General features: G+C 39.1%; 6 protein-coding genes and 1 long non-coding RNA gene across 10 annotated transcripts; 4 read left to right on the top strand and 3 right to left on the bottom strand.

Moving 5' to 3' along the window:
* Positions 1-9239: 9239 nt before the first annotated feature.
* LOC306639302 lies at positions 9240-26853 on the top strand. The gene is made up of 4 exons (XR_013757607.1): positions 9240-9380; positions 15909-16227; positions 21967-22147; positions 26647-26853. It is a non-coding gene; the product is annotated as an uncharacterized lncRNA (long non-coding RNA).
* A 13859-nt stretch (positions 26854-40712) lies between these two features.
* Positions 40713-119770, top strand: JAM3 (junctional adhesion molecule 3). Its single transcript, XM_079102117.1, has 9 exons — positions 40713-40842; positions 106595-106660; positions 107127-107240; positions 111806-111958; positions 112432-112634; positions 113604-113703; positions 115006-115135; positions 115223-115277; positions 115645-119770. Exons 1-9 carry the CDS (start codon positions 40767-40769, stop codon positions 115678-115680), a joined length of 933 nt encoding a protein of 310 aa, XP_078958243.1. The 5' UTR covers positions 40713-40766; the 3' UTR covers positions 115681-119770.
* Positions 119442-177216, bottom strand: NCAPD3 (non-SMC condensin II complex subunit D3). The gene is given in 30 exon segments (XM_079102108.1): positions 119442-120098; positions 120277-120499; positions 124757-124834; positions 125738-125877; positions 126138-126304; positions 127000-127131; positions 128800-128843; positions 128846-128909; positions 130949-131148; positions 131535-131668; positions 131988-132125; positions 137818-137897; positions 142085-142323; positions 143584-143691; positions 143785-143899; positions 146285-146392; positions 148764-148879; positions 149048-149145; positions 149467-149658; positions 159302-159522; positions 160442-160576; positions 161099-161172; positions 170433-170522; positions 170745-170801; positions 171369-171621; positions 171752-171877; positions 172609-172681; positions 174057-174187; positions 176696-176783; positions 177137-177216. Coding segments are annotated over 29 exon segments (3711 nt in total). The 5' UTR covers positions 176762-176783; positions 177137-177216; the 3' UTR covers positions 119442-119989.
* A 4-nt stretch (positions 177217-177220) lies between these two features.
* On the bottom strand, positions 177221-193262 carry LOC306638784 (condensin-2 complex subunit D3-like). Its single transcript, XM_079102118.1, has 6 exons — positions 193135-193262; positions 191905-192123; positions 190730-190884; positions 185574-185736; positions 178075-178259; positions 177221-177470 (listed from the first exon to the last, which is right to left on the bottom strand). The coding sequence occupies exons 2-6, from the start codon at positions 191966-191968 to the stop codon at positions 177255-177257; spliced, it is 783 nt and encodes a 260-aa protein (XP_078958244.1). The 5' UTR covers positions 191969-192123; positions 193135-193262; the 3' UTR covers positions 177221-177254.
* Positions 193161-213930, top strand: VPS26B (VPS26 retromer complex component B; the record flags this gene model as incomplete). 2 transcript variants are annotated; one of them, XM_079102116.1, is made up of 6 exons in its annotated part: positions 193161-193383; positions 201478-201634; positions 206222-206386; positions 209154-209329; positions 211098-211240; positions 211642-213930. In XM_079102116.1, 6 exons carry the CDS (start codon positions 193161-193163, stop codon positions 211786-211788), a joined length of 1011 nt encoding a protein of 336 aa, XP_078958242.1. In that variant the 3' UTR covers positions 211789-213930. The 2 variants fall into 2 exon arrangements, with proteins under 2 accessions (XP_078958242.1, XP_078958241.1); XM_079102115.1 differs by lacking the exon at positions 211642-213930 and adding an exon at positions 211447-211620 and having other exon boundaries at positions 211098-211334.
* Positions 213931-214419: 489 nt separating this feature from the next.
* On the bottom strand, positions 214420-219973 carry THYN1 (thymocyte nuclear protein 1). 2 transcript variants are annotated; one of them, XM_079102119.1, is made up of 7 exons: positions 219667-219964; positions 217751-217932; positions 216585-216653; positions 216127-216219; positions 215477-215572; positions 214937-215087; positions 214420-214624 (listed from the first exon to the last, which is right to left on the bottom strand). In XM_079102119.1, the coding sequence occupies exons 1-7, from the start codon at positions 219707-219709 to the stop codon at positions 214578-214580; spliced, it is 681 nt and encodes a 226-aa protein (XP_078958245.1). In that variant the 5' UTR covers positions 219710-219964; the 3' UTR covers positions 214420-214577. The 2 variants fall into 2 exon arrangements, with proteins under 2 accessions (XP_078958245.1, XP_078958246.1); XM_079102120.1 differs by lacking the exon at positions 215477-215572 and having other exon boundaries at positions 219667-219973.
* A 226-nt stretch (positions 219974-220199) lies between these two features.
* On the top strand, positions 220200-237226 carry ACAD8 (acyl-CoA dehydrogenase family member 8). 2 transcript variants are annotated; one of them, XM_079102100.1, is made up of 11 exons: positions 220200-220382; positions 223990-224090; positions 224500-224669; positions 225271-225380; positions 225791-225867; positions 226248-226385; positions 230628-230763; positions 231192-231289; positions 231636-231788; positions 232454-232556; positions 234424-237226. In XM_079102100.1, the coding sequence occupies exons 1-11, from the start codon at positions 220277-220279 to the stop codon at positions 234474-234476; spliced, it is 1245 nt and encodes a 414-aa protein (XP_078958226.1). In that variant the 5' UTR covers positions 220200-220276; the 3' UTR covers positions 234477-237226. The 2 variants fall into 2 exon arrangements, with proteins under 2 accessions (XP_078958226.1, XP_078958227.1); XM_079102101.1 differs by having other exon boundaries at positions 220245-220382; positions 223962-224090.
* The last annotated feature ends 38601 nt before the right edge of the window (positions 237227-275827 follow it).

Genomic DNA, 275827 nt, shown 5'->3' on the forward strand with positions numbered 1-275827 from the left:
CAAAAAGTGACCACATGGAAACAGTTGAATTAGAGTACCTCAATTATTCCATATTCAGTTCTTCTGAATGCCCATAGATTTCTGACTTTTTTGTGTCTAAGACTCTGCACTCTAAACAGAAAGTAGTATCTAGGATTCCTCAAAAGTCAACTGGGCATTTTCAAGATATGTCCACTTTTAGCATCTTCTCCCAAGGTGAAAAATTGGTTGCCAATGATAAAGCAGTCTCTTTTATTCCATATTTACTGTCTTTTGTAATTTTTTGGTGATTTGTATCTGTGTGTCATGCACCTTATCATTCCATGGTGATGACCACACATATCCCAGTCTGGTTCATCTTACTGGTCTAGTTTTCTTGCTTCTTTTTGTAACAGAGAGAGTAATTGAAGAATATGCTCAATGCGGTCTCTTTTGGGTTGGGATCAGCAAATGTCATCCCAGCCCAGATTTAGTCCCATCTCTGCTGATGGCTTCAAAACACTAATTCAGGGTCCCTTCCCACAATTCCCTCTATGAAGTAGGCACTTCATTCTAACTTTAGAATGAGAGCCTGATTTATTGGCCAGAGCTGGTGGGTACCTACTTGGGGTTGTAATTCAGGTTCCTTTAACATCAAGGCTTCAGTAGAGACACTGCACTTCTGTAGAGACCCATCACTGCTTTGCTGGTCCAGGGCCCCAGCAGATTTCATCCTGTTTGTCTCCATCACTTGCCTATACATCTCAGAGAAAACCCCCCAACCTCTTCATATCACTGCTGTAGAGTTAAAGGGTCAAAGAACGAATCTTTGATCCAGAGCCTCAGAAGCTCCTCAGTGCAGGAAACACTACTTCTTTAACTGTCTCTGAATCACTCACCTCTTTAGGCAGCCTCCTCTCTCTGGAGGCAGGTAAAACAGACAGGAGACAGGAGCAGCCAGCCAGCTTCAGCCCTGAGTCAGTGATGACTCTTGTTGGCTTCTCCTCCACTGATTAATCACCTCCAATTATGGCTTCTGACTGGGTCTCAGTCATTCACATCATCGCCTCCTCTGCCGACCCTCGCCTCCTCCCAACAGGCTGCCTATTTGTCTAAGGTGATGGCTGCATGATGTACTTTCCAGAGTCCCAAAAAGGTACCCCAGCAGCCAAGTGACTCAAGAATAAGGACCCACCCTCTTCCCCCTCACCATCTGCTCTCAGCACCACAAGTTGTCAGGGGCAAAAAGAAAAGGGACATAAAATTTCTTCCTTCCAGCATCCTATAGAAGACTGAACCCATTAGCTGATTGTATAATATCCGTTGTATTTCTGCTCAGCAGTGACTAATAAAGCTCGTTCTCGTTTCCACTAATTATTCAGCCTCCTAGAGTAGGCTGCCACACACCCTGGTGTGACCTGCAACACCCCCTTGGAGGGTGTCCCATGGCTCCACCCATCCTCTTGCCCCTGCTTCCCTCTCTAGCCTCACATTCACACCTGCCTCCCTTCTATCCCTGCCAAACAAGCCTGGGGCCCATCTGCCTCTGCGGAATTCCTAAGCATCCTCATTTGGCTGCCAGCCCAGGCACATGGGTACCTAAAGGCACCATGCCATCTGCCTGCCTTGAGGGGTATCACACTGGGCCTCCTGCCCTGAGTTGCCAGTGGAGGGAAGGGCACATAGCCCCATGGGGCTTGGAGGAGGGGGTCTGAGTGCCAGGATATGAAGTACATTTATGTAGCCTGGCATAGTTTACAAAAAACTTCCCCAGATGTTGTTCCATCTTATCTTTGTATAATCAATAGCAATTACTATACAACTATCTTCTAAGAACGCTTGGCAGTATTGTTAAACCTTTTTGTTAGAAATAAGGAAACTAAGACTTGATGTGCCTGTACAATTCACCCACACTCACTTAGCAATGCTGAATTCAGAGCTTGTGTTCCTCCATTTTATCAGAACCCAGTCCTTACACTAGGATTGTGAAATATCCCCCCCAGAAAACATCTCTGGCAATACATGAACTTTAGAAATACAATGCTCTGTGGTTGAATTAGACTGTATTTAGTTTTGTTTTGCTGTTGTTTGTTTTGTTTTGCTTTAGGGTTTGTGTGTGTGTGTGTGCGTGTGTGTGTGTGTATGTGTGTGTGAGATATATACTGTTCTGAGCACTTTTCAAGTACAGTTTCGATTCATTTCACTTCCCTAACTGTCCTTTGGGGCAAGAATTATCCATATCCTCAACTGCAGCTCCACGTGGGGGCCTGGGTTATCTGACTCACAAGTCCAGCTGGGGTGAGACTCCAGGGCTATCTTCTTAACCACTCCACTGCCATCTATCTTCTCCAACTTCAAACTGTGTAAACTTTAGAAAATCACTTACTTTTTTTGTTGTTCCAATATATCCTCTCTCTCCCCCCCCCCCCGCCCCGGCAGGGGGGCACTAGCAATCAAACCCAGGGGTGCTTTGCCTCTGAACTATACCCCCAGTCCTTTTTATTTATTTACTCTTGTTCTGAGTCAGAATCTTATTAAGTTGCCTAGGCTGGCCTCCAATTTGCAATCATCCTGCCTCAGATTCCAAGTTGCTGGGATTACAGGAGTGCACCACTATGTCCAGCTAATACTCTCATCTTTTAAATGGCAATGGTGAGAACCTTCCTCGCATTGTTGAGTAAGGGCTAAAGGAGATAATGTGGATATTGTATACAAAACATGAAGCCCAGGGCCTGGCAAAAACTGAACCTGCTAGAAGCACAAACTGCAAAAGGAAAAGAGGGCAGGAAAACAGAATATTGAGAAGGGCTGTGTTAGAAGATAGTCTCCCTGTTCCCTCTGCTCAGAGGTCCACAGTGGGGAAAACAGTAGATGGTGGGAAACCTGTGGGTTGGAGCAGGCTCCAGGGCAGCATGTCACATTCTTCCAGCTCATGTTGAACTGTTCCTTTCCTAAGCATCTCTGGAGCCTGCCTGTTCCATCAGTCCCTGAAATCATTCTGATTCCAAAAGGCAAAAGCCTCTGTAATTAAGATTCTTACCTACTGGGGACCTTCATCATCTTTGAGAATCTGATAAAAATTACAAATAATTTTTCCAGAAAAATTCACTGGTCCCCAGATACATATGAATGTTCTTAGAAGTTCATAATGATCATCAAATTACCAAGGGAGTCCATCTGAGTTCAAGTTGATGAGCCTCTTTTCCACGTAATCAGTAAGTGTCCTTATAATTTTATAATTATCGTCATGACTAAGATTGCCAAATCTTGTTCTTTTGTTTTCCTCTCCAACTTCAAACTAGGCTGTCTCTCTCTTTCTCTGTCAACACACAGACACAGTATCCACCCCCACCCAAGCTTCCCTGGACACTGCCCCTGGCCAGTGCAGAGGCTGAAACTGGTTGCGATGGTGATGGCGATGGCTGTTGCTAAGAGAGCCGGGAGGCCAGGGTGGGGGGAGGAGTGTGGGCAGCCCAGCAGGGCAGCGTCCCCCCTTTGCGTGTCTGAGCGCCTTAGGCTCTGGTAACGGTGTTCCCAGCTGGCTGCCATGGCAACGGCAGGCTTGGGAAACTATTCATCACAGTCTGGACAGGTTCCCCAGCCCGCACTTGTGCTTTCTTTTCCCTAAGTGGCTAATTGAGGTGTGAAAGGGTCTGCTGTGAGTGGGCAAAGGGGACAAGGGCAAAGGGTTGGCACGGAGCAGGCCCCCCAGGGAGGCTGAGAGGCCAGGGATGGGGGCTGAGTTAGCTCCCCAGCAGAGGTCCTGACTACTAGAGAAGCAACCCAAACACAGAGATGCCCATTCCTCTGCCAGGAACTTCTGCCTGTGAGTTCTACTTCCTTGCCCAAGTGCCAGCAAAAGAAGACCCACCAGTTATGTCCCAGGTAAGCCTGTAGCCAGGTGATACCTGGTGACTTCTAGCGCAGCCATTCAAAAGATGTGATGACTGTGGATTTTTCCTCAGGCTGACTAGAAGAGGTTGTATGGGTGAAAGATTGGGAGTGGATTGTTCCTGAGTCTAATTCAAATGAGGCTAAGGGACAGATGAAGTCATAGGCTAGCAAAGCAGATGAATGCCTTGTCACGGTCCAAAAGCTACCAATTCACTGGTCTGGTAGTAGGTGCTATTTAACGTCATTGTCTTCCAAAAGCACCCTCCTTGTTTCCTTTTATTGAGCGGTGATTAAACATTGTAGCAATCTCAAGGCAATATGCAAAGCAAGTTTTTTTTTTTTTTTTTTGGTGCTGGGGTTGAAATCTAGGGCTTTGTGCATGCAGAACGCACACTCTACCACTGAGCTACACCCCCAGCTCCAAAAGCAAACTTTTAAGTAACATATCTCACTGAAGAGGAAACTGTCTCAGCGAGGTAAACAATTAGTCCAAGATCAAGCAACCACAAAATAGTAAAAAGCTGACATTTGAACTTGCATCTGTCTGCTCACAAATCCCATCTTTCAGTGATATACCAGCATATAACAGAGGGGCCAAGTCCAGGTGAACTTCATCTTTCACCTCTTATGACAAGAAGGAGCACTTGAACTTTGAGGTTCAGTGTCCCAGTGATTGAGTGCCTCTGTCCAAATGCATCGTGAGAGCAGTGGTCCAATTTCTTTAGAAACCAGAATCTATTGCAGTGATCACTTTGCATGATTGTTTAAAAAACACATGTTCCTCTGTGGCCCAGTTTTAGCAGCTTAGTGGTGACTTCTGTTCCACAAGATCCTCAATGAGACACATTGGACCCTCCACTGCCTAAGCAGCCAGGGGACCATCTCCTAGAGATTGCCTGGTCGACTCTGCTCTCAGAAGCTGTGAGAGAAAAGGGAAGTGGTTGGGCCTGGCTGGAATAATGGAAAGAAAGGTAAGCATTTAGTAAATCAAGAAATCTTAGCACATTTATTTGTTTCACCTTCACAATAACCCTGTAAGTTTGATAGTGTTACCTACCCATATTATGGAGTGAGAAACTCAGTCCAGGGGAGTCAGGTAAGTTGAATGAGGCCATAAGAGACTAATGCCCAAACTTAACTGGCTCTTAAGTCTGTACTGTTTTTATTCCATCCTCTGACCTCCCACAGACGTTGGATGCTCCTCCTGGCCTGGCAAAGTCAGAAATCCCCAATTCCGCTTCATAGCTGGGAGTCCAAGTGGTGTACCTTCTTCCTCAGGGCTCCCTCACCCACACAGCAGATGGGCATCTTTCTTCCTATGGTTATTTTTATTTTGCTTTTCCCATTCTTCTTACCCTCCTGGCTCAGTCCAAGCAGGAGAGCAGGAAGAGAGCTAGCAAGCTAGAAACCAGAATGAGTCTCTAAACTCATCTCTTCTAATTACAAGCAGAAGAGAAGACAGCGAACTCCTCATCATCGCTGAATGCCAGGGAGGCACCATCAGGGAAGCCTGGAGATGAGGTTTTGGTCCCCAGTCTGGTCACAATTCAGGGCATGCCTACAAACTTTCCTCTTTGGTCTGTGCTTTCTTGGGGGAAGCTCTTACACCCACAGCCCCTGCCAGGGGTAAGACAGGTTTAGGCAAGTGAGTGTCCTTGGTGCATACTGTTTTCATTCTTTGGGATGACCTTGGTCTGCCCTTCAGTCTCTAAGCCAGAAAGATACCCCAAGCTCAATCTGATTTTAGGATCATGACCCTTTTGGGGATCAAGTCTTAGGAAGTAGTTTGTAGTCATGGGAATAACTCAGAATTGGTAATCAGAAGACCCATGTTCTATTCCCAGTTGTGCCACCAACAAACTTGTCAATAGACAAGTCACTTAGCCTTCCTGGACCTCATTTCCTCTTTTGCAAGAATCAGACCAACTAGTCCAATCTAATATTCCAAACTGCTTCTCTGAGCTCTATAACTCCTTAAATATATTCCACATCCCCCTGCCCTTAACCAACCACTCCCAAAGGTATAATGTTCCTTTCCTATCCACACCCAGCCAAGATAGAACGAGTATAAGGTAGTAAGTTTGTTGGTGTTGTGACTTCTTTTCTTTTAAGGTAAGAAATCAGATTTAAATTTCACCCAGATCAGTACCAAAGCACTGATGCTCAGGTCTCCTACACAATGGATTATATAAAAACAGCTCACCTTTTATTTCCCTCTCTCTTTGTTCCTGCTCTTTTCCAATCACTCAGTCAAGTAATATGTTTTAAGTGGATGTGTCTGCAAGGCACTGCACAGAAATGTAATCCAAAATGACAGGGTCCTTGTCCAAGAGGAACTTACAATTCCATGAGGATACAATACAGACGGGAGCATTAAAGGCAACCTGCTGCCCTCATGCAGTGGGAGAGAATAAAGGACTTTTTAATGCCTTTAATGTTTTAGCATTTCTTTTTCCCACTTTAGTTGTTAATTTTACAGTGCTATCATGTTTTTGGTGTTGGTCTTCAAGTCATGATCCTGTCTTCTGTCTTCTCACTCATGAAGAAAATCAAACTGCTCTAAGACATTAGTACTTGGCTCAGCAGCCCCACCATCCTTGCCCTCTCCTGCTGGGTCCTCATTTTTTTTACCCTGATATGCCAGCCATCAGGTGATGTGACATTTCTGCAACCCAAGTTCCTATATCTCTGCAACCTAATGCAAAGGTCTAAAAGCTACAATATTCTAGAAATGACTGTGAAAGCAAATGATGGCCCTCTTAGCAAGTAGAGCTCGTAGAGATAGTGAAGATCTGCCTTCTTCCTTCCTTGAGGTTCCCTGGGCTTTGAGATTCTCCATGTTCCTGAGTTATTTCCCTGAATTCCCTCACTAAGCTTCATAGAGGGCAAGTGCTTCTTGTTGCTTTCTCTCCTTCCTTAGTCCTGACACTCAAACTCTCCATGTCTGCTTATCAATAGCAAATTCTCTATAGCTCTTTATAATGTGTGAAGGGCTTGCACTTATAGTTTCTCATTTAATCTTCTCAAGAATACTGTGATATAGGATTATTATTACTCCTTCTTGACAGATAAGAACTTGAGACTCAGAGAGATTTAGTGAGGGGTCCCAGGTTTCACAGCAGGGCCAGCCGAGCTGAGCTAGGACCTCACTGAGTTCTTTTGGTACTTCTGTGTCTTTCATGGTCTTATATAATTAAAGGGAAGCCCTGCCTCTTTCTACACAAGAACCCAGAACTCAGCAAAATGACATTTGGATTTCATAGAAGGAGTATAGCAGATGAAAGGAGCTGAGGGATACTCTGGCACCCCTCTGAGTACCAGGCAAAGGGGACCAGACTAATGTTAGGTTCCTCATCAGTGAGATCAAGTTTTAAGTCACATAGTGATTTTTTGTTTATTAGGGTTGATTCTTTTCCTAGATAGAATTTTAAAAAAATAAAAATTTTGGAAAAAAACTTAGAACTTTGCCCAAGTGCCCCATGTAAAAACTAGGAAACAGCTGGTTGTGGAAGAAAAGTCAAGCTGGGGTGACAGAAGAAGTCTCAGGACTGACCTGCTGTCTTTGGCTAATGGAGGTTATTATGTGTGGGTAGGGGAGGGAGGTGTTAGGAGCTCTCCCTGGAGAAGAAGAAGTCTGCCATCTCACAGCTACTGAGAGCTTCAGAAGAATGGGGCCTCACATCTGTCCACATGGCTAGTGAACAATCCTGTCAAAGTTGTGAGTTGGGTGGAGGAGCCAAGTCCACAAACTTCAGAGTGTTCCTAAAGGAGAAGTACACAGGATGTACTGGGGGCTTACACCAGAGTAAGCCATGGGGGAGGCAGGTGACAACTCAGCTCCCGTCCCTTCCTCACGGATCCTGCTGGCCACCTTCCAACTACTTTGAACCTACTGACTCTCTTGGCAGTGAGAAGACAAATGCCAATGGGTCAGGCTTCAGAGGAGGTAGACAGGAAGCAAAGACAGGTACAGTGATGGAAAAAGTAGAAGGGAATGGAACTCAAGGATCTAGGGGGAAGAAAAAAGAAGAGAAGGGTCCTTGAGGCCAGATGATAACTAGGAAGAGAAAAAGGATTGAGAAAGCACAGAGGTTGGGGAAGTAACATGGCAGTAAGTGTGTGAGGGCAAGGGGACATAGCAGTCCCCACCCACTCTTTACATTGGTGGCCTATGTGAAACCAATGGGCTGGTGGAAACAAGCAGCAGAAGGTGCCAGATTCTGCCACTCACACACTCTCTCCTTCCCTTCTGTTCTATCATTGCCACACCTTCCCCTGGAGCTAAGCCAGGTCCAGCAGGGCTTCTTACCCCTCCTGCCCTTGAACTACGACATTCTGTGTCCTTCTGACTCTGTTCATTCACCTGTCACTGTCAAGGGCCGAAAATCCAGAAGCTAAGATTCCGATTCCAGCTCTGATCCTCAAATGCTGGGCAGTGCTGGTGAAGTGACTTAGAGTCTGAACACTGCTGTTTCTTCATTTATGAACCTCCCATGAGAGTTGTAAGGGGATAATAGAGTGGATGTAAAAGGATTGTAAAAGCACCAAAGGATAAGACACTTCAGATCCTAAGTTTATTTCCAGGACTGACTCCTAGAATCTCTTTAAGGGGAGATACTCCATGTCCTCTACAGTGTCACCTATCCACAGCTCTGTAGTTTTGTTGTTGGCCTCAACACACATCACAGCTGCACTGTCCAAATCAGCAGAGGAGAATCTGCAAAGTGAGCTCTGCTTGGGTAGGAAGTAGGTGAGTTTACAGTCACCTTCTAGACAATCTGGACTTAGTTGTCTAAGATAGGGTCCTAGAATTAGAGACCAAGAAGTTTTATTCCTGAAGCAGATGTAGGCTTTTAACATAAAATTATCTAGGTGAATTTTCAAGGAGCCACTGAATATGGATGAGAGAAAGAGAGAGAGAGAGAGAGAAAGGGGGTAGGGAGAATATGAATATAGGAGAAATAGCAAAGAAGTAAAAGGGAAAATGAAGGATAAAGCAATGGAAGAAAGAAACTGAGACCTCAAGGACCAAGCATGAATGTGGTTGGGTAGAGACAAAGAGGAAGAATGGGGAAAAACGAAGAGCAGGGAAAAGATTCTGGGAGAGAAATAAAGGAGGCCAGAGGAGCTAAGCCAGGCAGCCGGTGGAGCAGGCAGATGGAACAACAGAGACAGAGAACAGAGCCACAGAGTGGGCACGCAGCGAGGCCTGGCAGCCAAGCCCTGTGGATTTCCGTGGGAAGCAGATGCTTAGATGGGAGCAGCAGCTGATGATCCCTGAGCACGTGCATCCTTGTTGACTCCAGGCCCAGCGCAGCCTCCTCGGCAGCCCGCCTAACCCTGGAGGAGCAACTTGAGTCCAGAGAGGCAGATGAATGACAGCCCTGCCCCTATGGGGCCTCCATTTCTTCTCCACCACCCTCCTCCAGGCTCCGCCCACTCGCTGTCTTCATCGGAGGCCTCGTGAATCCTGGGGAAGCCATGAGCTGCCATCTCATGCCCGGAAGGAAGCGGGCTGCGTTGGAGGGGTGAGTGTGAGCCACCTCACGGTGTGCTTAGCTCTTCCTGGGGTGGAAGCATTTGCTGGGGTGTGCATGCTGGCGGGAGAGGTGGAAAGGGAGAGAAAGATTGAGGCACAGAGCTAGTGCCAAAAGGCTAGGGTTAGTGGGGTGGGAGTTGATCCCTGCAGCACTGCTGGCAAGGGGAGGGGCTACATAGCTCACCCACCTCCTTTGGCAAACAACTGCCTTCTCAGACCACCCCTCACCCCAGTCCCCTGGCTGCCCTGCTGAGAGCATCTGCAGCCCCTTCCCATCGCCTAAGCCACCACACTGCCATAGCCTCTTCTAAGTCAAAAGGAGCTGAATGGACCCTGGGTCAAAGAAAGTTGGGGCTTTTCTATCCTTATTCTCTCCAGTTGCTACATACAGTCCATTTCCCTCTCGCCGCTGCAGAGAGCAGCGTCTATGGGACTCTGGTGTGGATGATACCCAATTCCCTCTGGTATGAAGGAAGCTCGGAAGGGCCTGGGGAGAGGGAGGTTTCTACCAGGACCTAGCCCTCTTCTCAGTCCAAGACAATGTCCATGCTGCCCCCTTCACCCACCCACATTGACCCCCTTCAGAAATGGCACCTGAGAACACGGCAGTGCCACTCCCACATCAGGCTCCCGGCTGTTTCTGGGGCACTCCTTCACTAGTCCCACATCCAAGGTCAGGAATTTTTGCCAGTGGTCCCTGAGTGGAGGAGAGTCACCAAGCCGTGGGAGGGCTTGTGGCAGAGGGAGTGGAAAGGGAACGTGGAGTGCAGTGTCAGTGCAGACACAATACGAGTGAAAGACAGGTACCACGGGAGCCAGATGGGCTAAGAAGAAACAGAAGTTAAGTAGGAAGAGACGGATAAACAGCAGACACCAAGCAACCAGCCAAGCATATGCTTTGCAAGTAGGCAACACAAGCACCCAGTAGGGTTCAGTTGGGGGAGGGGATGTAGACCACAGGGAGGGGGACATGGGCTTTTTGCTGGGGGCTGACTGCTGCCTGGTCAGAATTAGTGATCTAATCCTTCTCCATGGAGCCTCAGAAAAATGGAGCTGCAGCTAGTGCTGGCAAGGAAGAGAGGCATTTGGCAGGGAGGGGAGAAAGAGTGCTTAGGCCGGTTGCCCAGGGGATCCATCTCAGTGAAAGAAACACAGCCCCAGACTTGAAAGTCTGAATAGACAGGTGGTATTGCCAAGACCCTGGAGCAGAGACCCCTAAAACTGAATTGACTTCAGGAAAGGGGTATTAGGAAAGGAGCAGAGGATTGCTGCATGCAAACTCAGGAAGTCCTTGAGCCCTGCAGGTGCGGGTTTCCCCACTAATGAAGCCTATCAAGGCGGGAGCCCTCAATCTGGGTGATGTCATCCCTTTGAGCTCTAGGCAGGGAAGGGGTGGAGCCAGGCTGCAGCTTTGCAGAGTTTGCAAGCTCCACCCCCAGTCCTGTCTCTGCTTCTGGCCCTCCTGGCCATGGATTCCTGACCAGCTCTGCTAAAAGCCAGGTGCTGCTACAGAACTGGTGGGAGGAGGAGGTTCTCCCAGAGTCACCCCTAAAGAAAGCATGTCCTGGACAGGGAATGGGCTTATCTTACCTGACCCATCATTCACCATATCAATGCTCTTCCCACAATCATTAAGGGAAGCCCTGAAGTTTAGCAGCAGCCCAGTTTCCTGGTACCCCAGCCTCAACTTCTCCTTTCCCCTAGCATGTCAAGAAATGCTCAAATATGCTGCCAAGTACCAGGTGTCCCACTGGAATTTCTTCTCTGAATACTGATCCATAGACCAGTAACTGAGGGAGACAAGCAGCACCCTGGGTCTGTTAGTGCTGAACTGAAGGAATAAAAGCTCTGAGCTGAATCTGAGCCTGTTCTAAGCCCTAAAGCCAGCCAGCACTCCTGCAGAATGGTCCCTTCACCTCTCACATGTTTGCAATGGACATAAGCCAGCCCTGTCCCAGCAGCTGGCCTCTTTCCAAAGCTGGCATTGGCCCCAGCTTCCTGCCTCCCATCCTTTCCTAGCCTCTGTGCTTGCCTCTATGGCTTGGAGCCTTAAGGTCTCTGGACTGGGCAATTAAAATACCGTGCCTTAAGCAGATCTTATGTTTGGAGTTTGAAGTGTCCAGGTGCTAAATATTGAGGTGCTACTGGGGATTGCCTCAGGCAACCCCATACCTGCTTAGAGTAGCACAGGTGCAAGAACTAGCCCCAGTCTGGTCTGTGAAACATCACACCACAGGCCTTCTTGTCTGGACTCAGCTGCTTGGCACAGCCCCAGTAGCCAGGGGGAGAGAGTAGCTTTCCCAGGTGCAATCCCTCCAGAAGCCTGGGAGCCAGGCCCACGTGTACCCACGTGCCCGGGGCAGATGCTCAGCTCAGTGCCAGGACTCTCTTAGTCCTCACCAAGCCACTGACTCTATATGCATGATGTGTCTGGGACAGACAAAAGTGAGGATGAGGGTGACAGTAGCAGGAGGAAAATAGAGTCTGAGAGTAAAATTTCTACTTTAATTCGTTGAGCCCTAGATGAGGGGTCTCTTGGCAAGATCAGACCAGGGTCAATACATATCAGGAAAATGGCCCCTGATTTTGCCAGCTCATGAACTTTACATGTAGAACAAATCACCCTAATTGTCCACATTAGCATGTGTATTACACTTTCCAGGCTGCTTTCTTATACATCAGATTTGATTCTCTTAACGATGATGAAGATAAAGCAGATATTAATTTGATTTAAGGATAAAGGAATTAAGGTAGGATTTGATTATTTATGGAAGGTCTCACAAAACCCATGAAAGTAGACAAAAATAAGTGAGTGAAATAGCTTATCATGAACACAACTAAGCTGAGCACTGGGGCACCTAGACATCCAGGAAACCTTGCCCTGTTTCACACCGCTTCCCATACCCAACTCAAAACAAAGACACACAGCAAAGAGAGTAGGGGCTGATGTTTCCACCAAAATTCCTGCTTGAAGAAGTGATGAGAAAAGGAGAGTAGGGCTCTCCTTTTGTGATGTGATGAAATGAGCTGCCAACTGACATAGGCCTGGATGAAGGGGGCGGAACTTCGGATAGAGAGAGGGGTCTGTGGCCAATGGGTGTGGCCTAGATGGAGGGCATAGCATGGGCGTGGTCTGTTTGGAGGGGTGTGGTCCACTATGAAAATAGGGGTGGGGTGAAGGCTATTATTTCTGTGTGCATACCGTGTGCCTTTCGGACTGCATTTGTGTTTAGGTGTGTACATGCATGCATATTTACATTGTGTGTGTTTATAAGGATATGTTAGGAAAGGGTTTATTGCATAAGTTTGAGATAACCATTGATATTAACATATAACACATATTGACCGCAAATGCATGTACCTAAAGGATAAAAAAGGAAAATAAGAATAAATTTGTGAGGAGATGTAAGTAGGGTCTATTCATATTTTTGGGGGGGTGACTGTAAGATAAAAATTTTACACACAGGGTCAAGAATGAGTATGGACACATTTGTGTGTTTGGATGTACATGCATGTACAGGGAAGAGTGGATACATGTGTAAAGAATGCTAGCATCGTGTCAGAAGGGTTTTTTCCAGGGATCCCTGGCAAGATTCTATCCTTGCAAAGAGATTCTTTGAGGACCTCCTACTTGGGACAAACGGATGACTGTGCACAGGCCCTGGCAGCTCTGACAGAGTCTCCGTGGTCTTGTAGCACCACCTCTTTCACTTTACTCCCCTCCCAGTTCCGCAAAGGACCAGGAGAAACCTCAGTCGTGGATAGATCAATTATGGCTAATAGCATTTAAATTCCAGCCTGGAGATGCTGAGGAGGCCCTGGGAGAGAGGAAGGAAAAGGTGGTGTGGATTCCAAAGGAGGGACTTGGAGTTATCAGATCTTTTATTCAGATCCTGAAGTGTCCAGTCCCACCCTTCTGGATGCCTGAAACCCAATCCCAGACTTCCTGAGCCCACCCCATTTGTGTTGAAGCCGTGACTGGACCAGAAGGCTTGTGCTCTGGGGGTGACAAGCACTGCTCACGTCCATGTGAGTCCTACAGGGAAGTAGCCCATTGCACCATGGAGCAGACATGTTATCATTCTCTATCTTCCCAGCCAGTGCCGGTGCTGTAACCAAAGAACCAGTAAGGACAGGTCTCTCAGAAGTGTGGCTCTGGCTTTCCTTAGTGCCCCTTCGATGACAGATGTGTGCCCCTAATCCTGGGGGAGCAGAGAGTCCTCCCACTCCTATACACTCAGCCTTCTATGCAGGGAGGCATCCACAATCAGCACAGAACCCACTTCTCCTCCATCTCCAGGTGTTCTGGTTGTGCTGAGCCTTCTTCCCCTGTGGAACTGAGATTTATAAGGCTGTAACCCCTGCCAGAGCAAAAGCAGCATCAGCTTTAATCACAGAATGGCGTGCTAAATCTTAAGGCCTCTGCAGCCTTGGCCCCAGCAGTCAGCCTCAGGGAAAGAGTGATCTCAAGGGGGAGGGCAGAGGTCTGGGGATGGTCAAGAGCACAGACAGTGAGGCCTTTGAGGGCAGCCAGTTCTTTCCAGGGCCCCAGCCCCCACCCCCTGGGAGATCTGCAGTACCAAAGGAGGAGAGGCTCTTTCTTCCTCTTCACCCTCAGTTGAGGGCGCACCTGTTATGTCAATGTGGCAGACATTCGGGGTACAATGGAAAAGCTGGAAGTTACCTCAGTTCTATTTCTGTATCCTAACCCTCCCTCCCTTTTCACAAACAAGAAACCTGGACCCCCAAATAAGAGAAGTGATTTGCCAAGGTCACAGAGTTCATTTGGGGGCCACATCAAGATTATAATTCATTAGGATTATTGCAGAAGGCTAGACAGTGTTCACCTTCCCCTAATCTGTACTGGTAAGACACTATAATTAAAATTCTGCTACATAGCTCTTGCTGGGAAATGCAATGATATATCCAACCAGTGTTGGCTGGAGCAGTTGCCTCCCAAAACTAAAACAGGTACTCTAAGCTCAAAGTCCATGCTTGAGCTTCCTGAACTCATAGTCTCTCAAATTGTACGCAGGTTTTGGAATGTCTGTGCTCTGGACATTTTTCTGAATAGGGGTCTACAGCTTTGATTTACAAAGAGATTCACATGAACAGGGTTGAAAATCATTGTTTTAAAGAATCAGGAATCTAGGATTCAGAGAAATCAGAGCTTAGCAATCAGTTGCTAGGCACCTGAGCAACATTTAGGGACCTCAAAGAGTTGGACTATTGTTTCCCAGTTTTATGAGTAGATATTTTGCTGTAGGAAAAGGCTTCTGAGCTCTGGAATATAAATTCCTCAAAGGTGGGATTCTGGCCCATTTTTTCACCTATTTCAGATATCTTAGAGCCTGGGTCTATGCCTGGGCATAACGGGTGAAAATACAAATTTGATAATTTAATTTATTAATCTGCTCAGTAATTCTCTTTCATGACCACTCCTACTTGATCTCCAACAATCACAGGAATTGTTGTCATGAAGGGACCCCTGTGTCAAGAATTACAAGATTTTGTAATTCAATGTTATATTTCAAGATCTTTTCCATCTTGGGGAAATCGAGGCAGTGCAACCAACTCCTGAGTAGACCTCCTGGCACAGCTTAGGTTGTGCTCTTAACTGTCCAAGTGTCTTCAGGAAGGCTGAGGCTTTAGAGGTAGGGGGAGTTCTCTGGGGATGGGAAGCAGATGCAAATGTGCTCATCTGCATTGAGATACCGGCAAATAGAAAAGGACTGAAAAATTCGTGCCTCAGGATCTGCACCTCAGGAGTCTGCATTCTCAGGCATAAAGAGAAGATTTCTAAATCAGATAAGGGTCGGGCTGGATCTGGGCTCTGATTCCTCTGCCTCTGTGTAGATTCTGTTTGCCCCTCCCTCCCTTGCCCCACTTTGCAGCCTTCACAGCAGCTCAACTGTTAAACCCACTGAGAATTAAGAAGTGGGGGTGAGTGGGTTGCAGAGAGAAGCTTGTCCTGGGACAGAGAGGCCCTTTATGAGGAGGGAAAAGGAGAAGCAGGTTCTCAGGACTCCAGCTGGGCCAACCCTCCCCTTCCTCTGGCCTCACCCACAGTAGCTGGAACCTCCCATGGAGAGCTGCGCTCTGAGAGGCGGTGGACAGCTGCTGCTTCTGTCTGGAGCTAAAAATAGCCTCCTCTCTGACCATGTCCAGCCCCGACTGGGCCAGAGCTCTGAAGAGGACTCAGAAGAAAGGGATACAAACAGTAAAGCCAGAAACAAGTGCCCCTCAAGTGGGCAAAGACCAAGTGAGACAAGGGCAGAGAAGGGTCAGACTTGGGGCCTACATCTCAGCTGGGGTTTTCAGAAACTCCTCAGAAAGGAGATAGAGTTCCTCACCCCTGCGTTTCTGAGGAGAAATGAGTCATGTAGAGATTGGGCAGACTAACCTGAGTCATGCCTAATATCCAACATTAATGAAGTGCTCATACGCACCAGGCACTGCTTTAAGATGTAAAAGGACTCAGTAATGTACCTATTGGTATTGTTATTTCCTTTGACAGTTGAAGAAAGGAAGGCCCAGAAACATTAACTCAACAAACTCACAGAGCCAGAAGGTGGGGCTGGATTCTACCTCAGGAAATCTGAATGAAGAGTCCACATCCCCATCCACAGCCTGGGCCACAGCTGAGATCCCATCCCAGACAGGGTATGAAGAGGCTGAAGAAGCGGAAATGAAGTCCCAGAGTTGCCACACAGCATCAGCACCAAGTGAGATGGGCCTTGTGACCACAGGCCCACCTACTAGAAGAGCTCATTATAATCCCAGACTTGTGACATGTTCCTAGGCCCAGATCCCTTGGATTTGCTTCCACTTTTTAGGTAAATCCTCTCTAGGTGCCTGTTCATGCTCCCATTCCCTGACAAGGTGGAGGGACATGATGCCCCACTGACTCCATGGGTGTGGGACACTGAGAAAAGCAGCTACAGTCTGTCCAGGCTCCTGAGAAACCATGAGAGTATAGAAACAGGGCAGGAGGGCCAGCTAATGATAGTTGGAGAGGAGGTTATTTAAATGCTTAGACTAAAGCAGATTAGGATTTCATAAAGACTGCATGAAAGTGGTAGAGGATAGAGGAAAGGACATATGGGAAAGAGAGAAGGAAAATAGGAGATAAGGAGGAAGAAAGAGAAGAGAAAGAATGAGAGAAGAACGGCATCCTCAAAGATAACTGCCAATCTGGTCTTCCTTTCTCAACTAGCAGAGCCTCAGAGAAGAAGGCCATTCCTGCTGAGCTGAAATGGAGATGAAGAGTGCAGAGGCAGGGACAGAGCCCCAAGTCAGAAAGAGTGGGAAAAGGAGAGAGGGAGGATGGTGGCTCCAGATAAATGCACAGATGCCTCTTTGAGCTTGCCTAATGTAATTAACAAAACACATTCATAAATCTTGCATGGCGTCCAGAGCTGTCTCCTCTCCTCAAGTGCAGAGACCATCTCCAGAGATGCCCGGCAGAGGGTTGTCTGACCTCTCTAGCATCTGGACCTCCTGAAGAAGGCAGCATAACCTTGGTAGGACAGCAAGACTATCTCTTTCTTCCTGTGCCCCATTTCCAGGGTGGAGGGGAGAACAGGAAATACATAAAAACCAGAAGAGGTGGGGAAAAGGGAGATGAATTTGCATTTTCGTATGTGTTTGCAGGGTGGTTGGCCAGTCGTTAATGCCTTCTGAACTCATTATGCAGAGGTCCACAGAATCAGCTTTTAGAGAGTAATTTTTCCTTGGAGGACAGAGCAATAGAGAGAATAGGAGATCGAGGGTAACTGTGGTGTGAGCATGACTTGTCAGTATGTTGGTGTTTGTGTTTGCATGTGTGTCTGTGTTCAGTCTGGAAAACTGGTGACTCACATTAATAGGGAGCTTTCTGATCTGGAAAGCTTATATTCAGCTATTTTTATCTCTTCTTGTCTCTTGGCCCTTTTTTCCCCCTTGTCTTTCTCAAATGTACAGGGATTTGAGGGGGCTATGAATGGTTGTGTGTGTGTGTGTGTGTGTGTGTGTGTGTGTGTGTGTGTGTGCATGCTAATTTAAAGTTGGGCCCAGAGTGGTAACCCCCTTGAGGTGCAGAAATAAATATACATATGGCCTCTGTGGGTGCATACAGAGGATGCAATCATGATGCACATTATCATGTTCTGTATGCACATGTGCATTCCTTGCATACGTGCAAGCACAAAAAGGCCAGGATTGTCCCTGGAAGTGTATAGCTTACCTGCCCAAACTCTCTGATGAGAGTTGATGTGTACCTAAACACTATGTATACTTTACATCTACAACTGCCTCCCCCATCACTCATGGGAGTGTGCTTTACCTACCTCACACCAACGCAGGTGGGCACACTCACATAAATACATGGTCCATGCCCACCTCACACCAACACTGGTGCCCATACTCACATGAACACACAGCTACAGGCACAGTTCTAGGCCCCTGTCTTTGGGACAGGCCCTGGTCCCCATGTCTTCTTTCTTGTCTGCTCGGTCATCTTCTTCCTTATCTAAAAGTTGTGATGTCTTATCTGGCAAGCCACAGACTCTTCTGATGGTCAGTAGAAAACAAAAAATTCCAGTTACTGTTCTGGTCTTCTGTGACTCATCCCAGCCCCCAGCACCTTTGGCCTCGGGGCTAGCAATCGTACAGCTATGTGGGGCCTACGAGTACTTAGAGGCTAGACAGGGACTGAACGTTCCCCTCTTGCTGTGAGCTCTGTTCCCTAGCCTAGAAAGAGGGAGAAGGGAGAGTGAACTCTGATGATCAGCTGCTTCAGGAGCCCATGTGCACCAACCTGGAATGGACTGTATGCTTTAGGGTTCTGGAATGTCTGGGGGTGCCGGGACCTTGACTCTGTGTTTATGTGACCATATGTACATCCCAGTGTCATAGCCTGTGTTAGTCAACTTTTCATTACTGTGACCAAAATACCTGACAAGAACAGCTAGAACAGGAAACATTTATTTTGGGCTCATGCTTTCAGAGGTTCAGTCCATGGTCAGCCAACTCCACTGCTCTGGGCCTGAGATGAGGCAGGACAGCATGGTGAAAAGGCACAGCAGAGGAAAGCTACTTAGTTCAAGGCAATGAGGAAGGGGGTCAGGAGAAGCCAGAGACAAGATATAGTCCAAGGGCACATCCCCAGTGACCTATTTCCTCTGGCCACACCCCACCTGCCTATAGTTATCACCCAGTACTCCGTTCAAATTATTCATCTATCCAATGGATTGACAAGTTACAGCTCTCATAATTTAATAATTTCACCTTTGAACATTCCCGTATTACCTAACACGTGAGCTTTTCAGGAGATACCTTGTATCTAAACCATAACCCAGCCTGTAAGTGCACACAGCATGTGACCAGTGCCCTCAAAGCTTTCAGTGTACTCATGGGGCAGGTCACACTGCCTGTCTTCCCGCAGAGGCCTTCCTGTTGTGCACTGGCCCACAGCAGCATATAGTGGCATGCACATACTCTTAGGAGATTGCATGAGAGATCAGGAGGGGCCATTATTATAGTCACAGAAGCAAGTCCTGAGCTTCAAGACCGGTTTATTCATAGCTCAGAAGCCCCAGCCAATGGGGCGGAAATCCAGCTGTGCTTGCCCTTTAATCCACATCCTCTGCTGAGGACCTTATCAGCCCAGAGGAGGGGCACAGGTGTCTCTTGTCTTCCCAGAGTCATTGTGGCTCCTGGTATCCAAGTGGGCACTGGGCATCAGGTCTTGGAGGGAGCCAGTCAACTGTCCACCCACTCACTTCTTTCCATTCCACAAATATCTGGGGACTGAGTTCTTTGTGTAAAGCCCTGAGTTGTCATTACAAAGAGCAGGTCTGAATCTCTGCCCCCAGATCCCTGCCTCCAGATAGACTGGCAAGGAAGAAGACATCTGCACAATTAGCCATGACAGAATATGCCCCCTAGGCTATGTGTGCTTTTGGCTCAGGAGGAATAATTACCTCCGACTGGGGCCTTCACAGAGAGCAAGGCAGAGGTTTTGCCTGGGCCATGGGTAATGAATCAATTTCACTAGGTCTGGGGAAAGCTTTTCATGTGGGGGATCTAGGCTACCTAAGAGTACAGTGTTGGGGGATGTACAGGGCTTTGGGGAGAGAAATGAGATCCTACCAGTAAGATGACCAGGGCACAAGCCCTGCCTTGACTAGTCTCTGGCTTTGGGACTCTTACCTCAAGTTTTGAATTATCTTCTTACCTAACCTGGAAAGAAAAAGTCTGTTTTTTTTTTGTTTTGTTTTGTTTTGTTTTGAAGTTCCAGATACTTTCTAAGTGGGTGTCTTCTGAGCATTTGTAAAATGGGGATACTAATAGGACCTACCCCACAAGGAACCTCTGAAGATCAAATGAGAGGATTTATGAAAAGCCATTAGCACAGAGCTAAGTAACTATGCGCTGTTGGAGTCATTATTAGTCCATACACTAACAGTGATTCTCAACCAGTTCTGTCTCCCAAAGGACATTTGACAACGTTTGGGAGACATTTTTGGTCATTGCAACTATTGGAGGAAGGAGGGAAGTAGTTACTGATATCTGGAAGATAGAGGCCAGGAATGCGCTAGTATCCTACCATGCACAGGACACCCCTACAATTACGAATAGTCCACCCCAAGACATAAATAGTGCACAGGTTGAGAAACTCTGTCCAAGGAGTTTTATATCTCCTAAAGCCAATGAACTGAGTTGATTTTTAAGCAAAGAATGACATAATAAAACCTAAATTTTAGAAAGAAAACTGGAAAAGTTGTGATATAACTGGAGAACTTGATTGGGAGGCACTGCAGATATGCAGATAAACAACATCTGGTGGCTTGGAGTGGAGGTGAGACTCTGAGGATGGCACAAATTCAAGGGCCTTGGCAACAGGAAAATGTAAAAAGCTTGCTAAGTGATGAGGGATGGAAGGGACAGACACAGGGCATTTGGGGGAATTCTGAAGCTCACAGCTTGTGGGCTTGGGTGGATGCTGATGTTGCCTTTCAATAACTAATAAAGAGAAGATTCCATTTGGGAACTGTGTTTCCAGGGGCTATATTTGAGGGGGAAGCATCTCTGATAATCTGGACCTGAGCCTTACCCCTCCAGCCCATCATCTCCCACTCAAGGAACCAACCCTTCAGGAGACCCACAACCATACCCATAGATGCTGAGAAGAGATGGGCATCCAACCGTTCCATTTCTTTCTCCTTTTCCAGTAGATTCATTGAATTAATGATGACAGTCAGGACCCGAAAAAAGGAAAATCTCTCAAGGACCCTCAGCAGATAACCATAACCCACAGCTGTCCTCTCTTGATGTTCAGGGCATGTCATATCCTTTATGTGATAGCAGTACCTGTGACTGTTATGGGCAGAAAGGAAGGACTCAAGAAGTCCGGGGCAAATTTGATCAGCATATAGGCTGAGCCTTATTATAACCTCAGTTCCCACTTCAAACTGAGCTCTGAAGACAAGTTTTATAAGAATCAGTGGGAAGTCCCCAAGCAGTTAGTACCTCAGCATGAACCTGGGATAATCTGCTCTTGCTCTTCGTGCTGGGAAAGATACTAGAGCAATTTAAGATGTTGGCTCCAACTCTTACAAATATTACAACTTTAATTAGGCCAGCAAGACCGACAGGTGGAAAATAATCAAAAAACAAAGACAAAAGACAACTAAAGAAGTCTCTGGCATAGTATAAGGAGCACTAGATAGGAATTAGACCAGAGTTCCATCCCAGTGCCTTGGGCGGAAGCAAATCTCTGCCTACCAAATCCCTAGCTACCTCCAACTAAGTCATCATTCAGATTGTGTGATGGTACTTCTGATTGATTGGGCGCTGTGTTGAGGAGGATCCTGAAGTAGTACACGGGCCTATCAGGAGTGATTTGGTCTGCTGGTGATTGGTGATGCCTGCAGTGAGAACCAAAGGATATCCTGGCCATGCGGTTGCTGTTTATTAACCATTACCGATTCAGAGCAACTGATCGGGGTCATTTCTGAGGGCTCTTCCAGCTCTCAAATTCTGTACTTCTATGATATAAGTGTAAAATTTCAAGACACTGACTGGAAGCACAGTGAGGCAGAGATCTGTGTGGGTTGGAATGATCAGGGAAGGCTTTGGGAAGGAGGCGGCACTTTGGTGAGGCCTTGAGATGGGGGTGTAAGTAGTTGTGTAAGAGGTGGGAGGACATTTATGTGCACGAAAATGGGGCTGAGCACGGGCTGTTCTTGGTATAGGAAGGAGGAGGCCAGCATTGCTGGGGCACTGTCTGTGATCAGGGCAGTTAAGCTTAGATACGTGAGGCTGGTTATGGGTAAAAACAAGAGCCAATATTTCTAGAGAGCTTTCCATGCGGTACATCACAGAACAAAAATGGTGTTCAATGCATTAATTATCTCTTCTAAGCCTTAAAACTCATCTATCTGCAAAGTAAGCACTTGTTACCAGCCTCCCTTGTAAAGGTGGAAACAGCCATTCTGTGACTTTCTAAAGGTCACCCCTCTTGAAGGTAGTAGAAACCAGCAATCAGCACAGGCAATATGGTTCTCTCTGCACTACGTCCTCATGTTTCCTAGAACCTTGGCAATGAGCAACCCCATTGATGCAACTGAGACATTGTTTCTGAGTCTGTGGATTCTGAAGTCCAGAATGAGGGTGGGAACAGCTATAGACTGAGGAAGGAAGACTTTGTGCTATTTGAACAATCATACAAACTGATCCTGATCAAGAACAGAGTGGAGTGGACACAGATCACAGGCAAGTGCTAAGTACCATGGATCATGGCTCTTTTGAGACTTTCTTCAAGTCTTAAATAATTTCTTTGAAGCAGTAGGAAATGTCCCAACATTGTGGGGTAAGGCAGGAGTGAAATGCCAGAGGCTTAGGGACTCAGTGTGGGAGGAGTGGGAATAGAGCCTATCATCTCATCACAAGTTCAAAGGCAGCAGCCTGAATAAAGATCTCATTTCAGATGAAGCTTAGCCCTGCCTTTGCCCATAGCCATGGCCTCCGGCTATCTCCATGCTGTCCCTGCCTGGCACCTGGTGGTGCACTGGGGAATTTCTGTCCTTTCTCCCTCTTTTGCTAGCCCTTTCTCCTTCCTTTTCAAGTTCAGAAGCCACTCTAGCCTCAATAGTCAGTTTGTACTCTTGGTTCAATGGGACCCAGAAAGGGCCTAAGCAAGAGGAGAAACTATGTCTTCTCTTGTTTTGATTATTCTTCCACCATTTTGTCCCAGTTCATAAGAGTACCCATGTGTACCAGCATGGCTTAGAAATCTAAGGACATTCCCAACCTGGGAATGTCCCATACTCACCTACAACCTCCCTCTCTGCTCCTACCTTTTATCTTTCAATTTCCTATTCCCCGTGATCTGAAGACAACCTGGAGGGCCTCCCTTCTGGCTTCTCTGGGAACTTCCTGGCATTGAGGAAGGGCCAGGGCTATAACATTGGGCTGAAAGATCCCAGAAACCACCAGCTCTTCCTCTTCCTTGCTCACTTGACTCAGCTCTCATTCTTATTGTTCAGTATATGCTCATCAACAAAAGGCCTGATCTTATAACTCTGTCCAAGAGTACTTTCTCCTTTCTGAACCACTGGGCCAGGAAGGCCACCTCACTGCTAGGAAATTCATTTTCATTTTCCAGCTTAGTTTCTCAAATGCAACTATTCCTTTTTGTTTTAGGAAGTAGCTGGCCATGATACTGCAATAACTCCATTCTTTAGTGACCTACCCTCAACAAAATCAATGCCTCATCTTATCTTTTTCAAAGCTATAGCCCCAAACCAGGTGCAGTGTAGCATCTGTAATCCCAGCTACTCAGGAGGTTGAGGCAGGAGAATCACAAGTTCAAGGCCAGCCTGAAAACCTTAGACCCTTTCTCAAAAATAAAATTTAAAAGGACTGGGGATGTAGCTCAGTAGAAGAGTGCCCCTGGGTTCAGTCTCCAGTGTTTGAAAAAACAAAACAAAAAACTAAGCTTATGGCTCCAACTCCTTGGCTCCTGAAGCACAAGAAAGAAAGAAAGAATGCTTTCCTCCCATCTAGTAACACAGGAGGACAAGCCTGGGCTCCTCCAGGATTCCTTTGGCTACCTTGAAGAGACCCTATGAAAGGCCCCACAGACCTATGGCCTTTGCAATGATCCTAGTAGCCAGGTCCCCTCAGTCAGGTGAATCACCAGTATCCTTGCTCCTGTCAGAGTAGGAACCTCTCCTCTCACTTGCTTCTTTCTCTTTTTATGTATGGCTGTCCATTTACATGCACACATACACATATCATTTTGGGCCCTATCTGGAGCTGTCACTGACAACTCAAGTTGTGATAGGCAAATTGGCTTGCATGTCAGAGACAGGAAACCAATGATGCATCTCTTTCTGCCCAAAAAATGAGGAGATAAGAGAACAGAAATAGGTTGCATCTGCCAGCAATACTGGAGGGGAATTGCAACTAAAGAAATGATCACCTGCTGCTGCACTCCATGAAGACCCAGGAGACCTCTTTGCTATGGGCGTGTGTTGGGGGGGTTTCTTCATCCTCATTCCCCTATCAGATATTGGACTAAAAGAGAGGGATGGAACACCTCCAGAGGGCATTGAGCTGCTACCTGGGGTTTGCTAAGACAACCTAAACTCTTTTCTAGTGGGGATAAAACATCTATGCCCTGGGCTGGGGACATAGCTCAGTTGGTAGAGTGCTTGCCTCACGTGCACAAGGCCCTGGGTTCAAACCCCAGCACCAAAAAACAAAAAAAAACAAAAAACAAAACTATCTATGCCCTTTATCCCCATGATACTGTATCACAAGGATGAAGAAAGTCTTCTGATCCTGCAGTTAGGAGGGACTGGAGAAGAAAAAGCTGTTTCAGAATGACTGGCAGCCATTCTGATGCCACCATACTCTTGTTGCATGCAGAATGAAGTTCCAGTTACATAAAGCTCCAGCTGACTTGGTATAAGTTATGACTAAGAAAACTTTCCAACTTTCCAAAGACAGTTGGTGATCCTCCACCCTCCGCCCATCAACTGGTGAGAACTACCCCCACAGAGAGGCAAGCAGAGATGAGGGCTCCTAAGCTCCCCGTGGCCCTGACTCATCGCACACATAAACACTCCCCAACGCTCTTTCCCAAAACAGTTCCCCTCCCACCCACCCACCCTCCTACCAGGGCTGGGTGACAAAAATGAACACCCCAGAGATTTTGCCAAATTCTGGGCCAGGGAACATAAAATTACCCATAGAAAATGGGAGGAGCAGACCTCCCACAGAAGCAAACAATGTCCACTGGAAGGAAAATCACCCTTTGACTTACATGATCACTGTATTGTTTTCCAAATAACTTGGACTACTTTCTCTTAAAAAACAGCTCAAAGCTCTAATCATAAAATATTAGAACTTAAAAGAATCTCAAAGGTCATCTTTAATGCCTCTGCCTTTTCCTGTTTTCAATGCACCTATCTATCCATTTTATTTTTTAATCTATCTGGTTATTCATCAAATAGTTGCTAAGTTCCTGCTGGAGACACAACTTTGTTTCCTCAAGGAGCTGTCCTCTAGTGGGTAAGAAAACAAGTGAAATGACAGTTGTAATAAGTGTGAGAAGCAGTATGGCAGGGATAATGAATGTTGTAGAAGTACATCACCCAACTTGGGAGCATGGAGGGTTTTTCATGGAGGGGAATCATATTTTTAAATTGAGCTCTGAAAAAGAAGAAAATTCCTTTTGTTCAATGGGAGGTTTGTTCAACTCATACCATGGTTTGAGAGACCATTTGTGAAGATGAATATGCTTGGTGTTAGCAGATAGAGTTTACTGCCAGATAAAGGAAAGTAAAGGTACACATAACTTAAATGTACTGTGAAGCACCAGACTATGCTCTCATGAGTAGGATCCATGCAGTTTCAAGAAGGGTTTTAAGAGCAGGTGAAGGGAAATTTCCAGGTGGAAAGATTAGAAAAAGCTCCGTGGAAAGGATGGAATTTGAATTCACCTTGAGAATGGACAGGATTTAGAGGCACATATGAGATGGGGAAGGCATTCCGAGTCAAAATAAAGATCTAGCAAAGTAGGTCAGTGAATAAAGATGATTAACACATACAGACACTAGCAAAGGAATGTAGCTTAGAGGTAGAGCACCTGCCTAGCACGTGCAAAGCCCTGGGTTCAATCCCTAGTACCCATTTATGCATGCGCGCGTGCGCGCGCACACACACACACACACACACACACACACACAGTAAGGTGAAGTCCAGAGAGGTTAAAGAAATTTCTCAGAGTTCTTCTGAATTCAACTGTAGTGTTCTGTGGACAAGTAACACATGAGTTTTTCCCCTTGGGAGGAATAGGTCCCCTCCCTGCTAGAAGTTAGCTAGATGAGTGCTTTAGCTAACTTCTCCATCTCCAAAGAGTCTCTCCATGCAAAGAAAGCAGGCTCCAGGCTACCAATCCAGGTTACCCTCATAAGAGGGTAGAAAATCACCCTAACAGATTGAGTTAGGGTCTCACTTTAGCCCTTCGGGGTCCAGTTTGAAATATTTGGAATTCCCATAGCTGTTTTCCTTTCTTCTTCCTTGCCCCCACCAGAACACACTGACCTATGGTCTTTAGCATTAACCCTTTGTTGTTTTATGTAAATGCTCAGTTCTGGGCTCATGTTCACATGGGAGACTGTTTATAAGTGCAAGTTCCTAAAATACTGAGACACTTCACAAAGAATTCCCTTTGAGCAGTCAGCATACAACACCAGAAAACTTGGAGTGGGGGTTGGGAAGAAATATGGAATTGTAATAGTAAGAATCAACCACAAGGTGGTGCAGTGAGGCTGGAGAAAGGAAGGGCTAGGGTAGGAAGGGGATCCTCCTGGAACCTGCAGCAACCCACAGTGGGAGCAGGCTGACTAGCCCTCTTCCAATAAGGTTCTGATTACGTCTTGGCAGTGGAATTCTGGAACATGGGGCAAGACTCACAGAGCCAGTTTTTCCTCTTTGTGTTCCTCTCCTTTTGTAAAGCACCTATGATCAAGAGCAGGGACCAGGGACACCTGCAGACCACTACAGTTGTATATTGCTCTGTAAAACCATCCCTCAGATATAAGAGGGAGCAGCCTGTGCCAGAGCTGAGAGACTCTGCTAGTGACAGGAAGTGTGTGTGTGTCCTTGAGGTTGGAGTGACTGGTAGGCAGGGTCAAAGATGCTTTTTCTCCTAGTCATTTAATGAGCTTCTTGGAAACAAAACCTGAGTTTTGTTCCTAAAGGAAACCACACCCTGGAAATCCACTGTTTCCCCAGAATGGGATATTTCAAGGGGCTATCCTGAGAGATGGTTTGGATACTTCTAAGATGCAGAGGAAAGCTTCCTTTCTGTTCTTCATCCAAAACGCATCCTACACAGACTATGCAAATAAAAATTTTCTCCCACTTTGGTTCATATCTGTTGTTAAATAAATACACATTCCTACAAATTTCCTTTTCCAGACACTTCTCAACAGTTTTCTGCAAAATTCTGCTTAAACACATCTATGCACACACATACCACGATAGACACAGTGTAATGCAGAGACAAAAATAATCTCATGCAGTTTGAGGGCAGAGCACCATTTGACCTTAGAGTGGGGCCTTTGTTTCCTTCTTGTGTATGCTGGTTCTGAGCTCAGACTGGAGCGATGAAGAAGGAGAAGGAAAAGGAGAAATGGAGGAGAGGTTCTCAGAGTCCCATTTGCAACCTCTGCTGCCTAGCTGGAGAGCAAAAAATGCATAATAGGGAGGCTTTATTTTGGTATTTTCTGTGAAGTCAGAACCGTAAGAGGAAGACACACTCAGAAGAAGCTGGTCTCAGGAGGGCTGGGGAAGGCTTGGTTCAGACCTTTGCACTTAGTCTTTGTAGGGCAAGCAGGGGTCACAGTGTTTGTTGATGCAGGAAAGAGAAGGTAGGGGCTGGGTTTGTAGCTCAGCAGTAGAGCGCTTGCCTAGCGTGTGTGAGGCACTGGGTTTAATCCTCAGCACCACATATAAACAAATAAAATAAAAGTAGTGTGTCCATCCACAATATATATATATATATATATATATATATATATATATGAGGAGGTGTGTGTGGGGGGGGGGGGTCTGAGTGTAAAAAGAAAAGGTGAAAGACAGGGAAGGGAGTAGAAAAGACCAAACCCAGAAGTGGACACATGCGATTGAGAAGAGGGTACAAACCAGAGTCAGCCACTGGAGACAAAGTGAAGGAATGTAAATAAGCAATAGCTGACTTAGCAGAAGAAGAATGGGAATAATACAAAGCTCAAGGACAGGGAATGCAATCTAAGGAGAGCATGAGATAGGGTGAGATCTGAGAACATGGAGGAGAGGGAAGGGGGTGGGTGGTGGGACGAGCTGTGCCAGGCCTGATGTGCAGCTGAGCTGGCCTGCCTGTGAGCGCAGCCAGGCCTGTGGGGAAGCCACCAGCTCATCTGTTACTTACAAGCACAAACTCCCCCTCAATCCTGATTAACAGGAATTAAGTGGCATATGGCTAATCCTCCCTGCCATGGTTATTAATACTCTTCAGACAGTGCAGAGGAAACCAGGCAGCATTCCTTACTCAGTCCAGAGGTTTCTCCTAGCCTGGCATTGGTAAGGATGAGCTCTGACCACCCACACCTGCTCCAGCTAGCAGGAGGGGAGGCAGAAGTGGCTGGAGAGCTTTCTCTAAGTCCTTGAAGGACTCTTAATCCTCCACAAGTGTGTGCTATGGACACTTCCTTCTTGCAAAATATATCTGTGTCTGTTGTTTTATTTTAAAAGTCACAGAATACCTCTGACAGACAGGGTCAGAATATGCTATCATTCCCATGGAAAAAAATGAGGAAAACAAACCTAAGAGAAGTAGAAGAGACAAGACTTAGGACCATTCATTACTCATGTCAAGTTTGGGTGTCCTCACTCCTAGCCTAGTATATGGCAAATAGCAGCCAACCTGCTCCATGCTTAGGGAGACAGAGGTGGGGCAGGGAGGAAAGGGAAGGGGAGATGAATTTCTGATAATGGAAAAGTAAGAGGAGAAAGGGAAGGGGATATTAATTTCTGACAGTAGCTAGTACAAGGCTAGGTATACCATGAGCAACTGATGTGTCAATTATTATTATTTATTTATTTATTCTAATTAGTTATAAATGACAGTAGAATGCATTTTGACACATCATACATAAAAGGAGTATAACTGCTCATTCTTCTGGTTGTGCATGATGTAGAATTACACAGGTTGTGTAATCATATATGCACATAGAGTAATAATGTTTCATTATTCTGATTCATTCTACTATCATTTCTACCCCTATCCCTTCCCCTCCCTTCACTCCCTTCTGTCTAATCCAAAGTAATCCATCCCCACCTGGTTATTGTGAATTAGCATCCACATATCAGAAAAAACATTTGGCCTTTGGTTCTTTGGGATTGGCTTATTTCACTTAGCATGATATTCTCCAGTTTCATCCATTTACTGCCAAATGCCATAATTTCATTTTTCTTTAAGGCTGAGTAATATTCCATTGTGTATATACCACAATTTCTTTATCCATCTGTCGAAGGGCACTTAGGTTGGTTCAGATGTGTCAATTATGACACCTTACCAGGTCTTAGGTGAGTCACAAAGCTACCCTGGTATAAGAATTTGTGTGGAAGAAAGTGATCCTATGGGGAAATTGCTGAGGAGTGTGGGAAGTAGATTAGGGATGGGAAAAAAGTCAAGCAAGAATATATTTTTAGGTATGTCCCAGCCTCAGATGATCTTAGGAGAGCTCAAAAAGCAATATGACTTCTCAGTTTATTTCATGGAAGCAAGGGAAGTAGGTTTACAGGATGCAGGGCATAGAAATTGCCAAGCACTTCAGTTGCCTAAGCATGATAGATAAGCGGCTCCAGCACCACCACCTGCCATTCTTTGAATAGAGCTATGTGTGCAGGCTGTTTGAAGTTGGGAACCTACAGAACACCACTTCTATGATTCGGATGTTGAATGTCTCCCACAGACCCCTGTATTAAAGACTTGGTCCCAGAGTGGTGCTATTGGAAGGTACTGTGGATCTTTAGAAGGTGGGACATTATGGGAGGTCCTTAGGTCACTGGGGATGTGCCCTCAAAGAGGATTGTGGGACCCCAGTCTCTTCCTCTTTCTCTTTGATTCCTGGCCATGAGATGAGAGGTTTGCTCTGTCAGGTACTTGTGCTAGTACCCTTTCTAGAGGCCCAAATCAATGAGATCATTTGATCTTAGACTGAAAACTCCAGAACTATGAGCCAAAATAAACCGTTTCATTACCTTGGGTATTTTGTTATAATGGTGGAAAACTGATTAATCAACCACATGTCTGCAACAGACAGAAAGCCAAGGCTTTCAGACCCTCCCCATTTCATTGAAATGTCAACTTAAATTTGCAAAATGGTCCTTCCTGAGGAGTTTATATTTCAGCAGAAAGATAGTTGTATGTTATGCATATATGTGCCTAAGGAATGCACAAAATGATGGATGTTATTTCAGAGATACCTCCAAAAATACTTTGTAATATAAAGTGATGGTTGCCTAGAGGGAGTTGAGGGAATATCAGGTGGAATTAGCTTTGATTCACACCCTCCTCTATTAGAAAAACTTCAATTCCTCTCTGTTTCTGTCACTGTGACCAAAAAAAAAAAAAAAAAAAAAAAAAAAAAAAAAAAAAAAACCCAGACAAGAACAATCGCAGAGGAGAAAAACTTTATTTGGGGCTCACAGTTCAGAATTCTCAGTCCATAGACAGCTCGTTTCATTGCTCTGGGCCCAAGATGAAGCAGGACATCATGGCAAAAGACTGTGGTGGAGAAAAGCAGGTCAGGACATGTCCACTAAGAAGCAGAAAAAAAGAGACCTCTAACTCAACAGGACAAAATATATACCCCAATGACACACCTCCTCCAGCCACACCCTACCTGCCTACAGTTACCACCCAGTTAATCCCTATCAGTGGATGAATGCACCAATTACGTTAAGGCTTTCACAACCCAATCATTTCATCTCTAAACTTTTCTGAATTCTCTCACACATAAGCTTTTGGGGGACACCTCTTGTCTAAACTATAACATGTTCCAGCTCATTTACAATCAATGGCTATTCAGCCTAGCATTCAAGGTCCCTTGCAAGATACACATTCATCTACTCTCCTGCATTGGAAATCGTATATTTCGTTTCTATCCTTTTGAAGAGTACCTTTAAATGTTTGAACTATATGGTTTACTTTTCAAAGTCTAAATTTAGACAAACTTTCTTTCCCTTCCAAGACTCTGATTTTTTTTATCCTGATTTTTCATGTTATTATTATCTTGTATTTTATTTCCAGTTTTAAATATCTCACCGAATGAGTCGTTAATTATTGTTTTTTAGAATCATTGCTTACTTAGATTTGTCAATCTGTTTACTAAATTTTTTACACATTAGTGCCTCTTTTTATTTTTTATTTTTATTTATTCTTTTTGATTATAAATGACAGTATAATCTATTTTGATTTTTTTAAGTTTATTGTTTTATTATTGATTTCTATTGCTCTAAATAAATTATTGCTCTTTAATGCACAGTGAAGCAAATTCTGTAGGGTTTAACAATTTTTTCCTATTTTGATGTATTTATACGAGCATGAAATATATCTTATTCTAATCAGGACCCCATTCTTGTGGATGTACACGATGTTGAGATTCATTGTGGTGTTCAAATATGTACACAGGAAAGTTACATCAGATTCATTCTGCTATCATTCCTATTCCTATCCCCCCTCCCTTCCCTTCATTCCCCTTTGTCTAATACAGTGAACTTCTATTCTTCCCCCATCACCTTGTTGTGGGTTAGCATCCACATATCAGAGAAAACATTCAAACTTTGGGGTTTGGGAGTTGGCTTATTCACTTAGCATGGGAGTTTTCAGCTCCATCCATTTGTAGGTGAATGTTACAAAGTCACTTTTCTTTATGGATGAGTAATATTCCATTGTGTATACATACACCACAGTTTCTTTATCTATTGAAAGGCATCTAGATTGGTTCCATAGCTTAGCTACAGTGAATTGTGCTGCTATAAATATTAATGTGGCTGTGTCACTTTAGTATGTTCTGAGAGTCCAGTATTAAATCCCATAAAATCCCTTTTTCATTCAACTCACTGAGAACCTTTTTATCTACTTTCTTGGTCTCACATCAAAGAGCAGTCTGAAAAATAACCTCCTCTACTCCACATCTTCTGAGAGTTGTCTCCATTATCACCTCTTTATTTCATTGCTTACTTTCAGGTTCAGTTCTTTGATTTTTAAAGCTTTTCTTTTAAAGAATCTGTTAGTATTTCTTTCACCAGTTTAGGAGAGGATAAACTATCAAGTTGTTTTGTCTTTTACTCTAGAATCATAATTTAGCTGGATGTAGAATTCTTGACTTTTCAATATAACTAATTTTGAATTTTTTTTTCTTAATCTTTGGGTTCTACTATCTTACTAATGTTATGTCTAGGAACAACTTACATGACTAGGTGTGATGAACAAAATGAGATAGGTCTTTATCCTGATGTGTTAGGGTCCTATGGAGAGACAGACCAATAATCCATGTTTATAGACATGAGAGAGAATTAATTTAGGGAGTGGGCCAACATGATTATGGAGGCTGAGAAGTCTCATGACAGGCCATCTACAAGCTGGAGAGTCTTCCATTAAGTGTGGCTCAGGTCAAATTCAAAGGCCTTAGAACCAGGAAAGTCTATGGCATAACCATCAGTTTGAGGCTGAAAGTCTGGGAACGCTTAGGGGTTGGGGTGGGAGACTGCTGGCATATACCCTGTAACTCAGAAGCCAGCTATCCTTGATTTCTGTTGTCCAAGGTACTAGATGAAAGGTCTGTCCCACCTGTTAGAGAAAAGAGTTCATCAGCTTTTATTCTCTTTTGCATGGTCAACTGGATGATGTTGAGTTGGAAGGCAAATTTTGCCGACCTTGTCCATATAACTCACACAGTTATATGGAAACAACTCACAGATACACCTAAAACAATGCTTTACCAGGTTTCTAGAAGTTTCTTTATCCAGTTGAGTAGATACCTAAAATTTACTGTTACTCTTGGGCTATCCTATTTGAGTTAACTTCTTCAGACTGAGATTCATGCCTTTCATCAGTTCTGGAAAATTCTGAGACATTGTCTCTTCATTTACTGCCTTTATTTAATCTCCCTTCTGGTTTTACTTCACTACAACTCTTATTTTATACTGCAGATCTCTCTATAGATTTTCAATACTTCCTTATCTTTAATCCCTCTGTGCCTCATCCTGAATAATTTTCTGAGATCCACCTTTCACATCACCAGTTTTCCTTCATTCTCCAATTTTTTTTTCTTTTTGCTACAACAGATTAAACCCACAGGTGCTTTACAACTGAGGTATATCCTGAGTCCTTTTTGTCTTTTATTTTGAGACAGGGTCCCACTAAATTTCTGAGGCTGGCCTCAAACCTATGATCCTCCTATCCCAGCCTCTGGGTTACCCCTTCTGTTCTTTCTCCCTCTCTTACATGTTTCATTTCTAAAAGTTCTATGTGGCTCTTTTTCTCAACTGCCTATTCTTTTTTGGTGCTCATTTTCTTTCTCTGTGTTTTCTAGTTCTTTTATCTGTCTATACTTTGTAAATGTCGTTTATTGTTTCTTTTGGATTATTTCGTTATCTCAAGATTTGGGTGTACTGGTTCTCCACCTGATGATTTGTATCTTTGTTGTTAAGTAGTCTTCATCAGGGATTGTTTTATTCTGTGAGGTTCTTTGTGTTCTCAGAATGTGTAGGACAAGTTGTGTGTTTGTAACTACTTATTGCTCTGGAGGATTCCATGGTGCAAGGACAGGTTTTCCATTATTCATTTTTAGGCTTGGGAACATCAAGGCCATGGGAGAGCATATAAATTCAACTCAACACCAACATGTGACACAGGCCTGGAGACTTTAGTTTCTCATAGGAATTTTTTTTTTTTCTTTTCTTACCAGAGCCTAGAGCAAAAACTGATGGGCTTTCTTTCTTTCTTTCTTTCTTTCTTTCTTTCTTTCTTTCTTTCTTTCTTTCTTTCTTTCTTTCTTTTCTGGCCACCTTCCCCTAAGAAAGCAAGATAATCCTGGTTCAAAAAGGTCTAGTGGCTATCTCCTTACCCAGTGGATGTTATTATTGCCCTGATACTTCTAGGGCTTCCTCCTTCCCCTCCTGATTCTGTTGCTTATCCTCCCTCTCCTCCTTCTCTTCCTCCCGTTATCATGGGTTCTGACTTGCAAAGTTCTTGTTTTGGTTTTAGATTCCTTCCAATTTCTGTCACTTGGGAATCTCTTTTTCTATTTCCAGCTTAGTATGCATTTAGATTTTTCTTTTTTCTTATTCAAATTTTTCCTGTGTAATGTGGTAGAGCAGCAGACATTAATATTGCTCCTTCTGCGGGTTGCTAGATCCTTAATCATAATTACTGAATTTTTCCCCCTGCCTTTCTCATTAGAATTTGGGCATCTTGGGGCAAGAAACTATAACATTATCTCTGGTCCTGAATTCCTAGCTCAGTTCCAGGCACACAACACGAAGTTTGTTAAATGATAGAAGGTGAGTCTCAAAGTTTATGTTCCAGATATATATTTCTTTGTCTTCAAGAAGAAAATTTCCTCCATCATTCTAAGCATGAATATATCCTTTTATTCTTAATAGTCAAATGAGGATGTGCAACACATGCCATTATAACACCTATGTGAATGTGTTTTTCTTTACTTAATATTCTAATGCGTTTATGGAGCAATACAGTGTGGTAGGCCTTTGGGATGCATAAGATGAGGCTCACACTGAGCTTGTGGTCTCATTGAAGATGCTGTGGAAATCATAATCCTCACATGATCCCACAGAGAACATTCTGTTTGTCATAATTTTGTTTGTTGAGAGGATCATGTGTATTTGGGGAAAAAATAGTTAAATAGGTCTATTTGGGAATGCAGCTAAGATTCCAGAGAGCTTGAGGATTGGAAAAGCTGCTCCAAGGCAGATGAGGATGGCATTTTACTGGTTGAGCCAGAAGGAGGGGGAAGAAGGAGAATGGGCATAGGCTGTGAGAGAATGAAAGCCATCTGCTTTCTGATGTTATACCAGGATGGTACAATATTCTGGAACCTGTTCCCTGTGTACTTAAAAAGAAAACACATTTTGACAGACTTGTAATGAGATATTGGGGAATCTATAATTATGATATGATACTTAACAAAACTTTTTCAGAAATTGATAACTGAAGCAAAGATATTGAAGCTTTGAGGAGCATAATATATAAATTTAACTGGATACATATTTGAGCCGTATATCCAACCATTAGAGAATATACTTTATTTTTAAGTATGAATGGCACATTTAAAGGTAACCATTGTTAAGCCATAAATTCAGTCTCAACAAATTAAAAGTCATTAATTTTATTCAAACCTCATTTTCTGACCACAGCAGTAGGTGATGGCAATGTAGCCCATAGTTGTATTCTCCATAAAGCAGATTTCTGAATGATTAATTGCCAAGTAGGGATCATAAATGGAATTATAAAATACTTGAAACCAAGTGACAATTAAGACAATACCTATTATAACTTGTGGGAGGCAGTTAAAGTTGTCCTTACAAAGAATTATAGCCTCAGACAAATACATTAGCAAAGAAAGATGGTTGAAAGCAGTATTAAACTCTAGAATTTAGAACTACAGAGAAAACACAACATTACAGTGCAATGCAGTACAGTGTAAAATAGATTCACACACAGTGTATTTAGAAGGACAGAGGAGGGCACTTAAATCATCTTAGAGGGAACAGTGGGGTAAGGAAATTCTTCCATGAGGACATGGGGGAATTAGAAAACTGAGTAGAGTAAGTGGAGGGAAAGACAGGCAAAAAGGACCACACAGACCACTTCGGTGGCTTGCAAGAGTCCAACAAGTTTTGAGAACTGCAACTAGCTCAATGTAACTAGAGTCAAGGGGACAGAGAGGATGTAATATGAGATTGGGAAGTCCTGATGTTCATGAACATAGGACTTGTTTTTACAGCCATGATTTCTTCAGTCATACTAAGAGATTTTAATTTTATTTTCAAGGTCATAAGGATCCACTTAACAATTTTAGGTGGGGCAACCTAAGCAGATGTTGGTTCTACAGGATAAAGGAGTCTTATAGTTATTAATTTCAAAGATATTTATTGAGGGACTAGGGATGTAGCTCACTAGTAGAGTATTTACCTAATGTGCCTGAGGAATTGGGTTCAATCCCCAGCACCATACACACACACACACACTTACTTATTGAGACACTATTATTGGTCTAGGCTCTGTCCTAGTCACAATTTTGTAAAGTCTAAATGCAGAAAGAGCTGCCTGTAGATCATTTTAACAAGCCAGATGAAAAATGAAGGAATTTGCACTGGGCCAGTGACAGTGGCCCCTGCCTGCCTGTGGAGAGTGCATAAAGAGAATCTTGTATCTCAAAGTTGGTGTAGTTCCCCTTTTCCTTCTTATGGCTTGTCTTGGGAAGTAGCTGGAACTGGACAGTATAATTCTAGGGAACAATGCCTGCCTGGAAAACATATGCCTGGGAAGAATGAATGGACTAAGGTAGGATCCCAGGGTGCAAAAGTGTGTAGTTTGCTCTTAGGGGACAGGTGATTCAAGTTCTCTGCCCTTGGCTGGGCTGAGTGGCATCCCCAGTGGAAGAGGTTTCTGCTGAGCATCTTGAGTGCTTTAAGGATTCTGACACCGCCCAAGAGGACATATCTATTCCTACTAATCCTAAATTCTGTGGGAATATAATGCCATGAAATTAAAGAGATACTATAGAATCTTATCCAGAGTCCTTATCCATTGGCTTAAGAATTATGGTATTGAATAATCTCTGGGGGTAGTATAGCCTTCATCATGTTAAAGACCTGGAAAATGGAATCAAATACCCACTATTTCCAGTCCTGAAACAGGATATCCAAAATATCTACAATGGCAACCACAAAAAAGTACTTTCCCCATCCCAGAGAGATCTGAGCAGTATAGGTTACTATGCCAAAACCCTGGGTTCAGAGCTCTCTTAAAGAACTTGCCCCATCTCAAAGCCTTGAAATATGGGGTTAGTTCTAGGAAGATTCTAGTAGCAGAGGCATGGTAACAAGGAAGGCCTGAAGGCTTGGTCTCTCTCTGGTGTGGCCAGGAAGTGAACAGTCAATGGTGCAATTTGTGTGAAGACAAAATTACCTCTAATTGGAGAGCTGGGATAAAAATATCCACAATCTGTAAACAAAGTAGGTGCAGCACCCTGGAGGCACACTACTGAAGCACATAGCACTGCAGTACCTATTTACCCAGGTTGGGGCTGCCCCTCCCCCACCCTACCTGAAGGTGGTCTGACACTGAGCAGCAGTTGCTCCTGGATTTCCCACCAAGACAATTCAGACAGTACAGGTGTCCTTGAGGATCATCAGTGGCCCTAGCCCTGAGGCTCAGTTTAGAAAAACAGTTTCTCACCTTCTCCCCAGTCCAGTGAATGTATTCAACAGGTTAATGGTAAAAAAAAAAAAAAAAAAAAAAAAAAAAAAGTTGGTCTGTTTTATCTCATCACAAATACCTCCTGCAGGGTGTCTGGGGACTGTTGTTTACCAGCTGTCCAGGACACCCTTTGTGCAGTGTCTGTCAGGGGGCCCCAGCCAAACCCTGCCTAGTCACATCATCAAAGAAAGAACCGAGATACCCTGACAGAGACAGCCTAGATATGTACTTCACTGGGACTTAGGGTGAAGCATGGGGAAGCAAATTTTGTGTCAGGGACATCCATTATGCATGGTATTGCCCACTGTTGATTGTGGTGTTGTGTTTTAATGTATATTGGATAGTAAAGGGTCGCTGGCTGATAGAGAATGCAACTCCAACAGTTTAAGTCCTGCCCTAGCATAAATGAAGGACTATCTTTAAACCCTTGTATGTAAGTATGATATGCTTACTTAAAGATACACACATGACCACATGAACATATAGCCTCCTGTGAAAGGTTTACTAAGTAGCTACTAACAAGGGCCTCTCTCTAGGAAGTCACTTGATAAAAACCTAGCATGACCTTTTCCAAATGAACTACTATAATGGATAGGAATGCACAAATAAATTGAACTGCAGCATATGTTACAGAGGGTTGTGTCTACTACTGTTTCCTTATGTGGGTAGGGGAGGGGAATCTTTCTACTGAAATAAAATTAAAGAAGTACTTTGAAGACAAAGAGCAGGAAAGGAGAGCTCGAATAAAATGAGGGAGAACATATTTGGATATATTTCAAAAGATGGGGTTCAAATGGAGGGGAAATGAAACAACAAAGATGAGGACAAACTCCCAGCAAGTTCTGTACAGGAATGTTTTAATAGAACAATTTTTGGGTCAGAGACTATTCAGTCAAAGGATCCCTCTTCTCTCATTCTATGAGGGTTGACTACAGGTGATCATTCAAGGAGATAATGGTACAGTGAAGAAGCAGAAGGCCTGATCACATGACTTAAGGAATATAGCCACACCAAGAGAATAAATGCACATTGAGGTCAAACTCCTGCTTTTCTTCTCATTAAGGCTTTCCAGGAGTATTGTGATTATTTTGCCTAACCTTAACCTAAGTGGTGGTAAAGGAAAGGGGCAATAAATATTTATTGAGCACCAGTATGCTTCAGGTGTTAACCTTATGTACTCTTGCTATGAGATGAGTAATATTATTCTTATTTTACAGGCAAGGAATACAAGGTTTGGGAAAGTTAACCTTTCCCAAGTTTACAAAAAGAGACCCCTCTATTCTGCTCAGAGGCAGGTGTCACAGGAAACCACTTCTTTCTTTGTCACTCAATTTACACTTTGTGTTTGTATTGAACAGTATTCCAAATGCTTTTGCTTAAGCACAGCAAAAATATATTTAGTTCCTTGAACTCTTTTAACCTATTAAGTCTCTAGTTTTTAAATCTATCTGAAATTGTGGGACATGATAGGTTAAGAGATGGATCTCTCCCAAACAGAAGAGAGATCAGTAGAATAGAGGAAGGGGTAGGGCGGAGAGGAGGGAAAAAGGAGGTACTAGGAAAAGAAATTGACAAATTATATTCTTCTATTGTGTACATATATGAATATGTAACAACAAATCCACTATTGTGAATAATTATAATGCACCAATAAAAAATAAAATCTCATTGAAATGTTAAAAAGTAAATCATTACCCCCCCCCCAAAAAAAAAAAAAAAAAAAAACAGAAAGAAATGTATCTTTCTCTGGTAATCCACACTTTCGAAATAAGCATACTCGGATGGATGATGCTGAGACAGAGGCACAGACTACACACCCCTGCCCACTGAATATTTCCAGAGCTTTGCTTCTGGCCTCATTGAGTTCTGATTCCCTTCTGATCAGGGTCAGCACTCTCCAGGGAACAATGAAATCCTGAAGAACAGATCACTTCACAGCAATACGCATTACCCAGCACCACTGCATCCCTAGACACACCGCTGTTCCAGTAATGTATATCTCCACCATTAGTAATGACATTCGAACTCCATCTGTGGAGGAAAATCAATGTTTTACAATGAAGCACCTGCCATCCTCTCTCCTAGGAACCTTTGCCCCTTTTAGAATATTCATGAAGGCTTTCTTTGTAATCTCTAAGTTTCAAAAGATTCCCTAAAAGAAGACCTTTTGACAGAAAGAACTATGTGCAAACACAGAAAATCTAGCAGGAGAAAAGAGACACTGGTTTCTGAAAACTATAATCTGTCCACAGTCAGACACCATCTCACATTTCCTAAATAACCAAAATGATTTCTTTGGTTAGGTAAATATTCCTTGTCATGTGATCAGGAGATAAAAGGAGTAAAAGGGAGAAGAGAGAGCAGAAAAAAAAAAAAAAATCGGTAGACCTAACTGGAATTTTCCTCTTTTTGATTTTTCCATTTTGTCTTTGATTAAGGGAGAGAGACCATCATTATAAAATGACTCTTACACACATTTACTTAAGATTTTGGCATATGGTGACCTGAAATGGAAAGAAGGTTTAAGAAAGAAAAGACAAATAGAATGAAAATAGGTTATTAAATTATTTAAAAATGTTTATTTTGTCATTAGGGGATTTTTTTGGGAAGGTAATTAATTCACACTTGCGATGGTTTGAGCAGTTTTAAAGATGTATGCAGAAGATCATAGTAATGGAAATTGAGGCATATCCTTAGCAACAACTTCAATCTATTTCATGTTTCTTGTCATTCATATATATAAAATTGCTATATATATGTATATATATTTCCAAGACAATGTATGATGAAATTCTTATGCTAACTATTGAAAAAATACTCATTACAGGAAACTGGCATACTAATAACTATATTCAGAAATCTGTTGTTATGTTGTTTCTGGGAGTATTAAAGATATTCTTTATATATTTGATACAATGAAAGCTTTTTTCAAGGATTTTTCACACTATTAAGTGACATTTTAAACCCTAATTCCTCTTTTGGTCTAATTTCTAGTTCATTTTATCCTTGTCCTCAGCTGCTTGTCTTCATAATATCCTACTCCATTTTTATTCCCTAGCTTTATTTATTGTCTCCCAATATTTGGAATTCAACGCCAAGAATTAACCCACTATTCTACATATAAACTGTTGGGTATACCATTATAATTAAATTTTTTTTAAATTGTAGATGGACACAATGCCTTTATTTTATTTATTTATTTTTATGTGGTGCTGAGGATCAAATCCAGTGCCTCACATGTGCTAGGCAAGTTCTCTACCACTGAGTTACAACCCCGGTCCCCATTATAATTTTGATCTACCACAGAAATGAATTGTTTTAGCAGAATATTGCTTTTATGTACATCATAGTGTATGTCTTACTAATATTTAAGGCAAATTTCAGCACTTTTGCTTTCATCACATTTGGAATCAGGGTTCCTAAAGATGTGAAGACAATAATGCTTCCAAGGTAACTGGGCTGCATCCTTGTTTGTAAAATAAGAAAAACACTAATTCCCCAAATTTTAATGGAGTATTTCTTCTCAGACCTTAAGTGACGGATTTGTTCTATAGTTACAGAAATGTACCTCGCCCCACTTTGAACGTTTCTTTACCCTCCTCCCACCAAGTTCATTGAAAGAGATACCAAGGGCCAGGTTTAGAGCATCGCTGCCTCCATAGCAACCAGACTTCAGCTTCCTCTGTCACCATGGTGCCGGCTCGTCGGGGCCGGGGGTCGCTATGGTAACCGGGGGCGGGTTGCAGGCTCGCGGCAGACTGGACGCATGCGCGCGGGGTCGGCGAGCTACGCCGCGCGCCCGCCAGCCCCTCAGGTCCCCTCGACATGGCGCTGAGGCGGCTACCGCGACTTGGGCTCTGCGCCCGGCTCCCCGACTTCTTCCTGCTGCTGCTTTTCAGGGGTGAGTGTGCGTGTTTCTGCCTTGGGGAGCGGAGGGTCTCTGGGCGATGGAAGCAGAGCGGGCCGAAGCGGATGGACCGGTCCGGGTGGCATAGCGGTCCCCGCTCTGGGGACGCTGGGGACTCTGGGGGTCCCGACCGGAGGGGCAGCGCGAATCTCCGGCAGGGGCTCTGAACCCGAGCCGGGGACTGTGGGTAGCCCGGGCCGCCGGGCCGGCAGCGGGCTATTTCGGGCAGGAGGAGTAACTCGGAGCTGTGGGCCCACCCCGGCGGGTGGGCTGGTCCGGTTGAAGGGCCTCGTTCCAGCGGAGAGTCCTCCGGGGCCGTGGACCTAGGCTCGCGTGTGGGCACGGCCTTCTGCCCCGACGGCGGCAGCCGTGGCGTGCGCTCGGAAGGCAGCTGGGAGACCGCCGAGAAGTGCGGCGTCCCGAAGTGGACAGCGTGGCGTTGCGAAGTACCAGCCAGGCTGAACTCCGAGGCCTGCCGGTTTCTTGATTCCAGCCAGAGCTCTGCTGGTCTGCTTTTCGCCGGTCAACAAAGGAATTGAACTGGGCAAACCCAGGTTTCCCTTTCCAGAGATAAAACTGCACAGTTATCAGTCCAGGACCTTCTTAGTATCTAGCCTGGTGGAGACCCTTATCCCAAATAGCATCTAGGCCATTTTGATCAAGGCACGCTGATAAACCAGAGGTATTTGTTCATTTTCTTTCCCATTGGAATTCTCATGAGATCCGTATTTCCTTGGTTAGTTGGACAGAAGTGCTCTAATAGTTTCCATTTAATATGTACTAATACACCCACACACACTCACGGCACTTCAAAGCCATTATTTCATTTAGACCTTAGAACAACTGTGTGAGGTGGATTTTATTAACCTATGTTCAGATTCTAATGGAGTCTGTTTCCAAGACTGCCTTCATAGTAAGTTGTGTCAAACTCATATTTACTCAAAGTACTACACCAACTCTTCTTGCCTAGTAACCTTTCCAAGGTAACCAAAACTGCCATCCCTTGATGTCTTCCAGAAAATACCAATTAAAACACCAAAGAACTCTTGGGAACCGGGGTGAACAGACTTAGGAAAACAAAGGTTCTTGTGTTTGTTGCTTATTCTAGTAGGATGCTGAGGATGGTGATAGTAAAAAGTAAGGGTCTGGCACAGAAATAAGGATCAGTCTCAGCATAGTTGGTGACCATATACTTTGCTGAAAGTTACTTCCAAAACCAAATGCAATTGGGAGATAAAAGTGACCAAAGGCTAGCCAGGGGACAAGGGTGTCAGGAATGTCCAGCTCCCACTGTGTTGGTCACACTGACACTGTCCTATTCACAGACTGTAACAACTCTCTATTGTTGAAAAGATTCGTTCACATGAGAGTTTGCAGTTTTTATTGCAGAAACATTTGGTAGTTCCCTGCAGAAATGAGTTTCAATTGCATGGTTTGTTAATAATAATAATAATAATAATAATAATAAATGCTAAGTACTCCATGTAACTCTAACCTTTGATTTTGCCCTCAATGAGGAGCTAATTTTGTGATTTACTTGCTATAGAGAGTTGAGATTTATCTAAAGATAAAAGGAGGAAGAATCAGATTTTGCAGACCAGGACTAATGACATTGAATCAAGGTGGTAGAATGTATTAATCTACTTTGAAGCCACTTTGAATGGAAGCAGCTGTTTTTTTTTTTTTTTTCCCCCTCGGGTTGGTTTTTCCATCCTTCGGTTTATACTGTATACTCTCTAAATTTTTCACAGGTCTTGACAATGATGTCTTTTTTATTTTTTTAGGATTTTTTTCAATTGCTATTCAGTGTTTCCTTCTTAAAAATGTCCCTGACATAAAGACAAACATTAATAGTTAAACCTTACTGGCCTTTGTTAAAAATTTAATACGAATTCATTCATTTAATCTTGATAACTCTTAAGAGTTTGTAAGTATTATTTTGCCCATTCTGTGGATGCAGGAACAGAAGTATAGAGAGATTAACTTGCCTGGGTGATAACTCATAGGTCTTAAATTGGGGATTTCCTATTTGTTAATCCAGTTTTTGGTTACTTGTATTATTCTATCGACATTGTAATTCTTATTGGATCAGTTTAACCAACTAATCAAGTGTTCAGAACTGTCACTTGTAAATAAAATATTCCTTTGTTGAATTGATGACAGGTGCAATTCGACTTTTTAACTGTTGTGCCGTGTGTCTCTTTTGAATAATTATCCAGTAATTACCTGTTAGGCTTTCAAATCTTTTGCTTTCCTGAAAAGTTTCATTTAGAACTAAAACGATAACCGGTTGCATTTTTGGTGTAATAAAGTTTGTGTTTACAAAGTCTGAAAATAAGAATGAATAAAGAAAATTTCTGGGAAATTTTTGAGAAAATATTCTAATTCTTCCATTTATGTTGGTTTTGACTCCGGAAATGTTTTCTAGACCAGCCTATCCTTTTATATTGTATAATTCTTTTTGATTACCTGACAGATATAATCATTGTCAGACTTGTGTGTTTTAAGAAAAACAAAAGAACACCTGTCCTGGGAATGAGCAGCTTTAAATCAGCTGCTCATTCCCAAATGCCTTGTTGATGTGTATTTGTTCTTGAGTACTGCAGACTAGGGAGAGTGAATGGATAGCTGCTAGAGATACTTAATCACAAGTAATTGCACTATTATATCTAGACAGATTTATCAGCCACCCAACCCCTAAGCTGTATGAAACTTGCTCTTAAGGCAGTCCCACAGCATAGATTTAAATCAGTTCTTTTGAAAGAAAGTAGATTTTTATCAAGCGTACTTTCTGAGGTGGCCACAGAATGTAACAGAAGGAGCTATGGATTTAGTGCATTCAACTAGCAGCTGTTAGAGATATGATATTGGCAAATTCCTTCTTCATAAATTCTTTGAATTTTTTTGAAGCACTAGTGGGATAAAAGAAAATATGTGTGAATCAAGTTAGGATGTGTAGTGTCTGCTGAAGGATACCCTAGTTATGAAGTTCTCTTTTAAGATGTTTTTAGAATCAGATGGTATGAAAGTGATGCTGTTAGGGTTGAATGCAAATTTTAAATTTTTGTACCCTCTGAATTCTAGTGTATTTGTAGTATCTTCTCTGGAGTATAAAGAGATCATGAAAAAAAGTTTGAGCACGCATATTCTTTTACACTCAGTTTAGCAAGGACAGTATACACTATGGTACTGTATATGGAAAGCCTTAATTTACTGCCTCTTTGCCTCTTGTCATGGCACACTAACTTTCTGAGAGTTAGTCCTGTCTTCTGATGTTCTGTTAATCCAGTTTCGCGTGTTGGTATGTTTTCTTTGTTTTTAAGTAGTATCTTTCATGTGTTATATAGTACGTTTCCTATGAATAGGTAATATGTGTAGGAGTTACAGCACTGCTTGTGTAGAAAATTAAAATTTTTTAATACAATTAGGACCATATAAACATTTTTTACTGTGTCTTCTTTCATTTACAAAGTATCCTAAGACTTTTTGTCGTTCCCACAAATTATTGCTAAGATCAGATTCTACCATATCCATCCTGTCTGCTGTGTTTGACAGCCTCAGTGCATGTTGATCCTAAACAAGCGTATATGTTAGTCTATAGTCAGTGCAGAAGACATTTTTTTTCTTAGTAGTTGTGATATACTAGGCCCTGCTTTCCATGCTGAGGGTGCAAAATGAACAAAGCCCCCTTCCTTGAAGAGCCAGAGTGACTGCATACTGAGTTAAACCAAGCTTTAGTTTTGTTGGATGTGAGTGCATTGTATCTTCTCAAGGATATTAAAACTTCCTTGGGAACAGAAGCTGAATTTAATTTCTTTTTTATCTTTCCAGAGGTGACACTAGTAAGTAAATATGTCACTTGAAAGTCAGTTAATAGTTTTGAAATATTCTTTATGTGTCTAGGCATTTTTAAATGTATATCTTCGTTTTAGTGGTCTTAGGACTCTGGGAAAGTTTCAGTTTTTACTACAATAGTTGTTAGGGAATAAAGAGTAATTATATCTTGACTTACTTAATTTCATAGTCTCCTTTCTGCCATTTCTCCTGTGCACTTACAAGGTTAAGAAGAAAAACATGGAGAAATACTTATAAGTTGATACAAGCTATAGGTACTACTAGTATATGTTTGTAATTACATAAAGCATCAGAGGAAAAACCTGGAAGAAAGTGTACCAAAATGTAGGTAGGTTGTCTTTCAGAATGGTAGGCTGTTTTCTACTATTTTGTTTTCCTGTCTGATTCTTTTATCCTTTTGTCTGTTTTTCCAGTTTTCTTTAATGTGAGAATGTTTATTTTCTATTGAAATAATCGCATCTTGTTTTGGTTTCTAGTAGATAAAATAGTGGAATTTTAAATTTGGCACTAGTAATGGAACACTTAATTTGTTTAGTTTAATGTGATAGCATGTGGATTGTGCCTTTTTCTAGTTTCTTAATGTCAGCCACATTGGATGAAAGAAGATCTGACTTGAAGTTCAGTTGTTTGATCATGTATTCTTTGTGATTTGTTGACGAGATTGTTTGGTGCTGGCTTTTGGATTACAGAGCCAGCTGTGACATCACCAACAAATGGTTAATTGGAAAACTGAAAGAGAGCTGCTGTGAGAGTCCTCCCCACTTCTTTTTTTTTTCCCCACTTCTTTTTGAACAAACAAAATAATCTGAGTAATTGCTTTGTTCTGCCTCTTCAGAGTTCACTATTTATTGAGCACTTACTGTGTGTCAGCCAGACAACTCCTGGAGGAGGATCTCTGTTCTCTTCCTCTCAGGTGATAAGAATACAAGGTTAAATTAGTTTACACTGAAAGTGACTTGGAAAGGTGTTTTCCTGAAGTGAGCCATCACCTAATGGACCCCATCGCTCTTCCTGCCCAACATGAACTTCCTTGTTGAATATCTTTCTCCAACGAAAATATTTAATGTCTTTAGAATTAAGTGCAGCTGTCTGGAGGCTTACAGAGAATGAAAATACTGACAGCTGCTTTTCTTTACCTTCCCCCCGCCCCCATGTTTTCCTCTAAAGCATCTCTACCAGAGTTCTGAAACTTTAATTTTTAAAAAATTTTCATTGATTTATTTTGTAGTAGTGGGAGTTGAACCCAGGAGCACTTACCATTGAGCCATATCCCCAGTTCTTTTTATTTTTTATTTTAAGACAGGATCTCACTAAGTTGCCATAACCGACCTTAAACTTGTGATCCTCCTGCCTCAGCCTCCAAGTAACTGGAATTACAGGTGAGGGCCAGCATGCTCAGCAAGAATTCTGAAACTTTTAATCAGCCAGTTCATATTTACTTGGTAGTCTCCATTCGCATGGCAGTAAAGGCTTCAATGCACAAAACAGAGAAGTTTAAAATAATGCTGCTTTCAACTGGAAGGAATGGGCAGTTTAGATAGTTTAAACAGTCTTTGGGTAAATATTTTATGTATTTAGAAGTGAGAATAATTACTCTGGCAGAGAAGAATTTTAAGAATGAGTTGGACTCTTAGTGATAATTTTGATTTACATAAGCACAGATTTGTGGAAATCAAAGTGTTGAGAACCAGAAAAGTAGAGGAAATATATTAGCTAATATAAATAATATAAACTAATAGTATTCCCAAGCCTGTACTTGGAAATACATATATTGTTATTTGGGGATAGTGAGTTATTGTATGATAAATAATAGCAACTCCCATTTATTAACCATGTGCCAGGCATTGTACTGATTGCTTTATGTGGTATCTTAGTAAGTTCAGACTACTTTAACTGATACCACAAACTTAAGAGTCTGGGATGTCTGTGAACAAGGCACTACCATATGCAGTTCCTGTGAGGTTCCCCTTCCTGGCTTGCAGGAAGTCCTAGACTGCTGTGTCCTCACTTGGTGGAGTGAGAGAGTGCTCTGATACCTTTTCTTATAAGGACCATTAATTCCATGATGGGCTCTCTACCCTTATGACCCCATCTAAACCTAATTACCTTCAAAAGTCTCCACCTTCTAATAGTATTACATTAGGGGTTAGGATTTCAACAGGAATTTGAGAGGGACACAGACATTTAGTCCATAGCACCTGAACTGTCTTAATTGATCTCAGCAGTTTTATAGGTCTCATTTTGCAGATATGGAATCTGAAGCTTGGGCAGGCTAATTACTTGGCCAAAGTCACTCGTAAATAATGAGCTAGGTTGTCTATCACAGAGCACATTAGCAAGTAACTAGACTGCAAAGCACTTTAAATAATAGCCTAAAAAATTTGGACTGTATTGTTTACAGTATATAAATTCATTTGTCAGTTTAAAGCAGGGAAGTTAAATGATCAAAATGTAATCAAGAATATTAGAAAAGAAAGGTCAGTTAGGAAACAGAGTAGTTCCAGGTAACATCGTTTACTGTAAATCTCTTGATGTTGAACTAGTTTTTATATATAGTGCCTATGGGGAATATGTTCCAAGACCCCAAGTGATGCCTGAAACTGCAGATAGTACCAAACCCTGTATATACTAATTCTTTTAGTCAGCTATTTTGCTGTTGTGATCATAGACCTGACAAGAATTTTAGAGGAGGAAAAATTTTTTAATGCTCACAGACCTCAATCCATACGTAGCTGGCTCCATTGCTCTGGGCCCAAGGTGAGGCAGAACATCATGGAGGAAGAGAGTGGCAGAAGAAAGGGGCTCAGGGCATCACACCAGTAAAGAAAGAAAGAAAGAGAGAAGGAGAGAGAGAGAGAGAGAGAGAGAGAGAGAGAGAGAGAGAGAGAGAGAGAGAGAGAGAGAGAGAGAGAGAATGAGAGAGAGAGAGAGAAAACTCATTTCAGCAAGAATAAAATGTACCCCGAAGGCATGCCCCCAGGCACCTACCTCCTCCAGCCATATCCTACCTGCCTAGTGATCTCCTAGTTAATCCCTATCAGGGAATGAATGCATTAATTATGAGGTTCAGACTCTCATAACCCAGTCATTTAATTTCTACACTTTCTTGCATTGTTTCACACATAAGATTTTGGGGGACACCTAATATCTAAACCGTAACAACTATATTTTTCTTGTATATACATACACAAATTTAATGCTTATTTCATTTTAACTAAGCATTTATGCACTGTGTCTGAAACTTTTGCAGTTTGAGGTGCAACAACAAAACTTGCATCAATTATTTTCCTTCTTCACAGTATTGTCTACAGAAGATTCATTCTTACCACAAATCTTAGCAACATCAAATGATTTTTTTTCCTTATTAAGTCTAAAATTTTCTCCTTTCCACTTAAAGATAGCTTTCTGGCTTCTTTGTGGCATTTCTGAATTGCAAGCATCACTACTCTTGTGTTGTGGGACCAATATTAAATAAAATAAGAGTTGCTTGAACATAAACAATGTGATATTGTTACATGATCTGGTAACTATGATGTCTACTAAGTGACTGATGGGCATTAACTTGTATATGGATATGCTGGACAAGGGAATGATTCATGTCCTAGGCAGGACTTAAGTGGAAGGCATGAGATTTCATCGTGCTACTCAGAATGACATGCAATTTCAAACTCATGAATTATTTATTTCTACAGTTTTCCATTTAGTATTTCATTTCCTTATTTTGTTTTTTGTTATTTTTTGCCTTTCTTTTCTTTCTTTCACTCAAACTCAGGGTCTAGCCCGTGCTTCAGCAAGCATTCTACCCTGAACTACCTTCCAGCCCCTACATTCAATGCTTTAGACTGCAGTCTTGGTCTCTCATCACCTTGGGTATGAAAACTGCGGAAAACAAAACTGCAAACATGGGGGACTACACTGTGTCTGAAAGTCGCCTGTTTTGCTCTTATTCTTGAAGCATGTATTTGCTGGGTATGTGATTTTAGGTTGACAGTTATTCTGTTATAAAGGTTGGACTACATGTGCCTTATGGTTTCCGTCAAAACTGTTGTGAAGTCTGCAGTCAGTCTTATCTTCACTCTTTTCTGACCTTGCTGTTTGTTCTCCAGCTACTTTAAAGATTCTTTGTCTTTCTGGAATGTTAAATGCAGTGTGTCTTGGGTGAATTTCTTTTCAGTTGTTCTACTTGTATCATGTTGTACTCTGTATCTGTGAATTTTTTTCCTGTTATTTCTCAGGCATTTTCTGTTCACATATTGCCTGACTTCTATTTTCTTCATTCTTCTCCTCTGGGACCCTGATTAAACATATTCAGTCACTCTGACTTTAATACTGTTAGTCTTTCTGTCATAATTTTATGTTTTTGCCTCTCTCTACTGTATTGTGCTCTATATTCATGTTGGTTTTGTGATTAACTATTTCTGCTTCCAATCTATTATTTAACCATGCATAGTGTTTCTCACTGATTATGTTGTTCTTTCCTAAAATTTTACTTGGTTCTTTTTGTCATCTTTATGCTTGCTTAGTTTTTTATTCCTTGAAAAAGTGAAACATTTTATGCACAACTATTTTGTATTTCATATCTGATATTTTGTATTTCAAATATCTGTAGTGTTAGGCATCTAAATCTATTTGTTGTTTCTTATGACTCTTACATATGGTGATTTATTTCTTTGCTTATAAGCTGATATTTGGTTGATGTACCTCTGTGAAAACTAGGCCTAACTCAAGAAAGGATGCCTTCTTTTTTTTTAGACCATATGCTTCAGTTTAGTGCCAAGGTTGCCACTCTCTGGGATTATTGTCACCCCTTCTCCATCACTGTCATAGTTTGAAAACATTAGCCTCTGCTTCCCTACTTTCCTGCTGGTCCACAGGTCCAGTTTCCGCACTCATGTATTAAAATGAGCAAAATTTTTCCTCAGTTATTTCCATCCCATCTTACTGCTTTCTGATGCAGCCCATAGCAATTTCGGTTTGTCCTTTAGGGAGTCCCCCACTTCCTGTGAGCCCATGCAGTGAAAGTCATGGTTTATGCTGGATGTGGTATGGCATACCTATAATTCTAGTGACTGGGGAGACTGAGGCAGGAGGATCACAAGTTCAAGGTGGGCCTGGGCAACTTAATTTTGTCTCTAAATAAAAAAATAAAAAGTGTTCAGTGGTAAAGTACTCCTGTATTCAATCCCCATTACCAGAAGAAAAAAGAAGTCATGGTTTATGCAGGATTTTGTTGTTGGAGGGCAGAAGCACTTTGAGTCTCTAATCCATTATACTTTTGGAAACAGTATTCTCAACTTAATCTGTTTCCCCTTTTCATTAACATAAGAGTCACATACCCATCTTTAAATGTTTGTATTAAGAAGGCAATGATTTTGTTTTTCAAATACAAAATAAAATAAAAGTATTTGGTATTTTTTTTAAAGCCTCCCCTCACAGGAGGTTCTGATAGTCCTGAAGAGAGGGTTGGTTATATGACTCTTGGAGAGAATCACAGCTTTAAGGATGGGGCTCTGTTGTTTTAAAGAGATACCCAGTCCTACAGCTATATTCTCTGTCCTTGGATCTGTTTATCTGAGAAGCAACCATCTATCATTCAATATGTGACAACTTAAAATGTGGAGAATTACAGCTGTCCACACTAGATGTCTTTCAGAAATGGCAGTTACTCTGCTGTAGCAGCTCTACTTGAAGAAATTTAGAGGCAGAGTACAAAGGTAACCCTGACCTCAGCTGGAATCTGAAGTTCTGCTTTTTACAGCATGAAATGCTGGCTCACTGAAAGGTCCGGTCTTGTGAGGACAAAAACTACCCACTGCATCTTTGGAAGGTTCCATTGTTCACAGCCTTTAGATAATTTTCTGGGTGAAGGAAAGAGCATAGCACTGTGGGTGTTAGGCATTTCCCAGCTTTGCATGTGATTCATATTTTAGACCTTGGGGAAATAATATTGGTTTTAATCCAAATCATTTGAAAGTAATTTAAACCCTGCTTCTCTCATACTACCACCAAAACATCCACATTTCTTTCCCTTTGTTATTAGATAGCCCACTTTACCTCCCAAAGGAGTGATTTTGTAGGCATATGAGAAGTTGTAACTGATTAATTGAATTAGTCCATATTTGGTCATTATAATTGCATTTGAGGGTGAAAAACTGCATAACAAAAACTTCCTCTTCTGAAAGTTTAGAGGTGCTTTAGAAAAGCCAGGTAAATCTAGTTTGAATTCCTTCTACACTCTGAGAGATTGGCAAAGTTATCTTTCAGAATTTTAGGGTTTTAAAATTTGTTGTTTTTATTATTATGTATGCGACCTTCCTAGATCTAGTTTTTCAAGTGTTCCTGTGTTTGTTTTCCGTGAAGAAAAAAGGGATAGCTAATTGGTCTCGTTGACATTTTTAATTAGATCTAATTTCTTAGTATCAGATCTGAATTTTTCACTCTGATCATATTTGGCCTTGCTTTTAATTCCACTGATAACAAAGAATGAGCTTAGAACCTTAGCTGTGCGTCTCCAGAACACTTGCTCCGTAAGAACAACTATTTCAGTGCTTTTAAAATTTTATTTAATTTTATTTTATTTACCAGGCACAGTTTTAGACTTTGCGGGAACATCATCTTTATGTCTTGAATAGTTAATAGGAAAAGGTAAAGCTATGATCCCTATCCTTCAAAAGTACTCTTATGCATATAAGTGAAAAGTTTTCATATACTATTTTGGGTGTTTATAACTCCCTAGGAGAAGAACATTTGTGCACCTCAGGCTGAGAAACTGCTCTAGGATCTCTTGGGGGACACATTCATAGGGTATCTTCTGAAACAGATGCTAACCACCACATGTAGGGTTCAGGAGTGGTATACAAAAGTATTGTTTTGTAATTGTTATTTCTTCTTTCAAGTAATTCTGTTGAAGCCTGACTTTTCTGATGGACTATTTTATGATTGCTGTCAGTTTCAAACATCTGATCATATTCACTATACATTTCTATCTTAAATTTCTCTACAAAGGTGGGTCAGATTTGAGACTTTGATTTAATTGCAAAACAAGGTATACATGTAATTTCAGAGATGTTTAATTCTGTGACTTTTATGGTGTTTTATCATGTTGATATAGCTTCAGGAGGGGAATAGAGTTAAGGCTTATGAGGAATAGCAAATGCTGAGATGGAGTTGTTGCTGGAAGGCCTCTTCCATCTGCCCATGGAGTCCATTTATAACATAGCTCACTCTCTTTTTTACCCTCCCTCTTTCTCTAACTTAGGCTTTAGTACTGAGTGGACATTTCATAACATGGGATGTGGAATCTGGACCTCAATGAAGCCAACACAAATATTTCTTTCTACTGTTACTAATATCCAATAGACTGTTTTGCAAATTACCACAAACTCTTTCTCAGAGGAAGTTCAGAGTCAGGTAACATTTTTTGAGGAGGAGTATGTTTTTTGTGGTGTTCTTTCCTGGACTCACAGGTTTTTCCTTCTATGCTTTTCTTGTCAAGTACATTTCCAACATGCAAAGTGAATAAAAATCTGTTAAAACCTTGGTTGCTTCTCTAGTGTGTGTGTGCAGCAAATTTTAGCTCACATATTTACAAAGCTCCTCTAATGAAACCTCAAGGAAGGATATTAGCTGGAGTTTAGAGACTCTAGTTTTAAACCTTATGATTTGTTTCTTTTCTCTCATTTGTAGTGAAATTGTCATGTGATCTGGTCGGTTGTAAACCTGTTTCTGGTGGATGTCACTTTATCTTCAAGGCAGTAACTACTAAATTTGGCTTTCTGGATGACAGGGGGAGACTTCCTTTTCATGCCCATGTCTACCCTTCCCAAAGAGGAACGGGGGAGATGGAGTTGGTTCTAGAGAAATGTTATCTTTTATAAGGTTATGGCCATGTTAATTGAAGAAAAGATTGTAAAACTTTAATGATTTATTTTTTATCTGGGGGGATCCCAAGATTTGTAACATGATCTTTGGCTCTGTAAAATTGTTCTCTCACTGTCTTCTGAATAGACTTGTACTTTGACATTTCCCTTCTTTTGTTACCATAGCTCATTCACTACAAATGCAAGGCATTGTTTCTTTCTTCCTGTTTGTCTCTCATTCTCTCCTCAGTATCCACCTTCATGGACTTTTCTGTAAAGCTTCTCTTATAGATCTCTAGACAGGCAATTTCTTCCTCTTCTGAATTCCCATTTATCAGGAAGGTGGATAAGCTTGATGTAGGTTTGAATCTCAGCTGTGCTATATGACTCATGACAGTAAAAGAGTAGTAATAATGTAGAACTTTGTATGGTTATTTTGTAAAATGTGGAGTGTGTAAAGCCCCTATCCAAGTGTCTAAGTAAATAGAAATAAAAATAACAGTCATCAGTATAATAAAATTAAAATTAATTCATATGAAGTGCTTAGCAGAGTGCCTAACATAGTAGTAAGCTCTCAGTATTTTTTCATCAATAGGTTGTAGAAATTTACTATTACTAATTGTTGTTGCTGCTGCTACAGATACATCTATTACTACTATGCTGTAATTCATTTCGTTCTTACTTATTCAGAAGCAAATTTAAAGTAAAGCCCATTAAACAGACTTAAGGAACTATCCCAAGGCCCTGGATTTCACCCTGACAGTGTGTCCTCAAATATGTAAAAGATGCTTTGGCTACCATAAATTAAAACTTCTTTTCTTCCACTCTGCCTTCCTTTCTCTTGTGCATCTTAGGTTGGATAGTGTTGAAATGGCCATAGGCATTTTTTTCCCAGCTAAGGAGAGGTGAGTTGGGAGCATATTCAGTTTGGGTAATTAGAATTGTGGTTCAGTGTTATTGCTGGCCAAGTCAGTGTTGGCATGGCTTCCAGGAGTGTTCTGTCATATTATTTGACTCACCTAGGATTGTGACGTGAAGTTGTAGGGCTACTCAATAGTGCCAAAGTTATAGTCTGTAAAACCACTGCAGGGACAGTGTAGTTAAAAACTGGGTAATAAGTCTTCTCGTGGAAAAGAGTGTTTAGTTTTAGCCACTCTGGCCAGGCGCAGTGGCTCATGCCTGTAATCCCAGTGGCTCAGGAGGCTGAGATGGGAGGATCATGAGTTCAAAGCCAGCTTCAGCAAAAACAAGGTGCTAAGCAGCTCAGTGAGACCCTCTCTAAATAAAATACAAAATAGTGCTGAGGTTGTGGCTCAGTGGTTGAGTGCCCCTGAGTTCAGTCTCCAGCACCAAAATAAATAAATAAATGAATGAATGAATGAATGAATGAATGAATGAATGATCAGTCACTCTGCAAGGAAACTTGAAATGTTGATTCTTACAATGTGAAACTTTAAATAGAACTTTTTCCAGGTTTAACAACTGCTGTTAGAACTGCATGATTTTGGAGGCAGTTGTGGCTTAGTGGTAGAGTGCATAGCATGAGTGAGGCACTGGGTTTAATCCTGAGCACCACATAGAAATAAATAAACAAATAATAAATCATATTGTGTTCATCTGTAACTAAAATATTTTAAAAACTGTTATTTCTAATAATAAATACAGCATTTCCCATGATGCTACCAATAATGAATTTTGAAGTAGAAACATTACAAACTATTAAGAAATATTAAATTATTACATCAATTCAGTATATCACTTTGTTTCATATTTGTTAAATTTTTTTATTGACCATGCTAAAAGAAAGTCTTAATTATTCTGTTATTACTCTAGACAGTATTTCAAAATCATTGCTATTGTTGAGGTCATCAAAGATCCTAAAACATGTAGGAAAGATTGTAGAGTACCAAAGTATCACTAAAAGTGATTTTCCTTGAGTTGTGTTGCCAGCTTTTTAAATTTGTAAAGTTTTTGATTCCTGTTCTCATTCCTGATGAATATTTGCTTTGTACCTAAGTTTGTATTCATGATTTCATGTTTGTTTTCTAGGCCCTCAAAATCAGATAAGCTCAGGCTCCACTCTGACTGCCCCAGTCATAGCCATTCTTCATCATTCTCCTTTTTGGCACTGGGGATTGAACACAGGGGCACTCGATCACTGAGCCACATCCCCAGCCCTATTTTGTGTTTTCTTTAGAGACAAGTCGGTCGCATTGAGTTGCTTAGTGCCTTGCTTTTGCTGAGGTTGGCTTTGAACTTACAATCCTCCTGCCTCATCCTCCCAAGCTGCAGGGATTATAGGCATGTGCCACCGAGCCTGGTGGGTCATATTCTTTATTCACCAACTAATTGAAATCTTTAATGGCAGAATAGTTTTCCCGTGTGTGTGTATCTTGACTCTAAATAGTTTGTTATTTGGAGAAAGAAATTTTGCCTTCTGCCTAGCATCATGTTTGGAACAAAATAGGTATGAAAATATTCACTGATGAGAGAACACTGCCGCATGAGAAGGTAATGTGTTTTTATTCTTCAGTTATGAACTTGGGAACCTGGTTTTAATAGTTGTTTTATAGTGGGCTGACAAGTGTTTTGTGTGTCTGTGTGTGAGTGTGGTACTGGGAATCCAGGGCTTTGCATAGAGCCATGTGAATGCTCTACCACTGATTTACATCCCCAACCCTGATAAATATTTTTGTTCAAGCACATTGTATTTCTTACAGAAAGGAAACCACATACTAGTTTGTATATTTTAAAATTTTATTTTAAAATTATATTAAGTTAAAAGACCTGAGTTCCACTTTGAATTCTGATTCTTCTAGTTTGGAGGTTTTAGTAGCCACCTAACATATCTGAGCCTTGTTTTCTTAATCTGCAGAGAGGAAACCACTTTGAGATTGCTACAGGGACCAAATGAGGTTGTGTGTGAAAGTGATTGGTAAATTATAAAATGTTATGCAAATATTTTAATGTTATCATCTCAGTTTTGCATTTATTCCTTCTAAGTTCTGAAGTTTCATTATTTCTTTGATTCTCCAAAACAATTGCAGTCCTCTTATAGAAGCTTCCCTTTATGGCTTATTTTGATGAGATAGCAAGTTGTAAAAATTTATTTTTCTTATGTTGGAAAAATTTTATCTAAAACACAAATTGTCCCAAATTTTTCTAAGAAAACAAAAATCTAGTTTTAAGTTTCATGAGTAAAGAAGAAAAATTTCTCTTTGACATTCTTGGATTATAAAGTGATTTAGTGATTATTTGTAGAAAAGATTAGACCTGTTATGCCTAGGGCAAAATTATATGCCTGAACTAGCGAACATTGAATAATAAAAGGTTTTAGTGGAAGTTCCAACATATTTTTAAGTAAAGGAGGTGCCAGTATAAATCACTGAGTTTGTTATAAACAGCTTATTAAATAAATAACTATTAAGAATGGATGAGTTCAGGACAAGAAAATGCTGTGTGAGCAGATAGGCCATGCAGATAGGCTGTGGGCCGTTTCCACCTGAGAATTTAAGTCTTTCCCCATATATTCTTGGTAAAATGAAATGACACTAATTTTACATCATGAGATTATAGTGCCATGTAGTGTTAGGATGAGGGACATATTTTTTTCTTATGTATATTAGGGAAAAGTAAGAGCATGAAAGGAAAGGAAGACACTCTAACTCAACAAAATGCTTCTATTTAATACCCCCAAATTCTTGTATTTCAAGAAATGCAGAAATAAACCATATGCATGGGCATTAAACCAAAGCCTTATGGGCATTAAATCCTGGGTTCCCAGCTCTCTCTCATGGATTATTTTAATATTCATTTCAAAGTGTTAATTGAAATCTTTACAGTATAGAGGTATTAAATATTGCTTAATAGCTAGAGGTATCCGTTGGAGAGCAAAATCTTGGAATCTGCCTTATTATAGACCTAGCTAGATAAGACACTTAAAAATTCCTGTAAAGATTGTTCAGGTTGGTTTTCTCTGCAAAAAGGAACTATCTTATAGACCCAATCTAGCTACTGGATAACTGGGCCAACGGTCAGGAGACCCAGCTTTTGCCGCTGATTGACATTATGATCCTAGCCAGTCATTTAATTCTTTTGTGTTAAGTTTTATACTCATAATCAAGTATTTATTCTTCTTAACTAGCATAGACATATAGGTTACAGAATTTCTAGAGCTAAAAGGTACGTAAGACAGAATTTTTCAAACTGGGTGCTGTGGACTTTTTGGGTTGGATAATCCTTATCAGGAGACGTCTGTGTATTGTAGGATGTTTAGCTGCATCCCCGGCCTCTTTGTATCAGTTTGAATGTCCCAGTTGTGACAACTAAGAATGATTCTAAACTTTCCTGATGCTCTGTGGTTGTCAGTATCCCAGTTGTGAAGTACTGTTGTAAGACATTCAAGAAGCAGCTGAGGCCTAGAGTCCAACTTTTTTTTTTTTTTTTTTTTTTTAAGGTGGTGCAGGGCCTTGAATTAATTCTTTTTAATTCCATACCAAAAGTAGTGGCATATATTTAATATTTTGATACCAAAACAAAAATTGAATGCTCTTTATTTAACAATGATGTATTATCCACTTCACCACTTCCAAAGCTCTTACCTTGCTTTAAGCATCTTAAATCCTTCCAGAAATGCTTGAGCAGTGCTTATTAAGAATTGGAATGTATGGTTTGGGAAGTCTTAATCTGCCATTATCAGCCACAACAGTAGTTGAAATTGGATATGATGTGCTGGATATTGATAACTAGTGAATTTCATGCTGTTGAAGAGTACTAAAGAATGTATTTCAGGAATCTAATGCCTATTTGCCAAATAAAATTAGTGTGATAACAGCCTTAGGTTTGTGCTGAATTACTTCTATCTTCCATCCTTTCTTTATATAACATCAAATTTTTTATTTTTTTTATTTTTTAATTTATTTTTTATTTTTGGTACCGTAGATTGAACTCAGGGCGCTCAGCTTCTGAGCTGCATCCCCAGCCCTATTTTGTATGTTATTTAGAGACAGGTCTCATTAAGTTGCTTAGCATCTTGCTTTGCTGAGGCTGGCTTTGAACTCACAGTCCTCCTGCCTCAGCCTCCCAAACCTCTGGGATTATAGGCGTGTACCTGTAATGCCTGGCTGGTTCCTAATAACGGCAAAATCTTCACAGATAGTATGTAGCACTTATTAAATTTTATTTTATTATTTAATTCCATTTCTGATTGCTGTGATCATATATCCTGGGTTATCAATGTATAGAAATTTAAGTTTGACTTGGGAACATGAAGGGAAAGTTAGAAAAGAAAATTAGTTAAGTCAGAACAATTGAGTAAAATTAACTGTCAGAAAAGAAACTGATTATCAGTCAGAAAAGCTTGAAACCATGAAGGATACACTTTGCTTTAGAGTCAGGATATATCTTCTGAACATCTGGATTCTGGAGTGCTTTCAAGGTTCTTTGCTAAGGATATCTCTAGATTTCAGTATAGTCTGGTTAGCAGAATTTTTACTTTGACACTGTGTAACAAAGCCATCTATCTTTGAAAATGCCAAATTGTCACAGTGTTGGAAACCTCAAATGAAGATGCTTTTTTTAATCTACCAAAATCTTTGGGTTTAGATATAATTGGGTTGTTACATAATGTGATTCTGAACATATAGACATGCACAATATGAAAGCTGGATGTGACAGATTCTGTGGTTTGCAGACTGATACAAACTATAGAATAAGGGACAGTAGATATTAAGATGATTATCTGCCGTGGTTATGTTTACTTATTTTTCTATTGCTCCTTTCGTTAAGTACATCATAAATTATCTTAAGCTAAAGTATTGACTATCTTAGATTCTTTACAGGTTTCATTCTCTAAATTGGGCATAATATTCTTTGTGATATTTTCCACTAGAAATGTGATGGAACTAACAGCTAGACACTGGATTGGCTGGTACTGAAGGGCAGCTGAAAGTGACTATCTAAGTTACATCAAAGTAGTGGTATGGAAGAGCAAAATAGTGTTGTCACAAAAAATTTATAGCAGACTCCCTGTGGAGTCAAACATATATCATGCAAATTGTATAATGATGGAAAAATTTCATGAGATAAAAGAAGGGAGCCACTGCATTGTTATGTTTGGGGACATGGATTTTTTATTTTTATTTTTTTTAATTAAGAAGAACTAATAGATGGTATAAATTTGGTTAAGTTTGAAAAGTATACATAAAGAGAAATAATTACTCATAATCTTACTGTCTCAGGTCATTGTTGCAGCAACTTAACATTTTTATGTATTTACTTTAGTCGTTTTTCTATCCATTTTGAAAATAATTTAATTGCTATTCTATAATTTTGTATTCTGCTTTTTAAAATTCCCTTCTTCAAGTTATCCCACTTGCTCTGTTTTTCAGCTTTCTTGGCTTATTTTTATTTTTCATACATACTCAGATATTGCATGTGCTGCCCATTGCATATGATGTGTTCATTACTCAACTTTTTCCATAGCAGAACCATATTTATCCATTCAATTCAGTCTTAAAATGTCCCTTCCTGAGGTATGCTTTCCTTGATTCATACCTCCTAGTATACACTTTTGTAGTACTTTTTCAATAATGCTGTATAATAAAATGGTTTTTTGTTTATGTAGGTATTGCTAGAGTACTTTTTAAAATTCAGTGCTAGGGATTGGACCTAGAGCTTTGAGCATGCTAGACAAGTGCTTTACCATTAGAATACATTTTGTATGCAGGGTGTATGAGAATAGGAATTGTTTGCTGTATGTCTTATCCTCCAGTACAGTACAGGGTAGGTATGAACAAGGGAACATGTGAATTTATGAACAAATATAGGTAACAATTTGCTTTCTTCATATATAACATATTTCTCAAAATACAGTTGGTCCTCTACCTCTGTGAGTGGACTGTGCTTCTGCACCTTGGACTTTACCAATTGCAGAATGAAAATATTTGGAAAAAAATGTGTTCTGAACATGTATAGCCCTTTTTATGTCATTATCCCCTAAATAATACAACTATTAACATAACATTTACATTGTGTTAGGATGTTATAAAGTAATCTAGCAATGATTTAAAGTTTACTTGAGTTGTACTAGGTTATGTATCAATGCTGTGCCATTTTATATATGATCCTTGAGCATCTGCAGAGGTCTTAGAACCAGTTTCCCACAGATACTAAGGGACTACTGGATGTGCTTGGTAGTGAATGTCTTTTAGGTCTAATAATGAATCTTGTTTCAAGGAGCTAACAGGGAGTTATTAAGTGTGTTTTTGGAGTCACTGCTGTTTTTAACCAGGATAGCTGAGGTTCAGGTTTACCTTGTTAGGTTTCAGGACTGGGAGGTAGCTAATGAGGATGGTGCTTACCTACTACTTTGAAATTAGTAAGTAGAGGTGGGAACCTTCTCTTCCACAGGTTCTGCACCCACCCCCTTCCTTTTTATTCTGTGTTCCAGGATCTGGTAACCAATAATATTGAAAGTTTTGCATCAGAGCTCTCTTGATACAAGATTGGAAATTGTGCGTGTGGTATGTGTGCGCCACTTACCTTGCACACATGCATGCAGTTGATGTTTGTTTTTCTTGGTATAGTAATAGACCAGAGGGGAGTTTCAGGCTGCTGCTACCCCAGTTCCCTACAAGCAAAAACATCATCATCTAGTTGGGATCTTTAAGCTGGTCTTATCACAACTAAATGCCCAAGATGATAGATGGTTGTGTGAATTGATGTTAACAGTGGCTCCAGGTCCTCTGAACACAAAGGATTGACTTCATCACGGAATTGGGGGAGGACGAGAAAGGGTAACCATGCTGCTAAATGTTTCCCAGTAGATACCACAGCAGCTTGGTGCAGCAGCTTCTCATAGGAATACTGCTAGGTTTTAACTCCAATTAGTCCTTTGAAAATGTGGTTTAGGGCTTACAGATGAGCAAATTACAAAAATGGATGATCTTAGGCTCAACTACAGATGCAGTGAATCAGAACTTTCATTAGGTATAACAAAATGCCCAGTGATTTCCTTGTATATCAACATTTGAGACATACTGGGTTAGGTTGTTGTGTAATGTGTGAACTGAGTGGTTGCAGATCAAGGTCATAGCATTTGGAAACTTATGTTTTGATCTTAGACCATGATGTTTAAGGTGTTTGATCCAGAGTTTTTTCCTGACTGGATGAAAAAGTGGCCCCTATTCAATATACATGGTCATGTTGCAAGTTAATGACATAGCCATAACTCAGTACTTCTGTAGTGTTTTAATCTAGAACTTTTTATTTACATTTAATTTGCCTGATTTTGTTTTTTATATGAGAACAAAACTTTAAAGATAGTCATCTTGTGCCAATTGGGAAAAATGTTTTTCATATTTGTATTTGTATTTGTGTAAACAAAGAGATATTTAGAAGATATTCTGAACAGGGCAATTTTTTTCCACTTAGGTCTGGCTTATTTTGTTACCAAAACTAAAATTAGAAAGTAAGGAAATAAGGTTGGTTTGTTCCCTTTTCCTGTTGAATGTTTTGCCTCTCACATTTATTCAGCAGACCAAATAATGACAATTTTCTGTTTTCTTTCTAAAATTTAACTAAATTTAAAAGAATTAAATTTAACAGCAAATGAATCATCTTTCCTTTGCTGTACTTAAATATAACCATTAACATAGTCTGGACCTTAGAAGAACCAGATACTAAAAGAGTGAGTTCTAAATTTAGTACAGATAGGAATAGGCCAGGATTCTCTGGTCATTTTCATATATGTTCAGTTTTATCCAGGAGGGCTGGGTCTGTGGATAATTATCCCACAGAGTATCAGGTAGAGTTTTGTGTGCTGAGAAAAACATTAAGGAAGGCCCTTTGTGCTTATTGTTACATCATATTCGGTAAGTATACAACAGCATTAAGTTATACTGGGCCATTTATTTTAAGGTTCTTCTCAAATCCAGAGGCTAGTTGTTGGGACAGATGTTTACTTGGGACTCTAATCCCTTGCTCTTTCACTCAGAAGCAGGCAGTCTTTTTTTTTCCCCCATTTTTTAATTGGTACATTGTAGTTGTACATAATCGTGGGATTTGATGTTATATATTTGTACATGCACACAATATAACCATATAATTTTTCCAGTAATATTCCCCAGTATTTCTTTTTGAAGTCTCGTTCCTATTATCCAAAAGTTAGTTCTGCATTTTGCCCACCCCTAGTCTGTCTTCCTTCAAGCAAAGAATGGTTCTGTTCTGATGTTTCCAGCTGTTCTGTGTTTCAAACTGGCTTCTGTATAGTGGGATGTGCATTGATCATTGATGAATACATTTGGATTCTTCTTTCCTTTGGCAGACTTTGGCCCAAGTTACTCTTAACCTGTAGTGTACCAGTTGATAAAGGACTCATTAGTTTGTGGTTTCTTATAATACATCGAAATTAGAATACTTAATGAGGCTTATTATTATCATTTTTGATAAATATTTGCTGGTGCCCACATTGTGCTTTGTACTTTGCAGAACTGTTTGGGGATGACTTCAGGAAAATGCATTGGTGTGTCTTGGGGGTTGCAGAAGAGGGGTGGAACATAGTCACCGCCCCCAATAGGTCTCTTTGTACTATATACTGTAGAAAAGACTTCCTCTTGTCTTGTCCCATTCCACCCAATGCCTCATGACCAACTGAGCAGCTCCAGGTGAGAGGGATCACTAAGAGAGGAATGACACTTGCTAGAGTCTTAATTTCTCTATACCATACTCCTCTTCAGTAGTTCAAACTTAGAAACAGTTTCTAAGAGGGAATCTCTTAAGTACTATAAAAGTTGGCAGATCGTGGACATGCTCTTTAGCATCTGTGGTTCATTTTCTACATTTAAAGATTGTTTGCCTCTTGTATTGAGTCTCAGTTGGTCTGTTCTGTATCATGCACTCAGGTACAGAGTGCAATGACACCTTCACTTTAGACTTGGAAAAATTATTGAGTACTCTAGAATCATTTTATGAATCTCTTCAGAATGTAAGGGTAAATCTCTTTGGAATATAAGAATATCAGTTACTTTCTCTCGTTCTTTTGGAATGCAACTTTTCATTTCTCTGGTTGTACACAATGTAGAGTCACACCATTCGTGTAATCATACATGTACCTAGGGTAATGATGTTTGTCACATTTCACCATCTTTCTTCCCTCTGCCCCCTCCCCTTCTCATTTCCTTCTATACAATCCAACATTCCTCTGTTCTTCCCTTAACCCTCCTCTCCTCCCATTATGTATTGGCATCCACTTATCAGAGAAAACATTTGGCTTTCGGTTTTTTGGGATTGACTTATTTCACTTAGTATGGTATTGTCCAGCTCCATTCAGTTACCTGCAAATGCCATAATTTTATTCTTCTTTGTGGCTGAGTAATATTCCATTGTGCATATATACCATTGTTTCTTTATCCATTCATCTATTGAAGGGCATCTAGGTTGGCTCCACGATCTAGCTATTGTGATTTGAGCTGCTATAAACGTTTATGTGGCTGCATAACTGCACTATGCTGATTTTAAGTCCTTTGGATATAAACCAAGGAATAGGATAGCTAGGTCCCTTACAGGGTTTTCTGAGGACTCTCCACACTGCTTTCCAGAGTGGCTGCACCAATTTGCAATCCCACCAGCAATGTATGACTGCGCCTTTTTCTCCACAGCCTCACCAACACCTCTTGTTGCTTGTACTCTTGATAATAGCCTTTCTAATTACTAGAGACGTTGAACATATTTTAATATATTTGTTAATTGATTGTATATCTTCTGTGAAGTGTCTGCTCAGTTCCTTAGCCCATTTATTGATTGGGTTATTTGTATTTTTGGTGTTAAGTGTTTTGAGTTCTTTATAAATTCTGGAGATTAGTGCTCTATGTGAGGTGTGTGTGGTAAAGATTTTCTCCCACTCTGTATGCTCTCTCTTCACATTATTGATGGTTTCCTTTGTGGTGAGAAAAAGCTTTTTAGTTTGAATTCATCCCATTTATTGATTCCTACTTTTATTTCTTGCACTTTGGGAGTCTTGTTAATGAAATCTGGTCCTAAGCTGACATGATGAAGGGCCTACTTTTTTCTTCTATTTGGTGCAGGGTCTTTGGTCTAATTCTAGGTTCTGGATCCATTTTTAGTTGAATTTTGTGGAGTGTGAGAGATAGGAGTTTAATTTATTTTGCTGCATATGGATTTCCAGTTTTCCCAGTACCGTCTGTTGAAGAGGGTATCATTTCTTCAATGTATGTTTTTGGCACCTTTGTCTAGTATGAGATAACTGTATTTATGTGGGTTTGTCTCTTTGTCTTCTATTTTGTACCATAGGTCTACCTGTCTATTTTAGTGCCAATACCATACTGTTTTTGTTATTATGACTCTGTGGTACAGTTTAGGGTCTAGTATTGTGATACCTCCTGGTTCACTTTTCTTGCTAAGGATTGCTTTGGCTATTCTGGGTCTCTTAATTTTCCAAATGAATTTCATTGTTGCTTTCTCTATTTCTATGAAGAATATTATTGGAATTTTAATTGAAATTGTATTAAGTCCATATAATGCTTTTGGTAGTATGGCCATTTTGACAATGTTAATTCTTCTGAAATGGGAGATCTTTCCATCTTCTAAGGTTTTCTTTAATTTTTTTTTTCTTTAGTGTTCTGTAGTTTTCATTGTAGATAGAGTTCTTTCACCTCTTTTGTTAGATTGATTCCCAAGTATTTTATTTTATTTTATTTTTTGAGACTATTATGAATGGGATAGTTTTCCTAATTTCTCTTTCAGAGGACTCATCACTTATGAATAGAAATGTGAGTGTTGATTTTATATTCTGTCAATTTGCTGAATTCATTTATTAGTTTAGAAGCTTTCTGGTGGAATTTTTTTGGATCCTGTAAATGTAGAATCATGTCATTGGCAAATAGTGATAGTTTAAGTTCTTCTTTTCCTGTTTGTATCCCTTTAATTTCTCTGGTCATTGGGTAGAACTAGCTTCATAGAATGAGTTAGGAAGGGTTCCCTCCTTTTCTATTTCATGGAATACTTTGAGGACTATTGGTGTTAATTGTACTTTGAAGGTCTTGTAGAACGTGGCTGAGAATTGTCTGGTCCCAGGCTTTTCTTGGTTGGTAAACTATTGATATCATCTTATCTTTCATTGCTTGAAATTGATGTTTAAATTGTGTATGTCCTCCTGCATCAGTTTGGGTGGGTTTTATGTCTCTAGAAATTTGTTGATGTCTTTGAGAATTTCTATTTTATTGGAGTATAGATTTTCAAAATAGCTTCTAATTAGGTTTTGTATTTCAATAGTGTCTGTTGTGATATTTACGTTTTCATCATGAATTTAGTAATTTGTTTTCTTTCTTCTCTTCATTAGTATGGCTAAGGGCTTAGCTATTTTATTTATTTTTTCAAAGAACCATCTTTTTGGTTTGTTGATTTTTTTCAATTGTTTCTTTTGTTTCAATTTCATTGATTTCAGCTCTGACTTAATTGTATCTTGATTGTACTACTTTTTTTTTGCATTAGATTGAGGTGTTTTATTTTGATATTATTTTTGCATTATACACTACATAACAGCTATTATATTTGTTTTTTTTTTCATTTAGCTTCCAAAATTTTTTAAAAAATTTTTTATTGTAAACAAATGGGATACATGTTGTTTCTCTGTTTGTACATGGCATAAAGGCATACCATTAGTGTAATCATAAATTTACATAGAGTAATGTTGTTTGATTCATTCTGTTATTTTTCCCTTCCCCCCACCCCTCCCACCCCTCTTTTCCCTCTATACAGTCCTTCCTTCCTCCATTCTGGCCCCCATCCCTAACCCTAACTCTAACCCTAACACTAACCCTTCCCTCCCCCCATTATGTGTCATCATCCACTTATTAGCGATATCATTTGTCCTTTGGCTTTTTGAGATTGATTTATCTCACTTAGCATGATATTCTCCAATTTCATCCATTTACCTGCAAATGCCATAATTTTATCATTCTTTATGGCTGAGTAATATTCCATTGTATATATATATATATATATATATATATATATGGTGTATATATATATATACACCACAGTTTCTTTATCCATTCATCAATTGAAGGACATCTAGGTTGGTTCCACAGTCTGGCTATTGTGAATTGAGCAGCTATGGACATTGATGTGGCTGTATCTCTGTAGTATGCTAATTTTAACTCCTGTGGGTATAGGCCAAGGAGTGGGATAGCTGGGTCAAATGATGGTTCCATTCCAAGTTTTCTAAGGAATCTCCAAACTACTTTCCAGAGTGGCTGCACTAATTTGCAGCCCCACCAGCAATGTATGAGTGTACCTTTCTCCCCACATCCTCGCCAACACCTGTTGTTGCTCGTATTCTTGATAATCACCATTCTCATTGGGGTGAGATGGAATCTTAGGGTGGTTTTGATTTGCATTTCTCTTATTACTAGAGATGTTGAACATTTTTCCATATGTTTGTTGATTGCTTGTAGATCTTCTTCTGTGAAGTGTCTATTCATTTCCTTAGCCCATTTGTCTATTGGATTATTTGTATTCTTGGTGTAGAGTTTTTTGAGTTCTTTATAGATTTTGGAGATTAGTGCTCTATCTGAAGTATGATTGGCAAAGATTTTCTCCCACTCTGTATGCTCTTTCTTTGCATTGCTGATAGTTTCCTTTGCTGAGAGAAAGCTTTTTGGTTTGAATCTATCCCAGTTATTGATTCTTGCTTTTATTTCTTGTGCTATGGGAGTCCTGTTAAGGAAGTCTGGTCCTAAGCCGACATGTTGAAGATCTGGACCTACTTTTTCTTCTATAAGATGCAGGGTCTCTGGTCTGATTCTGAGGTCCTTAATCCATTTTGAGTTTAGTTTCGTGCATGGTGAGAGATATGGGTTTAGTTTCATTCTGTTGCATATGGATTTCCAATTCTCCCAGCACCATTTGTTGAAGAGGCTATCTTTTCTCCATTGCATATTTTTGGCCCCTTTGTCTAGTATGAGAAAATTGTATTTATTTGGGTTTGTGTCCGTGTCCTCTATTCTGTACCATTGATCTACCTTTCTATTTTGGTACCAATACCATGCTGTTTTTGTTACTATTGCTTTGTAGTAGAGTTGAAGATCTGGTATTGCAATACCCCCTGTTTCACTCTTCCTGCTAAGGATTGCTTTAGCTATTCTGGGTTTCTTATTCTTCCAGATGAATTTCATAATTGCTTGCTCTATTTCTGTAAGGTACGTCATTGGGATTTTAATTGGAATTGCATTGAATTTGTATAGCACTTTAGGTAGTATGGCCATTTTGACAATATTAATTCTTCCTATCCAAGAACATGGGAGATCTTTCCATCTTCTAAGGTGTTCTTTAATTTCTTTCTTTAGTGTTGTATAGTTCTCATTGTAGAGGTCTTTCACCTCTTTTGTGAGATTGATTCCCAAGTATTTTATTTTTTTTGATGCTATTGTGAATGGGGTAGTTTTCCTAATTTCTCTTTCTGAAGATTCATCACTTATGTATAAAAATGCATTGGATTTATGAGCATTGATCTTGTAACCTGCTACTTTACTGAATTCACTTATGAGTTCTTAGAGTTTTCTGGTGGAATTTCCAGGTTCCTCTAAATATATAATCATGTCATCAGCGAACAGTGATAGTTTGAGTTCTTCTTTTCCAATTCGTATTCCTTTAATTTCTTTGGTTTGTCTAATTGCTCTGGCTAGAGTCTCAAGAATGATGTTGAATAGAAGTGGTGAAAGAGGGCATCCCTGCCTTGTTCCAGTTTTTAGGGGGAATGCTTTCAGTTTTTCACCATTTAGAATGATATTAGCCATGGGCTTAGCATAAATGGCCTTTACATGTTAAGGAATGTTCCCACTATCCCTATTTTTTCTAGTGTTTTGAGCATGAAGGGGTGCTATAATTTATCAAATGCTTTTTCTGCATCTATTGAAATAATCATGTGATTCTTGACTTTAAGTCTGTTGATATGGTGAATGACATTTATTGATTTCCTGATGTTGAACCAACCTTGCATCCCTGGGATGAAACCCACTTGATCATGGTGCACTATCTTTTTAATATGTTCTTGTATGCGATTTGCTAAAATTTTGTTGAGAATTTTTGCGTTGATGTTCATTAAGGATATTGGTCTGAAATTTTCTTTCCTTGATGAGTCTCTGTCTGGTTTAGGTATCAGTGTGATGTTGGCTTCATAGAATGAGTTTGGGAGGGTTTCCTCCTCTTCTATTTTATGGAATACTTTGAGTAGTATTGGAATGAGCTCTTCTTTAAAGGTTTTGTAGAACTCGGCTGAGAACCCATCTGGTCCCAGACTTTTCTTTGTTGGTAGGCTTTTGATGACTTCTTCTATTTCAGTACTTGAAATTGGTCTATTTAAATTGTGTATGTCCTCCTCGTTCAGTTTAGGCAATTCATATGTCTCTAGAAACCTGTTGATGTCTTCGAAATTTTCTATTTTGTAGGAGTATAGATTTTCAAAATAGCTTCTAATTATGTTTTGTATTTCAATCGTGTCTGTTGTGATATTTCCTTGTTCATTTCGAATTTTAGTGATTTGGGTTTTCTCTCGTCTTCTCTTTGTTAGTGTGGCTAAAGGTTTATCAATTTTGTTTATTTTTTCGAAGAACCAACTATTTATTTTGTCGATTTTTTGTATTGTTTCTTTTGTTTCAATTTCATTGATTTCAGCTCTGAGTTTAACTATTTCCTGTCTTCTTCTACTTTTGGTGCTGGTCTGTTCTTTTTCTAGGGCTTTGAGCTGTAGTGTTAGGTCGTTTATTTGTTGTTTTATTTCTCTTATTAAATGCGCTCCATGAAATAAATTTCCCTCTAAGTACTGCTTTCATAGTGTCCCAGAGATTTTGATATGATGTTTCTTTGTTCTCATTTACCTCTAAGAATTTTTTAATTTCCTTCCTAATATCTTCTGTTATCCATTCATCATATAATAGCATATTGTTTAATCTCCAGATGTTGGAATAGTTTCTGTGTTTTACTCTTTCATTTATTTCTAACTTCAATCCATTATGATCTGATAGAATACAAGGTAGTGTCTCTATCTTCTTGTATTTGATAACATTAGCTTTGTGACATAATATATGGTGTATTTTAGAGAAGGTTCCATGTGCTGCTGAGAAGAAAGTGTATTCGCTCTTGGTTGGATGGTATATTCTATAAACGTCTGTTAAGTCTAAATTATTGATTGTGTTATTGAGATTTATGGTTTCTTTGTTAAATTTTTGTTTGGAAGATCTGTCCAGTGATGAGAGAGGCGTGTTAAAATCACCTAGTATTATTGTGTTATGGTCTATTTGGTTTCTGAAATTGAGAAGGATTTGTTTGACATACATGGATGAGCCACTGTTTGGGGCATAGATGTTTATGATTGTTATATCTTGCTGATTTATGCTTCCCTTAAGCAGTATGAAATGACCTTCTTTATCCCTTCTGACTAACTTTGGCTTGAAGTCCACATTATCGGAAATGAGGATGGATACTCCAGCTTTTTCGCTGAGTCCATGTGCATGGTATGTTTTTCCCCATCCTTTCACCTTTCGTCTATGGGTATCTTTTTCTATGAGGTGAGTCTCTTGCAGGCAACATATTGTTGGATCTTTCTTTTTAATCCAATCTGCCAGTCTATGTCTTTTGATTGATGAATTCAGGCCATTAACATTCAGGATTATTACTGAGATATGATTTAGTTTCCTGGTCATTTGGTTCATTTTTTAAATTTTATTTATTTATTTATTTATTTATTTGACACGATTTGGTTCCTCTTTTATTTGACAATTCCTTTAGGATAATTCCTCCCTTTGCTGATTTGCTTCTTTGTTTTTCATCTCTTCCTCATGGAATATTTTGCTGAGAATGTTCTATAGTGCTGACTCTCTTTTTGTAAATTCTTTTAGCTTTTGTTTATCATGGAAGGATTTTATTTCATTGTCAAATTTGAAGGTAAGTTTTGCTGGGTATAAGATTCTTGGTTGGCATCCGTTTTCTTTCAGGGCTTGAAAAATATTGTTCCAGGCCCTTCTAGCTTTTAGGGTCTGGATTGAAAAATCTCCTGATATCCGTATTGGTTTCCCCCTGAATGTAATTTGGTTCTTTTCTCTCACAGCCTTTAAAATTCTGTCTTTATTTTGTATGTTAGGTATTTTCATTATAATGTGCCTTGGTGTGGGTCTGTTGTAATTTTGTGTATTTGGAGTCCTATAAGCCTCTTGAACTTGATTTTCCATTTCATTCTTCAGATTTGGGAAATGTTCTGATATTATTTCATTGAATAGATAGTTCATTCCTTTGGTTTGTTTCTCTAAGCCTTCCTCAATCCCAGTAATTCTTAAATTTGTCCTTTTCATGATATCCCATAGTTCTTGTAGATTCTGTTCATGATTTCTTACCATCTTCTCTGTTTGTTCAACTTTGTTTTTAAGGTTAAATATTTTGTCTTCAATGTCTGAGGTTCTGTCTTCCAGGTGTTCTATCCTATTGGATATGCTTTCTATGGAGTTCTTAATTTGGTTTATTGTTTCCTTCATGTCAAGGATTTCTGTTTGGTTTTTTTTCAATATCTCTAACTCTTTATTGAAATGATCTTTTGCTTCCTGTATTTGCTCTTTTAACTGTCGATTGGTGCGATCATTCAATGCCTGCATTTGCTCTTTCATCTCATCATTCAGTGCGTGCATTTGCTCTTTCATCTCATCGTTTGCTTCTCTGATCATTTTAATTATGTACATTCTGAACTCCTTTTCTGTCATTTCTTCTGCCATGCTGTCATTGGGTTTTGTTGATGTAACATCTAGATTTGTTTGGAGCATTTTCTTTCCTTGTTTTCTCATATTGTTCAGGTATCAGTGGACTGCTGAGATATTGCAGATTTCCTCCACCGACTTACAATGTCTCTGAAGATTTCTAGTATATCCCCTCTTAGCTTTCAGTAGGCTGAAGTCTTGGAGGAAGTTGATAATGCGGTGCTCCACAAGGAAGCGGCCTCTCTAGGAGTGGTGGCCTTCAGGTTGTGTATATTCCCTGCTAGTGGGCAGAGGTGCCTCCACTTGTTGACCAATGGTCATCCAAAGGGGAACTAGGCTGTGGCCTGAGGCAAGGCCTGTTTGGGCCTGTGTCTCTGGTTTTACCCTCCTTGTGGGGAAACCTCACCCGGCAGGGAAGACTCACGTGGTGGGGAGGTCTCGCTGGTCAGTTCCCCTTCTAGAGGTTCCCCTCAATTTACAGCTACCGCCTGGGCTGGGCTGCCTTCCTCTGCAAAGTTCCCAGGGGCCCGGCCCTACCTCCTGGGCCTGGGAGCCTCACCCTTCGCAGATGAATCTCCTTAGGCTGCCCCTCCTCAGAGAATCTGTCCGCAGTCCTGGAACCTTCGCTCTGCCCCTAAGCGTGTCTCCTTGCGGCTCTTCCACCAAGAAGCCTCCTAGGTCCTGGGACCCTGCTCTGCACTTAATCGCCTGGCTATGCGGCCCCTCCTGTGAGCAGCCACCTGGAGCTCCGTATAATCGCTCTGAGTCCCAGAGATCCGCCGCTCGCCTCTTCCTCCAGACAGCCACCCAGTATTCCGGTGCGGTCACCAGGAGTCCAAGCAACTCACTGCGTGTCTCCTCCTCCCACCAACCGCCCGTAGCCCTGGGCAATCACTCCGAGTCGAATTGACCCGCCCCGTTCCTCCTCCTCCTCCAGGTAACCCCCCAGGTGTTCAGGAGCGGTTGCTCTGAGTGGCTCTGAATCCACGTGACACGCTGCACGCGTCCTCTGGGCAACCGCCGGGAGCTCTGGTGCGGCCACTCGAGACCAAGGGACCCACCACGCTTCTCCTCCAGGCAGCCCCCCGGTGTTTAGGAGCGGTCGCTTTGAGTCCAAACAACTCACCAATCGCCTCCTCCTCTGAGCAGCCGCCTGGAGCTCTAATGCAGTCACTGCGAGTCCAAACGACCCGCCGCGCTCCCTCTCCTCCTCCTCCTCTTCCTCCTCCTCTGGGCAGGCTCCGGTGTTCAGAAGCAGTCACTCTGAGTCCAAACAGCTCGCCACGCAGCTCCTCCTCTGGCAACCGCCTGTAGCTCTGGTGCAGTCACTCCAAATCCAAGCGGCCACACTCCTCCTCCCCCTCCTCTGGGCAGGTCCCCGGTATTCAGGAGTGGTCGCTCTGAGTCCAAACAGCTCTCCTCGCAGCCCCTCCTCTGGGCAGCTGCCTGGAGCCCCAGTGGTTGCTCCGAGTCCCAGCGCTGTGCTGAGTGGCCTCCTTGACTTGTACTACTTTTGGTGTTGATCTGTTCATATCTTTCTAGTGCTTTGAGATGTAATGTTAGGTGATTTATTTGTTGGCTTTTTTTTTTTTTTTCTTTTCCTGAATGGACTCAATGCAGTTAATTTTCCTCTTAGTACTGCTTTCATAGTGTCCCAGAGATTTCGTTATGTTGTATCAGTGTTCTCATTTACCTCTAAAAATTTTTTTTAATCTCTTCCCTGATGTCTTGTGCTATCCATACATCATTCAGTAGCATATTATTTAGTCTCCAGTGTTGGAGTTTCTATTTCTATTTCTTATTTCATCATTGATTTCTAATTTCATTCCATTGTGATCTGATAGAATGCAAGGTAGTAGCTCTATGTTTTTGTACATGCTAAGAGTTACTTTGTGACATAACATATGGTCTTTTTAGGGAAGGATACATGTGCTGCTGAGGAAAAAGAAGTGTGTTTACTCATTCATGGATGGAATATTGTATATATGTCTGTTAAGTCTAAATTATTGAGTTCTGTTATTTCTTTGTTCAGTTTTTGTTTGGAAGATCTGTTCATTGGTGAGAGAGGTGTGTTAAAGTCATCCAGTAGTATTGTGTTGTGGTCTGTGTGATTTCTGAAATTGAGAAGAGTTTGTTTGACATACATAAATGCTCCATTGTTTGGGGGCATAAATATTAATGATTTTTCTGTCTTGTTGATTTATGGTTCCCTTAAGCAGTATGAAATGTCCTTTCTTATCCCTTCTGACTAACTTTAGCTTGAAGTCCACTTTATCTGATATGAGAATGGAAACCCCTGCGTTTTTACTGAGTCCATGTGTGTAACATGTTTTTTCCCATCCTTTCACCTTCAATCTGTGGATGTCTTTTCCTATGAGAAGAATCTGTTGAAGAGAGCATGCAGTGTGTCTTTTTTTTTTTTTTTTTTTTTAACTCCAATATGCCAGTCTGTCTTTTGATTAATGAGTTTAGGCCATTAACATTCAGGGTTATTATTGAGATATGATTTGTGTTCATGGTCATTTTGTTTTATTTTTGGTTTTTAACTTGACTTGGTTTCTCCTGTGATTGGTTTTTCCTTTAGTGTAGTTCCTCCCTTTGCTGACTTTCATTGTTGTTTTTTATTTTCATTTCCTCCTCATGAAATATTTTGCTGAAAATGTTCTGTGATGCAGGCTTTCTATTTGTAAATTCTTTTAACTTTTGTTTATCATGGAAGGTTTTCATTTTGTCATCAGATCTGAAGGGTAGTTTTGACAGATAAAAGATTCTTGGTTGGCATCCTTTTTTTTTTTTTGGTGGAGGGCTTGGTTATATTATTCCAGACCCTTCTAGCTTTTAGGGTGTGAATTGAAAAATCTTCTGATATCTGTATTGGTTTCCCCCTACATGTGATCTGATACTTTTCTCTCGCAGCCTTTAAAATTCTATATTTATTTTGTATGTTGGGCATTTTCATTATAATGTGTCTTGGTTTGGATCTGTTGTAGTTTTGTACGTATGGTGTCTTGCAAGCCTCTTGTATTTGATTTTCCATTTCATTCTTCAGGTCTGGGAAATTTTCTGAGATTATTTCATTGAATAGATTGTTCATTCTTTTGGTTTGTAACTCTGTGCCTTCCTCAATCCCATTAATTCTTAAATTTGGTCTTTTCATGTTATCCCATAATTCTTGGAGGTTCTGTTCATGATTTCTTACCATCTTCTCTGTGTGGTCAACTTTATTTTCAAGATTAAATATCTAGTCTTCATTGTCTGAGGTTCTCTCTTCCAACTGATCTAGTCTCTTGGTGATGCTTTCTGTTGGGTTTTTGATTTGGTTTATTCCTTCATTTCAAGGATTTCTTTTTTTTCCCCCCAGATTATCTCTTTATTGAAATAATCTTTTGTTTCTTTGAATTTGCTCTTTTAACTATTGAAGTGATCTTTTGCTGCCTACATTTGCTCTTTTATATCATCCTTTACTTTGCAGATAATTTTAATTATGTATATTCTGAATTCCTTGTCTGACATTTCTTCTACTGTGCTGTCAGTGGATTCTATTAATATATTACCTTGGTTTGTTTGAGATGCTTTCTTCCCTTGTTTTTTCATATTGTTGGTGCTTGGTAGAGTAGTGGACCAGGCTGATGTCAGGGCCCAGCAAGTGCTCCCAGGAGTTGTCTTTGGGATCGCCGTTGGTGTTGGGTTGGTTGGCTATATGAGCTGGGATCAAGATGCCCTCACAAACTTTTCCTACCTACTGACCCCTTGCAAGGCTCTCTGCAGCAATATGGTGGCTATTAGCACACCTACCAGGGATGCCTCAGATACAACGAAGCCTGCAGGGCCCTTGGTGATGATCTTTCAGGACCTGGCTGATATCCTTGGATGTCACCAGCCATATCCCAAGTTGGTGGCAGCAATAGCAGCTAACCTGCAGATACCTTGATAATGAGCTTGTAGTCTCCTGCAGGTGTCTCAGGATGGAAGTTGCTCCAACTAAAGAGGGCAGTGGCATCATCGAGGATAATCCAAGGTGGCAACAGAGGCGTCCTAATGTGTTGGTGGATAGGGAGCTGTGGGACCCAGTGCAACCAGCGCTGGAAAGCTGTGTGGGCTGGGCGCTCTCTCTCTCTCTCTCTCTCTCTCTCTTTTCAGTACTGAGGATTGAACCCAGGGGTGCTCTGCTGCTGAGTTATGGCCTCAGCCCTTTTTGTGTTATATTTTGAATCAGGGTCTCACTAAGTTGCCCAGGTAGGCCTTGAATTTGTTATGCTCTTGCCTCAGTCTCCTATGTAGCTGAGATTATGAACATGTGCCACTGTTTCCAGCTTAATGTCTTGCAGGGACATCTCTTACATCTTGTTGGTGCTTAACTATTCTGGCCTTGAGGAGCAGGCTGACTTCTTGTTATATAGTCAGCACTTGTGTGTTTTTTTTTTTTTTCCTCCTAATGTTGTGGGAAATCCAAATTGCAAAGAATTAAAAACAATTTAAGGCACTTTTTCTTTAACATTCATTATAGTTCTGACTATATCTCAGGTTAATTTTTTAAAATTCTTTTTATATGGCATGATGCTACTTTATAAATTCTGTAAATCAAGAAAAGTAGATTTAAGGAGTGATCTTCAGCTTTTTAAAATTTAAAATCTGTTCTTAATTTCTGTTCTTTGCACTATAAGATTGATGCTGAATTCTTGCCATGGTAAGTGATTCTACCCTTGAGTTGTTGAATATTTAGTGCTTTTAAAGTTTTGAAGTCTATGTTAGCTTTTTCTAATCATTTTCAACCTGTGAAAACCTATAAAGCTTAAGTAGCATACCATGAAACATGTCCCTTTTCACTTAGTTCCCCTAAAAATCGGAATCAGATCCATTCCCTGGGCCCAGTCAGTATTTACGGAGTGCCTGTTGTATACACAGGGCATCTGCTGAAGTATCACTCTGCCCTCCAGGGTAAAAAGAGTTAACCATTCTTTTTGCTTGCAACCATACCATGCTGTCACCTATATGTAGAATCCTTAGTTTACAAATTGACTGCTCTTCAGGAAGGAGTAGACACAAAAGTTTAATCTCAGAGAAGTCTAAGAACATTTCTAAATTAACTGAATTTTTTTTGTTTGTTTTGTTTTGAAAGAGATCTTTTAGTGGAAGAAAAGCCAGTTCTTGGAAGAAGCACAATAACCAAAACCAGGTGAAATCCATTAGAAAGTTCATGTGAAATATTTGAGATTTGTAAAATTAGCTTTAATGCTTTGGGAAAGACAGTAAAACTATTTCTATCTGCAGGATTTCACTTCTCCTGCTTATCTAAAGTTAGAAACTGTAGACTATGAGGTTCAAGTGCCAGGGCAAGAATACAAATAAGCATTCTCTTCATACTTGGGTGAGCTGTCTTCCCTATCTGTTGGCCTTAACCCTTACTTGAGAATGACTGAAGTGATGTTTGACTGAAATGCATCATACATGGACATTGTCAGAGTGCACTGAACTGTGAATTAGCAAATAGCAGTGTTTTATCTTCTATCTTTCAGGGCCTTAGTTGTATGGTATACTAAGCTTCTTAACAATGTGATTTCAGAGCCAGCTTCTAAGACTGATCTCTTCCCCTGCTGATGTTTGTGAGGGATACCTCAGTAGGCACGCTCCTTCCCCCAAGATGTCTTTCCCATCAGCATTTGCACTGATACACCACCATTTGAGAACTTCAGGTTGAGTCAGAGTTTCCAGAATGTCTCTATTTAACTGCATCTGGGTTTGGGGGAAGAGTGAGATGAGGTAAATAAAAGATGAAATATTGGGGAAGACCCTAGGTGAGCTTTTGCCAGGGAAAGGCAGACCCAGGAACAGGTTTGAGTTGTAGCAACAATGTTGTTGAAATCTGTTTCCATTTTTAAATTTTTCTCTCCTTGGAAGAAGATTTGAAGGTACACACATATGTCCCGCTCTTCTCTGGTCGTGGTATTGGAGGAGTTTGTCATTTATAATCAACTGTACTTTACCTATAATCCAAATAACTACTGTACTTGGTCTGTATGTGCTTATTTCCAGATTTCTGCCTTAATAATTTTATTTTTTCTAAACCCATTTTATGCTTTGCTAGTGGAGATTTACAATAATGTTACACAAAATGTAAGTCAAAGTGTGCTATTTTTAAAACTTACCTCTGCTTTGAAGTTGGCCACCGTCTTTGATGAAAGATCTCATGATATTGGAAAGTGATATTATATCTTTTTCTTGAGATGTTAGCTCAATGAATGTAGAGATAGGAATATAGCCGTATCATCTCTAAAGTGTTCCATTGAAACTATTAGATTATTGCAAACTTGTATTTCTGGTTAGAAAGTACATTGAGGTCAATCCCCATTTCCCCATTTAAAAAAAATAATCAGTTTCTATCTCTGGGTTTTTGGTGAAATAATGACATTTTTTTCTGATCCAGTTAAGTTACTGTGACTCTTCTGTCCTGTAGGGCCCTGTATCTTCTGAGGAGTGATTGCTTTGTGCTACTTCCCACCCACAGAACCTTTCTTGCTGAGGAGGAGGTGTGATGTAGGAAAATTATGAAGGCTTTTCAAAGATACTTAAATTGATGGCCCAGATGGTGAGGAAAATCCTTGGGGAAGCTAAAAATTGAATGAGTGATATCAGATTTTAAAAATCCATAATTAGACTCTGATTCTGTTTTAAACCACTTTAGAGTTTCCACTCTTATTTTTGTGACTGAGTTTCCTTTCCCAGTTGAAATTGAGCTCCTTGAGGGCAGTCTTGGGTTTGTACACTATCAAAACTGCAGCATGTGTAGAGCAGTTCTCTAACAAAATAATAATAATGATTGCTGATGTGTCCTGAATGCTTGTGTTTGTGAGGCACTGGACTTCACATGTGCTATCTTATTTAATTCTTACACTCTTAAGAGGAAAACATTTATAATTATTTCTGTTTTATGGATGTGAAAATGGATTAAGATTCAAGTTACAAACACCTGGTAAGCAGTGGATTTAGAATTCAGTTCCAGGCATTCTAGAATTTCACATCTTAATCACATTATTATATTGCTACCTTTCTAAATACTTAGTTTTAAAAGAAATATTTGTTGAGGAAAACAGTGAATGAACCAAACATAAAATTCATTTTCTAAAATCACAGTGGTGTTTTATGTCTCTTTGGAATAAACTGTGCTTAGTGTTAAGCAGTCAGCCAGGATGCATGCTGCTATGCTTGGTACTACTTGTAATTCAGAAAGATATTGCCCCCGTTATAAACAGCTAGCAAGGGGTAATAGTATAACACTGCAAATGTTTCTTCTCTATTCTTATCCTTGCTCAGACTACAACCAGGAGCAATTTAACAGTGATATTTGAATTAGGAACTTTGTACATATTGCTTAGTGGTAATGACAAGTTAACATGGTATTGTGTGTAGAATGGTGCTGTCATTTAAGTACACATTAAAAATGTAGATTTTCACTCCAATTCTGTAGTAAGTAGTATGTCCTGAAAACCACTGAGTATTTTTAAGGATAACATTCACTTAAATATAAATAGAACCCTTTGATTTGCTGAAGATATGACCAGAATATTTATTCAAAGGTGATGACTTGGGTAAGGATTCTGTGTCCTAATGGTGAGAACATTGGGCTTGTCTCCCTTTTAAATTTCTGTTGGGAGTTTAGCTAAAGCATTCCTATTATTAATACTGTCATTCTGAAATTAGTGTATTAAGTGCAGTAGAAAATAAGTAACCTTTTTGCCTATTCAGTGATATAGTGTTCTTTGGGTAGGACTTTCCATCCACCACCAGGATTACCTTTTCAACTTAAAAAGAAGTCTAATCATATTACTGCCCTCACTTTTCTTCATTCCAGTTTTTATTGAGTGTATTCAAGAGTTTTTATAAATTCTTTATGTGCAGTAACTCATATTATTATCTTAGTTACTTTATGAGGTAGGCACTGGTTTCAGCACTTAACAGATGAGAAACCTGAGAAACAGTTAATACCCAAAATGACATAGAAAGTGATAGAGCTCACATGAAGCCCCCACAGTCCAGTCTCCAAATGACACTGTCAATTACTTCTATACTGCCTATCAGTGGCATATTTATTTCTCAAAATCTGCTGGGCACCATGAACCATACCTATAATCCCAGCAGCTTGGGAGGCTGAGGCAGGAGGATTGCAAGTTCAAAGCCAGCCTCAGCAAAAGCAAGACACTAAGCAACTCAGTGAGACCCTGTCTCTAAATAAAATACAAAATAGGGCTGGTGATGTGGCTCAGTGGTTGAGTACCTCTGAATTCAATCCCTGATACAAAAAAAAAAAAAAACCAAACTTTTTTTTTACTCAGTAGATTTTTTTCTGAGCCCCTAGTAGTACCATGAATTCAGAGATGACCAGATGCAGGCCCTTGGGTTCCAGGGATCTTTAAGAGTGTAGTACACTGCCAATGATTTAATCAGTAGCTTGGGGCTAGTTCAGCTCCCTGCCCAGTAAACAGAAGACAGCATATTTAAACTCTAAGACTAGTGTGTCATTTCAGGCCTCCAAGGACTCAGAATTTTCATCTTCTACCTTTCTTACTCATATTGGAGATGTCTATGTTAACTTCTGACACTGTATGATGACAGGCTGTCTTAAATTTAGGCAAGGTTGTTTTACAGAATGAGTAAGATCAGTAAGAGTCCCTGCTTGTGTTCATCACCTCCACCTATCCAACTTAGTAACTGTGAGATGTCTCTGTGAGTTTGCTCATCTGTAATTGGGGTGCTTGGAGTACCTACATCAATAGGATTGTTGGAGTGAATAAGAAAGTTTGTTGTTTATAAGGAACTTGGTGGTCGACACAGAATACTTCAGAGAACATCAGCAAGTGTGTGTATGCCGTTTTTGTGTGTGTGTGTGTGTGTGTGTGTGTGTGTGAGAGAGAAAGAGAGAGAGAGGGAGGGAGGGAGGATACATAATCAGGTACATCTGTATGAACATATGTAATTGATATATTTACATAATAATATATGTTACAATGTAATAGTGATATAATGTAAATATATCAGTTATATATGTAGTAGTTTCAGTTATTTGACTCAAAACATACACTTCCATTTCTGATGCTGAGTACAGAACTGATTTTCAGTTGTTTTTCTACAGTAAAACTATTGTCATATAAGATGGGTAGTTTTTCCAAAGAAGCTACTTTTCTGTTTTTAGAGACCCACTGTCTTCTTTCTTCTAAAAATGGAATTGATCAGGAAGGTTGTCGTAGGAGGGAGAGGCTAGACCCCAGATCTCTGAGATGTGGGACTGTGCACACACTTGCTTTTATTGTAACTGGTTGTCATTTGTAAATCTACAAAAGCAAAAATGAGATCTATCTCCATTGAGAAGAGTTATCTGAAAAGAATACAGAGACTCCTGCTTTACTATTTTATTTTATTTTTAAATTTTTTTACAGATTGCATTTTGATTCATTGTATACAAATGTGGTACATCATTTTGTTTCTATGGTTGTACACGATGTAGATTCATACCATTCGTGTAATCGTACATGTACATAGGGCAATGACGTCTGTCTCATTCCACCATTTTTCATACCCCCCTCCCTCTCATTTCCCTCTACATAATCTAAAGTTCCTCCATTCTTCTCTCACCCCTCACCCTCCCAATCCCATTATATATCATCATCCACTTATCAGGGAAAACATTCGGCCTTTGGTTTTTTGGGATTGGCTTATTTCACTTAGCGTGATATTCTCTAGTTCCATCCATTTATCTGCAAATGCCATATTATTCTTCTTTATGGCTGAATATATACCAGTTTCTTTATCCATTCATCTGTTGCAGGGCACCTAGGTTGGTTCCACAATCTAGCTATTGTGAATTGAGCTGCTATAAACATTGAAGTGACTGTGTTACTGTATTATGCTGATTTTAAGTCCTTTGTGTGTGAACCAAGGAGTGGGATAACTGGGTCAAAAGGTGGGTCCATTCCAAGTTTTCTGAGAATTCTCCACACTGCTTTCCAGACAGGTGCACCAATTTGCAATTCCACCAGCAATGTGAAAGTGTGCCTTTTTCCCCACATCCACGCCAACATCTATTATTGTTTGTGTTCTTGATAATAGCCACCCTAATTGGAGTAAGGTGAAATCTTAAAATTGTTTTAATTTGCATTTCTCTAATAGAGATGTTGAACACTTTTTCATATATTTATTAATCGCCTGTATGTCTTCTTCTGTAAAGTGTCTGTCCAGTTCCTTGGCCCATTTATTGATTGGGTTCTTTGTATTTTTGGTATAAAGTTTTGTAAGTTCTTTATAAACTTTGGAGATAAGTGCTCTATCTGAAGTGTGTGTGGAAAAGATTTTCTCCCACTCTGTGGGCTCTCTTTTCACATTATTGATTGTATTCTTTGCTGAGAAAAAGCTTTTTAGTTTGATTTCATCCCATTTATTGATTCTTGCTTTGATTTCTTGTGCTTTGGGAGTCTCGTTAAGGAAGTCTGATCTTAAGCCAACATGATGAAGATCTGGGCCTACTTTGTCTTCTATTTGTTGCAGGGTCTGTGGTCTAATTCCTAAGTCCTTGATCCATTTTGAGTTGAGTTTTGCACAGGGTGATAGAGGTTTAATTTCATTTTACTGCATATGGATTTCCAGTTTTCCCAGCACCAATTATTGAACAGGCTATCTTTTCTCCATTGTGTTTTTGGCTCCTTTGTCTAGTATGAGGTAACTGTATTCATGTGGCTTCATCTCTGTGTCTTCTATTCTGTAACATTAGTCTGCCTGTCTGTTTTGGTGCCAGTACCACGCCATTTTTGTTTATCTGGAGTGAGAACAAAACATTTTTTCTAAGCTTCACTTTTCCTTTACTTTGTGATTTTCACCTTTTTCCATCTTTTTGCTACTTGGTACATATCGGTCCTCATTCCTAAAATATTCAGAACAGGGCCCTAAAATTCTTCATTCTAGGATGTTTTGGGAAGATCATTGCCTGATATGAGAAGAACAAAACGTACTTTCTTTCTCCCTTTCTCCTTCTCTCCTTCCCCTACCCCTCCTCCCTCTCCGCCCTTTCTCACCTAGGACTTCATGCATATAGCTTCCAACCCACTTACTTCCTTTTCAGTGCTATGACTTTACTGAGCCATTTCTTTTCCCTCAGAATTGAACACAACAGCAAAAAAAATGAAATTACTTGAATTTTCATTAGTGTCTTTCTGTAGTTGAGTTAAAGGGATAAGTGTGTGTTGGTTGGGGTGCCAGCATGAAGAATAAACATAAGAAAGGTATAGAAAAGAACAAAGAATCATCTTTAAGGATCCATGTTCATGTAGGGTTTTTTTTTTTTTTTTGGTGGGGGAAAGGGGTTACCAGGAATTGAACCCAGGGGTGCTTACCCACTGAGCTATATCCCCAGTGCCCATTTTATTTATGTATTTTAAAAATTTGAGACAGGGTCTCACTAAGTTGCTTAGAGCCTTGCTAAGTTGCTGAGGCTGGCTAAACTTGTGATCCTCCTGCTTCACTCTCCGGAGTTGCTGGGATTACAAGCGTGAGCTAGTGTGCCTGGCTTGTTGTATGTTTTTATACTCCAAACTTTTCACAGAAGGATATGATTAGATTACCTTCATCTCTGTTCAGTTTGGGAAATGAAGAATTCCAATTTAGAGTTGCTGTATCCTTATTTATCAGATCACTGTTTCAAATGATGACATGCCATATTTCTTGGCTTAGGCTTTTATAAAGACATTTGAGGTATAATTGACATGATAAAATACACATATTTTAAATATCAATTTGATAAATTTAGCCTATGTGTAAACTTTGGAAACTGCCACTATAATCATGGGGCAAACATATTCATCACTCGCAGTCATTTTCCAGTAGACATATCCCCCATGCCCAGAAGTTTCTTAATAGACATATCTACCTTTCCAAGAAGTTTCCTAGTGCCCCCTTGTATTCCCTCTTCTGTCCCTCCTCCCTTACCCCTCTCCATCCTACCCTGTGCTCAGGCAACCACTTTTCTGTTTTCTGTCATTATATAATAGTTTGGATTTCCTAAAATTGTATATAAATGAAATCATACCCTATGTGTACTTCTTTTTAAAATCTGTCTTTTTTCATTCACCATAATTATTTTGAGTTCCATCTGTGTTGCTACATATATCAGTAATTCATCCTTTTTATTACTGAATAGTAGTGTTTTATTATATGGAAATACCACCATTTATTTCCCTCTTTACTATTGATAGGCATTTTGGTCATTTCTAGTTTTTAGTATTATAATAACATTACTATGAGTATTTGTATATACCTCTTTGTATAAACATATGATTTATTCTCTTGTGTATCTGAAAACTGCTGGGTCAAAAAAAGGCATCCATTTCAGTTTTGTAGAACAATTTTCCCTTTTGGGTGTACCATTTTACATTCTCCCCTTTCAGTGGATAGGAAATCCAGCTTTTGACATTCTCATCAACACTTGGTATATAGTCAGTTTTCAATTTTAATTTGGTCATTCTAATAGTGGTATAGTGGTATCTTATTGTGGTTTTAATTTGCATTTCACTAATGATGTTGAGCACCTAGTGTTTGTCATCCATAAGGTCTCTGTCACAGTTACTCATCTCCATCATTTTAGAGATGATAAGTAAATGAAGAATGTGACTGTGTTCCAATAAAATTATACTTACTGAAAGAAATACCACCACCCAGGCAACAGGTTGTATTTGGCCTTTGGATTAGAGTTTGTTGACTCCTGACATAGATGGCCATGTCCTATTGTGAATTAAGAAAGCTTTACTTCTTTCTTTCCGGTCTGGGTTTTCTTTTCTTTTCTTTTAATTGTTGATTTTTTAATATTTGTGCCAAGCTGCAGTGGCTAAAGCCTCCAATACAATGTTGAATAGAAGTAGTGAGAGTAGGTATCCTTGTCTTATTCCTGATCCAAGGGAAGTATATTCCATATTTTATCATTAATTATAATGTTAGCTGTATAGGTTTCTTATGGATGCTGTTTACCAGAATAGGAAATTACCTCTACTCCTTGTTTTTAGTTTAGTTGAACCAGCTTTTTTTTTATTAACTTCCCTCTGTTGTTTTTCAATCATCTGTCTCAGGAAGTTCCTTTTTGCTTTAAATATTTTATTTGAAATGGATGTTAGATTTTGTCAAATGATTTTTCTTCATCTGTTGAAAATATCATATGCTGCTTCTTGTTGTTTATCTGGTGAATTACATTGACTGATTTTCAAATGTTAAATCAACCTTGCATGCCTGTGATAGACTATTCCACCTTTTTGATTATTGACTGGCTATAATTTGGTGGGGGGTGTTGGGTCTGTGTTCATGAAGGATATTGGTTGTTAGTTTTCTTTTCTTGTGATGTCTTTGTTTTTTTATAAATTTTTGTAATTGTATAGGGACAGAATGCTTATCTTTTGTTTGTTTATTTTTATGTGGTGCTAAGGGTTGAACCCAGTGGCAAACACTCTGCCACTGATCTGCAGCCCCTGATCCATGTCTTTGGTTTTAATATGAGGGTAATCTTGCGCTCATAGAATTAGTTGGGAAACAGTTCCCTCTTTGTACTTTTCTGGATAATTTCTTAGAATTGGTATTCTAAACTTTTTTCCCCCCATTAAATCACCAATGAAGCTGTTTGGGCCTAAGTTTCCTTGGGGAAGATTTTAACTAAAAAAATGTTTTTAACAGATACATCTTACACAGTTATTCAGGTTACTTATTTCTTAAGTGAGCTTAGTAGTTATGTGTTTTCAAGGAACTTACCAATGTTGTCAAATTTATAAGCATGAAATTGTTCATAATATTTTCTCATTCTTTTAATTTCCATACAGTTGTATTGATGTTCCTTTTCTCATTCTTGATACTGTTAATTCGTGTCTTTTCTATTGTTCCTCATCAGTCTACAGAGGTTTATTAACTTTATTGATCCTTTCAAATAATTAGCTTTTGTTTTTTGATTTCCTTTATTTTTTCTCTTACCTTTCTCATGGCTTCTGCTTTGGCCTTTATTATTTTCTTTATTCTGCTTTCTTTAATTTGTCTTTTTACTGATTTTATAAGGTAGAATCTGAAATCACTGATTTGAGACTTTTTCTAGTATAGGCCTTGAGCACTAGACATTTCACCCTAGTTAACTGTTTTAGTGATTGACTACAAAATATGATGTCATGTATTCATTTTTCCTTTAGTTCAAAATGCTTTCTAATTCCTCTCTCAATTTCTTCTTTGGCCTATGTATTACTGAAAAATATGTTAGTTTCTAAATAATTAGAGGTGTTTCAGATACCTTTCTGTATTCAATTTCTATTTTAATTTCACTATGGTCAGTCTTTTCAGTCTTATAAAATATACTGTGATTTGCTCTCTGCTTCCTATTGCCACGTCCTGAGCTGCTTTCCTCTGTCGTGTCATTCTGTCATGATCTGCCTCACCTCCGGCCCAGAGCTATGGAGTCAACTGACCATGGATTGAACCTCTGAAACTGTGAGCCCAAAATAAACTTTTCTTCCTCTGTGAAAAAAATATCACTGTGATTTACCTTATTGTCCAGAATGTAGTCTGCGTTGGCAAATGTTTCATGTGAATCTGAGAAGGTGTATTTTGCTGATTTTGTGTGAAGTGTTCTAGAAATGTCAGCTAGGTCAAATTGGTTGTGTTGTCCTTGTATTAATCTTCTATGTTTTTACTGATTTTCTGTGTATTTGTTCTATTAAGTGTTGAAATCTCCAACCAGAACCTTGGATTATCTATTTCTCTTTGCAGTTTTATCAGTTTTTATATCATATATTTTTGAAACTCTCTTATTAGCTGTGTGATTGTTTAGGATTTTTATGTCCTCTTGAAGAATTGATCCCTTTATCAAGATGAAATGATTTTATTTCTCCCTGGTAATATACTTTGCTCTGTATTTATTTTGACTCATATTAATATGGGTTCTTCATTTTTTTTTTTGGACTAGTGTTAGAATGGCATATCTTTTCAGTTCTTTTATTTTTGAGCTATTTGTATTCAAAGTTGTCCTTTTTTTTTTCCCAATCAAATTTGACAATCCTACCTTTTCATTGAGATGTTTAGACCACTTACATTTAATGTGATTATTAATATAGATTGAATTACAAGTCTATTCCCTTGCTACTTTTTGTCTCATTTGTTTTTTACTTCTTTGTCTTCACTTGGATATTACTCTAATTTAGCTTCTATGTTAGTTTATTAGCTGTAACTCATGACATTGACACATTTAAATAGTAGTAGTTAGGTGTTTGTAGAATGTCTCCAATTTCAGTTTGTATGTTTTCTTGTCATTAGACTTGGGCTATACAAATTGAGGAGGTATGATAGAGGTATAGCGTATAACATAAAACACGTTGCCAATAATGCTACCTTAAGTGCTAGGTTTAGGGAATGTTAATTTTCTCCATTGTGAAGGTTCTGTTTCCTTTTCACTTTCTATTTGACAGAAGTTCAACCCATACTCAAATGGAGGGGGAATTAAGCTTCACTTCCTGGAGAGAGGAGAGCAAAGAATTTGTAAAACTGTGTACAACTATCCTAGTAATTAACAAGTATCTTAGCAGATTAGCTATTATGAGGCTATCCAAATATTGTTTTTCTTAAAGTTTTCTCATTACTTTGGTAATCATTAGTAGATCTTTTCTATAGAGTTTTTACTGTGATATTCTAATGGTGATTTTCTTTTGCCTTCATTCTTTCTACATTTAGTAATTATAACTCTTTTATGAAGAAAACTTGTTCTTTCTCTCCCATTAGTTGCTTATTCACTGATTTATTTATATCAGTATGGTTATTTTTCAACCCTTGTTTATGTGTATAGTAATGGTAAAATATGGAGTGTGCTTCCCTTGATCAGAAACAAGACAATACCTATTCTCACTGTTTCTATTCCACATCATGTTGGAGGCTCTAACCAGTGTACCTTGGCATGAATATCTAAAAATCAACAATTAAAAAAAGAAAAGAAGACCCAGACTGGAAAGGAAGAAGTGAAGTATTTCCAGAGTTGCAGACCCATACTGCTGTGAGAAAAATTTTATCAGAGTACAGTGTTTGTGTAAAATTCTTGTCTTGGTAACCTTATAGTATCCAGTTCAAACACTATTTCATAGTGGTTCATGTCAGTTGCTTTCCCCCACCGCCTTAAATGAGGTTATGTAACTTGTAACAGTTTCCTTTGTCATTGTCTGCATTGTGTCCTGGTTCCCCAATATCCTGGCTAATGGAAAAAAAAATTCATACAGTAAAGTTCCCTCCTTGTGGTGTACAGTTCTGACAGTTTTTTGAAAAATGCTTAGGATCGTGTATTTGCCCTGATAATTTTTCCTCATAGTATCATATCCTTGAAATTCCATCATGGAGCTCCTTTGTAGTCAATCCCTATAGGCCCCAGGCTTCTTTAAAAAAAAAAAAAAAAAGAAAGAAAAATTGTTTCATGGATCTTGATATATTTTGTTTTTAAAACAAACCAATAGGAAAATGCTAAGATAATGCTTTCATAGTGGCTTTTGATATAAAAAATATACAGGTTAGACAGGTTAAAAACGTCACTTGCATTATATTGACATTGCCTAGCTGACTGATTTCTATGTTACAGGTTTTTTTTTTTTTTTTTTTTTTTTACTGTACCAGGAGTCAAACACAGGGCCTTGTGCATGTTAGTGAAGCACTCTATTACTGAGCAATATTATTTTATTATTTTTTACTTTGAGATAGGGTCTCACTAAATTGCTGAAGTTGTCCTGAGACTTGTGATCTTCTTGCTTCAGCTTCCTTAATAGCTGGGATTACAGGTATATGCCACCATACCTGGCATTTCTTTTTCTTTTCGTTTCTTTTCTTTCTTTTCTTGTTTGTTCTATTTAGTTAGACATGACAGCAGAATGCATTTTGATTCATTGTATACAAATGGAGTACATCTTTTCATTTCTCTGGTTGTACACAATGTAGAGTCACACCATTCATGTAATCATACATGTACCTAGGGTAATGATGTTTGTCTCATTTCACCATCTTTCCTTCTCCCTGCCCGCCCTTCCCCTCATTTCCCTCTATACAATCCAACATTCCTCCATTCTTCCCTTACCCCTTCCCTCCTCCCATTATGTATCGGCATCCACTTACCAGAGAAAATGTTAGGCCTTTGGTTTTCTGGGATTGGCTTATTTCACTTAGTATGATATTATCCAACTCCATTCAATTGCCTGCAAATGCTGTAATTTTATTCTTCTTTATGGCTGAGTAATATTCCATTGTGCATATATATCATTGTTTCTTTATCCATTCATCTGTTGAAGGGCATCTAGGTTGGCTCCACAATCTGGCTATTGTGAATTGAGCTGCTATAAACATTGATGTGGCTGCATCACTGCACTATGCTGATTTTAAGTTCTTTGGATATAAACTGAGGAGTGGGATAGCTGGGTCAAATGGTAGGTCTGTTACAAGTTTTCTGAGGAATCTCTTGCTGCTTTCCAGAGTGGCTGCACCAATTTGCAATCCCACCAGCAATGAATGACTGCGCCTTTTTCTCCACAGCCTCACCAGCACCTGTTGTTGCTCGTATAATCGCCATTCTAATTGGAGTGAGATGAAATCTTAGGGTAGTTTTAATTTTCATTTTTCTAATTACTAGAGACGTTGAACATTTTTTAATATGTTTGTTGATTGATTGTATATCTTATGTGAAGTGTCTGCTCAGTTCCTTATCCCATTTATTGATTGGGTTATTTGTATTTTTGGTGTTAAGTATTTTGAGTTTTTTATAAATTCTGGAGATTAGTGCTCTATGAGAGGTGTGTGTGGTAAAGATTTTCTCCCACTCTGTAGTCTCTCTTTTCACATTATTGATTGTTTACATTTTTTCATACCTCCTTTTTTTATACTTCTGTCATTCTTTTTTTTCTTATATTCATGAATATGTCCATTCAATAAACTTTACATATTTAATCCTGTGTATGTGGTATTAAAACTGTAGATTTTACTCTTATATTGGCCTGTTTCCTTCTGTCTCCTTAAATTAGTTTTACATCGATTCACAGTATTTATTTTAAAATATTAGTTCATATAGTCTGTTTTCACATAATGTATATAAAGAATATATATTGTTTTATTTCAGGTCTTAATTTAAAATATAAGTGGATGAATAGTTCATTCCTTATTGAGATAAGAAAAACACCAGTTAAAATGCTTTTCATGTTAGTGGATGACTAAGTAGTCATTAATAGAAATAAAGATTTTCCTACTTTTATATTGGGGACATGCTGTAGAATTTATAATCTGATTTTCTATCCTAGATGGGACTACACTGAAACTAATACGAACATATGTGATGTAACTTTTTTTGGTAAAGATCGTCCCTCCATTTTCCCCATTCTCTAACATCTCAACTATCATTTGAAATTTTTGAAACTTATTCATTTTTCTTTTAACATTTGAATTCTAAAGCCCTTATTTTGTAGCTTGAATATGTTTCTTGTTGCTCTGTCAGTGGAATAAAGTAAAAAAAATTTTCATCCCTGTCTTCTATACAGTGGTCTTTGGTGAGATTGCCTTACACTTTTTACTAAAGGAGTTCACTGAAGTGGCTCATCCATTCAGATTCTAGGTTAGGATGATAACTCTTGCATTGCCTTTTGTGATAACAGCTCAGTCTATTTCCATGTACCTCTTGAGGGTGCAAAGACGGAGTGCCCTAGAGAGGATATGCTAGATGGGGAGTTACTGCAGTGCATCTGTAGTTGGAATGAAAATGTAACTTGAAATTATTCTCTGTAGCATATGAGAGCACATGCTCCTCTCTTGGAATTCTGAGCCCAGATTCTGTGATCAGATGCAAATAGTTTTTTCAGGAGTGGGCTTATACAGAGAGTAGTTTCATGCCAAGATCTTATGCTCAGGGCAATTGTTGGATATAACATATTCATAGATGAGGCATTTTATAGAACAAGAATATGCCTTGACACATGTTCTTTGTTTAGTCATACACATTTGTCATGCCTCAGTTCCTTTCACAGAAACAGACAGGAGAATTTTTTGTGTTTATCTTTGCTTTAAAGCCAAGAATTTTTTACACTTGGTCTGATTAGTCTGCAGTTATAGAAAGTGTCAATGCCAGGTTCCTGGAAGAAGCTGAACCCTCCTCAAAGGATTTGTTACAGTCCTGTTACTTATTTCAGTGCAAAGCTAAGTTCATTGTAAGTAAAGGGGGATTCTAAGCAGTTCTTATTCCATTGTACAGGATCTTTCTGAACTACTAAAAAATATTGGGACTCCTTGTACCCTTAAAATAGAAGTAATGCCATTATTCTGGGCCATTCTTTTTTCTCATCCTCCCTTTACCTTTTTCCTTCCTCCTACATATTCCTTCCTGCTTCCTTCTCCTTTCCCTCTCCCCAAACCCTAGTTTAGGATGTTATATCCATATTTTTAGTTGATAGTGTGATGGTGAAAGAGCATATGCAACCCAGCCCTTTTCTTTTTTGGTCTTCTCCCATAGCTTCTGTTAACACAACAATAACTTCTTTCCCATGATAATCCCAAACCTTCTACATAAACTGTGTAAAGCTATGTATTAAAGATGTAAGAGGCAGCTGGGCGCTATGGCTCATGCCTGTAATTCCAGTGGCTCAGGAGGCTGAGGCAGGAGGATCGTGAGCTCTAAGACAGCCTCAGCAAAAAATGAGGCACTAAGCATCTTGGTGAGACCCTGTCTCTAAATAAAATACAAAATAGGTCTGGGGATGTGGCTCAGTAGTCAAGTGCCCATGATTTCAATCCCCAGTACCCCTTGCAAAAAAAAAAAAGGAAGAGGGAAGGGTAATACTCCCCAAGGCAATAGTTTCTTTAAACACTTATCCAAGGTAAATGCTGGATGGAGTTTCACTTTGTTATGTGACAGGATTAATCAGATGCATGTGTAAGAAATCTTTGATGGCCTGGATTTGGAGACAGTAGAATCAAATAGAAGCAAGATAGTATGCTCAAATAACATGTCATCTTCCTGCTAGCTTAACATTGGGATATTACATGATACTACCACTCTGGCTCTGCATTTAGGGTTGTCCCTGAAAGGGCAAATGTGCATCATGACATGGATTTTTTTTTTCTAAAAAGAGCCACAACAGAATATTAGTGTGTCAGCATTCTTCAGAGAAACAGAATGATGTGGGGATAGTTAGGTATCATAGACAGAATTTATTATAGGCAATGGCTCATGTGATCATGAGGACTGATAAGTACGGATTTATGGTGTGGATTAAGAACCAGGTGCAGATGAAGTCTAAAGACTGTCTGTGAAGAATTCCCTCTTGCTTGGGGGAATTGTTTTATTCATGCCTGTGGCTGATTGGATGAGACCCACTGACACTATAGAGGACAATCTGTTTTACCCAAAGTTGATCGATTTAAATGTTAATCCTATTTAAACACACACCCTGCAAGTTGACACATAAAATCTCAGCCAGGTTTATTTGGATTTCCATGATATTTAGTTATGCATTTTTGTCCTTTATTTTTAAGATTGTTTGATTGTATAACCATTTAGTTTTTGCCTAGATCATAATGGGCAAATATAATCAGAACTTCATCTATGTTCTTGTCAGAACCCATAGTTGATCAATTTATGATATATTCTCTATTGTGTAAGTGAATGTGTTTGGAAAAAATTGATGTGTGTTCTTTCTCCCCCATTCTTTTATTCCTTAAAAATTGTGTTAAAGTACTCAGACATTGTTAAAAAGATTAATTTTAAAGGTTACATTTTTCTCTAAGATGGACTTTGCTAAGCAAGTATTCACAAGTGGTCTGTTTCGAAGAGTAAACATGTAGCTGTTGTCCACTATAAATCCTGCATTGCTGCTTTATATTTAGACTTGAGCCCAGGCGGTCCAGTACAGTCCCACACTGACGTATGCTGACGTGCACCTACTCTGCTTGAGTCCTGGGCAGGGGAAACTTCTTTTGAGTAGAACATAAACTGGACAGAATGCCAGAAGGCTAAATATAACTTTTTAGTGAGCCAGACATAAACTCTTAGCAAACAACATATCTGACTTAGAGTGAAAACATTTTCTAAAAGAACTTCTTTTCCATCTTGGTTCACAGTAATAAGTATAAACCCCAGTTAATTTATTTTCATAGAAAGATAAGCCATAGACTTTTCTATTTTAGTGGCCTTGCATTTAAATAATAATAGTCATTGTTAAAGGTAGAAAGAAGCCCCTTTATCCCTCACTATTCTAGCATTGTGTTCTTGAGTTAACAGGTCTGTTCAGCTGTTCACATGAGTTTTATTTCCAAAATAAAAAGAAAGGTAATTAACCCACAAGACTTTGATCTATATGCTGCTGGTTGAATGGTCCCCTTTCAAATTTGTTTTTTCATGAACCTTCAGGATGTTTGCACTGGCGTACTAAAACTCGTAGAAAAATCAATCAACATAAGCCAATCTCACCTGAATCAAGGTGTTTGTAAACAGAGATCAACATTACCTCAGCATCTGTTGTGGTTTGTGTATATTTTTATTATGATGATTTATGTTGTTGGTTCTTTTTCCTGAGACTTTAGAAGCATTTTGTAGCGAGTAACTCTTCAGGATAGTAAAGGGAAGCAGGTATGATCCTGTTACTCAACAATAGGGCCGTGTTTCTGAGTACAACTCCAGATCTGGGGTCTGCCCCTCACAGAATGAGTGAATCAGAGCTTCCCAAGTAGGGCTTCACAGAAGAATCACCAGGGAGATGCGACAAGAAGATCTTGCTCTTTCCCATCCTGTCGAGTTAGGTTTGGGGCAAGTCTGCTCCAAGGAATGAGGAAAGGAAATGGGAAATGGCATTTTAACAAGTGAAGTGATCATCATATAACTGGTCTGACATCAAGTCCCTACACCCTGGAAGAATTTCCGGAAGGTCTCTCAGAACTGAGAGAGGAAACAGCATTTGTTGTCCACAGCTGTGCAAAACATTCCAGATTAAGAAAGGAAAGGGGAAACAGAACACAGTAGCTTCAGAGAAGAATCCAGGGAGCCTGTGAACTAGGAAGGCAGTTGTGAACTTCAGCACATCGTATTTCCTCTCCTGCCTTATCATTCTCATCTGTCTGTTCGTTCCACTCTCCCTTAACTCAGTTTCATGTCTTCACTGGAAGGAAGAGATAGCTGGGTTGAAAATGGCAGTGCCAATGCACATCATATCAAGGCCGTTTTTTTTTTTTTTTTTAATAAAGACTATTTCCCTTCCAAATTCATCTAAGGCTTTCAGTAGAACAATAGGACATCAATTTAGGCTTCAGGGTCTGATTCATGTCTTCTATTCAGTTTCAGAACTTCTTTACACATACCTTTTGCTATCTGTTTTAGTTCTGAATACATTTTAAATTATGTTTTTTCTTATAAGAAAGATTATGAAATAAAGCAGAAAGTAGGGACTAGGAGTCAGTACTCTTGGATTTTGATTTTGACTTTGTACTTACAGTCATTAGGTTAGGATTTGATTCCCTATCTAGAAAGTGAGTTTAGTTATCCTTACACTCATTCTTAGGATGTTGGGAGATAGAATCAGTGTTCAGAGTGTGCTCTGAGACAGCCCTGATGATATTCAGAAGAACATACAGCTCATAAAAGTCCTAGCAGCACTTTTGTTCTTCCTACTTCATCACTTATCAAAGTGTTAGTGAAAGAAAGTATAGTGTGTGCTTTATACTTTGCTCTATATTAGGCATCAGTCCTGCAGTCCTGTTGACAGTCCTGTTCAGGGAGAACTATTCCAGTGGGCTCAGTTCTCTTTAGCAGAATAGTGATGTGACCTACAAGAAGCATTTTAACATTACACTTCCTACCTGTCAAAATAACATTTTCTGTAGCATTTTTGTGGGGGCGGGGCAGGGAGGACTAAGGATTGAACTCAGGGCTACTCAACCCCTGAGCCACACCCCCAGCCCTATTTTGTATTTTTATTTAGAGAGAGGATCTCACTGAGTTGCTTAATGCCTCAATTTGCTGAAGCTAGCTTTGAACTCATGATCCTCTTGCCTCAGCCTCCCGAGCCACTGGGATTGCAGGCATGCGCCACTGCACCCACCACATTTTCTGGATTTTAAAGGCCACACTTCTTTTTGTTTATTCTCTCTGTGCACACAACTGATTGGATCCTTATATGTGAAACCTTATACTCTGTATAACTGGTAGATTTTTCTATGATATTCCTTCCTCTGGCTACACTTGTCTTTTCAGAAAAAAACATATATTTTTCCTTGTAGAACAGTGTTGGAAAAGGTGGGATGCTAGTAATTCCTGGGCCTAGTTCTTTATCAAGAGGTTACTTAGACTTAAAAATTGACCAGAGTTATCTCAGGCTTTCTAGGCTGCTCTAGCTTTACTCAGGCTCCCTAACCAAATGAGGAGATGCTGTTGTTCAAAGACTGTGACTCATGCAGATGAATGGCCCTGGTATGCCCCATCCCCGCCATCCTCTCTTCTGCTGAGCTGTTACTGCAGGGCCCTGCAGACTGATTTATATGCATGATGACACTGTCATCTTTTTCTGAGAACTGCAAGAAAAACTTTGTTACTGGGAAGGGCCTGTGCTCTTTGTTTTAGCACAGTTCACATTTCTGCATGCTTAAGGCAAGATTCAGAACTGACTCACTTTTCTATGCAGTATTGCATCTTTACTGAGGCCTTGATTAGTGTAGTTGAAACATGAGCACACAAATGGGGAGGGGACATTGCTGGGTAGATCTGAGGACTACACAGGTGGAGATGACCTTGGAAACTTATGACAGAGTTAGGACAGCAAGGTTAGTTTCTTGGTCAGATATTCCTCTACAGAAAACCCTATGCCAGGTACCAGTATTTATGGCATGGGATGTACACTTAGAAATAAATTTGTATTTTGTGTAACCTTTCTGAATATTGGTTTTATTTCTTTCTCTGCAAATCTCACTAGTTATATCCTAGTTTTGGCCTTAAGGACAGTGAACTTCTCTTGTTCACTTGCATATTGTCATTGCAATACATACAAATCTGTTCTGGACACTTTGCAGGATAACCTTGCCTTTGGACCACCATATGGTCATTTAGCATTTGAAAATTAAGTAGTTAGATAATAGAGAAATGATTTTCAAATATTTTCATTTTCTCTTGCCACATTAAAAAAAATCTTTTTTAGTTGTAGATAGACAAAATACCTTTGTTTTATTTATTTGTTTTTATGTGGTGCTGAGGATCAAACCCAGTGCCTCCCACATGCTAGGCGTATGTTCTACCACTGAGCTACAACTCCAGCCCATCTTGCCACATTTCTTATCAAGCCTACAAACAAAATGTTTAATTAATCTCTTTCTCTTTCATAGTCACAGGGAAAAGAATTATAGGAATCAACATGTAATGGGAAGAGTATTGGAGTTGGAGTTCAGAACACAGTGTGAAGTACTAGCTCCATAACTTGGTTGTAGACTAGAGGCAGGTCACTTTATCACATTGTTATTTGTAAATTGGAAATAATACCACTTGCTTTATCATGAAAGGTGATCCTAAGGATTGTATCTGAATCATCTTCACTTCACTGATGGCCCTTGTTTCAAAAATGAGAAATAATGCCATTGCAATAAGTCATTTTAAAACTTGATGCCTCTGAAAATACAGAATTAGTTTAATAGATCTCAAACAAATGGCCTAGTAGAGAATGGAGTGACAACCTCTGCTCCTGATTACCTTAAGAAAGGCATAGAGGAGAAGAAACAAGAGGAGAATAAGTAAGGCTAGTTGCAATTCAGCTGGCCTTTCCATGGTTACCTGTGCCTGCCCAGGACTCCTTACTATTTCTCTGCTCGTATGTCTGAGGTGATATGTTTCTTTTGTTGAGGACCAAGTGCCTCTAGGCATAAAGCACATACTGACTCCAACAGTGAATCAAACAGTGACATTTTTGTTTTCAAAAAAATAAAATATCAGCATTTGGATGTTGTTTGCAGTTAAAAAAAAAAAACAAAGAAATAAAAGGTTTTTCTCCTAGGTTTTATTTAGCCTTGGCTTGACACAGCTAGTATATTTTTTATGATTTTGTATATTTGTGATGCTATGGATCAAATCCAGGGACTCATACATGTACTGTACCACCCCAGTCTGTTTTTTTATGATTATTAATCAGCTTAAGGACACATAGCCTTAAATAAATAAATAATAATTTTTATTTTTTCAGAAACCACGAATAGCAAATCCTGGGACAGGAGAAGAATCTGGTTTCAGAGTTATCATATTATAATATGATAATATGAAATGCCACATTTTTTGACAATAGAAAAATCATAAGCATAAATCATAAGCATTACTCATTCAGAGGAACTAAATGGATTGATTGAAGCTGTCCCAGAAGAAACAGACTTTGGACTTGTTAGACAAAGATTTTTTTAAACTATGATTAAAGATAATATGGGAAAAAACATGGACAAAGGACTAAAGAAATTCAAGAACACGGTATATAAATAAAGTGTGATATCAATAAATGGTATATCAATAAAGAGGTAGAAATTGCAGAGGTGAACCAAACAAAATCTGGAACTAAAACCACAACGATTGCAAGGGAAAATTTATTTAGAGGGGTTCAATGGCAGATTTAGGCAGGTAAAGGAAAGAATCAGAGATCCAAATGAAATTATTGAGTGTGAGGAACAGAAATAAAAAAGAATGAAGAAATGTGAACGCAAGTTAAGAGACTTTTGAAATACCATATGAGGAACTATCACATGCATTGTGGGAATTTCAGAAAAGAGAGAGATAAAGGGGAAGAAAGATTATTTTAACAAATAGTAAAGAGTACATTTCCCAAATTTAATGAAGGACCTATATCTACAAGTCCAAGAATCCCAATGGGCTCAAGAGATCCACACTGATGTACATAAACTTTCCAAAGTCAAAGAAGAAATCTTGAGAGCAGCAAGGAAGAAGTGATTCAGTAGATACAAGGGATCCTCAAAAAAGACGATAAACTGCTTTTTCATCATAAGCCTTGGAGGCCAGAAGGGACTGGGATGATATATTTAAAGTGCTAATGGAAAAAATTCTATATTAGCCACAAGAGTTTTTTTTGAAAATGAGACAAATTAAGATATTGCCAAGCAAAAGCTGTGGAAGTTCATTATCACTAGAATTCTATAAGAAATATGAAAAATAATTCTTCAGGTTGAAATGAAAGCATGCTAGACAGTGACTTGAAGCTGTAAGGTATTAAGCTCTCCAGTAAAGGTAATACACGAGTTAGTGTTATAATCTTGGTTTGTAATTTTATTTTTTTCTACACACTTTAAAAGACAAGTGCATAATAAATAATTATAATGCTATATTGTTTGGTACACAGTATGTAAAGATGTGATTTATGACATCAGTAACGTAAAGGGGGAGACAGTTGAGTTTTTGTATGCAAGTGAAATTACACTGCTATCAATTCAAATTGTTTTCTTATAACCAGAAAACATCTATGTATTAGAAGAAATGAGACACTAAAGGAAATTAGAAGTGAATCACTATAAAACATATCCAAGCACAAAAGAAGACAGTGACATAAGAAATGAGGAACTTAAACAGCTATATGACCTACAGGAGCAAACATGAAAATGGTAGAATTAAATCCTTCCTTATTTGTGATTACATTAAATGTAAAATGGACTAAAGACCATGAACAAGTGGAATGTATTCCTGAAATTCAAGAATGATTTAACCTGTAGTTGATTAAAGTAGTAAAGAAGTTAAGGAGGAAAACATGATCATCTTAATGCAGAAGAAGCATATAACCAAATTTCGCTTTCTTGATTTTAAAAAAAATACTCAATAAAGTAGTAATAGAAAGAACTTCCTAAACTTTGATAAAGTCCATTTGAAAAAAAATCACAACTAATATCATGATAGTAAAATACTGAGCCAGTACTGTAATACTGACACACAACTGTAATTCCAGTGCCTTGGAGACTGAGGCAGGGGGATGTCGAGGTCAAAGCCACCTCACTAACTTAGAGAAGCTCTAAGCAATTTAGCAAGACCCTGTCTTAAAAAAAAAAAAAAAAAAAAAAAAGGGGGGCTCAAACCCTGGTATCCAAAAAAAAAAAAAAAAAAAAAAAAGAAAGAAAGCTTTTCCCTTAAGAGCAGAAATAACAGAAATAAGACAAACATGCCCACATTTACCACTGCTGTGTTGTTGGCTTTCTGTTGCTGTGACAAAATACCTGATAAAATCAATTTATTGGGGGGGGATTTATTTTGGCTTGTAGTTTCAGTTCTTGGTTGGATTGACTCCATTGCTATAGGCCTGGGGTCAGAGAGAAGATCCTGGCAGAAAGGGTATGGTAGAGCAGAGCTGCTTACCTTACTGCAGCTGGGAAGCAGAGTGGGATGGTGGGGAGAGGCAGAGAAGGGTCCAAAGAGAAGATATAGTCCAGGATGTGCACTCAAAGATACTCCCTTCAACCAAGGTTTCCACCACCTCCAATAGTCCATTCAGCTATGCATCCATCAATGAATAATTGATAAGGTCAGAGCCCTTGTGATCTAGTCCCTTCTCAAAAGCCTCACCTCTGAACATTGCTGCATTGGAAACCAAGCCCTCAACACACAAACCTTTGAAAGATTCTGGATGCAAACTATAACAACTTTTCTTCAACATAATGAAGAAAATTTTCTACCTAGAACAGTTGGCAAGAAAAAGGAAAGACATCTAAGTTGGAAAGGAAGAGGTAGAATTATCTCTGTTTGCAGATGACATGATCTTATATGTAGAAAATTCTAAAGATAACACACCCAGAGAAAATAAATTCAACAAGGATGTATTATACAAAGCAAACACAAAGAAGTTATGGTTTCCAGTATGGAATGTAAGGACCTTGGAGTCATCACTCCATCCTCACAAGGAAAAACTGAACAGCCTAAGAATCATTACCTTTTAGATCATGCAGAGAACTGAAGTCACACATCAAACCATTGCCCCAAAGTTGGAGAGAGAGACAGGCAGACACAGAATGCTAATCTACTAGAATAGAAACCTCCATGGGAATCAGTACCAGTACCAGGAACCAGTACTAGGAAAACCTGAACTATAAATAATAAATTGTTGGACGCTTAGTGTGGACAAGTTAAAACTCCTAGTTTTAAGAGGTCCGTGATACATCTGAATTTTATCTCCAGGATCCATATCAGGTTCTCTTAATGAAGATTGGAGAAAAATCCCCTTCCAATGGAGGGGAAATGTATCATTCTGAAATATATCTAGAGCGTTCTATTCTTAAGCATTGCCCAGAAGAGAAACTCCTTGAAGACCCTAACTTATTAAGGAATATTATCAGCCCAGCTGACTTGAGAGAAGGGAAATATTTAAGTCCAACTCACTTTGACCATCTGGTTCAACCTAAGCCCAGTGCGGACTGGAAAACACTTATGAAAATCACAGCCTAAGGGAACAGGTCACTAAAAGACTGAGTTTAATTATGGGGTTATAGGATACCTCTCCCATCTCCACATTACCACCACAGTTCCTTTTACTCAGTACACCATGTCTGGCTTTCAGCAAAATTAACAGTTACTAAATGGCAGAAAATAATCTGAGGAGCCAGAGCAAGTGTCAGAACTCTGATGTAGCAAAGAGATGAAACTAACAGACCATGAATTTAAAACAAATGTGATTAATATGCCAAGGGTTCTAGTGTAAAAAGTATATAACATGCAAGAACAGGTGAACAATGCATGTACAGAAATGAAGATTCTAAGAAAAAATAAAGAAGAAATGCTAAATATTAAGTATCTCTAATAGAAATGAAAAATGCCTCTGATGAACTCTGGTCATCTGAACACAGCTGTGGCAGGGTTCTCTAAGCTTGAGAATTCCAACCAAAATCACAGAAAAAGAACTTTAAAAAATAAAAAAGGAACAGAATATTTAGGAACTGTGGGGCAGCTACAAAGGTGTAACATGTACTGGTAATAACATTAAGAAAGAAAAGAAATATTTGAAGAAGTCATGATTATTTCCTGAAATTAATGTCAGACACCACTAAACCATGGATCTCAGAGGCTTGGTGAACACCAAGCAGGGTAAATCCCCAAAAGTCAAAACCTATACAACCATATTCAGTCACAGAAAATCAAAAATAAAGTTTTTGAAAGTGGAGAAAAGGGAAAGCTCCTTACCTATGGAAGAGGAAGGATATAAACCACATCAGATTTCAGAAACCATGCAAGTAAGAAGAGAATGGAGCATTTCCAACTTGGGCCATTACTTAAAAGTTTTCTGAATATATGTATGTAGGTTTTTGTATGAATACGAGTTTCCTTTTTTCTGGGATAAATGCCTAAGAATATTATTCCTGGGTCTTCAGGCAGTTATATATATATATTTATTTTTATTTTTTAATTTGTTCTTTTTTAGTTGTACATGACAGTAGAATATATTTTGACATATCATATATACTTGGGAGTAAAACCTCCCATTTTTGTGGTTGTACATGATGTGAATTTGACTGGTCGTGTATTCGTATATGAACATAGGAAAGTTATGTCTGTTTCATTCTACTGTCTTTCCCATTCCTGTCCCCCCTCCCTTCCCCCAACTCCACCCTGTCCAATCCAGTGGACCTACCCCCAGCCTATTGTGAGTCAGCATTCACATAACTGAGAGAACATTTGGCATGCCCAGTTTTTTAAAGAAAGTGACAAATGGGTATGAATATAGCATAATGAATACTGTTGTATAATTACAATGTAACAATAAAAAAATTTTTAAAAAAGGAAACTGTCAAATGGTTTTCCAGAGTGCATGGTCCAACAGTTAATCGCTAGAAAGCCTTCTATTGAGGGTGTGTGTTTTTTGTTTGTTTTTAGTTTGGAAGGGTATACTGGACATCTCTGTACTATCTTTGCATTGCAACTTCTTATTAATAAATAATTTATAATTATTTGAACATTAAAGCTTAAAACACTTTTATTTCTAAAATGATAGTGAATATCAAATCACTTTGGTATTTGGACCCTAGTGAATACACTAAAAAAATAAAGAGTAATGCTGATTACTTAGAGTTTCCTAGAAATGATATACTTTGCAATTATTTAAACTTATGTAAAAGTATTAGATGCTAACCTAAGTAAATGGAAGAGTCTGTAGTACTCTTGGATTTTTTTAGTAGATACCTAAGTTAAAAGAATTAACTGTTTTAATTGTGTTTATGATCAGCACATAATGAAAATCCCTTTGTGTTCATGGATAATTTTGTAGTGACATGTACTTCTGGCATTTCAATTTAGCATTAATGTTTCAAAGTTTTGCTTTGTGGTTCCTTCCTGAACATCAGCATCTTGTAGAGTCTGCTGTTCTAACCAGCTGAAACTTAGTGAAAAGAGAAAATCACTGAGTCTGCATGACCAAAAGACTTTCTTCACCAATATTGGTGGCATTCTTATCTTGTAAGACAATTACAGTTGAATGTGAACCATGGTGTTCCACCTCTTTTCTTCACTCTGTTTTCTATGTTTAATCTGTATGAGTGATCTAGTTTTTCTGTATTCTTGCCATCATTTGGCGTTATCATTTTTTTAAAGATGTTTTAATTCTGGTAAAATATACATTAAAAAATTCAGTTTTATTTATTTATTTTTGTGGTACTATGGATAGAATCCAAGGACCTCACACACATTAAAAGCAAGTGGTCCACCATTGCACCACATCCCTATCCCAAAATTTGTCCTTAAAGTGTACATTTCTGTGGCATTAAGTATGATCATAATAAATGTATGACCACTACTATTCGTTTCTAGAAGTTTTTTATCCTTTCCTCATCCCCAACAGTAACTGTACCCCTAAAATAACACATTATCCCTTTTTCTTACCTTTTGGTACCCTCTAGCCTACTTTGTGTCTATAGATTGCCTATTCTAATTATCTCATCTAAGTGATATCATACATTTGTATTTTTGTACCTGATATTTCATTTTGCATAGTGTCTTTAAGACTTATCCACATTGCAGCACGTGCCAATTTCTTTTTCTTTCTTCTTTCTACTTTTTAAGACTGAAAACAGTATTGTATATACTAAATTTTATTTATCTATTCATCTGTAGATGGACATTTGTTTTTTCTTCCACCTTTAGGCTATTGTGAACAATGCTGCTATGAACATTGTGTGTTATGTATCTGTTTGAGTTCCTGCTTTCAGTTCTTTTGGGTGTATGCATAAAGATGATACTTTAGCTGGATCATATAGTAATTCTATGATTAACTTTTTGAGTAACTGTCAGACTTCTCCACAGTGACTGTACTATTCCCACTAGCAGGGCACAAAGGTTCTGTTCATATCCTCACCAACACTTGTTATTTTCCTTTTTAATTTCTAAAATAATAGTCCCCTGATCAATGTGAAGTGATATCTCATTGTGGGTTTGACTTTATTTCCTTGAAGGGTAATGATGTTCAGCATCTTTTCATGTATTTTTTGGCCACTTGTATACATACCTTGAAGGACTATCTTTTGCCCAATTTTGAGTCTGCTTGTTTTTTTGTTGGTGAGTTGTGGGAGGGGTTCTCTATATATTCCCTTATATTTATGCTTTGCAAATACTTTCACTCTGAGTTCTCTTTACACTCTGTTGATAGTGTTCTTTTATGCATAATTCTTAACATTTCAATGAAGTCCATTTTTACCTATTTTCCTTTTTGTTGTGCTTTTGGTGTCATATCAAAGAAATCATTGTCAAATCCAATGTGAACATTTTCCTATATTTTCTTCTAAGAGTTTCATAGTTGTAGCTCTTATGTTTACATTTTTAGTCCACTTTGAGTTAATTTTTATATATGGGATAACATCATTTTTCATTTTGTATATCCAGTTTTTCTCATTATCAATTTGTTAAAAAGATTGTCCCTTCTCCCTTGAATGACGTTGTTATCCTCATTGTAAATTATTTGGGAATCATGTGAAGGTTTAGTTCTGGGATTTCTGTTCTATTTCATTGTTCTTTATGTCTGTCTTTATACTTTTCCCACATTGTTTTGATGACCATAGCTTTATAGTAAGTTTGGATTCAGACATTGAAGATAACCATAAAGATGAATAAATATAGTAACTATTTAAAACAAACTCAAGTATAAGCTCTGAGAGCAGAGTTTTATAAATTTTATTTATTTTATTCCTAATGTCTAGACCAGTCTCTATCATATAATACTTACTAAATAAATTGCTCAGGGAATGGAACCTCCCAAAAAGCTTCGAGTCTGATGGACAGGACAAGACTAGACATGAAATCAATAGGAACAATATTTGATAGATTAGCAGTTTTTTTCCTTCTAAATAATCCTTTCAAAAAAATCCTTTCATAGTCATAAATATTGTCATTTCAATGTGAGTATTCTGATAGCATGGGATTTGGGGTGTGCACAGCTAAACTTTAGCAACCACTACTTCAAGCTGACCCACAAATCCACTTCCTAACTGGTATGTCAGAATCGTGTTCCCAGACATCAGTATTTTCCACATGCCTTAACTTATGTTGTCTGCAAGTCTCAGGTTCATGGCTTTAAGTCCTCATAGCACCATTGGTTTTTAAAAAAATATTATTACTAAATTTTACAGTGAAATTCTGGGCTATTGGGGATGGGTAGACAGAGGAGTTTTAGAATATTTACAAATTTAAGAATTGTTTAGGAATAACAATATGTAATAATTGTTCTCAACTTGGAACCTTATCAGATCTAGGGCCCAGTTGTTACAGTTAGTCCCTTGCCTTAAAGTGGTCCTCTATTCTTAAATCTTCTTGGGACATATTCTTTCCTAGGAGTGGCACAGTAAGCTGCCTATGAAACTTATCTAGGATAAGAGGACAGGAGAGAAATCATGCCAAGCTTCCGTTATGAAATATAGAACATTCACTTTTGTCCCGATTTTTGCCAATTTTTATATTGCACCTTTCTTGTTCCCAGTGTCAAGGAATATAGAGGTGATTATTTCCACTATTTGAGGCTATTACTTAGTTTCTTTTAGGTTGTGTCACAGGAGTGAAGAGTTGAAGCTCCAAACATCATTATTGTATCTGATGAAAGAAAATGTAAAGTCAGACACAAAAAGCCAAGCAAGGAAAATTTCATTATAAGTGAAAGTAAGTGAGGCTCAAACAAAGTACAAGACAGAGAAGAGGGGTGGGTGTAAGAGCAGAGAGTGACATAGAAAACAATGCTACTTCCAAATGTACTACTGTTTGATGTTTTCTAGGAGAACTGGGGCCCACCTGTAGTTATCACTAATAAGATGTTTAACTCCTTTTTTGTCAGGAGGGGGAGTTTTTTACCCTAATTGGTCCTCTCCAGAACTGTCAAGGTGATCATCTCACACAGGGGCTTCACTTACAAGTCAATTCATGTTAATATGAGTGTTGGGGGTCAACTTCATCTTAATGTGCCTAGCTGTATTAATCAGGGTTCTGTAGAGGAACAGAATTAACAGGAAGTATGATAATAAAAAGGGAATTTGTTAGATTGACTTACACAACCAGAAGCTGAGTAGTCCACAATAGTTGTCTGCAGACTGGAGAGTTGAAAGAAGAGTAGCTGTGCAGTCCAAGAAACTGAAGCCCCAGAACAAGAGGGATCAACAGTGCTATCCTAGTCCAACTGAGACTAAAGGCTTCTAGAAACTCCTTGGAGAATCTGACAGAGTCAGAGTGAAGAAACAAGAGTCTGATATCCTCAGATGATTGCAGCAGCAATCAAGAACCCATTCAAGAAGAATGGAACTTGCATCTGAATCTGCTTTCTTGTTCTTCCAATTTTTATTCCATCCAAGCCACCATCCTGTTGGCAGTGCTTAGGGATGCTCTCCACTTCAGTTCGCTATCCCACATACCAATCATTCCTGGACATGCCCTCATTGACTCACCCAGAAGCCTCTTAATCATCAGCATCTCTTAATACTATCAAATTGACAATTCAAATTAACCATTACTCTGCCTTACTAAAGAAATTTCCCTTCTGAAATAAACTGAGACACCTATGACTAACTGTGCAATGATCCCAGTAGACTCTGTCAGGATGTAGACCCATTGATTTTTTCCTTCTAGACATTTTTCTTGATTGACTTCCTTTGTTTTTACCTGTTTATTCTCCAGGTTAGTATACCTTTTGTATTTCTACAAGTTACTTGATTGTTCATTAAAGCCAAAGAAACCTGTGACCCAGCTACTGTGTTATTGGTTAATATTCCACTGCTTATTATTAACTACTACCTAACGGTTTTAAGAAACTAATTGGTTTAGTTTTCCTTAGAGTTTATCACAGATATATATATATCTGTTGACCTTCCATGAAAATTGATATTGTGTTAACACTGGCTATTGTAGTGGCCTACCTGTCCTCTTATTCACCTGCTGTTGCCATTTCTAACATTTCTACCATTTTGATGAATCTACTTATCTCTCCTAGTTATCTGCTTCTACTCTATTTCTCTTCTGGCCATGGGCTCTCCAATTATTTTCTCCTCGTAGCTTGGAGAAAGGATGAATGCGCAGTCACTATCTAGTTGGGCAATGCTTTCATGAGCCACCTCTTAGGCCCTTGAGATGGTCTTTGGGTTGGACACTGGTCCCTGGTCAGAGTTACTTGCAATCAGAATTTTGGTGTGTCATCTGAATCATAGTGATCATACTGAAAGAACTGTTTTTGGTCACTTTTCTTATAAGGAGCCTGGGGGCCTTGGCAGATACTTAGGGCATCATATATTATTCACCCATTAATAGGCTCCTGGGAGCTTTCAGACTAAAGGGGAAGTTGAAAGTGCTGCATGTGCATTGGGTATATTTCTGGTCTTCAGAAGGAGTTATCCAAAACAAAATAAAAATATCTTCATTTACCCTGGCTGTATAACCCTTTGTAGTAGTAGTATTTTAGAACCTAATAGCAACTCAGATATATTATACTTCTGTTTTCCATTCCTTTTTATTAAATTCTTTAAAACTTTGAATGGGGGAACTTTGGATTATGTAGAGGGAAATGAGAGGGAGAGAGTATGAAAAATGGTGGAAAAAGACATCATTACCCTATGTATATGTATGATTGCATGAATGGTATGAATCTACATCATGTACAACCATAGAAACGAAATGATGTACCCCATTTGTGTACAATGAATCAAAATGCAGTCTGTAAAAAATTAAAAGATAAATAAAAAAATAGTAAAAAAAGAAAAAAGTTTTGCTAAAATGAGACCAAACTCTTACTAAATAACAAACAAAGGATCAAAGTATACACCTGGACATGAATACATGTAGCTGGACAATTAAATAAGATATAGAAAGGAAAAGAGTGAAATGTTGTGGCCAGCAGCCTACTAATAATGTTCAGGGAGTTGGAAAGCAGTTCAGAGTAGCAAGTCTGCATGCACATTTTCCTTCCAGCACAGTTAAGAAAACATCCAGAGCCTTCAGTAAGGGTTTTCTCTATTAAGCCCTTACTTGGGGTTACCAAATTTCTTAGAGGCCAAGTAGCTGAAGGATGATATTTTTTTAGGTGGTTGATGTGCCTATTTGATCATCGCTCCAAAATGAGTTGGAATTTTTTGAAACCTAGCAGGTAGCGTATCTTGCCCTCATTACTGGTATAAACAGCTTCATGAAATCACCGTACTGTTATCTTTTTCATTTCACCAAAGACTGATGCAAACTTCTTCATGGACTGGAAACCCTGGGGTAGATGAAAATACAGTGAACTGGTTGAGAACTGTTTCTAGGGTGGTGATGATCAACCCCTCCCTATGGCTGATGCCATCCTGAAGGGATGGGGGAATCCAGGCAGAGTTTGGACTGTGATGTGGCACCAACAGCACTTTTGCTGGCCTTGAAGCCTAGAGGAAAAGGGAGAGGCTGGGAGGAGTGGCAAGAGAAGGCGCTTACTGGTCTGATGACAAAGGGATTGAGACTCTAAGCAAGAAAGAAATGCTTAAAGAAAGGTTTAGAGCTTCTTTCAAGAGCTTTTTTACTGGGACTAAGAAGGAGAGTGTGTTCATAGAACTTGTTTCTTTTCCTTGGTTCCTTCCAGTGAAGTTCAGACTGAAATGGAAAGTAGTCAATTTGAGTGTGAATATAAGAGACTTTGTTTTAAAATATATTTTTCCATCCCCTTTTGATTACTGACTGTAACCTATATAGAAGGGTAAACCCTGGCTTCAGCCCAAAAATTTTTCTGGAGAATAGAGATGCCCTGTTTCTGATTTGATTTTTCTTTTTCCTTTCAGGCTGTCTGATAGGGGCTGTGAATCTCAAATCCAGCAACCGAAACCCAGTAGTACAGGAATTTGAAAGTAAGTAGGAGACACTATGAGGAGAATGGGTACCCTCTAGTGGACCTATGGTGGTCTTGCAGCCAACTTCAGGACACATGGGTCCTGAACCAGGGTTGTGCGGGGCAGCTACTCAGTGTGCCTGTGGGGAGAAAGCGGCACATAAGCAAGCCTGCAGTGCAGGCTGTGCAGGTTTTACATTGAACATTCATTTCTTGCCTGCTTTGTGCTTACACAACAAAAAGTTTCGTACATAAAGCAGGGTTAGGGAAGGTGTACGCTAAGGATCCTTACTGATGTCTTAATTGTTTTTCTGGCAAAACTTCCATCTTTTCGCAAAGTCTCTTAGAACCTGAAGGGGGCCGGGTTTATAATCTGCATGAAAGGGCTTTTAAACTAGAGATGGCTTACAGGGTCTGATTATACAAGTGAACCCAAAAGTGTTCCACGTTCACTGAGTGTTCATTTTTTTCTCTTTGCTCATTAGGTGTGGAATTGTCTTGTATCATTACGGATTCACAGACCAATGACCCTAGGATTGAATGGAAGAAAATCCAAGATGACCAAACCACATATGTGTTTTTTGACAACAAAATTCAGGGTATGATCCTGTTGTACTTTCTGCCTGTTGACCTCTCCAGTGGCCTGGGCATGCATTTAGAGCCAGCAGTTTACTTTGGATTGATAACCTGCATATGTAGCCAGGACTGTTTTTACTTTTAAAATTTATTATTATGGAAAATTTCAGACATGTAAAAGTATTGAGAATTGTGGATCAAACCTCCCTGTACCTGCCACTTAGCTTTAATAAATACCAGTTCATTAGTTAGGACTTTATGCACAACACATCTTTTTGAGGAATCAAATTGGAAGTTCTTTCTTCTCTGCTGTCTTCTTGTCATGACCTATGACAAGAGTGATCTAAGGAGTATATCAGACCTAGGTGTTTATGGAGCTACCCATTATGCCCCAGACTTTTTGCTAGAGCAGAGCCAACTGGGCAAGCACAGGGTGGCATGGTATGGCACAACATGGGAGAAGGATTGTGGTCAAGGAGGTGGCACCAGGGCAGTGGGGTGGAGAGTGGGCAGTAAACCAGGCAAGATGACAAGGGGAAGTGTGAAGAAAGGTATTTGGGCAGGAAAGAATGCTGCACATGAAGACATAAAAGCAGAGAGCTTGACTGATAGGAGTACAAGTTCCCTACCACTGGGAAGGGAGAAGAGGAGGAGATGAGGCTGACATACTGAATGCCAGGTGAGTACAGATGGAGGGCAATGTGTGAGGGCTGGCCAGAGATTTTGATGGGAAGTGCAGTGGTTATGTTTATGTTTGAGAAGATCGAAGTGGCTGTTTTGCAGGGAAGAGGTTGTAGATAGGGAAAACTTGGAACAGGGTGCCAGTGTCCTGTCAGAGGAAGTTAATGGCCTGAGCTGAGGTACTTGCAGTAGAGATTGAAGAGAAGAACTGCTAGGACTTGGCTGCTGGAGTTCAGCGGAAGACTGGGCAACAGGTAGCATGGAGTGGAAAGACATCACTTTTCTTCTGACAGAGGGAAGGAATAAACAGGAGGTCTATACAGGTATTGTCAGGGTTTTCAGAGAAGTTGAGGGTTGAAAAAGATTTCGTGAAAACAACCTGTGGTCACTTTGGTTTGGGTTCTAAATATCAGCAGAAGTCATAGGCTCTTTAAAATAGTATTGTTTTTCTCACTCACATGGGACCCTCCCTCACCCCCTTATTTTTAAAGAAATTGGAATATTACTTTGCTGCAGAGGGGTGGGGTGTTTCTTTGGCCACTTAAGCTGCCCTGGCTGAACTGTACATACGATTTAGGTCATCAGAGAAACTCTTTAAAGAATTTTCTCTTCTGGAATCTCACCCTCACCCTAGGGATGGGGAATACAAAAAAGAGAATTTACCATGCAGAACAAGAGGGCTAGAGGAAGACTTGAGTCTACTTTGTCTCTTCTTGTGCCTCAAGGCAGGACTGTATCAAAAGCACTCTTGTTACATCTCACCCTTTGAAAGTGGTTTGCTAGTATATTCACATAGTTATGCAGTCATCACCACTATCAAATTCCAGAATATCTTCATCATTCCTGAAAGAAACCCTGTGTCCATTAGCAGCCAGCCCCCACCTCCAATTCCCAGCAGCCCTCAGTCAGCTTTCTGTATTATATCAGTGTAATCTTACCTTATGTCCGGCTTCTTTCACTTAGCGTGTTTCCATGATTCACCCATGGTGTAATATGTATTAGTACCTTATTCCTTTTTATGGCTGAATAATTCCATTGTAGGTATACCACATTATTTTATCCATTCATCAGTTGATGTACTTCTGACTGTTATCACTAATACTGTTTATGCATATCCAAACACAGGTTTTGAACATAAGATTTTATGTCTGAGGGATGAATGACAAGTACAATCACAGGGTCATAATGGAGTTGGATGTTTAATATTTTTAGAAACTAACAAATTGTTTTCCAAAGTAGCTTTATCATTCTAAATTTCCACCAGCAATGTGCTTCCCACATCTTGACCAATACTTGTTACTATCTGGCTGTTTGTTCCTAAAATTCTTAGAGTGCCTAAAGTAGTATCTCCTTGTGGTTTTGAGCTGCATTTTCTTAATGACAGATGCCTCTTTCCACATGCCATTTGTGTATTTTCTTTGGAGAAATGTCCGTTCATATCTCATGTTCATTTTTAATTTGATTATTTGTCTGTTTGTTGTTGAGTTGTAAATTGTGTATGTATTCCAGATATCGGTCCTTTGTCAGACACATGAGTTGCAGATGCTCTTTCCTGTTGTGTGTATTAGATCCAAGGCTTAGCATCTATGCAGCCATTTTAAATTCTTACCATAAGTTGCTTTAACAAGAGTTAAAATGTCACTTCCTCTTCCCATCTCTCATTAACCACCCCACAGGAACATCCTCTTACTTGTCCCGTCAGCCCACCGTAAGTAAGTTCTTACACACAGGCAGCTTATAGGAGCTCATGTGACCATATGCAAACCGTACAAACCTCTCTCTAAAATACCCCAGAGCTAGGTTCTTCCTACTTCTCTCGCTTTTCCCGAGTGATGGCCTTTGTCAAACCCTGACTGGCAAATAAAACTTTGTATATGTGGATCTCCTCACATGGTTTTTGCGTTGCTCATCTGCATCACATTTTCCTTTCAGTGTGGATTATCTTTTCTCCTTCGAAGCATAAATTTTTCACTTTAATAAAGTCTAGAATAAGTATTTGTAACTTTTTTGTTGTTGTTGTTGATCTTAGAGATCCAATCTAGGACCTCACACAAGTTAGGCAAGCACAGTATCACTGAGCCATATCCCCCAGCCCTCTTTTTTTTTTTGTTATACAGGGTCTCACAGAGTTGCCAAGACTGGCCTTAAACTTGTGATCCTCATGCCTCAGTCTCCTGAGTTGATGGGATTATAAGTATGTGATACTGCACCCGGCTAGTATAACTTTCTTTTTTTTTTTTTTTAAATGTGCTTGTGCTTTTGGTGTCATGTTGAAGAGGGAAATATTACTTTATAGCTTTGGTCTTTGTAAGAGTGTTACTTAATTACTGGTCTTTGTAAGATTGTTGTTTAAATACTTGTTCAAATTGTAACATTTCTGTGCTAGGTTTGAATTATAGCTCTTAGAAGCATAAACTTGCAGTTATCTTGAGAAACTGCTGCCTGTGATAAAGGCCACTTCCCGGTATCACTTGCAGATGTTCCTCTGCCTTTGTTCTGCTTGGATAAGCTGCTTTTCGCAAGAATTCTGGTTTATGGTCCTTGGTCCAGGAATTCAAACCCACCAGTGTTGTAATGGTTAAGAAATGATGTCAAATTTCCTATAAAAGCCTTGTGTAACCTCAGCTTGGGACTCAGAATTTCAGGGCACTAGCTCCGCTGGGTCTGCCAGTGTAAATAAAGCTGAGTTCTCTAACCCCCTGAGCCGGTGCTTGGGTGCTTTGCTGAACTCAATCTCTACAACAATGTCTAAGAAACCAATGCCAAATCCAAGGTCATGAAGATTTATTCCTGTTTCTTTTTCCCTAAGAGCTTTTAAGTTTTAACTTTTATATTAGATCTTTGTTGTAAGTGAGGTTGAGGTTCAGCTTCCTTCTTTTCCATGTGGACAACGAGCTATCCCAGCATCATTTGGGAAAGTCATGTGTTTTGTTTTGTTTTTGTTTTAATGTTACTTTTTCTTTTAATGGGGAATCCCTCCTGGGACTGATGAAAAGGATATGAGGTTCCAGACTTTTAACAACAGAGACGTACAATGAATGAATGTCTCTTACATCCAACTACTTACTCTTTGTTGCTCTTAGGTTACAAAAAAAGAGTTAGTCCTGGTTACTGTCCTCATGTTAGGTAGCTACTCAGCCTTGAGTGAGTGAGCTGGGAAAAGAGAATAAAAGATGCCTGAAAGCCACAGGGAACCTTGTCTGACAGATGAGCACTTGGAAGGTGGGGGCTTAGTATGGTAAAACCTCCCCCAGCCTAATTAAAACTACCCTTTCTGACCCTATTGTCTCCAGGACCCTCCCTTATCATCAAAACTATGTAACAACCCTCAATCACCCTGATGGCCAAAATTTCTGGATTCTCACAAAACCTGATGGGGGCTATTCAAAGGGCAATGAACCCATTAAAAGAACAGGAAATGCAAACAAAAATGAGGGAGGGGCTCAGTTTCCTTAAAACTGCAAAACTGAGCACCACACCTTCTCTCTTGGAGTGGAGGTTCATGCAGTTCCTGTGCTGTCAGTCAAAAATCAGAAGGTGGAGTTGGTTGGTACTCTGGAAACTTACCTGGGATTCCAATAAAACTGGATGGCAGAATGGGTGTGCTAGCCCTCTCTTTCTCTCCCTTGAGAGTGTTCCCCTTTTCCTCTTTTCTATTCCTTCTACTAAACTCATGCTTGCTACTCTTAGTGACATGCAACATTCTTTCTGACCTGATCACAAGAATTGTGCGAAAATGCTACCTCAGTTTAATGGAAGTTCTCTGCCCTGTAACAATCACAGAATTCTCTTCTGTTATAGGAGAATAGAAACAAACCAGTCTGCAGTTTGGCATGGAATCCTGACCCCAGCGACTACCACCTTAGAGTGGCAGAAATAAGGTAGACCTGTGTCTTCTTTTATATAGGGGACTTGGCAGGTCGTGCAGAACTGTTAGGGAAAACTTCCCTGAAGATCTGGAATGTGACACGGACAGACTCAGCCCTCTATCGCTGTGAGGTTGTTGCCCGAAATGACCGCAAAGAAATTGATGAGATTACCATAGAGTTAATTGTGCAAGGTAAGAGCTTATATGAAGGTAAAGTGTTTTTCCTCAGGCTTCATGAGTCTGTAGCTATAAAGCAAGTCATCAGTTCCATTTCTTTCCATTTCTTTCCTTCCAGAGTTTGGCTCCTGAGGGTATCCCATGACTTGAGGGAGGGGAGCTTGCAAGCCTGAGACTGAGTTTAGGGGGAAGGTGAGAAGGAAGTGGAGCTTCCACTATTCTCACCAAATGTAGGAAGTGCTTTAGCATACTTTATGTCCTCCACAGCATCCTCCTGAAGCTGGAAGGAATTAAAAATGCATGTGTGATTGGACTTGGGGTGGGATGAATTATTGAGGGTAGGAAAGAGTCTACCTGACTGATGACTGGGAATGCAGTGGTGTAGGAGCTCCTTGGCCAGCTTCCTTGTCTTTGGATCTGATTTAGGAGAGTGTTGGATGTTACCATGTTGCTGAGATCTTCAATACCAACCCATGTTTTTCCTGCAGTGAAGCCAGTAACTCCTATCTGCAGAGTGCCAAAGGCTGTCCCTGTAGGCAAGGCAGCAACACTGCAGTGCCAGGAGAGCGAGGCTTATCCCCGGCCTTACTACAACTGGTATCGAAATGATGTGCCGCTGCCAACAGATTCCAGAGCCAATCCCAGATTTCGAAATTCCTCTTTTCTCTTAAACCCTGAGACAGGCACTCTGGTAAGAACTCTTCTAAGCGGTGAGGATGGAGATGTCTTTGTTGGGGGCAATGGATGCTTTTTGTGGAAAGAACAGTTATTAAGAGAGAGTAAAACTACTTTAAGACAGGAGCTAAAAATCCAGGATATTGAGATTCTACAAGAAAAATAATCCTTCATTTATAAACAAGTCCTATGAGGGTAAAATAAGGGAAACCTATAGATTTAAAAGGGACCAAGGAAGGGATATTAGCCAAATGTTATAAGTGGATGTAGAAGTCCTGATTTGGACTCAATTTGGACTGTACAAACCATTAGGTGATAATCAGGGAAATTTGATTATTGGCTGGATATTTGATGATACTAAGCAATTGCTGATTGGTTTAGGCATGATAATAGCATTGTGATTATGATTTTAGAAGTTTTATTTTATATCAATAAATATTGAAGTATTTATGGATAAAATATGCCTGGAATTTGTTTCAAAATAACCCAGTGCTGGTGCTGGTAGGAAGTAGATGAGGAAAGGAAATGAGATTTGTCATCAGCAAGTCACCCCAAGCTTCTACAGCATATAGTTCTTACAGCAAGGTGGGGTTGATCTGTGGAATACCCAACTGTACATGGTAATTAAATGGGTTTTAATAGGATCCTTAGTATTTGTTTGGACAAAGTGTTACCTAAGGAGCAGTCCTGGTCAGAGTCCCTTCACCAAATAAAATTAAGCGCAGCCTCACATTTTGGATGTTACCTGGCTTTGGATACCAAGGGGAGCTCAATGTTGGGCAGCTCTTAGGCCAGAGTGTCAGAAAGCATTGAAGGAGGAAGCTGGAAATGCCTGGGAAGCCACAGAAAACCAGAAGCAAATTGGCAGATTCTGACTATATTCTGGACTCAGCAGGACCTTGGCAGCTTCAGCTTCCTCACTCCTGTCCCTTAGAGGGCTGCCCTGATGATTGGTCTCAGAATTTACCTTCATTTCTTGAAACAGGTTTTTAGTGCTGTTCATAAGGAGGACTCTGGGCAGTATTATTGCATTGCTTCCAATGATGCAGGCTCGGCCAAGTGTGAGGAACAAGAGATGGAAGTCTGTGAGTTACTTTTTGGAAAGATTTTATTCAAAGACTGGGAAGTGAATAGAACATTTAAAATTGACTATTAGGCAACCAGTTTAGACAATGTTCTGCCATGTTCTTCTTTCTTCTGGAGCTGGCAGGATTCACCAAGATCCCTTGGAGAAGTTGAAGGCAGGCTGAGAAAGTGCTGTGTCTAGATAGGTGGCGCTCTGACATTCTGGGGTCTTCCGGTGCTGGAAACATGGCCAGTCATGTAACTTTCACAGAGTATAATTAACTCTCTTTCTTTGATAATTGATAGAATCATCAAAATACAAGGTGGTATAAGGCTTCCAGAAATTTTTCCAGTTACAAATTATTTTGCAGGAAACTGATTGATAGTGTTTTTCGCCTAATTTTACCCTGCTTTGTGATAATGCCTTCTCAAGGGCTCTGATTATAAGGGGGAGGTGTTGAGAGGAAGAAGGGAATGGATAGAGTGTGTCTGAACCACGTGGGGAGTTTCTTGACTCTTTCCCTCTTCCTGTTTGTAGCCACCCCAGAGCAGGGGATTCCAAAATTGCTTGATGATAAGAACCATTTGGACCCACCCCAGTTATATGCTAGAAATGTGTATAAAACAAGTATTCCAGGTGGATGTTTTCTGTCAAATTTGGGAAACTGCTCTAGGACTACTTTCTCTTTGAGTGAGAATCCTGAGTTGATATGTTCCCTGCATGTTTTTCCATGCACTGTTATTTGCCACTGGTGTTCCCAGATCACGGGTGACCAAGTGTCTTTGCCCAGTGTAGAGAAATAAGAAAAAGGAATGCAGGGGGCATCGTCTAAGAGGGCTTGTAGATAGGAGGCCAGACAGTTAATGAAAGGTCAAGTTTTCACTTAGTACTTTTTACTTTTAAGGCTTCAAATGAACTTTCTCCCCCCAAATAGCCCACAACAAAGGAAGGTTCTGGAAATTAGGATTTTTTTCCCCCCTTCCTTATATGTCCTGGCTTCTAATTCTGTACTTAATGTAACCATTTTTTCCACTAATAGTATCCTTAGGCATTTAGCCAGAGGATTTAAAAATCGAGCCCCTCTTAATTCAGTCTGGAGAGTGACTGCATGGTTAGTGTCAGTACCTTATACATGGTATCAGGGGTTATGGTATCCTGTGTGTTCTAGGCTAGAAAGATTTTAAGTGTTCTCAGTTTACTCTCCTGGCTAGGGTAGGCATGAGAGGGCAGAAGGGTGAAGGAAGGAGGCATGGTAGGTCAAGGTGTTTTTTAAGAACAGATAGTGTATATCATCCCTTCTCACAATCCTCCCTTTCCACAGATGACCTGAACATTGCTGGAATTATTGGGGGTGTTCTGGTTGTTCTTGCTGTCTTGGCCATGATAACGTTGGGCATCTGTTGTGCATATAGACGCGGCTACTTCATCAACAATAAACAAGATGGAGAAAGGTGAGCCTGCCTTACATGAGAAAAGCAAAGTGTGGCCTGGCATTAATATGATGAACACACCACTGAACTGCCCTCTTCTGTTCACAGTTACAAAAGCCCAGGGAAGCCTGATGGAGTTAACTATATCAGGACAGATGAGGAGGTAAGGAGGAAAGAGTAGGTAGCATTTAGAAAATCTGGGGGTGGGGTAGGGAGGTTTCCTAGGTGTGTCCAGTGGGAAGATGGCATTCTAGCTAGGAAATAGAGGGGCCCATGGGAAGGTTTCTGAGTTACACTGCAGACCCTGAGTCTTCAGCTCTGCACAGGTAACCTGTGCACAGCAGTGGCACTGGCACTTTTCAGGCTCTAGTGGATGTCCCTGTTTAAGCATGATCATTTCTTTCATTTTGTTTTGTCCTTGGTTTCCTCTTTGGAGACTTATTTAGCCCCTGTGTGATTTAACCAGTTCTCTCTTTCCCACCACCTTGTGAGACCTCTGGATTGCTTCTAATTTTGCACTGGCTTTGCAGGGTGACTTCAGACACAAGTCATCGTTTGTGATCTGAGACCCGGCGGTGTGGCTGAGAAGCACATGCAGATACCTCTACTAGAAACTCCTGTCAAGGGCAGCCATGAGCCAAGTGCACTTGGACAGAGCTAGACACTCATGCAGAAGCTTTTTGTTTTGGCCAAAGTTGACTGCTACTCCTTTCTTACTCTTTTAACAAGCCACACAAATAAAAAAATCTTCCACAAGATGGGCACAGTAACCACTAGGAAAAGGAACTGAGTGAGTTCACGAGTTGGGTCCCTAGTTTGTTGCTGACCCAATTCTTACATGGGTATTAGGGTGATCTGAAAGGTCTTGCCCACATCATTTCTCCTGGGCTGGGCACCATAGATCTGATTTTGCCACTGGCTGTGTTCATCAGCTATAAGTACTGGCCACAGAGGATGAGGTGACTGTGACAGCAACAATGTGAGTATGACACAATATCTGCAGCTGCTGTCTCCAATAATAACCTCAGAAATGACTTCGCATGCAGTGCCTCATTCCATGGACCCTCAGATCCCTGCACTGTCTCTTCTTAAGGCTCTGGTGATTGGTTTTGTGTGTCCATCTTGGAGGATCTTTTTGGATCAGCATTTTATAAAAAACCAAAATCAGGAAGGTAAATGGCTTGCTGGAAGCGGGCGCTTCTTACCCGAGGAACCCTCCTAGTCCATGAGAGTGTATGGATTTAAGGAAACCTTCATCTTAGGCTAAAGTTTGAAATGGTACTGAAAGATGCTTTTCTATGGGTCTTGCTTATTTTATAAAATTTTACATTCTAAATTTTTCTAAAGATGTATTTTGATTATTGAAAAGAAAATTTCTATTTAAACTGTAAATATATTGTCATACAGTGTTTTAAAAACTATTTTTTTTTTAAAAAAAGAGTTTCACTTAAGATAGAAGTTCTAAGCTACTTGTATTAAATTGGAAAGTACCAATAGTTGAGAGTATTGTACCCAAGGAATCCTCTCAAGGTTTACTAGAACATTCCTTTGTCCATGTGTTTTAGCATTTTTCATTAGAAAACTTATGCCATGTGTACAGCAGACCATTTGTTGCTTAGGAAACCTTTAAAAAATTCCAGTCTAGCACTGTTGATATCTGCGCATCTCTCCAGAAGAAACATAGGGAGCTCTTAGATTAGCTCTGAACTGCCTTTGAGATCACAACTGCCTGTGCCCAAAGACTGCCAAAGAAGCCCTTAGACACCCAGAGTGATCACGTTGAGTCAGATACCACTAACTTGTAGGTGCTGGTGAGAAGGCACACTTGTGCCTTCACAGTCCTCACCATGGCTGTGTCCCTATTAGCTTCAGTAGTGTTGACCATTTGCTATATAGCTTTTAGAGGTTCTAATGTGGGCACTTAGGAAACTTGGTGTCTTCTGTGCAGCATCCCAGACTTAGGGTTCCTGAAACAGACTTTCTTTTGGTTGTAGGTGGCTTACAAATCAGCCATTGCTATTTGTTTTTTAAGTTAATTTTAATTTTGTGTAGTTATAAGACTGTCAAGGGCCAAAGGCTATTTTGAAACCAGATCAGTCAACTTCAATCATATTTTTAAAAGAAAATGAATCCAACTGATTCTCTTTGCTGTGAAGAAAGCATCTGACACTGTAGGTTCTTCTCTTTCCTTCATAATAAACCATTATGTGGTGGCAGCCAGTCCAGCCTTTTGAAGACTATAAGGAAGTGCAGCCAGGGTCAAAGCCTGATGGTGAGGAAAGTAAAATGCTTGCCTGAATCAAAAGCTGTTTTCTAATTTTGATTTTAACTCTTTTTATCTACCTGAGACACTGCTCACTAGAAACTTTGTCCAAAAGCCTTTGTTCTTCAAGAGCAGATGTTTTAGCTTCAAATACAGTGCTGTGTTGGCTTCATCATGTGAAGTGGGTTGAAGCAAGGAGCTTCTCAGAGGAGCGCCTAATTCCATGTGTGCCTGGAGGGTGGTTTTTTTGGTAGAATGTAGTCACCTTGTAATTTGCCTCTTAGTGTCTTAATTTTTTTTTTTATACTTTTGAGGTTTTTCTTTTTTTTTAAATTGAATACTTGAGACATGTTGACTTTTTAAAGTTGTATGAAATACTGTGCTGTGGGATATTTGGCAGGAGCAGCAGGCAGCTCTCCCACATTTGCTCAGATGCATCTGCATCTTGAATGCTTAAGAGTTGAGACTATCCTTTCGTGTCTGCCACCTCCAGGAAGGAAGGGGGTCATTCTCCCAATCTAACTGTTGAGGAATAACATACTAGCCTTCTTGGCAGTAATAGTGACAGGGTGGCCCTGTCACTTCCCTTCTTACACCCTAGAGCCTTCTGCCCTAGTGCCATGGAACTGGGTCTGACATGTGGAACTTGGGAAACGGTTGCTTGTGATGGTAAAACTGCAAACAGAGAAGAGCACCCATGCATCTTTAAGATGTGAATGTGACTAAAGAGGCCTGTGCAAGGCTGTTCTCTGGCCTGACATGGATGTTGCTGTACATAGTTGTTATAGACTTGTACTAACACACCTGTAATGTGGTATTTGTTTAAATCTCATTTATAAAAGCTTAAAAAAAAAAAATCTTCATTCTTTCTTGATTGTGCTTATGTTAACTTTCATGTGTCTTCCTAGCATTTTGTTAGGCAGGTACACTGAACAAGTAGTGTCATTGCTGTCTGCAGGGAAGTCAGTACCTGGACTGGAACCAAGTGTGTGTTCACTCAGGAACAGCTTTTTGAGTCACTCAACAGTGATGAAGCTACCTTTGTCACACATCAATTATGGCAGAGCTGTGTACAGTAACTTTCCATCCTCCAAACCTAACTTAATACACATGCTGAAAACATAAATAGTGCTGAGCATGGTGGTGCACAGTTGTAATTCCAGAGGCTTGGGAGGCTGAGGCAGGAGGATCTGAATGAAGTTCAAGGCCAGCATCAGCAACTTTAGTGAGGCCCTAAGCAACTTAATGAGAACATGTCAAAATAAAAATTAAAAAAGGCTGGAGATATAGTTCAGTAGCTAAGTGCCCCTGGATTCAATCTCTGTTACCAAACAATAAGAAAAACTCTGACAAATAGTAACTTTGGGGAATGGGGATGTAGCATAGTGGTAGAGCACTTGCCTAGCATGTGTTAGGTCCTGGAATTAATCCCTAGCACTTAAAAAGAAAAAAAAATTTCTGTATGAGTTATTAAAAAAAAAGTTGAACTTTTACTTCTATGATTGAAATTAGAAAATGGAACCAATAATGCATGGTGACCAGCTACTTGAGAGGCTGAGGCAGTAAGATGGCTTGAGAACGGCTCAAGAGTGGGCTGGGGGTTGGGGTGCAGGTGAAGCCTGGGCACCATAATGAGACCTTATCTCACAAAAAAAACGAAACAGAAAAAGAAAAAAAAGCCAACTGGATTTCATCCTAGGCATTCTTGGACAAACAATTTTAAGTTCACCTGCTAGTGCCAACAAAAAGAGACTCAGGTCACACCCCATTGTGAAGCGATCCTTAGCAAAACGTCACACAAATCAGCAGCAGAGCCGTTCCACATAGGGAACATCAAGCTGTTTTAAAAAGCAAGACTCATGCTAATAAGGTCGTTGTCAGGAGGCAGACAGCTTCCATATGGGAACAAAGGCAGCGGGCAGGTGAACCAAGCCTTAGGGACAAACACAGTCATCTTGTTCTTAACAGGAAAGACTTGGTTTCATTCTTAAATACTTTAAATAAAATTAATACGCCCACCAGTGAAAGCCCTGTTCAAAAAATTCTACTGACTACTAGAAGATGGTATTTATGCTTGACCTTTATTTTATAGTTCATTTTAGAAAGCTATACACTTTTTAAAAAATCTGCATTATAAATAATAGAAAAAATATTACAATCGAAATTTTGTCATTAGACATGGGAAAATATTTATATAAGGAATTTAAACAAGCTAACAGGAGCTTAATTCATATAAAAGAAAGTTGAAATTTTCCAAGTTGTGTTCAGTAAAGATCAGATCATAGCCTATCGGAATGGACCTGAATTCAGATGGATAAAATTATAATATTAAATAGCTTAATTATAGGATAAGAAAATCTAAATCTGGCATTTCTCTATTATTTCACAATTTTTAAACCACATACATCATGAAGAAAAATATAAAAGGCTAGCCAGCCAAACACTGGTGAACAAACAGCGCTAGGTCAGATTCTAAGGAAAAGCTTTGGTATTACATAATGAAACATTGCCTGAGGCATACAGCAAGTGATTCCTCTGCCTTTCCATGCTCAGGATTCAACAGTGTTCCCTTGGGCTCTTGTCTTCCTGGACACGCACTGGAATACACTGTTTCAGTTGGCTGTTTTCAGGGGGATCTTTCGGAGGGATCTCCGACTGGGGGTTGGGTTGTCTTTATTCCTGGCTGGAGACTTCACATTCCACTGCTGAGGCTGGGGAGGTCTAGGGGAAGAAATGAGGCAGTGATTCTAAAACTAAAAGAAAAACCCTGATCAAAACAGAACTCTTGGGGCTGGGGAGACAGCTTGGTCGGCAGAGTGCCCTGGGTTAGATCCCCAGCATCGCAAAAAACAACCAACCAACCAACAACAACAAAAACAGAACTCTTTGGTAAACTTACGGTTTATCAGGCAATGATAAACACAAAACGTCATTTCCTTGACTCTGGGCTTCAGTTTTCTCTGAAACGGAATCAAACAAATTCAGTTTTCTAAGAACTTCAAAGCCAGCTAATGTATCAGACAAGAAGGAAACCCAGAACTTGCCTTTGGCTGAAAAAGAAGTCCGTGGTGGTGTTCCTATGTAACTGACCCCTGCTCCAAATGTGACGTCACTGATGGATTCTGGGGAAAGGGAAAACAGCACTGTTAATGAAAAGCTGGTCAAACACAGGTATCATGCAGTCACCTGAGCAAGTCAACCAACAAGCTTTGCTCTGGTTTCTTTCACTCCATCAGCTGGCAGGCCTCAATTTGACCTTTCCCCAGGACTGGCAGTGCAGAGAAGCTCCTTTCTCCTGGAAGCTCTTCCTTCCTCTGATCACAGCCCTCCTCAGGCTGCTCTGCACTATCTGTACCTTCCCTGTGCCTCTCTCTGGTTTCTCACCCACCCTTCATCTTTAAGGACCGTTCAAATGCCAACGACTTGAAATTCCACTCAGAGCCCTTTCAGGTCTTGGTTCTACACTCCCTATTGTTCATCATCCGAGTCCCCTGATGAGATGTCACCAGCTTCACCTCTGGTCTTTGACATATTCCTGTGTTTCTAGCCAATAAATGGGCTGTCCAAGCTAGTAACACCAGCCATCATTAGCTACTCTGCCACACAGAATCAGCGACCAGGTCCTGTCCATTTTAGTTTCCAAGTATCCCTCCAACCTTGTTACCTGTACTCCTGCCTCGCCATGAACATTTCAGTCCATTTCACCCCTCACTCTTTCCTTTCATGGTGCTCTCCACCTCGACCTTACCTCTTCCAGGGAGGCTGAAGAGCTCAGTGCAGCCTAGGAACATTGACTGGGTTTGCACTGTGGCTGTGTCTTATTAAGAACTACACTAGAACCTCAAGTCTCTTCAGTGGGAGTAAAAATGTATCTGTCCTGAAGGGGTTGGGTCGGGATTAAATGAGATCATTTATGTAAGTGTTTAACACAGTATTTGGTACAAGGTAATCGTTGGACAAATGTTAGCCACTAGTATAATTTACTAGCTACTATCTTCTATGTCACTGGAGTGATGTTTAATTAAAGACCTTTAATTAAATATCTTATAGTGACTACCTTGCTTAGGCATTTCAGTGACTATTCCCAGGAGGGCCTAAATTCCATTCTCAGTCTGAGCTGGCCTTGATCTGCCTTTACAAACTCACATGCTGCCTGCACACTCTGTGTTCCAACTGTACTTACCCATCTGTGGCTCACTATTCTCACAGGCCCTGGTCTGTCACACTGTGTGCACGCTCAGCTTCTTGGCCTAGCCTGCCCATCCCATCTGCCCACCACACACCCACTGTGTAGCCCACTTCCAGCGGGTGGAGCACATGCTCAACCCCACATCTGACGCCTTCTTTCTGCAAGCACATTTGTGAGGCAAGCTTAGAGTTCTTATCATTCTTCTCACACTATAACTTTGAGTACAGATTGTACTGAACTAGTTAAATGTTTTCTTAGTTTTTGCAATACTGGGGATAGAACCAAGGTCCTCACACATGCTAGGCAAACATTCTACCCCTGGGCTACATCCCTAGCCCCCCCCCTTTTTTTAAATTTTGAGACAAGAGTCTTGCTATTAATCAGGTTGGCCTTGAACTGCCATCCTCCTGCCTTCGCCTCCTGAGTAGCTGGATGACAGATGCACATCACCATACCCAGCCTAGTCTAGGTCCTGAAATTCACTGAAGTGCTATGTACCTGAATGCTGCTCAGGCTTCATTAATAGTGGCAGAAAATTGTATCATCATCGCCTCCATTAAAACAGCTCAGCACTGTTTATTCCTGTTCCTGTGAATTTTCTCTTTCCAGTGCTGTCATTTGGAACTCCCCTTCCATACACGTTACATTTCCCATTCAGAAGTCTGTGCATTCCAGGTGATAATTCTCCCATCATTACAAAAGAATCTATGTGGTGGCTCTTCACATCCCCAGTGTACTCTTAGAATCAAAGGCAAGGAGGATATTTGCTACTTGCATTATTAAGCAGTAAGAGGGACATGCTAAAATCCCCCACAGATTCTAGTCAAAACTTCAGCTCTGAAAATGATTCTTTTCCATTCAGCAAAACTACTGTGTGAATACCACTGGTGGGCTACAGTGGTTGAGTTAGGTGGTCATTTTCTTACTGGAGAGTAGGAAATGCGAAGTAGAGATCTCTTCCTGACAATTACCCACCTAAACTTGGGTCACCAAATGAATTTGTATTCTCAGACCATGCTGGAAACAGCACTGAATGCTCTTAAAGTCTCTGATAATTCTCCCAGGAAGAAGAGTTAATAGGAGACCATTCTTTAAGCATTTCCTCCTGGTTCAGAATAAAGAGATGAACAGAAGTTGCACCAATAGAAACATTACATTCTGTAGCCTGGAGAAAGAACAAGTGCTCTCCTGACCCAGTGACAACGGAGTCTTATTTTCAGTGTGGAGACGAGTCCACGCTGCAAATTAAAGTAGCATTAACACACTATGCCAGGTTTCACGGCTGAGGAACACATGCTGCCAGGAAACCAAATGAAGACTGAAATCAGGGACTCATGAGATAAGTAAAACTAATGAGATGCATTCTTCCTGTTTCTTTAGCATATGGCACCTAACTGCCAAAATAGACACATTTGATACCCCCAAGCCAGGAACACAGAACATACACACTATTTTTCTCTTTGAAAGAAGCTGGCTATTTTACACATGTAAATAAACAGGAAGCCAGCATCACCCACTGACTGTCATGATCCACTTGTCTGAGGAGAGGTAGGTGGGAATTCTGTCATTCACGAATCTCCCTTGTAAGAGGGTCCTGTGAAAAACTAGCTATAACCCTGTAAACATTCTAAACCACGCATCACAGGTTAAGAGAACCAAAAGCAAGCAGCTAGGACAAAGGAGGAGCACAAGAGAAGTGAAGCAACTACAGGTGTGACAAACAGTGGCCAATCCTGTGTAGCTCCACTACCATAGAACATCTCAGCACTATGGTCATCTCTTAATGCCAGGGTCAGAGGTGGCAAAGATGGGCTCAAGAGAGGACAGAGAGGTTGGAATCAGAGGACTGAGCTCAGCCCCCAGTTCTGCCACTGAACAGATCACCATGACAGTTCCCATATCCCAGGCTCTATGGTTTATCCCAAGGAGATAGGAGTAAAAAGCTTGCAAACAAACAGCAAGGATAGAGAGAAGATGGACAGAAGTATGGTGAGTACTGCTGAGAGGGCCAGAATGCCACAGGAGGGTGCCTGCTCTAGCCTGAGGGTTCCAGATGAAGACATACTATGTGAAGCCTGTACATGACTTGTACAGGTATCCAAGGAGACTGACCATCACTGGAGTACCTAATGTGGGGACACATGAGCACAACAGGCAGCATTTGGAAATGACAGTACATATTTTGGACAGTAATAGTTTTCTTACAGGTTGAGTGCCCCCAGTCTGAGAAGTGGAAATCTGGAATTCTCTAACACCTGACATTTTTGTGAAGGAAAAATAAGTAGGAAATTCCACGTATGACCTCTTAAGATGGGTCATAGGCACACTAGAAATACTGTATAAATTTACTTTCAGGCTATGTGTATAAGGTTTATATGAGACATAAATAATTTTCTACTTATCCTTGGGTCCCATTCCCTTGATGCCTCATTATGTATATACTAATATTCCAAAATCTGAAAGTATCTGAAATCTGAAACAAACCTTTTGGATAAGAGATCCTCAACTTGTATAGTAATTTTTTCAAAATAATGGTTTTCATGGAGTATGAATCATTAAGAAGTTATACAACAAAAACTGGAGGGGGGAAATGCTCTTCTTGCTTGCCTCTAATTTGAAATGAAAAGAATGGGACAGTAGAAAAAAGCACCCGGTGGGGAATAAGAAGACACAGGCTCTCAGCATAGGTGGGTACAATCCTTGACACACCATTAGTCTTCCAGCCTCAGTTTGCTCTGAAATGAAGCTCTATAGCACACCAGGCACCTGCCAGTGCTATCCTCTGACCTCTTCCTAGGGCAGCCCAGCTTTGCACACCGAGTGTGCCAGGCAGGGAGGTAGTGACAGGGCTGCCTCCACAAATGATGCAGTCTTGGTCAGTGACCTGACCTAGCTGTGCCTCAGCTTCACGTCTGTCACACAAGGATCCGTCACAGGTTGTTCTGAGGTTTAACTGAGTTAACATACAAATACTGGGGAGAATACCCGACACTAAGTCAGTGCTCACTTAAGTGAACAAGTATGATCACTTAGTCTGACTACTGCACTATAGTGTGGCCCATTGTCAGGAAAAAGCTTTATCCAATTACAAGAACCATCTTTTAAGAGAAAGAGTTTCAGCACAACTCTAGCAAATACATGACTGTAGGGGAGAGCAGGGGAAGCCAGCTTATACAAACTGGTTACTTACTCTCAGGGGTGCTGATTGCTCGTTTAGTTACATGGTCAATAGCTCCATTAGACTCTCGCTCCAAGCTATAGGAAGATGCTAGGATAAAAAGGAAAAGTCTTATCTGTTAAAAATAAAATACAACACAATATCATAGAGCAAAACAAGCAAATGAGAAAACATAAGATATTATAGCAAAGTTAAAGTCACTAATGTTTAAAGTGTTCTCATAGAGATAATTCAGAAAGAACTACAAATAAGTGATAAATGAGCAAAAATGTGTTCACTCTCACTAGGATCTCAAGAAATGGAAATTAAAATCATACCATTTTGATCTATAGAGCTCAGCAAAGACAATGGAAAATTATAAAACCAGTGTTACTAAGTAAGGAAATAAGACATTCATGTACCATGTGGCATGGATTATGGATGGTTTGGTACTATTAAAATTTCTCAAATATTCATTGCCTTTGCTGGAAATAATCTTAAGGATTACCCACATACAACGGTATACGTGCAAGGATATTGACTGTGACATTACTTACATCAAGGATTTGAAAAACGCCTATTCTTTCAAGACAGTAGTAATAAAAAATGTTTTGGTCTTTCCACAAGATGGAATGCTATAAAGTCACTGGGAGAAAAATTTTGCAAGTTCATGGAAAAACTTTTACTATACATATAAGTGTGTGCAGGGAAGCAGGTTATAAAACAATGCACACTAAGATCACAATTTTATGAACAAAACGTAGGTGTTTGAGGAGTAGAAGAAAGTCTGAAGGACCAAATCTTTCTGCTATTGGTGAGTTTTAAATTTCACTGTATTTCCCAAATCTTTTAGCATAAACATGCTTGTTTTTTTTTTATCTATAATCCTAAGTACCCAGTTAATGTTATCTGTTTTAAAAATAAGAAAACAGAAACAATTTTAAAAGGAATGAGAAATAGATTCATTATTTTTAAGCTGCATGCTGTAAGTCTGACACCAACCCTAATGCTTACCATGGCTGCACGGGTTTTCTGGGCTTCCAGAATTTAAAGTGAAAGGCAACACTCCTAGGCTCCGACTGCGATGCCTACTCTTTGACTCCACAGCCTTCTTTACAGACTTCAGGATTGCAATGGTACTCAGGGACATGGGCCTGTGGAGGACAACATGCCAGACACTGACTCTTGAGCATATCACTGCGAAGGTGGCAGGGAAACACTGTGATCCCTGCGCACGTCCTTTCAAATGCATCACTCATCCACTCTCTTTCTAGTCTCCAAGGAAGGGGTATGGAGTGAGGTGTCAGCGCAAACACAGTGACAAGGCTCCCACAGGTGGTGCCTGATGGGGACATTAGTGACCTCCTAGAGTATCATGAGACTCATCTTGTCACTGCCTCAGTGGGCTCCCTACCTGGCACTGGGCATTAACATCTTCAGAGGCCCGGTTTCTGGTGTGAGAGGCAAAGTGGTTGTGTGGCCAGTGCTGGACCCAGATGCTGAAGGCCTGCTTGTGGCTGGGGACACATTGGCATTTTCTTGGCCAGAAGGAACTGGCATTATGTCTAAGCCCAGAGCAACCTGTTAGAGAAGAAGAATGGAATCTTCACATGCTATGAACAAGTCCATATGTAATCTATTTAAAAATATACCAGCCTTGGGCAAGTACAAGTTTCTCTTCAAAACACGGAACAATCAGCAAGCTGCCATAGAGAGATGCTGTGATATTAAAGAAAAGAAAAAATGTAAGTTTGTTTGTTCTCATCACTTTTCAATGCAGGATCTGCTTGGATTCCTCAGGAAGTAGGAATATTGTGCTACTAATGTGGAGTAGCAGCTAAACCCAGACATGCCCCCCAGGGAAAATATGCTCTTAAAGGGGGCAGCTGCAAGAAAGACTGCAACACACTAAGATGTCACAAGTGTCTAGGAGTCAATGGTCACTGTAATCAAAGATCAAATACCTTTCACAAGCTTGCTTTATGGGCACTTAGACATTTCTCCCAAATACTCTGATGGTTCCCCAGCAAGGTCCTGTGACAGGCCTGTGGAAAGGTAGGCCTCAAGCCACTGGTTGGTCTATCACATTTAGCAAAGGAACAGAGTGGCAAGCCTGGAGGTCCGACTCTGACTGACTTCTGATTACATGTGTATTTTGAGGAATGCTGGGAAAACCACACAGAGCAGCCCCGATAGTTGGTCCACGTAAGGTGAGCCTCCCACCTGCCTGCATGGCTTATGCCCTGTAACCACCTCAGTCCTCTATTCTTACTGACCTGTTTGGCCAGTTCTTGCTCCTGGGCCAGCTGTTCATTATACTTCTTCATGTCATACTCAAGCTCTGATGCCAGTTGTTTGTCAACTGCAAAGAAATCCTTGATTTCATCTCGATAATCTTGCATCACCTCCTAAAATGGACCCAGAAGCATCCTTTAGTGTTTTCAGGAATAAAGAAATAATCTTTCCAATGCAACTTGATCAGTAATAGAAACAATAAGACTTGTATTATGAGAGCAGACTGTTTCATTAACAAGTTTAGTTAACATAATGAAATATTCTGAGAAAACACCAACTGTACTTATACTGACCACACAAGCGGGTGATCATGATGTGAAATATTAACTAGTCCTTCTGTTCTCTTAGGAAACTTCCTATCTATTCACCAGGTAATGGGCAATTGCCCAGGTTCCTGATGAGACAAAGACATGGCCAAGGCTCAGAGAGGCCAATGCAGCAGATTACAGGAGGCTGTGCAGCCTATGAGCTGCTCATATATCTACATTAGCTTTCCCCATTGCCAAACAGGGGATTACAATTAAGGCTCTAATCCCATTTTTTTCTGAAGATTTTACAGAAAACCCTTTATCAGAACTGGGTAAAACCATTCCCAGGTCTTAAAAATGACAGCTAGAAACAAGGGCTCTTGGCTAACAGAAACTTTCACCTAGCACTCCTAGGGAAAGAAAAAGATACACTGCAGCTCCAACTAGAAGGGAAGCCCAACAAAGAGAAGGAAATCCACAACTCTTCCAGCTGTCATAAGGAGGTTCCATAGGGCAGAGAACCACTGATACTACTGATACAGCAACCCTGCAATGTGTCCTCTGGCATGTGCTCAGAAACAGGAGAGAGATCTGGTTTTCTTCACATGTTTAAGTACTCTATTTAGGATGTAAGCACTTTTGCAACCCCACTTCACCCCATCTGTGAGGTTTAAAATGGGGGAAAAAAAAAACAAGAATAATTGGAAACTCTCATTTTTTTATTTTCATATGGTAAGCCAATCTTTCCAATCTTAGCTTCCCTAGGATGAAAGCTTTTGAAAAAGTATTCAATGTAATTTCATTGCACTCTTTTTAGTTTTTAGGAAAAAAAATTTTTGAGGAAGAAAAATACATAATGTGAACAAAATAACTCTGCTAAATTAAAAGGAAAAACTGCTGCTTTTATTTCTGAGCAATTTTATCAGTAAGGTCTGAGGCCTCATTTAGATCTGTCTGCCCTGCAAGTAATCATATCCTGGCTTTGCTCAGACCCAACCTTCTCCTAGTCCCCATGCTTCACCTACAGCAACTCTAGTCCAGGTATGGTGGCCATCTCAAATGGTGCCCCCTACCCATCCAAATGCATGCTGCCAAAGGGCAATGACTTCCTAACCACGTCTGTTGGCAGCAGTGTGAAACGCAAACACCCCACCACCATGACTGACTTTCACATCACACACCATCAGGATGAACTCAAATGAGACACTGTCCTTGACCTCAGGAAGAGAAGAAGTCTTAGAAATGCAATCTAATCCCATCAAGGATATACATGCTTAGCCCAGCGAGTCAACTGTTCAGAAACTTGACTAAATGAGGAAAGGGGAAAAACAAATTCAGTGGAGCCTTGGTCAAATTCCCCCATCTGCTCCCCAGCAGTTACAGGCTGATCTGGCAGGCAAATTTCTAAACAGACCAAAACAAGGCTGGTTCTATGGTAGCATTCGGTTCTTACCCGTGACTGCCCACAGGTTGTACTGGCAGAAGGACACTAAGCAAAGAACTTAGGGCAGGGATGGAAAGAAGCACACTCACCCTGAGATAGTTCATGAGTTCCCGCAAAGCTGGGATCTTATGTTCTCCAGCACAGTTTTCAGGGAGATGATGATTGGAATGATATTTTCTATGAAATTCCTCTTCTGAACCTGCAGTGACACAAACAAAGGCATTTTAAATGTGTGAACTTTTGAAAGACAAAGATAAGAATTTTTCTTTAATCTAGTTCTTTTACTATGGCCAATCTAGCATACTAGAAGTTTATTTTTGACTCTGCATTATGATACTTGAATGCATAAGACCTGCAGTTTTTTTTTCTGGACTTTTGTTAGACATTATCCCCAAATACTCAGGAAGTTTATAAAGTAGGAGGTGGATAAGAACTATCTCCTAAGTGGAAAAAAATAAAAGTAAGAAATATGTTGTATAACTTGACAAACATTTAACAGTGTTAGGTACTTATAAACTTGATTTAAATGATCAGTGCATCAAATATTTGTAATAAATCTTAGAATTAAAAATATTCATTATAGTAGCCCGCATAAGGATATTTATCCTTCTGAACCTGATTTCACTTAAAATCATTAGTATGTATTACTTGCTTGCAAATAGTCAATTCTAAAAAGTCTTATCAAGAATCCCTGAAATAGGGCTGGGGAGATAGCTCAGTCGGTAGAATGCTTGCGCTGCAAACACAAGTCCCTGAGTTCAATCACCCAGCACTACAAAAAAAAAAAAAAAAAAAAAAAAAATCCCTGAAATAGGAGGTTCATAGGTAGAAGAAACAATAAAAAAATATGAATCTAATCAGATGGAAGTTTAGCAACAGTCTTAATGTCATCTAACACAGACACAAAGCTAACCTCTGAGGATAGAGAAATCAAGTCCAAAAGTCCTGCCCTCAGGTTGTTTCTTGACCAGTTGTGTATGTGTTGTGATAAATGGTACAAGGAGTCAAGTGTATGGGAGAAGGGATGCCTAGGAGGGAAGGGGGTAAGTCAGGAATGTGTATTAAAGGCTTCTTGGAGAGATGACACTTAGGATGTGCGGGGATTAGAAGTGGATGGGAGAGTGGGATGGACTGGGTGCTGCAGACAGAAAGACCAGTGTCAAAGGCACATAGCAGATGAGTACAACTCATATCTGAGAATTGGAGTTGAGAGGTGGATGAGGCAAGAAATGTTAGGGCAGGGGCAGGCATACTAAGAGTTTTATATGTCTTGAAGGAGAATCAGGATTTTATTCAGAAGATGATGGGAACTATCAACATAGATTTTAAAGATGCCAATAATGAGATATAGTATTTATAAAATAAACTTACCCATTTTAAGAGAACGGTTCCATGAACTTTGACTAAAGTACATACTGAGCAACCAATACTACTATTTACCCACAACTCATTCCCCCAAAAGTTTCCTGTCACAATTCAGTCTATCTGGCTCTAAGTTATTTGAAGCAGGAGAATAAAATCACCACATTTATACTTAAAGAAAGTCTGCTCTGGCAGCAGGTTGGGCATAGCTTATGACAGAAACCAGAGACAGACTCTGAGCTAAGAAAACCACAGGATTATTTGGCACAGGCTTAAAAAAATGTCAGAACCAGGGGAAATGCAAGAGAGATGAATCTGTAAGATTAAGCCAGCAGAATCTCACATCAAATCAGAGGTGAAAAAAGTCTGTTCCTTTAGCGTGAATAGCCTTTAGGGGTCAGGTGAAAAATACAAATTGGTCATCCAAGATAGGCATAAGAACATGGGGCGAGGACTGTGGATCTAAGTCAGTCAAATTTAACCTTTCTGGTCAAACAAAGCACATGCCAAGTATGCCAGATTCCAGCTCTGCATTGTGCTGTAGCACCACGTTCCTTCTGGATAATCTGGTAGATAATGGTTCCCTTCTCTACAATAGACTGGGAGAAGAAAGAGACCAATATCAGTGAAAAGAGAAGACTAATTGGTTTTGACAGAGTAAGTTTGAGATGCCTGTGGTATTTCCAGGTGGGTGAGAGAAACTGAGCTCAGGCTCAAGAGAAATTGGAGCTAGAAATCTATTTAAGGATCATCACCACCTGGACAAGAGTCAAAGCTGCTGCTAAGAATGAGAGTAGGACCCCAGCAGAACACCACCAAGATCACTGGGGAAGCCCAGAGATGCAAGCAGGTCTGCTGAGGAAGAAGCGCACATACCTGGGAGATGAGCTTCTTCTGGGCTTCCTGCATGACTACGTCTGCCAAGGCCATGTCCTCTTCCTCCACAAGGAGGTCCTTATCTGGTTTAGCTCTCATTGCTAAGAGCTTGATCTCCTTCGAGCTGAGGACCTCAAACGTATCTGAGAGTAACTCACTGGCATCCATGTCCAGGGGCAGGATGCCATCTGCGAAGCATGCTGAGAAAGAGCACAAGAAACCAGCGTCTGAGAAACACGTTGATTCACAGAACTGGGGGCTATCTGGGGCTGCGAGGAGGGTCTACATGGGCACAGCTGATAGGGAGGTGGACAAAAAGATGAATCTTCCTGCAGTACTGGTTCACTAGCCAGAAAACTGCTGTTTCATTATCAACACAGCACTTCTTTTCTCTTTTTTTTTCTTCTTTTGCGACAGGGTCTTACTAAGTTGCTTAATACTTTGTTAAGTTGCTGAGACTGGCCTTGAACCTGAAATCCTCCTGTCTCAGACTCCCAAATTGCTGAGATTACAGGCATGCGCTACCTCCCCAAGCTCAGCATTTCATTTTTAAGCACACATTTTACTCCAAACACATCAGACCTACCCAAAATACTTAGGCAGATTTTAGAAGTGATGTTGAACCGCTGCTCATCTGTGAAGTGCTCTAGAAGAAACTTGTAGATTTTCATTCGCCTCTCCTTGTTTGTCTTTCCCTTCAGTGAAAATAGCCGCTTCTCTCTGTGGCAGAACAGGACAATTTTAGGGCATTTGTGGGTGTGGGAGACAAGGATTTAAGATAGCACTTTTATAGTATCCTACAAGCTGGGTGCCAAAGGCTCAAGGGCACTAATGAGATTCTGATGTCTTCACAGGCATTTCCCTTAGACTGTTCTCACAACTGAATTTTCTTATGTTATCCTCCCAAGGAAAGTTATGTCATAATATATACCCAGATTAGGGTCTGTGTCAAACCTGTGCATTCAAAACAGCCAAACATCTCCTGAGCCTCACTCAGTTCTTACCGAGACAAGGAGAGCACCTAAGCTGCTTCACTGACCTCTCTGACTGAGGGAATTTGTTATACTTCTCGTGCTTCTCGTAATTGTTAAAGTGAAAAATACACTCAATGAAATGCTGAAAGAACATGACAGGGTTCCTCTTCAGTAACAGGTGAGCCAGGCAAAACTCCCCAAATCTGCAAAGAGGGAAAAGACAAAGAAAGAAACCTATTTACTATTTGCAGGCAGCCTCTATAAATATACCAAGAACTCAGCAAAACAGGAGAATGGTAAATAAGGGTCAGGAATTCCAGATCCATCCCAATAAACAGCTTCATCAGATGAAGGAAGAAATTCCACTTGTTTTGTCCATCTCTTCTCAATGCTCTCTTCTGAATCCAAGATCAGTATAAAGACTTTCTCTACCAGGTTTCCTTTAAAAATTCTATCAAGGTGTTACCTTCCACCTATACTTCAAACAAGGACAAACAACAAACTCAAAACTGTTTCTTCAAGCAGAAGCCAGTGGTCCTCAAGGCTGTTACAGTGACAGTGGCACCTGAAAATAAGTATCTGGCTTTTGGTCCCCAATTTCAAGTATAAGGCCCACAATAATGAACAAAGAAATGAGTTTAGTAACCAGAATTTTTATTCAAGAATGGGATTAGCAAGTGTCACAAATTGGGTCAGAAGGGTAGTAGCCCCACAAAATAATGACTCTCACTGAGGTTTGGAATCAACAGCAGTCTCTGGGCACTCCCCTTTTACCTGGGCCTACAAACCTGGTAGAGGCTTCCAATATACATGTACAAAGCTTCATATGTGACAGATGCCACTGGGACTGCAGCAAAACAAAAAGGCAAAATTCTGATGGTTTCCAAAGCCAAATGTAAATGACAAAAGCCCTAAGTGTTCACCAACAAACCACCTGACCTCACTTGTCTCACTGTAACAGGTGAGGGAATGCCAAGCTTGGGTGCTCTTAGGGGCCAACCAGAGGCTGTTTAGGGCTTGCTGTGATTCATTTACTGCAGAGACCAATGTTTTAGTTTCATTTCAGAGTTCAAATGCTGCATAGGAGCACTAGTCAGCTCTCCACTGGAAAAGAACAGTAACAAGGACAATGCAGACAGCTTGCACCTGACTTTGCAAAGCATTAGAACTTTGCAGGAGATTTACCCTTAATGGTGTTCCTCAAGCTAAGGCTCAAATCAGTTTGTATTCATAACACACACATTAACAAGTTACAGAAGGTGGTTTAAAAATTATGATGGACATAAACCTGGATAAAAATTCTCCTGCAAATAATCACACTTGACTATTCACCTAGTATATAAGACTCTGACTTATAAATATGAAAACAACAAAAAAATGCAACTATATTTAATAAAATATTCTTTAAGGAGAATTCACTTAAGTCTAGCTAGAAGCACCAGTTTGATCTAGGTAATCAGAATACTCTTCACAAACTTGTTTAGGAACCCAGATTTGAAAGGCAAAGGTTATACAGGACCAGATGTTCTTTCTAAACAAGGGCTGCTTTGGCAAACCATCTATGAATGGAGAAAACCATTAAACAAAAAACATCCCCTGAAGAAATAAACAAGATTACCTTCTGTAGTGTTTTATTATAATTAAGCTAACATGGTACAACTGTTTTCACATCTATCTGAACTTTCTCCTCATACTTGAAGACACATAGGTGAAAATACAAAAGCAGAATCCAGTAACTTTTCAGTAAGAAGGCAAGCTGCTTTAAACTTTGACTTGATGCCAAATGTTAATCTACTCAGAGTTTAGATCAAGAATCCAGACTGGCAGAGATAATGGACATGCAAGATATTGTAGAGTCTATGCTCTAGTAGAAAACTGGCTTAATCAGCTGCACAAATCAACTCAGTAGTAATATAAACTACACCTAGGATTCCTAGGCTTGGGGTCACAAGAGTCCAGAGTTTTCCAGCATGAGAAGCCAGAGATAACAGTCAATGCATAATATCTAGGAATAATCTTTCTCAAAGTACAAGTTTCATAGCAGCACAATTTACAATAGCCAGATCAACCCAGATGCCCATTAATAGATGAATGGATCAAGAATACACACACACACACACACACACACACACACACACACACACACACAAATGTTAATCTACTCAGAGTTTAGATTAAGAATCCAGGCTGGCAGAGGTAATGGACATGCAAGACATTGTAGAGTCTATGCCCTAGTGGAGATTTACTTAGTCATAAAGAATGAAATAATGGCATTTACTATAATGGATGGAAATGGAGAAAAACATGCTAAGTAAAATAAGGCAGACTCAGAAAATCAAGGACAGAATGTTTTCTTTCATATGTGGAAGCAAGAGCAAAACAAAGGAAATAAGATCGGATATCATGAAGATACCAGGAGGAAAAGAAACAGTAATATAAGGCTGGGCTAGAGATGTGAAGGGCCTAATAGCAAGAGGGGACTGATTTGGGATTGAGAGCCTGGGAGAACAAGGATGTAAGAAACAACTTGTCTCCAGTTTCCAGCAGAATTCTGGTAGAAATGGGGGGGAGCTCCAGGTTCCACCCTGAGTAGACACATGTAGGCCAGATCAAGAACAGGAGTTCAATAACTGGTTTTTGTTGAGCTTCAGAATGGCATTTGGTTTGGGAAGAAATCTGAAATAAGGTCAATTTTATGTTTTCTACTAAAGCTGACAAAATAAGTGAATGGACTATACTTCCCCATGGCCTTCTTGGAATGTTTGAACTCCCGATTTCAATTCATAGTAAGAGGATAATGATCTTCTTTTACAAGGTGAGGACCACATTTCCCAGTCTCCTAATATTTACATTCATTCACTAAATGAAGTTCATTGGATGTCTACTTGAGTTTTAAGCTCCCTCTCAGGTGCTAGAAAAAAGTCCTCTGTCCCTCGCGAAACCTGTGCCATAGTGGGTAACAGATGTCACACATGGAATCAATACAAAGTAAGTTGGCAAAAGTACTCTCATGGAAAAGAAAGCTAGAAGTGGGTGCAGGGAAGGGAGGGGAACTGGCTGCTGGTTAAAACAAATGAACACACTGCTCTACCTGATCCACGTGAGAGCATGCAGCCTCCCTGGTTGCAGCTCCTGCATCTCTGCCTACTCTGCTTTCTACTTTGTGGTATTTAGTTCCTAGTTCCCTTCTCCATTCCAAATCTTCAAATAAGACTCGAGTGTCTACAATGCCCATACAGAGAAATTCATGGAACACTCTAACTTTCCATTTTCCTAACTTCACTGTTCTCAGTGACCCCACATCTTATTACACATCGCCATTTTGCCACCATATCCTGGAATGTATCCTGGACTGCACTACTGCACCTCACTCCACCCTGCCCATCTTTTCTAGCTGTGTGACTCCCTCACCCCCTCTGACTTACTGTGCAACTGCACTAAATCCTCTAGATAGTCAGGTACTTCTTTTTTCTTCCAAACCAAGTTGCTCTCTTTTCTCCTTTTTCTTTCTCAATGTTACATTAGTCGTCGTCTTTTTTTTTTTTTTTTCCTTACCTGTGCCTTTCTGCACTTTTGCTTCAACTAGCCCAATACACATACTATTTGCTACTTACTTGGCTATCACCCCTAGGTCACTGAACTACATGCAAGCCATCACCTACTGGGCAGAGGAGAAAATATAACACATGATTCTGCAGCTTCCAAATTTGGTTTTATATGACCAATTAAAAATGTCATACAGATTTGCTCATACTAGAACCTTTGGGAAATCCAGCTAGACCACAAATAAATAAGGTCTGCACTGGCAGATCCATATTGAAAATTAATATATTTAATGTGAGTGGAAAAGTCTGGCCTTCAGCCTAAAAATCAGGAACAAGAGTGTTTTAGTCAGCTGTTTTGCTGCTGAAACCAAAAGATCTGACAAGAAAAAATTTAGAATAGTTTATTTGGCAATCATGGTTTCAGAGGTCTCAGTCTACAGATGGTTAGCATTCCTCAGGGCCTGATGTGAACATCAGAGAGAAGTGCGTAATGGAGGAAAGCAGCTCAGAAGTTGACAATTAGGAAATAGAGAAAGCGTTCTTCACCAGGGACAAAATATATACTCCAAAGGCATGCCTCCCAGTGACCCATATCCTCCAGCCATACTTTACCTGCCTGTAGTTACCACCCAGTTAATCCTTCTCAGTAGATTAACACACTGTTTACATTAAGGCTCTCATAACCCAATCATTTCACTTTTGAATGTTCCAGTATTGTCTCATTCATGAGCTTTTGGAAGGCACCTCATAAATAATACCATAACACAGACTAACTTAAATAACACTTAGCAAACACAGTCATCAACTTTTGAAGCTGAAAATTCTGGCCCACATTTGAACCACTGTTTAAACAAATCCAGAATGCAGAAATACAATGGAAAGATTTAAAGGGCAGTACTAAAATACTTACTTTAGTAAAAATTATCCTTATCTGGTTTAATTTCTTTCTGATTGATGCTCTGAGTACCTAGATTCATTGGCTCTGCATATATTTTATGCACTGATCAGTGCTCTCTTTTAAAATAAGCTTAAAAACTTTTTAAAATATAATTTATTTTTAGCCGTTACATAAAAACATAAAAATTTTATCTACTGGGTACCATGTGATGTCTCAATTCATGCATATATTGTGTAATGTTTAAATCAGGTAAAACATATCACCTCTTTCTGTTTACATGTAGAAGCTAGCAAAAAGGAGACAAATCAAGGAAATACAAGTTAAGCAATCAATTTTATCTTCCAGGCTCATCATCTGAAAGCATTACAATACTTCTAATTATGCCTGCCCCTTGGCTATGCATTGCATTGTACAAAGACAGCCAGTGAACTTAGAGGTGGGGAAGCACTGTAAAGGTGGGAAGGAGTGCCATAGCTATCTCATTCCTTTCTCAATTATACAAACAATGAAAAAGAAAAAAATGATAGCCCTAGCTTTTTGCTTCAGGCTCTAGGCAGTATTAACTAGAATGTTAACCTTCTACTTTGCTATATGAACTGTTCCCCTTTGGAAAATTATATGCAAAGAAAATCACACAAATTCTTCTATGGAACTCAGTCTAAATTATTGGTAGCTATATTTAAATAGAGGAACCCATTATTCTAAGTTATTTTTAGTTAATGAATTCTACAAAGACCTTTTCCCCAATGTGGTGGCTTTTGCCATGGCATTCAACACTCTATTTTTCAATTATAGACTTGCTTTAAAAAGAACTATTCATACAACAATCTAGGATAGCAAATTCTAACAAGATCATTTCTTGACCCCTTGAAAATAAATTTTTAAAATATGATTCAAGTATAAGAATTAACAATTGGTGAAGTTAATTCCCCTCCCTTCCAATTCTCAAGAAGCACCCATTTCTAAGAAACCTTGTAATTTGTATACTCTATTTCACATTGTGAAATTGTCTTAATTCCTAGAATTCTTAGAATTTCTGCACTGAAAACAAAGTCCAATTTCTTTATTAAAACTAACTTTTCTTTTTGGCTTAGAAATCAACAGTTAAGTCAACAGTTAATGACTTCTATCCTATTTTAATGTGACAAAGGCATCTAATGTTCTTTAGTATTAAAGGAAAGCAAATGATGTTAGAAAAAAGTCAATGCTGAGATTATTTAATGGTGAGTTTGAACACATGTTTTTGTTTTATTTTTGGCCTTTTAAATTTTTGTTTTAACAAAGATCTGTTAAATAGTTCAATATTTTAAAAATCTACCATTTTTTTCTGGCAACTACCAAGAGCTCACTAAATCAACTAAATTCAACTCTAAGCCAATCTGGAAGAAATCTAATGCATACTAGAAATTAGGTAAACTGCTCAGTTGTCTGACATGTGAGGGAAAGATTTACCTGGCAATATCTGGGTGTGAATCTATCAGGGTGCTGACAAATCGAAAGAACAGAGAGCCCTTCCATTTCACAAATTCTTCCTGTGCAAAGAGAAAACAGCATATTTCAGGGTGAATATTAACATTAAACTTTAAATGCATCCAGTCACATAGTCACCTGTTGACTTTCCTTTGTGTAACATCACATCTGTCAGCTATTGGCCTATCTAGGACACATGAGGTCAGTTTCAGAGCATTCACTTCCCAACCATCTTGAAATCACGTATTTGTTAGTTCAAAGAAATATGGAGGAGAGATTGCTCACTGTCAGGTGCCTATCATCTGCCATTCGCCTGCCTCTTGTCTGTCCATCGCCTGCCTTTTACCTTCCCATCACCACTGCCTGAGGTTCACCTCCGGATCATCTGATAGCAGTCAGCAAACTGACTGTAGACTGCCAGTGGAGCACCAGGTGCCTGCTGTTGCCTGGAAGTTCACTGTCACAGTACCTGCAGGTTTTGTTACATGTGGCTGCCGCCATTTTGAGACAATAGCCAGGCCCCACAGGACCCCTGGTCGGACTGACTGAGCCCTGTCTCCAGGATCCCTCAGCCCGATCGATCACTCCCTGCCTCTGGGGCCCTCACATCGACTGACTGCTCCCCGCCACCAGGACCCCCAGACCGACTGATTGCACCCCATCTCCAGGATCCCGCAACCAGATTGACCACACCCCACCTCCAGGACCTCCAGCTGACCACGCTAACAACCCAAGCTGCAGCTCCCCATTTGCCAACACATTTGGAAGCCAGAGCGGCCATCTTGGATAATCCTGGAAGCCGTAGCTCCGATCTTTAGGTGGGGCAAATCCCATCCTGAGATGCCTGCTGGAGGCTTGACGCTCACTGTCAGGTACCTCCCCAGTATATCAGGTAACTGAAGACTGGGAGGTTTGAATACTATATGACTGTTATAGTGTAGATTTTCTTTTTTCTCCTTATTGAAAAATTTTAAGTTTTTATTTCTTTACTTTTCTTGCTCTCTTGTCCTTGTTTACCTGTTCCCTCAGAGTCTCTTTCTCTCTTTTCACATGCTCAACAACCAACTTCTTTTGATTACACTCTCACTCTATTATCTAGAATTTCCATATATTCTTTTCTTATCCCATTAACAGCTACATCTTACACCCCCTCCACATCCTCTTTGTCCTCCATTAGAAACTGCAAACCTTATTGCAAATCTATTTGTTATACTGAAGATAATAATTAAACTCATTCTGTTTATTATGACAATATTGTTAACATCCTCATAGGGGCTATTTGGTTTAGAGTTGCATACTGTCTGAACTGGGCACTGCTAATATTGATCTCCCCCTTAAAGAAAAGGTTTTGGAAACTTATAGGGTCACTATAAGCCTATCAGGGGAAACTGCAATACCCTAGATCTGCACTGCTAGAGGGAAAGATACATGAACAACATGAAAAAACAAGGGAAGAAAATGATCCAAACAAATCTAGATTCTATATTAATAGAATCCAGTGACAGTATGTTAGGAGAAGAAATGTCAGAAAAGGACTTCAGATTTTACATGATTAAGATGATTCGTGAAGCAAAGGATGAGACAAGAGAGCAAATGCAGGTAATGAATGATCATACCAATAAGCAGTTGAAAGAGAAACTACAGGAAGCAAAAGATCACTTCAACAATGAGATAGAGATTCTCCAAAAAAACCAAACGGAAATCCTTGAAATGAAGGAAACAATAAATCAAATAAAAAACTCAATGGAAAGCATCACCAACAGACTAGACCACTTGGAAGACAGAACCCTCAGACAATGAAGACAAAATATTTAATCTTGAAAATAAAGTTGCCCAAACTGAGAAGATGGTAAGAAATCATGAACAGAATCTCCAAGAACTATGAAACATCATGAAAAAGAACAAATTTAAGAATTACTGGGATTGAGGAAGGCACAGAGAAACAAATCAAAGGAATGAACAACCTTTCAATGAAATAAGAGCAGAATAATTCTTAATTATTTATAATTATTAATAATTATTTATAAGTATTTATAATTTTTTATTCAATGAAATAATAGAAAATTTCCCAAACCTGAAGAATGAAATGGAAAATCAAATACAAGAGGCTTACAGAACACCAAATGCACAGAATCACAACAGATCCACACCAAGGCACATTTTAATGAAAATGCCTAACATACAAAATAAAGAGAGGATTTTGAAGGCTACGAGAGAAAAGCATCAGATTACATATAGGGAGAAACCAATACGGACATCAACAGATTTCTCAGCCCAGACTTTAAAAGCTAAAAGGGCCTGGAACAACATATTTCAAGCTCTGAAAGAAAATGTTTGCCAACCAAGAATCCTATACCCAGCAAAACTAACCTTCATATTTGAAGACGAAATAAAATCCTTCCATGATAAACAAAAGTTAAAAGAATTTACAAATAGAAAGCCTGCGCTGCAGAATATTCTCAACAAAATATTCCATGAGGAGGAAATGAAAAACAACAATGTAGGTCAGCAAAGGGAGGAACTACCTTAAAGAAAAATCCATTCAAAGGAGAAACCAAGCCAAGTTAAAAACCAAAAATAAGTCCAAATGCCTGGGAATCATATCTCAATAATAACCTGGAATGTTAATGGCCTAAACTCATCAATCACAAGACATAGACTGGCAAAATGGATTAAAAAGAAAGACCCAACAATATGCTGCCTTCAAGAGGCTTAGCTCATAGAAAAAGACATCCACAGACTAAAGGTGAAAGGATGGGAAAAAACCTACTATGCACACAGACTCAGTAAAAAAGCAAGGGTTTCCATCCTTATTTCAGATAAAGGGGACTTCAAGTCAAAGTTAGTCAGAAAGGATAAAGAAAGACATTTCATACTGCTTAAGGGAACCATAAATCAGGAACACCTAACAATCGTAAATATCTATGCCCCAAACAGTGGCTCATTCATGTACATCAAACAAATCCTTCTCAATTCCAGGAATCAAATAGACCACAACACAATAATTCTGGGTGACTTTAACACACCACTGTCACCCAGTATAGATCTATCCAGTATAGATCTTTCAAATAAAAACTAAACAAAGAAACCATAGAACTCAATAACACAATCAATAACCTAGACTTAATAGACATATATAGAATATTCCATCCATCAACAAGCGAATTCACTTTCTTCTCAGCAGCACATGGAACCTTCTCAAAAACAGACCATATGTTATACTACAAAGCAGTCCTTAGTAAATGCAAAAAAAATAGAGATACTCCTTGTGTTCTATCAGATCATAATGGAATGAAATTAGAAATCAATGACAAAATAAAACACAGAAATTACTCCAACACATGGAGACTAAATAATACGCTATTGAATGTAACATGGATAACAGAAAACATCAGGATGGGGAAAGAAATATGGAGGAATAGGTGGATAGAGTAACATCAAACTTTCTCCTGTGTTAGGCAAGTGACTCAAAGTACATGGCTTCAATGGGATGTGGTCACTATTGCCTCTGTGAGGTACATAATGTATGAAAAAATGAGCATATTAAATTTGCCAAAATACATATATAACTTAGTGAAATGCTTTCTTTTTAAAAATCAAATATCATTTCCTCCTCATCAAAGGTCCAACACACACTCTCAATGTATACAAGAAAATCAAATACCCTGTAGAGGTTTGCAGTTCACTAAGTTTTTTTATATGCTGAAATATCACACTGGACTCTCAGCAATACTGTGAAGATAACCCAGCACAAATATTATGAGCCTCATTTTACCAAATAGTAAATTAAGTAAGAGAAACATGAATTTGTTTAAGGTCAAGGAGGATAACTGAACTGGAACTACTTTTCTAATAAGTATGCTTTACTTTACATGGTGTTTATTTGCAAAAGTGGAATCTTACACTGCTTGACAGGATGTCTGAAAGAACACCCCAGATGAATAATTTGCAAGTAACAATGTGTTTAAAAGCCTACATTGAACATTAGAAAAGTGACATTTTAAACCAGAAATGAGGTTAATTATTTTTTAATTGGACTACAAGGCAAGCATATTTGCTATGTTAATTTAATATTCCTTTATTTCATTTATTTATTTTTATGTAGTGCTGAGGATTGACCCCAGTGCCTCACACATGCTAGGCGAGCACTCTACCGCTGAGCCACAATCCTAGCCCTAATAATTGAATATTCCTTTAAACCAGAAGTAGTACTGGAGAAGAAAAAAAGATAGTTTATTCTCATACATACCTGCAAAAGGTTCGTAAGTAATATGAGTGTCTGCTTTCGGATAAATGGATCTGAATCCTTCAGGCACATGGAGATATTAGGAATATACTTGTCTACCATGACAGTGTACCGGATACAAAGATCGCACATCACAATGATGACATTGTTGCGAACAGCCACGTCTTCGCACACCTCTAACTCTCGAACAAGGGCTGGGATACTCTTCTTTGCAAGGTCTTCATGCTGTAAACACAGCTTACCTGTCACAGAAGAAAGATGTCTTGACTATGTTCTATGGTTTTTTTTCTCCCCCAATACTAGGGAATGAACCCAGGGTCTGGCCTTATGCATGCTAGGCAAGTGTAAGTGGTAGTGTAGCTCTACCACTGAGCTTAATCCCCAGCCCTATTTTATAATTTTTATTTAATCAAAGTTAAAACATCATACTCACAATCACAAAATACAAAAGCAAGTGGCAGACAAATCCATCCCAAATATTACAAAGTACTTTAAGGAAAAATAAACTCCAGTGGGGGTTTCACGAGGTACATGCTATGGAAGGTTTATTTATATTAATAAAATGATCTTCCTTTTAACAAGTCAACATTTGAATTTTGTAGTTATCTGCTCACCTGGATAATGATGGGTAAAATATAACTGATGATTTATTTTACCTTTGATTATACATATACTCTAAATACCTTTTAATGGATTTGAAATGTGAGCTACGTAAGTAGGAAAAAATTTCACCTCATATTTCTTGTTCATAATTAGAGGAAGGTTGCTGAGTTTTATTTGTTTATGTTTGTTTTGTGGCCTGGGGAATGTTTTGCTCTTATTAACAATTCTTAAATTTTTAACAATAACCGATACTACAAAAAAAATTCATAACTCTTACCTACCATAAGATATACAATTACACTAAAGGAATAAAAATTCAAATCATAGCACAGAAGTGTTTTCAAGATGAACAACAATTGGAGATGATGGAAAAACATGCATATAGTTCATCTGCCAGATCTGGAAAATATTAAATAAACCATCTCCTTTTATAAACTGAACTTCAAATTACTCTTTCCATTCCCAGAACACAGTGTACTAGAATGCAGTTCTCTCTTTTTTTTTTTTTTTGCGGTGCTGGGGATCGATCCCAGGGCCTTATGCTTGAGAGGCAAGCACTCTACCAACTGAGCTATCTCCCCAGCCCTAGAATGCAGCTCTTAATAAATAGATTTTAGAGTGCTACTTTTTGAGTATAAAAAATTATAGGAAGTTATAATTGTAATAAATTAACATAATTCCAATGAAAAGCCTTAGTTCCCTAGAATGAATGTTCTGATATCAGTGTCTTGAGTAGTTACCAACCCAAGGGCTCTCTTATTGTGAGCACTTTGTTATACCTGCAGAGTTGTGTGCTCTCATCAGCGTATAACATATTATGATGGCTGGGCTTATTTAAGATAAAAGCTACACACAAAAGCAGATTACACAAGCTACGTTTCCCCACATGTTATTCTTACCTAAGGTGATGATAGCATGTGCTCTAATCACAGAAGGCATGGTAGAGCCTCTGACCTGAGATGGGGGCTGAATGGCTGGGGCATCACTGGTACCTTGAGATGACGGTACTACAGGAAAGTGAAAAGTGTTTATTGACAGTGCCTCAGCAGTTAACTCAGGCTTACGACAGCATGATACAGAGTATGATATCAGTGCCTTACAGTGATCCACGTCAGCAGAAGAAGCCAGAATGGACTGAATCAGAAGGAACACTCGTTTCTCCACTCTGGCCGGACATAGCTGGGCTATATCTCCCAAAGTAAAAATGTACTTCACCTACAAAGAGAATTGGTTTTGCAGTAAAAATAAGGTGAAAAGAAAATTTACTAGTTAGAGTAACAGCATGTCAGTAGAATTTTTGTTTGTTTCCCAAGTACAAAAACTTTACTATTTTTGTTTCAGAAAAACACATGACCATTGTAAAAATTCAGTCTCTACTTAATTAAACTAAAATTAGAATGATCATATAATTTTACCATGTAAATTCAGATACATTGTGAATAAACAGGGATGCTATTAATAATTATAGTGCAATAACAGGTGTAACACTCATCTACTTATAATCCCACTAAAGATTATCATTGTTTTTGTGTATTGCTTTCTTTTCAAAGTAAAATCATATGACTTTGTTTGCTTTTCTAATATACTTACCAATCATGCTACTTTGAAGTTTGTAATTATTACTCTGAATATTAGATATGCTTTAAAGTCAGTATATACAAAAATATGTTTAATGACTACACAAACAGGCCATTTAAAAATTATCATTATAATTTTTTCACTATTCCACAATTAGTAAACATTTATGTTATTTATAACCCTTTACTATTATTTACATGAGTTATAATGAATACCTTCTGTACTCTTGTATACTATTGTATTTCTTTAGGTGTGAAATCCGGGCTGAAAGAGTATATAACTCATTTTACATTTTAAAATATATTTCCAAATTGTCCTCCAGATGAGTTTACTGCTTAGACTCCTATCCAAAACACTGAAACCTGTTTCCTCAGCTCTTGCTACTCTTTGTTTACTAATGGCATTCAGCTTAGAGGTTAAATAACACTGATCTTTTTCTTTATCCCAAAGAAGGAAGAGTAACACTAAATAGTAAATGGCAAATAAAAGTAAAAGTTAATTCTAGGGGCTAGCTCAGTGATGAAGCACTTGCCTAGCCATGTATGAAGCGCTGGATTTAACCCCCAGCACTGAAAAAAGAAAAATAAACAAGATTATGTTAGAGATAAGAGTGATGGCACACACACCTACAGTTGCAGATACTTAGTAGGGTGAGATGAGAGGATCATTTGAGCCTAGGAGTTGAGACTGGTTTGGGCAACGTAGAACGATTCCATCTTAAAACAACAACAACAACAATAAAGAAGAACAAAGCAGAACAAAACAAAAAAGCCCTAAAAAGGTTATTCTAGGGTAGGAAAACCAAAAGTAAATGTAGTTGGTTTTAAAAAAATCTTGAATATAGTTATCTCTTGGTGGATCAAAAAATGTTTAAGCTCCATTTAAAGAAGTATAAATTAATATATACAGGGCAAAACTTCACTCTGTTTTGGCTTAAGGATAGATTTTAGGTATATTTAATAATTGAAAAAAAATCTTAGGAAATTAGCTCACTAACCATAAAAAGCTTTTTTTTTTTCTTCTTGTGTGCAGTGACTCTGCTCAATCAATCGAGAATATCTGAAACCCTAGGTCAAGCCTGAACTACGCATCATAGCTCTCATACCTAAGTGTCCAAACCCTGTAACGATATTGTTTACTAAAGAACATGCGCATACCAGTGCCTCAGGCACGATGGCCTTCTCTCTTACAGATCTAACCTTGGTCTATGATCATTAACAACTATAAGAGTGAAGGGAGCAAAGGAAAAACAGGACACAGAAAAGAGATATTCCTCTAATTTAAAAAGATGGGGAAAATGGTCAGTTTTAGTTAAAAATGATGGTTTGTTCCGTGCTCAAAACTCAGTTCATTATTTTCTTCACTGGGTAGTGTCAGATGCTGGAAATAGAATTCTAATGTAACATATTTTGTTAACAGTCTCACTGTGTTGACATGTCCTGACTCACAGGAATCTCTTCCATGGAAACAATTTCTAAAGTAGGGGTACCACAAAATACAACCTTGTTCCTCCAAGGTAATTTATATTCTAAATTGTCAAATCTCTCCTTATATTTTAGACATTGCAACGACTGAACCCTATTCCCTATTCCAGTTCTATACGCCAGTGTTCAAATAAGCTCCGAAGATATGTTATAATGTCCTTTAAGAAAAGCAAATAAACAAAAGACTAAAGAGCAATACTGTATTAATTTTCTTACCTTATTATTTCTAAGTTGAACTCTATCAAAATTATAACACACCAGTGTGTGAATTTTTTTTTTCCTATTAATAATCAGGTTGTCTCATAAACTCTTAAATGAATGAAGTGTTCCATCAAGTTTCCCCCCAAATATTAAGTATGTAGATAAAATAGATGGAGTATTCATAAAAGTTTTCTTCTTAAAAAAGACTCGAGCTCTAGGCTACAATAGCCCTTTCTTTTAACTGCATCTGAAGTACAACATTGCAAAATCATCCTTAAAAAAATCCTGCTGATAAAAAAAGAAGAGGAAAGAATGGTTAGGAAAAGCAGCTGCTTACCAACAGGTCTTCATCCATGTTCCCTGCCCCATTCTCCTTCAGAACAATGTTGGAGAGGTGGTACTCGCAGGTGGAGAGCACATTCCCACACACCTGCTTTAGTAGTTCCTGTGGCAAGTCATAGATCAGCTCTGAAGGATCCCACACATCTCCCAGACAACCCACCAACCCCAAGTTCTCAGAATAGCCTCTAGGATCTTCAAATGCATGAAAAACTCCAGCCATCATGCATGTGCAATTCTCCTCTTGCCCATACTTATCAAAAAAATACAATGACACACTTAAGCAATCTGGCCATAAGAACGGGCTAAGTGAAATTTTCAAAAAACATCTATATATCAACTTTCCTCTCTATATTGGCCCTTTAAGAGCAAAAGACAATAATTGGGAATATCTAGTACCCTAATTTATAGGATATCTTTAATAACAGGTGCAATTCTTCTAGCATATTCAGGTGGCAAATTACTGTTAAATGAACGCTTCTAAACTGAACACTTTTAAAGATATACACAAAAAAGACAGTTGCTACTCTTCTGAAATTTATTAATTAGGAACAAGTTTTCTGTTTATAACTTTCAGAGGTCACTACTAGTACATGCTCTGTGCCAAGAACATGATCCCAATTACATTCTAGAACTCTACGACTATATTTTCTCCAGGAGGCTGTTTCTAGAGAACAGCTAAGGCTGAACTAAGTGCCTCCGCTCCAGTACTTCATATTATTTGATGCATACTTTTATTGTGGAAGTAATGGTACCCCCACTGCACTATAGGTACCTTAGGGAAAAGACCATGTCTTAACCATCACTTAGTGCTTAGCAGTAACACTACATGGTACCCAATAATGTTTGCGAAATGTAGGAAAATCAGTGTTATGCACAAAATGCTTTTTAGTTTGACTTGGCTTCAAATGTTTCAAAACTATTATCTTTAAAAGAATTGCATTTTAAGCTTTTAATAAGATTGTACAACCTGGATCACAGTGTTGACCATGACAGCTTTATCTTGATGCAGAGAAAGAGTCCAAGACTTTTTATAACCCCCAATTCCCAATGTACAGATAATTCATTTTCCAGGAACACTGGGAAAGTATCAGAGACCTGAGTTACAGTCCTAGCTCTGCCATCAGTAAGTTGTGTGCCACCGAAAACTGCAGGATCACAGTTGTGTCTGCCATAATTTCCCTCCCACATCATTCTCTTATTTTTTCTAGACTCACCATAGTACCAACTACTTTCTTTTTTTAACACTATTTGAATATGTTCTTTCCAATGTTTCTTATTTAAAAGTTTTTCATACAATTTCTTTGGTCTTGAGATAATGGGTTAGAAAAATAATAATTAAAGTATCCCTTTTTAAAATATAACTGTTGAAAGTCAGACACCAGAAAAACACCAGATACCATTTACATAAGAAATAGCTCAAGCATTTTGTTTTTTTCTTTAGCTGAGTGCATTCCAACCTCTTTTAATGTCCCAAGCAAAAAATGATACAATACATTGTTGTATTAGATCTGTTACTATAAGTAGGAAATCTAATATTAATTATGGATTTTCTCATAGGAACTTACACAAGAAAAGAGCATAGGAAGGCAGCTCAGATGAAGAAAGCATTTTTCTGGAAAACTTAGATATATGTCAGAAATTATTTAAATTAACTTGTAACTTCTATAATCATGATTAATAGCCCTCATCCCTAAATGTTTTCATTATGAGTAGCACTGCCTAAGAGTATATCTCATGATAAAAGCAGAAGACACAGGAGGGCTAGGGATGTAGTTCAGTAGTAAGAGAAGTTGCCTAGCATACTGAAGGCCCTGGGTTCCAACCCCAGCACCACATAAAAAGAAAAAAGGCACAGTATTAAGATGATTTATTAAAGATATTAATATGGATGCTGTTAAGGGGGTCAGAGTAATTCTCTGCTTCACATAAATCATTGATTTGGATTTATGACTATGCAACATTAGGTATAGATGGTAGGCAACTTTGGGGACAAGATAAAGCAAAAGATATTTGAGTAATGTAACCCCATAGTAATAGGCCAGGGATCTTCCAGGATTATAACTTATCAAAAGATCAAAAACCTTTGGTCTGGAGGAAACTATCTGTTGAGGTAGAAAATTATAGATTAAATGTTCCTAAAATAAGAATCTATGCTATAACTTAGAAAAAGATAAATCTTGCAGAATTCTCATCAGGAAATAACTGTTAAGCAATAGGCATGCCTTACTAAAAGATACCTAGACCTGGAGACAAGGAGGGGACATTTAAGAGAATTATGCCTTCAGCAGTCTATCTTCTTGGGGAAAGTCGGCTGCTAATCACATAAGCACTATCTTGTACCAAAAGTGACTGGGGACCACACATCCTTATAAGTCCCATATTTATAGAGATACTCTTTGAACTTCAAAACAAAGAGTAACAGGTCCAAATACAAATAAGTTAAAAACATATCAGAGGAATGTGTAAGGTCATACCTGTTCCTCCACTGGTGTCTTTGCAGATGCTCTACAAAGTCTTTGCAAAGTGTCAACAGCTGAACTGATCAGCTCTAGAGACCACTGAAATCCATTCAGCTTACACTTGACAACATCTAAGAAGGAAGACCAAACCCTTCAAGTTAAAATGCTTAAAACAAACAAACAAAAAAAAAATACACACACACACACACACACACACACACACACACACATACATATATAAAATAAACTGAAGTCAACACCACCGACTTTTCAAGAACAATTCTCTAAGAGACACTCACCAATCACCTTGTCCCGGGTGCTCTTAGGAAGATGCTTTGCAATATGCCCAATGACGCACAGGATATGTCCTAAGGTATTTGAATTGGGATTTTGCTGACTAGAGGAAGGTGGGGAAAATACCAAGATAGAACTAAATTAACCATTGTGCTGTCAATGAAATATCTTTTCTTTTGTATCATTACTACTACAGGAAGTAAGGTAGATAGCATGGCTTAAGGATCAAGCTGTAGCAACATGTAGGCACTTACTGAACTTGAAGGAAAACTGCTTAAAAGTGAGTTTCATTTTGTTTTTTATTGCCAGGATTTAAGAAAATACTTCTATATTCAAAAAGCTATGAAAGAGCCCACTTTCTTAAGGCAGGAGTTTTGTAAGAACCTTTAGTTTACACCCCTGGCTACATTGTAAACATTCAAACCTGCTGATTTTCTCCCAGGACTGCATTATTTTGGTGTAGTCCAGCTTGGGTGATGAGCAAGCAATTTTGGAAAGCAGCATCCAGGCTGGTGCAGAATGTTCTGTGCCAGTGTGAGATATCATATTGTTTATAAAAGTGGATGAGAATTTATCTTTCTTGGACCAGATATGAAAAGCCTTATTTAGGTAGCGGCTGGAAAACAAAAACAAAAACAAACAGGAAAGCAGAATTGTAACTATAAATACACAAAACTGTTTATAGAGTCAGCCCCTCACTGAAAAGGGTATCCACTTCTGTTCTGGCATTCCACAGGCACATAAAACATCCATGCAGAGGGTCTAGCTACTAGCATATCTGATACCAAATTTTAAGTTTTTCTCATAGAATAAGTTGTATTTGCTTTTCCCCCCCCTCACAAAAGTTACTTTAAAATGAGTAAAATTTCATAACTGAGACCCTTCTTATTCTCATTCCATCCCAAATTCCTATATAAACCCATAGGTTAGGTTAACATAATGGACATATCAACAGTTTATAGGGTTATAGGGACAAAAAATAGAAACACTATCCCTTTTTTCACTGGAAGGATTGGAACAAAACCACATCCTACCATTTAAATATGATGATACTAAAGAAGTAAAATCTGCTGTAACCTATTAATACCACTCAGAAACAGATTTTGAACCTTTAAACATAAAATTAAAATGCTTCTGATGTATTAAACTATTCATTTTATAATCACTATTATTTTTAAACCACCTCTTATTTTTACTTCTTCCCATAGCACTAAATGAGATCCTGACTCACGAGAAGATGCCATGTAATATATTAAGCAAAGAGAAAAACATACTTCTTCTCCCAATTAATTTTTTTTAGACTGCTGGGACACACACATGAGATTAACTAGACTTCCTCATTAAATATTTTTAAAATTCTCAAAGCAAGCAAATCAAGATAGCTATAACAAATAAACACATCTATTATCACAGTAAGTATAGTATACCTGATTATTAATAAATTAGCTATTGGTTGAAAAAAAATCTTTCCACATGTCAAGAGTTTTACTTCCATTAGCTCACAAGATTTATGCCCCAACACCACATAATATATAGAATCAACAAATATTGTAGAATTTGTTTTAAAGGAATCATATGAAATATTAAGTGATGTTTACTATAAGGCAACAAAGAATGAGGAAAAATTCTCTAAACTTCTAGTTTTGAAGTCTCAAATCTGGCTTCTCTGACAACTCACTCCTCTATATATGAACTCAACGGTTCCCAAAGAGCCTCTCACCTCACACCTCAGTCAGACCCCCAGTCAATTATAGACAGTCTCCATCTAGGTAGAATGAGAATAAACAATGACAACAGAATGAGATTCAATAAATGCTATCCAAAAAGCACCAATGGCTCTATCCTAATATCAAAATCAATAGCCAGCAAACTTATTCCCCATTTTATTTGGTATCTTTTAGAGGTATGAATTCTAGTAGTCACCCTCAAGACTCTGTTGGATCACTTTTATTTCCCTTCTCTAATCTCTTTTATTCTAATCACTTGAATTGCTGATTTTGAAAAGATCTATTCCTAGTCCTTTTTCTCTTACCTACAAGCTTACTATGTGGATCTCAATGATTACCAAGAACGTTCCTCTCACAAACGACCAAGCATCCAAGACCACATTCATAATTGGACTCCCATCTCCAGCCTGCTCCCTGGTGCCCACCTGACCTTTGTTTCCACACCTCAAGTCAATGGCACCTGAAACAGTCATTAGCCTTAGACTTTGTGGAGGCTTCAGGCCTCGAGGACTTTGCATTGCTATTTCCTACCTGGAAACCCTCAGTATTATGGCTGCCTGGCTAATTCCTACATACTCCCCAATATTTCGCTCATGCTACCACTTCTCAGAAGCTATCTGCTATGATTTGCATATGGTTTGAGCGTGTTCCCCAAGATTCTTGGGAAGCTTATTTCCCATCATGGTAGTGTTGAAGGTGGTGCAACTTCTAGGAAATGGGGCCACAAAGTAAGGTAATTAGGTCATGGGGACACCACTCTCAGAAGGGATTAATACTGGTCTTTCAAAGTTAGTTCTCACCAGAGCAAGTGGTTATAAAAAGAGCAAGTCTGGCCCCTAAATCTCTCTGGCTTCCTGTCTCCCCATGTGATTTTCTATGGATGCTCCCACCTCTGTGATGTCACCCACCACAAGGTCCTCACCAGAGGCTAAAACTTGGGGCCACTTGATCTTGGACTTAGAGCTTCCGGAACTGTGAGCTCAATAAACCTCTCTTCTTTACAAAGTACTCAGCCTCATGTACTTCGTTAGAGCAACAGAAAATGGAATAAGACATCACCCTAAGCTTCAAAGGAAGAAGAGAAGGAGTAGAAAGAGGAAAAACGAGGGAGAAGGTAGAACAAAGAAGAGACAAAGGAGGAGTGAGAGCAGGAGGACAGGAAATAATAATCACCAAGATGCTACATGTTCTTCCTCTGTGCTTTTGTAACTTACTTTCTACTACAATCATGATTTTACTTTGTTTTGGACTTTCCACTAGATTAAGAGCAACCTGAGTGGAGCAAATAAGCTGAATTCTTCTCCAGCATTTAAAGTGGGGTCTGGAAAATAAGATCCTCAAAATGTGTTTTCAACTGAATAAATTAAGAATGTCCTCTTCTGCTTCTTTCTACTCTTAAGCCTAATCTTTACCAACTCTATCCCTTCTGCTTATAAAACAGATCTGAAGATGTCTTCTTTCATTTCTACAGCCTTCACCTTAAAGCCGAGGCCCTCATTGGCTTTGACTTCAATCACTTCAACACTGGCCTGTGTTCTTAGACTCCACTTTTGTCCTCCTGATCACCTAGCACAAGGCCATTTTCTATTCTTCCTAAAATATAAAATCCAGTATTTCTCCTCCACTTTTAAGTTCAATGGCAGCCTCCCTGCTGCCACCTTGCTTTCAATATAAAATCAAACTTCTCCATGTGCTATATTACAAGGCTTCAATTTCAACTGGAGTCTAACTCCACACTCAGGGTCCTACCAGCCTACTAACACCCTGTGGTGCTGGTACAGTGTATACAAGCACACTACCTTATGCATCCAGGGCCGTCCTTTTGCTCCTGAGTAGCTTTCAAAATTCAACTCAAAGATTACCTTTCCTGTAAAGCTCTCTCTCCATGACCATTTCTTGATATTCTAGCAATACTTTATTCAGGAGATTAACATAACATTCTGTCTATAAATGTTTATAAAACTCTTTATTCCACCAACCTTACTGTTCTTATTAGTGCTTCTGCTTTTAAAAACAGATTCCTGAGCTCAGTGGCTCTTATGCCTTTTCATCTAAGGACCCTTTAAATTCTTTTTGCTTTTTTCTCCTCTTTTTTTGTTTTTTGGGTCCTCAAGCATGCTAGGCAAGTGCCCTACCACTGAGCTACACCCCTAGCCCAGAATCTCTAAATTCTCCAAAATTACTGACCATACCAAAGAATTTCTGTTTATGAGGATTACTGTTATTATTATTTGTGAGGATTATCACTGTCATGTTAGAAATTGAAACCTAGAAATTTAAAAATTTGATTTATTTAAAAATGACAATAAACCCATTATATTAATATATGTAATAGTATTTTACAAAAATAATTCTTTTCCCAAACCAAATAAGCTTAGTGAGATCAGTGTCAATGTTATAGACTTATAAACCTCTAATATTTGGCTGAAACAAGAAAGGGAATTCTCATATATGCTTCCCTCACTATGTTTCAATATTATTGTATGGCTTCAGGAAAATTCCACTATTCTACCATGAAAAAATGAGTGAAAACTGGCAAGTAACATTTTAACATTAAGATTAAAGTCAGATTTCACAAACCCATTACACCAGAACTACTGGTATAGCAGATATTGAACTAGCCTATGTCCTGCAATGGTTATCCCAAATATTTACATTTAGGGGCCCCACTCTACCTTCTCCTTTCTGACTGTAGGCAAATGATTCTTACGACTGCTTTATAGAGAAAAGAAATGCTAGCAGGCTCTAGTGTTCATGTCTTTTGTACTTCTCGTTCCATATTCCCTTTTGATCACATTTGTCTTTGAACTTCCCTCCTCCTACTTCTATTTGTTTGTTTGTTTATTTAGTGATGCTGGGAATCAAACCAAGGGCATTCAGCAGAATAGGCAATAACTGTACCACTGAGTTATGAAGTAGGTCCTCCTCCTACTTCATAAAGTATATTCAGATACTATTCTTTTCTAGAAGCTTTCTTCATTACATAGCCCCCATCTTTCATGCATCCTCAATAGTTTCTCTGCCTTTCTTCTGTGATCTCAAGTATCCACAGGCTGTTTCCCATATCTGAAAATGAAAACAAAGCTCATGGAGGATGTTGTAATGCTCTCAAATTGTAAAGTACACCTCAATTGCACATGTTAAAGTGTGTTACAGAATTGACGAAATATAAGTAATTCAGATCAGGGAGTCAGGCAAGACTGCCAGAGGGAAGTAAAGAAAATCTTGAAGAATAAGAGCGAGCAAATAAAGGAGGGAAGGCCCAACAGACCTTTCAGGGACAAAGAACACCATATTGAAAGGCACGGGTGTGTAAGAAGGCATGAGGGTATGGGGAATAGGCTGGGGTTGTTAGGATACAGAACTCATTGAAAAAGATGAAAGATACAAGAAGTGCTATGATTAAGGACAACTTATGAAGCTCTCTGAAGAAATTATGCATGCAGAAAGGTCACTCTGGGTACAGTGCAAGATGGACTGGATCAAGGACAGCCTGGTTAGGAGGGTTGGAGCATTCAGGGGAGGATGGAACACATTCCTAGGATGGTAAATGTTGCATCTTGTTTTTTCTTGAGATGCATTGCTAGATCCTTCTTTAAACAGGTCCAGATAATTTGTACTCTAATTAAGGATATGAAAATGTCCATTTTCTCAAATTCTCATTGGTTAGAGAATTTTGAGGAAACAAAATTTATTGTTGTAATTTTAACTCCTTTGAGTATTAAAAAGTTCAATATCAGATTCCTCTCTGTTTCAACTTTGGCAAACTGCATTTTCAGATAATGTATCCAATTTCTTTATTAAGGAGATCATCCTCACTGATTTATAAGTGTTATTAATAGATAAAAGACATCATCCTTTATCAAATCTGTCCTTTGTGTTTTAATTTCATTTATGGTGTCATCTTTGTTTTTTATTTTACTGTAACACAATACCTGAGACTGAGTATAAAGAACAAGAATATATAGTTCTAGAGGCGGGGGAATCTGGGATAAAGCAGCAGCAGTTTCAACATCCACTTAGGTCATTCTCTGCTGCCAGGCAGTGCCTTGCAATGATTGTTCTCCCAAAAGGGAGGTCTGAATACTTGTATAGGTAAAGGGGCAAGAAAGAAAGTCTACTCCTGAAAGCCCTTTTGATAATCTCTTAAAGGCCCTAAAACTGAACATTGTTACATTGTCTATTAAATTTCAACATGAGCTGTGGAGGGGCCATTCAAGCATAGCAGGTATTGACAATAATTATTCAAACAGGTATTCACTGAGGCACTATAATGTGCCAGGTAATGTGTTGCTTGGGCTTAGTGCTGAGAAGATTTAACCTGCTCCCTTTAGAACTAGGTACAGAATTGTGTTCCTCTGAAATTTTTATGTTAAAACCCTAATCCCTATAACCTCAAAATGTGACTGTATTTGGATATAGGACTTATAAAGAAGTGATGAAGTTAAAATGAGGCCATTAGGGTAGGCTGTGATCCAATCTAACAGTTGTCCACAAAGATACCAGGGGTGTACATGTACAGAGGAAAGACAGATAGCAAAATTATGGCTATCTGTAGGCCAAGGTGAGGTCTCAAGAGAAACCAAAGCTGCCAGCACTTTCACCTTGGACTTGTAGCCTCCAGAACTTGAGAGAACATATTTCTGTATGCTAAGAAATATATTCTGTGGCATTCTGTATGGCAGCCCTAGCAAAGTTACATTTAAAACTTTAAATAAATCACAACTATGAAGAACTGTGCTTTTTTATAAAAATATTAATATATTCTTAACATTTTAGAAATTTATATGATTGTAATGGAACCACCCATTTCACTGATAATATTGTTTATCTGTGTCTTCTCTTTCCTCTTAGCAAATCTCAGTAGAAGTTTGTCTTTTTCATTAAACTTCATGAAATATTTGCTCTTACTTTCAGTATTTTTCAAGTTTACTCAGTTACTTTTTCCTAACTTCTTAAACTAAACAAGTAGGTGGCTAATTTTTAGTCTGTTACCTTCATCACTAGCCCATTTTAGTTTTTAACTTTGAGACAGATTCTTACTAAGTTGCTGAAATTGGCCTCAAACTTGCAATTCCTGCAGCATCCCATGGTGTACCACCACACCAAACCAGTCTGTTACCTTTTCTAAATATTTAACATTATGCATTTCTTTCTAGGTACCACATTACTTGATTTTTCAATGTTTTCTATATATACAGTTCCAAAAATTTTCTAATTCACTGGTCACTGACCTTGGAGTTGTTTAAATGTTCTGTTTTGGGCTTTTTAACCCCTACTACTATGCCCAGAAAATATTATCTGATTCTTATGAATTGGTTGATATTTTTTGATATTGGCCTTAGGAAGTAGTATGTGATCATTTTTTGTAATTTTTCTGGCATGCAACAGTATATGAGAAGACAATACCAAAAATACAGAGAATCAGATCCCCTGTGGACCAGTGAAGTTATCAGGATGCATAAATTTAAATTAATTATGCCTAATATAGTCACGAAAGCCAAAACCAAGATTGACAGTTTCAGCAGAGAACTGACAACTGTAACAAAGAAAATAAAAACTCTAGAAGTGAAAAATGCAATGATAATTCAGTAAATAGTGGATCACATAAAAATAAGGCCTGGAATAAACAAATAATACTAAAGAGCTGTATAGGGGCAAGGGAAGAATAATACAAGACTTACTCTACTAAAGAGAACCTACAGAGCCACAATAATTATATCTGTGATACTGTTCAAAAGGGAAACAGATACACAAAAAGGAATAAAGCAGAACTAGAATTATGAACAACTTATTTGTCACAAAGATAGCACTGCAAAGCAGAGAATAAAGATGGTCTTTTCAATTCATATTTCTAAACTAACGGGGTTTTTATTTAGAAAGACATGAAATTTGATCCTTAATTAATATGGTATACAAAATTCAAAAGCAGATAAATTTTTAAAAGGAAAAGAAAAATATATCAGACTTCTAGAAGATTATATAAGAGAGTATCTATACAACTCTATGGTAGAAAAAGACTTCACAACCACTATGAAAAACATTATGGAAGTTTCTCAAAAACCTAAACATAGAACTACCATGTGATCCAACTATCTCACTCCTGGGTATACACCAAAAGGAAATGAAGTCAGCAAACAAAACTGAGATACCTGCATGCCCATGTTCATTGAGGTACTATTTACAATTGCTAAGATATGAAATAAGCCACACACAGAAAGACAAATACTACATTTTTTTCTGATATGTGGAAACAAAGCAAAACAAACAAAAATAAATAAACAAAAAGGAGGAAGAATGAAAAAGACAAAGAAACCTGAAAGTAGAAGAGGAATTATTAGGAACTGAGTGAGGTACGAGGACTGGGGAGGAGAAAGGAAGGGAAAGGGTAGAAGAAATGATCACTGGGACTTGATCAACGTACAATGTATGCATGTATAGAAATATCACTGTGAATTCCACTAATCTGTACACATGTGTTAATAATTAGAATTACATATAAAAACTGATAAAATTATAATATGCTAATCATAAAGAAAACCAATCACAAAACTAAACTCAATCAAAAATCACCATTATGGGATACGGGTGTGGGTTCAATCTCCAGCACCAAAAAAGAAAAAAGAAAAATTGAGAATGAAAAGGTAAGCTGCAGAGTGAGAGAAAATATCTGCAATATTTAAGTCTGCACACAGAAAATGTAATGAACACTTTCAGATGAATCAGCAAAAGAGTAAGAGTTCAATAAAAACAAAGGCAAGAGACTTTAACAGGTAATTCACAAATATGAATCTCTTAACTTACATGAAAAAGGGCTCAACCTCAATAATCAAACATGGAGTAAAAACTGAAGACAATGAAATACCACTCACTCACCAAAATGGTTAAAAAAATAAAGAATGATAATTCAAAGATATAGCCAAGCTATGGAACAACTAGAACTTTCATATACTAATGGTAAAAATGTAAATTTCAATGACCACTCTGGAAAATTCTAGCAGTACCTATTTAAGGTGAATAAAAACATATTTAACAATACTTTTCCTAGGTATATACCCAATAAATGTGTATACATAAAGATATGTACATGAATATTCACAACCTGGACAGATTGTTTCAGTCATAAATTCAGTGTGCTTGTGTGTGTCCAGTAATGAAGATGAATGATCTATAGCTATACACATAAAAATCTGAATGCCTCTTACATCATGTTGAATGAAAGGAACTAGACCCACAGGAGACATACCACAGAATTCCATTTATATAAAGTTCAAGAATGGAGGAAAGTACTATGTGGTGTCAAAAATCACAAAAGTAGTTCCCCCTGCGGAAGAAGGAAGGAGGCTCGCTGGAAGGAGGTTGAGGGTACCTCTTGGGCCCAACAATGTTCTATTTCTTGAGCCAGAGTGTAGTTACATGAGTATATTTTCTTTGTAAAATGATTTGTTTACTTTTCCATATACTTCTTCACACACACTTCAATATAAAATTTTGAAAAAAGAAAAAGAAGTGGAATAAACCCCCAACAGCTTCTCTTGGGTTAGTGGGCTTTCTTTTCTTTCTTTCTTTTTCTTTTTCTTTTTTTTTTGTGAAAATTGCTACTACTTTTAATCACTTTACACAAAGTTTTACTGCATTGAGTGTGCATAATGATATATTCCTACAAAAAGAGAAAAAGTAGCTGATTCTATTGCTGGTTAAATTCCTCCATTCATGGCTTCAGTAAAGCCATGCAGTTGGTTGTGAGAAAATATTTATTCAGTGAATGTGCTTACAGTCATAGAGTTTTAATATAAAGACAGACCTTATGAGATCATGTAATTCAACTGGTTGCTCTTGCAAATGAGGAAAGTAAGACTCAGAAAGAAGTAGCAATTTGCCACGGTCACAGAGTAGTATTTTATTACTCTTTCTATTGTATAATTCTTCCATAACTACATGTAAAAAGTAGGGAAGTGTTTGTAATATGATAAAGAAATAGAAGAAAAAGAAAAAAGCAACCAAGATAGCACATGCACAAATCAATTATAAGATTACTGCAATACAGATTAAAATGTATCATTATACATGCACCCTTAACTAAATGTTCACTGTACATAATATGCTCAATAAATATTATCAAATGGAAAAATACTGCAATGATATACTGAGTCCACTCACTGATATAATGAGTCCACTGATCCAATAAAATGTTACAAAAAGTCTGATTTGCACAAGTGAGGAAGTGATTTTTCGTAATAACCAGTATTAGGAAAAGATACTAATATGCTGCATCCATCAGTATTTTGTATCACATATTATAGTACCAAATAAAATTGAAAAGGAGACAGAAGCAAAGAAAGCAATCACACATGACACAAAAACAGTCACCACAAAAATGCTAAAATATTTGCAGGTCAAAAAAAGAGAGCAAGACTGAGTCTTAACATATACTAAGTAATTTGGGAAGCTAATTTTTCAAGATCAATGGAAAATTTATTATTAAAGTCATATGGCCTTCTATAAGGAGTGTAAATCATATAGTTAACAGACCTCAATTCCTGGCTTTCTGTAGTGAGGAGGGCAAGAAGTGACCAAGCGAGTACCTGGTTGTCATCCCCCCCATGAAATTTACTGTGATGCTTTATGTTCTGCAACAGGAGCTGGTCCAGGCACTCTAGAGCCTTCTCCTGCACAGTGCTCTCACAGTCCATCACCACTGGGATGACCCCCATCAGCCAGGTTTTCTGGATCAGGACACATCTAGGTTGGGCCTAAGGATCGAAATATTACATATTAGAAGGTCTGATGGTATTAAAAGTCTAAATACAAGTCAGTGAAGTTGTGATAAACATTTTGAGAGATGTGCTAAAATCACACCCATGATTGCAAACAGTGCATAAAGTGATAAAAGAATCAACACTCAAAAGATACACGAAAACGAAGTTCAATCTCCAGCTTATTATAAACCAGTATATACTGAAATTTTAAACTTGTACATTAAATTCATTATTTTATTATTACTAATAAAGCAGTATTTTTTTGGCCATTCAAAACCATGAGCAAATATTTTATACCAAGGAATAATTAGAATAACTGCTGAAGAAAAAATTCAAAATATGCATTGCTTAATGACTTCTCTCATGAAATAAATAAATAAACATGGTTTTAAACTCCTGAACAGACAATTAGTTGGCAGAAAAAAATTTTAGATGGTAGTAGAGGATCTGCTCTTCTAGCAGTATCATCTACATACATTTTAATTGATAAAAATTAATCTCAGCCTCTAGCTTAACCAAATTCATCTTGAACTCTCTTTTCCTATCTGAGATTTAAGATGAACCTAAGAAAAGGCATTAACATGATTCAGCTGTAATTCCCAATTATACTTAATAGGAAGCATAGTCTATCATATATAATTGAAAGACTGAACAATTACCTTTTCTTCTCTCTTATTCTATATAGTTCTATAGTTGACCTGAAGTTTCTATGGATCCACTATACATTTATCAACAGGTAATTATTATGTAAAATTACTGTGTTTTGTTGTTTGCTTGTTTCGTGCTGGGGACTGAACCCAGGGGCCTTCAATATGCAAAATATATGCTCTACTACTGAGCTATATCCCCAACACTAGAATTACTTTTAATGTAAAATACCATGGCATTAGATACATAAGGCTTTGCCTCTCACCATAAGAAGTTCAGTAAGAGATTGTAGGGCCTGCTTCCGGACAGATACTGCAGGGTCCCGACAGTGGTCCTGTAAAATTGACAAGTCCTCCTCCATACCCAAGATGTCACAGTGTTTCAAAATATTCACTAATACCTGAAGACATATAAGCAATAAAAAGTGATGCCTACATAGCAGAAGTACAGAAAAACCGAAGACAAACCAGATACTTCAAATATGTGGTTCTTAACATTTTGAGAGTCTTGTACTCATTCCTGTTCCCTACAGTGTCACGACTTTTCAATCTGATGAAAACTAAGCCCCTCTCCAGAGACAATTTTTTTATATTAATAAAAAGCATTTAAAAATTATAATCATTTTCACAAAACTATGGAAATTCATCCATAGTTCCCAGATTAAGAATCTAAACAAAACAAATTAGATATAAACTTTATGATTTTTTAAAAGCCAACAACCAATAGGAAAACTTAAAAGCAGATATTTCTTCTAGTTCATTTGTACAATTAATATATAACTATATCAGGGTCCACTATGAAAAATCAAGTTAAGTAATAAATATGGCCTTGAAATTTTAAAAATATTGCCTTGCATTTCCAAGATTTTAGTGCTTACAAAGAGAGTATTTTTTTTTTTTTAAATGTGTAGAAAAATTCCCACCTGGACTGCAGACTTCCTGACATTTGTCTTCTCATCCCTGATTCTCTTTCTCAACATTGCCATAACACATCTTTCTGTTGAGGGAACACCAAAAATTAATCCCAAGGAATACAGGATGATAGCTAACATTCTGGCACACAATTTGGAGAAAATACACTCCTCCTAAAGAACATCTAATTAAGCTTATTTTAAATCCTAGGAAACCACAGTATTATGAAAAGGTATTGAAAAAGAAGAAAATTTAAATAATTAGGTATTCTCTATAAAAAGTATTAATTCTGGAATATTAAAAAAATTGATTTTAGAACCTGGAAACTACCTTTAAAATTTTGAAATGAATTACTTAGCTCTTCTATTTTGTTTAGCTGTAAACAGAGTTATGTAACCCGTAGTCTTATTTGAAAAAACGTGATGAGATAATATATAACAGTAGCTTTAAACTTTTCACGTTTAAATTGCTAAGGACTCCAAAAAACTTTTTATAATGTGGATTATAAATTTTAATTATAAATTTAAATTAAGAAATTTAAATTAAGAATTATAAAAACAAACTAAAATGGGTTTTTTGGGGGGTACTGGGGATTTAACCCAGGGCACTTTACCACTGAGCTATATTCCCAGTCCTTTTTTATTTTTTTATTTTGAGACAGGGTCTTGCTAAGTTGCCTTGAACTTGCAATCCTCCTGCCTTAACCTCCTGAATTGCTGGGAGGTGTGTGTCACTGTGCCTGAACTTTAAAATTTGTTTTAAAATAGTACAACATGTTACTATACATGGCATTTTTAAAATGAAAAATGACTATATTTTCCAAACTAAAACAAAGACAAAAAAAGAAAAGAGTGGCACTATTTTACATTTTTGTAAAGTCTTTAATGCCTGGTTTAGTAAAAACCAGCTGGATTCTCATTTCTGTTTCTGTCATGATTTCACACTTCTCAGGACCTCAGGAAAACTCCAATTTACACTTGTAAGAAAATCATGGTGTGGAAAGTAAACGATGTCTTGATATTATTATGAACACGGTATTCATATCAAGGACCTATGGAAGAGGCTTAGTTATTCCTTGGGGCCCCCAAACCACACTTCGCGAACTGCTGATATATAAGAAGGCACCTTAAAAAAATAAAATATAGAATCAAAAACAATGAAACCAAAAGTTGGTTCTTTGAAAAGATCAACAAAAGTACGAACTTTTAGCAAGACTGATAAAGAAAATGAGATTCAAACTGCTAAAATCAGTACTAAAAGTGAGGAATATGACTACCAATTTTACATTAATAAAAACTATTAAAAAGAATAGTACTATTTTATGCCAACAAGTAAACTAAATGAAATAGACATATTTCTAGAAAGTTATAAGCTACAAAACTGACTTAAAAAACAGAAAACTTGAATATGCCTATAACAAGTAAAGAGACTGAATTGGTCATCAAAAAATTTCATAACCCATGTATACAAAAGCCAAGAAACAGATGGTTTTACTATAGAAATCTACCAAATGATAAAAACGAAAACTGATCTTTCACAAGCTCTTCAAAAGGCAGAAGAGAAGAACATACCTCCCCACCTCATACTAGGCCAGTACTGCTAAGACAGCAAAACCAGACAAAGACTTCTCAAGAAAACAACAGATTAATATCCCTTATAAAGAAGATCCAAAATGGTGGACTAGAGGGAGGCTGCATTCCTTGTCTCTCCCTAACTCCAGATTCAAGCGGAGAAAACACTGTTTCTCTACAAGGCAGTTCTCCCCTACCACCGATCCCCTGCTGTTTACCCACTTTCTTCCATTGCAATCACATGCTGTCTGCTAGCACATCGCCTGCCTTTTGAGTGCAGATCGCTCACTGACTGCCACCTATCATCTGCCACTTGACGGTTTGCCTGACTCTTGGCTGCCCATTAACCACATTTCATCCACCCACCCACCATCCGACAAGATAGGGCCTGGGAAGCTGGAACCCAGGTCCATCAGATTGCAGCTGGGTCTGGCAAGCCAGTGGAAAGTCAGAGACTAGGGACAGTTCCTTGAGGGGAACACAGGTTGAAGAAAACTAGAGAAAACTGGGCTCTCTCCAGCTCAGTAAGTCCTTAAGTGCACAGGGACAGAAGGGGCCAGCTACAACAGGTGGGAAGACTATAAGAGGGTGAGAGGGCATCTTGCTATTGGTTCACACACCCAACCAGTCCAGCACCCACTGGACTGGAGCTAATATCAAACTTCTGACAACCCTACCAATGCATCAGTTTATTGAGGAATGAGATATGTAAATAGTATATTAGAGTTTCACTGTGTATTCTTATATTTTTACATTTTTAAAGAATCTGTATACATATACTTCTCTCTCACCTGCCTGTCTCCCTGGACTCTCCTTCTCACTTCTCTCATGCTAACAGTGGACCTCTATTGATCCCTCCCTCACTCTTACTATAAATATCTATCCCTATCTTCTCTCCTTCATCAAAACCACATCTTACACCACTTCTGTTCCCTCACTGTCCATCACCCCCTTTGAAATGATAAAGCTTGTTAGCAAACATGTGTTCATACTGTAGACAATAATTGAACACATCATTCCTGTTTATTGTGACAAAACTATAAATGCCTTAAAAGGAGTCGTTTGGTTTGAGTTGGCATATTATTTGCATTGGGTGCTGTTAATATTGGTCTCCCTCTTAAAGGGTGAGGTACTGGAAGCCTTCACAGACACTACAAGACTACAGGGTAGAATCTGTATTGCCTCAGCTCTGTACTGCTAGATGAGAAGACACACAAACAACATGGGAAAAAAAAAGGGGGGGGGGCGGGGACAAAGTGCCTCAAACAAGCCAAGATGCTCCAACACTAAAATCCATAGGCAACACAGTAGAAGAAATGTCAGAGAAGGAGTTTAGAAAATACATAATTAGATTGATCTTTGAAATAAAAGATGGTATTGGAGAGAAAATACAGGAAGTGCCTCTTTTAAAAAAGAGGCAGAGATTATAAAAAGGAATCAAGGAGAATCCTTGAAATGAGGGAAACAATTAACCAAATTAAAAATTCAATGGAAAGTATCACCAACAGACTAGACCACTTGGAAGACAGAATCTTAGACAATGAAGATAAAATACATACTCTTTTTGTTTGTTATTTCCACAATCCCACAATGCTGGGGACATGAACCCAGGCCTCCAGCATGCAAGTCAGGCATTCTACATGATGTGCTATATTGCCAGCACAAAATATATACTCTTGAAAATAAAGTCAACTGCACAGAGAAAATGGTAAGAAACCATGAATAGAACTTTCAAGAAATATTGGAAAATATGAAAATTTAAGATTTATGGGAATAGATGAAGGCATGGAGATACAAACCAAAGGAATGCACACTCTTTTCAAAGACATGTCGGAAAACTTCCCAAATCTAAAGAATGAAATGAAAAATCAATTACAAGAGGCTTACAAGACCCCAAAAATACAAAATTACAGCAGACCCACAACAAGGCACATTATAATGAGAATGACTGACATACAGAATAAAGATAGGATTTTAAAGGCCGTGAGAAAAAAAAATCAAATTACATATAGGGGCAACCAATCCGGACCTCAGTTGATTTCTCAGTCCAGACCCTCAACATCAGGAGGTCCTGGAATAACATGTATCAAACTCTGAAAGAAAATGGATGCCAACTGAGAATTTTATATCCGGCAAAATTAAGTGCCAGATTTAAAGATGAAATAAAAACCTTCCATGATAAATAAAAGATAAAAGAATTCACAACTAGAAAGCCTGCACTGTAGAACATTGTCAGCAAAATATTCTATGAGAAACATGAAAAAAAAAAAAAAAAAAGGAAAACCAGCAAAGGGAGGAGAAACTAAGTCAAGTTAAAAACGAAAATGACCAGGAACACAAATTATATCTCAATAATAACCCTGAATGTTAATGGTCTAAACTCATCAATCAAAAGACACAGACTGGCAGACTGGATTAAAAAAAGACCCAAAAATATACTGTCTTCAAGAGACTCACATTCTAGGAAAAGACATCCACAGACTGAAGGTGAAAAGTTGAGAAAAAACATCACCTGCGTGAACTGTGTTAACAAGCAGGGGTTTCCATCCTCATATCAGACTTCAAAGTTAGTCAGAAAGGAAAAAGAAGGACACTTCATACTGCTTAAGGGAATCATACACCAACAAGATATATCAATTGTAAATATATATGCTCCAAACAATGCAGCATCTATACACATCAAACCAACCCTTCTCAATTTCAAGAATCAAATAGAAAACAACACAATAATACTGGATGACTTTAACACACTTCTCTAACCATTGGATAGATCTTCCAAACAAAAACTAACAAAGAAACTATAGAATTAAGTAATAGAATCATTTAACAGATATATATAGAGTATTTCATCCATCATTAAGCGAATACACTTTCTTCTCAGCAGCACATGGATCCTCCTCTTAAACAGACCATATGTTATGCCACAAAGCAACTCTCAGCAAATACGAAAAAAAAAAAAAAAAAATAGAAATATTACCACCCTACATTCTATCAGATCACAACAGAATGAGACTAGAAATCAGTGATAAAAAACAGAAGTTACTCCAACACCTGGAGAATAAGTAGCATGCTACTGAATGATGAATGGATATAAGAAGAAATCAAGGAGGAAATAGAATACTTAAGAGGTAAATGAGAACACCAATACAACATATCAAATTCTCTGGGACACTATGAAGGCAGTGATAAGAGGAAAGTTCACTGCACTGAGCTCATACATTAACAGAATCAAAAAATCAACAAATAAATGACCTAAGATTATATCTCAAAGCCCTAGAAAAAGGAGAACAAATCAACACCAAACGTAGCAGAAGACGGGGAATAATCAAAATCTGAGCTGCAATCAATGAAATTGAAACAAAGGAAACAATTCAAAAAATTGACAAAACAAAAAGTTGGTTCTTTGAAAAAAATAAATAAAACTGATAAACCCTTAGCCACACTAACAATGAGAAAAAGAAAATTCAAATTACTAAAATTTGCGACGAAAAAGGAAATACCAAAATGGACACTACTGAAATACAGAAGACACTTAGAAACTATTTTGGAAATTTATATTCAAATAAAATAGAAAAACTCGAAGATATCAAATTTCTAGAGACATATGATCTACACAAACTGATGCAGGAGGACATACACAATTTAAACAGATCAATTTCGAGCAATGAAACAGAAGATGCCATCAAAAGCCTCCCAACCAAGAAAAGCCCAGGACCAGACGGATTCTCAGCCGAGTTCTACAAGACCTTCAAAGAGAATTAACACCAACACTCCTCAAAGTATTCCATGAACTAGGAAAGGAGGGAACCCTTCCTAACTCATTTTATGTGGCTAGTATCACCCTGATACCAAAACCAGACAAAGACACATCAAGGAAAGAAAACTGCAGACAAATATCCCTGATGAACACAGATACAAAAATTCTCAATAAAATTTTGGCAAATCACATGCAAAAATATATTAAAAAGATAGTGCACCACGATCAAGTGGGGTTCACCCCCCAGGGATGAAAGGTTGGCTCAACAAATGGAAATCAATAAATGTAATACATCACATCAATCGACTTAAAGACAAGAATCTCATGTTTCAATAGGCTCATAAAAAGCACTTGACAAAATACAGCACCTCTTCATGTTCAAAACAGTAGAAAACCAAGGGATAGTAGGGATACCTCAACATTGCAAAAGCTATCAAAGGCCAACATTCTAAATGAAGAAAAATTTAAAGTATTCCCTCTAAAAACTGGAACAAGACAGGGATGCCCTCTTTCACCACAGCTATTCAACAAAGTCCTTGAAACTAGTCAGAGCAACTAAAGGGATACAAATAGGAAAAGAAGAATTCCAACTATAACTATTTGCCGATGTAATGATTCTATATTTAGAGGATCCAAAAAAATTCCACCAGAAAACTTCTAGAACTAATAAAAGAATTCAGCAAAGTAGCAGGATATAAAATCAATACCCACAAATCAAATGCATTTCTATACATAAGCAACGAATCCACTGCAAGAGAAATGAGGAAAACTACCCCATTCACAATAGCCTCAAAAAAAAAAAAAAAAACTTGGGACTCAATCTAACCAAGGAGGTGAAAGACCTCTACAACTAAAACTACAGAACAGTAAAGAAAGAATTTGAAGAAGCCCTTAGAAAATGGAAAGATTTCCCATGCTCTTGGATAGGCAGAATTAATATTGTCAAAATGGCCATACTACTAAAAATGCTATACAGATTCAGTGCAATTCTTATTAAAATTCAGATGACATTCATCATAGAACTAGAAAAAGCAATCATGAAATTTATTTGGAAAAATAAGAGACCCAGAATAGCCAAAGTAATCCTTAGCAGGAAGAGTGAGGCAGGAGGCATCACACTACCAGACCTTAAACTATATTACAGAGCAACAGTAATAAAAATGGCATGGTATTGGCACCAAAACAGACATGTAGCCAATGGTGCAAAATAGAGGACACAGAGACAAACCCACATAAATACAGCTATTTCATACTAGACAAAGGTACCAAAAATATACATTAGAGAAAAGATTGCCTATTCAACAGATGGTACTGGAAAAACTGGAAATCCATATGTAAGAAAATGAAATTCAATCTCTCTCTCTCATCCTGCACAAAAATCAAATCAAAATGGATCAAAGACCCAAATAATTAGACATCCAAAGTTCAAGAATTAGGGTACTTATCACAGTAAGATGGCAAACTCCCCAAACTGATCTATCTATCAATCACTTTGAAAATATAAGATGGCATATTTTGTAGAAATTGATAGTTGATCCTAAATTTTGTATGGAAATATGACGGACCCCTAAGTATCAAAACTATTTTGAAAAACAACAAATATGTAGAACTCATATTTCCTGATTTCAAGAGTTATTACTGAAGGAAACCAGAATGTTACCCTAATGACTCTTTGAAAGAAAAACTTTTGAGATAAAGGTAATTAAGCAAGCCTGGTGTGGTGGTGCATGCCTGTAATTCCAGGGGCTCAGGATGAGGAGGAAGGAGGATTTTGAGTTCAAAGTTGGCCTCAACAGTGAGGTGCTAAGCAGCTCAGGGAGACCCTGTCTCTAAATAAAATACAAAATAGAGCTGGGGATGTGGGTCAGTGGTTGAGTACCCCTGAGTTCAGACGCCAGTTTAAAAAAAAAAAAAAAAAAATGAAAAACAAAAAAAGCATTAAGAAGAGGAAAACCTTTTTATCCTTCCCATTTTGTACATGAAGGAAGGATATAAACTTTCTTCTACTGGAAACAACTCTGGATTCTTATAGCACACAGACAGCACCAAAGGAATCTGCAAAGGAACTTAAAACTGCCTTTTTTCCCCCTCACTGTATTTTCCTACAAACGTGTTGTTTGTTGTTGAAGAGGTTAGATGAGTAGAGTTTAAGGCACTGCTTTGATGTACTTCGACTTAAAATTTCTCCCCCCACCATGATATACACTGCATATATTAATAAATGAGTTTTTCTCATCAATCTATCTTTTGTTACAGAAGTTCATTCCAACTAAGAAATCATGAGGATTGAGGAAAAGGATATTTACATGCAAAGAATGAACCAATATTAGACCATATGCAAAAATTAACTCAAAATGATCAAAGACCTAAATATGAGAGCTAAAATTATAAAATTTTTAGAAGAAAAGAGGAGTAAATCTTTATGACCTTTGATTAGGAATTTTTTTTTTTTTTTTTTTTTTTTAGCTGTGACATGCAAAGCACAAGAAAAAAGAAATAAATTGAATTTCAAAATTCAAATGTTTTACCCTTCAAATAACACTATGAAGTGAAAACAACCCACAGAAAGGAAAAAGAACATTTAAAAATCTAGGTGTGGTGGCACATTCCTGTAATCCCAGTAACTCAGGAGGCTAATGCAGAACTATAAAATCGATAATCTCAGCAACCTAGCAAGATTCTGTCTCATAAAACACTAAAAAGCTAGGGATGTAGCTCAGTGGAAATGCATCCCGAGTTCAATCCCTAAGGGGAAAAAAAAAAAAAAAAAAAACCCACATATTTGATAAGGGTCTTGGGTTCAGAATATATAAAAGAAACTGTTATAAGTCAAAAATCAAAAGAAAACTCCGCTAAAAATTTAGCAACAGACATTTCTCCAAAGAAGACATACAAATAACAAGTACTTGAAAATTTGCTAAACACCCAGTCATTAGGGAAATGTTAAATCAAAACCACAGTGATATATCACTTCACACCCACTAAGATGGCTAAAATAAAAAGGATAGACACGACAAATGTTGGTAAGGATATGGAGAAATAGAAATTGTCACACGTTGCTCACTGCAATTATAAAACGGTATAGCTACTACAGAAAAGTTTGGTGTTTCCTCAAAATGTTGAACGTAAGTACAACATGACCCAGTAGTTCCACTTCAGTGTGGAACTTGTATAAGAAGGTTCACAGCACCTGTAACTCTATATCATGTACAATCAGCCAAATGAGAAGTTACACTCCATTTATGTATGATGTGTCAAAATGCATTCTACTGTCATGTAACTAATTAGAACAAATTAAAAAAAAAAGAATGTTCACAGCACAGTAACTTGTTAAGTGAATTCTGGAATGACATAAGTAAAACTGACAAGACAGCAAAAATGAACAGAACAAAAAAAGAAAGAAGATCAGGTATTATTTATCTTTTCCCCTTCTTTGTGGTGACTTTTCCCCAAACACAAATGTAATTGCTACTGAACTTTCCCTAGTAACTGGTTCTTTTTTGGCCAGCAATCCCAAGAGTTTGCAACATTAATTTTTTTTTTTTTTTTGGTGGGGGGTGGGTACCAGGAATTGAAGTCAGGGGCACTTGACCACTGAGCCACATTCCCAGCCCTATTTTTTATTTTATTTAAAGACAGGATTTCACTGAATTGCTTAGCACCTCACTGTTCCTGAGTTTGGCTTTGAACTCGCCATACTCCTGACTCAGCCTCCCTAGTAGCTAGGATTACAGGCGTGCAGCACCACACAACATTTAGTTTTAAAGAGAAATTAAAATATTTGCTAATATTCTCTGTAGTGTTACAGTACACTAGGGTTTAGTCCATGATACCTAGGAAATACCTTATTCTTTATTTTAAAGTGAAATACAGTATAGTAGAAAGACTTCAATTAAAGATAAAATAGAGATTATTTTACTTTTAAGGAACGTGTTTTAATTCTTAAGGGTTAATTAATCAGAAAAAAATAAAAAGTTTTTAGTATTACCCATTTGATGATGATAAAATCTGACATACCCCTAGATCCAACTACTTCACCACTATTGTCTATATTGATCTCCCCTGAGGGTTCAGAAGGGTTAAACATCTGTCTCTGGTAGGACAAAGCTAGAAAAAAGAAAGATAGTAGTCAAGGTAAAAATCTGTCACATTTTCAATAGTATCAGTAAGACATGTTCCTCATTTAAGTTACTAAGTTATTTCTTCTTTGATAAAGAAGTAAAATACAACGGCAAAATAAGTAAATATGGTGGCAGAAAAAAAAACATTTAAATGTTTAGCAAGTCTTTAAAACAATCATGATTTTTTGAAAATATAGTGATACATTACCCGATGAATTTTTCAGTAAGGTACCAGGGTGAATCCCTATTCCTGAAACTATCGGACCTAAAAAATAAGCAGATATATAAGAGAGAACAGTGTCATGAACCCTATGTAAGGATCTACAGATGAATCAAAGTCAAGATGATCAGACCTACAGAAAAAGCGACAGATTCTAAATAGCTGACAATAATGTCTCCTAGAAGGGAACATATGGCCCTATAATGCCAATGCCCCACACTGCAAAGTGACTGTAAAGGCAGACAACAACCGCACCTCTAAAACATATGAAATTCTTTACAAAGAACTTTCAATGAATCAGGCCTCCCTGTTTAAAAAGTCATTTGAAGCTGGAGGTATAGAAGAGTGGCAGAGCACATGTTTTTAGCAAGTGCAAGGCCCTGGATTCCATCCCAATACCCCTACCCAAAATAAATATAATGAAAATAATTTGTAAGAGTGAAAATTAATCATATCAGATTCCTTATTTTTGCCACAAGAATGATCCTCTTGCAGTCCATTTCTTGATTTTTTTTCTCCCGTTTTTATGGTGCTTTGATTTGAAGCCAGGGTCTTGCATGTGCTAGGCAAATGGTCTACCATTGAGATACACCCTCAGCCTCTCCTACTTACTGTTAACGAGGAGTTCCAACACACTCTCTGATGCACTGCTCATAGACAACTCCAAACAATGTGCAAAGCTGGACAGTGCCTTGCTGCGGACAGTAGGTGCCTTGTCTAAACAACGATCAAACATAATTTCCTGCACCAAGAATTTGTGCTTAAGGAACTTCTGATGCTCCAAAGAGAGGGTACCATCCATTTCCCTTTCAGGCAGCTCTAAGAGAGCCAAGACAACATCAAGAGTAAAAACTCGATGTGGGATCTGGTAAAGTAAAATCATAAGAACTACCATCAGATAGGAGAATCAAAGAAACACTTCTGCATTCAGATCTGGCTATCATTAGACATTTGCAGAGTAAGGACCCAGGGTTTCATGCAGATGTATCTCCTACCTTGGAACTTCGTGAATATTTGTAAAGCCAAGCGATGAATGTAGCATATTCCCCAGAAGGAAGTTTACTGAGCAGCTGAACCAGAGACTGTGCTGCAGAAGTACGATACTCTGATTTATCTATTACCTGAAAACAAAAATAGAAAAGTTGTCCAGCCAATAACCACCTATGACAAGTGAATTACATGTCGTAATACAAGCTGAACATTGGAGAGTATAACTAGTTCAATAATCTTTAAAGGTTAGGTAAATGACTTATAAATTTTAGATTTCAGGCCCATTTGAAAATGAAACCATAAATCCTTTCTTTAGAAAAATGCAGATATAAATTTAGCATACAGTTTAAGAATCTGTGGATCTCCAGGGTCTACAAGGTTTCAAACTACAAATCATTTTTTCAAACAGTTAAGTAAATTTAAGATACTCATGGAAACTGAACATTGAGTTGACAGTGGATAATATTAAAGAATTACTGTTTCGTTTAGGTTAGGTTTTAAAGTTCTTATCCTACAAAGCAAACATAGTGAAATATTATAAATGATAAGATATGATGGAATTTACTCCAAAAATATGTGTTTGGGAGGAGTATACAAATAACACAAAATTGGTGAAAATCAGTGATGTTTATGTTGTGGTTTATCATACTATTTTGTTTCTATATTTAATATTTTCCAAAATATAAAGTTTATTTTTTGAAAAAACACTGTTTTGGGAAACATTTAGTATTAAATAAAACTAGTCATTCCCAAAAACAAATACATGCACGCATTATCTTCCCAATAGTTATATACTTACTTATTATTACTTTATTACTATTACTACTAGTACTACTGCTACTAGTAGTAATTCAAATGGTACCTTGGCACAGATGTGCTGCAGTAAAATACGAAGGACTGGAAATATACTTTCTTTCAGTTCATCCACAAGCGAGCTATTTAAAAGAAAAGACACACCAACAGTTTTCAATATGCCTCTTTTTCACAACAATAGTTATTTCCCTTGACTCTGTCCTCAAAAACTATTAGAAATCCTGAATATTAAAAATAATCTACCTCTATATTATAAGGATTATTTCAATAAAATAAAGAATACAGGTGTATCTTAAGGAAACATGTCAGAGCACAAAACCGTTAAGGGAGCCCTTGATGAGAACCTGAGTTGTCAGGTAAGGGAAAAATGCAATCTTCATAAAGCTCTTAAGACTAATTATTAAATTTCATATTAAGATGTAAAATAAAGCCTATATTCTTTTAGGGTAAATGTAAGAACAGATTAAGACACAGTACCACCTCGTGGCAGCTAAATGAAATGCTGCTACTGTAATGCATTTGTAACATCACTTCTTCAAAAGCATAATGCTCAGACTTGATCCATTTTTAGCATTATTTGTACCGCTATGAGTATTATTGTAATCGTCAACATGATGAACTGTCAAATCCTAAGTGAAAAGTGCTTCCTTTTAAAACAGTTGTTTAATATGTTTAAAACTCCTTAGTGAGGAACATTAGCTCAGTGACCAGATATCATCCACACCCCACATCTCCACTCACACCACACACTGCATGTCTGAAGGTATGTACACTTTCACTTGTACACCCCACTTCTCTGCATTTCCATACTGCATGATAAATAAGGAAGGAAGGAAGGAAAGAAAAGCCAAGCACAGAGTTTTCCCAATAAAGTTAAGATGGGATTTTCTAAATGGAGCTGAGTGTTGTGGGGGAAACTAAGAAAGTAAAAGCAATTTACTTTTTTCCTTCAAGAAATATCTTCTGGGGCTGGGGAGATAGCTCAGTTGGTAGAGTGCTCGCCTTGCAAGCACTAAGACCCTGAGTTCAACCCCCAGCACCACAAAAAAAAAAAAAAAAAAAAAAAAGAAGTATCTTCTGTAGGAAGAGGGGAACAGAAAAATGAGAAGAAATGGGGAAATAGGCAGGGAACAAAGCAAAAAGACTAGAAACAGAAATGAAGAGGCATTCAATTTCCTTCTCTGTTGGACAAGTGAACGCACACAAACAATGACAAAAAAGGAGGCAATTGTCCACTCTCAGTTACTGATCACACAGGTGACTGGAATTAAGCTAGAAGATGGCTGTAGCACAAGAATTGTATAGGTTGCCTATCTCAAAATGTAGAGGCTACCAACAGTGACTCAGACCACAAAAACCAAATTTTTTGGCTCACAAAACCACCACTGGGCCACATATTCCAACTCCATAAATGTCAGAAATTCTGGTTAGTGCAGGGCCCATATAATTGAGGGAATGTGATAAAGAGAGTAAAAATTCAAGATTTGTGTGCTTCACCTGATAAACTGGACTGCCTGGTTTCTACGATTAATGACTTGTGATGTGATAGTAAGGGGGGCACGATGGGATCCTTCTACTTCCAACATCAATATTACATTTAGCATTTGATGGAAAATGCAACCAATAACCTGGAAGAGAAAACAAAAGTCAATTTAAGATATGAGAGAGTCCAAGGGCCTCAAGAACAATATATAGACTATAGTAAACTATTTTGATCCATCTAAAAAGAGGCTGGGTTAAAAGAATTTCTGGCTGAACACTGGGGATATATTTCTAGATAATTACTATCTATTCGATAAATGCATAATGTAAACACTGTTAAAGAATTGCTTTAAATTAACAATAAGAACTCATTCTAGTTTCTTTCCCCATTCCCTGCATATTCTAACCCAGAATTTAGGGCAAGTGAAGAACTGCCATTTATAAATAGTAGACAATACTTCTAATATCCCCTTATTAAAAAGTAGGGAAAGAATACCTTACACTTACTTGAAGTTTACAAAGCACCTTCCAAAATATTATCCCATACAATTTATTCACCTGGCAAATAAAACATTTACTGTAAAACTAAGTATATGGTAGGTGTTGCATTAAGCCCTTTCATATATATAACTAGACTTCACTGTTTTTAGTTTTAAACTTCTCAACAACTCCATGAAGTAAGCAGGACAACGTATAATTTCCACTTTACAGATAATAAAAGAAACACCAAAGGTGGGTTGTTAAAAGACAAGTAATTAAAGATCGGGTTAAAACCAAGTCAATTGCCTAACCTCAGGTCAATATTATAACCATTTTAAAAAATACACCATTTGTAGAGATACAGTGGATCTAAAAAGATGAATTTTCCTATTTATCTTTTAAAATGTTAAAAAGGGCATGAAAACTAAAAAAACTTCTGTGAATTACATCCAAGTTCAATCACATAGAAATGATGTATAATAAATCATAAAATATTGAAAGGTCTCTAAATAGACATTGCACTCAGCATTTGGCACGCTTAACTTCATTTAATCCTGTGAAGCTTTCACAAGATTAAATAACCCATATGAGGATACAAAGATACTAAGTAGTGGAGTCAGAATTTGAACTCAGATGTGTAGAACCCCAAGCACTGTCCAAGATCTTTTAACCCACCATATACTGCCTCTGTAAATTAACTGTATAACAGCCACCAAAAATCACAGGACCATGGCCTATCACTTTTCCCCCAAAATCAGTAAGACCATAATTACATGAAATTGTCCTAACTATGATGCTTATTGGCAAAACTATTAAGGTAATTTCAGGGGCAGAATACAGATATCATTGCTAACTAGGAGTGATAACCTATAAAATTTCTGTAGAATATCAATTAATTCTATGACTCTATTCTTTTTAAAACAATTTGATGAATAGTTCTATAATAGTAACTGTGTAGTAAGGTTATCTGTTCTTCCTACCTAATTCATACCAAACCATTTGTTTTTGTCCGACACCTTACAAGTTTCCTTCAGTCATCAAATATATTGAATATAAACTTGATAATGAAGACTAGACAGCAAAAAGAAATAGTTATAGCTTTTATTTTACAAATAATAAAGTTCCTGCAAATGAACTAAATTAAAATGGTATTGTAATAGTTGACCCTTATTCAGAGGATATGTACCAAGACCTGCGGTGGTATTGCAATAATTGACCCTTATTTAGAGGATATGTACCAAGACCTCCTGGTGGATGCCTGAAACTATTTAATATTAAACCATATACTATATATAAGTATATACCTATGATAAAGTTTAATTTATTGGGCATATTAAGAGACTAACAAGAAAAACTCATAATAAAATAGAACAATAATAACAACATATATAAATATATAATAAAGGTTAAGAGAATGTAGTGTATCTCTCTCTCTTGCTCTCTTTCAAAGTATCTTATTGAAGCTGGGCACAGTGGTGCACACCTGTAATCCCAACAACTCAGGAGGATGACCGCAGGGGCATCATGAGTTAGAGAACAGCCTTGGCAATTTAGTTAGATCTTGGACTTTTAGCAAAAAAGTATAATTTTCAAGTTCAGCTTGTGGGTGAGCAATAGTGTTGAATTAGAAACAACAGTATTTCCTCATCTGGCCATGACAGAGTAACTGATTTTATATTTGCCCTCATACCATGAACAACTGTAAAACTGGACCAAAATGTCTGAAAATTTAAGAAAGGATTGTTAGGGATGTGGTACAGTGCCCCTGGGTTCAATACCCAGTACCGCAAACACACAAAAAATCTTACTGTACCATACGTATCATGCTCATCCTTCTTCTTGTCCACAACTGACTATAGGTACCTGAAATCGTGGGAAGTGAAATCATAGATTTTTCTTTGGCAGTATTGAGAACTGAACCCAGGACCATGCACTCCACCACTGAGTGCCTATACTGGGGATTGAACCCAGGGGTTTTCTACCACTGAGCTATTATCCCCAGCCCTTTTTAGAATTTTATTTCAGATGGGGTTTCCCTAAGTTTCCCAGGCTGGTCTCAAACCCATTATCCTATGGCCTCAGCCTCCCAAGTAGGTGGGATTACAGGCATGTGCCATCTCATCTGGCTATCAATGCTTTTAGCATCTTTCCATTATGTGATTTGCCTCCTTTACCTTATCTCCTTCTCCATGAATTGGGGAACACAGCAAATACAATCCATGATAAGCCAGTTCTGGCATGTACTTTGCTTCATTAAGATTTCTAAAGAAAAAAGGCAAAACAATGGTTGACAGACAAGATTTCACTAGGAATATTCCTTAACCCTATAAGCCTTATTTTTATTATTTTTTAATTTAATTCTTTTTAAAATATGTAGTCTTACTCTCTTGCCCAGGCTGACCTGGAACTCCTGGAGTCAAGCAATCCCCTTGCCTCAGCCTTTCAAATAGCTGGAACGAGAAGTATGTACTATCCCAGGGTTCATCAATAATGTCTATTTAAATGAATAAATCCTACCTATTTGCCAATTAGAATAAAATGGCACTTATACTTTTGCTGGAGCAAAATTACTATATAATATTTAAATTGTAGCACTGAAAGAATTAATGACTCACCTGGCTTGTGTAACATTAAATTCATGAAGAACTGGTTCAAAATTAGTTAATGTAACAAAGACCTGGAAGAGAAATACCAAGAAAAGGTCTGATTTTTTCCTACTTAATAAGTTATCAGTTATGGTCTATATCCTTTCAAATTAAAATTCTTGGCTTTTTCACTTGCCTCTATACAAGTCTGTACACATTGTGGTTTTTCTTTGAGGGAAAACTTGGGCAGAAGTCTTAAAAAATTCTTCAAAAGGTGGAAGATGGCATTTCGGATTTGAGAAAGGTCCCGGGCAGAATAACAAATATTCTCTTCATCATCATCTTCTTCTATGATTTCATCCATCTGGATTAAGAAAAAATACACAACTGACTGTGTAATAATGCCTAATACTTTGTCCCATGGTATTCAATTTATTCAAATCAAGTCCAGCTAAACTCCAGGTAGCAGATGAATTGCTGACATGTGGCTTTGATCAGGTCTCCATGGTAAAATGGTAAATCACTGAACTAGATGGCCACTACAGTAGTTTCTCACTTCTCTACTTTTTGTCAATAAGAAGTCTTGTGTTTCTTAGAAGTTTTGATGTCAGTATATCCTATTGTCTTATCTTCTCATGTAAGAATTTGAAATCATGCTATTTTATTTTATTCTTATGAACGTAAGTCCTCAGGATACTTTGACCATCCTCTCTAATGACAATAAGATAATGCAGAAAATATACCATTTAGCATGCTGCCAAGCACACTTGGGAACAAGCCTATGGAAAGATGATCAGGAAGGCAGAAAGATGACAAGGCAGAGACATGACTTCAGTTGTATATGAAGCCTAAGAGGCAACTTCAAGTCATATTGGATAGCAGATGATAGTTTAAGACTTTTTGGTTATAATCATGATGAAAATCCTGAGTTTGCATAGATACGTTTTATTATTACACTTACTTCTTACCTCAATATCTTCTTTCCTGAGTGGTTTTCCTCTTTTTCTGTTCCCCCTTGGATTACCATTGGTGCTCTTAGGCTGCTCTTTTTTTCTTTTTCGATTCAAGTTAGATTCCTGAGGCCAGCTCTTCTTTAGTATCTGAATGCACTTGTCAAACATTACTGGGTGGAATACTTGATTGGCTACACTGCCTAGTCATAAAGAATAAAGAATATGCAATTTAGATATTAACTGTCTTGAGATATATCTATATAAAAGATTAGAAAGTTAAAAAGTAAAATACAGGCTTGTCTTGTTATTAACTGTGAATAATAATCATCCTTTGGCAAAAAAGTATAATTTTCAACTTCAGCTTGGGGGTAAGTAATAGTGTTCAATTAAAAACAACAGTATTTCCTCATCTGGCCATGACAGAACAATTGATTTTATACTTGCTCTCATACCATAAACAACTGTAAAACTGGACCAAAATGTCTGAAATAAATAGATCTGTCTTAACAAAGTATTTTAAAAAGCCTTCCAAGGATCAAGTTAATCTACCAAAAGTTGTCTATCAAACATACTTTAATCCAGACACTCAATGACCTAATCTTTGTCTACCATCCAATAAAAAATTATTTACTAAGTATGCTCAAAATGATGAGATGAGAGACTAGTCAAAAGAAACAGTCCAAGAATAACAGGGATAATGGAGCTAGCTGACAACAACCTTAAAGCAGAATATAGCCCAGTGGTATAACAAGCATGTGGTTAATGAGGTCCTGGGTTCAATCCCCAGCACTGCAAAAAGGAAAAATAAAACACAGATTTAAGAATTAAAAGTAGACATTAGAATAAAAAGAGAAAAATGAATCAAATGGAATTTCCTTGATGTGGAAAAGAAACTTTCATTGGATATACTCGATGGGCTTAATAGTCAATTAGACATTACAAAAATAAAGATAGGTCGTGCGGGTGGTGGGGCTGCAGCTGCCTCGTCCACGCAGCCCAGAGGCCTCACTGTAGGAGGCTCCAGCAATGCTGAACTGCGGGGTGTGTTGCCCCTTTTCTCTTGCAGAGCTGCTGCACAGCCATTGATACCTGTATTGGGGAAACAGCATATAAGCAAGCAGCTTACAGTCTCAGTGGCGAAAATTTTTTCATGTCAGAGACTGAGAACTCTTGCAGTCGTTTATGTCATCCCTTCTTCTCCAGACAGAAGATACCAAAAAGGTGTAATCAAAGATCTTGTCACCTCATTGATAAAGCCACTAATAAGCCAAAATGTCTGTCAACGTCAACCGCAGCGTGTCAGACCAGTCCTATCACTACAAGATGCCCCGTCTGATTGCCAAGGTTGAGGGCAAAGGAAATGAAATCAAGACAGGTATAGTCAACATGGTTGACATTGCAAAGGCGCTTAATGAGCCTCCGACATATCCCACCAAATATTTTGGTTGTGAGCTGGGAGCACAGAACCAGTTTGATGTTAAGAATGACTGTTACATTGTCAATGGATCTCATGAGGCAAATAAGCTGCAAGACATGTTGGATGGATTCATTAAAAATTTTTTTTCTCTGTCCTGAGTGTAAGAATCCTGGAACAGAATTGCACGCCAATCCAAAGAAGCAAACGATAGGTAATTCTTGTAAAGCTTGTGGCTACCGAAGCATGCTTGACACACATCATAAACTCTGTACATTCATACCTGAGGGTTGGAGAGATAGCTCAGTTGGTAGAGTGCTTGCCTAGTAAGCACAAGGCCCTGGGTTCAATCCCCAGCACCACACACACACACACACACACAAAACCCCACCTGATTATAGTGACAGTGGTATAGGAAAGAAAGAAAGAAAAAGAAAAGAAAAATAGAAAGGGCAAAGACAAGGAGAATGACTGTATCCAGCAGTGAGACACCACCACCACCACCACAAAATGAAATCAGTCCTCCTCCACATGCTGTGGAAGGAGAGGATGATGATGACTGGGGAGAGGAAGCTCAGAGACACAGAATGGATGTGATCAGTGACCATGCAAGAATCCTAACACTCAGTGATGACTTGGAAAGCAGGTCAATATCCTGTGTGATTTTGTTAAGAAAAAGAAAGAAGAGGTCACCATTGACTCATCGGACAAAGAAATTGTTGCAGAAGCAGAAAGGCTGGATGGACACATAGCTTAGGCTCTTTTAGAATTTGGTTACTGCCTTGCCAAAAATAAGTGTTGCTATGATTCAAACTGGATTTTTTCCCCCAAAAAATGGTTTTATTTAAAAAGAAACAAGGTAAAGGCATATTTCTAAGTCAGAGCCTATATTTTGAGATAAGACATGGGAGGAATATTTTTTACTTCACATTGAATATAGCTGGGCTCCCAAGAAGTTTGGATGATGGCCACTGGGTACAGGTGATCAGAGTCTGACAGCCCATCCAGGGCCTTGGATTTGGACAAACACAAGTGAATTCCTTATGCAGTTAGCTGATGAAAACTCACTTGATTGGGGTTCTGACTTTGAGTGATCTTCAAGGTAAAAATTTTGCATTTATTCCTTTCCATAGAAAGTGCAATACAGGCATTACAAAGTCCATGTGGTTAATTTTGTGTGGAGCACTGGCTCACATCATTCAGCTCTTACTTGTTTGTGACCCATCTCACAAATTCTGAGACTTTAATAAGACATATAAAAAAAGTTTTCCACATTGAAAGCATACAAATAGTTGATGGAAATAAAACCTTGTTAGCTTGACACTTTATGGAAATAAAATCTAACACTCTTAACATGGTGAGAAAAATAGATTTCCATCTGCCTTTTGATAGATTCTAGTGAGTGAGGAAGCAAGAGCTATATGCCTGAAGGGAACTGCTGTGTCACACCAAAGAGAAGGAATGTCTGGAAATTCATGTAACCTAGGTTTCAAGTTCTTTGCTATAAGGCCCATTTGCTGTCACTAACTACATTAAACAGGAGGTGCTGGTGACCCATGTAGAGTGCTTAGCACACCCAGTACCAAACTGATGAAGTGGTGGTTGTACAGCTGTAGTTTTTACTCTAAGGGAAATGGGTCAGGGCTTCTTAACACTAAGGAGAGGGTTAGGGCTTAGATCAGTGCTAAGTCTGGTGCCAAACTTTAGAGGAATTCAAATTCACACGATCTGGATTTAATTCACAGGTTAACCTGATACAGTAATCCACTTTGCTCTATTAAATTGTCTTAAAATTTCCTGTTTCAAACGGCTACATTACTTGATTAAAACAATGTTAAAATTCAAAAACAAACCAAAAATAGATAAATAAGGGGAACCTAAAAATACAGCAGAAATACACAAATTTTTAAAAAAATGAATAAAGACTGAGTGAAATGTGGAATATAATAGTTTACCATGTGAGTCCCAGAAAAAAAGGAAGCCAAGAAAACATTTGAAGATAATGTAACTTAAAAATTTCCTAATTTCTTTAAAACTATAAATACAAAGATCCAAGAAACTCAATGAACTCAATCATGATAAACACAAAGGAAATCATAATGAAGCACAGGTAATCTAATCAAATTGCTGAAAGAGAAAATCTCAGAAGTAATCAATACCCTCCACTCCTCAAAGGACACAAAGCATGCAGAGGAATTATGTTAAGAATCACAGATGCACCAGTCACGTTGGCACATACCTGTAATCTCAGAGACTCAGGAGGCTGAGGCAGGAGGATTTCAAGTTCAAACCAAGCCTCGACAACTCAGCAAGGCCCTAAGCAACTCAGTGAGACCCTGTCGCTAATAAAATATAAAAAACAGCTAGGGATGTGGCTCAGTGGTTAAATAGTAGGTTTAATCCCTGGTATCAAAAAAATATCACAGATGCCTCATCAGAAACAATGTAAACAAGGCAACCATGAAACATCTTTAAAATACCAAATCAAAAGAACCAAAACAAAACAAAACAAAATCCTGTCAACCTAAACCTATATTAGGTTTTGAATAGGTTTTGAATATTTGAAGGCGAAATAGTCATTTTGTACAATCAAAATCCATAAGAGTTGACCACCATCAGACATGAACTATAAGAAATATTAAAAAAAATTAATGAAGCTATAGAAGATGAAAATTTTTAAATATAAACTACTTATTTTCTTGATTTAAAAAATTCTATAAAGAACTGTTAATGAATTATAGGTTTTACAACACATAGCAGTAAAATGTATAACTGTGCAAAGAAAAGAGGAAAATATACTATCTTAACTTTATTGCATTATATGTAAATTGGCAGAATATTATCTGAGGATAGATCCAAATCATGTACTTTAAACACATACATTCAAAGAAGCATAGACAATAAGCCAAAAGAGGAGATTTATATAGGGCACTAAAGAAATAATCATTAAAACAAGCAACAACAACAACAAAAAAAAAACACAGAAAGAGGGACAAATGGAACAAAAACAGATGGGATAAACAAAAAATAAATAGCAAGATGTCAACCATCCAGACTGAAATTACATGAAGCATATCTACAGTTTAGTCTAAACATTTCAATTCAAAGGTAAACAATATCAGGAGAATAAAAAGCATAACTGAATAATAGTGTATAAGAAATCCTTCAAATGTAAAAACATGGATTAAAACTAAAACATGTACAAGGTGCAGCAGCACACCTGTAATCCCATCAATTTGGAAAACTGAGACAGGATGATCACAAGTTCCAGGCCAGTCTGGGCAATTTAGTGAAACCCTGTCTCAAAGTAATTTTTTTTTATTTATAGTTTTTTAATTTGTTCTAATTATTTACACATAACAATGCATTTTGGAACATCATACCTAAATGGGAGTGTAACTTCTCATTCTTCTGGTTGTACCTGATGTAGAATTACATCAGTCATGTACTCATATATGCACATAGGGTAATAATGTCCAATTCATTTAACTATCCTTCCTACCACCACAACCCCTCCCCCACTTCACTCACCTCTGCCGAATCCAAAGTACCTCTATTTTTCCCTACTCCTGCCCCTTATTACGAATTAGCATCCACATATCAGAGAAAACATTCGGCCTTTGGTTCTTTAGGATTGGCTTATCTCACTTAGCATGATATTCTCCAGCTCCATCCATTTACCAGCAAATTCTTAATTTCTTCTTTAAGGCTAATATTCCAGTGTGTGTGTGTGTGTATCACATTTTCTTTATCCATTCATTTGTTGAAGGGCACCTAGGTTGGTTCCATAGTTTAGCTATTGTGAATTGTGCTGGTATATACACTGATGTGACTGCATTACTGTAGTATATGGATTTTGAGTCCTTTGGGTATAAACTGAGGAGTGGGATAACTGGGTGAAGTTTTCTGAGGAATCTCTATACTGCTATCCATAGTGGCTGCACCAATTTGCCACCCTACCAGCAATCTATGTGTGTAACATTTCCCCCACATCCCCGCCAATATTTATTGTTCTTATATTACTGATAATTGCCATTCTGATTGAAGTGAGATGAAATCTCTGTGCAGTTTTGATTTGCATTTCTCTAATTGTTAGAGATGTTGAACATTTTTTCATATATTTGCTGACTGACTGTATTTCTTCTTCTGTGAGGTGTCTCTTCATATCCTTAGCCCATTTATCAGAGTGATTTTTTTTAAGAAGCAGGGATGTAGGTCAGTGCAGAGTGCTTGCCTAGCATGCGTGAAGCCCTAGGTGCACATCATTCAACATTGTACAGGAGATTCTAGCTAGAGTAATAAGGTAAGAAAAATAAAAGCCAAATTGAAAACAAATTAGTAAAACTATGTCTATTCACAGATGACATGGTCTTATATTGAAAAAAATTCTTTTAGGACCAATAAATGAGTTTTAGCAAGGATGAAGGATACAAGATCAATAATACAAAATCATCTCATTGCTACCATTCAACAATCCAAAAATGAAATTAGGAAAACAATATCATTTACAATAGCATTGAAAAGAAAAAATATTTAGAAATAAATATTCAAAAGAAGTATAAGAATTATACAATGAAAACTATCATTTAAACATCAATGAAACAAATTTAAAGACCTAAAATAAATGAAAAGATATCCTGTGTTCACAGATTGGAAGACAGCTTTAAGATGGTAACACTCCCCAAAATGATCTACAGATTCAGTGCAGTCCCTGTCAAAATCCCAGCTGTCATTTTTTGTAGAAATTCACATGTAGAACTTATAAGTCATACAGAAATGTAAGGGACACAGAACAGCCAAGAAACTCTTGAAAAACTGTGAATGAATACTAAGTATCAATAGCATTCCAACCATACAGCAGAGACATTTAAAACAGAAGGTAATTGGCAAGAATACAGCTAAGGCATGAATATCAACCCTAATCATCTGGCAATGAAAGCGGAGTGAAACAAAATTTCTAAAACTACCACTTTTCTGAGACAACCCAGTTACAACTGAAATACTACAATACTTAGTAACTAAATTCTTTAGGAACAACTCATTATGGAAGTGTTAATAACACAAATTGTTGTTCAAGGTTTTAAATATCTTTTTACCTGTTCCAAAGTCATTCTGAAAAAATTCTTAATATAAATTACAAATGCATTTACATATAAAAGCAGCTCAAGTTGACTAATCCTGTGATTTTCTTTTCTGTAAGAACTTTAATGGTTGGGGGTGGAAGGGTATAGCTCAGTGATAAAGTGCTTGCTTAGCATGCATAAGGTAGGACTTGAGTTCAATCTCCAGCACCATAAAGAAAAAAACTGTAGGTTCTTTAGCTCCATTCTCAATGTTCCACTCTCTCTTGCCTTGGATTTGGAAGAGAGAGGAAAATGGACTACTTCACTTCCCACAGGACGAACAGCCTAGGGCTGGGGAGGGTGGGAGTGGAGCTTCTGAAGTAGAGAAGCATTCCCCCTCCAGCTTGATACTTCTCAGATTATCTGTATTAGGTTATAGATAGAGCATCATTTCAGAAAACAAACATGTCTAATGTAAAAAGGGAAAGACATCTTTCAAACATCTATAACATACCACAATCTTGCTTTCCATTAATCCTTGGAACAACTCTAGAAGATTGGTAACTACTGCCTCATTTTATAAGTAAGAAAAAGTGTAAGAATTGAAAACAAAATAGAAAGAAAAAAAATGACCAAAGATTTGTCCTACCCATATCGAGCACAGTCATCCTTTGGTATCTGCAGGTAAATTGGTTCCCGGACCCCCATTGGAATCCAAAGCCCAAGAACGTTCAAGTTTTTTTAATATGAAACAGCACATTTGCATGTAACCTACATACATACTCTAGCACACTTTAAATCATCTCTACACACAATACCAAATATAATGCAAATGATATGTAGTTGTTATACTGTACCATTTAGAAAGTATAAGAAAAAAGTCTGCACATGTTCAATAGATACAACCATCACAGGCTCATTACACAGTATACGTCAGCAACAGTGTATCATTTTTCTTTTTAAGTATTTCCCGCCCGATACTTTGTTGAATCCACAGATGATGATGAACCCACACAGAAAATAGAAGGTGTACATACCTGGTACTTCTAATAGCAAAAAATAAAGCCCTGCAGCATGAAGGCCATATTCTCGATATTGTACATTGACATTTTTCGAATGAACTATTTGAACAAAGTGATAGAATAATGCCACCAGTGTACTATGGGAAATATTGTTCTCGATGAAGAATGTCCAAATGCTCTGAAGGCAAAAGGAAAATCACAAAAGCCAGCAATTAGAAAAAGAAAAAAGTCTCTTACTTGATTTTTATAAGCACTAAGTGACTTACAAGAAAAGTAATACTGAACAGGGATGAAGCTCAGTTGCAGAATGCATGGAAAGCACTGGGTGCTCACAAAGCCCTGAGTTTGACTCTAATACCCAACCCCCTCAAAAAAAGGAGTAATGGACCAGTCTGATTTTTAATGACAAGTGTTTGCCATCTTCAAAGAGACTAAAATAAAAGATCAAAATTAAAAATTTATCATTCATCCTACTGAAATGCAATACCCTTAGGTCTATTCCAAAATTTCCCTCCCCACTCCCATTGTTCTACCCTGATTCCAATTATCTGCATTGTTTTTAGAATCTGCATATAAGTGAGAGCACATGTTATTTTTCCTTCTGTAACTGATATGTTACATTTAGTGAATAAATAAGTCTAGAGGTCTAATGTGCAATGTAAGGACCACAGGTAAAAATATTCTGTTGCATACTGAAAATCTGCTAAGAAAGTCAACTTCGGGTGCCCTTACCACAGAAGGGTAATTATAGAAGGTGATGGATATGTAATTATTTCACTATGTATATGTATAACAAAACATGTTATAAACTCAAACACAAAAATAATTTATAAAAATCTAAAAACAATAAATTAAAAAAAAACTATAATTCAAATCAGATGTGGCTGCACATGTCTGCAGTCCAAGGTAAAGGCTAAGGCAAGAGGATCCCGCAAGTTCAAGACCTGCCTGGGCAATATGGTGAGACCGTCTCTAAAAAAAGCTATTAAAAAATGCAAATATATAAATATAAGAGAAACACATTCTTGGTTAAGTTTGAAACATACATATGTCTTAAATTATTATGGCATGAAACAACATCAAAACTTTTAGAACACTCAGAAAAGTTACCCTTCCATTTACGTTAAATGTACCCAAATCCATTTATCACTACTTGCTGAGAAAGTCAGAACAATTTATTTAAATTTAAATGTTCTACAGACTGTGGGCAATAGGAGCAGGAAAAGAAACACTGGAAAATTTCCTAATAAGATTTCAAAAGTAATCTAAGTGAGAAAGGAAATAAACCCTAGAACAGAAACCATAATTTTGTTAATTTTAATCTTGCCCCATGCTCTTTCCTATTATATACATGAAGAAGAAATGGGTCATTTTATAAACTAACCAGAAGGAACTAAATATCGTAGCTTTAAAAACAAGTCTCTTTTAAAAAATGAGTATCATATTTCTTACTTCCTTGAAAAGACAGGGTATCTGGTAGGTAAGGCTGCAGTTAAGTCACACTGAGAAGCATGTGGCACTTTAGAGGCCATTACAAATCTTTCCACTCTTCTTTCTTCCACTATGAAACTTTTGCAGTAAATTATCTCCTCCTACCTTTATAGTAGTCACAGTGTTGTTCCTAATGCTCAGTGCATTTCCACCCCACTTGCCTGGACCTTATAATCATCAGGGATCTAGCTATTGAGTCACTCCATCAGTATTCGATCTGGTTGCTGTCCAGTCCTGGCCCCAGTGACCTGTAGTCCCTACACTTCTGACTGCTTCTCCTGCGGCCCCTTTCAACTACTCTCCATTCCTGTCCTGTCCTCGTGTCTTCTAACTTGATCTCATGTATGGCTGTGCTTCCACACATACCTTGATCTGGAAGACTGCTCTTTCTCCTGGTCTTCTCTGACCCACATTTCTGGCAGTTAGAGCTCTCAAAGATCTCCAAATAGAATCTCACATTCAAAAGTCTAGAATGGAACTCAACGTTTCCACCTGACCTCAGTGCCTCCCTTGTTTCTCACCAGGATTAACAATACCATTGTCCTTTAGTTTTAATATCCTGGGGATCTTTAACTTCAATTTTTCTTTCCCTGTCAATTTAGCATTTTGCACCATGACTTAGATATCTGAAAAAGGATTCCTAGTTCACAAAGTTCTATTAATTTCATCTAAATTAAATTCCCTAGTTTTCCTTTCTATTTCAACAACCAAAATTCCAGAACACACTATTAACACTCATAACACCTGCACTACCATAAGAGTCTCTCAAGGGATCTCCTTGTATACTTTTTTTCACTTTAGTTTGTCTATGGTTAAGAACATTTGTCCCAAAAGTGATATGTTCATGTTACTTAGTCTACTGCTCAGTCTCTTCTATATGGGGCTGATTATGAGTGAATATATGTATAATGCTTAGAATGGAAGCTTATATACAATATATACCCTATCAAAAGTTTTCTAAACTCCAAAGTTAAACCTCACTTAAAAGTTACCCATGATTAAATGGAACTGTTAAAACACCTCTGGGAGTAGTATAGGACCGTCTACATTTGTTCAGTGATGTGGAGTAGGTGGGGGAAGCAATTGCAAAAGGTAATATGTTAGTGTGTTCCTACTGGACATTTTCAGACATCAGTTTTATGTATGTTGTGTGTACTTTGTTTTGCTGTGTATATAATGTATATAATGGACAAATGAGTCCCAGTTTTGCCACATCTCATCTATAGATATTAAAGAGTTTGCTAGTGTATAACCAATTAGTAAACTTGATACATTCTGTATATTGTGTGTTGAAATTCATAGGAAACCTTGTCCTCTGTAAATGACTTCTGCATACACATTTGTTCAATGATCTTTAAGCATCATATATGCCTGTACTTGGCCACTGAACTGAAAGTAGAAGGAAGGAAGCGAGAAGGAAAAGGTTCAAAGACGAAAGTCATGTTAGAAGACACTCCAATTATACCCGTTGCTGTGTGTGCAAGTTTATTTAACAGTGCTGTGTGCACAGTGGACAGGTTCTTATGTGGAACATCTAGTCCTTCTACACATTTATAAGTACTTTATATAATTAAAAGTTGAAGTAGAATAAGATCTTTTGTAAACTGCTTTTAAAAACTGATGGGAAATACGTGTTTGGAATTGTTAAACCACCTCTGAATGGAATACTGCCTGAACTTGTTCACTGAGTTGAGGGAGGTGGGAGGGAAGAAGTTGCAAGAGGTGTTTTGAATGTGCTAGAAAATTTCAACTTACACATTGTCCTATAACACGCATTTCATTTAACTTTGCTGTACTGTATATACTGGACAAAGGAGTCCTAATTTTATGATATCTGGTCTATAGATAGTAAAGAGGTTGCCAATATATGACAAAAGTAATTAATAAATGAAAATATGTTGCACACTTTGTGCTAAAATTCATAGAAAGGCAGTCTTCTGAAAAGGACTTTGGAAATGAAATTGTAACATTTGAGTTACTCATGTGCCTATATCACACGTGACATAGGAGAAGGAAGTGAAAAAAATGAAGGATTTTAAGCCAGAATGATACTAGTTAGAAGATACTTTCAGAGATAACCACTATTGCATGTGTTAGTTTTCAACACTAGTATAGACATAGTGAACAAACTTAAGACCTTATTTGAAACATCTAGTGTTTTTAGATGTTTAGAAGTACACAAGTATGTTAAAAGTAGTAGTAAATAAAACATTTTGTAGATAAAAAAAAAGTCACCCATGATCTATTTATTCTCTGTAATTTCCAGTTTTGTATTCCACCATACATTTTAAAAATGATGTATGCCATTCATACCACACTCTCACAATCTCTCAATATTCCCTGCATATTCCCACTGTGTGGTTCCTTCACCTTTAGTTCACATTCTACTCAACTGTGAAGACTCACCTCTGGCTGACTGTTTTCTAGATCATTTCAATCCTACCATGGTCCCTTTTCCATGGCCCTTTTGGATGATATCTGCATCTCTTTTGGAGCACTGTTTACAATATGATTCACAAAATACTTCCAGGTCCCCTAGTACAATGGTGGCATTGTACTTCTCCCCTCTCTACAGCTACATGTGGTCATTAGCTTCACTGTAACCAGTGCTCAAGTGTTTCTGGGAAGACTACTGACTACGGGAGAGGCTCTATACCCTTAATCTTAACTTAATGAAGCACTTAGCATTATGCTAAGGAATGCCTAATTAGATGATTTAATTTTAATTATCAGCACATACTAATAGTAAAAACAATGGGTTTCATTGTGACATTTTACTGATAGACACTGGAGATTGAACCCCAGACCTCATACACGCTAGGATTTTCCTCTCCCCTGAGCTACATAACCAGCCCTTTCTATTTTAAATTTGAGATAGAGTCTTGCTAAGTTGTCTAGACTAGCTTTAGATTTGCAATATGCCTGCCTCAGCCTCCCAAGTAACTGGGATTACAGGCATGCAACACTGTGCTCAGCTCTCATTATGACACTTTCATAATGCACATAATGTGCTTGGATCCTAAACACCTTCCTTGTTTACCCTCTCTGTTTTTGCCCTTTCTCTCCCTGGGGATAATTTAATTTTTGAATAATTGTGTAAAATCTGCAACCAAGACATTTTTTGTTAACTTAAATGTTTCAATGATGTTAATATCTATGTGTTTTTTATTATACTTCCAAGCCCTTTGTTTTTTTTTTTTTTTTTTAAAGAAGTTAATGATCTAAGTATTAATATGCACACTAGGCAGGACTCAATATTTAAAGGAAATCTTTGGAAATCTGTAGTTTATCTAATCATTTCTTAGCTTAATATTTTTTTAAAGTTAGGGCATGCCTGCATTATTATTTGTATTTTCTTTGGCTTTTTTTATTTTTTTTTTTCAATATTTGGTTTGTCGGGTGGTTTTCTTCCTTGGTTTTGCCTTTATATTTTTCCTTAATTTGTTGTGGTAAAATGTGGTCATGTTTCAAAAAAAAAAAGATGGATTAGTACATTGAAACTTTTGAAGGAAAGTTATTAAGATATTACAATGAATGAACCACATTCTTTGTGATTCTTATTGTATCCTTTATGAACTGTGAATGAATAAATAAAACTAAATTTAAAATTACAATGTCTCCTACTTTTAACAACTAAAGATGGCTAACTTAATTTTTTAAAATATTTTTTTATTTTTTACCTCTGAAGAGTCATGTTCTTCAGTAGCAAAGGGGAAAAGACTTTCATAGAGTTTTGTGAAGGCATTCAATCCAGTCTCTATAATCTCTGCTTCTATGCTGGAATCCAATGGTTCAGTCTCTGTGAAATCCAGTTCCCACACGGTGTCCACCCATTCTAGGGAAAAATGCAATGAAAATAACAAGGGCTTTAAAACAAGTAAAATATGTACTCCACATAAATACAAGAAGACAAAAGTCACAATTTATATTTAACTACAGCAATACAGGTATAGCTTCATTAAAAGAAAGCAGTAAAGGTCATGAAAAAAATTAAACTATAACAGTAATTAGGTTAATCATATGAAATATCAAAACAGAAAACACTTTAGATGTTAAAAAGCTTTGGGGAATGACATGTGAACACACTTAATGATCAGGTTTCCCTATAAGTTCTCTTCCCCCAAAAAGGAGATCAATCAATGATGGCCCCAGATGCTTCTTTGAGAAAACCTAATAACCAAGTTAATAAGCCCAAATAAAGTGATATTTGTTTAGAAAAATAGTTGTGTTTTCAAAAGTGACCCAGGACAATGTAGGGGGTGGACAGGAACAGTTAGCATCAGATACTCCAGAAATTTCTCTGGTTGACAATGAAGACTTGGGCCCAGAGAGCAGAATCCGGAATGGAACTGGTAAGGAGGACAATCAGCCGTGCTGGGCTTTCATGAAAGGGAAGTGTGGACTGACTGGTGCTATTAGGTGGCTCGAGGAATCCCAGTTTCCTTCTTCTGACGTTTGATGTCTGCACGTGAGACATCTAGTTGAGGCTTAAGAACACGAAGTTCAAGAAATAAAGTCGGGCTGAAGAAAGAAATCTGGGATTTAAAGCTAAGGAAAGAGATGAGAACGGTATGTCCAGGAGTTGCAGAATAAAATCGGGGAGGCCGTAAAATTAGATGCAGACTTAATGGAAGAAATCAACCAATTCTAATCTGATTGATTAACTGTACCGAGCCCCCAAGGTAAATCCGGCTGGTCACGGTCCTGGCGGCGCCCAATCCCGGAGCTCCCAGACTAGGCCGGGAGTCCAGGGCCCCCGCCCCACCCCATCTGCACCGGGACCCCGCTGAGGTACCGTTAAGGGAGCCCCGCACCCCAGCATTGCCCCCGGGAACTCGCTGTTGCGTCTGCTTACCGAGGCTGAGGTCCAGCGGGCACCAGGGTTGCAGGCCGCTCCCGAGGCCGCGCAGCGCCACCATGATCACTGAGGCACCGGCTCGCCGCCGGCGTAACCAACTTTCAAAGCTCGCTCCCGCGCGCGCTCCGAGACGTTCCTGCGGACCAATCAGCAAGTACGGAATTCCCAGCCGAACGTTCGTCAGGCGGGGTCGCTTTCGCTCTCTCAACCAATCAACTGGGCAGTCCGCCGCATGCGCAGAGAATGGGGTGGGGCGAAGACAGGAGGCTTAAACTGGGTCCTGCGGGCTGATGGTGTCTTGTGTTCCCGTTACAGCACGAGTAGGAACTAAATCGAAGCTGATAACTTCATTCCTGTCTCATGTTCATAGTGGGAGGAAATCTAAGGAGAATTCGAGACTGTAATAAGTTCCCGTAATAAGTGTCACCTTTGCTCCCCGTCAAGCGACATTTCGCGTGCGTGTCCGGTCAGACGGCACTGGAACGCTGTGTATATCTGAATGTCATGGTAGCCCAGTGTTTGTCGAGTTAAGACGAGAAGGGAAAAAACAACCAAAAGCGTCCCGAGAACACATGCACTGTTGGATTTCACGGAATGTCTGGGCCCGAGTTCTGCTGGAAAGAGTCCAGGGCTGCCATGTCAACTAAGGGAGAGACGGACCGCGCTCCTTGCACTGCACATGCGCAGATGAGCAGACCTCCCGGCGGTTTGGGGGCTGGCGAGAGAATAAGGTGTGCGCATGCGCATAGCATCTCCTTCCCATCCGGGCTGAAGCTCGCTTCCCCCACCCCCGCCCCGATCCGCCAAAGCACCTCGGTGCGTTACACCGCCCGAGGCTGGGCAGCTTTCTGTGTTGCTCTGCACTGGACCCCACCCGGTGGGCGGTGGAACACGCACACACGGCTCTGCACGGCTGCCCTCCTCTGCATTGCACCGCCGACCCTTGCCTGCTAGCTGCAGTCAGCGGTTCGGGCTTGCTTGGGACTAACGAGGGGCAGTGCATTGCTCTTCCGTGCATTGCTGCTCCCGACGCTGCAGCACGCACCCGCCAGCCTCCCCCTGCCTTCCACCTCCCCAGTGGAACACGCAGTCGGTGGTCGCCCACCGCCCAGCGCAGCGGCGGAGCCAGGCTGCGGTGCCAGCCGCCGAGCGCGCTGCCGCAGCTGGCCCTCTGGCCTTCCGTCCCTTAGGGCAACCCGCGCCCGAGAGGAAGGGAGCGGTCCTTACCCAGATCTGTCCTGTCTGGCGGTGAGATGAGCTTCTTCGGCTTTGGGCAGAGCGTAGAGGTTGAAATCCTGCTGAACGATGCGGAGAGTAGGAAGCGAGCCGAGCACAAGACGGAGGACGGGAAGAAAGAGAAATATTTCCTCTTCTACGACGGGGAGACGGTCTCCGGGAAGGTGAGCCTTGCGCTCAAGAACCCCAACAAGCGACTGGAGCACCAGGGCATCAAGATCGAGTTTATTGGGCAGATCGGTGAGTGATCCTCCCTCTGTCGGAGCGGTTCGGACTGGGCCAGAGGTCCAGACGGGGGATTGGCGGAGACCAGAATGTTTCAGGGCCCAGCTCCAGTAAGGCCTGTCACAGTCACTTGTCATCTGCAGTCCGAGGCCTGGGGTTCAGCCACAAGTCCCTCCCGTGTGTGACTCCCCCTGCGTTACTGTCTTCCCTGCCAAAAGTGACAGAGCAATGCCAGGGAGATGGGGACAGCCAAGGGCGGGAGAGAGCGTCCTGCTGTGTGGTCGGATGGGTCCCTGGCCCTAGGGATCCCCATTGTCTTTTTCTCATGCTCCCAGCTTCTACTTCTTCCCCCCAGAATTTCAGAATGAGGTGCTGTGGGCATAACCTGCAGGTGGGTGTGTTAGGGAGAGACCAGTTTTTCAATACTGGCTTTCGTATCGCCTGGACATCTACACCTGTCAGACACGAAGTTAAGCTGCGCCCCCACTCGTCCCCTTTTTCTCTTTAGATATGGTGTGGGAGAGAGGGCTCATCAGTTCTGTCTTGTCACCTCAGTTCTACACAATCTTTTCTTTTTCATGTGTCTGTTTTAAAAAAGAAGACCTGTAATCTTCTACCTCAACCCAACTGTCTACTATAGGCTGTATTTCTCATACTTCTAGTAGAATGTTGTTCTTCAGTCTAATTTTCTCCTGAAAGCCAAAGAAATGATGTTTCAGAAGCTGCAATTAAATGATCAAAATTTATTTATCAATGCTCTATAACAATTTTTGCCATGATTATTAATCATTAGAACTAGACAGTAAAAGGTAGTAACAAGAAAAGATTTTGAGAGATGCCCATCAAGACTGGGTTCTCTCTAATTCTAAGATTATTTAGAGGCTTGTGTGAGATTAAAATGCTCAGGCACTTCTAAAATAAATGCTTTTTGTAAAGAAATTAGAAATAGGTTCACAGTACATACCCTGTGGGCTGTAAACACCTGTGGCAGAGAATCCATGCCCTGTACCCCACAATGCTCATATTACCCTGTCTTTAGAGACTTCCTTGGGAAAGCTTATTAAATTCTCATATCCCCAGAGCTCAGCAAAGCATTTGTTTCCTCCCTTTTATATAACTAGGAAACACTGAGACACAGGTAGGAGGAAAAAGGAGTCCTGGCAGCGTGGCCCTGCAGTCCAACCCCAAGCATTTTGCCTCTGGTACTTAAGAAAATAAATTAGCTTGAGGACTGGCTGATCCTATAGGAACATTTTTACTCTTATTTTAAAGGCAGAATATGAGAGGTTTGTTACTGTACCAGAAACGTGACTGAGGAGTAGGTTTCATGCCTTCTGCTTTTCTACTCCTGATTAAATGGCAGTTTTTTAACAACAGTACTGTTGACATTTGGGGCCTGATAACATTTTGTTGTAGCAGAATGTTTAACAGCATCCCGAGTCTCTACCAGCCACATTCCAGTAGCATTCAACTCCACTTATGACCATAAAAATGTCTTGAGACATTACCATATGCTCACTGGAAAGTAAAATCACCCCTAATAAAGAACCCAATATAGATGGGGTAAATACAAAGCATTTTATTCAAACATATGGAATAGCCAAGAAAGTCTTTCTATTGATAATAGGTATTTTAAAATAGGAGGTTTAAAGTTATCACATCATTTCTTTGGCTATGTAATACCAGTGTAGACTGACCTGTTTAATCTGTGTCTATATTATCGCTCCAAGGTGGTATGACTTTCCTAATATGTGGAAGATAACCCAGAATGTCCCTTGCCCCAGATAATATGAAATGTACCATTTTAAAAGAAACAGTATCAAAGTCTCCCTCTGGTCTAAATGAAAAAGTGGTAGAGGAACCTGTTTGGTATACCTGGCTTCTTGTCCAACTGATTAATCCCACAACATCATCCTTACCAAATTTTCTCAAAACCTTTTATTACTCCCACTGTTAACTCTTCCTGGGCTCCTGGGCACTCTGGGATAAGTTAGCTATGAGATTCTGGGGAGTGCAAACCTCTCCCTGACCTTCAACTTTCTTAGCTATAAGGCAAGGATTAAAAAAAAAAAAAAACAAAAAACACCCCATGATTCCCATCTTAAGGAATCATGCCTCACACCTCTTATAGAGGGTCTCTTTATAAATATGATAGTAGCTGAGGTAGCAATGTTTCCATTTCACAAATTCAATTATAATCACTGACATACTGCTTTCCCCCTACACCTCCGATATCTTTCCCCAATAAGCTTACCAGCTGTGCTTAAAGGGAGTGCATATTTTAGCCCTTTTCCTTAAAGTTCTTGCTTCTGCCACGTGCGTAAGTAATGCCTGGTGTAGCATACAGAACCAATCCCAGCTGGGTGCTTAAAGAATGTAGTTCACTCTAAGGTATCCATGGTTACATGAAAAAATAGTGGTAGAATAATATGGGTGATGGTTGATTTTCTTATTGTTTGGTTTTGAGATATATTTCTTGATCAAGAACAAAGCATTAGAAAAAAACCTTCTAGTTATATTTGGTGTAAATGGGAGTTTGTGTTCCTAAAATTAGTAGTAAAGAGGTACCAGACAGTTTGAGACACAAAGTGACTTTTCTTAAACTGTTTTGTTTCTATTTTATCCTCCTGGCTCCCCTGAAGAAGCAGGCTATGAAGTATTGTGCCATCCATCTAAGACAATCATTATGAACTGACCTCAAGGCACTAGAGCGAAGCTAGTGGGTAACTTTGCTGAAGTTGTGGTCCTGTGGTTTTCTCCTTCATTGCCTCTTTGTGTATCAAGTGGGTGTATCTTCTGTCAGGTTTGTAGGAGTGGCTATATGGTAGATGCAGAGGTATAATAATTCTGAACCCCTTCATGACTGATTTTAGACAGGGTTTTAGAGGAAGTGGAACTTTTGTCCTTTATTGCTTCTTACTCTCTGGTAATCTCCTCTGCACCCATGACTTAAGTGTCACCTTATATTCTGATGACTTCCAAACAGTTTCTTTGTCCTGACTGGAACTCTCTTTTCAGTTTTAATTGTCTTTCTAGCTGACTACAGGACATGTCTGATACCCTCAGGTGCCTCACAGATACATTCAAACAGAAATACCTCTGCTGCCCATTCCTTCCCCAGGCTGATGCTTCTCCTGTTTTATCCATCTATTCCTCTGTCACCTGGGTCCATTCAACCCCAGAAATGTAGGAGTCATTTTAGGATCTTTATGCATCTAAATCTTTTTCCTCTTCAACAGCTCTGTAATATATCTTAAATCTGAGCCTTCTCTCCATTCTTCATGCTACTCCCTTTATTAAGCAGCCTCCTTCCTACCTGATATCTCTGCCTGTGTTTTCCTCTCCTTGAGGTTATATTCAGTAAGGATGAACTGTACAAGGTAATTCTGACATTATCAGTCCCCTCATATTGATTCCCTCTTGGTTCAAGAGCAAAACTATGAGCTGGCACCTGCATCTGTCCAAATTCATCTCTCCCTGACCCTCACCACTTGTATCTTCCTCAACATATCCTATTCCTTCTATAATCTTGTGATATTCCCTTTGTATATTAACATCTTTCTGCAAAGTATGACTTTTCACCCACATACCTTCTCTTTCTTTCAAGTTCAGCAAACATCACATCCATCAGGAAAGCCTTTCTTGAGTTCCCCAGGCTAACTTCATTAACTGATACCTCTTTTCAAGCAGGATATGCCTTTTTTTAAAAATTATCTGTCTTCCTCTCCCAAGAGCCAGGGACTTCTTCAGTCATCATTATTATTCATTAGTCATCATTATTCTAGTGGTTAAAGTTTAGACTCAGTGGCTACCTCATAGAAGATGCTCAGTAAATATTTGTTATCTGGATACATTGGTCAGATCTAAGAATTTACAGAAATTGTGCCCTGGATTTTTTTTTCTTATCTTCTCCAAGAGAAACCAGAGTTAATTTATGAAAGAAAGGGACTGAGCAGGTTTGCTTTGCCGGTTACCATTAAGTGACTGGACGTCTCATGTATGCTTGTGGAAGAGGCATTAAGGAACTAGGTGCAGCTCTTAATCAAGGCCACTGAGAACTCATGACTGATGTGCACCCACCAGAGCAGCATCCTTACTTAGAGAATTGTGATAAAAAATCATAACAAATACCAATTTATCTGCTTTTCATCTTTCTTCCATGACACTCCTATGCAAAGTCGACACTGAGCTCTTCCTGTATATGAGAAAACAGGAGTTGTCAGAACGATGGTCCATTTGGTTCCGCACTGACTACTCAGATGCAATAGCTTAATATTGCCCTTATTTTGAGTATAGGATCTTATTTATTCACTTATGTTGTGTATGTTTTTGTTCTCTTCAGGAAGTTTTTGAACCACATTGGTACCCTCCCTGTACCTAAATTACTTTTTTCCAATGGCCTTGTCTGTGTTCTAACAATACCAATAAATGTGTGGTAAAGCAACCTTCCAGATCTAACTCGTAGATCTAAGATCTAGTCATTTCACCCAGCTAATGATTGACATTTTTAGAAAGATGGGGTAAGGAGCTCTGAAGGAGGAACTGAATTGTTGGAAGCAGACAAAACCATTTCTCAGCTTGAATGCTTTGGTAAAGGATATAAGGCAGACCTGAGCCACCTTGGAGACTAATGGGGTTAAATAAACCAAACATAATTAGAAGGTCAAACTTACAAAGGAGGGCAGATATGAACATTCCTGTATTCCAAAACCAAATAGACATTTTTTTTAATTTTTAAAAAAGTTTTTAATGAACTTAGTAGTACCAATCAAACCTATACTTTTAAAATCTCCAGAGATGTCCTATTTTAATTCATTAACCCTCAAAATACTTAGTGAAAGGCAGGTTGAGATTAAATGGATTGATGATGGCTTACTTAGTAAATTACCAGCTGGGCTTGGAGTAGAACAGTGCTGAGCTAACTGGGTATAGGAAGAAAGCCCAGAGGCATGATTGCTCCTGCAGGTCTATCAGGGCCAGGAGATGTGAGCAGACTGTGGCAAGCACAAATCTTGACCAGGTTGCCAACCTGCAGTCAGCCTGTTAAAATCAGATGTAAAGGAGGCTCTTGCTGATTTATATTTCTTCCAAGATCAACATGAAGCCTGAACTTTCTGTGGTCCTAGCCCAGTAGCAAGTCCCAGGGTATCTGTCAACAAATCAGCCTGTGATGCAAATCTGACTCAATTTCCTTCCAAAGTGGCAACTTCATTTCTTGTTATTGGTGGCAAATTTTACCATGAAAATATCCTGAGTGTGAAAGTTATCTTCTCCTGTTGAACTGAGAAGAAAACTAAAGGCAGAGAAATTACCTAAAAAAAAAAAAAAAAAAAAAAAAAAAAAAAAAAAAAAAAAAAGCCAGTTCCTACTTCTAACCTGAAATCTATGTCTCTGAGGACTTGGTGGTTGAGAAGAATTAGGGATGGCTTGTGGTTGCTTCTTTGGGACAGAATAAAGATAGTTCACTGTCTTTTTAGGGCCCAAACCTCTTGTTAGAACAGCTTTGGACTTGCTGTCTTAATTTATGCAAGACAAAACCAATCTTTCTGGTAAATAGTAAAGTAGGGCTATTATTTCTGCCCCTTTGGCCCACAATGTTTGCAAAAACATTACAAATGGCTTATAACTGATGATTTAAAAGGCCAGTTCAGCACTGCTAAGTCCACATACTGGCCACTCTTCCATGGCATTTGATGTAGAAGCTGATGTTAATGTGTGACAGGAAGAAAAGCACTAAGGAGAAAGTGATGTTATGCAGGAAAGGACTTCTTTTGCCCAAGTCCCCTGCTGGGGAGGCAGAGAGTTTCTGCACTGTTGCTAAGATCCTCAAATGCTGGCAGCCTGAATGTTCTCTGAACTTTTTCTAATTTAGTTTTCATATTGCCTTTGGGCTATATGATTGCATTTGTGTATTTTTCCATTCTTCTAGTCCCATCTTCCTTTTGACTCTATTATTTACCACTTAACGTTTATGGACATCGGGGTCTTGCTCTACCTGCTTCTGTCCCCTGGACATAGAGCTGGAATCTAGCACATGGGAACTGAGGTACCATGTTCCCAAATTAAGAATTCCATTCTCACATAGAAGGCAGTACCATCAACCAGGGCTTAGGTAGCAGTAGTGAGTAGAGGAGTCCTTATCACTATTGCTGGCTGAGAGTCTGTTTCTACCCTTTCCCTGCACTTTCAAACATTTATAAATGGGGCACAGTTACTGGATTACTCACTTTTTCTGCACATAGTTTGGAACTGTCATCTCCCTCTAGCAAATTTGTGGATTATCACTCATTACCCAGAATATCCACTGCTGAAACCATTTTGTGTTTTAAAGAGGATTATTTGTAATAAAAGATTGATCAAAGTGCACCTACCTAGGAAAATCAGCCATAAACTATAATCACATAATATATTGTAATTCATATGGAAGTTGCATCACTAATGTGGGATTATCCATACTGCTGCTGCCATCAGAAGTAGGTTCAGGAGTTTTTTGTTTTGTTTTGTGTGTGTGCTTGTGTAGTGCCGGAAAGCCTTGTGCATGCCAGGCAAGTGTTCTTCCATCAAGCTATACCTTTCCCAAGTTGAATAAGTCTTATGATAGCCCACTCTGCTTCAGAAAGCCTCCTGTCTTGGAGGAAAGGCTCCATTTGGAATGATCATGAGTACTGGGGAAGCTCCTGTATCAGCAACAGGGAAGATTCGGCACTCAGGCTGAAAAGTACCAACTAAAACAATTTTTCTCTTTCTGGGAATGGTTCTTTCCCTGGTGAGGCAAGAGATCTGATTTTTCTGGGTCCAAAAAGACTTTATTCTAATTAAGGTCCAGCTCTTGTGCTATCTGGGCAGGACCCAAAGCAAATACAACTCTCCCCTGTTACCCCTAATGCCCAGGTCACTCCTGAGAGAAATGACCTTCTGTGCCCCAGAGATGCCAAGGACAGGACTAGTGAGTGGTTGTTCCCGAGTTGGCTGACTGTGGATCCTGTCTCTTTCTCCCCAAGCAATAAACTGCAGAAGCAGCTAGTATATTCTGCCTGCTCCATTTTCGTAGTTCATCTGTCCTACCGGGGGTGGTGGCCTAGCACAGAGCTTGAACTGAGGAATACCTGAGGGGTGTTACAGTCAGAGTTAAGTGTTCACCACTGCAGGGCCATCTGGAGATAAGGGACTCATCTTTAAAAAGCTTTCAGTCCAAAATGGAAAAGAAAGACCATCTACAGCAAAACTTACTACTTAAGTAGCAGAACACAAACAGACATAAAATAATGTTGGACAAATGGTGGCATAAGCTTATCATGAAAATATATCAGAAAAGTTTTCGAAGGAGGGATGAATTTAGAGCAGCGCTTCTCAAACTTTGGTACCAGCACCCTTTGGGAGCTTGTTAGAAAGTCACATCCTCAGGCCCTACCCCAGGTGCCTGAATCGAAAACATTAGTCCTGGGACCCAGCAGTCTGAGTTTTCATCAGCCTTCTAGGGGATTCTGAAGCACACTGAAGTCGGAGCACCACTGATTTAGTTTGATGGAGAAACATTAAAACTTCCATGTTAGATGGACCACATGCTTGCCTTTCTGAGTAAGAGCAGTAGCTAATGGATCTATTTATTATTTGTGATTAACTAGATACTGTTCTAAGATCCTTTATCTACATTACCCCCTCTCCTTCTCACAAACCTTATGATGTAGTTGTGTTATTAGCCCCATTATAGCCAATCATAAATATAGATGTAGTTCAGGAGGAGGCCTGCTCTAATCTCAGTCCTGAGGCCAACTCCCTGGCTCTAATCCGGACATATTGGCATGCTGTGTCTCAGTTTTCTTCGATGTCAAATGGGTGATAAGGCCTGACCTCTCCATCTTGCAAGATTATTATCAGAATAATACAATTATATAACCGTGAGTATACTTTCAAAAATTAAGAGTGTAACAGGATAACTTACAGTGGGATGGGATGGGGTCAAGGAAAAAGAGAGAACCTAAAAAAAAGGAGAGAAGGGGTCTATTTGGGGGCAAGACCTTTCAGAAGAGTGGCACCTCCAGCCTGTGGTGCCCTCACTAGGGCCTGTGTAGCCCTGGTCTGATAGAGAAGGCATTGCTCTCTCTTCAGAACTCTACTATGACCGTGGGAACCACCATGAATTTGTGTCCCTGGTGAAGGACTTGGCTCGGCCCGGAGAGATCACCCAATCGCAGGCCTTCGACTTTGAATTTACCCATGTGGAAAAGCCGTATGAATCCTACACAGGACAGAATGTGAAGCTACGGTAAGTTTTCACTGCTGCTTCTCCATCATGCCCAGAACCTGCCCATGTCGGTGAGGACCTGAAGCTATCCCTATTTTAAGATCTATTTATGTGACAGTCAAGAGAGAAGAGTGCAAGCTATGGTGTACTGGTAAACATTCAACAATGGGCTCTCTGGGGAAAAGCTCCTCAGTTTGTAGCATTTGTCAGTTTCTGTAGTCAAGTGTTCCCACCATGGCCAATTTCCAGTTGCCAACTTGGTATCCCTGAATGCGGAGGTGGGGAGAGATGTACAGTAGCCATTTTTACATAGTGTCACCATCACACACAGTCACAGGGTACACATTTCTTACAGAGCAAAGAACATTGTGAAGTATAGGAAAATAATTAGGAAACAGTGAGTTTTTAGGATATATTCCCCTTATTTTTGCTATAATTCACTAAATTATATTTTATGTAATTTAACTTTAAATAATAGCTGTGTTTAACAACCAGTTAATAAAATTCCTAAAAATTCAACAATCAGCTTTTGTACTAAACTGACCCTAGCACACCCCAGGCTGAGCATCAGGACGCACTGCCACACAACATCATGTGATCTTGAGCTCTGTACCTTATCTTTTTTTACTTGCAAAATGGGTAATAGATTTGAATTCTGATTCTAGATCTGTCCTCTCCATCTTTGGGAGAGAATGATAAGAAAATAAAATGTAACACAGTATAACAAGATCTTTAAAAATTAATAAACAGGCCTGAGGGTATAACCCAGTGATAGAGTTCTTGCCTAGGATGGGCAAGGTCCTGGGTTTAATACCCAACATCATGAAATAATAATATTAGTAATAATATCAATAATTAACACATTGTAAGTATAGGGGATTGTTTTTACTGCTCCATTCTTAGCAACACTGAGGACAGGGAGTGATGCCAGAACCTCTGGATGAAGAAACCTCCACAACAGCTAAGGTTAGATGTGATCCTGAGATTATGTGATGTCACTGGGATAAAGCAGATTCCTCTGTAATTGAATACATGACTCCAGGTCTTCATACCATCTCATAGATGGACTTGTTTCATCACCTGAAGGCCTAGGTTTGAGATGGTACAGACATACTAGACTAATGCCTCTTTATTAATATTTACCCTCCATCAGCAGTGTTTGTAGATTCTTCTTTTTAGATTTTTGTAGAGAGGGAGGTATAATCACTGAGCACTGACATATCACCACTAAAGACAGTGTTTCATCATATCACTCTGAAAAGGCAGTAGCAGTGAGGATCATTTAGACAGCACTTAAGTTCAGCTATGGAACCTATTAATATATATATTTTTTGGCAGTAGGTTTATCTTAAGTAGTTTTATGTCAGAAAGAAAGGTGTTGAGACAATGGTGATTTCTCAAAAAATTAAACATATAGTTCAGTGGTGAAACATGTGCTTAAAATGTGCTAGGCCCTGTGTTCAATACCCAGAGCCACATGCACAAGAAAATTAAATATATGATTACCTGTGATCTAGCAATTCCACTTCATTATATATCCAAAAGAATTGAAAACAGGATCTGAAACAGATATTTATGCGTCCACATTCACAAAAGTGTTATTCATAATAACTAAAATAACTAGGAAGCAACCTAAATGTCCATAAGTGAATGTATAAATGAAATGTGGACTATTATATAATCTTTAAAAAAAGGAATTTTTTTTTTAAAAAAAGGAAATTCTGTTGTATGCTGAAACCTTAAGGATTTATATTAAGGACATTACGCTAAGTGAAATAAACCAGTTACCTTTTTGACTAATCAAATATGGTATGATTCTACTTATAATGGACTAGAATAGTCAAATTAGTAGAGACCAAAAGTAGAATGGTCATTGGTAACAGCTGAGAGGAGGGTGAAATGGGGAAGTCATTGTTTAATGGGGGACAGATTCAGTTGGGGTTGATGGAGAAGTTCTGTTGATGAATGATGGTGAAAGTCGCACAACGATGAACTGTGCATTTAAAAATGGTTAAAATGATGAATTTTGTTATGTGTATTGTACCACAATAAAAGAAAAGAAAGATGTTATGAAGACTTTAAGATTCATGTTGAGGAAAAGAGGAGGTGAAGATGGGAAAATGAGTTGAGGATAGTATAAAAAATGTAAATTCCAGATTAAGAGTGTGTGTCTTATTACACAGGCAGAGGAAAAGCATGAAAAGATTGTTCTGAATTCTTTTTCTTTGGTTTTAGGCAGGGGAGTGGTTCTTTTGAAAGATTAAAGTCAATATGTAGCATTTGATGAGAGGGGGAAATGTAAAGTTAGCATTGATCAAAGGCTAAGGGTTTTTTATTTTGGTGGAGACAATGGGAACAGGAAGAAATGGAGGAATTTAATAGACACCAGAATATACTAATAATAGAGGCTTGCAGCAGTGGAGACAGAGACAGGACTGTCCGGAGGAAGAAATGATTGGGAAATAAGATGATTCATCTAATGCTAGAGAGGAGTTTAAGGAGCTGCCAATATATGTATATGTAAAAGTTCATCAGGGTGGTACAGCTGTCAATATAGGAATTGTCTTATGATAGCTGCCTGTGAAAAAAGGAAAGGGAACTTGTAGTAGGTAGCTGTTTTTTGGGATTGGTTAGTTTGGGATTTTTTTTTTTTTTTTTTTAAATCTCAAAGGATGAATTTTTTAGCTAGAAAGAGACTGACTGGGGGAAATTGGAAAAGTAGAAGGATCAAGATGTTGGAGTAAGGTCCCCACGTTAGAATCACTTGGGCAACTTTGTGCTTCAGCTGAGCAATTACATGTCAGATATGCCTGGACATCAGAATTTTTCAATCCTCTCTGCCTTCCCCCGCATGATCACAGTGTGCCTGCAGGCTGAGAGTGATTGTGCCAGAGGGAAGAGAAGAGGTCTACGAGGGGGATGCTGCTGGAAGTGGGGTGAGAGGCCAGACATGTTCAGGCCCTGTGTTAAACAAATGGCACAGAGCAGACGAGCGCGAGAATTATAAATCTTGACTTGGAAGGTCTTCATCTTTTTTTTTTTTTTAATACCAGGGATTGAACCCAGGGGTACTTAACCAATAAGCCACATCCCAGCCCTTTATATTTTTTATTTTGAGGCAGGGTCTCACTAAGTTGCTAAAGGCCTTACTAAGTTGTTGAGGCTGGCTTTGAACTTGCAATCCTCCTGCCTCAGCTTCCCAAGTCACTGGGATTGCAGGCATGCACCACTGGGCCTGGCTTTCCATCTTCTTAGTAGAAGAAAAAGCAGTGTCTTCCATAGGTGGGGGATAATCTCTGAATCTGAGCAACTAGAACAGGGTTAGAAATTGCCAGTTATGTTAAATCATACCTGTAACCCTAGCTACTCAGGAGGTTAAATAGGAGAATCACAAGTTTAAGGCTAGCCTGGCTAGCTTAGAGAGACCCTGCCTCAAAATAAGATCTAAAACAAAAAGGAAAAGGGTTAAGGACAAATGTCGTGGGCAATGTGACAAGTTACTGAGATGACTAAAAAGGATTGCCAGGAAGCAGTCATTACCACACTGAGGACAGAAGCCCAAATGTGTAGTTGATTTGATTCTTTCACCAGCAATATTTAAACAGGCCTTGAAGGTTATCTAAGTGTTGTTTACAAGAAAATATAACTAAAGGGCTGTTTTCTCCTTTAAAGGATATTAGCATAGTATCATATCAAGGGAACAAGGATGCTGGGGAAGGCAGTGCTAAAGTGGCTGGCCACAGAGGTTGGCCATGTTAAATCTTAAAGGGCTAGTTTTGTCTTCTTTCTAACCTGTCCCCTAGCTTAGCAACCTCCTCTGTAAGGTTGAGCCAGAGATTTCTTTGCTATTCATAGTCAGACTCTGTTGCTTTACAAGGTATGCTCCTCTTGGAATGCCCTTTTCTCCTTCCCCACAGCACTGGATTGTAGTATATGAATTAGCCCTTTCTATGTGTTCTAATTTTCAGGTTTATTTGCCCATCTCCCCTAGTGAGTTGTAAGCTTCCCATGAAGCTGTCTCTTATTCATCCTATGCCTAGTACAGTACTTAGCTCAGTAAGTTTGCTGAATAGAAAACTGACTTAATTTCTCCATTTCCTATTTCTGTCTTTCAACCATGAGGAACTTGAAAAATGTTTACTGACTGAATACCGTTAACTGAAAAGACATGTGGATATAAGAGTATGGTATATGACAGATCCCTGTACTCAAAAAGCTGGGAGTTAGTTGAAGAAATAAAACCTGCACATGAACATATAGTAAATAGTGATAAGGGCCATGAAAGACTTAATATCATACTATTGGAGTACAGAAGTGAGAAATCACTTTTACTTAGAGCAGAATTCTTAACCCAAAGTCCAGGATCCTAAAAGGGATTTGGAAAGAAGTTCTTTGATCTTCCTAGAATTGTAGTTGCAAAATTTTGTGCATAGGTGCTTATGTGCAAAATTCCCTGGGAGAAGGGTCCATAAATTCTTAAAAGGATACAACCCCAAAAGATTAAGAACCACTGTAAGGAGTTCTCTCAAGTGGGTCAATTTGCTGCCTATATCTAGGTAGCATCTGGAGACTGGGAATGTTCATTCATGACAGCTCTATTTCCCACAGTTATTTCCTTCGAGCTACCATCAGCCGTCGCCTCAATGATGTTGTCAAAGAGATGGACATTGTAGTTCACACACTCAGCACATACCCAGAGCTGAACTCTTCTATCAAGATGGAAGTTGGGATTGAGGACTGCCTGCACATTGAGTTTGAGTACAATAAATCCAAGTAAGTGTCCTGGGCGCCAAGGTTATGGAGAAATTATTTAGGGAGATCCAGCTAGCACTTGATCTGAATGCAAACTGAAAGAGCTCAGTGACACCACTGCTTCATGCAGCATGCTTTTGAGCAACTTTTTTTTTGCCAAATAATACAGTGAATATGTTAGGCTGGTTACAGATAGATGGACTAGGAAATATAAACTTTTACTTTAAACTCTATTTAATTAAAACAGTATAGGGAGTTGTGGCTCAGTGGTAGAGCACTTGCCTAGCATGTGTGAGTCACTGGGTTTGATCCTGAGCACCACATAAAATTAAATAAATAAATAAATAAATAAATAAATAAAATGAAGGTTTTGTGTCTACCTATAACTAAGAAAAACATTTTTTAAATGGTATATTTAAGTTAACCATACTAAGATGCTTTTTAAAGTCAAGCTAACTTTAAAGTTGTTTTAGATTCTAGGTACAGCTGTTTCCTTCTATGGCTGAGAATAATCACAGAAAAAAAAAATTCTATTATCATTTGTTTCCTCTCTGTATTTAGAAATCTAACTAAGGAAACCAAACACTGGCAATGATTTGCTATTTCCTCCCTGAACTAAAATGAATTGTGGAAATAATACCTGATATATTTTTATGAAGGTCTTAAAATAACTATTTTAGCTGGCCAGTTGGGAAGCTTGTGTCTGTATTAAACTGTTTACTGTAAAAATATCAAAATATTTAATTGCTTACAAACCACAAAACTTTGCAGCAGTCTGACAGTTTTCAGGGCCATCTTTCTTTTAAAAATAATACATTCCAGAAAATGTTTAAAAATCAAATACCCAAAAGTGAAAAGGATATTCTAGTCAGAGTTAATAACAACAACAAAAAACAGTCACAAAATCTCTAATTACAGTTCTCACTGTCATTCCTCCCACGCCCACTGTGACCAGAGGCTGGGGGTAAAGGAACCTGAGCCAGATGATTTGCTTTTGAAGGGTAACAGAATTTTTTAAACCAGGAACATAGTTGATTCCTGGAACAGGCATGAAAGAAACATGTATTTTTCCCTCTGTCCCTGGCCTGGAATCCAGTGAAGCTCCTGAAAAATGACTAGTATGACCTGGAACCACAGGGAATAGGGTGCTGAGAGGGAGGCTGATCTGGGTCCAACATGGAAATAGTCTTCTCTTTTATCCTCACTGCCTCAGGGCTCTCTGTGTGGTCTGACACTGTGCCCCAAATACCTTGTGAAGACAGTGACTAGCAGCAGTGCCACCTGTAAGAGCTGAAAATAGCTATTAACTGTCAGTGTATACAAGACCAAATTTAGTGTATAAAGGTGCTTTAGAGAGCACATGCAGTCAGGGGACGAATACAGACCTCTGCTCTTCTTTTAACAGACTGCACTGTATGAGAACATACAGTTTATATGTAGTAGAATGAACCCAAGACTAAGAATCAGACCCTATTCTGCCATTAAGAAATTTGGGTAAGCTGGGCACAGTGATGCATACCTGAAATTCCAGCTACTTGGGAGACCGAGGCAGGAGGATCACAAGTTCAAGGCAGGCTGGACAACTTAGCAAGACCCTGCCTCAAAATAAAATAAGGACTGGGGGTGTAGCTCAGTGTGAGAGTGCTTGCCTAGCATGTGCAAAGCCCTAACTTCAGTCTCCAGCACTGCAAAAAGAAAAGATTTGACAAAGGTTAGGTGTTTTTTATAACTCTTCTGAAAAATGAGGAGTTCGGACCAGATCAGTGGGCTTGGAACACATTCAGTGTGAGGTGAAGGAAGAACCAGGGGTCAGGACAGGATGCTTAGACCCTCCTTCTTCCTTCAGTTCAGCTAGAGCTTTTTTATGTCTCTCACACAGGTGTGCTTCAGTGTGAGATTTCATCTAGAAAATGGAATGTTCCATTTGCCAAAGTTTAGAAAACATTAGAATTCATGGTCTCTAAGCATCCCTGTGAAATGTTGCAGGTGGTCTCCTGCTATTTTTGCAAGTGTGCTGGGCTCATCTACTCTGTCTGTAGTCTTCCTAACAAACTAAGCAGAGAGTGCTGTGAAATAGAGGGGAACACTCAAGCCTGGGATCTGGGATCTGGGTTCACCTCAGGTCTGCGCCCTCTCTGCATATCCCAGTCAAATGATCTCTCTTCCAACTTCCTTTTTGTCACCTGTAATATAAGCAAGTTAAATTATAAAGTCCCTACCAGCACAGAGCACAAGTCGTCTGAGCAGAGCCCAGAGCAGGCACTGATGTAGAAGGAGATCTACTCATCTCACTGTACTATATGTGCCTGGTCTGTCCAGTTCCAAGCAAACAAAACTGTTTGCTGTAAGCTACTGAGGCCCAGTTACTAAAAAAATGTGGAGATCAGTAGAAAGGGAGACCTGCTTCCCATGTTTCTAAGGTCTGGCCTCTTATATATTAGAAAAACACACATAAAAAACATGTAGACAAATACAAAAGGTATGTGCTAGGGAGACAAAGCAGATGAACAAATACAAACAGGTTAAGTGTCATGTATTATACTTTGAATTGGTTGTAGAAGACACTTAAGATTCAGGAAGTATAACTACGATGTACCTAAAAAAAAATATCCATGAAAAGAACATACTGGAAAACCAGTGCACCATAGCAGTGAGGATGGGAAGACAAGGGAGTATGCCCTGCAACTGGATGTTCAACCAACATGCATGGTAGTATGCTCTCTCCACAGACAAAAAAGAGGCCATCCACTGTACCAACATCTTACTTGCTTATCTTTCTCTTCCCCAGATACCACTTGAAAGATGTCATTGTAGGAAAGATATACTTCCTGCTGGTGAGAATCAAAATCAAACACATGGAAATAGACATCATCAAACGGGAAACAACAGGCACAGGCCCCAACGTGTACCATGAGAATGACACGATAGCCAAGTACGAGATCATGGATGGGGCACCAGTACGAGGTGAGCCTCCCAGCTCACAGCCCCAGCTGTTGCCTTTTCTTCTCAGTCCTGTGTGGAATTTTAGAAGGGCTTGAGGGGATTACTCTGTTGAAATGAGATGTCCTATTAACCTACAATTTCTTAATTTCTAGTTGTATACAATGTTTGTCAAAAAAGGAGGAAAAGAAAGGCTAAATCTGTGGAATTTCTGGCTCCTACCCCATCTTTGCCCACAACAGCTCCACATTGACTTCCTTTATATTGTTGGGCTTCTATCTCAGATTTAATCTCCAGAATTAGGGCCTGTTAGAAAAATATTTGAAAAGTACTTATTTAAGATAGTTTGAACACTTAAGATAGTTTGAACTTTTTCCTATTGACATGCTGACATTCTTTATAGCTGAGACTAAGAGTTTCATGTTTGGTAGTCATTTTTTTGTTTCTTAGTTCTAGTTCGGTACGATTATTTATTTTAATTAAATTGAATTTTATTTTTGTGGTGCAAACCAAGGACCTTGCACATATTAGTAAAGTGCTACACCAGCCTCTAACTCTGACAAAATTATTTAGAGCACTACAAGCTACACTGGCCCACACTACCAGGTGCTGCAGATAGCACTAGGAACCAGCTGGAATTGGTCCTCCCCCCACCTCTATGGAGCTAGTCTTACATCTAGGATTAGTGGAATTGAAATTTCTTCTTTATTTGGGAATCTAATTATTTGGGAGTAGCAATCATTTGTGTTCTTCATTGGCTCTGTTGCAATCAAGGATAAAGAATGTGTCTTTTCATTTTGAAGTCCTTGCTTGGTCCTTCCAAGATTTCATTCAGAGTATTACCATAGTCTATTTCATGTGGAAAGAGGTGTGCCACAAATTTAGCAGCCCGTACACTGGGGACACTCTCAGCAGACTCGGGTTCATTGCTCCAGGGCCTAGATAAGTTGGGACCCAGTTTTCCTCTCTTTGATGATCCATTTTTTTAACCAGCTATGCAAATAAAGCCAACTATCATTTCTCCTGGACAAATGAATTGGAGCATTGAGGAACAAGACAAAATAGCAGATAACTCAAAAGATCATTCGCATTTAGCTTTGGGCTATTATAGGTTTGTCGTTTTTCAGTAGAATTTCTGACCTAATTTTGTTTCTTAGGAAAGATACAATGTCAGAGCTGGAAGGGACCTAAAATATAGTACAGTTGGATTTTCTAATTTTTCATGTGAGAAAATTAAGGTCCAGAGAAAGTCACAGATTTACTCAGAAGTTATACAACTAGTTAATGGAAAACAGGGTCCAGAATGAAGATTTTCCAGACCACCACCACCCCCTGCCAATTCACATTAGAGTGGGGATGTATTCTGAGGGTATATAGTAATTTAGATGGAGGGAGATGGCATTACAATTGTTGAATGACATTGCAAAGCAGCTGGTTTTTGACAACTGACTCTTGAAAACCCAGTAACTAGGCACATTGCTTGTAATCAAATATGCTTAACAATAACATCCCTGTGCCTTTCACATTCAACTGCTCCTCACTGTTTTCTGCATCAAACAGTGAGAGGATATTCAGAAGACATAGTAAGACTGGAATGAAACTGGAGTCACATTTTTGCTTCAGCAAACTGCTGGGCAACAGAGTGCAGATTCCAAAAAGGCAGAAACATTTGCTTAAGGTTCCGTGCCACGCTCAGCTGGCATCTTACCTGCTGTGGTCAGAGAGGGATTTGATTTAAGGCAGAGTAGTTCACTTTGTCCTTTGCCCTGATTCCCACTTTGCTCCTTTGCAGGAGAGTCCATTCCTATCCGGCTTTTCCTGGCAGGGTATGAGCTCACACCAACCATGAGGGACATTAACAAGAAATTCTCTGTGCGCTATTACCTCAACCTGGTGCTGATAGACGAGGAGGAACGGCGTTACTTCAAGCAGCAGGTGAGGTGCTTCCTCCAGGCCCCTGGATACTCTGGGGACAGAACAGAAAGGATCATTCCCGTGGAGGAATCTATGTTTTACATTAAGCAGAATGGTAAGAGGAGAGAGCTGCTAAGTCTCTATGCCACTTGTTATTTTACCAAGCCTTGGAAATATTAGGTTACCTAGTATCACATAGCAGGAATGACCGAAGTTTGTTTTCTTAGGCCTAACTCCTGCAACTGCCATACCATTCTGGTCTATACCAGAGATGGGAGGTACTGACAACCACCGCTTTGGTGAGAGATAACTAGGGGAGGTTTTTGCCCAAGATTCCCCAATTCAAATGTGGGGGCCTCTGGGAAATCCATCTCTGAGCCTCCCTCTTAGGTGTCAAGTTGCTCCCTCTCCCAATTCTACAGGAAGTGGTGTTGTGGCGGAAGGGTGACATCGTACGGAAGAGCATGTCCCACCAGGCAGCCATCGCCTCACAGCGCTTCGAGGGCACAACCTCCCTGGGTGAGGTGCGGACCCCCAGCCAGCTGTCTGACAATAACAGCAGACAGTAGGCCCCTGGGCCAAGAAGCTGCTGGGCTTCCACCCCAGCACCCCCATCTACCAAACACCAGCGGCTGGGGGAGGGGGAGATGGTGTGAGGCTCAGCCGAACGTTACTCGCAACCTGAAAAAAATTCATGTTTTTGACTTAAATTCTTTTCTCTGAAGGACCTAAGGGGCTTGAGTTGGAAAGCAGTCTCCTTGGAATTCTGTGGCTGATGTGGGATAGGGAGAGGGAGCATCCTGGAAGCTAATCTCTCCCTGGGGAATAAGCTGTCTGTTGAGGACTTTCTCACGGGTTGCCTCATCATAGAGCCGAAAGCGTGTGTTCCTTGGCTCCTAGTTCTCTGGGCTTCCTGATACAGAATCCGAACATGTCCCTGGAATTCAGAGCTGCCAGCAGGGCCCTGGGTAGTCGTTTCTTATACTCCCCTTGGCTGTCCCTGAGATAGTGGCAGGAGAATTTATGCCTGTCCCACTTAAAGGGCGGGGTGTGGGGGGAGATCAGGAAGGACTCTGGGAGTCCTGGGTGTGGTGCTCTGAGGTCTCCACAAGCCTTCTCTCTGGCCTTTCACTGCTGGCTCTCAGACACTTCCTTTCTGCATCTTCTCTGGCTGGTCAGGAATGTCCTGGGACAGAAATCTATGGAAGTGCCTGGGGTCTACCGTCCCTCACCAGTGAGAAATACCTGGGCATGAAGCAGCCCAGAGGTCAGTGTCACGCATGGATGGCCAAGAGGCTGAGCCAGGCCCACTGAGGAAGATCAAAGGCAACTGTCTGCTTTCCCTGTATGACTGTGCTTGGCAACCCTGAGGTCTGGGTTGTTCTAGGGCATTACTCTGTGCCCTTCCAAGCCCTAAACTATAGGGTGTTTCCTTTAAGAAGATACCCTGGGAAGGGACTAGAACCCTTTTCCCTCATCACTCCTTGCCCTCCATCTAACTTCTAGGAGTTGGGGCTTGGTTTCAAACACTTGGAAATTTTGTTCTTACTTTCACCCCAAGGTCCTTCACTCCTCTGCTTACAAGAGAAGGGAGATGAGGGCCCCAGCAGCAGACCGATGCCACAAACTTCAGTCATTCTTCTTGCCAAGTTGCAACTTTGTCATTATCAGTCCACTGACCTAAGTTTAGGACTCTTGGTATTTTTTGATTAAAAATATAAATATAAAAACTCCAGTGGATGTCGTTATGCTAGAGAAAGGGCAGTTTTTCCTGTTGCTCTGTGCTCAGGCCTACAGTAATCAAGATATTGTCTTTTCTGACCCATGACCCATCAGAGATGACCAGGAATTACTCCTTTACAGAAGGACCAAGCAGACCTCACTGGCCAATATTTGGTGGTCTGAGTTCTTGGTTATTTGGAAAGTAGAGGATTTTGTTCCTATCTCATGTTTCAGTTAGTGTAGAAAAAGGGGAATTCTTATTTCCTCAGAAATCTGTGCAATCTTGGACCTTGACTGGGCAGGGCCCATGGATCAGAGTTGAGATGGGGGAAGACATTTGGGGTGACTTATGTGGTTGACAGGTGGCAGCAGAATCAAGGAAGGCAAATTTGTTTCCCCCATGCCAGACCCTGAGTTCAGGTGCGACATACAATCCCCATGGGAACAGGATCCCCATCCAGTTGCCCTTGGATTGTCAAAGCTGAGGCTTAAGCAGAGAGGCAGGTTCTGTGTTCTTGCCTTTGTCAGAGCATGAGATCGGGCTCTGGCGTGCCTCCCTTTAATAGATGGTGTTCTAACTAGGAAGCATCTGTCGATTCCTTGGCTCCCAACTGACAACACAAATTCATTTCCCAACTTTTCCTAACATCTTCGACCTTTCTTCTGGAGAACTAGAAGATAGGATTTGCTTCCTCTCAGGAGCTGTGCACAAGCCAGGTCTCATTTTCTCTGACTTTACCCCATTCTCTATTCTCTGCCAACTGTGAAAGTGAGGGGTCTCCTGTCCCCCTCCTTCAAGGTCCCCAGACCTGCGAGTGCATAGGTACTAAACCAAGCAGTGCAACTTGTAATTAAGCAGCTGCAGTGTTTACATGTTTCTTAACGTGTTGTCTTTTCAATGGCTGTATTTTAAAAAGAACACTTGTTTTAATGGTCTCTCTAATTAAAGGAAGCCCCTGAGGCTTTGGAGGCATTGTGCCCATGGTCCACCAGGTTCTGCGGTCTCTTCTGTCTTACACTGTCTACCTCCTGACACCCAAGAAAGATAGATGCCCACCCTATCCCAACACAGCACCTTCTCAGAAGTGAGCCCCTAGTGAGCAATGTTGAACACTTTACTAACCACCTGCTTTGGACAAGTTCATGTCTAAGAAATGAAGTTAGGTTTCACCCCATCTGGCAACTTGCCCTGAATCATTCATTGCTTAAACTGCTGTGGAACCCAGAGCACTTAAGTGGCAAGTGAAGAAGGCTGGTGTAAGAGAAACTCCATACATTAGTTCTGGAAAGTGTTAACAGACCAAGGGACTCTGCCCTAAATCCTGCTATCTGCTACATACCTATTAACGGTAAAGGCAGACGGTAGAGGTGTCTTGCATGTTCCAAGTGACAAAGGAAGCCAGCATGAAGGTAAGAGATCTTCTGTAGTGGAGTATTCCACCACACCCAATGCAGTTTTAGAAGAAAAGCTTTCCAACTTTGACATTAAATGTTTTATTGAAAGAAGTAGGAAAAAAAAATATCTGTGTAAAAAATATCAGGTGAACATAACACACAAGCCTCTGCACACCATCCTTTGTTTTATAAAACCTTGCCACCTTTAGAGTAATGGCTTGTCCGCTGCAGCAATACTCAGTTAACTTGGTTCATTTTCCTCCAGGCTCAAAATAAAATCAAACTCTTCTGCCAAAAAGGACAAAAAAGGAAGAATTAGGTCTTATGTCTCCTCTTGAATGGGGAAGTTAATACCCATCACTGATAGGTAATTTATGTGTTACCAAAGCAGGCAATTATTTTATGGAGTGTCTTACCAAGTGCCAAGCTCTGTTGGGTATTAGATACATAATCATGGGCAACTCAGGACAGAGTCCCTCCCTTGGTGCCACAGATGAGGGCACTGACTTAGGTTTAATTCTGTGCCCAAGTTTGATCAGTTAGTAAATGTGAATCTGTGAGGTCATTTCTGCTATGTAAGGGAAAGGGGCCCACTCTTACCTTGGGTCAGGGGCTGGATTGAGAGCCTCTGGTGAGTGAAGAGAGCCATATCTTTTAAGGGGCCACCAGTAGCTTTGTGAGATTGGTGATAGGTTTTAAGCTCAGCCAGGGAGATGAAACGCTTCATCATCCGAACAAACTGTACATCCACCTAGGTGACAACAGTTTATGGAACAGAAAGATAATGGCTTTCCAGACTCTGCCCACTGCATTTTTTTTTTTTTAAAAGAGCTGAGTTTCACTATATGCCCAGGTTGGACTTGAAATCATGGATTCAAGCAATTCTTCTGCCTTAGCTTCCCCAGCGGCTGCGACTACAGTCATACCCATGCCATCGTGCCCACCACTATTTTCACTGCTTGCAAGAGGCTCCCATGGGCAGCACTGCTAATGTTTTGCTCTAACCTCCAAAAATCAGTGTAATCTCATCTGAGTAAGATCTAGGCTGCATTTCTTATCCTAATAACAACACACATCTTTCTCCTCCCTTTGTCCATCCTTCCCCTTTCATGAAATAGGAAGCATATAGTCTGTCTTTACCATGGACCATTTGGGGTTGTCCTCTTGGCTAGATGGGTCATAATGAGGATTATTTTTCTCAAACTGTGTGTGGTCTGGATAAGCTTCCTTTACAATCTGAAACCAAAACAAAGTCTCCAATCATTTGCCTGCCTGGTCAGCTCCATAGCCAATCTTTAATACATATTTAACTTTGACTTCTTACCCTACTTATTCTTATCCTGCCTTGCTCTAGTGAATCAGGATTCAAATATCTAGAAATAATACATAGCCTAAGGCAAGTATAATTAGGAAATCAACTTTCTTTAATATAAAATTTTAGATGCATGTTCTAAAACTCAATGGTAAAGGTTATCATTGGCACTACCCCCTCCACCAAATGCAGAGTTAATGATTTTATCCTGATAGCTCTTAGATGAAAGAGCTATCAGGCCTGTTTTTAATTGAGAGGTCAAGGATTAGAGATGGAGGAAAAATGCATGCTAGTGGTCCTTAAATGAAGGCCTGCCTTGTTCTTGTCTTTATCACATTTAGGAAGGGACCACAGCAATTTTCTCTCTGTTCTTATGACAATGGTCTTTACCATTACCATTTAAGGTATATCCCTTTAAATCTACACAAATAAGACACTCTGTAGGGAGAGGAATTCAGATTAAACCTGCCCACCTAACCTTCATAAGTCCTACAATGCCTGGTTCTTTGCAGTTGCTATGGTAGAAGAAGGCTTCTTCTTCCAGCTTCATGGCTCTAAGGAAATTTCGTGCCTGTCCCAGGAGAGAAGAAACAAGAATTATCTTTCCCACCAGTGGGAAGTACTAGCTTTAAACAGAAATCAAGCCTACTTTTATTAGATAGGTTTTTCTGTTTTTTAATTCCACCCCCCCACCCCAATTCGTAAGTCTGTCCCCTTTGCCAAGACTCCCAGATTTGTACCAGGACACTGGCCAGAACCAGGCCATTTGCAGATTTCATACAGAGCAATTCACATATTTCTGAAAACAATTTCAGGTTAGGATTCTGGGAAAAGCAACCTGGCCAAAGGGTTCTGCAGCTGATCAGTCACAAGGATCAGGCAGGCATTTAATCTGCCCTAGATCTAAGGACTCCTGCCCCTCATTTATTCCCTTACCTGGTAGTTTCGAACACCATCCCAGCATGCTGTCTGCTTGGGCTGTGCTTTGAGATCCTCAATGCTGAACTAGGTAAGAGGAAATAAGCAATCACTAAACAATCCTTGGCCACTTAATAGGCATATATGGAAGTAGACAGTTCTTCCCAACACTTCCCTATACTACAGGCTATAACAGAAATATGTAATTTCATCATTGAGCCACTGATGATGAGTGAATATAGGAAAGCCTTATGTTATTTTGTTATCTCTTCTAACTAAAAGGTCCAGCTGAATGCATAATCCACATGATAATCTGTTGGTTCCCTACATTTTACCTATTAAAGTATTATGTATTTATTCTATAATATTTCTACTTATATTTTCCCCAGATTATTAAAATGGGTTCATTCTCTGAATATATTCATTCATTCCCTGAATATATACCAACTCTTGGCAGGGAGACACCTAGGAGCATGGCAAGTGGTAAGAGTAAAGCAAGCTAAGATTGAGGTTGGCAAATTACAACATTTAGGCCAATCTAGTCCCATGCCTCCTTCTGTAAATAAAGTGTTACATGAACAAAACCAATCTGCTTATGTACTATTGGCACTTACTTGCTACAAGGGCAGAAACAAGAGAGTATAAGACCCACTAGTTTACAGTACTTACTGGCTGACCTTTTGTACAAAGTCTGCTAGCCCCTTACTACATATAGGATTCACAGAACAGAAACAGGTTGAATATGCCTAATTAAAAAATCTGAAATCGAGGATGGGGATATAGATCAGTTTATAGAGTGCCTGACTGTTAAGCCCTGGGTTCAATCCCCCCCAGCACTGAAAAAAAAAAAAAAAAAAAAAAAAAAAATTCTGAAATCCAGAATGCTCTGAAATGTGCCAATGTTCAAAAACTTTGGACTTTGGAGCATTTTTTATTTTAGATTAGATTTTGGATTAGGGATGTTCAACCTGTAAAGTCTAAACACAAACCAAAAAACTCCCCAAAGCAGAAAGACCTCTGGTTTCAAGCATTTCAGATAAGGGATACTAAACTTGTAGTTGATGGTAATAAAGTGTTGATTTTATTTTTATCTTTCTTACTCTTTGAGTATGATGCTGGTGATCCCATACTAACCTTCATTTTAAAACAGCATGAAGGGATTGGAGACAGGTGCACAAACTCACCTTCACATCTACACCTTTCTCTAATCGGCTCTCTGGCTCTGACTTCATCAGCCAGTAGTTGCTTAGATTCCTCCCACATTTTTTAAAGGCTGAAGTCTTCTGAAGGCTGGAGTTTTCCACTTTAGCTGATGCCTCACCTAAATTCTCAGATTTGGTACGTTTTCCTGATTGCCCCTTCTTTTCTATAGGAGAAGCAAAAAGCAAAGAACTATCATGCTTGCTAAGAGGTAATGTTCTACTGTGGAGTTTATCCTTTGGTCTTATACTTGGATTCAAATCCTGGATCCTGCAAAAAACTAGTTGTAGCCTGTGCCTTTACTCTATTCTTTCCAGTGAGAAAACAAACAAAAGACCTAGAAAATTCTCGGCATTATAATAAATACTCAATAAATATTACCCATCATTATCATTTCATCCTTCCTTGCTCACTGTACTTTATGCTTGCCCTTTTGCTCCTTGAAGATGCCAAGAAAAACTGGAAAAAACGTTTCATCCAGGTCCTTGAAGACATGGCAAAGACTGGATTTTATCCTAAGAGAATTAGAGAATATGTGCCTGGGATACAGTGAGCATTCAATAGCTAACAGTCGTTAAGTTCATACTATACCTGAGGCCCCAAGCTATACATGTTACCCTAACTCTAACTCGGTTAATCTACATAATCTATGAGATGTTCTATTCTTCATATCAAAAATGTGCTCCAGATCACAATTCAGTAATGACAGAATAAAGATATAAGGTCAGGGTGTACCACTCTGGTCTGTCTGAATCTATGCTTAATGAATGTACTGTACTGCCTATAAATTTAATATGTTTCAACATGTGAGATTAGAAGATTAAATATCATTTATGGATATCTTAATTTCTGGACTCAGCATACCTTCCTGACCCACTACTGAACAATCCCTTAAGAGTTAGCAGGCATACTGTAAACACCATGCATTGTTAAATAACTATGTGTTGTAGTCAATCTGGAACTCTTGCCATTCCTAAAAAAGTTGCCTTCCACTGCTTTATTTCTACCTTTCATCCACTTGGCATGCCATTCATCTCTATGAAAATAGAAATGACATCACATTTTCTGGGTACTAAAACTTAAGACTATAGAAAGCCTTCCTATTCTTTAAGGCTGGAATCAAATTCCACCTCCTTCCTAAGGCTTTCCCTATTCCTCCCTCTTCTCATACCTCCCAACAGTTCAGTCTCCTAGGTCCTTTCAGTTACACCTGTTTGCATTTTCCCTTAAAAGTCTTTAAATTTTAAAATTGAAATTTCAACTGAGGCATAATAAGTACATATTAATGGGGTACCATATGTTTTGATACATGTATACATCGTGTAATATTTAAATTGGTTTAAACATTATCTGCCTCAAACATTTATCATTTCTTTATGGTGAAAACATTCAGAGTCCTTTTTCTGCTTTTTGAAGTGTACAGTATATTATCGTTATCTATAGTCACCCTACTGTGTGAGAGCACGACGGTTGTTCTTAAATCCTACCTTAAATTAGTACCCACTGATCAACCTCTTCTCAATTCCCCCCAGTCTCTGTTCTACCCTCAATTTCTGTAAGATCAGCTTTTTGAGATTTCACATATCATACTTTTCTTTCTGTTCACTTAATGATCTCCAGTTCCATCCATGTTGTCGCAAAAGAATTACATTCTTTACCCCAGTATATGCCACCCCATAACGCAAATATCCTTCGTTAACTGGATGAACAAGCAAGCGGAAAAAAGACCTTGGGTAGAATCTTGGTGGGAAGAATAAAAAGATGGTGATATGGGATGATGGAATAACAGACAAATCTCGAAAGCTTCTCACCACAAGGAGAGGACAATGAGCAGTGTTAAGCTGGCCCTAGAGAAAATTCTCTGCGGGGGCTGCCTCTTTGCAGCCTCCGTGCAGCTCACCTGGGCCAGCAGCCCCGGCTGGTCTCTTCCGGGGTCTCGGCATGGTCTCTCTCTGCAAGGGGCTGAAGTGCAGAGGGTTCTGGAATCAACGGGAAGATACAAAAAGGAACTCCACTGCCCTTCGAAACGCGCAGAGCAAGATGGAGACGACGCGAGGAAGTTCAAAGGGCTTCCGATTCGCGAAAAGCAGAAAACTGTACTTAAGGGTGTCAAAGCCTTCCCTCCGTTAACTGCGCCCATTCCATCTCGAATAGCCTGCCCTCAAACTCTTCCCAGGTCTTCCCTTGAGCCCCGTCTCAGCCATGTAACCATTCTCCCCAACATCAGCCCCACCCTCCACAAAAAGGACCACCAAAGACCCAAGGCCGCCCACGCGGCCCCGGGGCTTCGTGGCGGACGCGACTCCGCGGCGCCGGAGCTCCGAGCGTCTCTGGGACTTGTAGTCCAGACACCGCGTCTTCCTGCCTGAGACCAGAGATGCGAAGGCTTCTGGGCGACTACAACTCCCAGGGTGCAGTGGGGTAGGGGTCGTCGGCCGCCGGTCTTTACTCAAGGGGGCGCCGCCGAGCTCTCGGGCTCACCGGCTCTGGCTAAGGCAGGAGCCATAGCTATGTGGTTTGGCCCTCGGAACCTCGGAGTGCGTCTCGGGCGCTTGTGCGGCGGTCTCCTGGGCCCCGCAAACACCCGCCACCGGAGCTTGACCACCTGCATCGATCGTAAGACTCGCCCTGGGCTAGGGGGCGCTAACCCGGGTTTCTGGAACCCGGGCGAGTATCCGCAGTCTTCCCACTTGGCGACCTGCTCCGGGTTGGTCCCGTGATCCCGGACCCGCTCCCCGCTCTGTTCTGATTCCCGCACCCCCTCCCGCTTGCCCTGTCGCTTGAGGACCTCTACGAACAGTTGTCACCCAGGACTCTCCCTGATCCGTTCCGTAATTCCTGGGCCCGCTACCCGCCTGGCCCGTGACCTCGGACCCGCTCGCCCCGCTGTCCTGTGACTTGGATTTGTTCTGCTCACGGTCCGGTGTCCCGGGACCCGCTCCCCGGTTTATCCCATTATTCCCGGAACCACTCTCCGCTCCACTCCGTCACCCCATCCCGATCCCTTGAGCCCCGACTCAAGGGATCTCTGTCTTGTCTCCTCGATCGTGTCCCTGCTGCGACCCATAAGTCCAGGACCAAAGTGACCACTCCCTGCTCGCTCCTGTTTTTTGGGACCAGCCCCACCCTCCACACTGTCTAGTTCCTCCCCATCCTTTCACCCCAGACCCATCTAGGTCACCCTGAATGCTTAGAGAAGTGAAGGAATTTGTGACTTTGTTTATTTCACCAAAATTATTAATGAGAGGTTTCAAAGGCAGTGGGAATGTAGAAACTGGGTGCTGGTCGTGATGGATAAACAAAAGCTCCAGGTAATGCAGGGTGTGTAGATTTCATAACTTAATACCTGAAGGTGTAAAACACTTGTGCTGTTGAAACTCCTGCAGGACTAATAACTATTATTGCAATTGGTAAACTCTACCAGAGATTGCAGACCTTGAGTACCTTTAGGCACCAGGTAGATAATAACTGAATATAACAAGGAGCGATTGCTTCAGAAGTAAGGGATACCCAGCCAATTGGTGACACTTCCCTGTCAATATAACCATTTTTTGTTGTTTTCTGAAATAATTTATTAGTTTAAATAAGTGATAAGTTTCTTTTTGGAATGAATTCCTTAAATTGACAAGAGAGTTATAAATTTGTCACTGAGGTATAGAATACAACATACAGAATACTGTTCTCTTTTTTAGTCTTAAAAGTCCTTCAAGAAGCACTGCCTTTTCTATCACTTATCTGGTAAACAAGGTCACCCTGGTTGATAACAAAGCAGATAAGAAATTGTCCTTTCAACAAATAAGTTAAATATGAGTATTTCCAGCAGCAAGTTTCAGCCATTGAAGGTGCTCTTTCACTTTTTTTTTTTGGTGGTATAGGGGATGGAACTCAAGGGCCTCACTTAGGCTAGGCAAGCATTCTACTACTGTTTTACATCTCCAGCTCTTTTTCACTTTTTTTTTTTTTTTTTTTTTTGGGGGGGGTACTAGGGATTGAACCCAGGGCCTTGTGCATGCCAGGCAAGCACTCTACCAACTGAGCTATATCACCCAGCCCCTTTCACCTTTTTAAAAGAAATTATTATCTTTAAATTAGTCAAGTGAAATCATCTGATTGTATATTTGTACATCAAGCTAATTAATTGGCTGGGGATATAGCTCAATGATAGAATACTTGCCTAACATACTTAGGCCCTGGGTTGGATTCCCCATACTGCACAAAAAATTTAAAAATAAAAATAACTTTTAAAATGCAGCTAATTGATAATTAACACTTGCATTTGATTGTTTCATTGCATATTTTAGTATTAAGTGATTTTTAATAAAAGTAAGATTTATTATGTATATTACAGATAACTATTGCATATTATTTCTTCACACCATAGGTGAGAAAATTTGCTCAATATCTAATGCAATCACCTAATTTTATAGTGGGATAACAGGTTTAGAGAGTTTCCTGACATATTTTTTTTCCTGACGTATTTTGTGGAGGATTTGCCTTTTGCTTACACTTGTGTTGTTATACTATAAAAGCTTTCCTGGTCTGTTTTTCTGCATAGCTTTATCATTTTAGTGTGTGTGTGTGTGTGTGTGTCTGTGTGTGTGAATGAGTGTGCACACACACGCATGCTGATGCCTTGAACTCTACCCAGTAACTCTGGCAAAGTTCATGAAGACTGTTGTTTGTTTTTATAATGTATTTTTTTCTGGAGTGTATGTTTTTACTCAGTCACTGTGCTTTCTTGTGTGTAATGTAATTTTTAACTTGATGTTCCCATTTTTTTCTCCAAGTTACTTTTTTGTTGATCATTCCCTTTTCTAAAATTGACTATTTTTGTTTATCTAAAAAGAATGTATAATTGTATTGTGTTTACTTATACAAAGTTCTTATGGTTTAAATGAAACTATTCCCTATTTACTTAGAATGCAATTCAAATCTATTTCTTTAACCTTTGGTTGTTTGAACTACTTATCTTAGAAAGTAGCCATTTATTCTGTCAAAGAAGAAGATGGTGAAGATTTCTTAATATTTATTGAGCTCTTGCTAAAATTAAAATTCTTTTTTCTTGTTGTACTGGGGATCAAACTCAGGGGCATTTCAACTCCTGAACTACATCCTCAACTCTTTTTTTTTTTTTTTTTTTGAAACAGAGTCTGGCTAAGTTGCCAGGGCTTGCATCTAACTTGCAATTCTCCTGCTTAGGCCTCCTGAGTTGCTGGCATTACTGGTGTGTGTTGCTATGCCTGGTGTAGGATCAAAATTCTGTAGCACTTCTTATATAATAAGATGCTTCCATTATTAGTAATTATATCATCCTTTTTGTGAATAAACCCTGTTCATCTTTGTAACACAGGCACTGTTACATAGTTGATGCTCAATAAATATTCTTTTTTTAGTGTACTTTTTTTTTTTTTCAGTGCTGGGGATCAAACCTGGGGTCTCATGCATGTGGGCAAGTACTCTACCACTATGCTACATCCCCAGCCCCTCATTTCTTTTCTTTCCTTTTTTTTTTCTTTTTCTGGTTGGGAGTAGTTCTGGGAGTTGAACTCAGGTGTATTTTACCACTGAGCTATGTCCCCATCTCTTTTTATTTTCTATTTTGTGACTCTGTCTCACTAAGTTGCCCAAGCTGTCCTCGAACTTGCTGAGGCCTAGAATTTGCAATCCTCCTGCCTCAGCTTCCTAAATCACTGGGATTAAGGTGTGTGCCACTGTACCCAGCTCTTCATTTCTTTCAGTGTGGCTTTATGAGGAAGAAATAAAGAAGATTTTTTACAAATAGGTAGTAGGTAAATGAAGTCAGCTGGTCCATTTGGGGGTAAAGGAAGAAGAAAATGGTGATATTTGCTCAGTCATTGTCTTTATTCATCACTTTTTCCCACTCTGATCTTGTTTACATCCTGGTTCTATTCCATTTCTTTCACTGTGGCTTTTACCTATTTTAGGTCTGCTACTGTACTTGACTAAGTGACTTAGGTAAGAGATGTCTGGAAAGCTACCAAATACTATCCTAGATTGATTTGAGTAAGTGTTAGAACTGTTCCTTTTCTAACTGAAGAAATTGATTAATGATGAATGATATGCTTATCTTCCTGTTGAAGGCTCTATTGTGTATAGAAATTGCTATCAAAAGTCCTCTGTCACAACCTCATAGTGCTTCTTATTGTTGATTCTATTCTCTGACTCCTGTCCTAGAATTGAATGTGTGCAATCCTGCCCACAGCTTCCATGGGACTAAATGAAGAGCAAAAAGAATTTCAGAAAGTGGCCTTTGACTTTGCTGCCCGGGAGATGGCTCCAAATATGGCTGAGTGGGACCAGAAGGTAGGAGTTTTCCTTATAGCTAAATGTTTCAACATATGCTGCATCAGCGACCTTTAACTTCATCTCCTTATAAGCCTAAATGCTCAGTTCTTCTTTTACCAGCTTTTAATGCAAGTAAGAGGATTGATTGGTTATGGGTCATTCCCTTCATAGATGGCATCTGCTCATTTTGTAGATACCTTTTTTTCCTTTCTTATTGAACAAATACTTAAAACCAAGGTAGTTCTTTAGATAGTTAAAAGAGAAGAAACTTTTAAATCCTATGAAAACAATTCTTAGAGAACACACATTAATGACAGACACATTTTGGAAGCCCTATACTCTCCCAAATGCAAACATCCTGATCACCTCATTGTAATGCCTCTCTGAATCAGTTACTGATGACCCTGCTCTCTTTTTTTGTATGTAGGAAGTGTTCCCTGTGGATGTGATGCGGAAGGCAGCCCAGCTAGGCTTTGGGGGCGTCTACGTTCGCACAGACGTCGGTGGTTCTGGACTGTCAAGGCTTGATACCTCTGTCATCTTTGAAGCCTTGGCAACAGGCTGCACCAGTACCACAGCCTACATAAGCATCCACAAGTGAGTGACCAAGCTGGTCAAGCAAAGTGAGGTATTCATGTGGGTTGACTGGGAAATTTCAGATTTATAAGGAAAAGATTAATCATGTAGGTGGATTACTCTTGAGGAACTAGACTGTTAATAGTTCATACTACGTCTTTTACTTCCTGTTGAATCTGAATCTGATTCTCTTGTCTTTTGCTCACAGTGTCAGATCTGCCAGCCTTCTCCAATTCTAGATTGAGCTGGTACCAGCAGACTTCTCCAGTAGAGTTGTCAAGTGCTATCACCCTTTTCCTCAGTCCACAGTTGAAACCTCCAGAAATTTGAGAAAGTAATAGGAAGTACATGTAATTGATTTTTAGGGACTTATGTAACCTAATTAGATGTTGTATCAACATCCAGGTGAGAAATATCTTATCCCTGGTTATCTTTGGGTAGTTCATATTCCAGGAATATGGTTTTAATCTAGTCCTTTCCTTTAAAGTCGATTCTTTTCAGTTATGACTTTCCCATCTTTTTTCTGCTTCTTTCTGCTTTGTTGCCCTTTGTTTTCCCCGCTCCATTTCCTTTTCTTTTCTGTCTTTATTTCTGTCAATGTCTTTTCTTGTGTCCCACTCAGCATGTGTGCCTGGATGATTGATAGCTTTGGAAGTGACGAACAGAGGCACAAATTTTGCCCACCGCTCTGTACCATGGAGAAGTTCGCTTCCTACTGTCTCACTGAACCAGGTGGGTTTGTCATCCCACAGGCAAGATCTAACCGGGAGTGGTATACCTCGTGTGCAGTTGACTACACACTTGGTAAACCACTGTTTACCAAGCAGTTTGGCCATGGAGTAGTAAGAGTCCTGTAACTTGATGTCACAGGACCTAGAGGCCTTTAGGTCAGAGTCCCTCCTGGCTGCAGACCAGAACTTCCTTGCAAAAGGTTAACTACAAGCTAGAGTGTTGGGACAGCCAAAGTGGTCTGCTTAGTGGAAGCAGTTTTTACCAAGGACAGAGAATTCCTCTGACCATCTGGACTTTAAAGTAGTGCATGCTGAGCTCTTTCTTTCTCAGGATGGTATACCAGGAGATGGAACCATGCTAGACCCCTGGAACTTCACAGACTTTCTTGGCCCCTTTTGATCTTGTCTCAGGAAGTGGGAGTGATGCTGCATCCCTCTTGACCTCAGCTAAACGACAAGGAGATCATTACATCCTCAATGGCTCCAAGGTACCAGCTTGCTGTCCTCCTAGAGCACTTGGAGGTCATTCCCACCTTCCTCCTGATGTCCTCTGGTTCCTCAAGTCTATGAGTTAATATTCCCATGGAATTTTTACATGTTGGAAAGAGAAACTGACCCATTTCTCTTTCTTCACCTTCACTGTTATCTACTTCTTATCAAATTCCAAATAATTTCATTCCTTTTTCTTTCTCCTTTTCGTACTCTTTTCAACTAAATTCTTGATTCTCTAGTCACTGTCTTTAGCCCCTCCTCAGTCTCTTTGTTATACCTGTGTGTTCTGTTGTTGGGAGGACTCGGTTTCCCAGATGTTAGGATCAGAACTCGTGCATTCCCTGATCGAAATTCTCCCCCTTCTCCAATCCCACAGGCCTTCATCAGTGGAGGTGGCGAATCAGATATCTACATAGTCATGTGCCGAACTGGAGGACCAGGCCCAAAAGGCATCTCATGCATAGTTGTTGAGAAAGGGACCCCTGGCCTCAGCTTTGGCAAGAAGGAGAAAAAGGTGAGTGATTATTGGACAGGAAGCAATTCAAAATATGAGGCTCTATCACCTGCCAGATCCACCTCTGCCTTAATTTATGAAGTAGATTCACATACTTGGTAACTTGCCTTTGAAGCAATTTCTTCTATTAGGAATTTTGATAGGGGCATATAAAATAGAATAGGACATTTAAAAAAATATTTTTATTAGTTGTTGATGAACCTCTATTTATTTATTTGTTTGTGGTGCTGAGAATCAAAAGCAGTGCCTCACACATGCTAGGCAAGCGTGCTACCACTGAGCCACAATCTCAGCCTCAGAATAAGACATTTCTAAAGAAACATTAAGTTTCTGGGGAAAGTGACATTTGTCAGTTAGTTTTACAAAGCTGCCTGTTAACATCCCATCACCTCTCCTACCTGTACTTTTGGTCTGTATTTCTTATCCAGCTCTATCTTTTGCTGTACTGTTATCTCCAGAAGAGATGCTCATTGAGGATCTAAGGTTGACCAGAATTCTCAGAAATGAAAAGCATATGGGCCATTCTTCTTATTTAAATAAAATGAAACTCATTGAGGCGATTTTGAGTAATCTAAGGACAGTGTTTCCATAGGTACTTTGAAAAATAAGGCATTCCTAGGATTAAGAAACTCTATTGCCAGGCCATGAACAGGAGTCTTATGATAATATAACTAAAGGTGAGATCTATTCAGATTTTTTAACCTAAGTTGTCAAAAACAGCTTCTCTAAGTCCAATTGTACTGTTTGTGTTAGGACTTTTGGGGAGATGTTTGTTAATGTAATGGTCCCTAAATATACTTCTCTCTCACATCTCCTGGGGTTTCCACATTTTCCTACAGGATCCTTCCTGACCCTTCATAACTATCAAAAGTTATGAGCATTAAGCCCCCACCTTTTGTAGCATAACAGGCATTGACTAGATATCTACTATGTGCAAAGCCTTATGCTGGCTCCTGGGACAGGGGGATATAAAATTATTAGAGTCACTCCTTGCCCTGCTTGAGATTATAAAACATATTTCAATATAAACTTATATAATGTGAAGAGTTTGTATATGATATATAAGATATGTAACTGTAGAATTTCTCAATCCTAAAAATGTCTATTTTGGGTTGTAAGACAGACTAATTTATGTAGTCTGATATAGTTCTACATAATCAAGTTATACTCATTCAGATATTTGTGCTTACAAAAATAGTGATAATTGGTAGTATCCATTCAATATTTATGTTGTGTGTTGGCAGTACGCCAAAACTAACAAGTTTAGTATGAAAAAACATTGCAAAGGAGTTGAATAAGCAAAAAGTGGAAGTGTATCTTATACCTCTTCTTTTTCTCTTTTTTTAAAATTTTAGTTGTAGATGGACACAAATACTATATTTTATTTATGTATATGGTGCTGAGACCCGTGCCTCGTACATGTGAGGCAAGCGCTCTACCACTGAGCCACAATCCCAGCCCTTATACCTCTTCCTTTTCTATGTGCACTCACCTTTAAGCATACATAGTTTCATTTTTATTTTATTTTTTATTAGTTTTGATTTATATATTTTTAAATATAAGGGAAATTAGAAAGGACTTCAGTCATCACAAATAGTGTGTGCCTGTTGTGTGCTGGTCATCTTCTTCTAACTTATAGGAGTTTATCAGTAAGCAAAACAGACATGTTCTACCCTTGTGAAATTTAGATTTAAATAAGGGCCAATCACACAAATGAGGTACCTTCCATTAGTGCTAAGCTTTAGGAAAGAAATACAACAGAGTGACACAACCCTAACTGAGGGGGAGCTTTATTACATAGGGACAGACTCTTTGAGGCCCTAACATTTAAGATGAGACCTTAAGTGTTAGAAGGACCATCTCTGAGAATAATTCTGGACAATGATAATAGCAGATACAAAGGGCCTGAGTTGAGAATAAGATTAGCCTACTTGAAAGAGCAAAAAAGAAAAAATTGGTATGGCCGGAGTGTAGTGAGTAAGAAAAGGATAATGCGGGATGAAGTAGGAGATGTAGTCAAAGTATGGTGGACCAGTATGAGGTGCTCCCCTGGTCCCAGAACAGTCCTTTGGGTTGTTCTGGTGGCCTAAACAGCTGTCCTTTCTCTTTATCTGCTTCTTGTTAATCTTTCCTACAAAAACTTGCTTTCACTTAGCATATTTAACACACTGTATTGCTGACAGTTAAGCCTCCAGTTTTGCATTAATTTGATGAAAGAGCAATAAAGACTTGCTTTATCTTACACTTAATTAAAGGTCTTATGTAGAATGAGTTTTATCTTGGAGGGGAGGAAGAGAGAACTTTTATAATAGAGTAACAAGATAACGTGCAAGAGAAGACAAGACAGAGCAGGAATGGGCTCTAGTAGTAATGGTACAGGTATGCAGGGTTCTTCAAAATGTAGAGGGGAATTATCTGTCCTCACTAACTGCTCCTTTCCTGGGACTGATAGGATTATCAGAAGTCTGCCTAGATTGAAGTCCTAGATTAGAAGAGGACTTCTGTCTTCCTGTTCAGGAAGAAGATAGATCTTTTCACCAAAAGGAGTTAAGAGTTAGCTGCTATTTGTATTGGGTTCTTTAGTAATTAGACATTCTTTAATTCAGAACTTTCTGTTACATTCCTTTCCAAAACCTATCCGCCACACTCCTGTACTGGGAATCGAACCCAGAGGTGCTTTTTATCACTCAGCTACATCCCCAGCCTTTTTTTTTTTTTAACACATTGCCAGTTGCCAAGGTTGGCCTGGAATTTGCAATCCTCTTGCCTCAGTGTCCCAAACAGCTGGGATTATAGGTAGTCACCATCAGCCTTTTTGTTAGGTACTTGCCTTTTGGTATTTATATTCTGTTCAGGGAGATAAAGTACATACCATTCAGTATTAGAAGCTTTCAAAGGAGCTTAAAGAGAGCAAATTTGATGATGATTTGGGTGATTGGGGAGCCTTAGAAAGCTTCCTTTAAGCTAGGCTTTGATGGCAGTTGTGATTAAAAAGAAGTCCCAGTGGAAGGAGATGAATTATAGTATGGGTTTGAAAACCCGAAAGCACAGGTAAAGGCCAGCTGCTGAAATGGAGGTAAGAAAAGGATAGCCCCAAATATTACGAGACCTTTGGTAGGCTTAGGAAATGACTGCAATCTTATGTAAAATGTTTATTTTTTCAACTGAAGAGAGCTGAATGTTTTTAAATGAGGAAATGAGATGAAACCAATGGTGTTTTCAGAGATAGAAAGGAACTTGGGTATTTTATATGGCTTATGGATTTCATAATTTGCCTCATTGAGCCTTAAAGTTGAAGTCTTGGAGTACCTGGTTGAGGAGCTGGAAGGAGATTGAATAGTGAGGGCTTTATTTATATGTGAAATATATTAATGAGATTTGGTTCGAAGAAAGAGGTTCTGCTGAGTTTCTAGTCCAACTTCTTTATTTTACATAGGAAAAATGAAGTGATTTGCTCAAAGATGAAAAATGAAACTAAGTAGTTTCATGACATTTCAAATATTCAAAATTTGCTCTTGGCTTATGAAAGACATATCCAGCTATATCCCAGTAAACCAACTCTGTAGGAAAAACAAAAAGCAACTTATATTTGTAGTTTTTGCTGACTCCTGTGATATAAATCCTCCCATCTTGACTGATTTTAAGCCACCACTGTGATATCATAGAATGCTAAGTGTAACAAAAAGTGCGTAATTGTCTCTCGTGAGCTGATGCCAGCACATCACTTGATTTCTTTGCAGCTCAATGATAGACCAGGGGATATCAATACTGAGCATGGTATTCACTTCTTTAATTATAGTATCTTTTAGGAACACTAAGCTTCTAAAAGAAATATGAATGTTATTAATGGCCTTTAGAAGTAAAATAAACTTGTCCAAATAAGCTTTATATTGTCTGTTCTTGTTCTTATAAAGAGCATACTCACAGAGACACCAAAAATGAGGACAGATCATGTACTGATCCTATGAGACATCGTACGAGTGTTTGTGGATGTTAGTCTAGTAGGGTAGACATTAGAAAGTAATTCTTTTACTATGTTTAAAAAAAAGTTTTGCTGAAATAAGCATCTTTTTTGAGTGTTGACAGGTCTTTAAATCTGAACTTTTTCTTTCTCCTCATTTACGTTCTCATAGTCTAAGTGTCAGTGTGCTGGACCCCATGCTTCACAGGCTTCTGTCTACAGGGAGGCCCACCCTGTGTGGTGGCTTGTTGGGCAGCCACCCAGTCCCTGATTTTTGCCAGGTGGGATGGAACTCCCAGCCAACTCGTGCCGTAATCTTCGAAGACTGTGCTGTCCCTGTGGCCCACAGAATTGGGAGTGAGGGGCAGGGCTTCCTCATAGCCATGAAAGGACTGAATGGAGGACGTATCAACATTGGTGAGTGTGAGAAATAGAAAGTTCAGTGTTCCATTTTCAGAATATAGTATTTAGCCTTAAATGGGATGTAAAATCCAATCAAAACCATTTTTACCTATAGTCCTTCCCTTTGTCTGCCCCAATTTTAAAATTACCCAATAGCATAGATTGAACCTCAAGCTCCTCCTATCAGGGCAAGGGGGAGCACTGCATTAGTGATAAAATCAGGTGTATTTCCAGCCCAGGTTTCTTGCTAGTCAGGTTAGATAGCATGCCTCTCTGGCAGAAGTAAAGTTTGCCTTGCCCACTCACTTCCGAGCACATGTATGATTTCTTGTGGTACCTTGGTATTTATAGTGGCAAGGAGAGGAAAGAGTGGGACAGAGAGGAAGAAGGCTTGGGCCAGTAGCATTGTACTTAGGCTCAGTTGGAACTTCTCACTCTTCTAGCTTCCTGCTCTCTGGGTGCTGCTCACGCTTCAATCATCCTCACTCGAGATCACCTCAAAGTCCGAAAGCAGTTTGGAGCACCTCTGGCCAATAACCAGGTAAGGTCCCAGGTGACTGCATTTGCCTTCCAATCTTTAGACCTATTCTAGGGCCCACATTCTCTAGGAGAGGGAGGTTATGATTTTATGGAGTCTGCCACCATCTTAGCCAGAACTTGGCATTATTTTTTTTTACCAAGAATTCTGTTGAGGAGTCAGTAAGATCAAAATGCAGGGCAAGCACAAGTAGATTTAGACATTTCTCTGCAGAGGAGGTTGGAGACTTTGAAACATTGAATTACTTAGAAAAGGCACCTAATTAGAGATGTCTTACCAAGAGTCCCACATCAGGTACCAGTCTAAGCCCCTCTATCTTGTCTGCTTCTCTTCTCCCCTGTTGCTGTAGTACCTGCAATTCCAATTAGCAAATATGGCAACAAGGCTGGTTGCCTCACGACTGATTGTCCGTAGTGCTGCAGTGGCTCTGCAGGAGGAGCAGGAAGATGCAGTGGCTCTGTGCTCCATGGCCAAGTTCTTTGCTACAGAGGAATGCTTTGCAGTAAGTCATAGACCATCTGACCCTCTTGGGATGGAGCAGGGAGCACCTGCTAGGCACAGGGATGTTTAAATCATAAGTCAGCTCTGAAATCTAGCCCTCTTGGGATGCTACAGGAATCATCTCCAGACTTTAGGATATAAATTAGCTTGTGAAAGGCCTGCATGGGTGCTTTTGTAGCTGGCTTTTTAGTCTTCATGCATACTTTATTATGGCACCGATGAAGGGCATTGTTGCAGATGCACTGAACCTTTGGAAAATTGGGAGCAGCCCAGCACCACTAGCCCAAATTTAGTACTAATTACCATGTTTACAATGTCAAAGGAAAAGACATTTCTACAATGAGGCTACATTGCCACTAGGTGGTACCTGAACTTTATATAATCCAGGCCGAATGGTTGTGGGCAGTTTGTCCCCCACAGGTAGTAAGTAAAGAAATGAAAAAGTTAAGTTTCATGGATTGATTGTTGGGAACAGACAGATTCATTAAGTGGACTTCTCTTGCTTTCTGTCTCTACAGAGCTCCCTTATGGGTGTGGGTGGTTATTTGTGAGTTGTTCTTCTCTCATTCTACTGCAGTCTGCCATATTGGGGACTAGGGTGGTTAGGGAAGTCATCTATTCCTCAGTCTTCCTGGAATCAATGACAGCAGGTTCTGGTCCCTGTAGATCTGCAACCAGGCTTTACAGATGCATGGAGGCTACGGCTACCTGAAAGATTATGCTGTTCAGCAGTATATGCGCGATTCCAGGGTCCACCAAATCCTAGAAGGTAAAAATTGCAGAAAGTTATTCTCTTCCTTTCAGAATAGTTATAAGATCAGTGCTTTCCAGACTTTCTATGTGCTGACAACTTCTCAGGATCTCATTAGGCCCTGTCTTCTGGCTTTCTCCTTCCTTCCTTTCCTCAACCCTATTTGTGCATTAGAAAGAACAGTAGCCTGGGAGACAGCAGATGCTTTTTCTCCATGGGTAAGGCATCAGATCAGATCACTCTACTTCTTTCTTTCTTTATTTATTTAATTTATTTTTGTAGATTTGAGAGGAGGTTCAAACTGAGATAGCATAGAGAAATCCTGTTGAAAATTATAGCAGTGGCTTTTTTTTTACTATTGTAAAGGACCTGTTCCTCAGGGATCCCAGAACTCTGTAATTTACAAGGCAAATGTGAACCAGTATGATCACCAGCAGCTACAAATTGATTATCATATGATCTAAAAGATGTCATCAAATTTACTAGTGGATTTTTCATTAAAATAAGCTGTCAGTATATGGATGTCTTCTTGGTAGCCACAGTCTTTCTGTCTGGGAAATGTGTAAGCTGTTGGAGTCAGGCTCAGCATGGACTTCTCCACTCTACCACGGAATATAAGTCCTGAACTGACAGGGTTCTTGTTCCAGCTGGTATAGGTAACTGGGGCTGTCACATGGTAGGAAAAGTAGATGAGTCTCTCTAAGTGACTTCGGCAAAGCAGTGTGGGGGCTACTTTAATGGTGGCCTAGGAAAGCCTATAAGCACTGGCATCCTTGCTTCTTTCAGAGTATCTTTCTCAAACCTGAGCAGGCACCAGATCCTTTGGAGGAGTTTTTAAAACAGGTTGCCGGGCTCCGACACCAGAGTGTTTGCTCCAGAGGGTCTTGCTTGGGCCTGAGATTTGCATCTCTAACAAATTTTCAAATGTGGCTGCTGTTCCTAGTGGGAAAACCACACTGAATCCCTCTGCTCTGGTGTTATGTCTAAATCATAGGATTCTAAAGGTTAGTCTGCCACTTTTTATTACCCACCTACCTCTAATACATGTTTACTGAACACAGTTCCCAGTTCTTATATTACATGAGTATGCAAACATTCACCCTCATTCTAACTGTCTTTTTTTTTTTTTCTTTCGTGGTGCTGAGGATTGAACCCAGGGCCTTGTGTATGCAAGGCAATCACTCTACCAACTGAGCTACCTCCCCAGCCCTCTAACTGTCTTTTAATCCTGCTCTTTCAAGTGGAAATAAACAAGTACATTTATATTAGGTCATACCATCATCTACTTATAGAAAAATTAGAGCAACAATCAACCCTATCACTTTTATCGTGAATTATTGAATAAATCTGGAATTTTAGATTTGGCTTTGAGATTGTATATATTTGTCACCCAAGAGAATTTATATTTTTCTTTGCATTAAAGGCCACTGCTAAAAGTGAAGCAAACAATTGATCCCCTCCTTTCAGAGAAAATGTTTCCTTTTAAAGCTCCTTTTTCTGATTACAAAAGAAGTATGTACTTATTGTTGAAAATTTTATAAGATATATGAAAAGAAAAAGGAAAAGATCACTCATATTTCTACATCCAGAGTTAATGTTTTGGTATATCTTCTTTTTGAACTTTTTACTATGCATTCATACATATGCTTTTTAAAATTAGACACTATTTTTATTATGCATTTTTAAATTTGATATAAGCATTTTTATCAACAGAAGAGGTTTTTTTGAAAAGTGAGTATTATTTCTCGTTTTTTGTCATTTCTCTGTATTTTGGAGAGAAATTCATGATAATCTCATCCCTCCTGGGGATACAAATAATGATTCTAATTTAAGTCCACCACTACACTGCTGCTACTAAATCTTTCCTTTTTTCTCTGTCTTGCAGGTAGCAATGAAGTGATGAGGATGCTGATCTCTCGAAGCCTCCTTCAGGAATAGCACCCATACTTGATATTCTGGCATGGTGGTCAGTGTGCAACCGCAATCGGGGTGGTTCCATGTGGGCTCTTTGGTTCTAGGTGAATTATGGATTATATTGAAGTGCTGAACTCTTCCAGAGTAGAACATGCATATGTGTTGATAGCAGTGTTGGCTCTCAGACTGGAACAGAGTCCCTAGTAGAACTGGAAGAGCTGTTCTGAAGAGAATGTCACAAGAAGACCTTCCACCTTGTTTTCCTAATGCCAGTGAATTTTCTGAACCAAAGTCTGTCTAGATCTGCATTTTCTTAATTTATCTGCATTTTGCTGGTTCACTGGATCCTTCTTCTTGGGGCCTAGGTAGATCCACTGAGGCTTTTCTGGGCAAAGATGTGAGGAGGGGAGGAGAGAGAAAATTCCCTCTTGTCTGTACTTCTCTGTACTGTAGCCTCAAGATTTTGGGATAGCATTTATCTGAATGTAAATCATGGTAAAGTGAATATTTGAGAAATTCTTCCTAAGCTGTGATTTAGGGTGTGTCTCCTCTTCTGGATTCCCTGAATATCAAGGGCTGAGGTTATTTGGAATTTTGAGTATTTGGTTTTCCTTTTTCTTTTGGAGATGCCTATCATCTAAGAACAGTGATCAGGATTTCTATAACACTTCTTGATAAGTACTTTGAGTATATTTTTTCCCCTGAGCTTTCATTTCTTTTTTTGGAACTTCTTCTCTTTTTAAATATTTTTAATTATTACATTGATCAATAAAATTAATTCTTTCTGTACTGTCTCCACTCGTACTAATGTTGGTTTTCTTTCTAGTTTTATTTATTTTTCTTTACAGCTGTTATTAAGCTTTTTATTGTATTTGATTAAATATTTAACTACATTTTGAAGTAATATTAAAAGTTTCCTAGGCCAGTTACTTTCTTTTTTAGAGTATGCCTTTTAAATTATTAATATTTACAAACTAAATTGCTTATGAAATATGAAAGTAGATTTAAAATAAATATGAAAATAGATTTAAAGATAAGGAATTTTTTAGGAAACTCCATTACAAATGATCATTATATTATTCTAAACCCTCATCTCTGTAGGGAAAAAAAAAGTACCCAAGGTATTTTGTTAAACACAGTATTTATAGAAAACAAAATATGCATCTATTGCTACAACAAATATATTCTCTTTTGAATGCATCAAGAAAATTAGTTTTAGAGTTGGGTATGGCACTACATGCCTGTAATCCCATCAACTTGAGAGGCTGAGGCAGGAGGATCACAAGTTCAAGGCTAGCCTCAGCAACTTAACAAGACCCTAAGCAACTTACTAAGACCGTCTCAAAATAAAGAAAGCTGCGATGTAGTTCAGTGGTAAAATACCGCTGGGTTCAGTACCAAAAGAAAAAAAGGTCAGTTTCAGAGAGGAAAGAACTAAGATCAGAAAAAGTACAGGGTTTGTATGGGAGCTGTTGACACTTTTGCTTACTGTGATTTGGGCTTAGCATGGGACAGGAAAAAAAAAATGTAAGTTGAATCTGGATGGCATCTGATGATAGCCAAGGATGGAGTTTTTATTTTATAGGCAAGGGAAAACTATGGAAAGTTTTTTACTCAAGAAGATATGAGTTTAATTCATTCATAAGACTATTCTGGAATGCATATGCCAGTGGGGAGAGACAGAGTGTGAGACATACTTAGTCCGGAAGTTCTTGAAATAGTCAAGATATGAGAGAGTTTGAGCCTGTGCTTGGATGTGTCTTAGAAGATGAAAGGGAAGCGTATATGTGAGCAAATACAGAGCAATATTTAGAAAGTCTGTTGTGAAACTTGAAGACATCTACTTTTCTAGCATTCTAGTTCTGAAAGAATCCTGATTCAAAGCAAAAACTGCTATGTTAATATCTATTCACCTCATAAGATTTTGACAAAATGACAGTTATTAAAAATGTATTTCTTTGGACTGGGTATGTAGCTTGGTGGTAGAATACTTGTTTAGCATGCAAGAAGAATGATGTTCCATACTCAGCACTTAAGGAAATAATATATTTCTGTCACCCTCAGGTATTATTCAGAGATTTCAGGGAAACCTGTATATCAAGTGCTATATTAGATAAAGGATGTATGCAGATGACCAATACAACTTAGTTTGAGACAGACCTATGAACTGGGAAGGCCGGTAAGTAAGAAATAGTTTCAACATGTAGTGGCAAGAACAAAGACATGCATAGAGTGTACTGAACAGGAGATATAGTCACAACATGATGGCCTAGGGCAGAATTGGGTTTCCAAGGATGTCTTAACTCTAATGACTTTTCACATTATCATATTATACTCATGCGGGAAATCTAATTGCTTCAATTGATGTGTACACACACATAAATGTACACACATTTTTTGTAAGAAAAATACTTAGGTCCCCTGTAAAATTTTTCTCTTCATCCTTTTAGATTTGATAAATTAGAAATACTTATTAACTTCTGTGTTTATCTGGTTATTCTTTTACCTTTAAAATACAGAGTTTGCTCCAAAGTGCTCTGCTGTGAATTATCTCTTTATCTTTTGATTTTCACAAGGATGACCTTGCATAGAGTAGGTACTCAGAAGATAATTGTGTTAAATTGCTTGAATTGAGTAAGAGCTCTATAGAAAATGTTGAGAACAAGGTGACATCTGTGCAGCCATATTGTATGAACAAGCCATTTTGGGAACTGGCCCATAAAACACCCCCAGGAAAGGGCGCGCAGGTGCTACCCTCAAGAGCCAATACAGGACATAGGACGTACTGGCCCCCTGGGGTTTATCAAGGCTATTAAGAGATATCTGTCCAAGAAATGGGCAGCTGCCCAGGAACCTTATCTATCAAGGACAAGGGGGCCTGACCCTGACTCATCTTCTGCATAGTTCACCCCTTCCCTCCTCGCTTCTTCCTCCAGGACTGTTCAGTTCTGGTGGGACCCAACCAAAGAGGACAAAGTTTAGCTGTTCAAATGTTAACCAATAATATACAGGTCTTTGTGTGTGAATGCTTGAAAATCTCTTAAATAGAGTGCTTTCTCTCTCCCTCGGGGCCACTCCCCACTCAGCCATTATAGTGGTCTGAGAGGCTGGTTGCAGTCCAAGCTTGAGCTTGCAATCAAACCTTGTGTGTCTTGCGTTATTGTGTGTGCACTTTGACTCTCTGGGGATCGGTAGATATTGAATCCCAATAAAAACAGCAACTACCAGTATTGCTGGCAGATGCAAAAATGACTCTGAATTCAGACTGTATTTGATTACTAGCTCTGCCACTTAACTGTGACTTAATAGCACTCTCTTTAACTTATTTCATCCTATATAAATTGCAGATAATAAAAGTTTCTACTTCATAGGCTAGCTGGGAAGCAAGTGGAAGAATTCATGTATAGGACTCAGAACAGAGTATGTTAGACAAAACACTGTCAATAAATATTAGTCAGCGTTACTAACCTCACTTATAGATGGGCATAGTGAACTATAGAGAGAATAAGTGGCTTGCTCATATTTACCACAGGCAGCAAACTGAACTTTTTCAACTACTTTTCCAAGAACCATTAAAATAAAAGATTGTGACTGGTCTGCTTTTTTTCCAGGTGTATGATGAAATTGCATTTCCCTTTTGCCAATTTTACAAATACAAGCATGTGAAACACTAAGGTTTCTCCCAGGCCTTAAAAGGGGCCATCCACAGTAAAGGTACAGAAGCTGAAATTTCATTACCTCTGCAGCGAAATTCCATTGTCCATCTTTGCTGTGTCTAAACATCTCCACATACCTTCTTCTCATCCAAATTTGTTTTCTCTTTGGTACTCAGGAAGACTAGTTATTCCTGGGTAGTAGGAACAGCAAAATGCCACAGGACAGTACCAGTTAAGGCAGGTGGTTGACAGCTCCAATGGATGGTAAACCAATTCCTTGGGTCTCCACTGTACCACTTCCCCAATTCCAGGTTAGTAGCTCCATTGGATGGAAGAATGTCATGGGAGAAAAGATTTCTCTGAAAATGTTGAAAGATGTCTAAGGAGTTCCCAGAGGGAGGGGGAATTTGACTCAAGACCAGTAGGAAGGATTCTTTGGCATAGTTAATGACAAAGAATTTCAGTATGTGCCAGTCAAAGGCACTAACAGAAGTTTATTTAAGAAAGTAGATACATATTCAAGGGGAAAAGGGGGAATCTCAAGGGAGTCACCTTTGGGGTAAAGCAAGGAATAGTATTTAAGGGAGAATGTGGGCTGTCTTTAAAGGGAGAGACAGAAACACATGGGTGTGGTATTTTAATTTTTTTTTTTTTTTTTTTAGTAGCAGGCTGTGCTAGGAATTGGAGTAGAGGTGGACCAGGGTGGAGTTATATAATTTTGTGCTAGTCTTACCCTCACCTGTGCATTTCCCTCATTTTACATGGGCATGGGTCAAGAACATGTGGGTCAGAGGGTCAGAAATTACAATTATTCCTGAGTGCTTTCTGCATATCAATGACTCGTGGGTGTTTCATTTAAGACTCAGTATATCTCTCTCTTTACCCTAAATCCCAATCTCAGGAGGAGGGTCCCAGAGAGGCAAAAGTGGAGTGGATGATCCATTGAACCAGTTTCTCCAACTGAAAATCAAACCCCAGGTGCCTGGTAACCTGTAGCAGGGAGTGGATGAGAAGGGAAAAAGTAAAACCTTGGAATGGAGAACAATTTGTCACTACAGCCCACTTTGTGGTGAAAAGATGAGGGTGGGGCCCCCTAAAATTTTTTAGCCTCCTCAGGATTATACCAATTATATAGTGTGTATACTACTTCCTGTTACTTTTCTCTCCTGGTTATTTATCCCTTTTCACCCAACTTCTGGATTTATAGCTCCAGCATGCTGGATCTGCTGTCTATATAAACAGGAAGTTCTTAATTCTACCTTTGTTTAGGCAGAACAGAAAAAGGGATTACCAGCACTCCTGACCCCAACAGAGCAAGTATCTCAATACTGAGGGAGTCCTACTGCTTTGGAAAAGTGGATTCTCTGATTTCTGTGTGGCCTAGGCTGGTCTTGAACTCCTGGGTCCAAGTGATCCTTCCCTTTCAACCTCCTGAGTAACTAGGGCTACAGGTGTATGCCACCATGCCATTTAGTTCTGGTGCAGTTCTACTCTGTTCATTTAGTTCTCCCACTCTCCAGCTTCCTTGTGGGCTTTAAACTTTCCTCACATTTTTATAAAGAGGTATACAGACAATACTCCAGAGTGGTTTACTGGTTACCTTAGTCGACACCACAGACCACAGAAATTCTGATCCTTCTACAGAAAATCTGGAAGTATTACTGTTTCCCATTTTGTCTGTAAATGAATCCTTGGCATTAGATTCTTTCACCAGACTTCAAGGTCATCAGTCTAAGAAACATACCTGATCCATTATCCTTGGTGTCTGCATGGCACATAGAGAACTCATAGCTGAACAAATGAGAAAAGACTGAAAAGAAGTCATCACCACTAATGAAGTACTAATTACTGGCAAATCCACACAAGATTTGGCATGACACATTAAAAGTCAACCAGTGGACACATAATGACTTGGACAGACCTCTCAGGAAATATGGGAAGCGAAAAGACAAACTAAGAAGGTTATATACTGTTTGGTATCATTTAGGTAGCATTATTGAAATAATGCCATCGTAGAGCTCAAAATCAGATCAGTGGAGTTGGCTTAGTGATAGAGTGCTTGCCTAGCATGCACAAAGCCCTGAGTTCAATCCCTGGCACCATAAAAAGAAAAAAAAAAATTATAGGGGAAGAATGTCTCTAAAGTACGACAGACATCTTGTGCCAGAACAGTTCTGCAGACCCAGCCTGCCATCTTTCTGGCTCTGTAATGGCAGCCCTAGTATTGTTGCCAAAAGCTCAGTCCTTGTCCCCCATGTCAATCCAATAATAAGGACGTGGTTTTGAGAAAAAGGAAAAAGAAATTTTATTGCATTGCTAGCAAAGGAGAAACACAGGGGACTGTCTCAGAGATTGTGATCCTACTTACCAGGGGGAACAGGAGGTTTCTGAAGAGGTGAATCAAAGGCTACATTCCATGTTCTCTGTTCTCTGCTAGGAGTTGTAATTCACTTGTTAATTTTGGGAAGTGGTAATTTCTTAGATCTTCTGGTGCCATCCTCAAATCTGAATTATGTTGTTCATATGCTAAGTGTGTGTTCCAGGACAAGTAATTCTGTTAGGATGGGGAAGAAAGTTAATTATGTTTCCCCTGAGATTAAGGAGGGGGAGAGATTAGGGAGGGGAAGGGAAGAAGGAAGAGAAAGAAATGTGTCTCTTAAAAATAAGTTGAAGTAGCTCCAAGGGCTATAGTCAGAGCATAAAGTGGACCATTGTCACAGTATCACCTCTACCTGCTGTGCTGCTGTCGTTTGCAGAACTTGCTCAGAGAAGACTACAAGTGACTGAAGTCTTTGAGCCAAGGAAAAACAGCTCTGTGGTGAAGTCACCAGCTTGGTGGGTTCTGATACTTTTCATCAGAAGGATCAGATGAAGGCACAACTATGAAAGGAACAAGACTCTACTAGGACATCTTGCTTGAACTGAAGGGAGACCAAGGGAGTGTTAGGCTGGCTCTCTGAACAAAGAAGGAAGCAAGTTTTATTCATGTGTAAGGGTGGTAGGAATGGACTAAACATTGGGAATACTAATTGGCTTTAGGTACCTTTCAAAAGGTGTTTTTCTTTTCCTGGGAAAGCACTTTAACCTTGAGGGAGGGGTCATACTGGTGCCAATTACTACATTTCATACTGATGCTGCATCCCATATAAATCGCTCTGCTTTAGGATAAGGATGAGTTGCTATAGCTCTTAAAAAGAACAAATAGGTGGGGAAGTGGAAGAAAACACAAATCAAGGCAAGAAAAAAGTTAAGGATCCTGGGAATTTGCCGTTTGGGTGGCTCTTCAGTAGTTTTATCCTTTATGTTGTTTTTCCTTGAAGAGTCATGGTGAGGTATCCTGGCTTTAATGATACCACTGTTTTTTGAAGCCTATAAGACTACTTGAGTATGCGTGACAAAGTAGGAAAAACCACTTATCAGGCTTTAATAGCTAACAAGCTATGAGTTAATGCCAAGGAGTGCATTTGTCCACTTCCCTATGGTGATCTCAGTGAGGAGGTGCTTGGGTCTAGGCATTGATTTTCTGAAACTCAGGAAGCTAAAAACACTGCCCCACATACTGCATTGCTCAGGGGGATGCCTGTCCAGAGGGAAGACCTTTTAAGGCTTAAAGATCTGATTTTATTATACTCCCTCCGCATTCTCTCAAACAATATTCAACTGTAAAGGAATCTTGTATGCCAAGGAGTTGTATTTTATTCTGTAATACCTGTATATCCAACATGTAAAAGAATGAAATTAGAACCTTACTTTTTATCATGCACAAAAATAAACTCTAAATGGATGGAAGACCAACCTTAAGTGGAGTAAAGATTTAAATTAAGACTTGAAACCATAGAACTTCTAGAATAAAAGAGGGCAAAATCTTCAGGACACTGGATCTTGCAATGATTTCATGGATATGATACTCTAAACTCAGGCAATGAAAGCAAAAATAGACAAATGGGACTCTTATCAAACTCCAAATCTTCTGTACTATAAAGAAAATGAGTGAAAAAGCAATATGCGAAATGGGGGAAAATGTCTGAGAAGGAGTTAGAAATTAATTATATTTTAGAAATTAAAATATATAAGGAACTCCAGGAACTCAATAGCAAGAAAACAACCTGATGAAAAATGACAATGAAGAACATGAATGGATTTTAAGACCAAGAGGAATTTAGATTTGCTTTTCAGAAAATTGTCTTGTTAGAGGTGTAGGAAATGTATTGAAATTGGACAAAACAGGGCAGGAAGATTATATAAGTTGTTTGAGTCAGGGAAGGGGTTGGGGCCTGCACAAGGTGATGAAGAGATGAAGTTTAAGCACCCATCAAGGAGGGCTGGAGGTGAGAAGATTCCGAGGAAGGAGCAAAAGTTGACTCCCATACTAGGAGAAAAGGGGAAACTGGGAATATGAGGAAATGGTAGAACAGATTTGGGAATATTGACCTAAATTTCCCATAGACTGAGAGGGCACTCATTTCAGATGGAACATTCATGTGAACAGTAGAGTGGACAGGTGGGCACGTGGGTAAGGCATTTAGGGAAGAGACATGCCTGCCTGAACATGCCATGTCTCACCCAGCTCCACACTGATTCTAACCACCATCCCTTTTTATTAGAGCTTCATGTGGTTGCTGATGCTAGAACTTCCACTCAGTTATCTTTGCTCCTGAATAGGGTTTGTTTTGGAGGGTATTTTGTTTGTTTGTTTTTTACTTCATGTACTTTATATTTGTTATTTTTAGACATACGTGACGGTAGAGTGTATTTTGACATACATACATGGAGTATTCCTGATTCTAATTAGGATCCCATTTTTGTGGTTGTACATGACGTGGAGTTTCACTAGTTGTGTATTCATATATGAACACGGGAAAGTCGTGTCTAATTCATTCCACTGTCTTTCCTATTCCCATCCCCCTTCCCTTCCCTTCATTCCCCTTTGTCTAATCCACTGAACTTCCATTCTTTCCTTCCCTGCCACTTGTGCACATATCAGAGAGAACATTCACTCCTTAGTTTTTCTGAGATTGGCTTCTTTCACATGGCATGATAGTCTCACCAGATCCATCTATTTATTGGTGAAAGTCATGAAGCCATTCTTTTTATGGCTGATTAATATTCCATTGTGTGTATGTGCATTTATGTGTGAATGTGTGTATATATTTTATGTATATGTGTTATATGTGTATGTGTGTGTATCAACATTTTCTTTATCATTCATCTGTTGAAGGGCACCTGGCTTGGTTCCCTAGCTTAGCTATTGTGGATTGTGTTACTATATACATTGATATGACTGCATCACTATAGTATGCTGATTTTAAGTGCTATGGTTATATACTGAGGAGTGAGATAACTGGGTCAAATGGTGGTTCCATTCCAAGTTTTCCAAGGAATCCGTTTTGGAGTTTTTTTTGTTGTTGTTGTTTGTTTTTGTATAGTTTTGCAGTGCTAGGGATCAAACTGAGGCTATAATAGACAAGCATTCTACCACAGAGCTACACCATCCCCAGTATAATTTTTGTAGTCTTCTAGGATTTAAAATCTGTTCTGTCTGCCCTTCCTCCACAAAGTTTCTACTATTGATTCATCGATGCTTGTGCCAACCTGATTACTCATGAATGAAAGAATTTTCTGTATACAAAAGCTCATAGATATTTTCTTTGATCAATGTATTTAATATGATGCTGCAACCAGAACATACAACTGGGAAAGTGCTGAAGCTCTAACCATATTCAGAACTATGAGCTCTTCAAAAGTTAACAGCCAAAAGCAAGGTCGTGTGCTTTGATAACTGAAGGAGCTATAGTTAGCACAACTTAGGAAGAGAGAAGCAAATCTAGTCTTTAGGGTTGGAAATACTCTCAAGGTAGAGAGACATGTGAAACATAGGATGCTCAGTTTAAACTGAGTGCTAGATAAACAATGAATAATTTAGTATAACAATGTTCTAGTGCTCGCTTTGGCAGCACATATACTAAAATTGGAACGATACAGAGAAGATTAGCATGGCCTCTGCGCAAGGATGACACGCAAATTCGTGAAGCGTTCCATATTTTTATGTAAGGAGAAACAACATGTATCCCATTTGTTTACAATTAAAAAAAAATGTTCTACATAGCTGAGCATGTTGGTGCATGCCTATAATTCCAGCAATGTGGGAAGCTAAGGCTGGAGGATCCAAATTCAAGGCCAACCTAGACAACTTGGCAAGACCCTGTTTCAAAATAAAAACAACTGGATATGTAACTCAATGGTCGAGTGCCCTTGGGGTTCAATCCCCAGTACCCCAAAACAAAAGAAAGAGAGGGAGAGGGAGATATAAAGGAAGGGACAAGGCTAAGAGCAGGGGGAGGGAGAGGGACTATGTCTCATGTAATATTTGAGGTATATTTATTCTTGGTATTTGTTGTTAAACTTAACTGAGCATTGTGTCTTTTTATTTGCTAAATCTGGCAACCAGCCCTTTCCCAGGGGCATATCCTAATGTACTTTCTCTTATCTATGCTGCAACTTAAACGTGAACATTTTCTCAAAAATTCTCTGATCATAGGAGATAGGGAAGTCCTGAGAGAGATCTTGTGATCCCTCTTTCCTGAACTAACACACACTCTCTCTGTCTCTCCCCCTCCCCCCCCCTTAGAACTTAAACACTGTGTATCCATTACTAGTTTTTATTTATTTGCTTTCCCCTTTTAGCATGTTAGTTCCTTGGAGGCAGGATTTCTTTTTTCTTTGCTTTCTATCTGAAACAGTCTTTATCACATGAGAAACAGTAAATAGTTGGGTGAGTAAATTAATTTTTCAGCTCATCCCTTTTAGAACTTTTGGTCTACTTTTTATTTATGGCATTACAGAAATCACGAGAGAAATTTCAAAGAAGAAACAGCAGGGACCTTCAGTGTAAAACTAAGAGTTAAGGTTGCCTACACCAGAATTATCTATAGAGTGTTAAAAATATGGACTTCTTCATCTTACCCAAGATCTTCAGAATAAATTCCTATGATTGGGACCCAAGAATTTGGTTTTGCATTTGCTGCTGCTTCTGAGTTGTTTCAGGTATTTTGAAGTAACAAGTTCAAGGACTGGCAGGTGTACAGTATGGCCTATTCAAACCTCATATGGGATCTAGGAGGAAAATAAACTTTGTGTAAGGTGCTTTGTCATTCACCATTCTTAAAAAGGCAAACCTATAGTAAGGCCAGGTATGTGATGAATGCCTATTCATGTTAAAACTGTAGTCAAATGCACCACTGAAGGAACTGAGGTAGTGTCATGGATTGAATTGTGTTCCTAAAAGATACTGTTGAGAAGATGGCAGACTAGAGGGTGGCTGCATTTCATGTTGCTCCAGGACTCAGGATTCAAGAAGAGGAGATACTGAGAGACTTGGGACCAACTCAAAGCTGCCAGGTGAGTCTCTCCCATTGGGGAGGCGTCCCGGATGGGGCAGTAGTCCCGGAACACAGGGAACTTTGTGAGGTAGAGTTGCCCAACGAGACAACCCTCCCCCAGCTGGAGTAGTGAACACGAACAACTGGGAGCATTGTAAAGGAGGCCGCTCAGCCCAACACTTTGACTTGGAGCAACCCACTGGAGCTCTGGGCAGCTGCCCAGAGGAGGATATGTGCAGTGAGCTCTTTGGACTCAGAGAGACCGCTCCTGAACACCAGGGGGCTGCCCAGAGGAGGAGGAGGAGCACACTGGGTCGCTTGGACTGGGAGTGGCCACACCAGAACTCCAGGCGGCTGCCCGGAGGGGGAGGCGTGCGGCAGGTCACTTGGACTCAGAGCAACCGCTCCTGAACTCCAGGTGGCTGCCCGGAGGAGGAGGAGGAGCGCAGCAGGTCGCTTGGACTTGGAGTGACTGCACCAGGGCTACGGGCAGCTGCCTGGAGGAAGAGGAGGTGCATGGCGGGTCACATGGACTCGGACCGACCGCACGGAACACCAGGTGGCTACCTGGAGGAAGAGGCATGAGGCGGGTCGCTTGGACTCAGAGCAACTGTACGGGGCTCCAGGTTGCTGCTCAGAGGAGGGGCCGCATAGCCAGGCAATTAGGTGCAGAGAAGGGTCCCAGGACCTAGGCGACTTCTTGGTGAAAGAGCCACACAGAGACAAGCTGAGGGGCAGAATGAAGTTTGCAGGACTGCAGGCAGCTTCTCTGAGGAGGGGCAGCTTAAGGAGACTCTTCTGCACAGGGCGAGGCTCCCAGGCCCAGGAGGTAGGTCCGGGCCCCTGGGAACATTGCAGAGGAAGGCTGCCCAGCCCAGGCGGTAGTTGTGGATTGAGGGGAACCTCTAGGAGGGGAACTGACCAGCGAGACCTCCCCACCATGTAAGTCTTCCCTGCCGGGTGAGGTTTCCCCACAAGGATGGTAAAACCAGAGACACAGGCCCAAACAGGCCTTGCCTCAGCCCACAGCCTAGTTCCCCTTTGGATGACCATTGGTCAACAAGTGGAGGCACCTCTGCCCGCTAGCAGGAAATATACCCCACCTGAAGGCATATATACCCCTAGAGAGGCAGCTTCCTTGTGGAGCACCGCGCTATCAACTTCCTCCAAGACTTCAGCCTACTGGAGGCTAAGAGGGGATATACTAGAAATCTTCAGGGACATTATAAGTCAGTAGAGGAAATCTGCTATATCTCAGCGGTCCACTGATACCTGAACAATATGAGAAAACAAGGGAAGAAAATGCCCCAAACAAATCTAGATGTTACATCAATAAAACCCAATGACAGCATGGCAAAAGAAATGACAGAAAAAGAGTTCAGAATGTACATAATTAAAATGATCAGGAATCAAACGATGAGAAGAAAGAGCAAATGTGGGCATTGAATGATGAGATAAAAGAGCAAATGCAGGCATTGAATGATCGCACCAATCGACAGTTAAAAGAGCAAATACAGGAAGCAAAAGATCATTTCAATAAAGAGTTAGAGATATTGAAAAAAAACCAAACAGAAATCCTTGACATGAAGGAAACAATAAACCAAATTAAGAACTCCATAGAAAGCATATCCAGTAGGATAGAACACCTGGAAGACAGAACCTCAGGTATTGAAGACAAAATATTTAACCTTGGAAACAAAGTTGACCAGAGAAGATTGTAAGAAATCATGAACAGAATCTACAAGAACTATGGGATATCATGAAAAGGCCAAACTTAAGAATTATTGGGATTGAGGAAGGCTTAGAGAAACAAACCAAAGGAATGAACAATCTATTCAATGAAATAATATCAGAACATTTCCCAAATCTGAAGAATGAAATGGAAAATCAAGTTCAAGGGGCTTATAGGACTCCAAATATACAAAATTACAACAGACCCACACCAAGGCACATTATTATGAAAATACATAAAATACAAAATAAAGACAGAATTTTAAAGGCTGTGAGAGAAAAGAACCAAATTACATTCAGGGGGAAACCAATATGGATATCAGGAGATTTTTCAATGCAGACCCTAAAAGCTAGAAGGGCCTGGAAAAAAATGGATGCCGGCCAAGAATCTTATACCCAGCAAAACTTACCTTCAAATTTGACAATGAAATAAAATCCTTCCATGATAAACAAAAGCTAAAAGAATTTACAAAAAGAAAGCCAGCATTACAGAACATTCTCAGCAAAATATTCCATGAGGAAGAGATGAAAAACAAAGAAGCAAATCAGCAAAGGGAGGAACTATCCTAAAGGAATTGTCAAATAAAGGAGGAACCAAGTCATGTCAAAAATAAATAAGTAAATAAATAAATAAAATGAGCCAAATGACAAGGGAATACAAATCATATCTCAATAATAACCCTGAATGTTAATGGCCTAAATTCATCAATCAAAAGACATAGACTGGCAGATTGGATTAAAAAGAAAGATCCAACAATATGTTGCCTGCAAGAGACTCACCTCGTAGAAAAAGATACCCATAGACTAAAGGTGAAAGGATGGGGAAAAACATACCATGCACATGGATTCAGCAAAAAAGCTTGAGTATCGATCCTCATTTCAGATAATGTGGACTTCAAGCCAAAGTTAGTCAGAAGGGATAAAGAAGGACATTTCATACTGCTTAAGGGAAGCATATATCAGCAAGACATAACAATCATAAATATCTATGCCCCAAACAGTGGCTCATCCATGTATGTCAAACAAATCCTTCTCAATTTCAGAAACCAAATAGACCATAACACAATAATACTAGGTGATTTTAACACGCCTCTCTCACCACTGGACAGATCTTCCAAACAAAAATTGAACAAAGAAACCATAGATCTTTTTTTTTTTTTATTGTAAACAAATGGGATACATGTTGTTTCTCTGTACATGGCGTAAAGGCATACCATTTGTGTAATCATAAATTTACATAGAGTAATGTTGTTTGATTCATTCTGTTATTTTTTCCCTTCCCCCCACCCCTCCCACCCCTCTTTACCCTCTATACAGTACTTCCTTCCTCCATACTTGCCCCCCTCCCTAACCCTAACTCTAACCCTAACACTAACCCTTCCCTCCCCCCCCGATTATGTGTCATCCTCCACTTATTAGCGATATCATTCGTCCTTTGGCTTTTTGAGATTGGCTTCTCTCACTTAGCATGATATTCTCCAATTTCATCCATTTGCCTGCAAATGCCATAATTTTATCATTCTTTATGGCTGAGTAATATTCCATTGTATATATATACCACAGTTTCTTTATCCACTCATCAATTGAAGGGCATCTAGGTTGGTTCCACAGTCTGGCTATTGTGAATTGAGCAGCTATGAACATTGATGTGGCTGTATCTCTGTAGTATGCTGATTTTAAGTCCTTTGGGTATAGGCCAAGGAGTGGGATAGCTGGGTCAAATGGAGGGTCCATTCCGAGTTTTCTAAGGAATCTCCACACTGCTTTCCAGAGTGGCTGCACTAATTTGCAGCCCCACCAGCAATGTATGAGTGTACCTTTCTCCCCACATCCTCGCCAACACCTGTTGTTGCTCGTATTCTTGATAATCGCCATTCTAATTGGGGTGAGATGGAATCTTAGGGTGGTTTTGATTTGCATTTCTCTTATTACTAGAGATGTTGAACATTTTTCCATATGTTTGTTGATTGCTTGTAGATCTTCTTCTGTGAAGTGTCTATTCATTTCCTTAGCCTATTTGTCGACTGGATTATTTGAATTCTTGGAGTAGAGTTTTTTGAGTTCTTTATAGATTCTGGAGATTAGTGCTCTATCTGAAGTATGATTGGCAAAGATATTCTCCCACTCTGTAGGCTCTTTCTTCGCATTGCTGATAGTTTCCTTTGCTGAGAGAAAGCTTTTTAGTTTGAATCTATCCCAGTGGTTGATTCTAGCTTTTATTTCTTGTGCTATGGGAGTCCTGTTAAGGAAGTCTGGTCCTAAGCTGACATGTTGATGATCTGGACCTACTTTTTCTTCTATAATCTGCAGGGTCTCTGGTCTGATTCCGAGGTCCTTAATCCATTTTGAGTTTAGTTTCATGCATGGTGAGAGATATGGGTTTAGTTCATTCTGTTGCATATGGATTTCCAATTCTCCCAGCACCATTTGTTGAAGAGGCTATCTTTTCTCCATTGCATATTTTTGGCACCTTTGTCTAGTATGAGAAAATTGTATTTATTTGGGTTTGTGTCCGTGTCCTCTATTCTGTACCATTGATCTACCTTTCTATTTTGGTACCAATACCATGCCGTTTTTGTTACTATTGCTTTGTAGTAGAGTTGAAGATCTGGTATTGCAATACCCCTGTTTCACTCTTCCTGCTAAGGATTGCTTTAGCTATTCTGGGTTTCTTATTCTTCCAGATGAATTTCATAACTGCTTGCTCTATTTCTGTAAGGTACGTCATTGGGATTTTAATTGGAATTGCATTGAATTTGTATAGCACTTTAGGTAGTATGCCATTTTGACAATATTAATTCTTCCTATCCAAGAACATGGAAGATCTTTCCATCTTCTAAGGTGTTCTTTAATTTCTTTCTTTAGTGTTGTATAGTTCTCATTGTAGAGGTCTTTCACCTCTTTTGTGAGATTGATTCCCAAGTATTTTATTTTTTTCGAGGCTATTGTGAATGGGGTAGTTTTCCTAATTTCTCTTTCTGAAGATTCATCACTTATGTATAAAAATGCGTTGGATTTATGGGCATTGATCTTGTTACCTGCTACTTTACTAAATTCACTTATGAGTTCTAAGAGTTTTCTGGTGGAATTTCCAGGTTCCTCTAAATATATAATCATGTCATCAGTGAACAGGGATAGTTTGAGTTCTTCTTTTCCAATTCGTATCCCTTTAATTTCTTTGGTTTGTCTAATTGCTCAGACTAGAGTCTCAAGAACGATGTTGAATAAAAGTGGTGAAAGAGGGCATCCCTGCCTTGTTCCAGTTTTTAGAGGGAATGCTTTCAGTTTTTCACCATTTAGAATGATATTAGCCATGGGCTTAGCATAAATGGCCTTTACAATGTTAAGGAATGTTCCCACTATCCCTATTTTTTCTAGTGTTTTGAGCATGAAGGGGTGCTGTATTTTATCAAATGCTTTTTCTGCATCTATTGAAATAATCATGTGATTCTTGACTTTAAGTCTAGTAATATGGTGAATTACGTTTATTGATTTCCTGATGTTGAACCAACCTTGCATCCCTGGGATGAAACCAACTTGATCATGGTGCACTATCTTTTTAATATGTTTTTGTATGCGATTTGCTAAAATGTTGAGAACTTTTGCGTCGATGTTCATTAAGGATATTGGTCAGAAATTTTCTTTCCTTGATGAGTCTCTGTCTGGTTTAGGTATCAGTGTGATATTGGCTTCATAGAATGAGTTTGGGAGGGTTCCCTCCTCTTCTATTTTATGGAATACTTTGAGAAGTATTGGAATGAGCTCTTCTTTAAAGGTTTTGTAGAACTCGGCTGAGAACCCATCTGGTCCCGGACTTTTCTTTGTTGGTAGGCTTTTGATGACCTCTTCTATTTCAGTACTTGAAATTGGTCTATTTATATTGTGTATGTCCTCCTTGTTCAGTTTAGGCAATTCATATGTCTCTAGAAACCTGTTGATGCCTTCGAAATTTTCTATTTTGTTGGAGTATAGATTTTCAAAATAGCTTCTAATTATGTTTTGTATTTCAATCCTGTCTGTTGTGATATTTCCTTGTTCATTCCAAATTTTAGTGATTTGGGTTTTCTCTCGTCTTCTCTTTGTTAGTGTGGCTAAAGGTTTATCAATTTTGTTTATTTTTTCGAAGAACCAACTATTTATTTTGTCAATTTTTTGTATTGTTTCTTTTGTTTCAATTTCATTGATTTCAGCTCTGAGTTTAACTGTTTCCTGTCTTCTACTACTTTTGGTGCTGTTCTGTTCTTCTTTTTCTAGGGCTTTGAGCTGTAGTGTTAGGTCGTTTATTTGTTGAGTTTTACTTCTTTTATTAAATGCGCTCCATGAAATAAATTTCCCTCTAAGTACTGCTTTCATACTGTCCCAGAGATTTTGATATGATGTTTCTTTGTTCTCACTTAACTCTAAGAATTTTTTAATTTCCTTCCTAATATCTTCTGTTATCCATTCATCATACAATAGCATATTGTTTAATCTCCAGATGTTGGAATAGTTTCTGTGTTTTACTCTTTCATTTATTTCTAACTTCAATCCATTATGATCTGATAGAATACATGCTACTGTCTCTATCTTCTTGTATTTGCTAACATTAGCTTTGTGGCATAATATATGGTCTATTTTAGAGAAGGATCCATGTGCTGCTGAGAAGAAAGAGTATTCACTCTTGGTTGGATGGTATATTCTATAAATGTCCGTTAAGTCTAAATTATTGATTGTGTTATTGAGATCTATGGTTTCTTTATTCAGTTTTTGTCTGGAAGATCTGTCCAGTGGTGAGAGAGGCGTGTTAAAATCACCTAGAATTATTGTGTTATGGTCTATTTGGTTTCTGAAATTGAGAAGGATTTGTTTGACATACATGGATGAGCCACTGTTTGGGGCATAGATGTGTATGATTGTTATATCTTGCTGATTTATGCTTCCCTTAAGCAGTATGAAATGACCTTCTTTATCTCTTCTGACTAACTTTGGCTTGAAGTCCACATTATTGAAAATGAGGATGGATACTCCAGCTTTTTTGCTGAGTCCATGTGCATGGTATGTTTTTCCCCATCCTTTCACCTTTAGTCTATGGGTATCTTTTTCTACGAGGTGAGTCTCTTGCACTCAACATATTGTTGGATCTTTCTTTTTATTCCAATCTGCCAGTCTATGTCTTTTGATTGATGAATTCAGGCCATTAACATTCAGGGTTATTATAGAGATATGATTTGGTTTCCCGGTCATTTGGTTCATTTTTTAAATTTTGTTTATTTATTTGTTTGACACAACTTGTTTCCTCCTTTACTTGACAATTCCTTTAGGATAATTCCTCCCTTTGCTGATTTGCTTCTTTGTTTTTCATCTCTTCCTCATGGGATATTTTGCTGAGAATGTTCTGTAATGCTGCTTTCTTTTTGTAAATTCTTTTAGCTTTTGTTTATCATGGAAGGATTTTATTTCATCGTCAAATTTGAAGGTAAGTTTTGCTGGGTATAAGATTCTTGGTTGGCATCCATTTTCTTTCAGGGCTTGAAAAATGTTGTTCCAGGCCCTTCTAGCTTTTAGGGTCTGGATTGAAAAGTCTACTGATATCCCATTGGTCTCCCCCTGAATGTAATTTGGTTCTTTTCTCTCACAGCCTTTAAAATTCTGTCTTTATTTTGTATGTTAGGTATTTTCATTATAATGTGCCTTGGTGTGGGTCTGTTGTAATTTTGTGTATTTGGAGTCGTATAAGCCTCTTGAACTTGATTTTCCATTTCATTCTTCAGATTTGGGAAATGTTCTGATATTATTTCATTGAATAAATTGTTCATTCGTTTGGCTTGTTTCTCTAGGCATTCCTCAATCCCAATAATTCTTAAATTTGTCCTTTTCATGATATCCCATAGTTCTTGTAGATTCTGTTCATGATTTCTTACCATCTTCTCTGTTTGTTCAACTTTGTTTTCAAGGTTAAATATTTTGTCTTCAATGTCTGAGGTTCTGTCTTCCAGGTGTTTTATCCTATTGGATATGCTTTCTATGGAGTTCTTAACTTGGTTTATTGTTTCCTTCATGTCAAGGATTTCTGTTTGTTTGTTTTTTTCAATATCTCTAACTCTTTATTGAAATGATCTTTTGCTTCCTGTATTTGCTCTTTTAACTGTCGATTGGTGCGATCATTCAATGCTTGCATTTGCTCTTTCATCTCATCGTTTGCTTCTCTGATCATTTTAATTATGTACATTCTGAACTCCTTTTCTGTCATTTCTTCTGCCATGCTGTCATTGGGTTTTATTGATGTAACATCTAGATTTGTTTGCAGCATTTTCTTTCCTTGTTTTCTCATATTGTTCAGGTATCAGTGGACTGCTGAGATATTGCAGATTTCCTGTATTGACTTACAATGTCCCTGAAGATTTCTATATATATCCCCCCTTAGCCTTCAGTAGGCTGAAGTCTTGGAGGAAGTTGATAATGCGGTGCTCCACAAGGAAGCTGCCTCTCTAGGAGTGGTGGCCTTCAGATGGGGTATAATCCCTGCTAGCGGGCAGAGGTGCCTCCACTTGTTGACCAATGGTCATCCAAAGGGGACCTAGGCTGCGGGCTGAGGCAAGGCCTGTTTGGGCCTGTGTCTCTAGTTTTACCGTCCTTGTGGGGAAACCTCACCCGGCAGGAAAGTCTCACCCGGTGGGGAGGTCTCGGTGGCCAGTACCCTCCTAGAGGTTCCCCTCAATTTACAGCTACCGCCTAGGCTGGGCTGCCTTCCTCTGCAAAGTTCCCAGGGGCCCGGCCCTTCCTCCTGGGCCTGGGAGCCTCACCCTTCACAGATGAATCTCCTTAGGCTGCCCCTCCTCAGAGAATCTGCCCGCAGGCCTGGAACCTTCGCTCCGCCCTAAGCCTGTCTCTGTGTGGCTCTTCCACCAAGAAGCCTCCTAGATCCTGGGACCCTACTCTGCATCTAATCGCCTGGCTATGCGGCCCCTCCTCTGAGCAGCCACCTGGGGCCCCGTTCAATCGCTCTGAGACCCAGTGACCTGCCACACGCCTCTTCCTCCAGACAGCCTCCCAGTATTCCGCTGCGGTCAATAGGAGTCCAAGAAAGTCACTGCGTGCCTAAACCTCCCACCAACCACCCGTAGCCCTGGGCAATCAATCACTCCGAGTCGAAGTGACCCTCCCCGTTCCTCCTCCTTCTCCAGATAACCCCCCGAGTGTTCAGGAGCGGTCACTCTGAGTGGCTCTGAATCCACGTGACCCGCAGCACGGGTCCTCTGGGCAACCGCCCGGAGCTCTGGTGCGGCCACTCAAGCCCAAGCGTCCCACCACGCTTCTCCTCCAGGCAGCCCCCCTGTGTTCAGGAGTGGTCGCTTTAAGTCCAAACAACTCACCAATCGCCCGCCTCCTCTGAGCAGCTGCCTGGAGCTCTAATGCAGTCACTGCGAGTCCAAACGACCCGCCGCGCTCCTCCTCCTCCTCCTCTCCTCCTCGTCCTACTCCTCCGGGCAGGCCCCGGGGTTCAGAAGTGGTCTGAGTCCAAATAGCTTGCCACGCAGCCCCTCCTCTGGCAACCGCCTGTAGCTCTGGTGTAGTCACTCTGAATCCAAGCGGCCGTGTTCCTCTTCTCCTCCTCGTCCTCAGGGCAGGCCCCGGTGTTCAGAAGCAGTCGTTCTGAGTCCAAACAGCTCGCCACGCAGCTTCTCCTCTGGCAACCGCCTGTAGCTCTGGTACAGTCACTCCGAATCCAAGCAGCCACGTTCCTCCTCCTCCTCAGGGCAGGCCCCGGTGTCCTGAGTCCACACAGCTCTCCTCGCCACTCCTTCCCTGGGCAGCCGCCGGAGCCCCAGTGGTTGCTCCGAGTCCCAGCACTGTGCCGAGCAGCCTCCTTTTTGGCGCTCCCAGTTGTCCGAGTTCACTGCTCTAGCAGGTGGAGTGGCGTCTCGCCGGCAGCTCTACTTCACAAAGTTTCCTGCGTTCCGGGACCACCGTCCCACCCTTCCCAACGGGTGAGAGTCACCCGGCTGCTTTGAGTTGGTCCCAAGTGTCTCAATATCTCCTCTTTTGAATCCTGAGTCCTGGAGCAACATGAAATGCAGCCACCCTCTAGGCCGCCATCTTGAAACCTCTAGCTCAGAAGTTCTAACTTTGTGGTTTCAGGTTATTTTCAAACTGAGAGACACACCTCCTTTTGGAGGTCTTAATGGAGCTTCATTGTCCGGGTCTGCTCGGAACTAGCCACTCAGACCCACGTCCTGCTCCCCTGCTCTGGGCCGCGAACTCACCCGCGCTCGCCAAGTTTTGGCCCCGAGTTAAACATTAGTGAGCCTCCAACCGGCTCAGTGTGAAGGCGCGGCGGGCAGGCTGCGGGGCGGGCAGCGCCGGAGAAGGCCGAAACCATAAATCTTAATAACACAATCAATAATTTAGACTTAATGGACATTTATAGAATATACCATCCAACCAAGAGCGAATACACTTTCTTCTCAGCAGCACATGGATCCTTCTCTAAAATAGACCATATATTATGCCACAAAGGTAATGTAAGCAAATACAAGAAGAGAGAGACACTACCTTGTATTCTATCAGATCATAATGGATTGAAGTTAGAAATAAATGAAAGAGTAAAAACAGAAACTACTCCAACTCCTGGAGATTAAGCAATATGCTATTATATGATGAATGGATAACAGAAGATATTAGGAAGGAATTAAAAAATTCTTAGAGGTAAGTGAGAACAAAGAAACATCATATCAAAATCTCTGGGACACTATGAAAGCAGTACTTAGAGGAAAATCTATTTCATGGAGCACATTCAATATAAGAAGAAAAAAATCAACAAATAAACAACCTAACACTACAGCTCAAAGCCCTAGAAAAAGAACAGACCAGCACCAAAAGTAGTAGAAGACAGGAAATAGTTAAACTCAGAGCTGAAATCAATGAAATTGAAACAAAAGAAACAATACAAAAAATTGAAAAAAATAGTTGGTTCTTCGAAAAAATAAACAAAATTGATAAACCCTTAGCCACTCTAACAAAGAGAAGACGAGAGAAAACCCAAATCACTAAAATTCGGAATGAACAAGGAAATATCACAACAGACACGATTGAAATACAAAACATAATTAGAAGCTATTTGAAATCTATGACTCCAACAAAATAGAAAATTTTGAAGACATCAACAGGTTTCTAGAGACATGAATTACCTAAACTGAACGAGGAGGACATACACAACTTAAATAGACCAATTTCAAGTACTGAAATAGAAGAGGTCATCAAAAGCTTACCAACAAAGAAAAGTCCGGGACCAGATGGGTTCTCAGCCGAGTTCTACAAAACCTTTAAAGAAGAGCTCATTCCAATACTCCTCAAAGTATTCCTCGAAATAGAAGAGGAGGGAACCCTCCTAAACTCATTCTATGAAGCCAATATTACCCTGATACCTAAACCAGAGACACATTGAGGAAAGAAGTTTTCAGACCAATACTCTTAATGAACGTCGATGCAAAAATTCTCAACAAAATTTTAGAAAATCACATACAAAAACATGTTAAAAAGATAGTGCACCATGATCAAGTGTGTTTCATCCCAGGGATGCAAGGTTGGTTCAACATCAGGAAATCAATAAATGTAATTCACCATATCAATAGACTTAAAGTCAAGAGTCACATGATTATTTCAATAGATGCAGAAAAAGCATTGATAAAACAGCACCCCTTCATGCTCAAAACACTAGAAAAAAATAGGGATAGTAGGAACATTCCTCAATATTGTAAAGACTATCTATGCTAAGGCCATGGGCAACATCATTCTAAATGGAGAAAAAAGGAAAGCATTTCCCCTAAATACTGGAAAAAGGCAGGGATGCCATTTTTCTCCACTTCTATTCAACATCGTCCTTGGAACTCTAGCCAGAGCAATTAAACAGACCAAAGAAATTAAAGGGATACTAATAGGAAAAGAAGAATTTCAAACTATCCCTGTTTGCCAATAACCTGATTCTATGTAGAGTAGCCAAAAAATTCCACCAGAAAACTTCTAGAACTCATAAATGAATTCAGTAAAGTAGCAGGATATAAGATCAATGCTCATAAATCTAATGCATTTTTATACATAAGTGATGAATCTTTGGAAAGAAAAGTTAGGAAAACTACCCCATTCACAATAGCTTTGAAAAAAATAAAATACTTGGGAATCAATCTAACAAAAGAGGTGAAAGACCTCTACAATGTGAACTACAGAACACTAAAGAAAGAAATTAAAGAAAACCTTAGAAAATGGAAAGATCTCCCATGTTCTTGGATAGGAAGAATTAATACTGTCAAAATGCAATTCCAATTAAAATCCCAATGACGTACCTTACAGAAATAGAGCAAGCAATCATGAAATTCATCTGGAAGAATAAGAAACCCAGAATAGCTAAAACAATCCTTCGCAGGAAAAATGAACTTGGATGTACCGCAGTACTAGAACTTCAACTATACTACAAAGCAATAGTAACAAAAACAGCATGGTATTGGTACCAAAATAGAAAGGTAGATCAATGGTACAGAATAGAGGACACGGACACAAACCCAAATAAATACAATTTTCTCATACTAGACAAAGGTGCCAAAAATATGCAATGGAGAAAGATAGCCTCTTCAACAAATGATGCTGGAAAAACTGGAAATCCATATGCAACAGAAGGAAACTAAATCCCTATCTCTCACCCTGCACAAAACTCAACTCAAAATGGATCAAGGACTTCGGAATCAGACCAGAGACCCTGCATCTCATAGAAGAAAAAGTAGGTCCAAATCTTCAACTTGTTGGCTTAGGATGAGACTTCCTTAACAGGACTCCCATAGCACATGAAATAAAACAAGAATCAACCACTGGGATAGATTCAAACTAAAAAGCTTTCTCTCAGCAAAGGAAACTATCAGTAATGTGAACAGAGAGCCTACAGAGTGGGAGAATATCTTGCCACTCATACTTCAGATAGAGCACTAATTTTCAGAATCTATAAAGAACTCAAAAAACTGTACACCAAGAATACAAACATCCAATCAACAAATGGGCTAAGGAAATGAACAGACACTCCACAGAAGAAGATGTACAAGCAATGAACAGATATATGAAAAAAATGTTCAACATCTCTAGTAATAAGAGAAATGCAAATCAAAACCACCCTAAGATTCCATCTCACCCCAATTAGAATGGTGATTATCAAGAATACAAGCCACAACAGGTGTTGGCAAGGATGTGGGGAGAAAGGTACACTCATACATTGTTGGTGGGGCTGCAAATTAGTGCAGCCACTCTGGAAAGCAGTGTGGAGGTTTCTTAGAAAGCTTGGAATGGAACCACCATTTGACCCAGCTATCCCACTCCTTGGCCTATACCCAAAGGACTTAAAATCAGCATACTACAGAGATACAGCCACATCAATGTTCATAGCTGCTCAATTCACAATAGTCAGATTGTGGAACCAACCTAGATGCCCTTCAATGATGAATGGATAAAGAAACTGTGAATATTACTCAGTCCTGAAGAATGATAAAATTATGGCATGTGCAGGCAAATGGATGAAATTGGAGAATATCGTGCTAAGTGAGATAAGCCAATCTCAAAAAACCAAAGGACGAATGATCTCGCTGATAAGCAATGATGACACATAATGGGGAGTGAAGGGATTAGTGTTAGGGTTAGAGTTAGGGTAAGGGAGGTGGGCAAGAATGGAGGAAGGAAGAACTGTATAGAGGGAAAAGAGGGATGGGAGGGGTGGGGGAAGGGAAAAAATAACAGAATGAGTCAAACAACATTACCCTATGTAAATTTATGATTACACAAATGGTATGCTTTACGCCCTGTACAAACATAGAAGCAACATGTATCCCATTTGTTTACAATTGAAAAAAAAAAAAGGTAATGTTGAAGTCCAAATTCCAAGTACCTCAGAATGTGATTTATTTGGCAGATGTAATTAGATAAGATGAGGTCATGCTAGAGTAGTGTAAACCTTTGATCCATCCAGTATGACTAGTCCTTATAAGATGGTGACTACACAGATGAATATGCAGGCACAGGAAGATAATCATGTTAAGAGGGGGGCTGAGATTGGAGTGATGAATCCATTATGCAAGCTACACCAAGGCTTGTCAGCTGTCACCAGCAGCTAGGAGACAGGCATTGAACAGATTCGTAAGCCCTTAGGAGGAACCAACCCTGCTGATACTCTAGCCTCCAGAACTGTAATAAAATAAATGCCTATCTTTCAAACTACGCCATCTGTGTTTTGGGGGTTTGTTTGTTTTGTTTTGTTTTGTTTTTGAGCTAGTCTGCCTTTCATCACTGTGACAAGAATACCTGACAAGAAAAACTTGGAGGAGAAAAAGTTTATTTTGGCTCATGGTTTCAGAGACTCAGTCCATGTTTGGTGGACTCCCATCACTCTAGGGCCCGAGTTGAGGTGGAACATCATGAAAGAAAGGCATGAAAGAGGAAAGCTGCTCAGCTCATGACAGCCAGAAAACAGAAAGACATGAGGTTCCAGGGGAATGTAAACCCCAAAGTTATGCCCCCAGTGCGCTACTTCTGCCAGCCATGCCCCACCTGCCTAAAGTTATCACTCAGTCCATTTAAAATCAGAAGGACTAAATAGGTTCAACTTTCATACTCTAAGCATTTTACCTCTGAGCATTCCTGGTGTCTCGGTTGCGTACACCTCATGTATGAACCATAGCAGGTTGAATTTTTTTTTCTTCTTTTTTGAGACAGTCTTACTAAGCTGCTCAGAATAGCCTAGGGTTTATGATCCTCCTGCCTCATTTTTCCCTGTGTAAATGGTATTAAAAGCCTGCACCACTGCTCCCAGCCAATCTGAGATGTTTGATATTGCAGTCTGAGCAGACTAAAATCAACCTTAAATCAATCTTATTGCAATCTTGTAAAGCCAGATTTATCTGAGAAAGTAGTTCTAAAAAAATCAGAATATATAATATTAGCAATAAACAATTGTGAAATGAAATTTAAAAGTATAATATCCCAGAACACAAAATATTTAGGAATAAATTTAAGAAAATGCATCTAAGTCCTCTACATTAAAAGTAAACTATTGCTGAAAGAATTAAAGACCCAAATAAATGGAAAGCTATACCATATTCATAGGTTGAAAAACTCAGTATTAAGATTTAATTCTTCAATTGACCTACAGAATCAATTGGAATTAATGCAACTCAATTAAATTTCAGCAGAATTTCTTTATGGTAGGAGTCAGAATTTGACAATTTTATTTTTAAAGTGTACAGAATACAAGGACTTAGAACGGCCACAGATTGAATATTTATTAATGAAAATTCAATATAATATTGAATACTGAAATTCAATAATTCTGAAATTCAAGTTGGATGGTCTTACTCTAATTTCATAACTTTCTAGAAAACTATAAACTATCAAGAGAGTTTCATATTAGAGTAAGGAAGGCATACATATTAATGAAACAGAAGAGAGAATACATACATACACACATATGTATATATGTATAGATATAGATATATGTATATCCTGATTTATGACAAGAAGTAAAAGCAAATTCAGTGGGTAAAGGGAATCTTTTCAATAAATCGTGCTGAAAAGAGCTGGATCAAATGTTCAACAGATGAAAACATAGCTTCAATTTCTACCTCTCACAATGTGAAAAGGTATTTTAAGAAGAATCACAAACTTTTATTAAGAAGTTCAAACCATGAGCACCTAGGGGAAAATTAAAACTTTCATAATCTTGAGGTAGGCAAAGGTGACTTAGAGAGGCACAGAAAACAATAACCATGAGATATAAAAGGTTTATAAATGGATTCCATTGAATTTTAAAATTGCTTATCAAAAGGGGCACCTAAACCACATGAGGAAATATAACACACTTATCTGATAAAGAACTTGTGAAGAATTCCTGCAACTCATGAGAAAAGGACATTTTGAAATTAAAAAAAATGGTAACAGGATTCAATGAGTACTTACAAAATAAGACACATATAGATGAGCTATTAAGTACATGAAAAAGTACTTGATATCAGACAACAGGATAATGCAAATTAAAATAAAAATGAGCAGACTCATTTTAAGGTAGTGGCAGAGAACTTTGCCTACCATGCTCAAGGTCCTGAGTTCGATTCCCAGCACCCACAAAAAAAAAAAAAAAAAAAAAAGAACCAGTACTTCAAATCTGCTATGATGATTGAAATTAAAATTCCTAAAACATCAAATATTGGCAAGAATGCAGAGCCACTGGAATTGTCATATATTGATGGCAGAAAAGGGAAATGGTACACCACTTTGGGAAATGGTTTAGTTGTTTTAGGTTTTTGGCTTTTTCTCAAAAGCAATATTTCTAAAATCTATGCACTGAAAAGCAATGGAAATCCATTAGCAATGAGACTGTCTAACTTCAGATATGTGTTTCTTAGAGGTAAAAAGAACTAGGGTGCCTTGGAGGATTATCTGTGTGCAGCTCTGAAGCAGGAAGTACAAATGATGGCCAAAAGGCAAAGCAGCTGTTAAATAGATACAGGAGCCACTGGTGAAAGGACTCTCTATGGCCAAAGATGGAACTTAAAGTAACCCCAGTTTGCAGAGGTCTGTAGATATCAAATCTGTCCATTACTGGGCATGGTGGGAATCTAACTAGCAACCTTGTTCTCCAAAACACATCAGAAGAGAGGGTTGCTTTTTTCTTTCTGTGCCACCCGCCTCAGGCATGTTCTGCAGAGTATGGGAACTGCGGCGTTCCTTGGTCAGTGCCCGCTTTTATTTCTCGGTCCATTTCTTTTAGAAAAGAACAGTATCGAGTTGTTCTTTTATCAGTGTTCCAGTGAGGGAAAGATTGTGTGAACAGGATTTAGAACTGCCTTTGGCAAATTGTTTCTTTTTTAAACTTTTAAAATTAACTCTTAATATATCATAGTTCTACATGTAAATAATCTAAGTCAAATATTTTGATAAGACTTTTAGTGAAAACTGTAGCCTTCTTTCCCATCTTACTACACTACTGGTTTGTGTCCTTCAGAGTCATTTTCAAAGCATTTGTCTGATTTTTTCTGGGTAATTATTTACAGATGCAAAACCGCATAAACTCTTACTTATTGATTTTTAATTTTAGGTAAATTTATCATCTCTTATTATGGAAAATTAGAATTGTACAGCTCTTGTACTTCTTCTTCACACCACCATAATCTCTCTGCCTATTTTCCCATATAGTTACATCAAGAGTTTTGGTTAGTCAATGTTCAATGTTTACATTAATATACGTATTGTTTATTGTTGAGCTTCATAGTGTTCTATGGTATCCTTGCACAATAATTTAATTTGGAAATCCTCAATCTTCTCTTACTAGACAACTGGAATACGAGTTAAGTAAGAACTAATAGATATTTGACTGTAGTCAGACTTGAAATAATATATTTTAATTCTACAATGGCAGCCATGTTAATGTAAAAATACTAATAATTTTGTATAGATAAAACTAATAATACCAATACAAATACTAATATAATAATTAGTACTGATAACACTATTTATAATAATACTATTACAATGCTAACATAAAAATAAATACTAGGAAAGCTGGGGGCTATATCTCAGTGTTTTACATAGTATATGAGAGGCCCTGAGTTTGTTTTCTAGAACTGAAAAAAGCATTAATAAATTTTAAAAATTAAAAAAAAAACAAGTACTAGGAAAATACATACTCTAGAATATCAATTTGATTGGCATTTTTTCCCTGAGACATCAGGGACAGTACAAAGATTGGGATGGGTTTTGTGTAGGGAACCAGCCCCAAAATGGATCATAGATTCAAATGTAAAAAAAAAAAATTATCATACTGTGTCATGAAAATAAAATCACCCTAGTTGAGAACAAGGGAAATCACATTTATTTGGGCTAATTAGGATTGCAGTTTTGAAAATGTGCTTGTTAGGCTGTATTTAAAGTGGAAAACCACAAAGAGTGACGGCGTGGTACCTTTATCATTTGCTTGTCAGGAATCGCGATCGATACTCATAAGAGTTAGGCTGCTTTCTATGAAAGGGAGTGGGGAGTGATCTCAATATCTAGGTGACTCAGGGAAATCAGGTAGGCTCCATGAATGATCTGAAAAAGCTAATGAATGGTGGTTGCCTAATGTTTGGTCACAATGCAAATGAGAAGGCTCAGTGAAGATATATCAATGGCCTTCTGACTGCATTTTAAGTGTTACTGAACCAATGTGACACCTTTTGATTTTTCTTCCCCTGACATATGTATGTAATGTTCTTAAAATGACAAAATTTTAGAATTGCAGAACAAATCACTGATTGCCAGAACCTCGAGGGAGGGTAGCAGAAGGAAGTAGGTGTGGCTATAAAAATGCAGTCCCTGTAATGATGGAAAGATCCTGTACTTTTATTGTACCAGTGTCAACATCTTGGTTGCTATATTGTAGTTTAGGTCTTTTTTTTTAATTAGAGAATTATAATCATGCTTAGTAATTGGGTTCATTTTGACAGAAACATACATGCAAGGAATTTGATTTCAATCCCCATTCACCCCATTTCCTCCTTGCTTCTCTCCCCTATTCCTCCTTCCTCTACTCTACTGGTCCTTCCTTTCACTCCTTTATCACTGTTTTTGGTTCTTTCTTCTCATACATAAAGATGAAATTGCCTTTTGTACATTTTATAATGTACATAACATGAGTTCATGGTATTCATTCCATATTTCTTCCCCTTTCCCTTCTTCTCATTCTCCTTCCACTCCACTGATCGTCCCTGTGTATTTATGATATCAATCCCTACCTCTGCTGCTTTCTTTCCCTTATTTTACTCTAGCTTCCATATACGAGAGAAAACATTTGACCCTTGATTGTTTGAGTCTGGCTTATTTCACTTAGCATGTTTTCCATTCCAGCCATTTACTGGCAAATTGCCATTACTTCATTCTTTTTTGTGTGTGTGTGGTGTGTGGTGAGTGAAACTCCAATGTGTGTACATGTACCACATTTTCTTTGAATTCCATTCATGTACTGATAGACATCTAGGTTAATTCCATATTTTGGCTATTGTAAATTCTGCTGCTATAAACATTGAAGTGGATGTATTGCTATAGTATACTGATTTAGTTCTTTGGATAAATACTGAGGAGTGGGTTAGCTGGGGTCTTTGGTGGTTCCATCCCTAGTATTTTGAGGAATCTTCACATTGCTTTCCAGAGTGGTTGTAATAATTTGCTGTCCCACAAACAATGGATCAATGTAATTCCCCCCCATGTCCTCATCAGCATTCATTATTATTGTGTTCTTGATAATTGCCATTCTGACTGAAGTGAGATGAAATCTTAATATATTTCTGATTTGCATTTCCCTGATTGCTAGAGATGTTGAACATTTTTTTTGTGTGTATTTGTTGACCATTTGTGTTTCTTTTTTTGAGAAATGTCTCTACTTCTTTTGTCCACTTATTGATTAAATTATATGTTTTTTTGGCATTTAGTTTTTTTTGTGGGGGGGAGAAAATTTTTTTAAATTTAATGTTTCAAATTCATATCATGTAAAATAAGTACTACATAAATTTTGGCCTTTAGTCTGTTCAGTATTTGACTGGACAATGGTGTCATCTAAATTCATTTAGTGAAATACAAATTAGCCTGTTATACTTAAAATATCAAAAAAGGTGCCAAAATACAAAGTAGGCCATTATCAGAATTTTTTTAATTGGCCCATGCACTTTCTAATTTGCTGTTAGGCTATCATATTTAGCATTTTCCCTTAAGGTTGGTAAAACATGCTACAGGGGGTGTTGTTATACATCTTTTGTATAAGTGGTCCCCTGGGATGTATTTAACTCATGACCAAAACCAAAAAAAAAAAAAAAAAAAAAAAAAGAAACCCACTGGCACCAAACACCATTTCCTTTTGTATCATTGGTTAAAAGAATTGGTGAAAGCCAAATTAATTTTAGGTTTACAGACTGGAGAGTGGTGGAATCCTGCATTTTATATCTCCTAAAAATTAGAAATGTTCTAGCAGCTTAAACCTTTTTAGTTATAATAGAAACTTATTACACAGGTTAAGACATACATACACTGGCACTTTAGCATGAGGGCAAACTTTAAAAGCAATTCTGGACCTTTAAAATTAATAATAAAAAAAAACAGTCCATGGTCCTACATTCAGCAAATTCATACTAAGATATTCTATTTTGTAGGCTAAAGACCAAGAAGACTTACATATGCTACAAGTTGATTGTGTATATTTACATGGCTCTTCTTTCCTAGGTACTTGGAACTTTCACAGTATACAATTCTCCACTTTTAAGCTTTGCAAGGATATGAGGCCAGATCACTGTAAGACTAGCTTGTGCCTTGCTGTAATACAAAAATTGTACTTGAAAGCTACTGAGTGCTCAATACTCAGTAAAAAATGGTTTTGGGTCCATCTATTGGCAGACACCTATCCACAATGATTAAGAAACAAGACAACTTGTGTATACTGTGCCTCATTCTAATAAACCCAAGTGCCCTTTACACATTCATGACTGTGCAATTTAGTAAAAATGCAACTATTAAAAATTCACATTTTCTCTTGCAGTGCATTAAGTTGTTGGCATGTTAATAGTTTGGCTTTTCTGGGACATTGAACTTTCAAATGTCCACCTACTTTTCAATCCTTGTCTCAGCTAGATGCTTAATCTGATTCACTCCAAGTAAATCTACTTATCCATGAATCTTAAGTTTTACTATATTCCACCAATAAAAATAGAAAAAGTTGATTCCTTTAAACCATTCCCCAAATATAAACCTGGATTTCATTTAAAAGCTATTCAATTGAAACACTATCAAGTACAATTATTTTAAGTTGTACCGATAACCACCATTACATCACAGTGCATACAATATATAAAACAAATGAGATGAAGTTTGATTAATATTCTTACAATAATAAGCAGTTTTACATAAATCGGTTAATTCCCCTAGTGAATCTTGTAATTTGTTTCAGACCACCTGACAACTACTTGTAAGCATAACTAAATTTAAACATTAGCACTTAATCTTATTTTATACCTGTACTTTAAGTAAGGTTTTTAGTTGAAATGTCATTTCCTTGTCCTGAAGGATTAAAGTTCACAGGAACCCAGTAGTTTGGTGTTTGGGAAGAACACTTGGCTGATGGTTGGCCTCACTAAATTTGATTCTAGCATAGTTCTGATTAGCTTTAGACTTAAAAAGTAAAGCTGAGGACTGATAAACTAGTATTTCAATTTGGATTACTTGGAAAATTTTTGTTCCTTTCCCATTTTGCATGGCTGTCATGCAACTGCTTGATGAGTTATAACCATGTCCTCTTTCTTTTTTCTTTACACTTATTTTTTCTCTTTCTTTTTCTTATGAACAATTTGATCTGGGAATTCTGATCCTTGGTCTTCTGTCTATTAAACTGCTGTTGGGTTCTTACTACCATTTCTAGAGTAAAGGGCTGGAATGTTATACTTCTCCCCACCACCCATCTTCAGCCTCTGTCAGATAATGCAGGATGTCTACTATACCTATCTTCTTTCCTTGTTGCCAAAGCCCAGGATAATAGGTGTTGCTTTCTGACAGATCCTTTCCTTTGTCTCAGTACAGAAATTTTCATGGACCAATCTGCTGAGTTCAGCCTTGAAGCTGAGGCCAACATCTGAGTCTCCTCAACACACAAGTTTGAGAGAAGTCTGTCATCAAGCTCACACCGCAGTGGCTCCCTTTTCACGTCGAAGCCTCCCTCCTTTCCCAGGAGAGATGAGGCGTGGATCAAACAAAGTCCATGAGAGACACTGAGCTAGCTGCTGTCCACCCTGCGTCTGTGACCAATCTCTCCTTCATGGCATTTAGTTTCTTGAATTCTTTATATATTATGGATATTAATCCCTTTGGAGGAGAAGCTGGCAAAGATATTTTCTCCCATTCTGTAGGCTCCCTCTTCATGCTCTTAATCATTCTCCTTGCTGTGTAGAAGCTTTTTAATTTGAGGGCATCCAACTTATTGACTCTTGATTTTGTTTCTTAAGCTTTAAGTGTCTTATTGAGGAAGTTGATGACTGGATGTATATGATGGAAAGTTGAACCTATGTTTTAATTATAGCCATTGCAAGGTTTCTGGTCTAATTCTAAGTCTTTGATCCATTTTGATTTGACTTTAGTGCAGGGGTGAGAGATAGGGAGTTAATTTCATTCTCCTACAATATGGGTATCCAGTTCTCCCAGCACCATTTTGTTTTAAAAAGTTTGACTTTTCCCCAATATATATTTTGGGTACCTTTATCACTGATTGTAAGTATGTGGGTTGGTCCTCTGTTTTCTATTCTTTTCCACTGGTCTTCATGTCTATTTTGATGCCAACGCAATGCTGTTTTTTGCTACACTATGCTTATTAGTATAATTTGAGATTGGGGTATTGTTATGCCTACTATATCATTTTTCTTGCTCAGAGTTGCTTTGGGTGTTCTGGGTCTCTTATTCTTCCAAATGAATCAAAGGACTTTTTCTAGTTAAGTGAAGAATGTCATTGATATTTTCATGGGATTGCATTGAATCTGTATATTACTTTTGTAGTTAGGCCATTTTAACAACATTAATTCTGTGTATCCAAGAACATGTGAATACTACATCTTCTCAGGTCATCTTCAATTCTTTCTTCAGTGTTCTATAATTTCATTATAGAGATATTTCACCTCCTTTTGTTAGATTAATTCCCATCGTTTTGAGGTTATTGTGTAAGGGATGGTTTTCCTTATTTCTTTCTCTTACTGAATCATTGTTAGCATCTGGAAAAATATTGATATTGATATTGATCTGTATCCTGCTATTTTGCTGAATTCATTATCAGCCCTAGAAATCCTCTGTGGAGTGTGTTTTTTTTTTTTTTTTTTTTTTTTTGTGGGGTGGGAGAGGTCTTCTAGAGATAGGGTCACATAATCAGCAAACAGATGTTTTGACTTTTCTTTTCCTATTTGTATTCCTTTAATTTCTTCTCTTGCCTGATTGCTCTGGTTAGTTTCAAGAACTGTATCAAATAGAAATTATGAGAGTGGATATTCTTGTTGTGTTCCTGATTTTAGAGGCAAAGTTTTCAGTTTTTCTCCATTGAGTATGATGTTGGCTTTGAATTTGTCATATATAGCCATTAGAATGTTGATGTAAGTTCCTTCTACCCCAGTTTCTCCAGCATTTTTAACTGAATGATTGATGTATTTTATATCATAGTATATAGCTTGAAAGATGGTACCACTGAGGGAAATAGGTATAGGCTATGAGGATCTCTCTGTATTATTTCTTACAACTGCATGTCAATTTACAATTATCTCACAAAGTTTAATTTAAAAAAAAAAAAAGCATTATTAGACTCTGGGCATGGTGGCATCTATCTGTAATCCCAGCAATTCAGGAGGCTGAGGCAGGAGGACTGCAAGTTGGAGGCTGTCCTCAACAAATTATCCAGAACCTTAACAACTTAGCAAGACATTGTCTCAAAATAAAAAGAACTAGGGATGTAGCCTGCTGGTAAAGTGCCCCTGGGTGTCCTCTCACTGAAAAAAAAAGAAAAAAGTATTATTAGAGATAGGAGAAACCATAAAATGATAAATAAGTCACTGGGAAAATAACAAAGATTTGATTTTTCAACAAAATTTTAAATAGGAATGACATATCCACTTAGTAGTGGGTAGGTTTAATAATTCTCCCTTTTAGTGTAAAGACAAGTGCAGTAAAATTAAATAAGTATATAGAAGATTTGAACATTACTTAAGTTAGGCCTAGTGAACATATATAGAATTCATCAAATACAGAATGTAAATACTTTTGATTTATACTGGAAATATTTATAAAATTGATTAAGTAATTGAGAATAAGCTTAACAAATTTCAAAAATTGACATATCAGCCAGATTCTCTGATGACAGTGTAAATACCATTGTTATGGTTTAGATATGAGGTGTCCTCAAAAGCTCATGTGTAAGATAATGCAAGATATTCAGAAGTGAAAGATCAGATTATGAAAACCTTAATTAGTGGATTAATCCATTGATGTGAATTAACTGAGTGGTAATTGTATGCAAGTAAGATATGGATGGAGGAAGTAGGTCCTCTGGGGATGTGCCTTTAAGTTTAGATTTTGTCCCTGGTGAGCGGAGCTCTCTCTCTTCTCCTATTACCATGGTCTAACTGCTTTCCTCAACCTGTCCTTCCACCGTGATGTTCTGCTCCTCCCTTTCATCGAAGAGCTAAGCAGTTAGTCCAACCATGGACTGAGCCAATCATGAAATCATGAGCCAAAAATAAACTTTTCCACCATTATATTTGTCAGGTGTATTTGTCAAAGCCACACAAAAGCTGACTAAAACAAGCATCAGTCTGAGGGGAAAAAAAAAAAAAAAAAACAACATTTACAATACGTACACACAATTTATTCATCAAGGAAAAACAAATACTCAGAAATATTTAAAACTGAATGACAATATCACATACCAACACTTGTATGATGAGCTAAAAATGTATTAAGAATGTAAAGTTTCAAACTGCATATTTAGAAAATATGAAAGATTTAAAATAAACCTATTCAACTTGAGAGCTAACAAAAGAAAAAAACTATAAATTAAAATAAGTAAATAATAAACATAAACCAGAAAATCATTGCAAAGAAATAAGGCTGCTTTTGGCAATTGTTGAGGGGAAAACCTGTCAAGACGGAAGAGCACTTAAAGGAGGCCACTTATTTAATCAGATCCAGTCTAGTCTGCAGCTAAAATTTTGAACTGGGTAGCAGACTTGCATGCTCCATCCCATGAGTTGACCTGTTTTTTTTAAATTATTTATTTTTACAGACTGCATTTTGAATTCATTGTACACAAATGGGGTACATCATTTCGTTTCTATGGTTGTACACGATGTAGATTCATACTTTTGTATAATCATACATATACATAGGGTATGATGTCTGTCTCATTTCCACCATTTTTCATACCCCCTCCCTCTCATTTCCTCTTACATAATCTAAAGTTCCTCAATTCTTCTTTCAATTCCCCGCCGCCTCCACCCCCATTATATATCATCATCCACTTATCAGGGAAAATGTTCAGTCTTGTTTTTTGGGATTGGCTTATTTCACTTAGCATGATATTCTCCATTCCATCCATTTATTTGCAAATGCTGTAATATTATTATTCTTTATGGTTGAATAATATTCCATTGTGTATATATACAGTTTCTTTATCCATACATCTGTTGAAGGGCATCTAGTTTGGTTCCATAATCTAGCTATTGTGAACTGAGCTGCTATAAACATTGATGTGGCTGTGTTACTGTATTATGCTGATTTTAAGTCCTTTGGGTATAAACCGAGGAGTGGGATAGCTGGGTCAAGTGGTGGGTCCATTCCAAGTTTTCTGAGAAATCTCCTTACTGCTTTCCAGAGTGACTGCACCAATTTGCAACTCCATCAGCAATGTATGAGTGTGCCTTTTCTCCTACATCTATGCCAACACTTATTATTGCTTGTTCTTGATAATAGCCATTCTAATTGGAGTAAGATGAAATCTAGAGTTGTTTTAATTTGCATTTCTCTAATTACTAGAGATGTTGACACTTTTTCATATATTTATTAATCGCCTGTATGTCTTTCTTCTGTAAAGTGTCTTTCTAGTTCCTTAGCCCATTTATTGATTGGGTTCTTTATATTTTTGGTGTAAAGGTTTGTAAGTTCTCTATAAATTTTGTGATAAGTGCTCTATTGGAAGTGCATGTGGAAAAGATTCTCTTCCCACTCTGTAGGCTCTCTTTTCACATTATTGATTGTATACTTTGCTGAGAAAAAGCTTTCTAGTTTGAGTCCATCCCATTTATTGATTCTTGCTTTGATTTCTTGTGCTTTGGGAGTCAAGTTAAGGAAGTCTGATCCTAAGCCACATGATGAAGATTTGGGGCCTACTTTGTCTTCTATTGTTGCTGCATTTCTGGTCTAATTCCTAAGTCCTTGATCCATTTTGAGTTGAGTTATGAGTTGATCTTTGAAACATTTTACATATATATATATATATATATATATATATATATATATTTTAGTTGTAGGTAGACACAATACCTTTATTTTTATGTGGTGCTAAGGATCAAACCAGGGCCCCATGCATGCTAGGCAAGCGCACTACCACTGAGCCACAACCCAGCCCCCTTTGAGACATTTTAACCTCTTCCCCAAACTACACAGAGACTCAGACTGTACTCAGTCACTTTCTTATAACAATTTCATTTTGCCAGCACAAGTAAGAGTTCCTGACTAATAAGTGATGTTTTTTTCCAACTCCCTGTAGGTGTACACGGTTTGCAATGCTGAGAATGGAACTCAGGACCACCCTCATGCTGGTCAAATGTTCTACCACTGAACTACACTCCCAGCATTCCTGGGGTTTAATGCTATAAATGTAAGAGCACACTTAAACAAAACAATTTGAAACTAAACTTTTCTGGATTGTAATCCTAATTACACCAAATAAGTGTGATTTTCTTTCCTTTTGACTAGGTTGATTCTATTCGCAGTCACATGATGATCTTTGGGGTGTCCTGTGCATTTATATACTTTTTTAGATGTACATAATACTTTAATTTTATTTTTAATGTCTAATATTTATTTCTTCACATAAATCTGAATCACAGATATGAAATAATGTTAATGTATGTAAAACTGGGAGTAGGCTACACAGGCTCCAATTTTTTATAGGCATGTTAAGTGCTTGCTAATTTTTTAATTTAAATTTTTATTTGTGTGCTAATAGAAGAAAAAGCAGGCCCAAATCTTCATCATGTTGGCTTAGGATCTGACTTCCTTAACAAGGATTGGAATCGGATTTAAAAACTAAAAACGCTTCTTCTCAGCAAGAAACAGTCAATAATGTGAAGAGAGAGCCTACAGAAATGGGAGAAAAAATCTTTACCATCTGCACATCAGATAGAGCACTATCTCCAGGATATATAAAGAACTGAAAAAAACTTAACAACAACAAAAAAAACAATAACCCTGTCAATAAATTGGGCTAAGGAACTGAGCAGGACACTTCACAGAGGAGGATCTATGATTGATCAACAAATATATGAAGAAATGTTCAACATCTCTAGTAATTAGAGAAATGAAAATCAAAACTATTCTAAGAATCTTCTCACTCCAGTCAAATTGGCATCTGTATAACCGTTTATTATATGCAACAGATCACTCCTTTGTAGGATTGATGTCTCTGTCCAGCTGGAGTCAACACTTTGATTCCATTGTCAGCAAGTCCTGGCACACCAGTGGCCACAAGAAGCTACCATCCCATTTCTCTGTCCTTTTCAGTCAGACACCTTTAAACGAAATTTACAATCCTTTATCTCATTTTTCTCCTTTGCTTTCACCCTGGCCATTCATTAAACTTCATTAATCAAAATATCCGTCGCTAAATTGAGTGATCAATTCTTAGGTTGTCCTCTTAACTTGACTGTCAAATAATTTGAGCACACAGCCATTATCTCTTTTCTCTTCTAAATATTTTCCTTTCACTTGGCTTCAGAACACCATTTTCACAGTACAATGTTCTGTATTTATCTGCCTACTTTTGTGGATTCTGCTTCTCAGTTTCACTAACTGGTTTTCTTGATCCCCCTATCCTTTCTGGGTTCAGACCTTGGACCTAAGATCTTCTCCATCTTGTCTTATCCCCAAGACAATTTTTAATCAAGTTTTCTGGCTTTCAATACCACTTATATGCTGTGACTTACAGGTTCACATAGCAGCCCACCCCTTGCAGTTCTACTTTTATGCTCCTGCAGCTGTCTCTATTCAATCAATGACAACCCCATCTTTCCATTTTACTCAAGGAAAAAAACTTGAGGCCATCCTTGACTTCACATTCTACATCTAATTAATTGGTAAAATCCTTGTGGCTGTACTTCTAAACATGTCCAGAATCAGACCACTTCACACTATCTACATTGTTCCCACCCTGGTCCAAACCACATCAATACTCATTATTGAAAGAAAGCCCTGTCTTTCTTTATCATTGCACCCAGGCATTTAGACCATGCTAAAATGGGAGCCCGATCATACCACTCCTTGACTTAAAGCTTTCCAATGGCTACCCAGCTCACTTACAGCAAAAGTTAAGCTATTTCTTTGATCTCCGAGGTCTTGCATAATTTATAGACTGTGTTAACCTTTCTGATTGTATCAGCCTTCTATCCCATAATTCAAGCCTCATCTTTCCTCAAGTCTCTGTGGCTTTTTCAGGTTTACCAGAGTGTTCCTGCCACAGGGCTTGAAGTTACCTGCCTGAAAAAGCTTGTTTTTTGTTTTTGTTTTTGCAGATACTAAAATGATTTACTGTTTCACTTCTTAAAGACATTTACTCATTTACTCAGATGTTTCCTCCCTCCCCTGTACTGGATATTGAATCCAGGGGATTGAAAATGTAAGTGTTCTACTGCTGAGCTATGCCTCGTTCTTTTTAATTTATTTTGACGACGGGTCTTACTAAATTGTCCAGGCTGGTCTCAAAATTCTTCATCCTCCTGCCCCACCCCAACACCCAGTGGCTGTGATTGTGTGTGCTACCATGCCCAGTGACATGTCACCCTCTTGTGAGACTTTCCTACCCGCCCCTTAGCTAAATGAAGCTTAAATAAACAAGACTACAATAGGATCTATAATCAGTACCATTTGTGAAAATAAGGAATATATCCATACAAGCAGCAGTGCTTGTTTTGTAGGACCACTTACAAAATCCAAAGGATATACAAAAAACACATTATAATGATTGATCATGGAGAGTAGAGGAAAATTAAAGTGGAGAAAGGGGATACTGAAAATCATGGAAGTCGAAAGGAAAATACAAATTGCCAATGATAAATACAAAATCACCTAAATACAGCTGACAATTTTAATTTTAAAGATTTGATGAACTTTTAGAAAACTTTTTTTTTTCTTCTCTCTTTAAGGTACTAAGGATCGAGCTCTGGACCTTGTGCATGCTAGGCAAGTGCTCTGCTACTAAGTTATATCCCTATCCCTTTTTGTTTTTATATTGAGCCTGGTCCTCACCCAGTTGCCCAGACTAGCCTCAGACTTGTAATCCTCCTGCCTAAGTCCGTGAGTAGTTGGGATCACAGGTGTGCGGCATCGCTCTGGATCAGAACATTCTTCTTAAATAAAATTAATTGTGATTCTAGTGTTCACTGTCAGTCTGTTTTGCCAATGTAAATAACTGTCATCACCCTTCACATCAGGTCAGTGTAGGCCCAAAAAAATACACATATAAGAGTAATGTGGATCGTTTAATTATTATAAAATAAGGGTAGTAAACTGAGGAAAAGAAAGATCAGGAGACGGGACACTCAAAGGATGATGACAAACCAGGTTTGGAAGAGACAGTGAAAAAAAAAATCCTGGGGCCAGGAATACCATTTTAGGATTGATATCTTGGTGATGAGATGGTTTTACTATTGAGGCTGTATGTAAATTTATGATTTAGTAGTATGAGGAAGATGGCCTAGTATTTAAAGTGTCATTGACGTGGATGGAGATGTCCATCAACAATAATTGTCAGGATATGAAAAGACAATCTGCTGCTCTCTTGAGAAAGTATCCCTTGGAGTCATTTATTGTGAACTTCAATTCTGTGGGCAAAAAGCAGATAATACAGCAAAAGTGAAAGTACAGTTCTTATGGATAAAACTAGTAGGGAAAAAATTGTAGGGAAATAACCTGAAGCAACATAATAGTCATAAAGAAAATGACAGAAACGGTCAAGTTCCATTAGTAGAGTGGAGTTTAAAAGGAGGTTTGCTCTTGGCATATTTCAGGAGCAGTAGGAAGAGTAGACAAGGAGAAAAGAGGGAGATGAAAAAAAAGTGGCACTTATGAAATTACTAGAAGGAATTCTAATTTTTTTTTTTTTTTAAACAGGGGATTGAAGTGGGGGATGCTTAACCCTCAGGCCACATCCCCAGCCCTTTTTAAAATATTTTAATTGTAGAGACAGGGTCTCGCTGAGTTTGCTTAGAGCCTCATTAAGTTGCTGAGGTTGGCTTTGAACTGGCGATCCTCCTGCCTCAGCCTTCCGGAGCCGCTGGATTACAGGCATGTTGAGAGAAATTATCAATCATAAAACTTTCCAAAATCAATCAGACTTTCAATTTTTTTCGTGGTAGAGACAGAGGAATGAAGACTCCTCAATCAGGATATGGTCGAGAATTTGACTTAGAAAATATAACCTTATCCAAAATAAAAGATTGCCGCCCTTAGGGAAAGTTGGTCTACTGGAGGATGAAGATCAAAGGCTATTTTTATTCTCTTTTCAGTTCCAGGCAAATTTTCTGTAAAGAGTAAAGTTTAACTTGTTTTTGGAGCCTGTTTCTGGATTACGTATAAATTCAGCTGGGAGAATTTTAACTCTCGAACTCCCACCCAAGTGGGGAATCTGCAACGGTTTGCCCACCCCACAAAACAAAAGACCGACCCTCCCCAACCACACAAGTGCGTGTGCGCTGGTGAGGCTAAACATGTAAATTAGAACCTTTCCTCCTCCACTCTCCTGTCCCCTACTTCCCCTCACCGTAGGGGTAAGGATAGGGAGCTGGAA

The sequence above is a fragment of the Sciurus vulgaris genome (genome assembly GCF_902686455.1).
Source record: "Sciurus vulgaris genome assembly, chromosome: 11".
Taxonomy (NCBI): Eukaryota; Metazoa; Chordata; class Mammalia; order Rodentia; family Sciuridae; genus Sciurus; species Sciurus vulgaris.

Bases quoted from the DNA above. Each gene is read 5' to 3' on its own strand.
- LOC306638784 (XM_079102118.1), bottom strand. From the start codon at position 191,968: ATGGTGGCGCTGCGCGGCCTCGGGAGCGGCCTGCAACCCTGGTGCCCG. The intron at 190,885-191,904 runs GTAAGCAGACGC...ATTTTTCCCTAG, and splicing joins CCCGCTGGACCTCAGCCTCG to AATGGGTGGACACCGTGTGG. The intron at 185,737-190,729 runs GTAAAAAATAAA...TTTTGCCTTCAG, and splicing joins AAGAACATGACTCTTCAGAG to AGCATTTGGACATTCTTCAT.
- JAM3 (XM_079102117.1), top strand. From the start codon at position 40,767: ATGGCGCTGAGGCGGCTACCGCGACTTGGGCTCTGCGCCCGGCTCCCC. The intron at 107,241-111,805 runs GTATGATCCTGT...TCTTTTATATAG, and splicing joins TTTTGACAACAAAATTCAGG to GGGACTTGGCAGGTCGTGCA. The intron at 112,635-113,603 runs GTAAGAACTCTT...TTCTTGAAACAG, and splicing joins ACCCTGAGACAGGCACTCTG to GTTTTTAGTGCTGTTCATAA.
- THYN1 (XM_079102119.1), bottom strand. From the start codon at position 219,709: ATGCCGAGACCCCGGAAGAGACCAGCCGGGGCTGCTGGCCCAG. The intron at 215,573-216,126 runs GTTAGGTGGGCA...TTTTGGTTTCAG, and splicing joins GCATTGTAGGACTTATGAAG to ATTGTAAAGGAAGCTTATCC. The intron at 215,088-215,476 runs GTAAAGACAGAC...GTTGTCACCTAG, and splicing joins ACAACCCCAAATGGTCCATG to GTGGATGTACAGTTTGTTCG.
- ACAD8 (XM_079102100.1), top strand. From the start codon at position 220,277: ATGTGGTTTGGCCCTCGGAACCTCGGAGTGCGTCTCGGGCGCTTGTGC. The intron at 220,383-223,989 runs GTAAGACTCGCC...TCCTGCCCACAG, and splicing joins CTTGACCACCTGCATCGATC to CTTCCATGGGACTAAATGAA. The intron at 232,557-234,423 runs GTAAAAATTGCA...TCTGTCTTGCAG, and splicing joins GGTCCACCAAATCCTAGAAG to GTAGCAATGAAGTGATGAGG.